Source organism: Aythya fuligula, chromosome 2 (assembly GCF_009819795.1).
Source record: "Aythya fuligula isolate bAytFul2 chromosome 2, bAytFul2.pri, whole genome shotgun sequence".
NCBI lineage: Eukaryota > Metazoa > Chordata > Aves > Anseriformes > Anatidae > Aythya > Aythya fuligula.
In genome coordinates this window covers 71,106,729-71,350,521 of record NC_045560.1, presented here as the reverse complement: position 1 = coordinate 71,350,521, position 243,793 = coordinate 71,106,729, and the positions used below count along the sequence as shown (strand labels likewise).

General features: G+C 41.8%; 1 protein-coding gene across 1 annotated transcript; it reads right to left on the bottom strand.

Moving 5' to 3' along the window:
* Positions 1-231: 231 nt before the first annotated feature.
* FBXL7 (F-box and leucine rich repeat protein 7) lies at positions 232-182,448 on the bottom strand. Its single transcript, XM_032182118.1, has 4 exons — positions 182,130-182,448; positions 137,874-137,963; positions 9,990-10,601; positions 232-3,295 (listed from the first exon to the last, which is right to left on the bottom strand). The coding sequence occupies exons 1-4, from the start codon at positions 182,164-182,166 to the stop codon at positions 2,559-2,561; spliced, it is 1,476 nt and encodes a 491-aa protein (XP_032038009.1). The 5' UTR covers positions 182,167-182,448; the 3' UTR covers positions 232-2,558.
* Positions 182,449-243,793: the final 61,345 nt, after the last annotated feature.

Below are 243,793 nucleotides of genomic sequence, written 5' to 3'. Positions count from 1 at the left end.
TCAGGGTCAAGAAGAATCACATGAGGAAAATCAAATTTTAAAGAGACAGATAGGCAAGGTCATAATCTATAAAAGTTCTTTTTTTTTTTTTAATAGTCATCCACTTACTTGATGTGATGATGTGCTCGTTCACCTGCCTGGTTTCAATAAAACAAAGTTTTACACGTAGTTAATCTTTTCATTTTCACAAGAAGTTAATCAAATAGTGCAAATGACGATGCATGCTCATAGTTACCAATATATTGCTTTATTTCTTGGTAGCAAATTAAGGCTTTTTAGTGAGATTTGTACAGTACAGGCCAATTTAAACATCAGAAACCTTTAAAACCATGTAGCACTATTCATTCAATTTATCGTAGCCAGAAAAGTAGCTTTTTTACTTTTTTAATTATTATTAAAAAGTTAAATGTTACTAATGAGGCCTTATATTTCATGAGTGCAAATGGCTCAAAATCCCACCATCTTCAGGAATGGGCTCAACATTTACTATTTTTGGGGCCATTTTCAGATAAAGGATAAACAGAGAGTATAGCTGGCTCGGATAAATATACTGTAATACTTGCTGGAGAAGAATCTCTAATTTTAAAAATACAGAAAGGAAAACTAAAGTGATGTTAACTCCTCAAAGGATGATATCACCCCCTGCTAGCCACTAGCCAGTAATAGTAGCAATGACAAATTCATTTTCCTTGGCCCTCCTTGCTTTAGGATAACATTATTTATAATTCACAGGTGATGACATCCCATAAGTTAAGAAACTCAAAATTGGAGGAACACAGATACATTACAGGACTCTTTGCACAAGAAGGACAAGTTCCCTCTGCAGGGACATGTCCAAAGCACTGCTTTTTTGTAATCTGAGAGAGCATTGCTACAAGTATTTCCTCAGCAATTATGTATTTTTCGCGAGCATATGGATTTTCACTTCATATCAATGATTTTATTAGTGTTGTCTGGAGATGATGGAACTACTGCTTATGAAAACCAGACACGGTGCTTCCCTTCTTATGTTCTCTACCAAGACATTTATAGCATTTGAGCTGAACGTATGAATTCACCTGTCAGTCACGCACAGGGGGCCTCCCTGAAAATATCATCACCCCTAACATGTCTGGCTTTCAGATCTGAGCATTACATGTGAAAATGCAGAGAAACGGCTGCCAGAAAACTGTGAAGAAAGTAACCATGAAATGACCGTATGCTCTGGGGAAGGAGGCAGTAGATGGGGGAAGCTCCCAGCCACGCGTGTTCTTGCACGAGCAAGAGCGACCATGAGAGTACAACGGGCTTCCAGTGTCACAGGGCAAAGCTGGCACCATGATGCCATGTTGAACAGCAGCCATTTCTCCAGCTTATGGGAACACGCACAGAGAAAGAGTCACAAAATTTAAACCTATAATGTGAATAACATTCCAAGCCCTTCTCTCCCCCAGGTTGTTATCTAACGCCTTTGAAGTCTCAAGATCAGCTATCTGTAAGGCCACAGAAAAGGGTCAGGTTTCCACATGTACTAAAGCACGTATTGAACACAGATCAATGCACGTGCCTGGTTTGCTCAGGGGACATCAGCTGCAGTGGTGCCATGGCTGCTGAAGAGGTACCGTGAAGGAATAAAGGCAGACTTTCTGGCGGTGGCAGCACAGTGCAGTGACTGGAACTGCCTTGTGCAAAGCTCTCCACAGCACCTCAGGGTCCCTGGTGTACTACAGCACTAGCTTAGCCTGATGCAGAATTACAGTGGCTTTCTGGGTGGATTTGCTGGCTTTTCCCCTTGCCAGGCCATCAATCTCTCTATTTTCCTTCACTAAGGTGAAAACATCACTGCTATCAGACCCTGCAGCCCCTGTCTGCTACCAGAGGGTGGTACTGCACATGCTGGAGAGGCAGATCTAGAGTTGAAGGCAAGTAGTGATGATGCACAAGTGACCTGGAAGTGAGCTTTCCAGGAGAAACCATGCCTGGGCACAATCTCCAGGTTCACTCCGCAGAGTGCTTGGCAGTGACCAGCAGGTCTTATTCTGCCTCTGTGAAGTGTATTTAAGAACATCACCCAGTATTTCCTGAGGGGTTACAATGATTGGCTACCAAGGAGAAACTACTTGGAGATAAGGGGATGCTTTATCAGCCCTGTTGGAAGAAGTTGGGGAACACAGACACATATTGCATAGTCAGCTTCAAGAGCACAGCTGGAATTCAGATGCATTTGACACAGCTTGGTAGCCTTTCCAAAGGAGGATTACGTGCTATTTCCTTTGGAGGTAGCTACTTTAGCCTGGGACAAGATCGTGGCTGTTAAGGAAATGGCACCCCGACAGGGATGCCGAGCACTCACTGCTTTTGCATTAAGGCAGCCTCTCAACGGAGACCCACCGCACCTTAAAAAGTGATCATACAAAAAGCAAACAAAATAGTCCTCTAGAAACCCCCCCACCAACAACATACAAGAAAAGCTGACTCCCGTGAGCTATAGAAAAAACAGCATTACCGAATATGGGAGCATGTGTTTATACATCAGTGTTTTTAATACTGCATTGCAACAACGGGTGTGTGGTATCCTTTCAGAAGAAGGCAGGGTTGGTGTGCTCTATAATACAGCGCTTGCAATGTCGTTTTACAAATCGCAGAGCATCCACAGACACATCGCAGTCCTGCACATTCAACATCTGCAGGTCAAAACAGTTGGCGGCCACAATCTGCAGGCCTTGCCCAGTGATGCTCTCACATGATTTCAGACTCAGGCGCTTCAGGTTGAAGCAGTTGAGGGCTAGAAACTCCAGGCCGGTGTCTGAGACCAGCGGGCACTTGCCAATATCTAGCGATTTGAGTTTTGTGCAATTTTTGGCGAGGTACTCCACGCCGTGGTCCGTGATGCCCTCGCAGCCCCGCGCGTTGAGGTAGCGCAGCTTGCTGCAGTACTTGGCGATGTAGCGGATGCCCACGTCGGTGATCCGTCCGCAGTGAGCGATGCTCAGGTATCGCAGGCGCGACTCCAGCTTGGCGATCTCCCGCATGCCGAAGTCACTGACGAAGCGGCAGTCGCTCACGCTCAGTTCCTTAATGGACGTGCAGTAAATCATCAGGTAGCGGAGACCCTCGTCGGTGATGCGGACGCAGCGGCGCAGGTACAGGTGGGTCAGCTGGGTGCAGTGCGCGGCGATGGTGTGCAGGCCTTCGTCCTCCAGGACAAAGCAGTCCGTCATGTCCAGGTAGCGGATGGAGATCTGCTTCCCGTGCAAGGGAGACAGCTTGATGGAGGCTTCGCGAGTCAGGCTGATGCATGTTACCTTGGAGCAGCCTAGGGGGAAAAACAAGGTCAATTCAAGCAAGCAGCGAAAAGGACTCAGGCAGCAAGGCCAGAAAGGTGGCCGTGACATTATGCACTGAAGACAGCTTCATGCTGCACGAACAGATACGTCCTGACTGACCAGCCTGGGTTTGCAGTGATGTGCACCAGGGGAAATAATAAACTCCATTGGAGTGAGTTTGCTTGGGGATTTTGAGTACCAGCAAAGCCACAGACCAATTTCGTCCGCATCCCAAATATAAAATAATGGCCCTAGGTTTACCTAGGGACACTCTACGGTCTATTACTGCAATAGACACTCAGTGACAATTTGAGAAAATGGTATTACATGACAACCATGCAGCTTTTTGATCCGAGGCAGTCTCATTGCTGATGGGCTGAGTTTGTAAACCAACATCAGAGGCTCTTTCACCATCAAACCCCATTATAAAAGAGAAGGAAAACCCCACCCACCCTCCAAAAAGCATCTGGGGAGCAGATGTGAATCCAGCCCCAAGCCTGCAATGTGGGAATGATGCAAAACCATGGCAAGAAGATGTGTTTGCAGAAGGGTGGAGATTTGGGTAACCTAAGGAAAATGGGGAGAGTCAGCAGGAACCTACAGACTTGTAAGGGCACGGGAGGACAAGGACAGACACAGAAAAGGACTATTTCAAGTGAGAAAGTCTGGCCATGAATGGCTGTAACTAGACTAGAGGAGAAACATCAGACCTTGCAAGGGAAGAGAAAAAGCTAGATGAAAGGGAAAACCACAGTCACAGACTTCCTCCATTTTTGATCTCCATTCTGTGCATGGTGGTGAATGAAAGCTTTTTTGGCAAGTGCTGTTTCTGCTCCATTGCAAACTGTAGTCTCAGAGCTCCTGAAGGGAAATTCTTATCTGTGTCCAGTTCGTCTGGGTACATTACATTAGCATGGCTAGAAATAGCTGCGAGGATGACCTCCTAGTGATCAAGGCCCAACAGTTTCAGCCACAAATATCTACCCAGGCAAATTCTGCAGCTTACACCTAAAGAGGTGCCCTCAGGTACGCACAGAAGGAACTTTTCTGTATTGCTAAAACACTGGCCAACAGCAATGAACTCAGCCATGAAAAGCCAGAAAAGCTAGAACGACAACCTTAGATCTCCACGGATCATAAATGCTGCACAAATCCTGTAGTCTGGAAAAAAAAGAGCATACCAATCTTTGTATAAAGTCCACCTCAAAAACTTGGATGACCCAAACCCATACCACTTCTTACAGTAGGCTCTTATTCAGAAGCTTACTGGAAGGTTTGAATATGCTTCAGAGAAAAAAAAAAAGAAAAAAAGAAAAACCTTCTGATAATCCAGAAGGCTCACACAAATGCCTTAAGAAGCATGAGATATGGACAGCTTACAACCTACAATTAGATTCCTACATTCATCGCTTGAGTTTGCAGCTGGATTTTTAATTTAGACTTCAAATCTATGTGAACAGATGCACAGTTTACCTTAGGCCTCACCAAATGAAACTGGCAAATTGTCCACAGGTCATGCAGAAGCTCTGGGACCTTAAGGCAAAGCACCTTGTTCATAGAACAACATCTTCTTAAAACTGAATGCAGCTAATTCCTCTCCTGGCTGGGTTGTAGATCCATCTGTGCTATGGTGCAATTTTTGGAAATATGTTTGCCTTCAAATAAATACTATTTACACACTCCAAAATACAAAGTGTTTTCACTAAAGGGAAGCAGAACAGTCCAATATTAATGGTTTAAAATTTCTCCCCTAATACACTCTTTGGAGTAGGCGATGCAAAATACACAACCCGAGTCCCCATCCTTGAGCTGGGTTTTCATAGAAAAAACTGGCACCTAGGCATAAATCTGTTGGATCTGATATAGCTGTCTCTATTGTGCTAGCACAAAGAGGCTGCTGGATTAAGGGATCAGTCCAGATATTTCACATGCTGACCAGAATTCAGTTTTACAATGTGGTTAAGTGAGAATGAAGGGTTGATGAGGCAGACGAGAACGTTCTGCCTGCTGTGGGTCCAAGAAAGGGGAGTGATGTAATGACGACAATTAAAAAGTGAATAGGTCAGAAGTCTCTCAGCAGGGTTGGAGTCACTGTACAGAAGAGTGTGATCACTGTTTTGACAAGCTCAGCATCGTCCTGTCTAGTTACTTTGGCCACAGTGTAAAATATTTCAGGGGAAGGGTATTCAAAATGGTTCCACCAGAAAAAGAATCCATGTCGATATACAACTGGCTGATTTTTAGCCAAAATGACAAGTTTCTGGGTCTGTAACTATTTTTCTGTCCTTAATAATAAAAAATGTAAAAACAAAGCTCTTGTAGCAGGATTTTCCATAAAGGAAGTATAACTGATTTTTAAATGGGAGATGAAACTTCCAAACAGATTAAAAAATTGTTGGCAGGCATGTTAGATAATAACTTGCAGTCAAGCTCAACCAGCTTCTAGAGATATCTCTGACTTGCCCACAAAGTGGATGCTGAGAGTGACAGAACTTGTATTGTGGAGAGCTCTGAAAGTTAATACGAACGTCTGGTTCTGACATTAAAGATTTTGGTACTTTATTGCTGCCAAGTAACCATCCAGGAGGAGAGGGACTCAACTCGATGTACGAATGTGAACTGGGTTTTAACCAGCTAGCTGCAAGGATGGTGTTATACCCCAGCACAAGTACCTAATTTTTCTTGCTCAGTGTGAAACCCGATCAGCAAACCACTTCAGTGCTGAGATTTACTTGAACATCAAGATGAAAGCCTAGTCCTAATTATTCCCTGGACCTGATTACAGAAGCAATCTTTTCACGAGATCTCATTTCAGCTTCAAGTTTATGCAAGGTCCTAGAGTGCAACCCCATTTCAATCAAGTCCAGGGAGAGTCTGTCTGTACAGCAGTCAAAATTGCTGTCTGAAACCTTGTTGGAATTCTTTTCATAAGACACTCAGGTATGAAAACAAGCATCATTTTTCTTTCTTTTTCAAGTGTTGTTTTCCTTCCCCACCCCCCTCTTTTTTTTTTTCTTCTTTTTTTTTTTTTCCTCTTTCTTTTCCCCTCCCTGGTCTCTTTTCTGGCCTTCCCTGTCCTACCTTCTATTTAAACTCGGTACCCCAGGGGCAGTAGGAGAGCAGTATGGCACAGCCTGAGGCAGGGCCCAGCAGGGAGGGCAATTGCCTTCACACCACAATGCAGACTGGTGAGTCTTGGGCCCTGACCTTTGAAGACGACTACTTACAACCACAGATGCATGGATTGCTTTTCCCAATTTGTAAGCTCAGGGATCACCTCTTCTCTTTGAGAAAATGGAGAGAACAGAAAGAATGAGAGCAAGCAAAATCACTTTATAGGAAACATCCCCAGAGATGGACAAGGTGAGGCTTTAAGAAGCACTTTAAATCTGCCCAACAGCATCACTGTATGCTCAAGCAAGGCTTTCTCTTGCTTTGGTCCTTGATGTTCACTAAACCAATTACACTTTTTTTCTTTTTCTCCCTCAAATCTGTTTCCCCTCTTCACAGAATATCTGCTGGACTTGGCTTTTCCAGGTGCTGTAAGATGCCTTTTCCCTGTCAATTCTGCAATTTGTTACTGAGCAGAGGTGCCTTTTTGGTGAGACTCCAACAGGAGTTCCTCACTAAAGATCCATGTGCTGACAGAGGGGGTGTCCTGCTCTTCCAGCAAGGAAGAAAAAAATGGGGCATAATTGAAAGGATTAAACTAGCTCCTGTGGATAACACAGTTGTGGTTTTTTTTTGTTTGTTTGTTTTTTAAATGGAGAGGTTGGCATTATATGCAGAGCAATCTCCATAGGAGCCAAGAAGCCAAGGAGCCATTACCTTGTGAAGGTAATGCAATCAGTGGCACATGTAATATGAAGACAGATCAGACTCACCCTTCATCTGAGCACACTGCTGTGGCGTATTCACCACTGTAGGCTTTGCTATAACTGAGGTCACTCCTAACCCTATCAGATAGTGTTTGGTTTGATGAGAAGGGTTCATTTCCCCTTCCTCTGCCACCAAGTACAGCATTGTGTGTGAAGCACATGAAGAATAAAGTTACTCATGGATCATCACTACATATCCTGACAAAGTGCACAACAACCCTTAAAAAAAACAGTGCCCCACAGAAAATAATCACAGAATGGTGTGGGTTAGAAAAGGCCTTAGAAATCACCCAGTTCCAACCTCCTGCCATAGGCAGGGACACCTCCCACCACACCAAGTTGCCCAAAGTCCCATCCAGCCTGGCCTTGAACACTTCCAGGGATGGGATACTTATAATTTTCCTGGGCAACATGTTCCAGAAGAAGTAAAAAAAAAATAAAAAATCTTTATATATTTGATTTCAGCCAGACAGGAGTGGAAAATGGAATCCCGCTTCCAAAACATTCTCAAAAATTACCCGCACCCGGAATGAAAAATGCAGGCTCAAAACAAGACCCTACAGATTCACTCCCCTCAATTCATGTGCAGGCACACGCTGCAAAAGCTGTGTCTGACCCCAAGCACCCTCACTTCTGAGACTGTTCAAAACCAGGATTTCTCTCCCGTTTGTTCCAAAAAGGAAGGAGCTTGTTCAAGAAAAATCTGAGATTAAAATTACTTTCCTGTCCCACTCTGAGACAAAATTTGAGGAAGACAGGTATTTTACACCACTCTCATCTTCCCATCCCTACCCCCTCCCCACATTTTGGGCCAAACCAACGATCCCTTAGGGACAGTCACCATCTTCAAGGTCTGAAAGTAACAGGCTTGGGGGAACCACCCAGACAAACCTCCAAACAGAGCATATTTTGAGACTTGGTCTCATCTTTTCTTTTCCCCTGTTTTTGCAAAAATAACTTTGCATATCTATCAGTAGAAGCTGTGGACCTGAACAGTCTCAGCCACTCCCGTGGAAAGGCTCTGAGCCTTTCCTATGTGTCAGCTAACACACTGGTTTGCTGAAGCAGTTCACCCTCAGTTCAGCAATTCTGCTTCCTGCATGTCCAGGCCCAGAATATTTTGAGCTCGTCAACTCTCCATACCACCCTGGAAGATGAAAGTAAGAAAAGCATAAATGAGCACAGGATACAGCCAACCTTCCAAGTGATATGTAGCTCCAGGTCTAAATCATACAGGCATTTACTCCTGATATTGGACACACTTCAACCTGAGTATGTTGTAGCAACCCGCAGCTGATGTCTGTATGTACTGACAATAAGTAATTCAAATGCAAAGTTGCTGTGAATAGATTCCCTGGGATGGAATTCCTAATCACCTGTCAACTGTGGACACTGGTCACAAAAAAGTGAGTAATTCTGATTTGTTGCTGTTTGCTTTATTGCTATCCATGACATTGTGCCATCCTAGCAAACACTAGGTGAAAGAGTTGGACTAATCAGTTAAGAAGGAAGGAAGGAAAGAAGGAAGGAAGGAAGGAAGGAAGGAAGGAAGGAAGGAAGAGAGAGAGAGAGAGAGAAAGAGAGAAAGAAAGAGAGAAAGAGAGAAAGAGAGAAAGAAAAAAAAAGAAAGAAAGAAAGAAAGAAAGAAAGAAAGAAAGAAAGAAAGAAAGAAAGAAAGAAAGAAAGAAAGAAAGAAAGAAAGAAAGAAAGAAAGAAAGAAAGAAAGAAAGAAAACTACAACCCATAAGTAAATCAGTGTGCACCAGCTGGGCAGTCTTGGAAAAATCAGCTTATCTGGGCACAAATGACTCAACATCATTGCTTCCTATCCCTGCTTTGCCCCGCTTTGTTGTGTAGCCATCAATATCTCTGCAATGGCAAATCTGGTCTAGCTGATCATGATAAACAGACTGTTATTAGACTGATAACAAGGTGGTATCACAAAATAAGTACTGAACATTAAATTTATTCTGGTGCTCTGCTTGGGTGCATCCTTTAAATTAAATGTCTGTGTATTCACAGAGAGGAAAATGCATGTGGCTGACCTTGGGAAAAAAAATCTTCTATCCACAGACACATCTGGGAAAAATTGTCTAAAACATTTCAGCTGATCTAAACAGCTGCAGTGTGATATATTGAAACTGTGGTTAAAGAAAAAGGAGAAAGTCACTAAGCAAGTGTATACACTATAAAAAAAAAGTCACAGCTAGCTACATCTGGTTAAAATAGGAATGGAAGCAAGAGGACCTTGAAGTTTAGCTAGGGATGACATTTGATATTTTTACCCAGACAAAAACCTAGGACTGATTCTGAGCTCCTTCTCAATTCACTCACCAGATTACAGATATACACATCATATATACAGATGATATACATGTACATACGTAGAGATGATATCATCTACGTACAAATAATATATATATATATATATACACACACACACACACAGAAGATTTTAAAACTTTTGCTCTTGCTTCAATAGCTAGCTTTTGCCATGCTACATACTACCAACTGCAACATGGACCCCTGTAAGGCTGCTTTATGCAAACACCTACAAGGAGTACTCTTGCTGTTGAAGGGGTCCTCTCTGTCAGCTGGTCTCCATCAGAGGGGGCCAGTCCGCTCAACTGGTGCTGCTGGCATCTGGGGCATGGGGACTGACGCGGTGCCTGGCACACCATGGTGGTAGGAGATGAGCACTCCTACCTCGAAAAACAGCGCAGAAAGGGAAAGAGTGCAGTGTCAGGGAGCAAGGGTAGACTAGCAGGAGGCGTTTTGATGTCTGTGTTTAAGTATTTCCTGTTACCTGACACATCCAGGTGTTCCAGGTTCGGACACAGTGACACGACATCGAAGACCGCCTCGTTGGAGATGTTGTAACAGCCGGACACCTCCAGCCTCCTCAGTTCTGGGCAGCACTGGGCAATGGTGTAGAGTCCTCTGTCTGTGAGCCGCCTGCAGCCACTAACAATTACCGTCTCCAACATGAGACATACGTTGGGTGTATCCTGACAAAGCCTCCGGGTCAGCACTTTAAGAGCCCTGTCTACGTTGATCGTCTCGCCGGTCAGGCGTATAGTCCTCCAGAGCCGTGGGTCCCAGGCGAGATTGTACCAGCGGCGGCACACGCGGGCACAGCGGCACAGCTGGTTGGTGGGCAGGAAGGAGAAGATCTGGATCATGGAGTGATCGGGCAGCCGGTCTACGTTGGCCTGCTCCTTCTGGTGCTTGGACGCCAGCCGGATGAGGGGATGAGTGAGGCGGGTGGGAGGCGGCGAGTGGACCATGGCAACAGTCTCCCCAGTGACTGAGGATGACGAAGTAGACGAGCCTCGGCCATTCTGGAAACCCTGGGTATTCGGTGGGAATATCAATGCTGGACTGGGCGTGCTGAGCGTCCGCATGCTCAGGTCGGAGTCTGGAAGACAAAACGCAGGGATCAGTAAGCGGCCAGAGGCTGCAGGGCCTGTCCCGCTAACCTGTCTGCTCATGGAGAGAGATGGGCTGCGGGGTTTGGGCAGGGTGTGAAGCAGGCATTTTTAGCAGGTCGAGTGGGAACACACGCTCCCAGAGCTATCTCCAAGCACCATCCCATCCACCCTGGTGCTGCCACACAGCAGTGACAAGCTGCCCTAGCAAAGGGCAGGCTGCAGGCCTGAGCCCTGCAGCGTAGAGGAGACAGCAGCACAACACTAGGGATTTTACATCTTTACACCCTCAGCTAAATACCACAGGAAACGAGGGCAGCTGAATCAGAGGCTTGTTCGGTGGGGAGGAACTGCAATAACCTCAGCAGCACCTGGGAGCTGCTCAGGGAAGAACACCGCGGTCCTTCGCCTCTCTGCTCTTCCAGGGAGAAGCCGGAGAAAAGGGCAGAAGGCAAATGCTGCTTTGCTCAGCAAGCCTGGGCAGATGGGAAAAACACAACCACACGCAAGCATCCTCCTTGTGTCGTTAAAGAAGTTCATTTCTCCTGCATGCCAACGGGGACTCAGCAGGTTAACCGAGAGCCTGGCAACTGGCTCTTGAGGGGTTTGGCTGTGCTGCTTCTTGCATGGGCAGAAAGGCACAAGGGGAAAAAGGAACTGCGATCGGATTTCAAAAAGCAAGCCCAGAGAAGTCAGTGGCGAGGAAACAGCACGCCTGGAAGTTTGTTACAGAACCGCTGCGCAATGTTTACACCATCTTTTTCCTAGTGCTGCTGCCAGGTTGAAAGCCATCAACCCCAAAAAACACACAAAACTATTTGCTATTTCTTTAACATCTTGCAGGCATAAAAATAAAGGGGATCTGCTGCTAAGTAAGCTTGTCTTTGATGAAAGTTTATTTCAACAGTTTTTTCTTTCTGCTGACATTGCTGCCCAAGAGTCATTTCCACTCCTGCTCCCAGCTCTTCAGCTATGCAGTGCGACAGCAAGTCCTAGACTGGAGAGAACCAGGAGGCATTTCTGACTGTCAAACAAGTGCCATGGGTGATACGCTTAGAGACCCTAGGACATCTCAGCAGTATGCTACACAAAATGCAACCATCATGTGAGATGAGAGATGGATGCTGGCACGGCTTGCTCATTCCCTCTCTGACCTCTCCATACCGATCACAACAGAAATGCTTTAAGAAGAAAAGCACTGTCCAGATGAACACAGGAACCAAACTGCAACACCCAGCAGAATAACAAGTACCAAGAATGGAGTTAGAACAGAGGTTTCACAGCATCAAGATTTCCTCCATGCTGCATCTTTTGCCATCTCTTCAGTGTTCAGACATTTCAGGGAAGCATGCAAAGCCATCTCCTTCAGTAACACCAGCTCTACAGCTTTGCAACTGTGGCTGAATAGAAATGGGTTAAGCAGGGCACACCCAAGAATGCATTCAACAAACCCACACAAATCTGGGTTTAGGCAGAGTTTTCAAATAAACTAATTTTTAGATGAACTGGATCAATGTTTTACACAAGAATTTCCCCATTTGGCTTTTACTTAGTCCAGCACAGGCATGGTTTCACCTCACTAGCTGCAATAGCAGCAAACAAAGGGTTGCATTCTCACAGTGGGTCTGCAAAGGAGAGAAGCACAACTCCTTAGGTGACGAAACCAAGACACAAAGTCCATCAGTTTGCCCAAGACCACCTAGTTCAGGTGAAGACAGATCAAAATCATCATCTCACCCTGTGAAGAAAAAACCCACACTACACAGCTCCTTCCCTCTTCCTTTTTTGTGTCTTGTTTCACTTAGACAGAAACTCAGTATTTCAGCTAGTGACAGGAAAAACATTTTTTCTTCAAGGCCTTTGAGTCTATTCTATGGCTGTGTGGATCTAAACCAGGGATTTGTAAATTTCTGAGCGAGAACCGTATCTTAACACAGAGTAGGTTTTGCAGACACTCTGCTCCCCTTTGAGACCTCCTAATACCCCCCTGGCAGCTACAGCAAATAATTGCACGGAGGAGTGTTATTTGGAAAGCGTGTAGTATACTTTGGTATTTTAAAAATGAGATTTACAGCTGTAAAGGAAAAAAAAACCACCAGCAGCAGCCAGGCTCCTGCAGACAAGTACTGACTCCACAGACCACTTAGGCAACAGCCCCCTAGATTAATTGTTGCAAGGACTTACCATGTGTTTGACCTCCCTCACATCACCACCAATGACAATGCCTGAAGTTAAACATGTGCATAAGATGTGGCAGATCTGGAGCCTTTACCTTTTGTTCTTTTCTTCAGATTTTAAGACAAAGAAGCTTCTAATATAAAAGAACATGCTTTTTTTTTTTTTTCAAGTGCTGGATGTACTTTCTACCACTACATATATTTGGTATTGTGAATTCCTCCCCTTTCCTTTTACTTTTTCATTTGCTTTGGGGTTTATTTTATTGTTGTTTTGTTGTTGTTATTGTTTTTTTTCCTTAAACCAGTACAAAAAGGAGAAACAAAACAATAAAAATAAAACCCACATGAGAAACACTTGTTTCTACACAGCAAAATAGGTGGATGAAAAATCAAAATCAAAAAGTTTCATATTTTAAATGTTTGCTATCAACATTTTCTACTACTGTGAGAATGTGGTTACCTCCTGTAAGACAGTCTCCCAGCACAACTTGAAAGCATACATTTTTAGTCTGTGATTGTTGAAAACACCGAAAGATCTCTACAGGGTTACATTCTTCCCTATGCTTATACTTCAGTATAAAAAAGCTTTTAATGCTCCATGATGCTCCCTCCTGTGATCAAAGCATCAAGCTAATACGGCTAATCTCCATTCCTTTTGGACCAAAAAATGGCATTCCTTCCTCACTCCTTTGCTAACTGTGCATAATCAATACCTTAGACATTCCGGATGCATAATATATTACTAAAATGTGGTTTTTAACTTAGACCTAGAGCTAAAAAAATGTGACCTTCTGTTTTATGGTAACACTCCGTGCTTGCTTCATGCTCTCCTAATTCTCTCATTAGTATAGCTGTTCCAGATGTGCATCCTGTATTTCCTTTACCTCTAATCCTGAAGGTGCTCCATGTGAAATTTGCTCCCCCCACCTTCAGGACGTGGACTTCCAAATGGATACACACACATGCATACGCACGCACCTCTTCCCAACCCTTTTCTTTTTTCCCCCTGAAACAGCGTTGTCATTATGTTCAAACAAGAGAGGTGAGGGAGCATTAGTGGTCTGCTGAGTCTGTAACGCAGTATGCTCCTAGGCAGGAATTTTGCCAGTAGCTTAGCTGAACTCCTTACAGAGGTATTCCCACTTACTGCTTGTTGTGCACCCCTGAGAGGAAAAGAAAAAATAGCAGGTGAGTTCAGGAGGTTTTTGCCAGTAAAAACTTGGAAAGCTTTTTGCTAGCATTTAAAATTTCAGCAAAACCCTTGGTCTATTGTACGTTTTCCAGGCTTTTCAAGTATTGTTGGGAGGGACTTCCTGCATATCCGAGCTTCTAAGACTTTCATTCAAATTTTGTTCTTCACCATTTGCTGAGTGCCAGCTAACAGACAGAGCTGGGCCGAGACAGGGCAACCCACTGACAGCATGCCATCAATAAACGCCATCCTGCAACTGCAAACGAAGCTACTGATTGCAGTTCTCAGTACAATCATTCCAGACACATACTGTAACAAGCACATCTTTTCCTGAAAACCACTGTTTAAAAGCCCAAAATGCAGCTTTGCATTTTTGTGATCTTCAAAAGTAAAAAAATGTACAAAGCAGCCCCATGTTTCCCTCCCTACAACCTCTTCTACCCCTCTTCCTCCCTAATTACCAATGCATTTCTGCAAGATGCTTTTTATTATGGCTTTGTTCAGGCTCTGAAAACTGTTTGTTGATATAAGAGAAAATTTCTTAACAATCTTTAAAGAAATCTCAAAAGACGCGTGCCAAAAACACAACTATAAAAGCTGACACAGAGGGAGAAAATGCACTGGAGGGAGTTTTCTTATTCCATCAGGAATCTGGTTTATTTCAAAGTTGGAGTTTTTTTAGTTCTTTTTTTTTTTTTTTTCTTTTTTTTTTTTTTCCAGTTTGGTTTCCCAATGTGTACATACATCTGGGGAAAAGGAGCCTTACCTATGTATGACTCAAACCAAGACTAGGTCTTTGTGCATTCTGGCCTTGACAGCAACACACAGTCTCTGGTTTCGGGACCAGAGGAAGAAAACAATGTCATGCTTTTGTTCGACCAGCAGTGGGCACTAACACAGGACACCTGATGTCCGGATCCCAACGTGGACTTTTTGAGATTGAACCACTGCCCGTGTTTAAAGTGTGACTCCGTGTAACCACAATTTTCACTAGGGAGCTGTGTGCACCTGTCATGAAGTGAGTACTATACTGCGCTCCCCAGCTTTACAGAACTAAAATGAAACTTTCGATAAATATCAACAAAATTTCAGGTCCTTGTCTGACAACTGAAATGCACCCTTCATGTTGATCTGCTGTCACTGCTGAGGTTTTTAGCAACACAAAGGAGAGAGTTCAGCCAAAATATGTGTAGCCTCTGAAGAGTCAGTATAGCTGAGAAAACTTAAAAGAAAACGGCATTTTTATCACAACATTAGATGCAAAATAATGTGTGCAAAAAAAACACTTAAGCATAGTATAGACACAACACATAGTCTCCTCACCAGAAAAATGGTGCATAAATATTAGCTATTTTACTAAGTCCAATATTGATCTAGACTTCACGTTTTTACTATGATACCATCCCCCTTGCCCATGCCAAAAGTACTTGTTTTACTGAGTGTGTGGAGAGGGGGAGCCTATAGCGGCTGTCAAAGCTGTAGAAATAGGGACAGAAGCGACCTGCAGCAGGAACACTATGAGCTGGTTCAACAGGAGACTCCTGAATGTGACAGACTGTCTTTGAGGAAGACACCACAGCATGCAGCTAACACAGCAGGATGTGACAGGGGTGTTTGTGCCGTGGGCACAGGGAAGTCCCAGAAAAACAGGCACCTGCAAAAAAGAGTAGCTTCCACATCCGAAAAGTCCTTACACGTTGCCCTCAGGCTGAGGCACCACCACCGACCTCACATTGTCCCAGCAGGGCTTGGGGAGTCCGTGACAGCGAAGAGGCAGCCGGGACAAAACTCACCGCATGACCTCGCACGGGGCTGCAGCAGTCAAGCCCGCTAGCAAGGGTTGCTCAGCAGAGATACCGACGTGATTTTGCAACTTTTTATGAGTGAGAATGTACAGAGCGTGAAGCAGGGCTGGATTAGCTCTCTTGAGGTCTCTCTCCAAGAACACTTAAACCATCTCTGATGTACATGTCTGCCCTGTTCTTAATTTCCAGGGAAAGCTATAACTCAACTCATTGAGGTGCCTGTTCCAGTGTTGTCACCTTATCGAGTTTCTAAGTTTTTCCTATTACCCAACTCATGCAAGAAGCTGTTTCTTCCCTTCTCCTAGTGCTTGTGAACAAGGAGAGATCTTCACTCGTTCAGCAAGGATTTCTGGCAGGTACTTACTCAGACTTCAGTCCTTTCCTCCCAGTCACATCACCAACATTGGCAGTGTCTCCTTGTTTCTCCTTTAGACTTTTCCAACCTGTGTGTACATCTCCTAAAGCCCAGTGCTCCAAACTGACCACAGCACTCCAAGTCAACCCCAGCAGTGGCTACAGCAGAGTCCTTCCCTCCTGTATTTCATGGAAATCACATTGTCAACCTTCCAGATTTTAACAGTCTCAGAAGGATGATGCATTCAGTTTGTGATTCAATGCATCGCCCAGATTACCACGTGTCATACAGCTGCCTGGCCAGTTATTTTCTTCTATATACTCTATTCATCTTCCTCACACCTGTCCCTTTTGAGAGTGGTACTTTTTCTCTCCCCTTAATCTTTAGTATTTTCAAGAGCATTTTAAGTCCAGAGCAACCTTCTCAAATTGTGCTCATTTTCAGTTTTCTAAATATACCACATGTTCAGTGTCACAAAATTTAACCCATTCCTCCAGTTTTGTGTGTCAATTTGATTCAAACAGACGGCTTCTGGAGAGGGATGGAAAATCGAGGAAATTATTAAAGAAAACTGTAAGGTATGGCAGGGCAGGTCCCTACAGGGCTCTCTTTGAAACACCATCACAGTCGACAAATACGCAGTGATAACTATGCAACATGCAATTCCCCTTTGGTGGCCATGTTATGATGATTTCACTTAGTCGGCATTGTTTCCTGGCTCGCTTCCAGCACAGACATGCAAAAATCTAAATAACCCTGAGATGGGTTATATCTCCCGTTTCCCTCTCATCAGACTATTTATCTTTGCTAGCACAGAAAATCAGCCTGAAAATGTAAGTAAGATGAAGGGAACAACAAAACTTCAGCAAAGTTGAAAACTTATTTCTTATCCTGTGAGAACTTGTAGGTTACGCAACTCTCTTTTCGAGAGCAAAGACCTGTGACAAAGCTCGATTTTTCAGTGTAAAAACAAGCAGCATCAGAGCTCATGAAGTAATTGCATCCACATGCTCCTGGAAGGAATGGTTCCATGGAACTTAAAAACAACCCTTTATAGTTTTTAAAAACCTCCCACAGAACGTAGTAAGAATGTGTACCTATTGTACAAGGCTGGAGACAGCGTTACAAGGCCACCTGGAAGAGGGATATGTTAACTTAGATGTGAAGCCACCTCATAGTAGTTTCTGTGTGACATTTTACACCTTGGATTATACTGGTGTAACTTCCCGTTGATGTTGAGCTCCAGTTTTCTTTAGTCTATAAACTCCTCTAAATACCTTTAGAGACCTGATCTCGCATTCCTGGCATATTCACACTAGATACTTAAAGTCAAACAGCACTGCAAGTGAAATAATCGTTACAGTTTTATTAAGCAAATAATTCTTCCTTACAATGCATTTGTCGAAAGCTGGAACTAATTTGCCACCTATTGACTTTGTCCCTTGCCACTTGGCAACAATTAAATTTATCCCCATGGTTTTGAACAGAGCCAAAAAATATGAAGATTGTGGGGGAAAAAAAAAAAAAGGAAAAAGTAATCTTTCATCATATTAATTTTCATTGTGTTAATTCATCATTTTAATTTCTGAAGTCAGAGCATCTTAATTTTGCCTTTAGTACCACCAGTGATACTAGCACATCAGTTCTGACAAAAGGGTTTGTCAGTGTGTCATTTCTGGTAAATAACATAGTGATAGATGGGATGGTGTGTTTTTTCCATGTTCCGTAAATATCTAACCCCAAAATGAATTCCATACATGCTTAAGAACAAGCTCTTCTTAAACCCCTTAAGGTCAGATACTTTCCCAACTCCTTGCTGTATGCCAGGGAACTCCTCCAGCAGAGTCAGTTTGTATCTACATAGGCAAGGAGTGCAGCCCAAGAAGAGGAGATTTATGGATCAAAACTGTTACTGCTGAGAACCTGACAGCCACGGGTCTGAGAAGTGGATGCTAGTTTTCATGCATCTAATTTCATCCCTAAGACAGACTGCTCAGTAGGTGTTGTCTCTGGTACTTCAGGTGTTCTGTGGAGCATAGTTTTTGCCTTAGTTTCATCTGAAAGTAACTGTGCTCATACACCTGTGGTGATAACTAAAGATGGTAAGCAAGGACTAAGGGGAGAGTTGTTTCAAAATTGAGTGCCTGACCTGCAAAATTTAGGTGTGCCCACTGGCCAGCAAAGCAGCACCCACCATCCATCTCCTCACAGCCCAGAGTTACCACTTCCCAACGTAACCCACACCACTTGGGGGAGACGCATCCTGTTCCTGCTAGGTTCTCAGAACTGGATTATCCATGGACTGGACATGTCGTGTTTTATTGTTCCCCATTTTCAGGATTACCACATCAACAGGGATCCAGTTCTTTGCTGTTAAATGCATTGCTTTGAAATATGCAAAATACAACTGTAGTTAAAATGGAAATAGGCATTTACAAAATCCCATGCCATAAAGGTTTAGGATAAAATTAGGCAGCAAGAAGACATCAAGTTTGCTTAACTTCACAGTCACACTGAAAAGCTTACCATCCTTTCTCTCTCCACCTGACAAGTTGTTAGGGAGGCATACTTAACCTCCAACTCCAGCCTGGAGAATACAAAACACCTTCCCAAATCATCCAGAGAACACCCTGGTTCAGTGAAACGGATGTACAGCTATGTTCTGTCTTTCCTTTGAGTTAGTCTGAGATGTTTGAACAATTCCAAGGTCAAGATTTTGTAAGGTAAAACATTTATATGCCTGCCTGACCAGGCAACATTTATATTTCCGTGTTCCACTTCTTTATGTGTTGATCTTCACTTTCAAACCTGCTTTACATGAATATAGATGAGTGCACATTATTCACTACTGGCTCTCATGCTACAAAGATGTGGCCAGAACCAATCACCTGGAGTGACACTGAGCCGGAGCAAACAGATTTTACTCTGCCGTTGAATGATATGCAGACACGAAGTTCCTGTTGATACAAACAGACCTTTGCAATTTACATGGAAAACTTGAACAAATGCCTTGTGACTCCCCACTTCAAAATGCAGAAATCCAGTCAGCTGTTCCGGTCAGTTGTAGCTGTTCTAATACTTCACTTCTCAAAAATGGGAACATTTAGAAAAAAGGATTTATCAGTTTCCATTATTACAGAGCAACTTCAAGCCAAGTTGCTGTACACTAATTTATGGGAGAGAAAGATCTTCAAAAAACTTCAAGTTGCTCACATGGATTAAAACCAAGCAGACCTGCAGAATCTGAAATTTACTTCTGTAAGATGTGCATTGCTCTAAGAGAAAAATAATATACAAACCAGAGGAATGCTTTCCTTGGGGAAAGCTGACAATAGAAAGATATCCTCACTTTGTGGACATATCAAGATGGCTTGTGTCCACAGTTGGTAACCAAACCTACAGCAGACAAATAATTCCCCAAGAATGACTGTTTCCAGCATATCCACCAAAAGTTAATTCTTTGCGGAACAGAACATTGCTTTTCATAATCAAATACTTGCATTTTAAAAATGAATGATTCTCAGAAATGATGGATTAAAATTAATAGGGGATCCATGATGTGACCTCCAAAGCTGCTGAAGTACACGATAAACAATAGGGTAAACACAAGATGGAACAGTAGCAATATATTTAAAACCACAAATTTGTGCTCCTCTCTTAACATTCAAGTTTCAATGCTAAAGATTCATTAAATCAATGTAATTTATAATAGTCCAAATATCCTCCCTAAAATAAATTCAAGCTTTGTAAACATAGGCTTAACTGATAATCTGTGAAGAGACAACCCTCCAAATTATGGGACAGAATTGTACACAGCAGGAGAAGAGGTCTCTAGATTTAAAGGGGAAAAAAAGACAGAGGAAAAGCAAAGCAAATTCCGATTCAGCTTGGTTCAGCCCAGCTCCCACTGGATTCTCCTGTGAGACAACTACAAAGCACCCAGATGAGGATTCATACGCTAAAGCAGATGAACAGGGATGCCTCCTCTCTTCCACTCCACCTCCACATGCCTCTCCCAGCTGGGTTATTGCTAAGGGAGTGGTAATAAAACACAAATGAAAAATGCTGCTGATGGAAAAGAGAGCACAGCCCTCTCCTGTAAAAACTGCTGGATTAGTTGCTGGATATGTTGTTGCTCACTCCAAGGTGACCTTATTCAGGTGAAGTCTTCTGAATCCTGTAGGAGATTATACTGAGGTGGTGAGCATTTTCCAAGCTTTTAGGAATCAGAAACAGTGTTTACTCTCAGGACAATGCTTTTGCAGGCTCGAAGAGGTGCCACTGAGAGCCCAGCCTAGGTCTGGAGTATGGCCACGGATTGCTGAAAATCAGCTGAGTTTTGCAGAGTGTAACTGAAGGCTGACCTGAAACACCTGCTCCTGATCAGCTCAGATCTGTTTATACTTCAGTTTCCAAAGTTTATTTTCTTTCCTACAAATGAGATTCCTTCAAAAACACCTGCTAGCATCCTGGCAAGCATTCTCCCATTTTGCGGGCAAATACCTCATTTCTGCGGCTGCATCCCTCTCCCTTTTGACACATGGCCAAACTGAGAAAGCAAAGCTGGTCTCCAGGGCTTTTTAGGGGGAATGGTAGAAAGCTCCATTTAATCCAGTTTTATGTTTCTTACAAATCCACAATGCTACTACTATGCTTACAGACAAAGGAATAAATTCAGCAAAGATCTGGCCAAAGCCAGTTCCCCAAAACATCGGCTCTGGGACCTTAGTGACAAAAATGCTCTGGAGGGGAGGAAAGAAAAGAAATGTAGGTCTCCAAAGCAGAAACCCAGGATACCAGCACTAACTTATCCAACACCTCTCTGCCAAAGACAAACAAACTTAGGATTTTTTATAAGAGACATCTCACATCATAAAAGGACTAAAATGATTGTCGGCAGTCCCCTCTTCTGTGGCACACACATGCGATATTCATACAGTGATGCACCGAGCATGCACATAACGCTTATTCAGAACCACAGGGATTAACATTTTGTTTATGGGAAATTCGGGAGTTAAGCTGGGAAAGAGACACGGCCACTGGCAGCTTTCTCCTACCAGAAAATGTAGCTGGCTGCAGCCCAACTGTGCTAAGTTGCGTGGATTCCTGACCACCAGTGCGATGCAGTCCCAGACTATGTCAAAACAGATGGTACTTACAACTGAGAGAGCAGTGCATTAGCCATCCCCGAAACCCAGCCCTGCCGTCTGAGTTCCCACTTGCTGTGTCTGTGACTTGTGATGTATAAATTGTAGATTGCTATTTATATGCAACAGCATATGGTACTCTGACATTTGAGGAGTATCAGATGTACGTACATGTAAATAAATCAAGAATTCTGCACTCCGTATTTATGGCAACTTCAATAACTTCCCGGTCTACTAGAAGCCATAATAAATAATTGCCTCATTTTGCATAAAGTATTAACTGACTGCAATTATTCCTTTTCAATTTAATTTCAATTTACTGAACTGAGACAAACAAAACTGTTCACTGATTGTTTTTATGCTGTTTTGACATCATTAAATCAAAATCAATATGGGGAAAAAACCCTGATGTTTACATCTGTACAATCACTGAAACAGTTATTATTCAAAGCAAGAACTCTAGAAAAAAAAAAAAAAAGAAAAAAAAAAAGCATGATTTAAATCCTGCAGCCTCTATGTTTCGTATTAACCTAACTGTATCAACCACCACTGCTGACTTCTGGCTTTACATGCAGTTTCACATTTATCATCAGATTTAATATGACCAGTTTATAGAGACACCTTAGATACCTACTTTCTTTTACAAAGCCCCCAGGAAAGAACCATGCTGAGGAATCTCATCAACTCGTAATACATACTTGGAGGGAGGGTGCAAAGAGGACAGAGCCAGGCTCTGTTCATTGGTGCCCAGTGCCAGGACAAGAGGCAGTGGGCACAAACTGGAACCCAGGAGGTTCGCTCTGAACACCACGAAGCACTTCTGTGTCATGCAGGTGATGGAGCCCTGGCACAGGTTGCCCAGTAAGCTTGTGAAGCCTCCATCCTTGGAACTCTTCAAAAATCATCTAGACAAGGTCCTGGGCAAGCAGCTTTGGGTGGCCCAGCGTGAGCAGGGGGCTTGGACCAGTTAACCTCCAGAGGTCCCTTGCAACCTCAGCTGCTTGGGGATTCTGTGAAATAACTCTAATACACCTCTCCTACAAAGAGCAAATGAAGTTTAAGTTCCACTTTCAAGCAGGCACTGTGTGAACTTTTGCACCGTGGTTCCAAGCTTCTTCAAATCTGATCTCCCCATCACAGGAATCTTGCAGAGTTTGGGTTTTTCATTACAGTAACTTTCAAGCTCCAAACGTAACTGGTGCTTAATCTTCCTGTTCAAAAATACCTTTTGTTACTGAGAAAATAAACGATCACCTCCATCGCTATATGCTATAGCTCAAGCAGGCACATATTGTCAGCTGATAATACAGCCATTAGTGAGAACTAGCTCAAGGATACTTGTTCTGCGGTATTTTCCTCCAAACTAGAGGATTCCCTAGAGCTCAACTGTGGATCTTGATACCTGTAGAAAGTATGGGTATCTTTTCGTGAAAATTCACTGAAAAACTAGTCAACCTCAAAACTTCCAGTAGTAGCCCCACATCTGACAAAAAATATCCAGTTGACTTGAACATAAGGTTAGTGTCCTATCGGTAAAAAATCCTCTTCGTTAAAAAATAAACAAACAAACAAACTCAACATTACATAGATATCGTCTCCCCTAATTTCCTTATCAAAACACCGTTGAATTACAGACTAGAAGTGAACAGTAAGGAGGACTGAAAACTGGCTGAACTGCTGGGTTCAAAGGGTTGTCATCAATGAGACCAAGTCCAGCCAGAGGCCAGTCACTACTGGTATGCTGGGGCCAATACCATACAACCTCTTCATTAATGGCTTGGATAATGATGACACAAAACTGGGAGCAGTGGCTGATACACCTGATAGGTGTGCTGCCATCCAGATGGACCTTGACGAGCTGAGAAATGGGCTGACATGACAAGAACCTCATGAAGTTCAACAAAGCAACACGAAAAGTCCTGCACCTGGGGAGGAATAACCCCAAATACCAGGACTGCCTGGGGGCTGACGGGCTGGAAAGCAGCTTTATGAAAAAGGATTTGGGGGTTGTGGTGGGAAACAAATTGAACATGAACCAGCAATGGCTTTTTCTTGCAAGAAAGAAGACTAGAAGCTTCCTGGGCTGCATTAGGTGGAGCACTGCCAGCAGGTGGAGGGGAGGTGATCCTGGCCCTCTGCTTGGCATGGGTGAGGCCACACATGAAGTGCTGGGTCCAGGTCTGGGCTCCCCAGTACAAGAGAGACATGGAGCTACTCGTGAGAGTCCACTGAAGGGTCACAAAGAAAATTAATGGACTTGAGCATCTGACAAGAAGAGGCTGAGAGAGCTGAGACTTTTAGCCTGGAGAAGAGAAGGCTCAGGGGCATCTCATCACCACGTATAAATACCTGAAGGGAGGGTGTAAAGAGGATGGAGCCAGACTCTTCTTGGTGATACCCACTGAGTGGACAAGAGATATGGGACATAGAAATACAAAAAAATCCTATTTAAAGGAAGACTTTTTATTTTTTTAATGGCAGTAGTGGTCAAGCACTGCATCAGAGTGCCCAGAGAGGCATGGAGTCTCCATCCTTGCAGATACTCAAAACCTGACTACAGAGTGTCCTGGGCAACATGCTCTATTTGACCCTGCTTTGAGCAGGGGGTTGGACTCCAGAGATCCCCTCCAACCTCAACTATTCTGTAACTGACAATTCAATTGAACTCACACAGCCTCTTCTCTCTGAGGCCTCACACAGAGGAACATATACCTCATTAAAGCAAATCCAAACCTTATGGAAATATAACAATAAATGTGTTAATTCACAAACACTGCATGAAGAGGTTAGGTAATCTTGACCTGCGTGGCAGAAGATTGAAAAGGACATGCTAATACATCCCATTACCTACAATGTATTCAGATAAGAGGCAGAGGTGATGGAAAGGTTACCGTACTTCAGATGGCACGTAAAAAGGAGCAGTAGCAAAGTTTGAGACTAAGCGAAAACACTATAGTTGAGAGCTAAAAATTATCATAAAACACACAGTTAGGTCAAGGTATAGGCTGCCTGGAGTGGCATTTGGGATTGACATCTTGAGCTTCCTAGGAAACAGTATGATTAAGAAGACAAAAGAAGAACTCATCTACGAAGAAAATTCTGCTTTAAGTTGCTGTTTAGACAAGGTGACCCAAGAACCTTCACCATCTTTAAGCCATGATTTATCAGTCATCCTTGCCTTTCTAAAACAAATTAGTAGAACTCCACTGAAAGAATTTAGTGCATGCTGGCAAGGTGCATGAAAAATAAGGCAAAATAACAGACTGTAATCAATGCTTATTTTCAGAAGTGAACCTCTGCTACTCTTCCATCAGGTCAGTACAGGGATGCACAACTTTCTCAAGGTCACTTCAGCACATACTTTTGCAGATTTTGCACTTATGATTCATTCTATACTGATCAAATTCCATTTTAAGAGAAAAAGAGGATGAAGTTGACTGCAATGTACATGATCCACAGAAGCACATTAAGCCCTGCTTATGGGGGCTGACAAGACTGCCGAACTTCGGCGAAAGTTCCTCAAGAACTCTTTTTCCTATAATACGATGAATATACTGAAAATCTTTGCAAGTTATAATTTTAGTTTGAAAAGCAGCATTTTCTGGCGTCAGTTCTGGGACTCCTGGGTAGCACATACCATTGCTAATCTTCCTCCTCAGTGCAGAAAAAGTAGTATATTTATTCTCCATCTCCATCCCTTTGTGGTAAAGGTAGAGCTGAGGCTAAAGACTTCTTAGTTGGATGGATTATTTTAAGCTTGCAGATGAGGACTACTTAAACTGCTAAATTTTTAGTGAAGTCCTAGGAGGACTTAAGAGAGCCCCTTAAGAGAGGCTCCCTTCAGTTCAAACAGCACTCTTCCTGTGAGAAAGACTTCAGAAGTCATGCTGATTGACACGAACCACCGGTGAAAGTAACACTCTGTTCAGCTGCACAGGGAGCAAAACAGTGCCCTACTGACACAGCACTATTACATTTAAGCAGCAAAGTGATGACAGGGTTGTGTTTACAGGACGTGTGATGTAAATTAAGGTGTATGTAATGAGCCACAAGTTCTATGTAAGGCATTTGATACTGTGCTACAGTTGCACTAGGTACTGAAGTTTCGGGACAACTACAGTAATGACTTCATCTCTTTCTCAGTTGCAAAAGACTTCAAGAAAAAGACTTGCACAACGAAGAAATCATATAAAAATGTATTTCTAGCATTTTTTCAGTATAATTTGGAAACATGGAGCACAGCCAACAATGAGAGATCAGTCAGGCACATTTTAAAACTTCTAATGAGGAGATTGAAAGAGTTTATAATAGGAAATGTTTTAGAGACCCACAGTGACTTCACATTTTCCAGCTCACTGGATTTACAAGCAAAGAGGCTGATACTGCAGTATCTGGATGCTGAGTACTTCCTAAGATGTGCAGAGTCCCTTGCACTACCAGAGACTACCATAAGGTTACAGCAGCCAGCATCTCAGAGGACCACGACTCCCCCACCCACACTCACTCTGAAGCACTCCCGCCTTGGTTCACTCTCTCTGGTCTATTTGTGGCAGAGAGTCTTTTTCTGCTAACATCAGTAATTGCCTGGAAAGTATTCCCCTCATTTCATTATGCTGAGCTACACTCCACTCATGCTGGATTAGTGACTATTTATAGTGTGCACCATGTATAGTAACATGTCACTGTGAAAGCGTCAGTATGAGAAACGCTGATTTAAGAAATGAGACTGCTAACACTGGCCCACCAAGCTACTACGATGAAGATAAAAAGTTACAGTGATTATCTACTTGTTCCTTCATTTTAATTCCATTTACAGAAAATGTGAGCCATAGACAAGGCAGTGATAATACTGGTATTACACACAGTTCAGGAAAATACTTGTGTAGCCCCGAGGCTGATTCCAGAACTACTACAAAAACATAGTCTTTTGCTATTTAGTCTTATCTAGTTTGGAAGAAAGCAGTATCTGTTGTCAGCTCCTCATTACTCCTCATTACATTTGTGGGTATGGGTGTCTGCACCAGAAGCCACCTCTCTTGTTCACTTTGGCTTCACTGCTTTGACACAAGATATGGAAGGAGATGGCAGTGGCAGGGGCGCTACTCCTCCTGAAGGAGGACTTTTTCACTGACAGAAGTGCTGATGGCAGCTTGTGTCTCACTCTGCAGCACAGAATTCCTTCCATCTGAATTTTGTGCTCTTTTGAGCAATCTCAGTTAGTTAAACTCTCCACAGAAGCAACTCTGTATCACAAGAAATGGGCCTTCTGTTCACTACCTGCTGAAATCAGATGACAGTACCTCAACCAGGAGCTGGAAAACAAGCTATCAGTGGTCACAGAGCTTCCCTGCACATAGGCTTTGCAGTATTTGAATTCTGCCAGCACAACGTCAGGTTGTGGTTTAACTGTGTAAACCCGTGGCATGAAAGCAGTTCATACCTCACAGCAGGGTGCCTGCCGCAGGGCCTGCACCAGCAGCAAGCAAGGCTGATGGTCAGACAGCCTGCTCAGCTCACTGGGAGCTTTTCCTGTATCAAACGAAACCCCATCTCAACCATCCTGCCTTTTCAAGGAAAACACCTCAGGAGGCTTTAAGTTTATTGAAACGAGGTGACAAATGCATGTTTCTGAAGTGATATTTGACTCACAAGGCCTTTACAGTGAATGGCCTCCATTGATTTAGAAACCCCTATTTCATAAACACTGAAGGAGAGAAGCCTGCGTTCCCAAGCGATCTGCTTCGTTATAAAATAGCCAGAAGCCATTTGAAAACCACACAATGAGAAAAGGCATCAGAGAGGTGCACAGTGCCCCTGCTCTGACAGCTGATTACTGGGCATGGACCTGAGCTTTTCCTTCCCCCGAAACAAAGATGTTATGCCTCCCTTGGGACTGAGCCCTGGTCCCAGCACACCCCAGCCAGTCAGTCGTTTGTCTTCATTACTCTTTGTATCTGCAGCACTCACTGGTGGCGTGATGGAGCCTTCTGTACCCAGTATAACAAGCTTCATGCAAGTGCAGCAGCATCTGGGGAACAACTGAGGCAGAGTAAGTTATTTTAGCTGACATAGTGGTGCTGATCCCTGATGCAGAGTTCACTGACTGCTGATTAGCTTCATGTCTTCACTCAGTTCATGTATTTTAAACTGAAATTAGGATGAAAGCAGTTTATTAATGCAAGCACCGCAGCGGCAGCACAGTCCGGCTCTCCAGCAGGGAATCACAACCTTGGTATAACCCAACTATCTCTCCAGACATCTATGCATATTATTTCCATATAAAGCTATATTTGGCTGTATTTATAGGCAGATCACTACAATTACAGATGGCCAGTAATAAAACAGTGGTTCTGAATTTTCTTACTAAGTATAGAAAGTACTGGAAGCCACAGAGGTGCCACGACTGGATGAAAAGCTTACTTTTCATTTATAGAAGTGTGCAGCAGGGAAAACTTAATATTATATAACTACTATGACTAGGAAACCAAATTAAAGACAATTAGATATATTTAAATATCTTGCTAGGGAGAGGTGTCAAAATCCTTATGAGGATATTCCAATCTCAATTTCAACAGAATGGTTTTGCCCTATTAGCTTTATCTCCTCTCTCTCTCTCTCTCTCTTTTTTTTTTTTTTTCTCAAAATACTTATGATCAAGAATTGGCATGCTACCATAGAAAAGTTTCTTTGCAGAATTATAAAAGAAAATGAACCAGAGGCACACTGGGAATGACTATTTGAAGCTTTAGGTTTAATTTATCTTATTATGGTAAAATGAATCAAAAATCAATTAAATAAGCCACAGAATATTTTTTCTGACAAGAATTTGATAAATCTTTACAACAAAGGTATTTACATAGGTTTCATCTATGTAAAATGAAAAGGAGACACTTTTCCACAGCACTGCCCAAAGAACAGATATTTCCTGTAAAACTTTTAGGAGACTCCAAGTACAGAAATACTGTAACTGTAAATTTACACCATGAGCAAGACAGCTTCCAGGGTGTGTCCAGGGCAGCTCCTTCCAATTCAGCCAGGCAACTAACCACGCTGCCATCTTTTCCAGGTTCCTACCCATGTTTTAACTGACTTCTCCCATATTAATCTCCCCTTTCATCAGAGCAACACCAGCAAAGGGCCAAGAAACTAAAAATGATCTCAGGTAGCATCTGGTCCTCACCTGAGCTCCAGTGCCACCAGCAGGGGATACACAAACGCAGGACCAGAACTTCCCATCACAGGAAATACAGAGCCAGGGATGGCTGCAGACAGCTCAGCTACTGTTGTGGGAGACAGGCTGCAGAAATGGGACACGTTCCCAAATTATGGAAAGCATAGTGGTTTCTGAGGATAACACACAATGAGCTGGCTTCAGTACGAGGGTAAAAAAGTGCTGCCATTTCACTCATTTCCCTTTCGTAATCCCTCTGTCCGAACTTACAACTCCACTGCACAATACAATGTCAAAAATGTCTTACAGATAATGACGAGTGGAGCCAGAGGACTAAGCCAGACGTTTATTCTTATGTTTTATCCAATGCAAAATGGATTAGGAAATTCAGTTTATACTTAATTGTATATTTTAAAGTAAGCTGCTGTAACTATTACACTAACCTACAAGGCATTCAGATACTGTTGGCTGTCTCAGCAACCTTGATGTAAATTCATATTCTGCTTTTTTCAAAAGGCTGAATCCAAAAGAAACACTGCATCAACATTCCTCATGTATGTTGCAAAGACTTATCCCAGCACGTGTTTTGACATTCAGGCATAGTTTTATGATTCAGGATGGTTGAGAACTTAGGTAAGAGACCTGATGCTTCCGCATCTGACAGATTCAGCACTTGGAGAAAATAAGTTGCCTGTCTTCTTTTGACAGCTGACCAGGACACCTCCACAGCTTGGCTTCATGCTCCCAGCCAACACACTCACATCAGCATTCTCCAACTGCAGCAGCCAGCCAGGGCTGAGGGTCTCCCAAAGCACCCACCAGGGCTGAGTGGCCTCTTCTGCAGCTGGCACTTAAGTGCTCCTTGTAATGTGGGAGGAACAACGTAGCCCCACTGCACTTTGAGAAATCTATGCCCTCGAAGCCAGCTGATGGGCACCTAAATGGTATCAATCATCTCCAAGTCCTCCACAGTATTTATTGCCTCATGCATTCACCACCACAGCTTTGGCAGCTTACTTCAATCACATCGAATTAGTGAAACCAACAGTCACTGGGCAGCCTGAAGAGCAGCCTTCAGGTGGAAAGCACAGGCTGGGCTCAGAAGAGATCTGTTTCCTTGCAATTCTGCATTCTGCTGCCACGGTGCCAAGGCAAGTGAGGCTCACAGAGCTGAAGAAAGATTTTTTCTCACCAGAGTGCCATAGGTATGACTACATGGGTCCCACCAACCTGACTGCGTCAGCTATCTCCTGAAGGCAAGGCAGAATATGATGTATTGGAAACCACAGCTAACAATGCATTTAACACTTGTGCTCAGCCTGCTATGCTTCTTCCTCTGTGCATCTCTATGCATCTATTCTTAGCGTTCAGCTGCTGCTGCTGAGATGCAATCTGTTGTTTCCCAACACCAGCAGTAAAACCAATGCAGCTGGAGCTGGGCATAACTTGCCTACCATCAGGAGCAGTAGCTGCGGCAGCTAAAATCTGAATATACAAAGTGCTTTAGTTTGAAGGGAAAAAGCAGATTGTAGATGCTTGGGAAAGAAGCCGATGCATAATACAGCACAAACTTCTCAAAAGCATAACGTTACAGATGCCAGCACATTTAAAATACAGCCCTCTGGACACACCATAGTACATGGAAAACTATGCAGCTTGCAAGCAACTCAGAAAAAAATGGGAACCCTAAGGCTCATTATTTGATGTACAGGAGGTTTTCAGCTCCAGCTTTGTTCACCTGCGTGGCCAAATACATCCAAGATCTGACATGATATGAAGATACTGCAACTAATTCAATACTCATGAACAGTCTTCCTCTTGTACAGACTGTGTTAACACTCACTCGTGACCTCTTTCAAACCCTTATCAAGAAAGACTAAATGCTGTTTTTTAAAGATGAGAAATCGAAATGGGCAAACTGACCTAAACCACGGAGTTATCTGGTGTCAGGGGCCTGTGGTGAGAAGGCCAACTCATAGCTCTTACTACTGTTTTCCACCATCTGGCCAAACATGACACATTTAAGTTTCTTATATATTGTACTATAAACACATACTAAGTTTAACTTCTGTATATGAGCCTTACACCTGCAAAATCCACAGCACGGAGCTGCGCGTAGTAACGGAGATTTACCATCCGCGGGAGGGTTTGTTTGTGCCTCTGCCTCCTCTCTCAGCGCCACCACCCATTACCATGGCTTTCTGCAGAGCATCTCCCAGAGCTTGCTGCTTCATGCTGCTATAAACACATACGGCAAAGCGCTGCTAGCAAGTAAACTTGGCGGAGGCTCGCCAAACACACAACTTAACAATCAAGGGCCTTGTTGAGTTGGGGCTTTTATTGAACACAACCACGGCCCTTGTCTCCCCTCTCTGTTTATAAGGCTTACCAAGTATATAAACTATTGCTCTTAAATTATGAGGACCCACATTTATGAGAGCAATTATCCTTTGTTTGTTTAGAAAGGCTATTTGTCTGTCTCCTGTATTTTAAATGCCTCCCTGCCTCTTTTGCCCAAAGGGAAGCAAAATGTTTGGATTTTTATTTGAGGGTGGGCTCCATCTGAAGTTCCCTTAATGAGAGGAAATCTCAGCCATAACTACGGGACGGGGGAGGAGCAGAAGGGAGAGATAAAGCCCTGTTCCAGCTCAAATGAAAGCTGGGCAAGGGAGTTGTTTGGAGGAACAGATAAAGTTTTTGCTTTTATACCTCTATAAAGTTCATTATAAAGTCGGGCCGGTTTTGTTTAAAAAATTCATTCTGCAAATCAATGAAGAAGTACCTTGCTGTCCCTCTGCACTAGGGCAGGGCGAGGACTGAATGTTTGCCCGGCCCTTCTACTGTCTGCGCAGACGAGATGAAGAGTGAAAATTCACTGCCGGGGGATTAAAAAGAGCACGCTATCCCTAGAGGGTGCATGAAACTAACTTCCAAAAGAATAAAATATATCTTTGTAACACTGCTCTCTACTCAGAATTAACACTGCCAACATAAAACACATTTGAGGTCTGCAAGTAGTGCACTTGGCTGACTGACTATGCTTCCCAGTGAGTTGTCAAGTACCTACCGTGGATGGATTTCCTTTAACAGGTTCAGAAGGATGATCCTACATATCCGCTGTGTTGTTCCTGTAATTCCAAGGAGCCTTTAGACCTGAACAGCCCTGTGGCCTGCAGCCAACCCCGAGGAATGCTGCTCTTCCTTCACTCCCCAGAGCTTGCATCACGCGCCCTCTGCTACACAAGGCAACGCTCAAACCGAGCCTTTGAAACCCTCTCTGTAAAGAAAAGGCAAGCTTAGCTGCCTGTCCAACAGCAGCAGCAGCAGCTGGAAAGTTGTCCTGTGCAATGGGGCCCCACTTCCTCAGCCGCACACCTTGCAGCCAGCAATCACCAAAGTGACAAAATGACCATGCACAGAGCCACTGCACTTCTACCAGCCACTGGAGCATGGAAAAAGTCTTACAGATGAGATGATACGTGATGAGAAGATACCTTGGAAGTGAAATATATTCATACCTATTTATATATATCAATACATACTATCGCTGCATTAATGTGTTATATTTATATATATTATAAGGGGGACTCTTAATTAAATTATAAGGAAAACTCATGCCTTTAACTACAGCTCAGTGGTGGTTTTATTTTCCCCATGGCAGCTGCCCATTGCCTAGGAGACTCTTATTCCCTGAAATTCAATGTTTTAAGGCAGAGAGAGGAAAACACCAGTTGCTTACAGGCTGCAAGTAAGCTTACAGACTGCCCTTTGTAAGCCAAAAGTTAGTGACGTTCTTTAAATCAGTTTGCACGTCTAAATGCAAGACGATTAGCAGAGATCTTCTAATGGGACTTTATGATACCCTTGTCATAGCATAATAAACAAACTTATCTTCTATGACACTGGATAACTTACATTCTCACAAGACACCTCTGAAATAAAATCCGAGTTATCCTTTTTACAGAACCTGTTTTCCAAGGCTAAATGATTGCAGTCATTTTTCAGTAGAAATATGAAACATTAATCCTGAAAAGCATAAAGATGAGATCACGCACGAACTAAATACCATTCTACTTTCCAGAAGCGGTCTTTTTACTCCCCTAGTCCTCAATTTATGTTTTTGTGTTTTGTGTGTTTGTTTTTGTTTGTTTTGTTTTTAATTTTGGTAAAACATCAACAACTGCTTTTATGGAGCAACTTTACGCCATGTCCTAAACATGAATTTTATAGAAAGCTTTTGCTGTAAAAGAGTTGTCTGGCTTGATTAATAGTCATCTTGAACAGGAAATACTTGCATAATGTGAATACATCTTGGACGCAGATCTGGCTCACAGTAGGTCTTTTGTGCTGCAGAGACTAACCTGGAACCATTCCCACTGATACTGCCTTAAACAATACTGCTGGACTGCGAAGTGCAGGAGACCAGCATCTCCTTCTACAGATTTGAAGCTAACCAGCTTCAGAGGGGGCTTTATGCAAGTTCCACCAACCACGGACAAAGAAAACCTGCCCCGTTACTGAGCTGTAAGAAGTGGTCTTTCAGCCAGAGCTCTGGACACAGAGGGGCAAAATATGGAAAACCTTGGGTTACCTGCAATGTGGCAAACAAAACCTCTGCAGCTAGCAGCCTCAACAAGAAAAAGTATGAAAAAGACAAAGAAGGATCTGGTGGATATAGCCCACTTGAATGTCCAGAAGATGTTCACTCTTCCTGAAAAGGTCTTGAAAGAAACTGAGCAGCCACAAGGAGAAGTAGGAAGATCTCTGAGGCAGAGTTTTTATTTATGAGGAGAAGAAACAGAGTAGGACTTGCCATTAAAGGAAGGATCCAGACTGTTCAATATGCTCATAAGTAATCTAGACGATGCATTTAATGGGAAAATAATGAAAATGATGGTTGATGCTAAGCTGTTCAAGGAGACAAAGGTAAGGGCTTAGTCTGAGAGACTGCAGAAAAATCTTAATCATACTCTGTTACTGGACATTACATTGACAAGCAATTTAATGTAGATACAAATGAAATTCAGTTCGAATAAACTTAAAAGCATGCACACAGAAATACACAATTTCCATATAGAGTGACACAGCCTGAGCTGACAATTGCTGCTCAGGAAAAAGATCTTGGCATTACCATAGACAGCTACATACTGTAGTTCCAAGCAAATGCTCTCTCAAACAAAAAGCAAAACCAAAATGCTAGCAAAGGAATAAAAAAGCAGAAAAAGAAACATCAATTTCCAGAGAGACAGTACACGTCAGTACCGTGTGCAGTTCTTGCTCTTTCCCCTCACAATTTAGTATAAGCTGAAAGGGTCCAGAGAAGCACACTGAGGGCAATCAAAGGCAAGGAACAGCTTCTGCGTTTAAAAGAATTACACGTTCTTCAGTCCGATAAAGAGACAATTGACAAAGAGTATGATGGAGCGCTGTGCAGTCACAAGCAGCACCGAAGCGTTTATTCTCTTGCACTAGAGAACAGAGGAATCAAATCAAACCAACCATCGACAGGCTCAGAACAGATGGCAGCGAGATGAGACTTCACACAAGTTGTAGTTGGATAATGGCAGCATTTGCAGAACAAGACTCATCACCTGTCCTCCTATCCCATTCATAACGCTCGGACTTCTTGCTCAGCTCCACCACTGTTTTACGTCTTGCTCCTTCCCCTCCCACGTGGTTTTTAAATCATGCAAGAATGCCACATAAGCACTTCCAATAAGTGCATGGCTGAGAACACTTTATACTGCAAAGTGTAAAGATTTGTTCTCTCTTCTATAGAGTACTGCAAGCATGATTAAAACTGATGACTGCTCTCAAACCCTAAGGCTGACCAGAAGGGGCAATTAAATGTCCCTTTTTGTAAGGACAGCTGGAGCCAAATGGTGGAGAAAAACTGGTGAGGGCCATAAGTCAAGTAAGTAAGCTGTGAACCAGGTCAAGGAAAGGTTAAGCTGTAAACAGGCAATATGGCATTTAGAACTAAAAAAAATAATGTGCAGTCAATTGCTTAAGCTGGTAAATATTAGGCTCCCTAATAAACGTCTGAAGATAAGAAAGCACAGCAAGAGATGGGCATTTTCTGGCAGCGACACAAAGAGAAGGCTGAGCGAGGTAGCACAGAAGCTACTGACATGACTCAGAAGAATGGCGCCTATAGACAAGAGGCAGGGACACCTTTGGCTTGCTAGCACCGGTGTGTTAAGGCCTTTCCGAAGACGAGAGAAGTGGAAGAGTGATTCTTAGACCAATCCTTCAGCTCTTCAAAGAAGTTCTTCAAAGCTGACGGAGCTTTCTGGTTACAGTTTTTAAGTTTCAGCCAAAGACCACCTGTAAAAATCACACAGGAGAGCTGTGATTCATTCCTGACCACCTGCAGTGCTCTACCAGAGCTCTGGTGGAAACAATAGAAATTCTACTTCCTCAAGGCCCTGCAAGAAAAAAAACATCCAGAAAATGGTTGGTTTGACACTGCTTTTATTACAGTCCAGTCAAAGAGGAAAGGAGAATATTTTCCCAGCTACCGAAATCTCAAAATGAGTAAACAGAACTGTAGCAGGTATGTGCCAAGAAAAGACAATGCTGATTGTTTAATACTAAAGAGAATACTAAATGTTTAAATACTAATGTGATCTAGAAGTTATTGCTTATTAATTTCAAAGAAAAAAACACCACAATGCACAAGAAACACAGCTCGTTTCTGCAGGGCACGAGAGCCAAAAGAAAATGAGGAACAAGCTTACACAAGAAGCTCGCATTTAGAAGCCACAGCCTGGGAAAACCTGATGTGGAAAGAGCAACTCATTTCCAGAGAATGAAGCAGCAAAGGCTGCTGTTGACACCTGAGGAAAGAAAAGGGCGTGGTGTGGGAAGGAAGAGTGACCTAGTGAAGTCCTTGCATCTGCTCCAGGACTGCAAACAGAGTTATCAGGCAGCCTAAGCCACGCTTGTGCCATTTCTGCACAGGCCATTTACAGAGTAAGTGTGCAGTGACATTTCTGCAGAATATATTTCATCCCCTTCAGCATCTCCTCACCCAGGCACACACACGTGATCAGAAATGCCCCCAGGGCTCCGGATGAGCTCTTAGGGAGCGATGTGCTTTGCAGTGAGCTGTACTGCACACACAGATACTGCCTGGCCGAAGCATCAGTCATCTTCCTTTAGTGTGCTGATGTTACAGTGCCCTCTCAGTCCCGTGCAAAGACAACAAAGCAGCCCTGAGCAGTGCCAGGTGCAGCATAAAGCAGCTTTTGCTTTCCCACAGCTGCAAGCACTGCTCTCGCGTGGAACTGGACCACTGCTGAGCAGCGTAAGCGGCTGAGGGTGAGCCGAGGGCACAGGGAGCGCACGCCTGTGGAGGGCTTTAATGCCAGGAAGGGAGAAGTCAGTGTTAAGCGAAGCTGATTCAGTGAATTGTTCACGCTGACCTTCAAGGCTGCCTTAATTTTACCACTGCAGAAAGGTCACTGGTGCAATTATGTTCTCAGCGCTCCTGTTAAAATAATGTTTTTGATAGAGTTGCACATAGCAGCTTTGTAATTGATAAAACAAGGAAACTCCACCAAGGTGTTTTCAAAGGGTTTCATTAGAGGAAGAAGGTAGAGAGGGCAACTTAATGAAAAAGCAGCAAAACAAAACACGTAATGCACAGAGTTCACTGGAGTTCAGTTTCCATATTTTAAGACATTTTTTTCAATACTATTACTGTTTCTGAAATGATTACTGTTTCCTTTCTGCTGTACACAAGGAACATCGAAGAGTCCCAGAAATAAATTAGCTTAGAACCAGGTTTCCTCTGGGCTATTTGAAAAGGAAGAGGTATCATCTAACAACTTTATTATAGTTGGGCTTTGTTGTTGTTGCTTAAGTACACTGAACACCTGTAAGGAATCATAGGTGGCTTTTACACTGGCTGCAACAAAACACTAGTAACTTGGACTTTAAACCAGGGCTCCAACAGCCTGTACACCAGAATCAACCACGTGTTAAACCTTCCTGTGCACGGTGTATGGGTGGGTTTAGCACCAGAGCTCATAAGGGTCTCATCTCATGAGAGTGAGGCTACCTGATCTTCTGACCCAAACCTTTCTATGATTCTGTGATACCACAGAGGAGAACTGCACAGGTTTACCTGATGTTATTTAGTTACAGGGATAAAAGAAAAAAAGAGAAAAAGAAAAAAGAAAAAAGAAAAGAAAAAAAAAAAAGAAAAAAAAAGATCGATATAGGTAAGCTTACACTCACCTCTAAGTCATCACTTGCTTTAAGCCTCATCCCCTCATCCCTGCAATGGCTATCTTTATCCTGCATGGTTATTTAAAAATAGTAAACTATTTAGTGTGTGTAGCTCGCTCCGCTTCATTTGATTATCGTCATCTTCTGAGCTTCATGCTATATCTGTTACTTCTTCCTGGCAGACTGCTGTTGCACTGTTTAGTGTCCACCTGATCATTGAGTGTAAACATTTATGCAAGAGAGTAACCCTAAAGCTGTGCTTACCAGCAAAACCCTGCTCAGCCCTACCTTTTGATTTCCATCCCCTCCTCTACCTGAGCAGTATGCATTTTGAAAGATCTTACTTGAAGAAGGTTTTCCGCACTCCCTGAAGCCCCCTAACCCTTTTGCTGTTGCCCTTTACTCACAGAATCACAGAATCACAGAATTTCTAGGTTGGAAGAGACCTCAAGATCATCGAGTCCAACCTCTGACCTAACGCTAACAGTCCCCACTAAACCATTTCCCTAAGCTCTACATCTAAATGTCTTTTGAAGACTTCCAGGGATGGTGACTCCACCACTTCCCTGGGCAGCCTGTTCCAATGCCTCACAACCCTTTCAGTGAAGAAGTTCTTCCTAACATCTAACCTAAAACTCCCCTGGCTCAACTTAAGCCCATTCCCCCTCGTCCTGTCACCAGGCACGTGGGAGAACAGGCCAACCCCCACCTCGCTACAGCCTCCCTTGAGGTACCCATAGAGAGCAATAAGGTTGCCCCTGAGCCTCCTCTTCTCCAGGCTGAACAAGCCCAGCTCCCTCAGCCGCTCCTCGTAGGACTTGTTCTCCAGGCCCCTCGCCAGCTTCGTCGCCCTTCTCTGGACCCGCTCAAGCACCTCCATGTCCTTCTTGTAGTGAGGGGCCCAAAACTGAACACAGTACTCGAGGTGCGGCCTCACCAGAGCTGAGTACAGGGGGATGATCACCTCCCTAGCCCTGCTGGTCACACTGTTCCTGATACAAGCCAGGATGCCGTTGGCCTTCTTGGCCACCTGAGCACACTGCTGGCTCATATTCAGCCGACTATCCACCATCACTCCCAGGTCCTTCTCTGCCTGGCAGCTCTCCAACCATTCCTCTCCCAGCCTGTAGCTCTGCTTGGGGTTATTGTGCCCCAGGTGCAGGACCCGGCACTTGGCCTTGTTGAACTTACTCAGCTGACTGCTACCCAAAAAAGCAGCCCCATCTCACCCAGAGACTCCGTCATTTCACTTGAGCCGCAGGGAGGTCACTGAGCTTCTCTCAGACTCTCCTCCAGTGGTTTCTCCCAGCTCAGGCAAAACCTTTTCTTCTTTTTTAGCATTTATACATTTTCTTTCTTCTCTGACCCCAGGTCTGGAGAGAGTAAGTGATTCACAGCTGGAGGGAAATGTGCTCCTGCTCACCTTCGAAACCTCCCAGATACAAAGCTCACTGTCTTATATTCCCAGTTGTTTACACTAATAAGCTTTTTATAGCCTCCATCACCTTTGCACATTCAGGAAGGAAACAGTACCAAATTGATCAGAAAAACAAAAATGTTAAAGAAAAAAACAGACACTTGCTGGCTCATGTGGTAAAACACTGTTAACACTTCTACAAACCATGTTAATTGAACCAAATTATGAACCAATTATGAAAAAAAAAGTGTCTCATCCTGTCCTCCCTCCCTCTCCCCCCAACACACCCTCATGCTAGAAAACCTTTTCCTTGTCAGAAACAAAGAGAAGGAAAACAAAAGCAAAAAGTGTGTGGCCTAAAACACTGGATTCAAAGTCAGACAGTTGCATCAGACTGAAACACTCATGCATGCAAAACCAGGTTTGACTCTCCTACGTGCCTCTTTGCAGGAAGAGGTGGTGTTGAACAGAACATTGGTTTTTAAATGTCTTTCAAGAGGCATACTTAAAATTTCAGATTTTACCTTAAAAAGGTTTACTTTGGCTACTGAAGAAGTTAGCATTCACTGCATGCAAGCCTCTACTAAGTAGCTGGATGGGAAGCACATTGCAACGTCAAATAAAGTGCACCTGATCCTGCATGTAGGACAAAAAAGATGTTTCATTGACCAAGCCATGGTATATTAAAACCTGCAAATATAAAAGAATCAGGAGTTTAAGGCTGAGGAGAGCAAAGAATTTAAAACTTTTTTTTTTTTTCCTCTTTTTTTTCTAAAATACAAAAACCAGGGACTTGAAAGGAGGTTACAAATCTATAAACAGCTCGGAATTTAGACCTTGTGCTGGTTGACCTGAATTGTTTTCAAAGAATTCAGACTCAATCTTTATGCGATAGGCTAGAATTCCTTAGAAATACTTAATTTTATTATTATTATTATATTTGCACAAGACCCACTCACTGCTAATGCAAAACATTATTTAATCTGGAACTCAATATTTATACTTACAACTTCTTCCAAAATTGCTCAAGTTTACGTTCACACCGCATAGCGTTATGAAGCACTGCTTGTACTAAAGAGTGACAAAACTATTCCATTTTCACTCTGATTTGATGTGACTATAAAGTTTTCCCGAACGTAGGCCTTCACTCCAATACAGAAACTTTTGATCTTCATAAAAATGTAATGACGAAAGGAAAGGACCTGAACATATAACGGTCTTAACCCAGCCAGACCAGTATTTAAATTTTAATGCGTTTTACTTTAACAACGTGTAAGTGACTCTAGGGAGAGCAGCGTTAATAAACATGATCATATAAAGTTTATAGTGAAAATTCAATTTTACCTTTAATAGCATCTGTCAAACAGTAAACTTTATTATAAGACCAATAATTCTTAATCAGATTCTACCACCAAAATCAGGTGTTTCATTTGCAATTTTTAATCAGTTTGTCCAATTGCTCCTTGGAATATTTCATGCCCCGAATAAGATAAAAAATGTCAATGAAAGCGTCAGATTCTGATGGAAACTGGAACAATGCCTCCACTCTTCTCTGTCCAGGAAAATTTTTCTTGACCAAGAAAAGCATTCCTCTTTGCTTACTCTAAGATTCCATATCTGAGAAGCAAAGATACTAACACAGGAGGTGAAAGACTAGAATTTGTTCAGAAAGCCATTTTAAAACTTGGGTTAATAGCAATTTCTGATTCACACTACTCTGAGATGAGAATTTGGCCCATATTCTATCAAATGACAGTGAGAAAATAATTGTGATAGAAGTTGATTGTAGATTTCATGTTTGCTTGTTCTATTTAAGTCTCAATAACGCCCTACACCGTATTCTTCTGCACTATCCTCCTCTGCACTTACTCCTCATCTTTCCACTTGAAGTTTCCAGAAATGCTCCAGGGCATTTTCACTCTGCCCTCATCACAGCATTTGCAGCACACAGATGTGCACAGCCTGGATTTTCCCATAAGTCTACTTCATGTTTTAAGACACTATTGTTCTTTACATGCAAACCTATAATTTGCCAGACACTAATTTCTTTCTCAAGCCATAATGGCTTTAGCATATTTAAAGGCAACTCCACAAACTTTATATGCTAGGTTTGTGCATCATTAACTTTTTCAGGGATGCTATTTACATCTCTTTCCCAAGAACACATGGAAGAGCTCTTGCCCATTTGGAAATTCTGCATGGAGCCAAGCTTTCCATACTTAATGCAAGCACTCAGAGTTTTGGGAGTCACCAGTTCTAAATGTTCTGTTCAATACACTACGCCCAGACTTGCCATAAACAGTTGCTTGAGTTTCTGCAATGTGGCATAGGAAAGAGAATGAGGATGCCAGCATAATCTGCTCTCCCGTTGTCACATTTCAACCATACCACGGGAAAAAAAAATATCTGCTTGACTTTCAACTGCACGTAGCTGAAGTGTCGCAAGAAAAACAGCAGTCTTTGATCCACACGTGCAATTTGAAGTCAATGTTGCTGTAAAAACAGAAAAAAAAAAAACAACTGTCCCTGCTAAGTCAATGCTGAACATAAGCACCCTATATACAGCTTAGGAACAAGATACGTGGATTTTGCATGCTTAAGATTTTTCCAAAACACAGAAATACCTGACAGGAAATAAAAGCTGTCTTATACAAAGTAAGTCTTTGCAGTCCTATAGACTGTCAGGAAATCATGAAGTACAAGAAGCTTCCCAGAAATATAACTTCGTTATGACTGAATCTTACACTTTTGTCTGACCATCGTTTCTGATAACATTGAAAAACAATGGTACAGACTGACTTTGGTATAGTTACACCCAAGAACCTGACATAAAATCAGCACTTATGCCATGGAAATTAAAAGACGTGGTGGCTATAAAATGTGTACATTTTTGTAATGTCATAAAAATATCCTTTTATGTACATTTCAGCCAGTTATAGCAACTATTTAATTTTGTAATGACTTGCTAAAGGTAGGAAAGAATGCAAATCAATTGTATCCTCCTCCTTTACATGTTACTGTAGTTGTAAAAGACAAACCTTGCATATGCAGTACTATATGGATGGGCTCATCTCTGCAGTATACTACATCACCCACAGGCACAAACCAACCCTTCCATGCACTCTGGAAAGAAAAACACAACCAGTTCTTGAGAAATTCCTCCAATCCGTTACCCTGAGATTCTGGACAACAGGGATGTCCATTTCCAATGCTCACTCCTCTTCTAACAACCTAACAGGATCACATTCTCTTGAGATAATTCAGACTTGAGAAACTATGTGCCACGGTGAAGGAACTGCAACGGCATTACTTGTGCATGCATGTAGACAAAAGTGCTCCCCAAAGTCAGAAGCATTAAGGAGCAAAGCAATTATTCTCACAGAACACAGCTCTGCAGAATTTAACAGAAACTCCGAGGAACAGATTATTTCGCAAGGTAAAATGTGCGTTTCTCACTGCTTGTAGAACATTTTTAAAGTTCACAGACCAAAACAGCAGCTGCCCTTGATTAACAGCTTGTTTCTGCTCTTCTGGAGACTGCAGACCCATCACACCACCAGAGGACGGAGTTACATGATAGACTTTTTTCAATGCCAAGCCAGAGGCGGGAGGTTCCAGCCTGTCAGCTGGGTTGATGTGACTCCAAGTGGAGCCGCATCGCTCGCTAGACTGCCGAAATGCACGAGCTGCAAGAGCATCTCACTGTGGTGTCACTGCACTGCACGACTCTCACAGTCGAGTCCCTCCTCTCAGGAGTTTGGCTCTAGCTCACGTTTCAGGAAGGCAGCACCGCAGTCTCTTCTCTCTCATGCCAGCAGAAATGGATAAATGAACCCCTGGTGGGATGTGCTGTGCTGCAGCCAAAACGAGGACAGTTTTAAGAGGCCAAGAGCAGCCCTCAGAAGTGTGGAGAGGTGTCATGCTCCCCACCACCTCACATCCTGGGGAGTTTTCTGGTAGGGGTCACAAGCTAACCCAAAGCTTGCTATAGGGAGACATGGTAAGCAATTGTTTGCTTGTCATGAACTTGGACAAAGCATGGACAGCCACTGCACCTTCAACACCAGTGAGGCATGTTGAAATAGGGATATATGCAGCAAGAAAGAAAACAGATACAAGACCAGATGCACAAATCAGCTACAAAGACCTTATGGCCAGTTAGTTTCATGACAGTGAAAGTGCAACGTGAAGGTGCTTATGGAGGTCTGGCAAAGGATTTCCAGTGCTTAACCTTTGCTTTCAAAAACAGAATATCCAGACATTGGAAAAGAGATGAAGGTACAGGTTCTGCACCACTCTCAGCCTCTGCAGACTTGTAAGATGTATGAAATAATACACTTTTGTTCCCAAACAAATGTCTTTTAAATGAATAGTATGGAATCACTGCAAACTCTCCATGGGGAGAAACGTTTTACGTACTCGCTGCTCTTGCCATACAACTACCCCAGACACTATACTTGATGCTCACAGATGAATTCAACTGTTTAGTGAGTTTAGATGAGTGTTAGAAGCAATTTTTTCCGCTGCCTTTACTTTTCGATCTTTATAAACTTCTCTTCCTACACACCTCCTTGCTATTTTGTTACAAAACACGCTCCCTTTGTGAATTTGACTGCAAGGAAAACGACATTGTTTACAACAGGGTTAATTCAAATTATTTTAACAATTTATAAATTGTGTTTCTCAAAACACAGTATATAAAATCCCAGTTGCCTCAGTAGGATTAAAAGAGAACATGGAAAACGTGCACAAAAAACTTAAGTACAATATGCTTAAATCCAATCTTATTTAGTAAGCACATGTTCCACACAGCTGGATGGGTTCCAGAATGACGCTTCACACTACTTCCAAATAATCTTTACTGCTCTATAAATGGGTCCATTGTATGAACTTTTTGGATTGGACACATAACCAGATAACACAGACGCATTCATTTAATACTGTAACTAAAACCAGGCATATATTCAGTACCAAACTTGTCCCAAGGTCAAGAATCGCCCAAATGCTTTGGCCAAACTAATGAGAAGGCAATGAGAGTCCTGAGAAACTAGATCTGAAGGCTCCCAGTCCCCTTCCCCAGACAGAAACTACACCCCTGAGGGAGGCCTTCCTCAGATCACTTCTATCCTGCTACTGTCAGGGCATCTCACCAGCTTTTCTGCTACAGAATAAAGCAGTTGCCCTTTCTGCCTGATGCTGTGAAGAGGGCTCCATCGCATCCATTCTCCTAGCAAAATTTCTCTTGGTCAATGCAAGCGAATGGCACGGTGAAATATCTGAAGTTTATTTCTCTAGAGTAGCACTGCCACAACAAGAAATGCTCAAGTAGCTGTCAGTACTTTTCCTGCGGGATGTCAGGGTGCAGCCACTTGTGCAGCTTTGCACGGAGGCCACACGACCCTCACCCCCCTGAGTTCTGCTCCTGGTGTGTTTTGCATTCATGCTGCTGCAGGTGCTGGCTGAAACGGCAGTCATCTGCTGGACAGGCAGAAGCTACCACAGCTGGGGGCTGCTCGGCCGGCAGGGGCTTGATGAAGCCCCTCCATAACTCAACTACAGAGAACTGAACAGAATACAGCCAGGAGAAAACTTCTTTTTTTGCAATAAGTTAATACAGTTTAATGCTGTAATTTATAATGTAATGATTTTATCTGTAGCACAGAGGTGGGATTGATGAATTTGTTTTTCAGCCCCACAGTGTAATACTGCTGTAGCAGTCAAGTTAGTTCACCAGGCATCCATTTATATCTTCATAAAATGAAGACTTCACGAACATGGTGAGCTGGAAGACTGTTTGCAAGACTAAAGTTTGGAGCTCAACTTACAAAAAGAAGTGCAATGCAGGGACAAGGTCCTGGTCTTATTCAGACGAACGTACCGTGAGAGAATGAGGACAGAGTCTAAACATTTTGCTCGTATCTCTCCATGCCAAGGCACAGGTACGGTTCCTGCATGGCTGCTGGACAAGTCAAAAGAAGTGATGGCAGACAAGAACCGGACTCCGTGTTTCACCCCGGAGTGGCAAAGTGGCGATGTGCAGCCAGATCACCTCAGCTAAGCAGAATTGCAACTACAACCCATACTGGCCTCAGAGAAAGGTTTCCCCAGAAACCTTCCCCCATCTCTAATTACACTTTTAAACAAGCCTGCAACTAGCTGAATTCGTACAATATCAGAAATGTATTAATGCTTTTAAGTTATATGAGCCAAAAGGAACTAAACCATGCTTGGTCTAACACATTTTTCCGACACATTTCCACAATCGTGGTGGTAAATCCCCCTTGCAACACAATCAGCAGCACAACAAGAGCCAAGGCTTGTGCATCCCAATAAGCATACGTGTCATCTGGTGGACAAAACACTCTCAGGGAAGCTCTGTGGGTAAGAAAGAGCTGCCAGTAGATGTCTGAGTGAATTCATAGTCGATAAAGGGCAGAAATATCCAGTTACCAGAGAGAAAAAACACACACACACATTCACTCGGTCTGGATCCTTTAAAGAAATGTGTAAAATCCCTTCAGAAGAGAATCTGGAAACTAAAATTCATAAAGGTTCTACTGGATTCCAAAACATAAAATAAACAAAATTATGGACTCGACAGGAATATTGGTTTTAGGGTATTTACAAGTCCCTCTCTCCTCTCAGCTAGCCTCTCCACTATCCAGAGGCCAGGTAAGTTTCGGGTCATGCCATTTTCCATAGAAGCAGAGTGTCTGTCCACCTGGCCTGCTGCTCTACGCTCACTGATGGCTGCTGTGTCAGGTGGTTGGACCAAGCAGCCCAGCTAGGCTCCAAACACTTGTTAAACTGTTAACGAGCTGTGAAGACGGCTGCAGCTATTTTGGATCCACAGAAGGGCTTCTGCATCCAAAAGCTTATCTTCCCCCCACCCATTATATTATATTATTTGGGCCAAAAAATAAATTACCTCTCCTCACAAATCCCGCCTGTGAAACCTGAAGCGCGCTGCCCACTGCAAAGCGGGGTGCCTGCCAAAGCTGCATCAGGAAGATGCAGCTCAGTGCTGCCCTCCAAGCCTGCAGCACCCATACCTTTATCTAAAGTCACCTTTAGTTGTTTCCTGTCTCTAAGTCAAAGCACTTCATGCTGCCGGGCAGGCCCTCCTCACCAACATGTGATTTACTTAAGCAATACTAATGATTCATCCTGGACAAGGTCTTTAAGGAATGTGGGTTATTTTCTGTGCTTGTATCTGCACTAGAAACTTCTCTCTTGTTTGTATTTCCTTTCACAGCCCCCAGACTGTTTATTAAGGCATCAAATATCAGTGCTGTCCTCCAGACTGGTGATGCTCTTGGCTAACCACACTGATTAGACCAAGGCCAAAGTGTGACTGAATTGACAAGTAAGTCTGTGCTAAGAAAGATATTAAACCCCTTAGGGAGAGGCGCTTTATCCCAAATATGCAATAAATAAAGATACATATATATTTAATGAATGATGTGATTGCTTGGTTTCATTTAACCTCTTAAAAAACAATGGTTTAAAAAACAGTGGTTTACAGAAAAAGCAAAAAAAAAAAAAGATTCTTCCAATTCTTTCTCCCTCATTCATTTAATTTCCTTGTTCTATTGTGCTCCAAGTGTTTGCTTCACTTGTTAGCAATTAAACTCGTGATTTACACATTTCTGGATGTTAAGCCTATGCAGTGAGGTAGGATCCAAGTACGTCAGAAGACAGTGGGTTGCACTGTGGCAGCAGAAGAGGCGGATCCTAGCTGGCAAAGCTGATGTAACCCATTTTGGAGGTGCTGCAGGTCCTGCTGGACCCAAGTGAGATATTGTCAGGGCGTTGCCCTTGTGGTCCAGCTCAGGCACCTCTGGTCTGCACTGCCAGGTTTACCTTCATTCTGGAGTCCCCGCAATACAGATTCAAGTGAGTGTTGAGACACCGTCTCTGCCAGGTGATCAAAATCAACAAGATTTCTAAAAGGCATAGAAGAAGTCAAGTGTTGCTCAAAGAAGTCCGGTTGGGAAATGGGAACATCATACATACCAGCATACTCTCTCACATGCAGGATGGGATGCACTCAGGTTTTGTTTGTATGTTTATTTAACTCTCTACATCCCATCTCCCTGCCCCCCAAATCCGCAGAGAGTCACCACAGCTCACCCTAGGGCTTGCCTCTTCAGCACAGGAAAAATACCAATTTTAACTCTGGAAGTTCCTACTCCCTTTCATCAGCATAGGTGGTACCTGTTACAAGTGGTCCTCATCAGGATTTAAACTTCACTACCTTTCATGTATCCTAATACCCTTTCTAGTGATGTCCATGGAAAACAACCCTGTAAGGGTGCACTGCAGATAGCCCTTTTAACACAACACAGACAAGAAAAGCATCTGTTACAGATTCCAGTTCAGGGTTCCTCTGTTCAGCCAGAAGGCAATTGCAAAGGTACTAGATTTTTATTCCCCAGTTCCGTGGAAAAAGTACATAATCCAATATTACCATCTTCCATGAGTAACCACAGCAGAGTTGTGGTTTGGTACGCGGATAAGGAAATGCCAAGCAGGAAGATGATACTGCCCCTACTTGGCAGTAAGGCAACCTCTGCTAGCATATCACGCTGTTCTGCTGTCCACAACACAAATAATATGGAAAAACTGGAGAGAGATCAAAAAGAGCCACAAGCATGACTAAAACATTTTTTATCAGACCAGGAAATTTAAGCAGCTCAAGATATTTATCTTACAAAAAAGGTTCGGGGTTGCTGTTTCTAAATGCTACTAGGAAAAAACAGATTTGACAGAGGCCTGCTCAGCTTTAGATATAAAGCGTATGATTAGGTATAACATCTGGAAACTGCAGTAGACATTCTTATTAGAAATAAAGTGTTGCATCTTTTTTTGTTTGCTTGTTTTTAATTTTTAGTTTAAACAACAAGTCCAATGAAGCTCTGGAACAACTTACCAAATGTTGAGATTGATTTCCTCCATCAACTTTTTAGCTGATATGTACGGTTCTAAAAAACATCCACAGACATATATGGAAAAAATGCACTCATGACAGTCCCTTCTGGTGAAATAAATGACTAACTTCACAGAAGCTTGAAAGATATTTTGCAACATCTTTAAAGAGATTATTATTCTTTTGGAATCAACACTGGTTAGGTCTGGAAATAATTACTGTTATGCAGAAATTTGGTTTCAACTTTTTAAGAAAAATTATTCTGCCACCATCTTTGCAACCACTTAAGCAATATCCCTGAGTAAGTACAAAGAATGAAAGAGAAATGCTGGAGAGGAGGAAAGAAACCAACCAACCAACCGAAAAAAAAACACAATATATGATCATTGGCCTGCCTAACGCAAGAGCATCTCCTATAGAATTTAATCACTTTACTTCCTAAATGTTCCAAAAAAATGAAAGAGCACCATTTAATTGTCATAATTCACATTACAGTTCAGTAGTATCTGAAGCCCTTGGCTCCAGGAGCCCAAACCTCCCCTGCACAGGCACTCAGCTGCCAGCGTGCGCCTTCTCATCTGCTCCTGCCAAGCGCTGCCTTCCCCGCTGTGGTCACCAAGCTGCAGCTCCGGAGTATCTGGAGAGCTTCGCCTGCTGCTTATGTACCTTGTGCTCACCCACTGCCATCCAAAATCACCATCTGGAGGCTAACCCGCAGAAAAGGAATCTGCTTCTCTGCTTTGATCTCTTCCTTCAGCCAAGCTGCCGGCCGGCGACGGGCCCGGGCGCAGACTTCCCAGCCCTCCTCCTCCATGGCGCGAGACGCCGCCACATGTGTGCAGCACATGAGCCGCCTCGCCCTGGCCTCCGGCGGGGAGGGCAACCTTGTGGCTGATAGAAAGCATGCCTCAGGGCCGGTGGCTCTGAAAATTGCCCAGCTCCAGGCTCCTGTGTAGTGGAGAGAAGTGTAGAGGAGATGGTGACTGCTTTGCTAAACCATGCGGAGGTGCTCGGGGTGGCCCTGAGGCCAGACGCCTGAGGGAAGTAGCCACCTCTTTGCTCCAGCACGTGGAAGGACACCGGTGCTTGGTGAGGCCGATCTGTGCTTGAAGCCATCTGTGGCTATGGGGGCCTTGAGAGGAGTCACACGAAGCCAGGATGAGCCCTGCGAGGTCCATTCCCCGCCAGCACAGCGCCAAGCGGGAGAGGTCTGGACAGGCCAGAGAGGCTGCGAGCGCCGCTGGCTTACAGCTTCGTTTGCTTTAGGAATCCAGAGGGGAAAAGCAGACCCATTTATGAAGGCATGAACCATCTGCATGTGGAAATTACTTCACTGATTCAGAATCCGATGGACAGTTTGAAGAATACAAACTTAAAAAAAAAAAATAAAAAGGCAATGATATAATCTGGCAACTTTCTGCTCAGGAAAGAGCTGGGGGGAACATATCCCTGCTGATTATATGTGTAATAGCTCCAAAAGCTGTGTTCTGTATCAAAGAAAGCTGTACAGCACAACCCTGTCTGCAAAAGGGAGAGCAATTCTTTAACAACTGTCCACCTTGAAATGATGTAAGACTTCTACAGGTGAGCGAGGGAAAAGAAAAAACAACACAGCCTTATTTGTTTAATTAAGACATATGCATTGCAGTAATATATATTAAAAAAACATGCTGTTAAAACCTACACTATTCCTTTACCACACCACTTGTACGTACCACAGAGTGAGACAGTATGTGATACTGTTGAGCCATGTGAGAAAAAAAACATTGTGCCATGAAAACCAAAATTAGGGAAAAACACAATGGATGTTTCCCTGCTATTGCCCAACAGACTGCTACATTAAGCACTTACTGACATAAGAAAATTATTAACCAAGGTCAAAGGATTTACTTTGATGGTTTTAATCACTGTGAGCAAAAAGCCAGAAACATTCATTCTAATCCCAGCTCTGACAAAGCCCACTTTGTAATGCTAGACAAGCCATTTAACTACCTAGCCAAGCTACACTATCAAAAGCCTGGGTGACGAGTCAGAAGTTACGAATAGAATAAATGCATATTTAATTTTCCTTCGGAGGCAGGCATAAGCACCTGTCCTTGGAATATATAATGGTGCTAATTATTTAATCATGGTGACATTTAAAATACCAAATTCCACGTACCTGAAATATTTGTGGTAAAACAAAGGCAACGTTTTAAGAATTCAGACTTAAGCTTTGTCCCATATTTGAACAAAATATAAGTCTATTCTCTGCAGAAAGGCACCTGAAGAGTTTTTTTCAGAGGCTTTTGATTATTATTTTTTTTTCTGATTTTGACAACGGATTAGAGCACAGATCAACAAAAAAAAAAAAAAAAAAAAGACTTTTCAAAACAAACTTTTCTGTGGGAGGCAAATATGGCTCAACATGCATTTTCTAGTGTTGTGTGATGTGTATTCTCATTTGCTTCCCAAACTGAACTGTGAGGTAGGGGAGCACCAGCACCTCCTTCTATAGCTCAGTTTCAAAAGGAACACCTTCACTCAACAGCAAATGGGCGGATCACTATGAGCAGTGCTTCAGAGGAATGTGTGGTTTGCTTCCTGCCAGGATCAGGAGGCCTTCTGGCTCATCCAGCTCAGCAGCAGTAAGCACTACTGCTCATCTCAGGGAGCCTACTCACACTTCCACTGCACGCCTGTGCATTATCACAAGCTGAAATGTGTCTGACTGCATGGGTTCTAGAGGTTAAACAAGTGGTTCTCTTGCAAATGAATACACATCCAAAATCCTTTAAAATCATTAAGCGGTTGTCTCCTGAAGTCCCTAGAGGATCAAGAGTTTCCGAAATCAGACAATTGGCGGACCTGTGGTTCTGCTCCAAGCGGATGCTGGCCAGCTGGAATGAGATGGAAGAATTGCAGTTGGATCCTTAACTCGGCTGACAGGGTGGCAAAACCTGAAGTATTAAAGAAACTGAGGTGATATTCTTTCTTTTCTTGATGCTACTACTACATTGAGGGGGAAAAGAAAAAAAAAATGATGAAAAGCTTCTAGTGTATTTGGGTGCCCTGCTGCCTAACCCATGCAGATTTTGCATGGGTAACACATTATATCCATGCATGCGGGAGGAGTACATATCTGCCCTAAACCTTCCTCTTCTCTGTAGCTCCCACCAGCTTTGGATTTGTTTCAGGAGACCAGGCATTTCAAACAAGTTTAGGAACTGTGAGCAGCAGTCACTGATTGGCCCCAATGCAGGAGGAGTCTGCATGGAGTTCTTCAGCAAGCAGGCTGATGGAACAAAACACAGGAACGGCAGGGGATGGACTCCAGATTTAAAATAAATAAAGGGTGGCCCTCAGAAAGATCAGTATGTCTGTAGGTCACTAAATCTTAGACAACTGAGGATAAAGGTCTCCATGTTTTAGACTCATTATTTTCACGATCAAGCCTGCAGTTAACCTGTGATAATTGCAATAACTCCAGTTAATATTCTATTAAATATTTCACATCTTTTGTATTTTAAACAAGTTCTGAAAACTGCAGAGGAAAAAAAAAACAAAACTGTTCATATTTATCAACTACATCTTAACTGGCATACAGAAAAAAGTTAAAAGCCCTGTAGCAACTAATGCAACTTTTCATTTAACTCTCTTTAAGCATTCAAGTTCTTCAGTCACGAGGACAACTGTTTCTAAAACCAGATGAACAAAGTGGTTTTAATCCTTCATTTTAAGAACAAAGACAGTGTAATCTACTCATTAAATATTTGATGATCCAGTTTAGTCACATGTGAAAAAAGTGCCTTGGAACAGCCTGGAGAACATGTGCTAGCAAGAGCAAAGATTCCCATCTTGCTGTAATAGAAGAAAACCCATGCCAGGCCACTAAGAGGCACTTGCAAAAATTGAGCCTTTAACAACAGAGATCAGATGGCTGAATATCCTAAAGTACAGGATCTACATTAGCAACAAAACTATTTGTGATAACTTGCTAGAGAGGGGAAACAAACAAAGAAACAAAAACAAGGCAGAGACATCCTAAGTACACAGTAATCCCAGAGACCTTTCCCTTTGATTTAGCATTAACTGAAGTGAATGGAAATGGGGGGATGGGGAACATAAAAAAAGGAAGGCTAATATACAGGGCTGTTGTGTCTACAGACTCTAAAAAAGGAAGGCTAATATATAGGGTTGTTGTGTCTACAGACTATTCTGTAACACTGCAAATGGTATTTTTTTAATTTTTTTTTTTAAAGAAGCAAGCAACAAAACTAAGAAAGCAAATACTGGCCACTGAACAACAGCTGAAGGTGCTGCTTCATTAGAAAAATCTGAAGGAGATCTTCTAACTGCTGACCGTGCAACTATACATTCTGTTGCAATTGCAGCCTCATCAGCTGTGTAATTCTGGAAATGAAAGCTTCGGGGATGTACTAAGAACACCATGAGAAATGTAAGCAGCAACCTAATCTAACACAGATCCACATGGAAAATGTGAAAACACTGAGAAGCAGAAATATTCGGATGACAAAGCAGGGGGAAGGCCGATTTGCTTTCAGAGAGCCAGCATTGCCCAGAACACTCCCCAGACGACTGCTGCCCTGCACTGAAACCTGCCTGAACTCAAACGACTGCCCGTACCCGAAATACAGTGTTTGCATTTAATTACTACTTTCTACTTCTTCTACTTTAGATGCAGAAAAGTTGCTCGCTGCCTCTGAGAGGCACTGAAACCCGCGCAGAAAAACTCCCCAGCGCCAGCCCCAACAAAGGCTCGAGTTCCTCACTCCCTCCCAGGTCAGACACGAGAGGGAGCCAGCAGTATGGGATCGGCAGCACACCCCGCCCCGGCAAAGGCGTGCAGAGATCAACCAAAGCACGTCCCCAAGCTCCCGCCGAGATTTTCTGATATGCTCTCAACGAAAAATTAGGATCGCTAAGCGAAGGGAAGGCCGCATGTGCTCGGCTGGGGCTCAGCGGGCACACCAAGACATTGTGCTTTTTCGGTTGCACAGGGAGGGGAGGCTGTGTAAGAGGCAGGCTGGCACGTCCCAAGTGACTTTAGGGTCCACTTCTCATCTGCACCTTCCCAGCCTTCCCCTCTATGAAGCAGCAACCTCTTAGCAGCGAATAAAAGAAATGAATTGAAGGGTCTGAATGAAAATCCACTCTTTTCCTTTTTTTTTTGATGGTAAAATCAAAACACAGGAGTGCTTGGCTATTTAGTGTCTTTAACATTCTTACAACTACAACTACACACAACCTCCTAAAAAACAGTCACAGATCACAAATATCAATCACTGCCTCAGTAACTTTTCATCTCTTACGCTTTGCCTTTCTAATACTGTCGTGTCCCATTCTGCTCCCTTCTGTATTTATAAGAAAGGTAAAACCACCATTCTCATTATGTAAAATATTTATATGCATGTGATAAAACAGCCTTCCCAGGTTGTCTTACAATCACACCTAATTTTTACTTTCTACATTTTCTATCCAGATATTTGTTTTATCCTAGGCGCCTACAAACCACTGCTACTGGAAGAAGCACTGAAGACGAGTTTGCTTCGAACATACCAAAGGAAACAAGCAAACAAGAAGAAACACATCCCCCTCACACATACAATACCAAACAACCAGAAAAAAATCTGTTATGAGTTTCTGCTGGCTGAGTTGACAGAGCAATTTTAGCACTAATATCAGACAGCACCCAAAGCAATTGTGTATGTAATTGGCACTTTGAATTGCCTACTAGTCTGGCAATTTATGATACAAGATTATGGTTTTATGTCTAGATCCCAATGGAAGGCTGCTTTCATAATAATAATTTTTGGTGTTGTGAAACTTCTAAGTTCTCCTTGATACTCAGTACAGCTACAATAGAAGCTATTAAGAAGTAAAGATTTATCACTTGTTACTAAGAAGTTGCCATGAAGTATTTTCTCTGTGTGGAAGGCTCCTGCAACACAGCCCTCAACATGTCCTCAACAACAGGGAAGAGAAGGGTTTGGTTCCCACGCAGATGCCTCCACTGCACGTAGAAATCCTACGACACCATATTCATGCAGGACAGGACAAAAGAGGTATAGAGCAAGATGTGGGCAGCACCCTTTTCACCTGGGCCTTCCTCTCTTAAGCCTGTCTTGGCTTTGAGTAAGCTTTGAGCTGGCTGTCAGCACTGAACGAGCCCTTTATCACCAGACTAGTCTTTCTAGAAACTTATTTACCTACTCATTACTGTACTTCTAACACATGCAGATGAAGACTACAAGAAACACTACCAGGTCTCACGTTTTCTGACATCAAATGTTCCGCTAGGTCAGCTAGGAACAGGCCTCTTCCCCAGACCACAGCTCAGCGTATGTATTGGGCACATTCTCTCTCCATCAGGATACATGAAAACACTGTGCTGAAGACAGAAAATCCTCCTCATGTGCCTAACTAGTGCATTTTTCTTGTACCATCAGGGCCACGGCTCCAGGAGGAATTCCCCTCCCAGGTCCTGTGACACTGGAGGACACATACCGTGACAGACCATGGTGTTAGCGGGAGAGTCGACTCACCCTCTCCTGGAAAATATGTCCTTAGTTCTCTGCCCTGTTTGCCACGGGCTCTGAAATAATGCCCCAGAAGGCCAAATAAAGACTATAATTACAGATTTATTTTGTGCCACATCCAAGATTAGTGATGAGCATTGCCCTCTCCTCCACGGATCTGGTGCAAGACACCAGAACCTGAGTCACCTCGGACGAGGGGTTGGACCACGCAAGTGAAGTGTAGGAAGCAGGCCACACTTATTTTAGCTATATTACTCACTTGGAGCTTAATTCAACTTTGAATTTTTGCCTGGCTAAAAAGCTGAAACCACGTAAAACCATCAAGTTTTACATGTTTCCATCCACAAAGAATAAACTGACCTAGATTCTCTCATTCTTAGATTCCCTCACGGTTCTGGCCAGATTTTCAGAGGCTTGCTAACCTTGGCTGAGTTAAGGGTTTATAATGAAACACTAAAAACCAAGTATGTTTGAGCTGGTTTGGATTTTATTATGAATGTTTTGGATGGCTGTAATGTTAGAGTCAATTCAGACATTCTGGGTACTTTTCATCCAAAAAAATTCCTGCTTGGAAAAAAATCCCATGTTTACAATAAATTACAATCAATCATTATTTTGGGCCTGATTCTCCACTGCTCTATTCCAGCACAGCATCTGTTTTCAGATTAGGCTCTTGCAGTTGCAGTGAATGTACCTTGTTTTTATATCCTCTTACTCACTACAATAACAAAAATAAAACATTCATGGAAAAAGTTACTTGCAACTTCAAAAGTATAAGGTGGCAGACATAAGGGTGATGAATACAGAAATAAAATGCTGTGAGAAAATTCAGGCAGAAAAAATAATGCTGGCAATTCAAAATATATAAGTAGTAGACAAAAAAAAAAGTGTCTGCAGTTAAAAGGACAGTATCTTCAAGCTCATAAGAAGACTTAGCACCTTGAGACACCTACGAAGACACCCCATTAAACTAAGTTTCAAGGAAATGGCTTCTGATTTAAGTAAGAGCTTTATCCTAAAAAAAATGAACCCAAGACATACCTTAATTGCCAATGTACAGCTCTGAAAGAAGTTGAAAGAATGTTATCTGACGTACTGGTATTGCAAAGAAGAATTTTTAACATGCTGTTAAAGCAGACAGGGCCCAGCTGAGAGGGCTTAGGCTAACTAGACACAGCATATGAAGGAACTTAAAAGTTATCATGAATACACCATGCTGCAAGCTAAATAATGAAGTGAGTGATTTTCCATACCTGAAGATCTCCCATTCTTTAATTCATAGGCTGTGCAGTTCTGTTGGTGTGTAGTGTAGACTAATTTTTCCCCTTCTGTCAGAATGGTGTCAGAATGGTGATTTCAAGCAAAGACAGTAGGATGTAGAAGAAAAAAGAGGTGTATGATGCTGATACCATACCCTAACTTTGGAGACATCAGGCCATGCATATGCTACCTTCATGGACTTTTAGCACTTACTTTAGTTGTTCTTTCTAAAGCAAAATTCTTTCCCCTAAAACAAACAAATCAAACCAAACCAAAAAAAACATTCTTCCATGCTCAACTCCTCAAAAATAAGGTCACAAAAAAAAAGAGAAGAGTTTCAAAGCAGGAACAAAATATTCTGTAGTATGCTAACACTGTGCTTACCTTAGCAATAGACAACAGAGATGCCTGTTTTCACTTACAAACAAGGACAGAGTAATTCTTAGTTAATTTTGTCTGCGCTTTATTGAAATAGTTATGAAAGGAAGAAGAAAAAGCATGCTTCAAACTTTGCCAATATCTAAACAAAACAAACAGCAGCAGGGTTTTGTTTTCACTTTAGTTTCATTATACTTCATATATAGGGAATTAGTGCAACTTAAAACTGTTTTGTATTTAAACACATGTGTACAACAAGAGTCGCCAACACGCTTATTTGCAAGTGGAAAAGTCTTACTCTTGCCATTATTTCCTAGCATAATGTGTTTTCGTATGTTCTGAGAATCTTTTTCCTAAAATACAAATAAACCTTAACAAATTAGCAGACATGAACCAAAAGCCCAGTCAAGAAATCTGAACTTCACGGAGTTTGCAATTGCTTTTACAATTTTATGGCTGATTTTCTTCTTCTCTGATAACTGAACTTGGGTAACAGTGGCAAGAGAACGCCGGTCACACAATGTTGTCTGGAACAGAGCAAGCAAAAAGGAACCTCGGCAGGGCTTTTGCAACAGTCTGAAAACCAAACAGCCAGCCAGGAGCAAGCTACATTTTCCGTAAGTCAGTAGAGGTTTGTCAACTGAAAGCTCTTTCTCTTCCTTGATGCTGTTCATGCAGTTTGGCAGCTGAATCACGTCCTCTTGATTTGCGTTACAGCCCACTGCAGGCCACTGATGTACACAACTTTAATTATTTCTCTTGCTGACAGTCACTACGTTCAGCAAAATGAACCAGTTGTAGGTATCTCTGATGAAAACAACTCTCAGCCAAAATGCAACTCATGAGTTGGATAATGTACCTGTGAAGGCTTGGAAGTTACCTGGAAAACATTACGTGCTGGGAGACAGATTAACCTTGCAAATGTTAGTTTCTAAATGGGAATTCAAGATGTCCAGTCATATATGGGTGACAGGCACTTCAAATAAGCAAGCTTGGAAAGAATTAACTTTACACAGAGCAGCAAATTCACACACATTAAACTTCAGACAATTCATTAGACAAATGCATGTTCAAACAGTACATTTTGCTTCTTTGTTACCTGCTTGAGTGGCATACTCATTCTTCTTACATCATCAAGAGGAAGATGTGATGAAGTAAGGTAAATGAAAGGGCAATTAGGTTTCCAATTAGTAGAGGGAGCGACAGGATTTTCACTCTTACTGAAGTGGAAAAGACAAGACCTCTCCTGAGCCAGCTTCTCTGTTGTGTGTGTTAGTGCTTACTCAAGAACTTTGAAGAAGAAATCCATCAAGAAGCCCCTATAAAGCAACCATGACCTCATGTAATCTGACTTAACGAGGAATCAGAGGACAGTTTACAACAGTTTCCAAATGGAAATTGCTCAGTGGCATTTCTGCCACCAGTTCATTGCTGAGTCATCCAACAAATATTAGGTCTCTATTACCATATTTTTGTGCCAATTTCTCAAGCAAGCAAAATATTTCTCAAGCTTCCTCCACATTCTGACCATCTTTCTACCAGCAGTCGGTCAATATACAGCATGGCCAACAGATACAATGTACAACTTGTGATACAAGTTGGCACAACTTTTGTTATAATCATAGGGTGAACAAGAGCCTATAGGCTAAAGACAAATGGCTCCATGTTTTCATCAGCACTCTTATAGCACCTGCTTCCCAGCTCACTGATTAGCTTAAAAAATAACAACAACAGCAATCTCAGAAGTACCTTACAGAGGCAGAGTGGCCATGAAATTTCCACCACACATGCTTCATAATGATAGCTCCCTTCCGCACCCATAAGCTAAATGAAAAATCTTAGAAGCAAAACTTATAAAGTAACCACATTTTCCCAACTTGCATGGTGGGAACTCCAAAGAGTTTGGAAGGAGTGATAACACTAGTGGTTTTACAGTTGGGAAGTAATGGCTATGTTGCAAAGTGGATGGATATTAAAAATAAACGATGCAGAGTGTTAAGACAGGAGAATTGAGCAAAGTAATGAATTAAAGATTGCCAGAACTTTCACAGGCTTTTCAGAGATGGGAATAAATTGTTAGGATGAAGAAAAAAGATTAAAATGAGAAAAGGTCTTGTAAGACTATTGGAAGCACAATACAGTTGAAAAATATCACTTAGATCCGTAGCATTTAACATAAAAGATTCAAAACAAGAACAAAATCATCACTTTGAAGATGCTAAGAAACCCTTAAGAGAAAGGAATCTCCAACTGACACAAAGTGCAGGTGATGCTCTGAGATGACAACACACACTATGACAGTCCATAAACATTTAGGAAAAGCTATTTGGTCTCATTTGTCCCAGTTCATTTAATATCTAAACAGAGAAGCTCATCTTCTCAAGTTAAGGCTAATGAAGAATGAATTTATTCAGCCTAGTATGTCAAAAGTAAACATGTTTATAATTAAACTATTTCCAAAACACTAAAAATAACCCTACCCACGCAGACGTTCACAGTCATCCTCCTTGTCTGAAAGAGTCAGTCCAGACCTGACTCAAAGTTTCTTGCTTTGAGTTTTGTTCCCATCCAATGCCATTACCATTTAATGCAATCAACTGCAAAACGTATATGCCATCAATTTACTGGGCAGATTTAAAAATACTGAGTGGTCTCACTGTGACTGAAGAAGAAGTTAATGATTTTATATTGCTCAGAGAGCCTTAGATAGCAAGAATCTCCTTCCTGGGAACTGATTGATGAGTCCGCTATTAATAGTGTTTCCAGCCATGCTCCTGCTTCCCCTTTACCATTATGTCCTTCTGTACAATTCCACAGTTCTACCAAGGGTTGGGCAAAGTATGTATGAAAATTCTGGAATAAATCTAAAAAACCTACCGCCTCCACCAACAATAATAACAGAGCAACAAAACCACCACCATTTAAAACAAAAAAGCAAGAACAAAAGAAAATAACACAAAAGAAAAACAAAACAAAATAAAACAAAAAGCCCCACAAACAAACCAACCCAAACACAAGCAAAAAAAAAAACAACCCAAAATCTACCCAGATATTTATTCTTTAGAATTTTATACATCGCATTTTTAAAAACAAATTTTGAAAAATCCGTAGTGACTGCAATGAGTACTGAATCAAAATCAAATGGCATTGAGATTCAAATTCAAAATCAAATGGCCAGAGATTCAAAGCCTGAAAATGTCATTGAACAGCACAAGCAATAATTCCTACTGAGAAATAATGAATGATAGCAGTTCTTTCCTCAAGTCTCTGTACACTCCCTGCATTTCTGGATAAGGCCTGTTATTAATAAAATGGTATCACCTCGCATTACAGTAAGTCTATTGGTTTCAGCAGACTTAGCTACAGGAATGCAAGCTATATGCAAATAGCCTAATTACTCTCCTCTATCCATTAAGTCTAACCTGAAACAATGTATGTTTTTGGAGGACTTCTCCTTCTAACCAGCATGATGCAAATAGAAGAGTGTAGTAGCTCTTTTTCAGTCAAGTTTAGCATTACCATTAGCAGTAGTGCTTCTTCATGTAAACTGTGAATTTCAAATTAATTTAAAAGTCACAGTGAGAAATGCATTTAAATGTCTCATTGTGTATCAGGTCAGCTTCAAAAAGCTTCCAGAGACCATCTAGGCCATCCCCTGAATATGCAGAATCTACTTGAATAACGTGACAATACCAGGAGATGTTATATGGCTGCTATTTTTATGAACATGCCACTGAATGTGCGTTTTGCTGCATTTCACAGTACTTCTGTGGTAACCAGTACCACACAGGTACTGGGAATAGCAATGGAAAGTTGGGCAGTAGGGTATAACCTCTGCTTCTGAGGAAACACAGAATCGCCAGGCACCTGACAGGCCGCGTGAGAGCACAAACTGAGGTTAATCCACATTAATCACAAAGTAGTCATAGAAACCTGTGGTCTCCTTCATACAACAAAATGTATTTCAGATGTTTAAGTTTTTCTTTATGACCCGCTTTGCAATATCTATGTTGATAAGCCCTCCACTCACTACTGCTTTGCTGTCATTCAATTTAAACAACAGTGGCCTTCCAATTTCTGAGCATAGCTTCTGGGACAAAAGCATTCATTAGTATGGTAAATGCCAATAAATCAGTTTTGTACATTGGATATTCATATTCCCTGAAGCAAAAGTAAATTCTAAAGGAATCAGAACTACATCTGAATTAAAGCTAATGAATTACCATCCCACATGATAAATTCAGACGCCTTTAAGTGGAGGCAATTCAGTGGGTATTTGATCAACCCCACAGCTGATACAGTGGAGCACATAGATCAGGACCCTAACTATCCAAATCCGTGGCTGAGGCTTGCCCCTTCCCCACAAGCAGGATGTTGTACACACACAACTTCTCGCAATGCCAAGAAGTCCTACCCCTCCTGTTTCATTTGCTGCTATCACTGCTTGGGAAACACCTATTTGATGGTAAGTATGAGAAGTTCTTGCTGAGAAGAAACTCATTTAACAATGCCGAGGTTTTTAATCTTCATGAAAATTGATAGACCATGCCTGCAGGGGATGACGGGAGCTTATGAATTATCTGTGAAGAAACTAAAGCCTTTCCGCTTAAGCATTAAATTACATTTTCTAATCCAGCCCTTCATGCGCTTACCCTGCTTGTGAGCTTCTCAATGGGATGAAAAGTTATTAATGTAGATTATTACCTGTAATGGACGTTTCTATAGAAATAGACTTCTACAACAGGCAAACAGCTTAGCTTTGAGAACATGTGCTATTAGCAAACACTGCTTCCAGCAGCAAAGAAATACTTCAGAGGCCCGTGTCTCCAGCAGTGGGAGCAAACAAAAGGTATTTTTGTCCTTGTGGTTCAGTGGGCCATGAAACAGCAAAAACAACTGCAAGGAAGACGGCATCCCCTGGGGAATCCCAGTCACCTCTGAGCAGTCAGTGACCTTAGCTTTTCCTGAACCCCTGCTTACCAGGTTGGTCAGGAGAAGAGACAAGTGCAGTCTCAGCTTTTAGCTAGCAAGAAGGGAACTCCAAGGGATCTTTTTCAGTCACGCAGACGAAAAGCTGTAACTCCCTTAGAAGGGAAAAGGGAGCGAGAGACGTAAGCTCCTGAACAGCGTTAAATTGTGAACACTGACCTGGCCCTCCAATGGACTGGAGGAAAAAAAGGAAACAAAGCACAACTTGCTTTTTTTTTTTTTTGCTCCTTTCCCCGTGACATGTGCTTGGCACTTCATGTAGACGAGTCTTATTTTTCAACATGGGCCCCTGTGCAATGCCGCGGCTGAAGGAGTCACGGAACAACACCGTATGCTCAAAACACGCTCTGCGTGTTATAGCTGTCACCCCAGTTCTGAGCAGCTGATCAGGGCATGACAAATAGAGAGCACAGGAATGGATCAGGTAGTTGTGGTAAAATAGTGAGGCTGTTTACATAACACCAAGGCAAACGCATTAGGCAGGTTGAAGGTGAAGCCTCCTCCAAACCTGCTTTTTTTCTTCCTGCTGTCATTAGCTTCAACTAACACTTAATCAACCGTGTTTACAGCTCATTTATAGTGAGACAGTTCACAGATATGGAAAGGGTTTTCAGTATTGTAAACAAACTCATTTCCTCCTCCAAGTCATGTAATTGCTTTATGAAAAGAGCATGTTGGCCACGAGCTGGTAGAACCTCTCTGTTCAGCATGTCTTGATTTTTACATCCACTATAGAAATTGGGGGAAAAAGGTTACATATTTAGTACAGCAAAACATCTCTACTTCCAAATTCAGCAACAGAGCACAGCCTCAAAGGAGATGACACAGCTGGAATTAGAGCAGATCTCCAAATCAGACAGTATCAGCCTTTCCCTTAGAGATAGCAGGATACATCAAAAACCAAGTTACAACTACAGTTCTTTACAAACAGAGTCTTAAAGGACCTGCAAGAGAAATCTTACCAAAGTGAAAATCACTTGGAAAAACATATTTTCCTATTCTTTTTTTTTTTTTTTTCTTCTTTAGATGCTAGAACTGGCTGTACAACCTTTTCCCCTTAGCAAGCTATTTAGGCAACTGAATATTAATCTGCTTAACATTAGGATAAAGACATGTCTCTTCAAAGATGTTTTCCTGAAGACTAGGATTTGCCTTACTCAAAGAGAGGTCAGATTTGGGTGCAAATGTCCCATGTCTCAGACAAATACCCTTAGTAATTGAGCTTCTGGCTACTTCAAAATCAGATAGTACCTCCACTTCTGCAGATGCACACGTTCTTATTAAAAAGTTTTGATTCCAACGAGTCAGCATTTTCCAAAGAAACATTCTCACTGTCAATTGGCAAAATAGTGCCTTTGACATCCATCTTTGAAAATATTAGGCAACTTAAGTGCTTTGTACTCCCTTATTAAATTTCAAATGACTAAAGGGAATGGAAAAAGGAGAGCTCAGTCCAGCAACGCAGACACTCTCTTAGAATAAAGATGCTTGGGTTTACCTATGGCCATGCCTTTGTGCTAACCTCTAGGATCAAGCACTGTAGCTCTGCATCTAAATCTTGTATTTGTTAAGCTCATCCAGAAGGCAAGAGGCATTTCAGTGCAAACCATCTGCTCTCTTCCCTCTCCGGTTCCACAGTGTATCATCGACAAGTACTACTGAATTTTGAAAGCACGAGCAATTAAACATATACAATGTGCATGTAGGTAGTGTTTATTTTAAACATACATACATGCACACACAGTTTAAAAAAATCCCTAGAAAAACAGGAACAGGGGAACATGGATTCTAGCGGTATGAAACTGGATTACACAGATGCCTTTGAATTCATCAGCTGTCAATCTCTGCCACCACAGACAGGAGAGGGCAATGGGAACGCTATTTACAAGCAGCTTAACTCACTGCCTGCTATAAACAGAAGATCTGTGTCAATCACCTGACTTCTCTGTCAATCAGTATGTTCATGGAAGCTTTCTTACTCAGAGCTTAAGAAAAAAAGCACACAAAAATTAAAAATAAACAAACAAAACACAAATCCCTACTGCTTTATAACTCTGCAGGAATACCTGGGCCAAGCTTAAACACAACCCAAACTTCACAGAGAACTGAAGTTTTGAGCACATTGGAGAACTTCTTATTTAGGAGCAGATGTATTATGCACTTTGTGAAGCTTAAGAGAAGGCTGAGAACTCCCCACAAATTTTGCAACCAATGCCCAAAACTCCCCTAATCACTCCCATGCTCACCTAATACTACGTACGTCCATATTCTTCACCACAAACCCATTTTACTTCTCCATTTACTTCCATCCTACCTGCTAGAAGCTGCCACTTAAAATATATGGATAAACTCGTTTACTGAGTTTAAGCAGCGCTAAGTTGATAAACTCAACAGTGTAAACTCAGCAAACAATGTACATTCAGCTAACATGATTTAGCTAACTCTATGTACAGATAGGAAAGAGATACAACCATATTTCTACTCTCACAGAAAAAAACACAGGATCTGACTTCTGTGGCCTTAACTTCTGTGATCTGCAAGATTTAACTACCACTTGTTTTATAACAAGCTATGTTAACAGCATATCTTGCTGCTTCTCAATCAACAGAAGAGCCTTTTTCCTTCCTCCCTCCCATAACAGACTTGTGATTAGAGAACAATTAATCCATCTCCCACTTCGCTTAAAGCTTGCATTTAACATGCTATAGTTACATAACACTGTTAACTAACTTAATAAATACGCCAACATCTCCTGCCCTTGTTGACTAGGATCCCTAACACCTCCTGCAAGCAAGGAGGTGTTACCTGCTGTAACTCGCCATGACTTCAATACCAATCCACAGCATCGAGCACCTCACAGGCCTGGGCCTTTCGAGGAGCTCAACAAGTCTGCAGATATAATGGAGTTAGTGAGGAATGCTGTTTCCATGGAGCAAAGAAAGTTTTTCCTTGGATGAAAACCGCTCAGAGCTGTTCATTAAAGTTTTTTGCCTTCTAAGGGTTATCTTGCATCTACTTCTCTTCATGCACACAATGGGGTAAGTAGCACCACTGGCAGCGTATGCCAAGGAGGACAGGGTATTTTCTCCCCCCATGAGAGGTGGGCAGAAGACCCTGTGAGGGTTTAGGAATGGAAAGGGCACATCCAGCAGCAGTGAAAAACTACACACAGCTTTTCTACATAAGAGCACACACTGCTGCAAATTGTAGTCCCATAAAATACACACTTTACTGTTATCTAAGGTCAAATAGTCATGAAAAAAGTGGATGATTAAACCACGTGCATTTTCCAAAGTGATTCCGTCTCAGGGAATGCGGCAGCGTAACCGAATATCATGCCCACAAAATAATCAGATGTGGTGGGCTAGTGGTCAAGGTTTTTTTGTTTGTTTGGTTTGGTTTTTGAGAAAGGAGTGACAGAAGAAGCGAAAGAGAAGTGGGATCCTGCAACAGACTTTGGGGAAGATTAGAGGGAAAGGACAATAGTCTGGGGAGAACAGAAGGACCGCTTTGTCTGATGCTTTGCCAAGCCTGCATTAAATAACAAAACAAAGTGCTAAATGAATTTGTTAAAATGGCAACAAGTCTCTCCTGGTGTGATGAAAGATAAGGCTACGTGAAGCACCACTACTCTATTTGAACACCAGTTTCTGCTACCTGAGCTAAAACCACAAAGCCTGGCTGCTGGAAGCCTGCTCGGTCAGGATCTGCCTCTCCACCACCAGCTACCCCACAGCAGCCTGGAAGCGCTGGGAGTTCAGCCCAGCAATTTTCAAGTCTTTTTGGAGGACCACTGCTTTCTAAAGCCACCAACGATTATCTGCAGCAGTTTCAGTCTGCAAACCAAAAATGCCCAGCTGGCTAGAGAAATCAAGCTACACCTTACTAATTTGAAGATCACATTTTTCGGGAGAGCTCTTAATATCTTCTGATCCCACTCAAAAACACCAAGCAAATAGAAAAAACTCCTTCACTGGAAGTCTCCTCTGCCCTCTTAAGCTATCCCCAGCCGTACCCAGCCCCGAGTTGGGTATTTACGTTGTTATATGGCACCTCTTCTCAGTGCAGTAGGTAAACACAGAGGCTCTGCCCCCAGAGAATTTCTCCTATTTAAGCCAAGATGCGATGAAGCAAGATGGGGACGACTAACTGGAAACACTGCATTGGAGCTATGTGGTTAAGGGATGGTGTAAAGTGACACCACAGATGCATGGGGAGGTGGCCAACTGGTATCTAGCAAGATGCCACTTTACACAACACCCCATGAGACACTAGATTCAAATGATGACTGTCAACTTGAGAACAGCACCTAAGGAAGGATTTCTACATGCAACTGCTTCCCATGATCTTCAGCATATGGTTATTGACAAAGAGACTCTTTTTTTCCCTTCCTATAGTACACACTTCTGATTATGTTTGTCTTCTCTCCTAAAGCAGAATTTTCCATGGAAAAAAGAATCTTGCAATGAGAAAGTGTTACATGCTCAAAGCAGCACCTCCCTCCTCTCCTATGAGCATTACAGGACAGCTTGTACTTATCTCAGTCACCAGCATACACATGCAGCTCAAATCAAGGCTGCGAGGAACTTGGCAGCGTTTGTCTTCGCAGGCTGGCCACTCCCAGGATTTTCTTGCGTCCTGACCACAATTACAACACAGAAGCAGAAGCCAGAAATACCTAGTTTTGTTTGACTCGAGTCACAGCAATATGAAAAAACACAAATTTGTACAGATAAGGTGGAAACTGAACTAGCCACTTAATTTCCCAGAGCTTGACTGAAGTACAGATCCCATATAAACAGTTTGGAGAAACTGGGATTTTCTTTTCCTAGGACAAACTTCAGGTTAGGACTGGAGACGACACTGATGTTTGTATTCAGTTCCTGATACACAGTTCCTTTCAAGTACAAGGAGAGACAAAAACATCCACTACTACTGCATTTAAGTAAGTACACCAGAATTGGGGTCTTTGCTCTTTATAGCCTATGAAATAAAACTATATATATAAAAATATATATATATGTATATAACAGGATTTTATTTTCTACCATCTAAGGAAGATAATTACAGGATTTCAGTTTTAACACTTTCAAACTTCCAGTGCTGTTTGTGTGACCTTCAAGACTCCAGCTACCTTAGAAATGCAAAAAGAAAAAAAAAAAGTGAAATTGCATTCAGCATTTTACAGAACTGCTGCTATCACAGGTCACTAATGGCTCTTAAAAACCTTCCAAAAGCGCAGAGATGCTGGGAAAACGCTTAAAAAAAAAACTGGCCCCAAAATAAAAACAACAATACTTGATTAAGACTAAAACAGTGCAGTGGTTTCAATGTCTGTTACTTGCACACAAAAGTCCAGGGAATTATAAACTGAGCTAGGAAGGGAATATGACAGGACAAGAAGAGGCATAAACCCAACAGCTCCTACCCTAAACTGTCCATATATATATAAAAAGAGAGAAAGTGCTTTAAGGCAGAAGTGTGTTTGTGAATTTTGGCTGCAACTTTTGCTGCAGCACACAGACAGTTGGGGATCTGCCATCACAAATAAAGCACACAGTTTGCCAACAGCATACCAAACATTAGTGGTCTCTAACATAACTACAGGTTTTGCTCACGATAGCACTGCCAAATGACAGCAGGGTTTTTGTTCGACTGCTTGCTGCACTTTCTCACTGCGGAACAACTGCTTGTCTAGCGATTTGAAACTATCCATCAATAAGCATGTTTTGTTACATGCATACATACAGTGAAGCCATGAGGTTTTTCAGTCATTAGTGCTCAGCTCCGGAGCCTTTAAACACAAATGTTTATCAAAACACTTACTGCGTGAACAGTGGAAAGAAAATGCTGCTTTCTCACAACAGAGACTAAGCAACCCAAAACTGGAGAAGATTTCCACGGCAATACTCAAAGTACACAGCAGCTCTTCAAGTTTGTTGGCTTCCTTTGATTGTCATTTTACAAGCAATAACTCTCAGTTTAAGCATGGTCTTTTTGTTTCAGCGTGGTCAACCCTCACAGGATCGCTTACAAACTCTCAAAGGTAAAAACTGTTTGGGAGTTCCCATTGGTGTAAGAAGAACAAAATACTACACTGTTCTGGCTCAGGACTATATCAAAGTTCAAGTGAAAGCACTTCAAGTTCTCCAGTAAAGCACACAGAGCAAAAAGTCAGGTGCCTTCTTTAGTCAGCTAAACCACGTTGAATTCCCACTGGCACAAGAGCATGTTATGGCCAACGTGTCTTGTTGTGGAGGCAGCATCAGTCACAAATTCTAAGCAGTCTCCTGGTAAATGCTATTAAAGGAAACTAAAGGCCAGCTCAGCACTACTTCTGGCAAGGTTCATTAGTCCACACACACAAAAAATAAATAAATTATGCAAACAGAGATATTAATGTCTTGTCTTTGTCAGTCTAACAGAGTAGAAAGTTCCCACATCTGTCTTCTCCTCCTCCAAGTGGAGCCACATCCCGCAGTATGGAGGTGGCCCTAGAAGCTGTCGTGCCACAGATGCCACCTCTCCACTACTCAAGCCTGTCATAGGGCCCCTCTGAAACAGACTGGGGGGAGGAAGGAGAGTGTAAGTCTAACAGCAAATGACAAAATAGGGTCCAGCCACTCTTTTCAGAGCTTTGCAGACCCATCAAAAGTTATATGACATTTGAGGTATTTTGTTAGATCATTACTTTTCAGGAGTGGATTTTCCTAGAAGTGGCTTCATACACTAGCAGACTAGAATGTGTCTCCCAGAAAGGACTATTATGTACTACTTGTTATACCTCAGCAAGTCCCTAAGTATTTTCTTACTGCGGTATGCTGCTCCTACCAAGTGTCTGAAGCCTCCTCAGTCAGACAGGGGAGCACACGCCCAAGGTCTGGTTGCTCCTGCACTAGGATTTAAAGATTCTAAAAATCTAAGCCTGAAAAAATAATAATAATAACAACAATGAAAGTTGCCAGTGCTACACTAGTCATAACATCAGCTCACAGTCAGAAATCTACCCTACCTGACTTTGCAGTTGTATCGTGGAGTACATTCTCTAGGCATCGGTAAAAGACAGCGAAATGAAAACGCAAACTGGAGAAGCCATTTCCAGAACAAACTCTTCATAGCTCTCTCCCGCTTGCAGCTAAGCCAACCTTCTATCTAGAGGAAAGACCTTTGTGATTTTTTCCTGCTTTATTATTAGGCTGGAAACAATAGCCTTTTTGTTCTACGGCAAGAATACAGGAGCCGAAGCCCAGCGCACAATTGTGTGATCATCGCGCAGCCCCGTGTCCCAACCTTTCTGAAACCCTGCAGGCACAAAGCTAACCAGCTGACTAGTGAGAAGATAAAGGAGGGTCCAAGGGAAACAATGAACAAAATTGTCACTTTGAACAATGCAGAAGGCCACTTCAGTATTCCCACAACCTCTTGCCAATTTTTCTTTCCTTGTGTGATTTCCTCCATCAAACAACAGCTGTCAGTTTTGACTGCTTACATGATTAATTATTCTTACTGCAAATATTCGCAGGAGAAATGAGAACACTGACCTAAAGCCGGAATGTTTGACACTTACATTTTTAATATTTATCCTCACTTTATGTGGTTGAATATGAAGGAGGCTCTGAGACATGGAGCAGTTTACTCCCCAGGTTGCAAAACGCAGCCCCTGCCCTGCTTGGCACCTCCGAGGTAGGTTCAGCTTACAATGGCCAGCGTCCAGCTCACCTAGTCACTGCAAAGCATACCCACATAACAAAATTACTTCACAAGCCAAGGCAGAAGTATCATTCCAGAGACAGAGAGACTTTTCTAGAAGTGTTTCTGGCTGGTTAGGATCTAATTAGAGCCTGCTGGGCGTGCAGCAGCAGTCACTGTGCAGATTTTCAGCTGGTTGACGGCTGTGTCTGCTCTCTGCAGCACTCCAGGGACTGATGGCATCAAAGGCTTTCAGTTAGCTGCTTCACACAGCCATACTGCCAGGTATCACGGTAATAGGCTGTGCCTGAATTGTGTGTTTCCAGTAGGTCTGAGTCTCTCAAACAGCTATGAATTTTTTATGTTGTTTGTTCGTAAGAGCAAATTGTCCCACCTTGGAGAAAGAAAAAAAAAACTATCAAGGGAGAACTAGATTGCCTTCACCTCAGAGAACTTTTCAGTTCTGCATCTAATAGACCAAATGTAGTGGCAGGGCTGCAAAGTGCTTCTGGAAGTCCTTCACATCCACTTTGTAGAAGTACACACAGAGCTTAGTGGTGAAGTTATGCACAATTATAACCTTCTGCTGAAAAATGCATGTGCTACGTACTGCTAGGTGAAGAGATGGTCCTTTCAGGCATGATCTGTTTTGCACATGGTGGCCAATCAGTTTAAGCACATTATGTTCAGGAAAGCCACACAGATTACATAGCCAGCAACAACCCCAAATAAAAAGAGAACCACAGAATGGCTGGGGTGGGAAGAGACCCCCGGAGATCATCTCGTCCAACCCCGCTGCTCAAGCAGGGTCCCCTAGAGCACGTTATCCAGGATCGTGTCCAGATGGCTTTTGACTATCTCCAGGGAAGGAGACTCCACGAACTCTGTGCAACTCCTTCCAGTGCTCAGCCACCCTCACAGTCAAGAAGCTTCTCCTCATGTTCAGACAGAGCTTCCTGTGCTGCAGTTCGTGCCCGTTGCTTCTTGTGCTATTACTGGGCACCAGTGAGAAGAGTCTGGCCCCATCCTCTAGACAACCTCCCTTCAGGAACTTACAGACGGATCAGATCCCTCCTGAGCCTCCTCTTCTCTAGACAGAACAGGTACAGCTCACCCAGTCTTTCCTCATCTGACCGATGTCCTTAATCATTTGAGCAGCCCTCTGCTGGACTCGCTCCAGGAGCTCCGTGTCCCCCTTGTACTGGGGGGCCCAGCACTGGACCCAGCACTCCAGGTGAGGCCTCCTCAGCACTGGGCAGAGGGGCAGGATCACCTCCCTGCACCTGCTGGCACCACTTGGCCTCACACAGCCAGGATACCCTTGGCCTTCTTGGCCATGAGGACACAGTGCTGGCTCGTGGTTAACCTGCTGTCCACCAGGACAACAGGACCCCCTTTCCTTCTCCACAGAGCTGCACTCCAGCAGGTCAGCCCCCAGCCCGTACCGGTGCATGGGGCTATTTCTTCCCAGGTGCAGCACCCTGCACTTGCCTCTGTTGAATTGCAAGATGTTCTCCTCTGCCCATTTCCCCAGCCTGTCAAGACTTGTACTGCTATAACTTGACAGCTCAGGTACTTGTGATCCAAGTTTGTCTGTTTATTCATGTGCTGAGGAGGAGAAAACTCATCCTAAATTCACAGAATCACAGAATCATAGAATATCCCGAGTTGGAAGGGGCCCACACAAATCACTGAGTCCAACTCCTGGCTCCACACAGGACCACCCAAAAATCAGACCATGTGTCTGAGAGCGTTGTCCAAACACTTCTTGAACTCTAGCAGGCTCGGTGCCGTGACCACTGCCCTGGGGAGCCTGTCCCATTGCCTAAGCACCCCCTTGGTAAAGAAATTTTCCTAATACCCAGCCTGAAAGTCAGTACAGTTCTATAATAGACACCATTCAGTCTCAGACTGATTATTTTTCTTTGAACTCTATGCTTTGGTCACTCTCTCTCTCAAAAACAAAAACAAAAAAAAAAAGGAACAAAAACTTGAACTAGTTTTTTCTTCACACCTGACTTCTTTCCATTGTCCAATGTAGTAACCCTGCTATACAAGAACCTCGTGGAACATTTACCTCTTGTATTGCTGATGTTCAGCTACTAAATAATATCTCATTTAAAATGCACTACTGGTGGTACACAAACCACGTACCAGTAGCATGCAAGCATCTTTTAAGCAGCATTAAAGCATCCCTGTTCTTAAGGTGAAAAATCTCCTTCCAGGCACTGAGGTAAAAATAAACACTCTGTATTTGGGAAAAGCCCCTCCACTTGCTTCACACCATAAGTACATGATAAATGTTCTGCGATTCATTTACTTGACTAAAAGTAGACTTGATCTGCATAGCAAAACCAAAGTAAAATAACAGAACATAAGCTTGATAAAGAAAAATATTTAACGTATTTCATTTTTTTAACATAATACGATATAGCAATGTATTTTAATGTTAAAATAATAGATACTATAATTTTATATCAACATGGTAATTATGGAAATTGCAAAATGCTTTTGATTTCAAACGTAACATCCATTTATTTTCTAAGCAACACACATTTAAGGAATTAACAGCATTACATTAGACATTACACACCACACCTTAGACATCGGGATGCACGTGAAAAAACAAGAGCGCGTGTTAAAACTACACGCAAAATGGTCAGTCCAGAAAGAATTTCAGGTGACCAGTTTCCAAAAATGACACAACTCTTAAAAATCGTGTAAAGTCACATTACAGTAAAATTATTACTTTAAAAATATTTTAGAAATTTATTTATAAAGGCAGGAAGTAGCAGGAGTCACTACAAGGAAATCTACAACCAAAAGGCAGGATCTTTGGAGAGGCTGTGCTAATCACTAAGAAAACTATATGTAACTGTGGGTATTTTTGTTTCCCCTCCTCACCTTCACCATCCAAAATAAAAATCATTTGGGGAAACACCCTACCACTTATATTACACAACACCCGCCACAACAGGGCTCCCAGTACATTTGCTGCTTTCAGGTCCTGTGAAAGTAAGTGCTTCAGTAAGAAACGGATGAAAGAAAGCATTTCTTCAGATAGCTGAAAGTTAACTTGGCAAAATGGTTACTTATTCCTTATGCAGTGTTCCCTCTAATGACACAGGGCAGAATTTATGACCCTGAGGAACAGTTATAGGGATCTCACTAGAAAATGAACTCAAAACACTGGAACATCCTTTTTCTCAAATATTAGAGTACCTTTTCCTTAGAGTGATGACTTTTGTAATACAGTCCTTGGCAAGAAAAGTAACTGGAGAGCAAACAGCATTTTTTATAAGTACTTGATGCAGTAAGATGTCCTAAGAAACATCTGCACAGCTTCCCCTATCAGCCCACTCTGAAAGAATTAATATTGCAATTAAACTTTACACAGACTAATGTTAAGAACTTCAGTTATAGTTATGCACACCTGAATGCTATATGCAAAATAAAAGCAATTCTCAAACTCAAAGAACACAACTGGATGCCTGCTGGTTCTCAGCCTCTCAACTATTTGTTGTCATGAAACTCATAACCGAATGAAAGGCTTTTCATTATCAGATCATCCTTTCTGAAATCCAGAGTGCAAAAAATATGCTGGAAACACTCCCTCTAGTTTAATTTTAAATGACTCCGGTATTTGAGTTTCTACGTTTTACACGGGCAATTGTTTTACCAATAGGCTCCAGGACTCAGCAGTTGCCTTTTGCCCTCAGGTAACATTTTCTTGGTACTGTTTTGCATGGGCATCGTCTCACTCTAGTACTGTTCATATCACTCGTGCATTAGTGGCCCTGCAAAGTCTTTGCTTATCGTGACAGAACATCATGCCAAATTTTGTCTAATTTGGTCAGGTAATCATTACCTCCATAAAGCATAGCAAATGGCAGCTTTGTGAAGACAGAGCACAAGGAATAGATTGCAAGGACAGAAGCTACAGATAGGAAAAGAAAAAAAAAAAAAAAAAAAAAAAAAAAAGTATCTGCCTGCTGATGCATTTTTCCCATTTACACTGAGAAGGCAGAGAACTGATTATTTTGGGATAAAGTCCTAAAGACACTGGCACAAGGAAGTCTACTGAGAAATAAGAATACTAGCCATAACAACTTATATATCACAACAGCTGAAGGCGAGAGGATGACTTCATTGCCTAAGAAAAATAAGCTCATTGTCATTTACTCCTTGGCAGTGAAACTAGAGCTAGCAGTACCTTGCTTGCATGGACACTGGTGACAGTCGGGGAAGTTTAATAAAGACACTTTTTCCTCACTCATTCACTCTCTACTAAATTTTAACCCTTCTATAAAAGCATAGCCTGATCCTCACCATCACAACTATCTATACAGATGGGCACAAGCTACTGGAAATGGCTGCAGGACAGCTACGGCACCAAGGCACGATGCATCACTGGAAGCTCTGCAGCTGAAGCATTCAAAAGGGAAACAGGGAACAAAATAAAAGAACTCAGTACACATGTCAGGAAGGCATGGCAAAACAGCCCAAAGCTAATTGAAGTGTTTATGCTGCGCTTCTAGAGATGTAAGTGACAGGAAGCAGCAGCAGGTCACACAAATCGAACACTGAGCCTAAGGATGCCAGTTTGCAGCCCTTCGCTACAGAGGTTTCAGGCACTTATTTTAAGTAAGTATTTTAGCAAAGTCCAAAGGCACTATGTAATTGTATACGATGACAATGAAAGCCACAGTCTTTGTACAAAGATTAAGTCAGTTTAACTGCTGCTTGCTACAGAAGAAACTTGAATTCCTAGAAGTTTGATGACTTCCTAAATCCTACTGTACAGTCAAATGTCAACCACTTAAGAAAGCTGGATTGGCTTCCTCATTTCAGTGTAACTTCATGTTTCATGCTCATGTGCATGGATGACAAAAAGTTTTACTAATAACCAAAAGTTGAATGGTAAGGAAGACGACAGATGAAACAACTGGAGTATGTTAAATGTGATCTTTCACTTCGGGATCATCTTCTTCCCATCTGACTACCTCTGGGTTACAAACAGTAGTCCTTTTATTAGGTTACACTGCTAGATATGTGCTGTAAAGTATTTGTAGTACTTGTGATATTAGCTTGTGCTGATACCAGAGGATACACAGTCATCCTCAAAATAGCGTAAAGTAATTCTGACAATTCATGACATACATTTAATTGTACTATCAGATTGCAAGGGGTTTCTCCCAGGCTCATCAGCCTGAGATTTAGTGGTCTGACTGTTCTGCACTGGATCCCTCGGCACACCAGCTGTAGCACTTACCACTGCAGCCTAATAGACAAAGCAATAGGAGAGAGTTGGCAGGCAAAAACAAGAATGTGATTTTATGGGCTAGCATATACCCACAAAACCAGTGGTGGAACACAAGCCCAATCAATATAGGGCCGTGGGGACCCCTGTTTATGTAACGTGAAGCCAGAACACATTAAACTCTCAAGTTCTTTCCAGTGTTAGAGGTTTGCAGCATGCGTTGTACAGACCTTGGAACGATAGCTGGTTTACTTTGCCAGCAAAAACATTACAGATGGAACTGTCAAGTCTCCTTGTTTAGTGGCGCCTGCTTTTCTAACACGTGACTCTTTTAAATAACAACCGTCACTCATCGAACAAGCTCAATGTCTTTTCCAGCACCTGCAAAAAATGTTTTGAGGACAAAGAAAGGACTTCAAAAACTGACAATCTACAAACTTCCCTTCAAAAAGCCATTCTAGACTGTTTTAAACTTCATGCTTTTCACTAGCATGTTTCTGGTTTTATTGCTGGTGTATAGAACTGTATCTGCAATTACTTAGCACACATTGTGCCATTTCTTTGTTTTTCCACAGTAAGCAAATAATGGGCATGTGCTAGATGATGTGATCATTCTAGAGATGTCAGGTATGTGTATGGTGCAAAAATGGCTACAACAAGCTCGTCTCCTGTCCTAGAAATCCTGTCCATAATTTATTTACTCATACAACTCAAGATTCAGAGAAGGCTTAAGGGTATTCGCACTTCTGTCAATGGGAGTAGAGGAAAACCATCACAAACAGTATTTGAAAGCCAGCCTTGGAAGCAGAACATCATGAAATTTCACTGGGATCAAATCCTAAAACCAGATGCTGAAAATGAGTTCAAAGTTGGAACTCAGAGTCTGGCTCCTGCTGCTTTCCTCACTTGTCCTTAGTGCTACACCTCGTGCTACACCTTACCTGAGACTTCACAGAGAACTGACGACTAAAAAATAATTAGTATAAGTTATAAAGCAGTCTTTTTGTTTAAATATATTACTGAAATTTTACCTATTTTATAACAAAAGAACACTTATTTCATAACACACCCACACAGAAAGAATGCTTCAGCCATACAAACAGAGAAAGAGTTAATAAGTAAAACACAAAGTTTTTTGGGGCTTCCCAAAATTATGTGGTAAGTTTGGAAAAAATCACTGCTACCAAATAAAATCATCTAACAATTAATTTTAGAGTATAAACCTTCTATTATGAAAACAGCAGCAACAAATGCTGTTAAAAAAAAAAAAAAACAAACACACAAAAAAACACCACCAAAAAAAAACCAACACCAGCAGAGCTGTAATTAATCAGAATACCAGGAAAGAAAAAAGCAAACTTGGAAGACTGACATCGACAAAACCCTTACTGATAAAAAAGGAAGAAGCAGGCAGTTTGTGCTATCTGGCTTAAGCAGTACACATGCAAAGACTTAAAGATCTACATATGGGAAAATGTGTACATGGTATGAAAAATACACATCACACAAACAGAACAGTAGCATTTATAGAAAGGCCTATTCATAACAGGGACTTTGCTTTTTTATGATTTAATTGGTTGTTCTTGTGTCAGACTTGTGTTTTTGCAAGTTGTTTCTTGTAGTTCAACCAGCTAAAATTTTACACTTCCACCACAGGTGCAGCATCAAGACCTGAAATTACATTTTTCTTGTAAATTTACTTTACAAGTACTTAAAGAGTACCACAAAAAAGCTGAGTACAAGGAAATTCCTTTAAAAAGCTTTTCTAATGCTAAATCACACTGATTGTCCATGCTAAATGTGCGGATATTAAAAAAAAAAAAAAAAAAAAAAAAGTCTCTGTTAAAGATGAAGTTATTTTGCTCAGGCTGGTAGGACTTCAGTCTCTCTCTGTCCAGCCTGAACTTTGATGCATTAAGAAAATGCATCTTTTGCCAAAACTGCATTTGGTATTAGCAGTAATTCTTGGTGGGAACAGCTGAAACAAACTTTATACCATCAACTTCCCTCCAGCGAGGTAGCATTTAGCAAAGCTCACCTAAAATATAAGTGACAAATAGAGCTTTAATACATATATTCTAATTCTGGCAGTGAAAGAGAACTGCAGCAACATGTCTCTGTAATAGAGATAACCATTTAATAGGAAGCAACTGTTGACAGTGGTCCATTAGATGCTTACATCTAATTAACTACACACACTAGTCAACACTTCACTCAAGTGCTCAATATTAATCAGAGCTGCTGGCTAATAAGAGGCCTATATGCTTGCACATCCACATTTATATAAACATGTGGTGCTAAACATGATACTGTCAGTCTCCTTTAAGAAAAGATTTTAAGTTTGTCAATTCATTCCATGTTTCTTGCAGATGTTTTTAAATGAGGGTTTTTTTCTTTTTTTTTCTCTTTTTTTTTCTTTTTTTTCTATTTCTTTTCTTTTTTAGGGGATTTTGGGTTTGTTTCTTAGGGAGTGGTTGCTTACTTACTATTTTTTTAGACTGTTCATTCTACCAAAATAATGTTGAGAAACTCTGTTCTGTGGAAAATCTGTATGAAGACCTAAACAGAAAAAAAAAAAAAAAAAAAAAAAAAAATACCTAACTTCATCTTTTCTACAGCAAAAAGGCAGTAACACCTTAATAACAAACTGCCTATTATTCAACCCAAATGAAGATCAGAGATGGCAAAACAAAGTACTTCCTTTCTTGCAATCCTACAATGAGGAAGCTCACAGATCATTCTTGCTTCCCATGAGACTAAATTTAACATGTACTTCATTGGCAGAAGGTAGTCATCACAAGAGTTTACTGTAAGATTTCCATTTTAATTAACTGAATCTCAAACATTAAGCTATACTCCTTTTACTTTGTGTAATGAAAGTGGCTGGGAAGTTTCAGCAATCCATAAAGTATTTCCTGAAGGTGCAAGACACTGCAGCTTTATCAGTTATGACGGATCTGTCGGATCTAAAATATTAATGAACACAGCACCCTTTCAGAGTGGCCAAATGAGCAATAATACACCTAAGGCAGCAGTGAGGCAGTTGCTCTGCCTAGAGCTTCCTGAGTATGCCTCAGGATGCTATGGAAAGGTGCTGCTCCTGGGCAACCTAGCATCCATTTTGCTGTAAGGAAACAAACACAGAACAAAGTCACTTTTCCGCTGAGAATTCTGCATTCTTCTCCCCACTTTATCTTATGCCAGGAACCACCCTTACACTCCACCAGCTGAGCAAAACAAATTACACATAAATTACATTTAACCTGTGCTAAGTCAACAACAGTATTGAGAGCCATAAAATGACTGCCTCCATCTCTCCCCAAGGCCTTTCGCCCTCACGAGCCTCAGAACTCCCTGAGCAGCGAGAGAATATTTTAAAAAAGTTTTAAAGGTTTTGAAAACATTGCCCAAGTCATCTCATTCTTGTGAAGGCTTAGCTGTAGGAAGGGAGAAGCATCCAAGACAACTCAGCTTGGTTCACACACTCCAACATACAGCTCGCAAAGCTCCCTCCTCTTTGTGCATCTAAGGGGGCTGCCATCAATCAGCCACCAACCTGCACCTCTGTCACTGAGCAGGCACCTGGACAGCACAGGGCAAAGCAAATCACACCCTTCCAACCCAACCACACAACGCTTCATTAAAGGTAGACAATGAACCTTGTGGCATCAGTCAGCAGCACTGGCTCTGGCCGCTTGGACTAGGATCCTCACATCAGCTACTCCCAACTCCACTCCCACAGGAATGACGACGTATCGCTGTGCCAACTTTTGACAATAAAGCTGTACACAGCTTCCCAGAAGCAGAAGGAAAGCCACTAGACCATACTGGTCTCAGCTGAGCAAAGGGCAGCACTTGTAGATGAAATGGGAATATGCCTGAAGCAGCCTGCTGTGGCCTACAGAGGCTGGAAGAGTGCCTCTGCTCAAGAGGCCTGGATCGTCCACAGCGATAATCTCACTGAGGGCCTGAGCAGGAATCAACCACAAATACTAGCTGGCATCTGCAACTTCTTCCCTAAATGAGGCCAAATTTCTAACACATTCCTGTGCCAAAGCATCCTCTGGAAAAAAGTGGGGTTTTGAGAAGGGGCTTTAGAGTTTGGGTTGTTTTTTACTGTTGTTTGTTTTGGTAGCTTTAAGTTTCAGAAGGCAGAACTACAGTCAGGAAGTAAAGCAAGGAGTCTTCTGGATAGTCTAGATGTTCCTTCAGTAAAGAAAGTACTTCTGTAAAGAAAGTGCCATCACTCTGAGGAATCACTGGAATGGTGTATGTGAGATACAATCACAGTGAAGTTGAGATCTCTACGTGAATGAGCGGAGCCTAACATCCCATGATAGGTTTAAATTTTCATAGTCCTACAATGTGAAAGGCAGGAACAAAGTTGCACATCTGAACAGAGAAATGAGCCTCGTGGTAGGGGTAATTTCTTCAATACACAAACATTAGATTTCATGCCTACAGGAAAAATACACCTAATACTCTATCTGTGCTTCATTTCCATTCTCCTTTTCTAATAAGATTCAATTCTTGACTGCCTCTAGCTAGCTGAAAGAAGACAGGCTGATCACCAAAGTGTTCAACTACCAAAACCAGACTCAGTGGAACACATGATTTTTATTATTTCCCTTTGAGATTCATAAGATCACAGGTACCTAGGCTACCCTGTTCTGTGTCAAAGCAAGGACAGAAAAATATCCTTTCCAACTTGTGTACATACATGATGTGTTGGCTAAAGGAAGATGCCTCAATTCTTCTACCCTCCCCTTTTGGTCTCAATGCCTTAGCCACTGCCTGATAAAAAACATATGAAAGAAGCAATGCAACAACAAAAAATTCTCACATTCCAAGCATTAGCATCACATATGCTTGTGCACCAGACTCAATTATACTTTTAAAATGCATTACAGATGTAGCTCAAATCAAATGGGTGCAAGATGTACAGTGAGATATGAATGTACAGATGAGTGTTAGCTGGCAAAAGGCAAGCAATGTTGCTTACATGTTGCCAACCCAAATCTTCTCCCTTTTTCCTTCCCCCTCCTCCTTCCTCTTGAGGTGTGTTGGCAGCTGTGTCTCTATCTCTTTAAATTACTCTAATTGGATGTTTCTATGGAAACAGACTAGGAGACATAGTACCTCTCCATTAAAGAGCTATAAAAACAAGAGGTGCACCATGAGAAAACAACAACAACAACCTTCTTACTAACAATGAGAAACTGTACAGCCTTTACCAGTTTAATGGCACAGGGCAAACCAGGACCATACTGATGCTGCCAAGTTACTGTGTAACCAGCTGGGATTCTGCAAGGATCACTTTTGACTGAAGCAGAGCTTTTGTGTTGTTTTCTTCATGAAATCTCTGCAGGCCCCAAGTACCTAAACTTGTGGCCTGATATTACTCCCTGTCAGATCACGTTCTGTAATACCAGCTATGATCCTCTTGTGACTCCTCTGCAACCATTTATGTTGACAGCCAGTGCATTTAGCATCATCTCAGAATGGAGGTTTCTTGCATGGTGTAGCAAAGTGTTTGCAAACTGTCAAGAAAGCTTACTAACTACATCCAACCCCTAATTATCTAAGGCACCTAGGTCCACTCAGTGGGAGTTGCATTACAGAAGATGAACACAAGACTACTGTCTCACGGCTTTGTAGGTGGCAGGCCTTTCCTGACTGCAGCAGTAGCACAGCCCCTCTTGTTCCTAACACCCACACAGCAGAGCTGGCTGTCCATGCTCCGATGATGGCTGTGAGAAGCTGTAGCATGTTGCTGAAAACACACCAGGTACCACTAGCCCAGCAAGGGAGTGCTAGATGGGATCCAAAACAGGTGTGCTTCAGCAACAGGATTTCCATCGCTTCAGAGCCTGTGCCTATTGTGAAACAACTGAGATGCACTGTCTGCTGGTGAGGGAATGTCACAGCTGCCACAGCTGCAAAGCAAGTGAATTCACAACTTCATTAAATTACAGCATTCCATAACCACACAGCCCATAGCAGGAAGGGATCGGATGAGGAAAAATAAACAAATAAATCAGTTCAGAAGAATAGTGCAAAATTAAGAATGAAGGGGGAAGGGTGGGAAGTAGACTAACGCTTCATTACTGAAGAGGTCTATTTTGCTGAATTTTTTAGCAGGAGTCTAGGAGCATTCAAGAGCTTTGCCAACCAAACTTACTGTAAGACTGGAGCTGTAATAGCAACACCAGACCTTCAGCACTTTCCAGCCCTGGTCACAAAACATGGTAATGACACCTCATTTTATTTATTTTAAAATGATTCTTCAAACATTCCTCTCTGCTTTTAGAAGATACTGAGGACTATGACCTTTGGTGAAAATTTCTCCCATCCCCCTAAATGTGATACATGCCTTTAACACCTTTAACATCTGTGTTTACTAACTCCACCCCCCCCTCCAATTGTTGACCAAAATGTGTCAAAAAAGAAGTCCTGCTAAAAATCCAAGGAATTTCTGCCTTTAAACAGTGCCAGCAGCTGCTGCTATCCCAGCTCTGCTCTCAGCTATGTTGAAACAATTTAATGCTGCAACTTCACCAAAGTAACAAAGCTGAATACATCACTATTTTTTCAGGGTAAATAAAGAGGAATTACACTTATATTACATGCAAGATTGTAATTTATGGTAAAATAAATAATCCCTACACCATAGCTTTTTTAAAAGGAACATATTTATTTCCAGCAATCAATGAGATAAAGGCAGAATTTATTAAACAACCTTTGACATGAAGAAGCAGCACTTAGGACAAGTCAGGGATTTTTAACCCTGAAATATACATCTGAAATCCACTGGAAGTTTTATGCTCCTGTAGCATCAAGGGGTGAAACAATGAAGTATTTTTGTTCAGGTTTGTTATGTTGGCTTTTGGTTGAAAAACTTGCTAGAAAGCTACACTGAAGACTGCTGTACTTACCAATGTAGAGACTTTTAAGCAATATAATAGTTTTCTAATCTGATCTGGCTGCTGCCAGAGTCTGGGAGCTAAAACTGAGGTCCAAGGCAGACAACAGTAGGTCATGAAGGAAATAAAATATTAAATAAAGTGGCCAGCTGCCAAGTGTTGCCTTGACATCAGGAGTTTATGCTTCACCCTCATCCTACCCCACCTTTTCCAAATAATTCTCTTGAACAGGACAGTGTAACTTCACACACGATTAGTTGATAAACCACCCCAAAACTATCATACTCTTGGGAAAAGCTTTCTTCTGAACTATAACAGATCGCTGCCCTCTTCCATCCTCTCCCCAGAAATTTCTCTACTATATTTGGAAATATAGTGACACAGGTATTTGGTAATTCTTCTGTCATCCTCCTACTTAGACGATCACAAGCTTGTCTCCCAGAAGCATCAGTTTCTCCTGTATTCCTAACAAATGTAAAAGATGGTAACAATTGCCCTGCCAGCACAAAGGATGTTCACATCAGGGAAGGGGTGCACCAGATTTCAAAACAGAAAAGACTTTCAAAATTAAGAAAAGCTTCTTTTATTCATCAAGTAAATGCATTATGTATGACAAGTATTCATCTTTTCGTACAGTGCTACAAAGAGTCTGTATTTTCATCAGTTCCTTGATTAGTCATCTGAATCTCCCCAGTGTACTGGGAACTCAAGTCCTTAACATCTGGAGTTCTTGTCTTTATACTGCAAGCCGTCTGTTAAGAAAAAGGCTGAAAACAAAACCCCAAATAAGACAGCTAATGATTCATTTTTAAAAACCCATTGTAATATTCCTTTAGTCAGAGAATATTCTCACGCCATGCTCAGGAAAATCAGTAGCAAAAAAGTACATCTCAAGGACAAGTTCCCCGGTTCTCACTACCAGGAGTGAAACCACCTGGTATTTCAATAGAATTGAGAAAAAATATCCATTTCCTTTAAGTGGACAGATAAAAAAAAAAACACGTGATATTTGCGGAAAAGTTGACAGCTTCCTTACTTGAAATCAACACCCTATAAGCTTGCCTTTGAACAAGCAACATAATTTCATGAAGCCTTGTGCAGCTTCACACAGATGAGAGAAGTAGTAGGAACTTGTACTGCTGAGCGCATGCACACAAACTGAAGAGTTACAGGGCTCTCACACAGGCAGTAAGCCAGTTGTACCTAGATACAACCTGAGCCAGGCTACTAATTTACTACAAAGTCAGCTGGGTTCACTGTCTAGAAAAGTGAGCGTTTGCATGCACATCCGAGACAATTTCAGCTATTTCCGATGTAGAAACCAGTTCCCATATAACACAACTCCCACTTATACACAAGTAATTCTTGCTGCCACTGTGCTGGACAGCTGTGGTATGTCATTGCCATTTTCCATCTCAACCCCAGACAGAAAGCAGTAGTAATTTTGCTGCGCACACTGCTACAATTATTTTAAAAAGGAGAGAAAAGGAAATTACCTACTTAAAAAATTAATGCTGCATATTACTCAGCAGTGCACTGAAACAAGGGAGAGGAAATTGAAGAATCATGTTCTTTCCAACGTCAATGCAATACATTACTTCTCATAACATCCTGGTCCTCTCTGCGTGCACCTTCTGCTGTACCTGCCCAGAACACTGACCAGAAGGGGACAGCTTCCAGTTCCAGCACTTTGAAGGATATGTGTAACTGCGTACACATATCAAATACACATATCAAACCAATCCCGTTTCCCTGCTTTCATGATCAGCAGTTGTGCACTTTACATTGTCTTGTGACATCTCTGCTAATCTCCCAGCTTCTTCTGAAAAATGCACAGGGAGCAAGCCATGGACAGGGGAAAATTCAGTTTTGGTATGAGCCAAAAATAAGCAGCTTTTTGGATGATGCTAGCTCTCAAACTGGACTTGAGACTAGCTGGCACATCTTTGCAAAGTTCCCATAAAAGCCATTAATTCTGGTCTATTATTTATTATTACATGTTTAATATTATTTATATACATTTAATATTATTAAACTTCTTGCAACAGGTAACTGAGATGCTTTTAGCAAATATTAGCAAATAAATCAATACATGCAGAATCAAAACACTAAAGACCAGTTTAATGGAGGTTGTTTCCGACTCATCAGGCCTAACAAATTATGGGTACTGCTTTTAAACCGCCATAAAGTTTGACACACCTTTCCTTTCTAGAGCGCTCCAAGTCTTTTGCTTCGAACTCGAATGCACTGAGCTGTATTAAATTTTTACAACAGAACTACCAAGTCTACTGCAAGTGCTACCTATTATGTTTGTTTCTAAAATGCATCACTGACACTTTCTGCCCATTCCAAGCCCTATACAATTGTCACTCAAAGTGGTGACATTATCTAGCTTTATAGAAGTCTGACAACAATTTGGACGACAAAAATATTCAGCCTTTCTAAAATTAAAAATAAAATACAACCACCGCTGAGGCATTGCATACGAAGACAACTGAGTATTGTGTATTACCAATTTTAATTTTTATTCAAGTACTTACCATCACATTTCTCTTACACTAACTGATGTACTTATTCAGCCATCTAAACTTTAAGTAAGCTAATTTTATCATATGAAACTGTGGTTGAGGTGGTGTGAAAAAAAATCTTGCTTTGATTGTCCTATTGGCTTATATGCCCTGGAAGTACTTGGGCATATCAAACCAAACTCAGCACAGCTTGCCCAGAACTACTTTTTGGTGTGAGACCAGGCATATCCTTGTTCAGATCTGATATTAGCTTGCTTTTAAAATATATATATATATATATATATGTAGCAGAGACAGCACACCATAGCCTTAAATAGGCCACCAATGGTCACTAAATTGATCTAGTTTACTTCAAGTTGCAACAGGATTGCAACTTCTGGGGTTCACTAGGGTTGTTACAGGAGCATTGCTCAAATAGGCACAGTTAGCACTGAGGTTTAAGCCTGGATAGGGCTAAGCCAGCAGCACCTCTAGACTGAATGCTGTGAGAATTTGCATTTTTGTGCAAATCCAGGTACTAAGCTTGAAGATAGTATACGGAATTCATGAAGATGGGCAGAGGGATTTTCTGTTACAGGACTTAACAGAGATCAAGCGTAGCTTACTCACCTAACTGCATTTTAAAATCATGCACTGCTTTTTGTGCAGAGCACTGCCATCTCAGACCTCTAAGCACCTTTGAATAACTTGGCTTGGTATCTTTTGCAAAAAGTTATTGTCGAACATTTAGAAGGACTGTGTGTGCACGTGTGTTGTTTCCAAGGGAAGGAAAAACGGCTGGGCAGGGTGGGAGAGAAGAGTTTCCTTCATTTCCCCAGAAGGCAGCAAAGAGCGAGGAACACCCTCAGGCACACGGTGCCCTGTCATACGCTGCCTAAGCAATTTCATACTTGCTTAGAAAGTTAGAAGGAAACGTCACAATTCATCTGGTGGAACAGCAAACATAAACCAGCACCTGCCACAGCTTAAGTGATTCCTCTAAGCCCTGGATGGGCAGGAAATGCCTTTTGTTCACTCCTTATAAACACGCATTGCTGCGATGTCACTAAAAATGCGATAATATTTTGGCAACCAGCTGGCTCTGACTGATGGTGTAATGCAGTTTAGTCACTCAATTTATATTCATCTTATGCTTCATCGGTACTTACATGGAGCATATCAACTCCTCAGCTTAAGCCAGTTAAATAATTTAAGATTAAAACTCTCAAGGGTCAATATTGAGGTCAGCACTGTTTAACATCTTCACTAAGGACTTGGATGATGGGACTGAACGCACTTTCAACAAGTCTGTGGTCAGGACAAGGCAGTCAGCACACTGGGGGTTGGGCTGGTATTCAGAAGGATCTTGACAGGCTGATAAGAATAAAGGCAAACACAAATCCTACCAGCTTCAGGGGCAAACAGCAGGTCCTGCAGCAGGGGTATCATGCACAACCAGTTCAACACCAGTCAGAGGTGCACCCTTGCAGCAAAAGTGGTTGCCCACGGACACTGGAGCTGCCACAGGAAAAGCACTCCTCCCCTATGGCCAGCTCTCACCAGAGCCCACCAGGAGGACTGGGCCCACCTGGGGGCAATGAGGATATGACCAAGCTGCAATGAACAGGCAGGAGGACCTTCAGGTGAAGAGGCAGGTGGAGCACAGGCCCTACAAGGGCAGGCTGACACGGGTAGCTTGGGCCTCTCTGAATGGGGACGGCCAAGGGAACAGCATCCTACTCCCTTCAGCTATCCCCAGGGAGACTCAAGAAGAGATGCAGACAGACTATCTTCAAAGGTGCATAGTGACAGGATGAGATGCAAAGGGTACAGGTAGCAATCAACAACATTTCAAATAGAGAAGGAATTATGCTTTTTCCCTGCCACCTTGAGGGTGGTCAGATATGGGACTGGGCGTGAAATCTTCATCTTTGAAGCAAGCTGATGTAGTTGAAATAATCTGTGAAGAAATGCAAGCAAGGGTTACCACTTGGACATCTGAAGAATCAATCAGAAGTAAGGCATCCGAATATTCCTTCTAACAGTCAACAGATAACACACGAGAGGAAAAAAAAAAAAAGATATTTATTTCTAATGAAAATGGTATTATTTAGCCATGCATTCAGATCACAGGATGGTTGAGTTTGGAAAGGATCTCTGGAGATCTTCTAGTGCAAGTCCTTGCTCAAAACAGGGCCAAACAGAACAGTCTAATGTGTTTTCTGATATTTTAACAAAAATATACCTTTAAAAGGATTAGCCTAACCGTTTTGGTAGTACCTTAATGATGCTTAAGGTTTACAGTGGTAAAGTTGTAAGCTTGACATCATATTATCCAAGATTATGACATCATATTATCCAAGATGGTTATGCAAGACAAGGAAGTGACCCGTGACAGCCAGCATGGCTTTACCAAGGGTAAATCATGCCTCACTGATCTGGTGACTTTCTGCAACAGAGCGACTGTGTCAGTTGAGGCAAAGGAAGATCAACCAATGTCATCCACCCAGACTTCTACAAGGCCTTAGGCAGTCCCACAACATTTTGGTCTCCAAATTGGAGAGAGATGAATTTGATGGGAGGACCATTCAGTGGGTAAGGAATTGGCTTGAAGGTCGTACCCAGAGAGTGGTAGTCAATGGATTTATGTCCGAGTGGAGGACAGTGATGAGTGGTATACCTGAAGGGACCAGTACTATTTAATATCTTGATCTGTGACACAGACAGTGGGATCAAGTGCGCCCTCAGCACATTTGCAGATGACACCAAGCTGAGTGGTGCAATTGATAAAACAGAGGGAAGAGATGCCATCCAAAGGGATCTGGACAGGCTGGAGAAGTGGGCCCACGTGAACCTAATGAGGTTCAACATGTCTAAATGCAGGGTGCTGCACCTGGGCTGGGAAAAAACCTGGACATGAGTACAGACTGGGAGAAGAATTCAGTGAGAGCAGCCCTGCAGAGAAGGTCTTGGGGCTTCTGATGGATTAAAAGCTTGACGTGAACCAGAAGTATGTGCTTGCAGCCCAGAAGGCCAACTGCGTCCTGGGCTGCATCACCAGAGGAGAGGCCAGCAGGTACAGGGAGGTGATTGTGCCCCTCTACTCTGCCCTGGTGAGGCCCCACTTGGAGTACTGTGTCCAAGCCTGGAGCCCCCAGCACAAGAAGGATGTGGAGCTGTTAGAGCAGGTCTAGAGGGGGGCCACAAAGACAATCAAGGGGCTGGAGCACCTCTCCTGCAAAGGTAGGATGGTAGAGCCAGGGCCATTCAGCCTACGAAAGAGAAGGCTCCAGGGTGACCTCATTGCAGCCTTTCCATACTTAAAGGGCTCTTATAAAAAGGATGGAGACGGACTCTTTACTCAGGTAGATAATGATAGGACAAGGGGAAATGGTTTTAAATTAAAAGGGGAAAATTTATATTTGAGGTTAGAAGTAAATTTTTCATTCAGAGGGTGGTGAGACACTGGAACAGGTTGTGAATGCACATCCCTGGAGGCGTTCAAGACCAGGTTAGATGAAGCCCTGAGCAATGTGATACAGTGCGTAGCATCCCTGCCTATGGCAGGGGGGTTGGAACTAGATGATCCTTGAGATCCCTTCCAATCCAAGCCATTCTATGATCCAACAATACTAACGGGAAAAAGCATTTTCAGGCTGGCAGGTAAAGAAATGAAAAGGAGGGCCTTTTGAGATGGACTCTAATGGAAGTTAAATGCTGCTCTTTATTTTCCATTAGAGACAAAAGACATAGGTGAATCCATAGTTAAAAGCTGCAATAACATTTCACTTATGATACACATCATGCTGTCTGTCACAAGTTTCTCAAGATGCTTGAAAAGGGTGAGAGTGGTCTTAAACTCCAGCACTGAAGACTCCCAGTTTGTAGTTGGGAATGCAAAGAATCCAGAATGAGCTTCACAACTCCAGCGAGTCATAATTTTTCTGATTAATCCAGTATTATTGAAAGTGAGTATTCGTTGAATATGTTGTTTGAAATATCTGATGTCACATTTATGTCTAGCATATGGAAGGACTACTGAAAAACCCAGTGAATCTGCAGTGGCTCCCAAAACTCTGGCCATATAGGTTCCTTGGAAGGTGATGTTCCATCCACACTAGAGCCAACAAGCTCCTACAGCCACCCAAGGAAAAGTGACATGTCATAAACTGACCTGGAAGGAAAGCACTCAGTTTGAAGAGTAGCAAACAAGTAGCAAACATATTAAGAACTACTTAAAGACAGTTAATAGAGTAGGAGGAGGGCTGGTTCAACATTTCAAGTGCTTGAACTCAAGAAGTTATCCTACATGAGAAGTACTCTAGAGGGAAGGAAGTCTGTAAGAAGGGACCACTCATTTCCTTGAAAAAGTGACACCCAGGTACCTTAGAATACAAGGCAGTGCTGTTAGAGAATATGAAAACACCAAAGGAAGTACTGATGACAGGTCAAGAAGCTAAGGGATAAGCAGAAACTGCTGAAAGTCAATTTATTTAGACCTTGATTAAAAAGATTAAAACATCTAGTAAAATGTTCAACTATATATATATATATATAAACAACAACAAAAAAACCTCCCCCCCATGGAAAAGGTAAGAGATGCTATCCAGAAAGAACTACAGATGAAAATCATTTAGGAGTAGCCCAAAAACTAAGATACAACAGAAAGAGAAGAACTGTTTTTACTAAAGAGTATTGCTTAAGAACAAATGGGCATTTTGGCCCTCAACAATTTTAGGCTTTGAATGAAAGAAATATTCTGGATCCTTAGAGAAATAAAGCTTTGAAATAATTTCCCACAGAAATAGAGGGGAGGAGAAGTACTTTCAAGAAGGACTCAATAAGTTAATGAAAGGGATTGCATAAAGCAGAGCTGTTGGCCCAAGTGTCCCAAGCCATCCCTTTGAATTCTTTGTTCTCCTCCAGAAAAAGCCAGTAAAACCCTTGCCCACCTTTATTACAATAGTCAGTACGCCATTAACACAATGATTTGCAAACCTTTTTTACCTGCATAAGTATTACTTCTTCACTACGTGCAGAAAAAAAATCCATCTAAAGAACAAAGTATCACTGCTAAAGAGCAAAAGCTTTGAAGAATTGTTCTGCATAACCTTTTCCCCTTTACATAGAGTTAATACATCTCCAGAAAATGGATCTGTACAGAAGCCAATCAAAAGGTTGCTAAAATCCCAGATCACTCTACAAGCAAAGAGGCACTAAAAAGTATTTTTTCCATCCCTAACTACGTTGGTCCCAATTCTGAGATATGCTCAGGACAGTTTGTTAACATGTGCAACTGCTAACTCAGTTACACAGAAAAATGTTTGGAAAACCTTCAGGGGAACCACTTTGGTGAGATGTAGTTCTCTTGAAACAAGTGTCTTTTGGAATAATGGTCAGCCATTTGCCCAATTTTAGAAAGAAGGCAGCAGAATGGCAGAAGACTTTCAGAGGTAAATATTTTTTTGTTGTGAAATTAATACTTTCTTTTGTATCAGGTATTAGCAAAAGCAGTGTTAAAAGTCAAAATAGAGAAAGTTTAAATTGATGGTAATCGATTCAAAGTTCTGATAATCAAATGAAGGAGTATTCCTTTTTTGAGTAGTCCTATAATGTGGGCTATCTATACAGCAAATTTTGATCCCGAGCTTGCTCTAGCAACTCTAGTCCCTTACTGTATAAAACCAACACAATTTCTAAATCTGTACTGTCTCTCATCCTGATGACAAAAGACAAAAGTTTGCTTTTATAAAAGTTTACTAGATATACTAGGAAGAGATAAGCAACTGAACGCAGAGAAGACCTCTCCACTCGCAATAAAGAAAAACTTGACTCTCTCAGTCAATTAAATACAGACTTAAATTGCTCAGCTGAATGCAGAAATCAGAAGAAAAGCAGAAGTGGAGCAAGCCTTTGGGAATGTACCATGTCTATTGCAGCAAAATGCTACAGGCACATGAAATTGCAATGCAAGCTTGGGGCAGGAAGAGTTGTGTCCCTAGGTTTGCAGCATGCTTGCAGAGGACTTCTTTTCAGCTGCTGGAGTGTCAAGTGAAAAGCGGAACAATGTAACTTAAGCCTCCATAAATTAAATACTATTCTAAACTGCAGCGAAGTTGTTCACTGCTACCAGTTTAATAGTCCCTGCTTGGTTTCATCTTCAGCTTTCTGTGGCTTACATTCCTTGCCTGGATACGTCAGTCTGTATAAACCACAGCAGAAATTGTTAAAACTGTGGTGTCTAGGCAGCTGTGCATACCCAGCCAAGAGCAATCAAAAGCATATATATAAATACAGATACAAGGAAGAGAACACTATATATATATATATATGCTTAAAAAACAACAACAGACTCAGCACGGCCTGTAGAGGAGTCAGATTAAAGTCAGTCACTCATCTCTGCTGGAAACATCAAGAACCATTTCAGGGCACACGAGCACCATGGTGGAAACTGGCCTAGGCCCTGGGGACCCCAGAGAGCAGAAGGACAAAGGCAGGAGGGCTGGCGGGGCGCTAGGGACATCAGCTTCGCTGGAGAGCTGCACCTGGAGGCCTGCTGGGCCACAGCCAAGTGGGGACAACACAGCTGAGGGACTCAGCTGGGGACGGAGGGTTACAGGGAGCTGAAATCTGTCGTTTCCAGGAGCTTGTGCTGCGTTTGAAACACAAGGGTGCCAATGGAAGAGCCCCTTTTCCTGCTGCTGGAACAAAGCCATGAGGGAGCGCAGAGGGAGCTTGGCAGGAGCAGTGTCAAGCCTGGAGGCCTGCGCAAAAAAACAGAAGCCCCCACGCAAGCAAGCAGACAGCAAGGGTGAACAAAGCTGGGGATGCCAAGCACTGAGTAACAGCACTGGAGTGACTGCTGGGGAAATTCCTGATGCCTCCTCAAAGGCAGCGGGAACATCTCTGCCAGATATTTAGCACCTATTGGGCAGTTAGGAAACCATCGGCCAATTCAGTAGTTGTTTTGAAAGTTCATCACAAGACTATTTCTTGCACCACACAAAGCATCTTTAATGTGACACTGCTGAATGCTTCAGTCAGCCTGGGGTCTGGTACCAGGGCAATGCTTTGTGTCAAAACAATTTGCCTGTTTACTATTCAGTCCTGCAGCGTTGTTAATCTGTATTAGCACCATTAGGCAGGAGAATGCACAGAGTTTTCAGCTTTGTCAATGAAATTCTTTACATGGCAAAGCCCTTGGTATGAGAAACTGCAGCAGAATAATCATCCTGCAAGTAACTAACTTCCTGAGCTGAGCCTATCCAGCTCCCACTCACATCACCTCTCCCATCGCAGAAGTGGGACCAATTTCAGAGTTCACATGGGTCCCTCTGGAACCCCTGTCTAGGCACAAGTAATATAGGAGCACAGTTTTACCAAAGGTAAATCATGTCTGTCCCACCTGGCTGCCATCGGTGACTGAACAACTGCGTTTGTGAGCAATGGGAGAAAACAGATGACATCTACCTTGACTTCATTGAGCCTTTCCATGATATCCCCTTGTATAGGGAAACACCACTACAGAGTTATTTGTGCACCCAAACACGTAGCGGATCTGCTAGCAGAGGCCTACATTAGCTCTGTGTACACAAAATTTTCCCAGCATGAACAACTCATACTCAACACCATGAAAGAAATACCACCCAAATTTTACAGAAGGGTCTATGACTAAGAAGCTCAAGAGAGCCTCATAGCATAAAATCGTTCATACTATTGCCCAATACTAAAATTGTTAGAAATATTTTGTACAAAGGTAGAACCCTGGTAGAACAAAAAAGAGGTCTGAGGCCTGTCCCACCCAACTGGATTCCAACCTCTCTGCAGTATTACAGCCAGCTCTATCCAACGGGTTACTATCAGCAGAAATATTAAGAGATCTTTCTACAATTTGTTTTCATCAATGACAAGGTCAAGGCCTGGCACGCGCCTCACCCATGCACTGGACTTTACTCAGTACGTCTTCATTCTGCCAACTACTGAATGTTGAGGTCTCAGTCCCTCAAGATACTCTTTATAACAAACTTCATACCACAAGTATTACAACATCTAGTAACCAAAGATACCTACAGCACATGTAAGTACGAAGTCACTAAGGCCAAGTCTACGCTGAAAGCTACCTACAAGCACGTAAAAAGTCAGACAAACTAGTCTGGAAGAGACTAAAACAGAGTGAAGGCATTTATTTCCAGGTATTGTCCCACTGTACTACTATATGCTTCTTTGATTCTTATGACATATATACAATAACAGACCTTTACGATAGCATTTATTGATATATTATGCTATTCTAAAGCAGAAAATAAGTGTGAAAAATCTTACTCTCACAGTGAAAGCGTTGCTTTTGGGGACAGAATGTTTTATTTTTACTGGATGGAGAGGGAGGGAAGAAGATGCAGATCAAAGACTTCCAAGTGATTCCTAAATCCACAGATTTTCCACCTCCATCATGTGGAATCTTTGGCCAACCACTACAGTTTGGAAGCTATCTAAATAATTACTCACTTTTGGAATATTCCAGCTGTCCCTGATCTTCTAGAAAGATGTCTCAAAAAATTAAAATGCTTTAGCATGAGTCTGGTATCTCCAGCCAGAAAAACCTCTCATTAGTAAGTCAGTTTTATTGCAAGTCTCGAGATAGTGCTAATATAAATGCATTTTGTCCCCTGGGTATCAGTACGTCTCAAATTTTGGGAAGGTTTCTACTTACCGTACCAGATAATATGAATTCATAGAAATTCAAACAGCTAGCACTGCTCCAAGACAACAGTGAGCACATACCCACTGGCAGTTCATGGAACCCCAAAATTATTTTTAGAAATCTGGACTCTGAGAGCCAGTTTCCAGATATTTCTTCTGGAATAGGACCAGAATTGCACTTTAAAGTGTAGGTGAGAATGGCAAAAACTTTTTTTTTTTTTTTTTGCCACTACTGCATTCAAACTTAATACTGTAAAGCTGCACTTCTGAAATAACATTTAGCTCTTCTGAAAGGTGACAAGGTGCCTTTATTTCAGAGCTGCTTACTCTTCACATAAAAACATTCTAAAAGCATTACTTCCATCACATGGGAGGGATAGGGAAGCTTTCAATCATTTGCAGATTCAAGTTACTGCATATACTTAAACACCTGATTTATGGGTACAGACACTATTTGCCTCTGCACATTATGGTCGGAGGACTTCACATTTTATTTTTTGTGGCTCCAATTTTGCTTCAACAAGTCAGTTGTGGGTGGAAGTAACCAAATAGCATATAAGATGCCAAGTAGAGGCCTCTGCAAACTTGGCCCACAGCATACATACTTGCTACAGTCTTCGGTTTGCTGTTCTCATTTTAATCCCCTGTGCTTCTAGCATCTGCAAATTGTTTAGCAAATTTAAATCCTTCATTTATCTACTTACAACCCAGCCTGCTTTCCTATAATATTTTATCATCAGATTTGTGGAGCTGCTATCTTTCCACTTGGATGTGAAATGAAGTTGCATAGTGAATGATTCTAATTTTCAAACTATTGCCACCAGGAAGTTGCAGGTATCAGCAAGAGCACTCACTTGAAATATTGCTGCCACAAGAGAAAGGGCAGTGTGAAACACTAGCAGCATGTTTGAAAGGGCCTTAAATACAGCTCCACCATATCTCTAACCATTTTATTTTATTATTTTATCCTGTCAAATTACTTCCTTGTGATGCATAAATATGAGCCACTAGGGAGATGTTAACTACACTACAGATTAAAGATTTCTGAAGTTTATCTTTTTTTCCCCTCCCCAAACACAAAACAGAGGAAAAGATGTGCTTATCTTGTTACATTTGTGACCAAATTTTGTACAACATAAAAACATATGCTGGAATGATATCTTATGCTCATATGATCATTTGGCCTACACTTCCATATTATATCACTGTAAGGAATTATTGCCTTTTTTTTAATGTATTAATATTTTTCCCTTGTAGAAAGGAACAACAAATAACATGATATAATTACAGCAGAGACAGTGGCATTTTTCTGGAAAACCTGATGCAGAACTGTTCTTAGAAAACCCCACACAAACACTGAACAAACAAGAGTAAAGCTTAGAAGCAGCTCCCCATTGCACCTACAAAATAAAATAAAATACAATAAAATACAAAAGGTGTACAGCAGAGCAAAAGAAAAAAAATACCTTTCCCTCACTTCAGATGGCAATGAGTTGCACATTTCCAGACAGCTGTTCTGCTTCAAACAATTAGGCTAAGTCTGCCCCTGCATATGAATGATTTTCTATTAACATGTTTTCAGCTAGATAGGGGTAACCTGCCACTAGGCACCTATATCTGGATATCCTAATGAACCAGGATTGCACCCCATTACTCAAAAAAAAAATCTGTCAGGAAACACATTTGTACTGTAAGTAAGAAATGCTATGGGTAGCTTTCTTGCCATGGCATAGCATTGTTCCTCAAGAGCCCTGTCTTGCACCGAAAGCTTCTCTTGCCTTGCAGATCTGCTTTCCAGTTCCTAGATGGATTGCAAAAACGAGTCCCATGGAGTTCTGGGTAATTCACTTGGCTCTCACTGCTCTTCCAGCCCTTCCAAGACCGCAACTGTTCCAAGGCAAGCACAGAAACCCTAGCGTACTTGCCATTTGATGTACTATGTAAGCAAATAACATGTCTCTCTTCTGGAAAGAGATGCGAGTCTGACAACTGCGTAGGGGAGGTTGGCCTTGCTTCATGCTGCTTAATTTATTTCAGACCTGAACAGCTAAATGACTTAATTGGTCTCAGCAGCTGACCGCTATGATTTGATGACCACATATGGCCAAATATTGAGGGAAAAAGAAGGCTCGAGTTAGCAGTTCAGCGAGAGCTTTTAAATGCACAACAGGTGAGAATACAAAAATCATCTGGTTACCCAAGACAGTCAGCTGCAGGCACAGAAAAACAGGACAGCTGCTTCCAGTTGGTAGCGTTGACTGCTATAAGACTAATTTTCCTTACAGACCTGTAATAGATATCCCCAGGAAGATGACTAGAAAGGTACATAAGGATTTTAATTCCCTTAAAAAAAATTCATAGTAACTCAGAATATCTATAACTGATGTTCATTTAAAAAACAAACAGGAAAAAAAAATGCACACGCGGAGCCCCCAATCAATTTTTTTCACCTGCAAGATATGAATGAAAAAACAATAATTACATTTAATGCATAGCATCATACATGGACACTTGAATAGCACAGAAGATGCTGGTTGACAAAGATGCTAGCTGAATCCTGCCACCAGACAAGAAACCTGGAAATGCAGACACAAATCTGTACTTTAAGACTTGAAATCTGCAATTGTTTTGGGTGGCAAAGCGCCCCTCTCTTCTTTCCATAAAAGCGCGTGCTACAAGTCAGAAAAAAGCTGTTCATATGACAAAAGGAACAGTAGCTGACTAGTGGGAGAATTAGAGAGTTGCAGTGTGCATAGCTGATGTCTGAGAAGGAGAAAGCATTGTGGATATAAAAAACAAACAGCTGCAAAGTTACTTCTTTTTTTTTTTTTTTTTTTAAACATTTGCCAGAAACAACTTTCCAATATTGAATTATACTTTTTTTTTTTCTAAAAGAGTGAAAGAAAACACGGAACAAGAAAAAGACTTGAGAAGATTCACCAATGGGGTTTAAGACAACACATAATAGCAGAGTGAAGAAATGGCTTAAATATGGTAACATGCTGGAGAGAATTTTTCTCAACCATGAAGTATAATTTGACATGACTATTATTTCTGGCAATAGGCATCCATAAATAGCATCATCAAGAGCGTGCTATTGTGCCAGAAAAAGTCATTGCCAATTAAACAAATTCAGTCTCCCCTTCTTCCCCCTTTCTCTCACTATATTCAACAGCTCTGCAACACGAAACACACAGCTGAATTTTAGCTAGTAGCAACATACTTAGAGCGAGCCTTCCTGAAGTACGGGTTGAGTAAAAACCCAGAGGTTCATCAGGGACAAAACTGATCTTCCATGCTACTTGGGTGAGAAACACAGACACTTGCAATTTATTTTGATTTCACCCACCCCATCCCACAGCTCCACACCCCGTCTTGTACAGCAACATTAGTACGGACCTTGAGAAGATTTCATTGCAACTGTGCTGCCATAAAAGAGCAGAATTCACCAGCCACAGAAGTTGACCAGCCTCACCTGAACCAGACTTAAAACTGGATGCACTAGTACAGAACCAGATGACCTCGCACAGCAATCTGAGCCCTCTCTTGGTTAACAGCTATCAACTCACTGAAGTGCCATGGGGGTTGAAAAAAAAAAAAAAAAGAAAAGGAAAAAAAAAAAGTGGAAATCATCCTTCCTTCCAGTTTGCCTTCTGTGTTTCTAGGCTGGTCTGCCTAGTTGTACCAGATGGAGTTAGCATTTAATGGGTTAAAAGTTAGAGAAAAGTTTTTCTGGGATAAAGAAAAATGGGTGCACTGGGGGTTGGAATGAACAATATTTCTGTACTTGAGAACAATGGGCGTTTTTTGTTTTTTTAAACACATAAGTTAACTCCACACAGGAGCAGCACATTTAGGTGAGGATTTCTGAAGCAATCTAGGGTCACTAAATGATCAGGTAAATTATTATCATCAAGACTTTGTAAACAGACTAATTGCAAGCTTACCACTTATAAAGATGTTTTTGTAACAGTTAACTAACATGAGCAAAAAATTTTAAGTGATGCTCATGCTCAGAGTTTACAAACATATGTAAGGGACTTGACTTTTGGCATAGATGAATGAATCAAGTACTTTGAAATGTAATGTCGAGGCTAATGGATGCTGAATCTAAACGCATTCAAATGGAAATGTACTAACACTGTAAGAGTCCATTTACTACTTGCTTTTTTTTTTTTTTAACCAGGGTAAAGAAAGGGCCTGGGCTTTGGTTTTCATTCAGTTGCACTTCTTGTTGAATAGCCTGAGTAGGCAATACTGCAAAGTAATATTTCAGTGTAAGGAAACCATTGATCATACAAATATTTGTTAGGTCATAAAAATCCGATTATACTGCAACAAGCCTGTTCTAAATCAATGCTAAGTGCTGGATTTTAATACTGTGTGTGTGGCAAACATTCACTGAGAATTACGATCAACTTTGTTTATGCCCATTTTGAATGCTTTTCTCCTCGGATGATTTATAGTTTTATTTTTTCTTTCAGGGCTCAGTTCCTAGAATTCTTAAACAGTTCCATCTCAACCACTTCCAGATTGTTCATTAGCTGTTCCATCAATTTTGTGATCTTATGGTGCCCCTTCAGCATTCCTGTCACTGTCTCTTTTTCAAACGAGAAGTGAGTTTTGAGGTTTAGATGATCTGCATAAGGTAGCATTCCAGTGAGCATGCTGCCACCACACGGGTATTTCTTTCACAGTATCCTCCCAGGGGCCACTTTTGGACTTGTTTGGAGATTCCAGACTCCAGTCACGTTTAGCCCACAAGCATCCCATCTCCGTCAAATCCCACATCTATTGAACAATGTCAGAAATGTAGTCTTCCTTCATATTCCCTCCTGGCTTATGCAAAATATCCCTGCCTTCAGGCAGCCTTGCCAAATCTCCTCCTCCTCAAGTTGGGAAGAACTTGGAAACAAATCTCTCTCTCACCCTGTGAGGGACTGAATTAGAACAGCCCACTCATGTCCAAATCAACACTGAAAAACACCTCTTCTTTCCAATACACCGGCAGGGCTTTTATAGAAGGCACTTGAGAAGCCCAAGTATCACCAAGCCTGTGCGAGGCCAGTCTCCACGAACCAGGAAGACTGCTTTCAGTCATAATTCTCTGTAAACACAAGCAGAAACATTTACGCCTTCCCAAGAACACCAAAAGGGGATTGCATAGTACTGCCCTGTGTTCCCTGGCTATAACAACGGGCTAGTCACTAAGAGGATCGATTAAATGATCAAATGTACATCACGAGCTCTATAGGAAGACTATGAAAAAAGCTTGCTAGAATCAGAAGACTTTTTTTCCTCAAAACTTTAATACGGTTTCCTATAGATAGTTATTCTGAAATACATCCAGAATATCTTAACTTCTAATGTAAATTCAGGTCTATATTCAGAGTGGGTCACTACATTTTGTTGAAAACAGGCTGCAGTTGCAACAGTTGCTTTTAAATTCACTTTTAAAAATTGCTAACATTTTTATTAGCTGCTTTTTATTACTTATAAAGTTCAATTATACATAGCTTAAGAGATTATTAAAATGCATGTTATTAATGAGTACAATTCAGGCTTGCACATATGCTGCATCACTTGAAGGTGTGATAACTTGTTTCGAGTAAGCATTATAAAAATCCACTGATCCACCAATATTCCAAAAGGATCCTTCTTGAATTTTACATAATTGGCATGACCATACAATGTAGAGTAATACCTGGAAATACAAATGCAAAGAAAAAGGATATTAGTGCTATTTAAGCAATCCTAGATAAGTAGAAAGCTACTTTGTTAACATCACATTCACTTTGTTTGACTGTCTGAATCCCTCTGGATTTATTTTTTTTTAAATCAAGTTGTGTGGATAGCCTTTAGATGGAGCAGCTTTTCCTTCTCACATTATCTGTTGCTCATCCGGTGATTCACAGTTAAGTGCTGTGCTGAATTGCTGAATTACACTTTTTTTCTCCCCATTTTTCCAGCAGTTCCTGTAATGTTCATGCTGTTCAGATTACAGAAAGGATGTGCTTAATTTACTCCTCATTTTCTTGATAGCGTGGTTCTCTTTGAAGCCTCCTAGTAGCCACTAGAAAGTTAGCCATAGCAACGAGCCTCTCAAAGGTAACTTCAAAATACTTCCAGTTCAATCAGTATTCAACTCTCAGAAAAAATAAAATTATTATGTGCCACTTTTTTTTCATTTTTTTGGTACCTTCATAAAGTGGGGGAAAGACTGGAAAAGAATACCTGATGCCATTACATTACTTGCACTTCCTTCAATTAAATAAAAGGCAGAAAAAAAAATCAGGCCCATCAGTCACTCCATAGCCTACATATAGAAATATATGCTGACAATGCATGGTCAGCCACATGCAAAACCAATTGCATCAGCTGATGAATACAAATATCGTTGTTCACAGAAACCCATGCTTACCTGGAACATCAGATATGGTATACTGGAAAAGGCTAACACTGATCAGTGCTTTTTCGAGTCCGAAATGAAACATATTGTACATTCTTTTAGGTATCAGATGCCTCCAGGAGACCAATAAACCAGCATTTCAATGGGAAATTCCTGGATTAACAAAGTTATGCACATGGAATACTCTTCCTGTGATCACATGTTGACTGTAATGCCTCTGAGAATGTTATATTTCATTGCCAAATAAATCACTGCTCATTACCGAGACACGTCATTCACCTTCACGAGAACCAAAAATGTCATGTACTAGAAAGAATAAATCTCTTTAATAAGTCTGCCTAACAGTACTTTTCCTCAGCACTACTGCGCTTATTACTCATGATTCCCATGTAATACTTATCTCGTACAGTAGCCAATGTTTAGGTACACCTTAATTCCTGCAGAGTGAGTGCCATCACTCAAGGGGTGAACTCCACTCTCACATCAAAGCAATGCTTGTTGGAAGCCCAGGGTTAAACTGACATAGTTTGAACAAAACAGAACCAAATAACTTCACAGACTGGTGATCAGCCAATAGTCTGCTATTGGAAAAAAAGTTATTTACCAGCTTTTGAGCAAGTAGGCACTCTCAACCAGGAGAAATAAGACTCTTGAAGCTAGAGGATTACATTTAGATAGCTTTCACTAATGTACATTTTCTCAGACAGATTATAAAGGGCCAGAGAGCATCATGCTGCTGGTGCACATTTTGTAACCTAGGTCTCCACATCAACTCAGAAAGGTTTGGTTTGGTTTTGTTAGAATGTACACTGACTGTACCCACTCAGTTTGCTGGCATGTTTCAGTCCAAGTAGGGCTGAAGCCCACATACCAGGACTCTGTAGGCTTAGTGTCTTCTGTAAAACACTGAACATCTTTTGCAAGTTGGAGGTGTGAAACTAGAGCCCTGTCAGGAGTTCACAACTCCCCATAATCTCAGAAAAACAAAAGGGACAGTCTCTAACTTCTCTTCACATTTCCACAACAGCTAACTCTGCCAAAATAATCTCAATCATTTCAGAACACTTCCTGTTTCTGAAACTCTACATTTACAGAGAAGGATAACCTAAGATACTGCATTAAGGGACCTCCTCCCAAGCCCATGGACTTGAACGCTTCCAGCACTGCCACCAAGAACAAGACTTGTGTCACTCACACCAGTAGCTGGAATGCAGACAAGCAATGTTTTTGACATTACAATGTCATGTTCAGCTGGGGACTTGTTTAAAGAGAATATTGCATTTAAATTATTTTAATCTTCATCCAAAATACGAATTTAGCTTATTAGCATACCAAATTTTCTATTATTTCTTCTGTTTTGCAAAGCTGCAAGATTCCTTTCTCATCAAGCTAATACTGCACCAGTGTCTGCTGTCCTATGCAGAAAAATCACCCCCACTATGCTATGCTTAAAAGAAGTATGTTGGTGATAATAATCCAAACTTAAAAGTTGCTGCTGTACTTTTAGAAAACAAATAATGCTTGCTTAGCACCATACTTAAAGGATAAAAGTAGGTTCCAAACCAAGCAACACTGCATCAAACATTTCCCGTACAATATTTTATCCATTAAGATGTGTTTATTTAAAGCAAAATGTTTTTCTAGTTGCAAAACTAAGCCATGACTTTAAAAGCCATAGGTAAAGCCCTGAGTTTGAGTTGGGAGTCTTCAGAGGCTTGTTTTGAAACCTGGCATGCAGATGGGCGCTCAAGACTAAAAGATGCCATGCAGACATTTTTGCAAAGTGGTTCTGTATCACTGGAAGTCTTTGTTTTTCACCCTACACTCACTGAACGTAACAGTCAATTTGATGCATATGAGCACTCCATTACACTCTGTCACTTCAGCAGTTTCAAGTTAATCATGCTGCTTTCCAGTGGTTCAAGCACTCTAGCCATCGTTAGCTGTCAACTGCAATTACCACTTCGATCTACACCCAAATAATGACACATTTTTACTCCAATATTTCAAAGGTCCCCCAAAGCAAGGCTCCACCATGAAAAACATCCTCAATTCATATCTGTAATGTTCATTAGGATGTCCACTATTGAATAAATGAGATTTTTCAAAGAATAAAAAATTTCCTCAAAACTTGGATTCCAAGTTGAACTCAAACCCCTGAGTTGAACTAAAACCCCAGAGACAAACTGCAGGTTTTAGTTTGTAATGCACCACGAGAATGTCTCATCCTTTTCTTTACGAGTATTATCTGAAAAGAGATTTCAGAGAGGACTAATGGCTTCCAGAACACAAAGCGCTTGACTCCAAGAACCTACTGTTCTGTCAAATCTCTTGGTCTCCTCTAGGAAAGACGTAAGAGCAGAATAGCTTATTATTCCATGTCAGAGCTGCTCAAAATTTTACATTTTCCTGGCATGCACGTTTCCTCCTTCCTTAATAACACCCATGGATCTGAATCTAATCTCAATGGGAAACACAACTGAAGCTGACAATGTAACAGCTTAATTATTGCTGCCTGCTTACCTTCCAAAACAAACGAGTCCAAAAGAAATCAAGAGGAAAACTGAAAGCAACTGATTGTGTCTCATGAGCCAGAGCACAGAAAACACCGGAATAATGCAAATAGGATAATGATTGAAGGATATTTTTGTAGTAACATTAATTGGTATAAATTTTATTCTGGTAAAGCTGTAGCAACCATCGATGTTATCACTCACCCTTTTAAACTGATGATGTAAACAGGCACTTCATTCCTAGGCAATGTCAGTAGTTTAATTAGTAGCTGCTACCGCCTTACTGCAAGTCTTCGAGCACAGCAGAACACGACAGGAGCAGTATCTCAAGTTTACTTTCCCTCCATCCTGAGAGAGGAACCACGTTCAATCACTGCGCCGGCTGAGGCTGAAGCTGAGCCAAAGGCGAGCACGCTTCTTTTGGGCTGGGTGCTTCGGGGGGAGCAGCCACTCGCAGCTTTTGGCCAGCACCAGTCTGGGCTAAACTTGAGCTGCTGCTTTAAAGAAATAATTAATGCAAACAACAACAAAAAAGCCATAGTTTTCACCATTTCTTCAATTCAGTTATACAAGGAATGTAAGCCCCAAAATTAAAAACTGGACTCCTTATACTTTAACATGTAGGACTGCACTGAACACGTCTTTTTCCCCTCTCCTTCCAGCATGTGGAAGGCATTACCTGCAGTAACATTTTTTGAAGTGCTGCTGTTTACGGAACCATTCTCATATAACATTTTATTCGAGTTTCTAAAAAGAGAAACCTCGCTGAGAATTCTTCCTTCTGTTATCACACGCACAGGTTTAAGGTTTTCAAACAGTCAGCTCACAAAACTAAGCCTGCCTGAACATCAAACTGCATTCAGGTTTTATTGTACGTCACCTCCAGGAAAGGCCATGTAAGCTAATGCTGTGCTCCAAAGCAGTCCTTCTGCAACTCCATTGAAAGAAGTACTCATTGCCTAAATGCTAGTAAACAGAAATCGCTCCTTTGACTAGTACAATAAAAAACGGGTAGCGGATGCCTGATTAAAGCACCTTGCATGCAGTACTTTCACTAAGCCATACTTTGGCATGGGACTTCAGTTATCTTTGGAAAGTGAATGATGGTCTTCCTTTAAGCAAAGCTGCTGCTGCCACCTCCCAGGAACTGGCAGACAGCCTAATGGCAATGTGTTTTGGTTCAAAACAGCCCCCGCACCAACAGGTGTCCATCCTTGCTGCCTGAAACAGTATCAAAACCACCCTAACATGGGACATTCTCACTAGCAGCTGGTCCTCCCAGACAGGATGGGGGATCAGAGAATCATTTAGGTTGGAAAAGACCTTAAGACCAACAAGTCCAACCATCACCTAACACTACCAGGCCACCATTAAACCATGTCCCTCAGTGCCACGTCCACATGTCTCAAACACCTCCAGGGATGGCGACTCCACCACTTCCCCAGGCGGCCTGTTCCAATGCCTCACCACCCTTCCCAAGAAGAAATTCTCCCCGATATCCAATTTAAACCTCCCCTGGCACAACTTGAGGCCATTTCCTCATGTCCTATCAGTTGTCACCTGAGAAAACCTACCAGGCACCTTCCTTGCTGCAGTCTCCTCTGAGGTAGTTGTAGAGCAACGAGGTCTCCCCTCAGCCTCCTCTTCTCCAGACTAAGGACCTCGTGATGGAGGACCAGCAGGTAACGCTGCTGCTCAGAGCAGCATGCCCACAGAGATCTCAGGCTGAATTTGACCCATTCCTGGGGGTGAGGGGAAAGCTGAAGAAACCACACAAATGGTACTCTGACCTTTGCTCTTAAAAACAGAAAGAAAAAAACAACATACAAAGGCCTGAAATACTCCCTGGGTGGCACATGTGGCCTCTCATCTTTACACAAAAGTTTGTTTTTCTCCTTTGATCACACTCGACTGGTCGGAGAGCAGCACTGCCAGCAAGAACCTTTACTGTCCAGCTACCCCGTGCTGCATGCTTGCTGAGGACTCCAGCTCAGATCGCCAAATCCCGCTATGCTGAGACAAAGGTCAGTAAAATATTGGGCTATACTTGGAGAAAAGCCTAAAGACCAGTTGCTCTTGCCACAGAGAGAAGGCACCGTGAATTAAAACCGAATGGCAGTGCTTTGAAACATCCCATCTTACAACAGGTTGGTGGTTCCCGCTCCAACACAGCAAATATTACACAGCACTCCGCAGCTCGCCAGCACTGAGATAATTATCGCTGCTAGATTATGTCAGCACAACCAATAAAATAATTTTATTTGAGGCTTCTGTTTACATACAGCCCCTAAGGTATTTTTTTTGTGTATAGGTTGCTTTAAAAGGGCTTCAGCACAGCTTCAGCATTAGCAGTATGAGCTCCATTTTCAAACAGGGTTTCTCTGACCTGATCTAATGAAATAATTCATCCACAGATGCAGGCAGTATTTACGGAATCCCTGTGTGATCTTAAAACAAGAGTCATTATCCTTCCACGTTTGCAAAACAGCGCTGATATTTATTTTAAACACTCAAATGCATCTTCCCTCCCTCTTCTTTCTCTCTGCAAGAAGAAACCTATTATTTTCACAGCTGAAAGCAATAATTTCTAAGTGGGAAAACATTAACAAATTAGAAACTTCTGATTATCACCAAGGCTCTCAAGGTTATTTTGTTTGTGTTTTGTTTTGTTTTTGGTGGTGGTGGTGCTTGTTGGTGTTCTTCCCCCTGTTCTTGCCAACCACCATCTGCAAAGAGGAAAATGTGTAGGAAGACACATTTACAGGGAAGCAGCTCTTCAAAGCATTTATGCTTTTTCTAAAAGCACCACTAACACAGTTCACATTTGGCACTGCAGTTGTGCTCTGCTAATCTTAGGATAGGAAAAGCACTTCACTCCCAGCACTTGGGATAGGAGCATGAGCAATCTTTCAAAATCTTACCTATTGAGTAGTAGCAATTTTCAGATTGTTTTTTAATAATTGTCACAAATCAGAGGCTAGTTTCTGCATGAACCATTTTTGCCCTAAATGTTCTTAAAGGTTGAATTCTGTGAAGTGAAAAGAGTAGTTCTGGTTTTATACAGGCTCTCCTCCACTGCTGGTCCTAAAGCTGCCACCAAGCAGCAATCATACAAAGATTACCTAAAACAAGCCAAATCTTTGTTCACAAGTCCTGTGACCACACAGATGTAAATGTGCTGAACCCCACTCAATTTGAAAGGATTCCAGCACTAGCCTAATACGGAAATTCTTGAATAACATGGACAACACATACTCAAAGAAAGACTCAAACGATGGAAGCATGTTTGGTTGAGCACAGATGATCATAAAACACAAATCAGTTAATATCAAGGGAAAAGCAGAGTACACGCAGCTTTCCCAGAAATTTTCAGGAGATTACATTAAATAGAGTTTCTCCTTGGCATTTCACCACAATGCAGAGACTGCTTTTATAACTATTGGTGGGACTTAAATTTGATTTTCTTAAATTGATTGAACTGAATGGCAGCAAACTGAATTTAGGTATATTATATATATCAGGTATATATATTGAGACCTACATAACCAAAAAGGGCTCCTTTTCAAGAATATGTATTATTTCAGGTTAACAATAGGAAAAGTAATATCTCTAAACTAATAATGACAGTGCACTCTTTATCAGGTTATATCAGATTTTTTTCCCTACAGGATTTCAGGCTAAAACAGTAAGCACTTCCTTCATGAAGGAAGCTGTAAGAAGAGCATCGCGTGTAACCAGAGCTGACCAAGAACTCAAGAGTTACTATTCCCAAGAAAACTGCATTTTCATACTTGGCTTTACCCAAAATAATTCTTCAAAGAATGAAGTTTTATAAAGCAGATTCTTCAGACACTGACACACCCTTCTTCACTGAGCTGTACTGTCTGTTTCTAGAGTCCTTATTCAGCCACCACACTACACTCTAGCTGCAATCTGTCACTCACACACCTATCTGAAATCCACAGCACACCACAGTCCACATCATGGGACACTGCCAGCACAGATCACCAGATAGAGCAAAAGCACAGAACACTGAACTGTAACTCATTGGTTGTTAATTATCAAAATGCTTAGCTCAAATTATGGGTAAGCCTAGTTTGGAAGTACCATCTTGTGCTTCTAGCCACATCCACTCCCTCCAAAATGTAACGAACATGAACAGTAAAGGCTTCAATGTACTAACCCAGTTACCCACAGCAGAACCAGACTTCAAATATTGGGCTGTGTTTTTGGAAACTGCTCTACAGGTACAATACAAACAGTGAACAACTTGATGGCAGGAGCCGCTCTGTATGTGTGATAAAGACAGGCTTCTCTAGCACACAAGTGTATTTTCCGATGGTATAACTGAAGCACTTCAGGTTTGGTTGAAGTTACTTCAGTCAAATCATTTTTGAAATCAAATCAAATCAAATCAAATCTTCTTGAAAGATCAAACAAGATGTTTCCATGGTCATTTTGCAGCTATGCTGTTGACATACTTTTCAGACCTTCTACCTGCTAAGGCACGTCCCTCCATTCAGGAATGCCACAAGCACCAAAGAAAAACATCCCCTGCATGGGTTACAGTGAAGGGTTCTTGAAGTACTGATTAGGAAACGGGTAGTTAAATGCATGCAGTCCCTAGTACAAGTACAGCTCTTTTGGTATTAAACAGTGTGCACTGTATATCCTGGTATAAGCTACATACTAAAGTTCATCCTTTCCAAGTCCATCCTTTCAAGGCAGGTATCAAGCAGCGCCTCAAAACTTTTGGTAGTGAGTTAGTTACAAGGAACAACATTCACTGAAATTGCTCCAGAAGCATCTTGTGTTTCTACAACCACCAGGCTGAAGATTCCACCTATCAAATACATAATGATTTCATAATTTCAACCTGAAAAAAATAAACTAGCTCAGAGGGTGACTCAGACGTTTGAAAGATCACAAATAAAATGTAGGCAGTTTTGAGGTTCGGAGCCTTAAGCCTGTCTTCCACCTATCTATTCATAAACACATTTTAATCTTCTGAAGGACTTAATACTAGTAAAACCCATTTGTCTATCAGGAAATATAGAAAGACTTAAGTGGAGACAGTAGTGCTGCTTCCAGAGAATGAATTCCAACCCCTATCTTTTTAAAATAAAACACTAATACTCCCTCTGCTTTCTCGGCCTTTGGCGTATTCCCAATATTGATTACGATTAACCTGGGTTACTCATGAGGCCATTAACTAGATTCATGGATTCAGTCTACAAACAAAACGGCTTTTCAAAAGCCTAACCACAATCACTTCCTTTTATATTCTTAATTAAGAAAGCCTGACGACCTTCCATTCTAGAAGCATGCCCATTTCAAAATCGTACCTTTGACAAGTGGTGCGAGTTCACATGGAAGATGCTTAACTAACAGAAATTAAGAGAATGAACCAAAAATTAAATTATGCTATAGAACCTGGTAAAAAAACATTGTTTTCCCTGAGATACCGCATACAATCCCACAAAACTGCCACCTGCAAAAGCAAGCAGTGATGGTGAGGTAACACTACGTTTGTCCTTTCATTGCGACACTGTCCCTACCTAGCTTCACAGATTCCCGCGCAAAGGGAGTCGTGCTGAAGAAAGAGAGGCAAAGAGCAAAAACACCACGGGGAAAAGACCCCCTCTGCTCAAGCACCAGCAGTAACTAAGTTTTGACTTTAAAAGTTAAAAATAAATAAATATATAAAACGTTTGTCCTTGAATGCTAGATCACAGTTAACTGCTAAATGTCTGTTAAAGAAGGGTTGTGCTTTTTGGGAGGGGGGAATAGACGGAAAAATACTTAAGGGGATTAAACCCCCTCAACTTTGTAAATTCTCACAAAACCTCACAGCAAAGGATAATGAAAACCAGCAGAAAGTTGTAGATTGGGGAAAAAAAAAGGGGGAGTAGGTATGCACAGGAAATTGAATTAATTTCTATGGGTATAAAATGGAATGCAGACAAGAATAAATAAAGTTTGGAATTTTAAGGATCCAGAAGGACACAACCAAGTACTGTAAGCAGCTGAGATTTAAGGGAGAGAAAAATACAGGCAAAGACATGACAGAGGAAAAAATGTTACATTTTCCTTCTTTGAGCCAAGCCTAAATACCTGAAAGCAAGGGTGTGATTGCCATAGAGGACATTTGGTGGTGATGTGAATGAAAAGGGGAAGGAAATCCAACATGTGGAACCACTCAGTAGTTTTTACACAGTAACAGTCTTCTCCACCCTAAGTACTCTACCCAGGGCCCAGTGGAATTAATTCTGATGTATTTACAAGCAGGTTACTAGACAGAGGATGCATCCTAACTGGGTTAGGATAAAAGCTGGACTTGGGGAGAATTTCATTCAAGCCTCCCCTACTCTGTACTGTAACAAATCCCCTGTAGGGCTTTGGAGCTCAGCAGAAGCATCTCCATCCTCTTCGGCTTCATATTGCTGAGTCCTGAAGATGATCATCACTCCTTTGCTTTTCCTGCATACTAAACAGCACAGCATGTTTGCCAGTGGGCATCTAGCCATACGTTTTGTGGCACCACTACAGTGGTGCACTTATGCACACATCAGCAAAGAAACATCTTCAAGTAGAGAGGAATGCTGATGGACTATAACCTACCTCGTGACATGTCCTGTGCTCCGACAGGACAGCTGATCCTCATATTATCAACCAGGTTTCATTAAGCCTGCTACAGCAATTCCATACTTTATAGTGAGCCAAGAGCCCTGTGCCTGCAAATAAGGTGCTATGAGTGCCTTTAGCACTTCCTCATAAACCCATGCAGGAAAGTAAAGATCATACTCTAAAGAAGTGCAAGTTCCTTAGCTGTAAGTGAGGATCTTCGGATCCTGATGGCACAGAAAAAGGAATATCCATGCCTTTATTGCACTTGAGGAATCTACTTAACATATTAAGCATGTGTGGTGAAAATTCTACTTTTCATTTTGCCTTTAAATGAGGAAGTGCCTTGAAAAGAATAGTCATTGTCCCCGTTGCACAAAGTGACTCCTTGCTGTCTTGTAGGTGTGATTTATGCGACCATGAATGTGATCATCTGTGTTCTTGGTCTGGTTTCGCATTTCCCAGTTGCAGTGTGTAAACCATTTCCCCAAAGTTAAAAAGCACATCTACTTACTTTTACGTTTCTTACAGACAAGACATGAAAAACTGCTAAGAAATTCAAAGCCTGACACCTGTACTTCAGATTTATTATTGCTCTGAGTCAGCTTTGTTCATTTCAGTCTCCAGGACTGACTGCGAAACACACATGTACAGTTGTACTATATTCTGTGGTATCCTTGGTATAAGGTCTAAAGATGACTTATCTGTGTAGAGTAAAAACATTTTGCATCTTCTCAGTTGTACCTTTGCCTCTTTAATGTAATGTAATGGTCTTCACTTGCATGAAACGGAAATGCAGTCATCAATGTCAGGGCTGAATCTTGCACTGTGAATAGTTAGTTGAGATTGTAAGCCATGCCAGCACTTCCTCAATGCTAGACCAGAAATTTCCATAAATGTATGTTTCAATCTCAATCCTACTCAATAAAGAAGTGATGTTGCGATAATAAGTACCTGATCAACTCTAAGATGGATGCTGACGTGCAGAAAAGGAGGTTATATTCTGATTACCTGACTGTTTTCTTATCAAGTATAAAGCAGGACTTATTTCATTCACTGGTGTTAGTGATAAACTGAGCTTATCTTATGCTTTGCACCTTTGTGTTTTGACAAATGCTTTGGGGCTGCTCTTCCAGTTGTACATTGATGTCTAAAATATAATGTCATGGCTAAACCACGTACGCAGAATTGCTGGTTCAGATGGTTTAGGATTATTCTGCTGCTGTAATAGTATAAGTAATGCTGAATTCCCCTTAGACTATGCTCATTAGTGAGACAAAAAGAATGAAGTAGATGTTCTTTGCATAGATAAAAATACGTTTGTCTTAGCAGCCCCACTTAGAATTTAATTCATGATACTATTATACTGATGTAAGTACTAATCCTTTTATTTTTATGCTTCTGTTAAGTAACCTGCTACGTAGTGGTGTGAAATAATTTAAGGGACAAAACCAGTATTTGTAAGCTTTCCTTATGAACACTCAAATTTAACAGTTTTAACTAGAAAGTGGAGAATGCTGTAGCTGCACCAAGACAACACAGCACATATATTCCATGTTAGGGTTTAATCATGTGCTTGTTTTTTTTTTCCACAAATTTGCCTCGTTTATTTCTCATCCACCTATTTAGCACTATAGATTGAGTTTCTGCTCAAAACATGACTTGTTGTACTTTGAAGAAGTATGCTAAAATACTCAAAACAATTTGAGAGTGATACCACATGCTTAAAGTGTAATATAGATTCCGGAAGTGCATTAAGGGCACGGATAGTTCTAATTCATCACTTCTCATTTTTCTTGAGGGTTAAATTAAAACCGCTCCTGCTAAAAAGGGAAGAGCTTTTTTTTTTCCCTTGCTTCCTTCTTATCTGACAAAGAAAGGACTCCTCAGTTGACTGGTGGCTAGCAAACGTGATGCCCATCTACAAGAAGGGCCAGAGGGTAGACCTGGGAAACTATAGGCCTGTCAGTTTGACTTCAGTACCAAGGAAGCTCATGGAGCAGATTATCTTGAGTGTCATCACGCAGCACTTGGCGATCAGGCCCAGTCAGCATGGGTTTATGAAAGGCAGGTCCTGCTTGATGAACCTGATCTCCTTCTATGACAAACGACACGCTGGGTGGATGAGGGAAAGGCTGTGGATGTGGTCTACCTTGACTTCAGCAAGGCTTTTGACACCGTTTCCCACTACACTCTCCTCAATAAACTGGCTGCTCTTGGCTTGGACTGGCGCACGCTTCGTTGGGTTAGAAACTGGCTGGATAGCCGGGCCCAAAGAGTCGTGGTGAATGGAGCCAAGTCCAGTTGGAGGCCGGTCACTAGTGGCGTCCCCTGGGGCTCAGTGCTGGGGCCAGTTCTCATTAATACCTTTATCGATGATCTGGACGAGGGCATCGAGTGCACCCTCAGTAAGTTCGCAGATGACACCAAGTTAGGTGCGTGTGTCGATCTGCTTGAGGGTAGGAAAGCTCTGCAGGAGGATCTGTATAGGCTGCACCGATGGGCTGAGGTCAACTGCATGAAGTTCAACAAGGCCAAGTGCCGGGTCCTGCACCTGGGGCGCAATAACCCCAAGCAGAGCTACAGGCTGGGAGATGAGTGGTAGGAAAGCTGCCAGGCAGAGAAGGACCTGGGAGTGATGGTGGATAGTCGGCTGAATATGAGCCAGCAGTGTGCTCAGGTGGCCAAGAAGGCCAACGGCATCCTGGCTTGTATCAGGAACAGTGTGACCAGCAGGGCTAGGGAGGTGATCGTCCCCCTGTACTCAGCTCTGGTGAGGCCGCACCTCGAGTACTGTGTTCAGTTTTGGGCCCCTCACTACAGGAAGGACATCGAGGTGCTTGAGCGGGTCCAGAGAAGGGCGACAAAGCTGGTGAGGGGCCTGGAGAACAAGTCCTACGAGGAGCGGCTGAGGGAGCTGGGCTTGTTCAGCCTGGAGAAGAGGAGGCTCAGGGGTGACCTTATCGCTCTCTACAGATACCTTAAAGGAGGCTGTAGAGAGGGGGGGTTGGCCCCATACAGAGTATAGAGCATACACTGAGATTTCAGTTAACGTACAGCAATAGTACATCCCAAAAATTGCTGACAGGATGAATCCCTCAGCATATACAGCCATGGGATCTTGGATCTACTTGCCTTCAATTTTGGATGCACTGATGCAGATTAGCGTGTTTGTTGTTTTATTTACTTATTTATTTCCAATTATTATTTAATTATATTTAATTATTTATATTATTATCCTTATTTATTTTATTTACTTATTTATCACCTTTCTTGATGGATAACTAGTTGATCATTTGGAAGAGACAATCATTCACTTCAGCCATCAATAAGTTAAGCCTTCAAACTTAAGTACCCAAATGTTTTAACCTTTTCACGCTTCTAAACTACCAAGAAACATCACTGACCTTGACATTTGAACCGATGAAATACTGTCCTCCTCTGTGCGCAAATACACTTCACTCAATCATAACAGTTTTGTGCAGAGTTTGAATACTCTGAAACGATGAGTTTAGTAACGAAATACTGGTAGAACCATACCCACAATTGCACAAACTATGCGTTAAAATTTAAAATATTAGTGCATTTATTAGCTTTCAGTTACATTAAAGCCCATAGTGCAGCTGTGCAATTTTGACACTTCTGAACACAGAACGCAAAACTTTAAACTTTGTTTTAGTTTCTTACCAGGATACAACTAACAGTGGTCTTCAGACAATCCATACAAACACCCAAGATTTAAAAAAAAAAACTTTTTTTTTTTTTTTATGTTTTTCATTAGCAAAGAAAGCTTTCATTTGATTTAAAAAGTGGTATCTTAAGAAACCCAGAAGTTTATAGGCACGCATGCATTCTATTACATTGGTGTCCCCCCATCTTTGAGGTGATTCCTAGTTTAATATGAAGTAATGGCATTAATAATTTAACCCTGCTTCTTGCATGTTCTCAGGTATGTGTTTAGTCTTAAACCAACTGCTTCTGAGTCATGTGAAACAGCAGCAATGTTACGGAGATGCAAAGAAAACGAATGATGAATGAGGATTAACTTGGTTTAAGAGTGATAGATGATCTCAGCGTTTGTTTAAAGTCGTGCAGCGGTACATAACTGCAACCCCCTTCTCCTGTTTTTGAGTAAGAGCAGCGAGTCCTTTAAAGGAAACATTTGGCCTCAGCCTTTAACAAGGACAGCTAACTCATCACAATCAACTTGATACTTCACTTTTCAGCTAAATATGAATTCCCATTTCCACTCTTCCCTTTTGTCCAGTGAAGTCCCCACAACGGGCATCCAAAAATGTTGCCCCTCCTCCTTCCCTTCCCCCTTCCCCAAAACATCAGGCATGTTTGGAAATAACAGAAGGCTGGTGAGCAAATGACTTCAGAAGAAGTAAGCTTTGAGCCTCCTTCACTCTGGGGCTGGAGAACAGCAAACTGGGGAGGGGATTTTGCTGTCCACAGCTGTGAAGTTTCAGTGGTCAATTGACCACATGAACTTCAAGCTGTCAAATTTACCTTCTTGAACAAACCCGCAATATACAGGTTACAAAACAGAACACTGGCATTAAGGTGAAGCATCTCCCACCTACCTGTATGTCCTTATGCAGCTTACGGTAAAGCCTAGCTCCTGGGAGACAATCACCTGAAGAAATAATTATAAGGATAAATGGTGCTTAATTTTAAGGAACTCATGATGAAAGGGCAAGGAACCACATTTAACGTGTTCAGGCAATAAATCAAAAATAATCCACATTCTCTGTTTGGAAAACACGAGGTTTTCTAACTAGCCTGTGTTCCCAGAACTCTAAAAGCAGGCATCCGCAATCGGAGTCAAACAGCACTGTTGCCGATGCTTAAATTCTCTTGTTAAATCTCCCCCATTTTATAGCTAATCACATTTTTATAGCAGGCATGAAGCACTCTACAAGGCCCTCGCTGAGCTGTTCCTGTAAATCAAAACCTTATTCCATCGTTCTGCTCGCTGGCAGCGGAGCAAGGTTACTTTTACCATTTATGGTTGTAAAACCCATCCAGCTTTCCCCCCCTTCAGTTGCTGCCTTTTTTCTGCTATTCTCTCCTTCCCCGTCTTGCTCCAAGAAAGATATTCCAAGCTCAGCTAAACAACTTCAGAGCTCATCTTTAAGCTTCTTCTTGTCTTCCAGTACACTTACAGCCTCGTGAAAACATCTAACAAGATGACAAGTGAAATATTAATGCAGTATCAGGAGCCTCCTTTCCCAGCTAAAGTCGCATGAAACAAACCAAAGCCACACAAGAACAGCAGCAACTCAAAAGCTCTTTATGCTGAGTTATCACTATGTGCCCCATACATACACCGGCTCATAAAATAAGCCCCAGGTCGGACTGGAGGTGCCCAGAACCATAGTTGAGCAAAAGATATAAACACTCAGTCCAAGGTATGACTGAAAATAAAGAAGCAACACGGTTACATCTTACTGTCAGACCACCTCTAAGCAGCTGCCACACTCTGGAATAAAACAAGCTTGAAAACAAGGGAAAAAAAAAAAACACCTTTAAGTATACTGTGCATGCACAATCCTGGAGCACCGGGTATTAAACTCAAACAGCCTCTCCTCTACTTACTATGGCTACGGACCGAAACACCAGATTTGGGTTTTGCCAGGTCCAGTTCTGCTCTTCCCCTCTCCTGCTCACAGCCATCATCCTGCCACAAAATCAGAAGACTGAAGGGGCTGTCTCTGCCCTTCCCCAAGCCTGAGCAGGGCGCTTCTCAGCACCACTAAGTAAGGAGCTTCCACTTCAGACAGAAGTACAATGATGGAAACTCCTGAATTCCCAGCTAGAAAGGACTCTAGCCCCCAGCATGTATGTGAGCAGTCTGTGCCTACACAGCACGACAGGGATGTTACTGCAGGAGGACGCATGGCCGGTTAGAAAAGCAGAGCAACCCTTGCTGTTCAGCACTAGAGCACTTGAATTCATTGCTTTTTCCAGCTGACCTGAAATCTGCACCACCTCAGAGAGATCGGGGCTGGTTATATCAGACTGAAATCTGATTTCAGTCTGATTTGACCGTAAGGAACAGTCTTTTTCCTCCAAAACAGCACTTCACACATAGCACCCTGTTGTTTAAGTTGTGTTGTTCGAAAGGAAGTTATGCAGATCTCATTCCCATTCCTGTTTTCATCTCAGCACGGGAGGTGCTGAATCTCTGAGACACCAGCACCGAAAAGTTCCTGACCTTTCAGTTTACCACTTCCTGGACCTTATCAATGAAATGAGCGAGCTAGGGAGACTGTAGTATACACATGTACAGAAAAGGGTTTTCCAAGGAGACCGATCCTCACATTAACTGGATGGCTCAAGACAGCAAGCTGGTTTACAAACCCATGCTGCTCTAAATCTGCCTGCCTCAGCAAAAATCTGCAAGCAATGAGTAGAACTGATGCAACTACCTGCTTATCAAGTGGGTTCATTTTTTCTGACTTCTGGAAGCGTGCCCTAAATAACGTTGCTCATTGAGATAGTTGTTTCTGTGTGTAATTTATTGTCTATATTCTACGCAGATGCAAGAGTAACTAAGTGTTGTTACCATTTTCCACCTGGAAAAGCACAGTGACCGTACTGATTAATGGTTCCATGATGATTACATCATTCCTGACTTTGCCCCTTACAGTTAAATACATTTTCTGAACAATGGAACAGTGCTTGATCAAAGGAAACCAATTTGCAAGGTCATAACTTCTTGATGCATACAGACCACCAACACGTGGTGCTCAAAATATCTTTGCATCCTTAACTCTTAAGGGCAGGATGAGGGAGCTGAAGTGTCTTGAATAAGAGCTGGGTGCCTGGCACTGCGGGAATGGAGACACACGATGAGCAAAAGGCATCCACGCAACACCCTGCTCTGTCTGCAGAAGCCACTACTCAGCTCCCTGGGCCCAGAAGACAAGGTACCATGGAGAAAACTTCCTTTACCCCAGAGATGGAGTCCTGGGAGAAGAGCTGCAAAGAATGTAGACTTTTCAGATATTTCCATGCTTGCATTTTCTCTTTGATATAATAATTTCTTTTCTCACATAATTTACTGAAGATGACTAATGCAAACACAACCGCCTCCTCTGGTTGTGGTCCTCACAGCTGCTAGCTTTACCTTCCTGCCAGGCAGAAAGGCGATAGTTTTTTGTTCACTAATGTATAAACAACTTCAGAAACAAAACTGCCTACCAAAGCTGCACTTTCTGGTAAGAAACTTCACGACAGCAGTCCTCTCTCATGCTTAAACTAATTAGCTACAGATGAATGCCCTTGAGAGCTCATCAACAGAATGGAGACAAGGAACTTGCCGCAACGTTCCAGCTCCACACCCCTCCTATCCCAATCGCAGAACAAATCAAACAGGGTTGTTTGTTTGGTACGAGGTCAGGTTACACTCCCCCAGAGAGATGAATGAATACCTGAAGTTACTCTATTAAGTCAATGGAGTTACCCTGGATTTGCACACAAGTGCAAGTGAAAAAAGATTTGACTCATTATATCCCAAACTGCTTAAAAATGTGGCTGACATCACGATGTAGCACGGTAGCTGGAAGTTTTAAAGAAAACTCTGCTTGGATGTGCTTGAGCAAAAAGTGCAGAAGGTTAGATGCAAATCCTACCGTCAACATAGCAAGGGTCAACAGTAATATTTTCTTCTCTTATGTAATGAATTGTCAGACCTTAGCTACACTGCTGTCCCATTATCTCCTGGGAGGAAGGATAAATTGGCTAATAAAGTTCTTTCCAAAAAAGCCTTCAAAAGTAGAAACATCTGCTACGTTCATTAGTCACTATTTGGCCCCAATTCAGCAGCAAGGCAAACTACAAACTCATTCCCTTCTGTTACCCAAAGAGGTCACAGTAAACGGGATCCTAGTTTATGGGAACGAGAGCTGACTAGAAGGAAGGCGGCCGTGAAGCTTGCAGATATGCTTTGCTTCCAGTTTGGGCACAACAGCATACGAATGCATTCGCACACACCAGCATCTAATGGTCAGTCAGGAACTTGTATGATTTATGGTAGACAGAGAGGTTCAGTCACCCCCTCAAAAATATTTAGACGTAGCATTTAACAAACACAGAATATATATTTAAGTGTACATTAAGAGCCGGTTCAAAATCTAAGCCTGTCACACTGAAAACTGGGAGAAGTTGCAGAAATCAGGCAACATGAATCAGTCTGATGCAAAGCTGGGAGTTGAATTCAGATGCCAGAAGCTTGGGTTTAACTCTGCTGTTCACTTGAGACAGCTGAAGAGTGCTGCCATAACACCAGCCTCGCAAATTGCATGTTTCCCATTTGCTGGGTGCCCAGTGCACAGTCTGATTTCCAGACATGATGCTAAACTTTGGCGGATGGATCCATGCTTCAAACGATGTGGTTTTCTTTGAAAAAGCAAGCCCTGCATGTCTGGACATGAGCACACAAAGCTCTCTTGATACAGTGGAAAGAAAGGCAAATACTATCCCATCCAAAATGTGCCAGGAGGACTACACATGAAGTACTGGTACCACAGTTAGAATGACTGAAGAAAAGGTTTAAAAAACAAAACAAAACTCAAAAAACATCAAAACAGCAGCTTCTTGATTGGCCATTGATCTTAATACCAACCAAGGCAGAAAAGCTCTGAAATATAAAATTTTAGAATATGTAAATATGACAAGAATAAATTGAAGTTTTACATAATTTGCTAATTTTTGAGTGCTTGAGTTCATAACCGTGACTGTCATTTGAACTTGTGGTATAAAACTTCTATTTTTTTTTTTTTAAGACTAACATAAAAGTTTAAGTTGCAGTCTTGCATTAAAATTTGCTTGTTTCAACAAGTGTTGACCACCTTCCGATCCACTACACAAACCTCTGCTATTCAAGCAAGCAGAGATTCAAAAAGAGCAGTCGTCACTTACTATGGTGAAGGGCACCAAACTGGAATGAGAACTGGCCAGTGTTTGCTACAGTCATTTACAAACATGAGACACCAAGAAACCCCACCACATAATTTGGAGGTTTTCTACCCTGTCATACCCTTCATGGCCAGGCAAGAAATCTTACTATTTAACCTTTTGTTCTCATTTTTCTTCCCCTTTCAGATAACTGTTCAGCCTCCTTATCAGAGATGGCCATAAAACACACGCTTCCTAGCACACTGAATCTTCTATGGTTTATAACACAATTTGGTCCAGGCACCCCAAGGATACATGCTTCTGACAAACACTACCCTAATTCCAAACCAGGGACTCCACATGTCCACACTTAGAAAAATAAGCAATTCACTTCCAGTTAAAGTTTTATAAAATTATAAAACATTCTTCCCACTTAACCTCGTCAGATATAGTTAATCTGTGGCAATAAAAAAAGCTAAAAAAAAAAAAAAAAAAAAAGAGATAAAAATCAACAATACATACCGCAATCACACACTGTCAGTTCTACACAGCACCATTATGAACATGTATGCGTGCCACGTCAGCTGTAGAAGGTAGCGGGAGAGATATTCTACATCTGGCCAATACTCTAAGCCTACAGTCTTACCAGTTCACTAAGGAACCTGAGATTTTTTGAAAAAAGCTAATACAAAGTAGTAATAATTGTCAAAACAAAACCCAAAAACAAACAAGAACTGAAGACGAGAGGCAACGCAACCTACTGTTGTCCCTTCCTAGACCACCTATCCTCTATCAACTAACCAACATCCTAGGGCTTAAGGAAAAGCTTTGATCTATTATAGAAAGAAATGCCGTTTGATGTCTAGTATTTAGAAATAAGTTTTAAGGCAGCTAAACTTTACAGTGAGGTTAACGCCCCAAATCATACCCTAAACCAGGGCCTGGATATGTCAGAACCTACAAGCTTTGACAAAACAACTAAGCAGATTTTATTAGGTTTTATTAGGGTACCACCTGACCTTTTTGTCTATAGAAAATAGTGAGCCCTATTATCTATGCATATTTACTCTCACAAAATAACATATTCATTTACCATGCATCATATTTTCAATGAATCAACACATTTTCATACATGTTACTCCTTCTCACGAAGGACAGAATATCTAGGTTCTGTTTTATCTTATGTGTTTTTAGGAAGAGAGGCCAAATAATTTTTCCATTTGCCCTTCTGCTAGATTTGACTATTGTTTTAATGCCTCTGAAGTCGAGCCAACAGCAGAACAGGTAGATCAAAGACACCGAAAGCTTCCTGGAGTCCCTTTACAATACATCTCAGCCACCTCAGAACTACCTTGGAAATTACATTGTCAGTGATGCTTTCCAGCCCGTGAGGCAACTCAAATCTATTTTTTTTTTTTTTTTTTTATTTAGGCTGGTATTCTCCAAAGGCAAAATCCAAAATTCTGTAGTAAAGCTGGAAGGATGTCATCTTCCACACAGCCCAAAAGAATTAGTAACCACAGTTTACAAATTAAGAGTGTAATGTTCAATTTACAGGTTACAATTAGCGCTACCATAAGGAAAATGTTCATTTGTGAAAAAGCCTGAAAGGACAGCAGGTAAGAGGAGGAGAAGCAAAGGTCTTCAGTAGTCCCTTTTCATCATCAGCTACTTCACAGCAGTATTTGCTATGACAGCATAAGTGCCACAGATATCTAGGCCAATCTTTCCTTCACATCTCCAGCAGACACACCAGAACCTGCCGCCATCTAATCTAACACATACAGGAAAGTCTGATCTAGCATTACATCAAATTTTTCCTTTCAGATCTAATTATCTTATCCATAGCAAGCTTGAATAGATCTTAATCCTTTCTTCTTTGCAATAACCATTTCTGTACTCAAACACACCCTTGTTTCCTCTTCTTTTGCTACTTATCATGGACTAAATAAATAGAGGTCTTTCAATTATCGCAATTTTGGGGGGGGGGTCTGTTCATTCTTGTTATTTTCCCTTAGATTTACTTTAGTCATTACAATTCTAATGAAATATGCTCATAAATCCTCAAATCAACCACAAAGATGCTTCTTAAAAGCAAGCACACCCCTTAAAATGAGAAGTACTCAAATTCAGTTGTAAGAGAAGGTTGCGTATTTTATCTTAGCGCTGTGCAAGCTGAAGGAAGGCATTTGAAGTGCCAATGTGAAAGAGTGTCATTTACATTTGCTTTTCTTAAAACCCTGTAGTGCTTGTTGCCACCTAAATTGCAGTTTTTACTTTAAATACAGGCAAGCTTCTACGGTGTCAAAGTGTACAGCTGTGCCTAGCTCTGTCCTTTCTTCCTTACCAAGATGAGTGAGATCCCACCTACGTGCTGCAGGACATGGAATTCATTCATTACAAAGGTGCTCGCCTCTTGTGACACCCGATGGACCACATATATCTGCGAATGGAAATGCCTCTAAAAAGCCCCATGGTGTTAGAAAGTGCAACACTGGACGAACTAAGCTATTCCACTCAAGTTTGTTTTGGCAGATTTTCAACCCTCTCGTCTATCCCTGCCTTGTTTTCACACACAAGACTTGGAACAACTCCATTTATCAAGTCTACCTAGATGGAGAATTAAGTTGGCCTCTAAAACGAAACAGGGAGGAAAAGAGAAAACAGTAATGCAATTCAATACTGCTGACAATTTTCTCACTATGGTTCTATGTATGCAATACAAAGGTGGAAGGTGGACATGAAAAAAAAAATTGAAACCTGAAGACTCAAAAGACTACTTTTCAACTCATGCCATGTGACATAGGACAATGTTGGCTAGGTATGACCTTTTTCCACAAAAATAGGTTTTCACAACACACAAATACTGCCTCTGAATTGTTTTCTGCTAAGGACACAAAAGAAAAATATGCTCAGCTTCCACAGTTAAAGGTTTTACTACAATTGCCCAAAATAGGTATTTGCTAGAAGTTCATACAGGACTAAAGAGTTTCCAGTCATGCACACATTTTATGATATCTATAATATACAGATATATGAATTCTAAATTATTTATAGCATATAATGTCAAAAAAAATCAGCTTCCATTTTATTCTCAAACGTTTCAGTAAATCAAAATCAAGTTGTCACAAATAAAGATTTTAATCATGACCAACTAGCTTTGATTTAAATTAAATACTTATGAAAAGTAAGCTATCTAAAGACACTTTTTTTTTTTTTTTTTTTTTTTTACTGTGGCCTGAATTTGACTCCTACAAACCAGACTACTTTGGTAGACATTCATATTGACAAAATGAGAAGCACAAGAATACAGAAAAAAATGAGGCAGTGTTGCTCGCAGGCAAGACATTTTTCTTCTTAAAAATTCTCTAGTGATCTTGTCTTGTAATGATTTTGCTGATTAGTTTACAGACCTTTAAAGAAGCTGTTATTCTTACGCTCACACAGTTCCTAAAACAACTTCACCAAACCTATTGAGCATGTTTAAGTACTGCTCCAGGACACACTACATCCTTGCTAGCGTATTTTCTCCTCTGTGACACAGCTAAATTATCAAGTAGACCACATGCTCAAAGTCATTCTTGTGCTCCAAGCTTTTGTTAAATATTACAGTTTTAGTTGGATCCTTAAACTTGTGTCAGAGCCTGTGAGTGTCAAACCAAGGTATCTTTAATACATGTTTACTCAAATTAGAAATAAGTTTATTATATATAGGACAAAACAGACTATAATTAGATAAGTCATTAATATTATAGGTTAACATCAATATTTAATGAAGTTTACAAAAAACAAAAAACAACAAGCAAAAACAAACAAACAAAAAAACCACCTGCTGCTATGGCAGATAACTGTCCTGCTTCTTTTCTGGACCACAAAGGGACTGAAATGATAAATGACGACTTAAAGGGATGGGTTGTAAGATATGCAGGTTACCTGATTTTAACCAAAGTAACTCCATTTTCAGCAAGGATCTCATTGCATCAGAACTTTATCCTTGACTTGGAAATGACAGGGTTTCAGGACTTTGAGTATCAAGGATGTCAAAGAACATGTATAAAAAAAGCTGACCTATTGTCAGCATGCTTAAATTCACAGTTGGACTCTGTACTCCATGGAAAAATGTTGAGGTCTGCAGATCAACAAGTTGACGTTCACAGTACATTACTTCAACTCTGTTAACTGTTTTGGCAAGCAGTGACTCCTTGTACAGTCATCAAGAAGTATGGGCAATAACTCTCACATTCTTGCTTCTAGGTCTGCACAAGATGCTTAATTAATAGTGTCTGAGTTGCACTAGTAACCTAAATTGAAATATGAAGTAGGAAAGCCATATAAAATTGTTTGTCCATTAGTAGGAGTTAATCACACAGGTCTTGCATGAAGATAGAGCTTACAAAAGATGGGGCAATTTGCAGAAGGACAACAGACTGGTAACTCCCCACAAACGAGAGCTCTTTGGGAAAAGCTTAACCACTCTGCAAGCCTCGTTTTAAGCAACAAGGAATAAGCAGCAAAGTCTCAGTAAGGTAATACTGCAAGACTGCGCTTTCCTCTATATTAGCAGAATAAACAAGGAACACTGGCAACTCCTGAACTCATTTACTTCGGGTATGTTCATTTTCAGTGTTTCCTGCAGAACAACTGAGATCAAGCTATTCGGTTACAGCTTTGCTTCTCAAAGCAATTTAACCAGACATTTAAATGATCCAAGACAACAGTTTAACCACTTCTAATAATTTAATGAACTTCGGAGCAGGCTGCAGGTAAATCATGACGATCGCTGAGGACATTCACAATCCTGAAGCCCTACAAAGCTTTTAGGTAAAAAAAAAAAAAAAAAAAAAAAATCGGGCAAGGTTTTCACACCTTCCTTGTATGACATTTTGTGGAAGAATACTTACAGTTGTCTCTTCAGCAAACAAGCCTATCTTTCTGCTTTTTGAAATAGATCAAAAAGCCATTATGTTTTTGTTTGTTTTGTTTTTTTGAAATGCATCTGTATGGAATGTCAATTAGTTTCAGGTGAGATTATCAAAAATTGAAAGCCTGTAACTCCAGAAAAACTAGATAAGCATTTATTTTCTGGATGAAGAGGCATTCGAGTCTACTTTGCAATTGCACAAAACTCCGTCACGCAGTTCCATTTGGTTTTTGTCTCCTGCAGGGAGCCACTTCTCACTCCTTCCTCCTGTGTTTTCCACATACCAATAGGCCAGGTACAGCCTATGAGTGTTTCAAGAAAAGCGATGGGCCACTACTCCACGCCTCTGTCCCTCATGCCAGCTCGCCTCAAAGTCTTTAAGAGACCCTGAATCCTCCTGCTGGACAGCCCAAACCCAGCATGAAGAAGGAAAGTGGCTGTACAACAGAACCAGTCACTGTCCCTAAACCAGCCCTCTCAAAACAAGACCAGCAAGAAGTAGGTCTCCAGCCTTACTGTGGTACCATGTCCAGAAGTGAAGCCTCCAGAGCTTTGCTCAGTCTCAGCCAAGATGCTTTGACTACATGAACACGCTGCTTTGAGGACTCCAGAGAAAATGGTGACTCATTTTGTCTTTAATCCTGTAATTGAATACAAACTGCCAAAAATGCCCCATGGTTCTACAGTTAACTAAACTTTTGCAAAGTCATTTGTCTAGCTATCATTAAAAGAAAAATCTTAAGGTCTTCATGCTCAGCAATTCCAGCCCAGAGAACCAAGGCAGTAGAAAGGGGCCATGCATACCAGTGGCTTCTGACACACATGCAACCAATGGTCCCTCTCACCCTCAACTTGTAAACCTCAGTGCAACCATGCTTTATACATCCTTGGAGAGGATTAATTTAATTTTGATTTCCTCTCTGTGTTTGCTTTGGAGGTTTGCAGCTTGAGCAATATATATATATGACTAAAATTTGGCAGCGAGCTTGTAATATGATGTATATCATTTCAGCCTGGCCAGCATATTCAAGAAAACAACAAGCTGGCAGGGAGCAGAGCCTCATCCCACATTCAGAAAGTGAAAGACTGATGCAGGAACAAGCAATGGCAAGACACATCCAGGAGCTAAACTTAAGAGGGATGGGGTGCAATATTGTCCATGTGGCTAAGAAACCACAGGGCCCAGCAAAACAAGCTTGGAGCACTTTGGAACAGAGGAAGAGGAGGAAGGCATACAGGTCTATAAACCTGCGGCCTTTCCATCATCCAATGGAGTTGTTAGCATTTTGGTTACTAGTGTGGTCCAAAGCTTGCCAGAATGATGGTAAAAACTAGGGCCATGAAAAGAGGTATTGTGGCCACCCAAAAGCAGACAGAAATAAAAGGATTTCGCTGGGCTGACTTGTATATTTGAGCACCATGCTAGATTAAAGAACATATAAACCATTTTCTTCAATGAGAGAAATAGGAATTAAACTATGAACTGTGCTGTTTCCAATGTAAACTTCTGTGAAACATGACAAGTTTCTGTCTCAACTTTTACTCCATCAGTTTCTTCATGAAGAAGCCATAGCATGCATAACACTGAACCAGTAATGCTCTGCGCACAACAGGAATGCAATAGAAGCTGCTTTCAAGTACACAACAGGGCTTTCTTTCTCACTCAAGCATGTCATTTTTCACGAAATGTGTTTGCTGAACTGATTCAAATACTCAAGATGTGGTTCTTGGCAAATATTGTCATAACCTTAGCATTTAAAACACTTGGTAGAGTGAGAATGTTTCCCAGCATCTATAACAGACCATCTTTAAGGACAGGCAAGCTTCTGACACAAAGTGCAGTGGTACATACTTACAGTTGTAAGCTCCAACCAATGCATACAGAAAGCAATGATAGCCTAGTGCAAAACAATCCAACCATCCTGACACAAACAGGCCTTGCTCCAAGGATAGCACAGTGCATGAGGACTCCTTCAATGAGTATAAACTCAGATTTATTCATCAGCACAAGCTATCGTTGTTTCAATAAGCTACTAGTCTTCTAGCATGTCCAGATTTCTACTCACCTAGAATAGATAAGGTTTACTCACCTAGAATAGATAAGGTTCCTTTTATTAGACCACTGATATTAGTTTCATATAATGGTTGTAGGTTGGAAGGGCCCTCTGGAGGTCATCTGGTCCAACCCACCTGCTCAGTCACGGCCACCTAGAGCAGGTTGTCCAGGACCATGCCCAGGCAGCTTCTGAAGATCTCCATGGAGGATGCCACCACCTCTCTGGGCAGCCTGTGCCACTTCTTGGTCACCCTCCCAGTCCTTCTGGTCTTCAGACAGCACCTTCCATGTACCCGCGTGTGCCCATTGCCTCTTTTTTGGCACTGGGCACCACTTAGATGAGCCTGGCTCTGTCCTCTTTCTACCCTCCCTTCAGTGATTCATGGACACTGATGAGATCCCCCCCCAAGCCTCCTCTTCTCCAGCCTGAACTGTCCCAGCTCTCAGCCTTTCCTCATGGGAGGTGCTCTATCCACTTACTCATCTTTATAGCCCTTTGCTGGGCTCTTTCCAGTACATCTTTGTCTCTCATGAGGTGCACTCTACCCCCATCATCCAGGTCATTAACAACGATGCTCAACAGGACCGGACCCAGTACTGACCACTGGGGCACTTCCCTTGTTACTGGCCTCCAACAAGACTTTATCGCGATTATGTTGTTGCTTCCACCTGAACCTTCCTGTAAAGGGACACACGGGTGTATAAAGGGACACATGGGTGGAACACAATGGCCTTTGTCTGCCTTAACGTCCCTTATCACTTCCTTAGCAGTTTCTTACTCCTACATGTGAGACCTGAAACTACATCTACCTTTCCAGTACTATACAGCACTGAAGCTTTGTTTTCAGCTTATAGCTTACTACCTCTTCTATTATCTTTTGGCATCACTGTTTCATTTTCCCAGTCTGAATCCAATGCCTTTAGTTCGAGTAGTCCCTTCTCTCCTCCCCAAAATAAAATTCAGTTTGGTACTTCTGATATGGTACCAAACTAACTAAGGGCAGAAATGGCAAAAACAAAAAAAAATCGTAGCCCATTCAGACTTATTAGCTTTAGTATTGAGCTTGAGACTACGTATGACCGTTCAATTCAAGATCAAAAGTTAGACATGAAAGAACAGGAGTTATCAGATTCAAAAAAAAAGTAACAAATTAGTGTTTAAGTTTCCTACACAGTATTTTATACAGGCCCAATATAAAAAAAATGTAGTCTTCAAACACCAAGAATCAGACCACGTATTTTATTGCCTGTGTATAATCCCCTCCCCCCCTTAAAGCTTTCTCACAGAGTGCTTCATTACCCTTGTTTTAGTTCAAATACCTGTATGTGAAGACTACCATCGTATGGTTATTTAAGACCAGATGATTTACAAGATGGTGTGACAGAGTTAACAAGCAGCTGGTTTTCCCTGGCCTTGTTCCGTTAGCCTACAATTCTTTCCTCGAGAAAAATCAAAAAATGCTGATTTTTCTACTACTTCCAGATGTAGAACAGGAATGCCTTTGACCAGGATACCTGAAGCTCCAAAAGCTTCAGCTAATCCGCACATCTGCGCTCAGATGAATCATCCTAAATACATCTGACTGGGTGAGCAAAGGCATCCTGGTACACTTTCAGAGTACTGCATAGGATGTCCAGGCAAATCTGGGGGTGCTCTTCATTTGGATGAAGTCACCACAGACACGATGTACCAAAGAGGAAGCCACTAAAACAACAAAACAGTCCACAGGCCCAGGATTTCTAAGCCTGGTAGAAGATTTAATCCTGAGCTGAGCAAGGCTGTTCACAGAACAGAAGGGTGCCCACAACACCAAGTCAGAATTGAAACAGCAATTACTGTCCAAGGAGCAACAAGTTATCCCAGTTGATATCTAAGATACACTAGTCATTAAAACATACTCAGAATTGCTGTTTTATTTTCAAGAAGCAATGCAGGCAAAGTCTTTTAAACTGTCTTAGGAGCAAGCACATACCACAGAATGGTTTGGGTTGGAGGGGACCCCTAGGGATGACCTGATTGCAACCCTCCTCCCCCTCCACCATGGGCAGGAAACACCTCCCACCAGACCAGGTTGCTCAAACCATCCTCAGCTTCTCTGAGCAACCCATTCCACTGCCTCCCCACCCTGAGTAAAGAATTTCTTCATAATACCTAATCTAAGTCTTCCCTCTTTTAGTTTAAAGCCATTCCCCCTTGTTCTACCAATGCACTCCCTGACAGAGTCCCTGCCCAGCTTTCCTGTAGGCCCCCTTTGGGTAGTGGAAGGCCACTGTAAGGTCTCCCTGCAGCTTTCTCTTTTCCAGGCTGAACTCCCTCAGCTTGACTTCCTTGCGGCCTACAGCTTCCTCAACAAGCGGGAGCAGAGGGGTGGGCGCTGATCTGTTCTCGTTAGTGATGGGACCTGAGGGAATGGTGTCAAGCTGTGACAGGGGAGGGTCAGGCTGGATATCAGGAAGAAGTCCTTCACTGAGAGGGTGGTCATGCACTGGAACGGGCTCCCCAGGGACGCAGTCACTGCACCAAGCCTGTCGGAGTTTAAGAAGCGCTTGGACTGTGCACTTAGTCACATGGCCTGAATTTTTGGGTAGACCTGTGCGGTGCCAGGAGTTGGACTCGATGATCCGTGTGGTTCCCTTCCAACTTGGGATATCCTATGATTATCTTCATAGGTGAGGTTCTTCAGCGCCTTGATCATCCTCATGGCCCTCCTCTGGACTCCTTCTAATACATCCATGTTCTTGTCCTTGTGCTGAGGGCCCCAGAGCTGAGCGCAGGGCTCCAGGTGGGGTCTCACAAGAGCAGAGCAGAGGGGGAGAATCACCTCCCTTATTCTGCTGGCCACACTGCTTCTGATACAGCCCAGGAGATGGTTGGCTTTCTGGGCTGCAAGTGCACATTTCTGGCTCACGCTGAGCTTCTCACCCATCACATACTGCACACTGCTGCAATACAGTGTGCAGAGGTGAGGATCGTCCAAGTGTTTTCAGCTGAGCATCCTCCCATACCAAGCTTTTAGAACATTCCAGAACACTCACAGAGGGGAGGAACTGAAGCTCATCCAGATCTTGAATTTAGTTTAACACAGGATAATGAACATGAACCTAAATAAACAAAACCATACACGAAAAGCACCTAAAATATACACATTTTCCTTGCTATAGAGAAATCCATCAGCACCCAAATGGAAATTGGTATCACTGACAGCGCTCCTTTTCATACCAAAGGTGACCTTGGTCCTGAGGCTAAAAGAAACTGAGAAACAGGCCTTATATTTGCAGTGATGTTCCAGCTGTTTTATTTCTGTAGAGTTAGTAATAAAACATTACACAAAGCCTCTAGGGATATTATTTTTATACATCCTTTTAACGAAGGAGTAACTTTTTGACCAGTCCAGTAACAACTTCATAAAAAGATGGGTGTGCTTTTCATCCATGAGACCTCTACCCTCGTGGAAATGAGTTCTTACAAGGAAGGCTCAAGCAGTCAAACTGTCCCATTTTTATGGAAACTTACCGATGGAACGTATCCATGGGATTACACAACACCCTTCTTAAACATTGACTGAACTCTTTCAAAATACTGAAGAATCATGGCCTCTATTAGGACTTGAAATTAGTAACTTAGACACTTACTCTTCAATTTGTTGAGATTAAAAGCAATTCAATCCAGATTGATAAGCAATACTGAGACAGATATGTAAACTATTTTTTAAAACCACACTCAATCTCAGGGTAAAAATCAGGAAGTTTCACATAGTTTATAACTTGTATTTTGGATTCACAAAGACTATCTGGTTACTGAAGCAACGCAATACATCAGTTTTTCCAGGAGTCACTAAATGCCAGAGGTTCACCAGGATTGCATGTGTTGTTAACTAAACCATCCGCTACAAAATGCTTGTTTCTCTGACCTAAATTGGCTAAGCATTCAGACAAGGGGACGCAATTTCTACAAATGGGCCCAAAGGAAACAATTTATCCTTTCAGCAATATCAGCCTGCTTAGTTTATAAGCATAATACATCATATTGAGCAATAGACAGTAGGATACAAATGTTTGGTTAGTCATACTTTTAACCATTATTTTTTTTTTTTAATAACTTCACAGCTAATATATTCTGCTTTTCAGTTTCTTTCACCTAGCTAGCTTTACTGCTTGCAGTTCCCTACTATGTTCCCCTTTCCCCTCAACCCTCATCAGACCAATATTTTAAGCTACGTTTCGTTATTGTTCTTTCCTAAATAGAATAGTATACAACATACTTAAATAGGGTTGCTCTAATTTAGAGCTCATAAATATTAAAGGTAAGAGTTCACGGCATATTGTCCTTCTCTGCTCATCTTATTTTGACAAAGACATTTCTGGCTTAGAGAGGAGTAAGTAAGGAGTTGCTCTAGAATTATTTTTTCCAATTTCAATGAAACTAGCAGGTGCAGAACCAAAGCAGCACAGAGCCACATAGGATTCTGAGTTGAAGCATGCATAAAGAGCAGCGGAGTTACAAGAATAATCTGTGCACTAATTTATCAGCAAATTTGAGAGGACATCCCTGTGCTTCTCATTTGCCACATGTCCAAATCAGACCTAAAATAACCAATAACAAATCTAGATGTGAGGTAAATGTCATGAGTTCTGAGTTGGTTTGTTTGACTTTGAGTTCACACATAATTTCGAAATACCAGACAAACACTGGGCATCTGTAGATAACCATGATAAATACTTCATTAGCTTCTCACAGCAGAATTGTGTGATGTTTCCTTTTGCAGCCTCCTAGTCTCTTCCTTAGGAACAATATTCTTCAAAAGTCTGGTATCATCACAGTAACACAGGAAGATTAGTTAAAACGTCAGGTTTTGAGTGTTTCAAGTCTCCCTCCCCTCCAAAACACACATGCACATTCCTTAAAAAGAAGCGTACAAAATTAGTAAGTCAGTATAAAAAAGCATTAACACATCAGGCTGAAGAAAGGATCGATTATCATCCCTCATTCCAAATAGCCATTAAATCTGATCGGCAGAGCCTGAACTCACCAACTGAATGGCAGTACTGTTACTTTGGTTCAGATACAATTTCATCGGGGATGACATATTCCTAACATAGCCCAGCAAAATATTTAGATTTCATGGAATGCTGTGGGAATCTGTCTTCCTCGATTAGATGCTGATAGAAATGATCTTGATTAAATACTGAAGGACACCAGTGTATTTATCACCCATCCAACGCCACGTCAGCAAAAACAAATATTCCTCTAGACTTTTTTGCCCCAACATAGATTAGTCAAGTAGTCTGACAAAGCAACAGCACCAATTGACACCTACTGACACCAGTTCTTTTATTACAAGCTGTTCAAGCAGATTCAGTGCAGCAAATTTCAGTTAGATCCAAACTTATCTCCCGTTAAAACCAGATACATCGTCTAATTGATCAGTCAGATTCACATGCCTAATATTGCAAAAGCCTTCCAAACACAAATGTGAGGCAGGAGTAAACATGCAGTACAACCCTATCTGAGACACAAGAGCATAAAAAAAAGCACTGTGAAAGTTGACTCTACTAAAACAGCAAAGAGAAGGCCCATTCACAGTTAAAATCAGATTGGACTGTAATTTTGGCTGAGATTACAATGACTTAAGTCTTGTTTAATAGCAAAAGGGTCAACAGCAAAGAGCACAATCATTTCAGAAAGCAGAGTTCAAGCTAATGGTTTATCTCAGACCACAGTAAAGTAGGACCAAGTAACCATCAGTCTCCCAAACTACAGCCAACTGATTACAGTCCAAATATGCTTTTATCGTTTCGATCACATTTGTTCCTGGTCTGAGGAAAAAAAAAAAAAAAAAAAAAGAAAAACACACACCACACACCCACAAATGTACTGCTGAAAGAGTCCTTCCCTGTGCCAATTAAACAATTACTCCGCACTGTGCAGAGCTTCTGAAGGTTCAGGTGGCACACAAAGTTTTGATTGCTCAAGCTGGATCTAAAAACCTAGATCTAAAAACTGTCAAGGCTTACAAATGTTTATCTTGTCAGTTAGGGGAAATAATTTATATATATAGACTATACATAACTATTTACATGTCTGCATGAACGCAAGTATCTTCAGATTAAGCACATCACAGTGAGGAAGAAGGCTCTGAAAAGACTTCCCAAAGAATGCCCATTAGTACTGGAACATTTCAAACTTTTATATACAGTATGAAAACTGATTTCAAGTTAGGGAAAAACAAAAGAAGGTATAGGTTAAATTAGGCACTGCTAAAAACTGAAACTTCGCTATCATGACTCTGGTGATAACTTACAGTGGAGATCTATGATTTATCCAAGTCATCACAAGCAGCATGACAGTCATCCAATAAAGCCATCAAGCTTCTTCCTAATCAGGCATTCACATCTGTAAAGCAGCCTAAACACATCAAGGTACGCTTGGCTTTGCTGGAGGGTAGTTCAAAACTAGCTTCTCTAAATACATGTAGATTGCCAGATCTTACAGAGGATCATTTACACGTATCTCTAAAGAAACCTTTCCTGCCTTCCGGCAAGGCCTTATGTACTGACTAGATGCTGGAGTAGATGAGCAGAAATCTCCCAGCTCAGCATAGTTATCAGCTGCCACAGGTACTTGTTTTGCTGTATCAGAAAAAAAATATTTTATTTAAACCATTAAAATGGCAATTATACTTTGATCTTCAAGGGGTACAAACTGCCAATCCATCATCACAGTTAAATACAAAAACAAACCTTAAATGTGAGAGAAATACCAAGATGGGCAACTGCTGACCTTGCAACAGGCATACCACCACAACAATACAGATGTTAAATGTTGAACTGCGGCTGATTAAGGCTTGAGGAATTATGTAAACTGCTAATCACCAGATTATACTCAGGCTCATAACTTCTGCTTATACCTAATCTGCTGTAACTGCCTAAAGCTATAAGGATCCACCAGTCAGAATTAACAAGAACATGCAAATTATTGTTATCTGTTCTTAAACTGCTATTTCCATCAGCCAATTTCAGAACATGCTTCAAGGGAAATGTGAAGAAAGCAGCAGAAACAAGGCGATGCCAAAACAATAATGTGAGAAAGCCACTATGGTACCACACAGCGAGAGGAGAACAGAACGAGTCAGCAACACTATGCAGGCATTTATCTAGTTTTAGCAAATCTATTTTGTATAAATTATACAGCCGTTTGATAAACTGGCAAAAAGATAAGACGACACAGGAAAATGGAGGCAGGATATTTTATGTAGCAAATGTAAGCTGCAGTTTGGCATCTTAACAGGGATTGTTAAGTTAATGGCAAAAAATGTGCTCTTCCAATTTTATTTCATTCTTATTGTCAAGTTTTAGAATTAACCTGAAACAACTTGCTAATATCAGCTCATAAATTCTGGAAAACTGATAGCCCCAACGTATTTAAGTACACATTATTAGGTTATATATATACACACTACAACCAGTTCAGAGACAGTCTAGCGTTTAAGTAAGATGGCTTATTAGACTAGCAAAGGTCGCAGAATCATCAGGTACTTCAAGATGACTTCACTTTGCAGAGAAGGAAACTACTTAGAATGGCCAGCATACGCAGTAACATACAAAGAAGAGTTTAGGGTCAAAAACTCCCCACAACAGCAGTATACAAGTAGGTTGGTACAGCATTTTACAGAAAGAATTACATTTGGGATCTTGGATTCCTTAAAATCAGATTTACAGGTAATTGAGTAGCCTGTAATCACTCCTACCAAGCATCATTCCTTACTTTGGAAAAGCTAACGCCAGGTTTTTAAATTGGGGTCATTTCTCTCTGACTATACTGTAAGTGCATTTGCTCTGGTAGGTCTCACATTTCAGGCAGCAGATCAAGTAAGACTGCAGTTTTATGTACCTTTCCAATTTGTTCCTAGCATTGTTTGGGCAAGTTTTAAACATTTGGCTATAGCATTTCAGTACAAATTAGCCAGAAAAACGTAAGGTTTCAATTTGCAGCTTTAACCTTGCCAACGCCCCAACCACTTCTGCCTTGTATCTGAACTCTGATTTAAATGCCGACTGCAATGGTATTGTTACAATTAGCAGAACAGCTTCACAGGAACACTGCCTGTTAGATAGCAAAAGTACAACAAGATGTGGCTAAACATGAAAAATAAGGGCTAAGAACAAGCCTCTGTACTAGTTTTTACCTCTACATGCTGCTTGAGGTGATTATATTTGCATATGCATTGAGATATGTTGGTTACAGGAATTTAAATAGAGAGCTCTGTTTATTCTGCCAAAGTGTTTATAGTTTTGGATTTATTAACTGTCATGCCTCCCACCCCCCTCTTATTACTCCCCAGTTTTTTTGGCTTCAAATGATTCTGTTTTGGCACATTCAGCGATGCAACATTTCACTTTTCTAGAAAACTCCACCGTTAGAAAAGTAACACAAAACTCTAGGAAGCTTACCTGGTCTCCAGTTTCACTACCAACTCAAAACAGCCACAGTTCACTCAAAGCCAACTGAATCTCAGCCCAGTTCCAAGCAAGCAGGGGCAAATTCAGGAATTCGTATCAAATTCAGACATGGTTTGTTGCTCAGAAACTCTACTTAGACAGTACTTCAACGGGAGGAGCAAGAGCATGAACTCCCAGTCAAAGACACGAGGACAGAAAGAAACAGGGAGAGAACCGCCTCCAAAAGAACTAGGAATTGCACACATGTTTACATGCATCTGGAAAGAATATAGATAGGTTCCCAGTTCTGATACTAAATTAGTAAGCTTCTAACATTAAATGGAAGATGAAAGGAAAAATAATAAAGAACCAAAGTGGGAAAAGATTTCTTAACAGGTATTAGACACGGGAATGGATCTAAAGAGCTCTTCCTGCCAAAAAGACAGTCAAGAAGAACTGGGTGAAAAACAGCACCTCTTTTAAACAACAATCTTTTGTCACAACACATAATTAGTTAAACATCCAAAGAGGACACGAGCCATTCAAATGCTTCAGTGTATTGAACATAGCTACCTATCTTACCCCATGAACACAGAGGAGTTGTCTATTCACAGACTAATACTCCGGGATTTTACCTCCCTTTGAAATAACACCAGTTTCATACTCACCTGAATTTTCAAGCTCAGATGCCTCTCCATCAGGAAGCCACTTGAAATATCAAAAGGATTCAAAATCAAAAGGACTTGGTTCCATCTTTCCAGTTTTTTTCAGTGTCCATCATTGCGTAAAACAAAGATCCCCTTAAACTCACTGAATAAGTTACGAGTTATTTGGAGATCTTAAGACACACAGCCTTTTGAAAGAATGCGATTATGAAGCCAAGAGAAATTAACAGCATGACATCCTCCCTGAAAAGATCCTATAATGTGGATTTTGTCTAATTTTCTTCCCTCACTGGTAAATGTGAAACTTTGTGTTCAAGAAATGATACTTAATATATTCGCACACAGAGCGGTGACAAAGGTTTTCTGATCCAGAAGTCAAATTTGTCTCAGCAAGGAGATTCTATAAAGTTATCTTGGAAAAGAAAGATACCACTAATTTTCTGCACTTCAGACTATGAAATCCAGGGACAAAAATGTCTACCACTCATGACTACCATTCTTAGATAAATTAAGTGAGGGTGTGAAACCACTGTTTTGAAAGTTTTCACACATGGATAAAGCTCAGGCTCTTTCCACAGTTCATGAAAATTATTTGAAAACAAGTTGTTTGTTCCATTATTTTCTGCAGTTCTCCAGAATAATATTTTAGGTGTCAAAGTAGGAATGGTATGACTGAACATTCTCTACTCCTACTTTCCTCAACTAGGTAATTAATCACACATTAATTCACTTGCAGTTCATAGAATAAATTTGCTTTTTTATTTGCTATTATTACGTGAACAGAGGCTCACTTCTCTTGGAAAAGCTTATCCAACTGTGCTTTGTTCTTGTTAAACTGAATATAAATCCAGTTTCAGCTACTTAAGTAGCTGATATTTCTATAATTAGGAAACTTTAATGCATACCTGTAGTTCTATATCCAGAATAGAAATTTCACTGAAAACTCTGAAATCCAGCAAATTTGCACCTAGCTGGAACTCTTTGCACTGTTTTTTTTTTTTTTTTTTAGTTATTTTTTGAAGGACTTCAGCAATTACAGACACAGCAGAATGAAAACCACAGCTAAGAGAAGGGTACGTCCTCATTCACAGCCATCCTTTCCTTTGGAACTGACTGTGTATGCCAAGGGGAAGACGACAAAGGAGAAATTTCATAGCATAGACGACTTGCTAACATACCAGCCACTTAAGTTTCAGTGTCAGGAACCCACAAGAGGAGGACGCTGAGGGCCACAGCAACGTAACCTGATTGACTTCAGCTATGTCATCCCACGCAGTGTTCAGTAACACTCTTACGTGAGTAACTAAGGCATTAAACATTTGCAAAATGCTACATTTTCCCATCGCTGACCCCCAAGCGTGATTTAACGAAAGGGAATGGTTCCTAATGCATGTAGTTATTCCAGTCATGCCATTGAGCCTGCTTCTCAAATAAAACAGAAAGGAGGGTACAACTATCAGAACTGTGACAGACTCTGTAGTTCTCAGGGTACCGCAGAATGGAAAAAAAGTTAAAGAAATTTTCAAAGTCCCTAAAAGTTGGCATCGATAAAAGCAGATACAAATTTAATTTCTGCAGAATACTGCAGCTGACTTAACTGTATTTCCACAGAATTCTACATAACAGTTAACAGACTATATTCAGAGGTATTTCAGCACTTAACCTTTCTGCTAAAACAGTGTTTTGTTTCAGGCCTAACCCTCCAATTTGATTTTACAGAAACTAACAAGTGAACTATAACTCGTCCACGGAGCTCAGACATGAGCTCTCAATTTAAAACAGCCTCTGGATTACCATTTAAAAGCCATCTAGACATGAAGTGCAAATAGTATCGATTATTTTTTTTTTTTTTTTAATCTGAAAAACAGTCAAGTTAATATGAAGCATCCAGCCTGGACATAACATTCCACACTCTGCAAGTAAGTGTTAGAAGAAAGCTCCCTGACCAAGGTAAACCAATAGAAAAACATTCAGTCTAATCTTCTAGATCAGGCTTTAAACAATAATATTCCAGCTGAGACTGTGTCTAGCAAATTGCATTTAAACGGCCCACAAAAATCCATTTAGTCTTTCACTTGCCAGAACAGCAACAGGGGGTAGCAAAAACTCATGTGTTCTCAAGTTTCTAACTCTAATTGATTGATGGGGTAAAGAATTGCAGACAATGTCTGAAACTGGAAAAGAAGTAAAATGTAGTGTATATTCAAAGCTAAAGAAAATTGCATCCTCGGAAGAGGAGAAAGGGCAGAAGCATCATCGTACATGCACATCCACAGTCTGCTATGCTTTCTTCCGAGCCAAGCTGCACCCAAACTTCCTCTATAGCTTATTCAGTTATTTACAGAGAGAAGACCAGACATCTGCTTTTTGCCTTCCACCCTCCACTGAAATACAGAAAGTAAAAGCCACGATGAAAGCAATTTATCTGCAGACTGCTCACCAGCTCTGCCTCGTCGCTGCATCCTTCTCAGATGCATCACTGGTACCTCAAGTTCGGATTTAGGAAGTTGAGTGGTCTGCCAGCTACCGGCCACATTCTGCCAGGTAACAGAAGTAGAGGACTTGTTGCCATCTCTGATGCATTGCTGAGCGAAACTAGTTTGGCTAATAGTGCTGCTAAGTACTGGCCGCTCTTCCCTGGGAGAGGCTGTGCAGCTCACCCAGACACATTTGATAGCATGACATGCCTCCTACCTCTGTGAAACAAAAGATCACCCCCCACAGCTACAGAGATGTTCAGAATATACAGGGTGAAGGAGGGCACTGTATTCTGGCCATAACTGCACCTCTCATTCCCGCCTAAAGACTGAAGTGCTGTCACTTCAACAGCACACCTAGGACTGGAACACCACATAAGCCATTTCAAGCCACCAGTTATTCATTTCTTGAGCTCATCCTGCATGGAAACATCACAGCACTGAAAATTCACAAACAGAATGGGTACAGCAGACAAGAGTAAAAGTGTAGTTCGTCTGATGGCTCAGACAGTGAGATAACACCTGCTAGGAACCAGATAGTTCCTGAGGTGTTTTGCTCTTTCAAGGAAGAACCCTGCCTTTTTGCACTCCTTGGGAACCTATACCTGCCTGAGAGGTGTTTTACATGACTGCTTCTCCAATGTTGAGTGCCACAGACCTGATGTGGAGCAGCCTCACAGACTTCCTTCCTAGCTGTTTTAAGGCTCTTCATTGATTCAGCTTCAACAAGTGTTGTGTCAACTGTCTTAAGGAAACAGCAGAGAAGACATGCTGTGCAGAAATGAGGAGAATTAGGTCTGTTTGCCAAGCTGGAAAGGAGGAGACAAAGGCCTTCAGCCTCGCACACAAATTCTGTGCTCTCCACAGAGCTGGGCACCCAGGAGTTCAGCCGCCACTAGAAACTGAAGGCTTGCAAGGAAGCTGTCTGCAACTTGTGAAGAGTATTTCATGCAACAGTGAAGGTGAAGAAAAGTTCACCATTCAGAGTCCTTCCTAGTCCAGACCTAGGACACACACATTTCACCACACAGGCCTGACTCATTCATTGGACAGCATACAGCACTATGAATTCACACTACAGAGTTAAAGCAAGGGGCAGAATTAAGATTTATTTTTTTTTGTCCCTGCAATGAAGCTGCATGAACTTCAGTCTCACGTTGAAGAGCAAGACGTGCATATCAATCTCTGGGGTGGGCAGGTACTACTGTATCACGACAAGCAAATATTAGAGCATGAAGCACTATGAAGCTCAATTTAACTAATGGTTATAAGAAGTTATGTGAACACCCCAATGAGAAGACATAACTGCTACTGCTTGTACAGTGTCCAACACAATACAGCTGATTGTGTATTGAGCTGGTCCCTAGACACTGCTCTGTAACTGAATTGTATGAAAGCATTCAGTCCTGCAAGCTCAGAACTCTACTCATCTTGCAGAAGGAATGAGTCTCTCTTTTTACTTGAATCCTCCTACGGGGTAAGTCTACTGCACATGGGGAAAAGATGCAGCATTAGTTAAAAACAACACCAAAACAAGCAAATACCCACAGACACACTGGTTGATAAGCATGCCTTTCAGTAACAGCACTGGTTTATACAAGCCCTTCCCCCCCCCACCACCACCACCTCCAATTCTCTGCTCTCACACTCGCTGGTTAAGTCATTTCAACTATCTGACAGATTAAGCAGCAATCCACATTAAGGCAACTTACATTAAACTGACCCACATCAACTCCTCAGCAGAAACTCTTAGTAGCATAGCAGTAGTAGCACAGGCAATGGACTACCACTGCTGCTATCAAAATAAACACCATATGCTCATCCTCCTATTTACACCCTTCTAGGGCACAGAAAAATTAGGCAAAAAAAAAAAAAAAAATTCATATCTGAAATTGCCTCCAAGCATGAAAACACCCAACCTTCATTGCTCTGAACTCTTTTTGAATTTGCATGAGAACTCAGAACACATCTTTACTACAGCATCTGCTGGCCTGCATTTAAATTTAAGCCTCCTTCACTAATTAATTAATCAGCTGCAAACCAGTGGTAAAAATTTCACAGCAAACACTGGTATCCACTGGCTCTACACTGGGCTTGATAAAGAACATAAATCTCAGAGATTAATAAAAGATTATTTTGCATTATCTGATTTGAAAATACGGGGGGAAAGCACGTTTTACTGATTGAAGTAAAACAGAAATTTAAAACAATTGTTAAGGACTGACGTCAAAGTTTCCACTACTCCTTTACGATTTTTTTTTTCCTCTGGCTGTCATACAGAAAAGCTAAAATGCTTTTATACATTTCCTGCATTTACTTGGCGTCTCAGCAATTCACCTCCTTCATGTACCTCAAAACCTGTGGATCTAAGGCTTAGAGAAACATGAACTCTACTATTCAACTCATCTTTATTAACCATATTCATTTATTGCTAAATTTATTGTTCAGACTGAAAAGCAGAGACTCTAGAACATGATTTCTCATGATTCACAGGTGCCAGATCTTCCTTCCTGATATGGGATTGTGCATGCCTAACAATAAATTCTTCTAATTTACACAGTCATTTATTACTTACACAAACTGCTTTTACTGTACAGGTTCTAGAGTCAGAGCCAAACCTGCCAAAACTATTCGAAGGCTAAGGTTTCCTCTAACCATAAGAAATAAAGCCAGACTGAGAGCAATCAGAGTTTGTAACTTAATTTGTAATTGCAAAACCGTAAGAAATCGGAATTAATATTTGAAAATTACCAAGTACAACTGATATATTATGACTGAGTTGAGTAGAGATAGTAGCTATGGTGTATAAATGCATCACTTACAAAAAAAAACCAAAAACTTTCAGCTTACATCATTGAACTTCATATAGATTTACTGGTTTCCTCTTAGCCTTCAAAGACACTCTTGTAAAAACTAGAGCCAATATGCTTCCATTTAACAGAGCACACCTACTCATACGTAATAAGGCAGAAGGAAAGGATCGGCATTTCTCTTTTCATAGGTCAGTTAGTGCAATGTCACATTAATACTGACACACAAAACATCTCCTTCCCCTAGACATTAAAAATCTAAACCCAGGTAATCACATATTCTAGTAACTGCAGGTGAGATGCATCGATCTGATTAAATCCTTGCCAGCTCTTCATGTCCATAAACACACTTTGAAAATTCAGTACAAACAACTTTCATACCATGAACATCATGAAAATGCAAGTAAGAGGCTAAGTTTTTACCTAGAACAGATGCCAAAAATGCCTTCCATCAAGTATACTTTTCACAAATAAATTCAAAATCAGATCACATCAAATCTTAAGAGTAAAAGCCTTCGCTGAAAATGTAACATGAGACATTAGTCAAAACCCTCTATGCTTTTGTTCTGCAGAAGTATCTTAAATCCTTTCTCACAAGCTTAAACCAGGAAAAACAGCATGTAGGAGCAGAAACAAATTTCTTTTCATTTCTAGTATGCTGATAGCATTGTACAAAGAAAGAACGAGGAGGAGGAGGAGGGATTCCTTTTCTGAAAATAGCCTGGATTATGCTGGGGGGCCTGACCTGGGTAACAAGTACCAGATGCCTACCTTCACTGGTAGCTGCATTTTTCTGGGCTTTGGTGGGCGTGTGATCTGTACTTGAACTCACGTCGGATGAGATGCTTGAGCTGCCTTTGCCTGCAAAGAAAGAAAGGGGTGGAGAGTGTGAGAGGGAGGAAGAACAAACATGAGTATCAATAGTGAAGATGACAGACCTTCCATATCAGAACCTGGAACAGTTCCAGGAAGCTTTAAAATCAGTTTACTGCAGCTGATGTTCATTTTGTACACGAGGGTGGAAGCTAACTGTGCATCTTTATCTGTACTAAGGCTGTAAACAGCCTCCTGGGTCAGAGGGGCTCATTGCATATTTGGGAAACTTCATTTTAAGTGAAAAGTTTCTGATTAAGAGAACTTTCATAACCAGTTTTCTCGTTCAAATACTTCTAAAATAGATCGGGAGGAACAGACACTGACCCGCACCAGCGCTAATGATGAAATTCAGGATGCATTAATGGAGTTTACATCACGTCAACACATAAAACAGAAATCTGTTCAAGTCTTTTGCTCATGTGAAAACGAAAGCAAGGTAACTGCTGTTTCCTCCTACAACACATACACTGCTTGAAATAATAAATGTTTTTGAAACCAACACTTTTATGGTTGCTATTCTTCACCACAACTTTTATGCCCCTCTTAACTGGAAATCAGAACAATGGAAATGTCTTTTCTTATTTTCTTTTCTAAGATTTTTTTGCTGCATTTTCTACATCAGGTTCCCCAGTCCTCTGTGTAAGGTATCAGACCAAGCAGAAATTAACAGGAAAAAAAAACAATATCTTAGGTGCTGCAAAAGAACAGAGGGAGCTAAAACAAAGTTTTTGTTGACCTCTGAGGATCAGAGAATGATTTGTTTCTCTTTCCCTTCACTCGCACTACTCAATAACTACTAGCAGGGATACACACACTCTGCTACTCCAGCAGGAACCGGAGCAGCCACTCCAAGCATTACATGAAATAAATCTAGAGAGAGGCAAGGTAATGAATGCTGTTACATTTTCAGGTGTTACCTCTCCCCACACACACTGCATCGGTGAAGCCTTTAAGAGCTATGTTAGTTTTTGAACCACAATTACACTGCAGGCAGAAAGCTAGCTGACACCGTGTTTTTGTCACTTGAGTAAACCTATAATCACAGGAATGTTAGCAAGAGACTTTCCTGATCTGTTATTTCAATCAAGCATTCCTCAGGGTTCTGGGTTATAGTCTGCCTGGTTTTCATAACATTTAGATGTAAGGAGGAGGTCTGCTTTTTAAAGGTGCCACAACAGAACGAGGATTTAAGTTTTAATGGGAAACGACTGGAGAATGTGCAAACGTAGGTTGCTTCACAACCAAGGTACTGCCACCACTTAATCCGTCAGCCAACCCTAGAGGATCTTTCCCCACATGAAGTTGCTTAAGTTAACATGCTTCGATTTGAGAGAGGACTATAGAGCGAAAGGATATTAAAAAGGCCAGAAGAGAGTGAAAAAGAGAAAGAATGGCTAAAGCTAGTAGCCGGGCGGGGTGAAGGAAAAAAGAAGTGCACGTTCAGTGATCCACTAGCTGCTTTTTGCATTCCTTTAAAAAGTCAAGCAAACCCAGGAAGCAGTGCCTCCAGAATATCGCTCGACTGCTTGCAAGCTGTGGCACGAGTTGGGAGTAAGGCACTGTGGTCCTTCGAGAAACAACTGCCTCAAAATAGCTCTCTGGCTAAAGGCAACCAGGGTTGTGGTGGGAGAAAAGCAGATGAGAAAAGAGAAGAATAACTGTAAAATGCTAATTCCCAGGAAGAGGCCGGAGAATTTGGTACACCTGCAGTAGCCGATAAGCAAATAATTAATTATGGCATATGTATTTAGATGGTTTTGCTACTACCAGAAACTGCTCATTTGCCAAACATTAGAGCTGCAAAAGCAGGAAAACTTCCAAGGAGTATCAACTCTCCTGACAGAAAGAAAAGAAAGAACAAAGAAATCAACTCAAAATATGATTACCTCCAAGAAAATAAAGAGGACTTCCTCTGAAGGAAAAAAAAAATCTTCTGGGGGAAAAGGAAGTCAGTGATACCAAACAGCAGCAGAGTTGCTAGCTGGGCATCTGTGGCATGGGTTATTTTCACCAAGTCATTGTTTCCTGCCCCTACATATCTCCCCCACTAACATCAATAATATTTACATTTAGACTGCATTCAAGTAAGCCTCCAAGAGCACGACAAAAATGTTTTACCCACTGTAGGGTGCTGATCGCCAGTACATCCCACAGCAACAGACTTACAAGGGCACACTTCTGTAGTAACTGCAAAATACCAGATATATGTCAAGGCAATTACCATTTCCGTCTGCTTTAACATTAAAATATTTCAACTCCTTGTAAGAAGTTAAAACTGGAAATTAAGAACAATCTATTCCTGTTACTGCTGGCACTGTATAAGAGTTCCTCCTGCAACTATACTTTGAATATTTTGTGACAGTTTTAGAGTCTTCCCCTACTACACAAACCCCAAACAAGCCTTTCCCCATCTACACTGAAACACTCCCTTTGGGTAGGCAGGGGAGGCAGGAGATGCTTTCTAGTAAATTTTCAACAAGTGTTTTAAATAGATCAGCAGGCCCTATTCTTGTAGAGCAAAATAAAGCCATTCACTTCTAATAGCCTAGATGTACCTGCTGCAGCCTCACGTACACATGCAGGAGCTAACACGACAGCGTGCAAGCGTTCCCCAAATGAGTTTGGTGGTTGGAAAAAAATGCACACTCAGCAAGTTCACAAATGCCACAAAATAAGCCGTTGTGGTTCACGCACCAAGATGTCATTGCCAATCAAGGGACCTTAACAGGTTGAAAAACGTGCTGACAAGAGCCTCAGGAAGTTAATTCAACAAAAGGAAATGCCGAGTACTGCATCTGGGGATGAACAACCCCATGCACCACTACATGTTGAGAAAGCAGCCAGACAGAGAGAGACATGGGGGTGCAAGGAGGCAAGGCAAAAAGGAAAGAGGCAAATTATGATACAGCATACGGGACTGGTGCTGCCAGGCAGCCAGCAAGTGGCGTGACACCCAGGGCCCACCCGCTAATTCATCTGAGGCAGGGCTCTTCCGCAGCACTCCTCAGGGCACCACCTGCCAACTGCACCATGTCAGCTCTCAGACGGCTCCTTTCCCCACTGCCACAGGACAACCTGACACGTCACGTAGCGCCGAGCAGTTCATCTCTGCTAAGCTGCCCTGAGAAAGCCTCAGCAAGCAAATACGACCTGACAGGGCTTCTAACGTGGTGACAACTAGTAGGGCCGAACAGGGAGTAATATTGCAAAGATTACAGAAATAAAGAGTATTTGATTCTTTGCTTTCTTTATGTAACTCTTCATAGGATAACGGCTTGCAAAATGTTTCCCTAGCATGACTTGAGATTGTCTGAAGTTTCCCTTATGCGTTCCACTGTTTTTTATTTCAAAGCCAGAATCACAACCCAAAACATAGCACACTCCACTATGGTAGGAGGTAGGTAGGGTAGAAGACAGCGATTTTCACATGATAACCTAATGCACAGCAGGAGCAAAGGTAGCATGGACTTCACCACACCTAGAAGAAATCATACAGCTACACAGTCGCAATTCAAATCATGTCTAACCTGCTTCTGAAGAAGCAAGAGTTTGTCTTTTGTGTTTTTTTTTTTTTTGTTTTGTTTTGTTTTCCCATCTACTAGTGCCAAAGCCTTACAATAGTTGTAAGAACAACACTCCAGCCCTATAACCTAGTATCCTATTTCCTATACATTTTGTTTTGATCCCACTGGAAGGAAAATTAAAACAAGGCAAGCACGTCACAGATGCTTCCCCTGAACACTGCCACCAGCACTTTGTCACCAAGGATTTTTTTCAGTCATAGATGATCTTTGTGCTTAATAGCCCTATAACCCTACCTGGTAAATCTACCTGGTCTCTTTTTGAGTCATGATATTAAAATAATGTGTTCCAGTTTCTTTTTTATCACAGGTGGCTACATCAGCTAGAACATCAGTTTATTTTTAGTAAGTGTTTACATCTTCTGTTTCACTACAGCAAATTTCTTATTAATCAAAATAATGCTACAGATTATCCAATGAAACATGACTAGAAGATTATGCACAGAATTGGCTGGTCTTATTCCATATTTCTGTATTACTGCAAAATAAAAAGTTTTCTTTCCCCAGCTGCTTGCATAACTATTTTTTTTTCCCATGAGCACACTGACCGGGGAATTACTTCTCCAAACACCTCAGTCCTTCAGGCCAAAGACTTGCAGGATGTAAGACTCATATGCACAAGGTATCTTAGCCAAATGGAAGCATTTAATAAACACTGGAAAGGAAAAAAACACAAACTCATGAAAAGCAAACTTTGTATTCTGCCAGTCATGCTCACTGCTGAGAAGTGTTGAGGCCATCACAAGTCCGTCAGGACAGAAGCAATGCAATTTAAACTCATCCAGGGAAGTACAGTCTGTAACTGTCCAAGACTGAGTGAAACACTATTTTTCCCCCTAAAGCATATATGCAAAGCCTGTCCTAATATGGACAGTGTTTCTGACTGTATTACTGTCACCTTTTCTTTTGACTTTTAAATTTTGTTCGCTGTTACAGCACATGCAACTAGCATAAACAGAGGCTGAGTGAATTAGGTGATGAAATTCGTAAGATACATGAAAATCATTGACCTATGTGATAGAAAAAGGCATGGACTGGCAGTAAGTCACTTTCATTCTCCTTTAGAATAGATTTACCGTGGTGTTTTTCCTTTTTTTTTTTTTCCAGCACAACTAGCTGTTCTTGATGCACGTTTCCATCTCCTAGGGGTTTCTTTATTGGTTTTGTGCTCTATCTTACATGACTTTCTAACACCACAGAAACAGGCTGTCTTCTTAGAAGCTACCCTGGGAAGACAATAACAACACTGCCCTTGGCAAGAAGTTTTAATCCAACAACACACCTGCCTTCACCAGATAGTGAAAGAGTTAGCTCTGGACTTAAATGGAAATTTGAGCCATATCCATAGTTTGTCAAGTTGACATGAAATGTTAAACAAAATGCTAAAACCAAAAGTATCAGAAAAAAATGAGCAAAAAGCAACAAAGCCTAAAATAATAATAGCCATTAACTTTTTGAGTTTCCAAAAAGCATTGTATTGCAATGACTTGATGTGAAAAGCCTGAAAGGTTTACTTGAGAAGTCATCAATTCTTGATGAATGATATTATTCAAATTCAGCTCCACAAGGAAGTGAGTATGTATATGCCTTTTCTACTAGATGGTCGTTACTTTCTCTTTTACATCTCCAGACAAAACTTCTTTTTTTATCAAATGTATGTTAACTACATCAAGAAGAGATCCAAGGAAGGAAAAAAAAAAAAAAAGACAAAAAACACACACCAAACCTCAAACCGTCAGAGACCATGCAAGGAGAAAAAAAAAAAAAAAATCTTTCCCACCGACTACTTCCACAAAACACGTTATCCTGATCCGAGTCTCCAAAACTTCAAATGCACTCTTTACAATCTGTACGCCCAGAGATAGGGATACTTAAAAACACACCAGGAATTTCCTATGGAAAATCAAGAACCTATTACAACACTTAGACTTTGAGGATATACGGCATCATTTAAAGATGCAATACTTCAATTAATTTATCTAAAGTAAATGCAGAATTGGACTACACGCTTCAGACAATCATTCTGCTTGGACTTTGCATTTCTATCAGTGGAAATTATACAACATAAAACTGGCTGGTTTCCATTTTAACTTTTAATCACCAAGCAGACTACCACCAGTCTAACAGTAAGGTTAGCCATCTACAAGCACTGTCATTCATTGAAACGCTTTCAAAATGGGTTAAATATTATTTTACAAATCCACCCAGAATCTTAGAAGCAAGTGAGTTTTTGAATCAAAACATGGGCCAGCATGACACACACACAGGTTACAAATTTCATTCCAGGCAACATTTGTCAGGATGTGATAAAACAAACAGTAATCTGAACAAACTCCAACCCTCCATAAAGGAAATAAACCAAATGTTTTACAGGATACATTGTGACAACTGAAGGGCTTGCAGATATTTGATAGCACTGGCACTTCAGGGTAGTATTTGTCTCTTAAAATTTTCACAAGTACCATCTTACCATCTTTATGCACTTTTTTTTTTTTTTTTTTTTAACACACATTTTCTTTCAGTCAAAACTCCAGCTTCCAGGACTGATTAATTTGGCTGTCAAATTTGCAGTAACTTGGCTATGAAATAAAATACATAGTTTTAACATTTCCAAAATACTGCAGAACTAAATTCCACCTTAAGCCATGTAGGCCAACTTGTGCCTTGCTGTTGTTGCTTGTCTTCCTGGCCATGTTAAGTGCCACATTATGTTACAAAACCCCATCCAAATGCATGCAGAACACAACTGCATTTACTACAAATGAATACAAAACACACTCCAAGTGAAAAGGCAAATAATATACCAAAAAGCAAGTAACAGAGGCAGAAAAAAAAAGTGCTTAGAGTTCAGAGAATTCATATACCCAGCTGGCAAGGCAAGAGCCAACTGGTTACTTGCTGCTCAGCCAATGGAGAAAAGAAACAGTAATTAATTTAATTGCCATAGCTGAGGCAGTTATATGAAAGCAGAGATGGTCTTGTCAGAGGAGTCACACAGCTGAAGTTCCTAATAATCTGTTTGACGTTTCTTTTCAGTGGAAGAGTCTGTTCCTTTACCTTAAGGCACAGAAGTACTTCTACCAAATTCAAACTACTTGGCAGCTGAAGATACCCACATACCAAAATCTCTTGTATGTCTTCTGTCACCTTACTCATTTTTAGTACCCTCAAGGCATTCACCCCAGGTGCAGGAGGGATGGCATACTGGGGGTGTAGCCAGGGCTAGCCCGTGCCGGCCCCAGTGCAGGTCACAGCTGGGCCCAGCAGCCAAGATGGTGGCGCCTCCCCTCAGGGACAGCCTGGGGAAGGGAGGGCACCATGTTGCCAGGCAGCTGGGGGGAAATGTGTTGTTTTTATTTCATCAAATGGATGAAGTTGGAAGGAACCCCTGGAGGTCACCTGGTCCAAGCCCTCCTACCACCTAGAGCAGGCTGCCCAAGAACATAGCTAGATGACTTCTGCAGATCTCCATGGAGGAGGACTCCACAACCTCTCCGGGCAGCCTGTGCCACTGCTTGGTCACCCTCCCAGTATAGAAGTGCTTCCTAGTGTTCAGATGGCACCTCCCATGTTCCAGCATGTGCCCACTGCCTCTTGTCCTGGAACTGAGCACCGCTGAGAAGAGCCTGGCTCTGTCCTCTTTCCACCTTCCCTGCAGGGGTTTATACACGTACACACTGATGAGATTCACTCCCCACCCCACACCCTGAGCCTTCTCTTCTCCAGGCTGAACTTTCCCAGCTCTCAGCCTCCCCTCACAGCAGAGATGCTCCAGACCCTTCATCATTTCATGGCCCTTCACTGGACTGCCCCCAGTCTGTCCATGTCTCTGTACTGGGGGGCCCAGCACTGGACACAGCACTCCAGGCGTGGCCTCACCAGTGCTGGGCAGAGGGGCAGGATCACCTCCCTGCACCTGTTGGCACCCTTTGCCTAACACAGCTAGGATACCTCTGCCCCCCTTTGCTACATGGGCATATCACTGTCTTGTGTCCAGCCTGCTGTCCTCCTGGACCCCCAGGTTTCCTTCTGTCAATACACTTCCCAGCCCCCATTGTACATTAGGGCAATCTGTCTGTGTTTCTCACTATCCAATTCTATTTTAACTGACAATACATCAGTCTTCCCCAGGTCAAGTCTAGTTTGCCCACGATAGTGATTTTTTTCTTCTAGTCTATCTCCATCCATGAGTTATTTCATCACATATTCTCCCCATCTCCTGTTCTCTAGGGGGAGTGAAAGAGGAGCTGGGTGGGCATCTGACAGCTGAACAAGGTCAAATAACCACAGAATTAAACAACTGTTTCAGATGAGAAATTACATATAGCCAACAGAGAGCACACTTGAGAACCAGAAAGCACAACATTTCTATCACTGCGCTGTTTTTTCACATCAGAAGACATGAAAAAGCTGTTTTTCAAATTCAACAGTCTTGTATTAATAGAAGTCAAAAAGCAGTATCCTCTGCTCACGATTCCTATTGTTCATCTCCATGTGCTCTGCAAGCTTTCTTTGAACAACCTCTTATACAACCAGTCTTCGGTTCACTCTTGTGAACAGCATCTACTGGCAGTACTTGGTTCACCTGGCCAAATACCCTTCTGGAGTTTCTTAATATCCTGGTATCAAGATACCCTGAAAGAGACAACAGGGCAATTGGTGCACAGTACTTATGAACTGCAAATTGCTTCTTACAGCAAGCCCAACAACCAGCAGTTAGAGGTTCTCCAACACAAATCAGATTCTTAAAAGAGCATTAAAAATTATGTAAGAATAGGACAACACTTACCACTAGTTGAGAATAACTAAGTCTTGAGATACAGCTTTTTAATACTGCCTTTTTTAACCAACATTACAACAAGATTCAACAAACCACTGGCAAGGTGAAGTTGTAATAACAAGGGCAATAATGATTGGTTTAACTCTAATATAAATGGGGTGACCTTATTGCTCTCTATAGGTACCTCAAGGGAGGCTGTAGCGAGGTGGGGGTTGGCCTGTTCTCCCATGTGCCTGGTGACAGGACGAGGGGGAATGGGTTTAAGTTGAGCCAGGGGAGTTTTAGGTTAGATGTTAGGAAGAACTTCTTCACTGAAAGGGTTGTGAGGCACTGGAACAGGCTGCCCAGGGAAGTGGTGGAGTCACCATCCCTGGAAGTCTTCAAAAGACGTTTAGATGTAGAGCTTAGGGATACGGTTTAGTGGAGGGCTGTTAGCGTTAGGTTGGAGGTTGGACTCGATGACCTTGAGGTCTCTTCCAACCTAGGAAATTCTGTGATTCTGTGAAATGCAACTGTGGAAGTTCTACATCCAGCAAGGCAATGATTTACCCACTATACTGTAAAATGCTTTGAAAACTTACATAAAAATGGATGTGTTGGACTGAATTTTTCAGAAGTGTTTAGCAGTGATGCCCATTGCCAGGGAGGCAAACCTGTTCAGAAAGGCTGGATTAAAGATGTGAAGCGTAAGTAGGATTCCTGGTATACTGACAGTTAACTAGCTCTAGGAGATTCTGCTTGCTGTGCCTTGATGGAAGCCTACTTGGACTGTAGTTTTAAATTCCTTAATGCACATCTTACTGCCAAGTTACTTACTATGATTTCAGAATGGCTAGAGACTTTATATAATGAAGTCTTCAAGCAGACTCATGTAATCTAATCTAAAGAGGCAGAGCACTTTATTTAGTTTTCTTAAATAACCTGTCTCACTCCCGTGCCTTTGCTTCTCCAATGTAATTGATGATACTGAACCTTTTTCCTAGAAGGATTTCAATGCTTATTGTGGGAATTCTTAGCTAAAGCCTGTTCAATGGGACAGTATACTAAAATCACCATAAGCTTTCTGAAGATAGCATGTACTATCTTTACTCAAGTATTTCAAAATACAGACGGATGAACAGCACACACCATTGCTAAGTTTATAAATAAGTAATAATATAGAAAACTTATGGAAGTTCTTGAAGAGCTGCTGCTTGTGGGCAGCCTCCACAGGCTCAGTTTGGGAAGGACAGCATCCATGGGGAGCAGGGGCAGAGAGGGACCGTGAAGGAATGCTGGGGACGAAGCATCAGGGACCGACCGCAGCCCCCATTCCCTCGTTCCTCTGTGCTGCTCAGGGGGAAGATGTAGAAGGTGGATGGGGGGAAGGTGTTTGTTTTTTTTCCCTTGCATTTCATTCCTCACTGTCTGCTAGTCTGCTAGTGATAGGTAAAATAAATGACATTAATCTCCTTATGCTGAGCCTATTTTGCCTGTGACAGTAACTGTTGAGTGAACTCCCTGTCCTTATCTCAACCCTTGAGTCCCTTTCATCATACTTTCTCCACCCTTTTCCTTTGATGAACAGGAGCGAGAGAGTGGTTGTGATGAAGTTCAGCAGCCCAGCTGGGTAAAACCCACAGCAGCAAACATTTTAACTCAGGTTACCCATGATTGCTGTGGCCAAGACAGCCACAATCATAGCTCCCTTTTCTCAAAGGACATGTCCAGGAGGGCTCCTTTCCTGGTTTGGCACTTGTGACAGGACATTATCTTCAACATGCTTTAGGAATTTCCCAGCCTTGTCATGGCAGTATGATATTCCCTGTTTGTGTCTGGGAAGCTGAAGCCTCCCATTAGGATGAGGGCAACCACTCACAACAACTCCCCAGAGCCTATAGAATAGCTCATCTGTGCCACCATCCTGGGTGGGTGTTCAATAGCACACACCCAAGACAGCATTTGCTTTGCTGTCCACCCCATTTATCCCCACCCAGAGGCTCTCTGCCACAATATCCCCAGTGGTCGGTCTAATCAGTCTAATACCCCCAGTCTAATCTCTCCACCCCCCCCAGACCGATCCTCTCCATCAGTCTTGCCATATTATAGGCCAAGAAACATTTCTCCCATTGAGGCAGGTGGGTCCCATCAGGCCCCAGCAGACCTCTCATCTCAAAGACTCCTCCATGATTTTAAAACCCCAAATTCTGATGGAGAAGTCAGTCTCAGAGCCAGTCACTGAGGACCTGGGCTTGATCATTTTTCTGTCTCTCCCCATTACTGGGAGGACTGAGTAAAACACTACCTGTGCTCCTGAATCCTCTAGCTGCCTTCCCAGGGCCCCGAAATCTCATTTTATAGACTTCAGTCTTCCTGTACTTACACTGTTGATAGACTCTTGAAAGAGGAGGAAGGGGTAATAGTCCAGAGGCTGTATTGTGCTCAAAAGCTTGCTGGTTACACCATGATCAGAGCCCCAGGGGGACAGCAAACTCTCTGTGAGGAGGGTCTGGCCTGCAGGTGGGAGCCTCCCTTCACTTGAGGAGGGAGTCACTCTGTCTGCAGCCCACTGCCATTTCTTCATGGCACTGCTCTTGATGCCGCACTTGCTTCAAGGCTTTGGTTGATCCGACCTTGGAGGGCAAACTTGCATGGATGCCTCTTCTTCCCTCTTCTCACATCCCTCATCTACCATACCCAGAGCCTTGTACCCATCCAGCAGTGGAAGCTGAGCGGGCAGACTGGCTCCTCTTTTGGCTCCGTGCAGTAACTTGCTTCCCCTCCTCAGTGTCCCTCAAGCTGCTGCCTTTATCCTGGTGCAGATCAGATGCCAGGCATCCTGCCCCAGCAGTGGCTGCACCAGGTTAGCTGCCTGTACTCTAGAAGCCAGTCCTGCTCTGTAGCCTTCTACTCCACCATAGACATGGGGAAATACAACTTCGTCCTTCTAAGAAAATCCAGTGATTTGTAGGAAGCTCTTTCATTTATTCAGTTTTGGTCTTCTCAGTACAATTTGTCTTCCAAACACCAGAATATTTTGAGAGGGGTATTTACTCATGATACATTGTTCTAAAGTTTGCTTAAAAACACTTCCTTAGTACACATCTCCCAAGCACCAAATAACCTTACCTTTGCTCTTAATCCAACAGGCCTAATTAGCTATTAAACCAACACATGTGGATTAATCAACATGATTGAGTCATAAATATATATATATATATATTTTTTTAAACTTAGTACGATCTCTGAGACTGTCACTTCATTGCCAAGATCTCCACTGAATTTGTTTGTTTGTTGCCTTCCCACCCCCAATTTTCAACAGAATTCTGGTCTTTTGTATTCAGAGAAGGCAAGAGCTGTTTAGTTCAACGCTAAGCATGAATCAGCAGACTTCATTTGTACATTACCATAGGAGGCTGTAGCAAGGTGGGAATTAGGCCCTTCTCCCAAGCTCCAAGTGATAAGATGAGGGGAAATGGCCTCAAATTGTGCCAGGGGAGGTTTAGGTTGGATATTAAGAGAAATCTCTACCAAAAAGGTTGTGTGGCTTTGGAATAGGCTGCTCAAGGAAGTGGTTGAGTCCCTGGAGGTCTTCACAAAATGTGTAGATAGAGAACTCAGTAGCATGGTTTAGTGGTGGACTTGCCAGTACTAGGTTAACAGTTGGACTAGATGGTCTCAGAGGTCTTTTCCAACCCGAATGATTCTATGACATGCATTCAAATGCAGGGTACCTATAGGTGTTGCACAGAGATGCTGTGTTCACAGCCAGAAGCAGTTGTGAATGTTCTGGCATCGAGGCCCAGCTGTTCTGCTCAGAGCTTACACAAGACATCAGTCTCTGATGGAGCTTTAATTGGCACTTGAAGATGCAACTTCACAGACCCTTTCCCTAAATACAGCATTTGGTTCCCAGTCATACCTCATCTCTCCCTGCACCCCTCTCAAAAAAAAAAAAAAAAAAAAGGACATCTAAAAGGAGAGTTAGCTGGTCAGTCTGGCTGCACAGCTCCACATGCTCCTCTGTGAGGAAGATTCAAAGTAAGTCATGGTCCCAACCCACTTTTTTTCCCCCTTTTTGATAGCTGACAACTCCTGCATTGAAATCTTACAAAACATTACAGTTCGTTAATTTCACCAGATCTTTTCCTGACTAGCTAAGCTTTCCTTGGTCCCTGCTGTCAGGCTCTCTCATGGACCTTCCTTCTTCACATGACTAGTTTGCAGACCACTGCTTGGGAAAGGTCAACAAGCAAAGGCAAGTTCTCCAATTTACCAAAACAAGCCCCTGATGCTGGAAGTACTGAAACATATGTCTGGCTGCACTGCTGTGAGTTGTACCATTACCAAGACAGCACAGAAAGATTATTCTGGCAATGTACACAGCGAAAAGCAGTGCAAAACGCTTTCACATCACAGCACAATGTGAAAGCCCCAAACCATTTTTTTTTTATATACAGTAAAGAAGAACAAAGGAATCTGACAGCTGAAGAGAAACAGACAAGAATCACTTTACTCCTTTAGATAAGCACAGTCACTTCCAGCTTTTCTTCACTGATGGATATAGGGAGGGGAAGTGAGGGAAAGGGAAGTAGCTGACTTAAGAATGAAAGTAAAGGGAGACCTTAAGAATTACGGGATTTTGAAAACTAAGTAAGAGTTTTGTGGAAAAGGTCTACTGATACAAAGTGGTATCTTAAAGGCAATTAGAAGGAGGTGAATAGCACACTTGATAAGCCTAAAAATTTTCTATAGTATCAAGTCTACCAAAGTTAAAAGCCACATTTAGGTTCAGAAACCAAATCACCAGCATAACTACATTAAAAATGGAAAGAGTATGAGAGACAATGCTTACAGTTGCAAGATGAATCATGAATCAGACTTAAAGCTTCACACTACACGTATGACTACCAACTTTGAATTTTCAGAATGCAGAGAAAAAGGAGAAAGAAACCTAAAGAAGCTCTAACTCTGCTGTAACCACAGAACGTCTGGCAAAGTTAGCAAACAAAACTTAAAAAAAATCTTTTAAAAAGAACATGCCTGAATATTTTATTTTTACACTCATTTTCAACTAATAAAGTATTCAGCATCAGTATAAAGTCTATCAAATATGGTTTGAAAGCTGCCAGCAATGCAAAACTTCATCATAACAGATTATTTTATTACAATAGAAGTAATTACATTATTCCTGTTGAAAACTTTAGTTTCAATTGCATAACAATCATCTTTTGGTCTTAACTCTGTACAGAGCCTGCATGCAACACAGCTACATAATTTGCTGCTGTGGTCACTGCCTGAATACTAGGACTGATGTGGGAATAGATGCTTATCCAAAACAAAACAGAGGCTCATCTATCCCCATAATACGAACAGGATAGCAATTCTCCATTGAAATAACATAGCTTCCAGGGCTAATTCAGCATTTTTGTTTCCTCTGAAGTATTATCAATTTTTCAGCTGTTTTCCATATAAACCTGCCTTTCAGAAGAACACAGTACGGCAAGGAAACTCTCAGAAGAGTGAACTGCAAACGTATCAGTCGCAATACAACTTCCTCATCTATTTTAAGCACAGTTTACTCCAAACTATCCCAACAGTCTAGCAACAAAAAGACAAAGGACAGTTTTTAGTCTGCCCTATTATCTTCACCAAGGCACAGTTATTTATAACCCAGATAGACATTCAACATGGGAAGGACACATTAAGACAAAACAAAGGTAGCTAGCATCTAGCCTGCTGATCAATCAGTATTTCAGTTTTATTCATTGATAATTTTTCCATTCTTACTAGGTAGCAGCATATGTGCTGCTGACATAAAGATTGTTTGGTTATAGCCTGAAGGATAAGAAAATCCCTTCTGAAATATATCCGTGAAGCTCAGACTAAGCGAAGTAATTCGGTAAGAATTTCAGAATGGCATCCCTTTCACAAGTGTTTATCTAGCATCTCCATGAAAAGACAGTCTTCACTCCTTTCTTTCTGGCAGTATGGACAAGAAATAATTCTGTCCTTAGGAATGAAGAAAGCAAGCTTTAAAAAAATAAAATGTATTCCTTCAGTAGTATTCAGTATTAGCACCTCATTAGAAAGAAAAAAAATGGAACTAGTGTAACTTCTGCAGCAGAAGTTGAATGAACAGAAACAACTGGACAGGCACTTAGAGCCAGAGCCAAGATAAGCAGCTGGAAGAAGGACAGCAACTACTTAACCTTGGTTTAGTGCAGCCAGAGCAGCTCACACTGTTCCACTTTAACCAGCCTACACTTCTTACGTTTAAGGCAAAAAACAAAAAGATGATGAGAAGTAGATTGAATCTGTAAAGTCACACAAGCCTTTTGGAAAGGTGTAGAACGAGTTGGCTTGGGACCCTGGAAGCCAGAGGCATTAGCTGAATTTGTATTTCCAGGTATGCTGGTGACTATTACACAGTACAGTCCAAACAATCTCCAGCTCGGGATGTTCCTGACTGGATGGTTTCTGGAACCAAAAAGCATACCAACATCACTCCCCTCCCAGCCCCGAGGGCACTCTGTTCCCTGTCTGCCCACCCCAGGGCCTCCCTTCTCCCACCTGCCCAGGCCCTGCACCAGGCCCTGCCCCAGCGAGGCCACAACAAGGCCCCGTGCTCCAGCCCTGCCCCACACCGATTCCTACAATATCCATTTAACTAAGCCAAGTTACTTCTCTCACCCAACTCATCTGTACAGAAGGAGGGGCTGCCACTTGACACCAGATCTTCACATCGCCTTACAATGGCATGCGTGCACCCTGCAATGCTCAGTGTAACCTCAGTGAAATCACCTCTGTTTCTTGATCCTGTTTTGATGTTTTAATCAAGCAGCACAGGTAAAAAAAAAAAAAAAGAACAAAAGCCACGCCAACGATAAATATCAAAAGTATTCTCTACAGAGAAACAAAAAAAGAAAAACACATTGTTAAGCTTTACAACAACAGAAAATTGTTGAGAAGTGCATAGATGGCATATAAAGCAGTGCAACTGCCTATGGCAACATAACAGCAACAAGTACAGAGGAAACAGTTCATTATCTTGACAAAATGCTATGAAAACAAAACAAAAAAATCAAAAGGTCTCGTAGCATAGCAATGAAACTAGAAATTGAAACGGGACTGTCAACTGGTCTGATGCTAACGGAAAGCACAGACCAGGCTCTGTGGTCTATAGGCTAAGGTCCAAGCATGCTATCTGCAAGCTCCTTCTGGTTCTTTCCTTACAAAATCTGCCACTCAGTTATTCAGGGTTGTGGTTTTCACATCATCCAGAAACCAACTGTGCTCGCTAAGTAGCACAACGAAGGGAGATGGCCCAGTTGGCTCTATGTAAGGGTTAGCACCTTGTTCCTTGTGACTCTGAAAGATGTGACCTGACGAAACAAATGAAGCAGAGTCCACAACAGCTTTTATGACAGGAATGTTAGGCCAGGGTATCTGAGTACTATCATAACTGAACAAAATACAACTCATCTTCTTCCAGTTTTTTCAGTCTCTCTGGTTAGCTTAATTCTGCTGAAAGCAGTCATCAATGGTAAATCATTTCTGTGAGAAGTGCTCTACTCCTCAACCACAATCTTACTGACAAGAGACATTCTCAAAGCAACCTTCAAGTGTGGAATAGAAATGCTGGGCAATTTAGCCATTCAGGATTTATTCTGCATCTTCCAGCCTTTGCTCTAACTTGTCTGATGATTTCTAGCAATGGAGCTCGTTAACATAATTTCTAATTTTAAGTTTTTGGTAGGAGACAGAGCAGGTCAGGACTTTTGTATGCAAAAGCAGAGCACAGAGCAGTAAAGTTATGTCCTGGGAATTAACTACAGTTGCGCATTTCCTCCCTGTCCCTCCTTTTTGAAAAAATCTTGTCTAGTGCCATTTGGCACCTTATATACCTAAGCACTTCCTTAATTAGTAAGCATCTACTCTTGTAGTTGTAGGTAATAGCAAGCTGCATTTAATTTCCAGGGAAGCACAGAGTTTACACGAGCCAGAGGGAAACACCTGCATCTCTCAGACTTTGTATGCCCATGCCTGCGCATCAGATCAAAACATAGCTGATGTCAAAGAGACACAGGTGCAGGAAGCTTATTCCAGTGTTCATTTCCACAATATCCTTTTAAAAGAACAGCTTATCCTTTGCTAACTACACTTAAGAGAGCTGCTAACTGCTCATATGATTTTTTTCTAACATATGTTTTAACTAAATGCCACTATAAAATTACAGTTTGAGAAATGCTGCATACTATGCCAAGAACCTGACTTACTCCTTATGAAGTTTAGTCTTCAAAAACCACCTGCACTGTGACAATAAGGAGCCATACATCTTGTCCAACTTAATTAGAAGTTTTGCTGATTTACCTGGTTCTCCACCACGTTATTCAACCTGCATTTGGTGAAAAATCTAAGAGCTACTCCACCCATCTAACAGAGAAAGAAAGGGCCTTTGGGAAGTTTTAAGATACTCCTCAACCAGTTGACTGGTATGTAAAACAAAACATAATTGACTGAAATGCAGAAGTGATTCTATGTATCACAGAGTAATTGCCAATGGGATATGCATTAATACCGAAACACAAGCACACATTTACTAAAGCTGGCTTCTACAACTTCTTGCAGAGTAGGTGTCTCAATGAAAAAAAAAAAAAAGAACCTGTACATTAGCTCAAGCTAACTTGCCAACTTCAGTAGCATTAAAAAGACAATTTTTTTTTTGAACCAATAACTGCATGTTCATCTTAAATACACTACCAGAGGACCTGTGAGAAGGCAAGAGTACTTAAATCATCACAGCTGTTTTACCACCGTCTGTCATAGCCTTTGTCAAAGGGAGCAAGCTTTATTAGATGTTACTTGCTCAAAACATATACACTGATTGTAAGTGAAGGAAGAAGTAGCAAAGAATACAAGAAAAACTTATCCTATGCCTGTTGTCAGAAAACAAGTAGAAATACATGTAAAATGTGAGGTAGCAAAGATGAGATTGTATAAGCAGTGTTTTCTAAAAAAAATACGCTTTCAACGATGTAGAACAGATGTTTGTACTAATGGAATGATCATACTGTACCTCTGAAATAAACCAAAATACACCAAGGGAAGTTGCTGTAGGAAAATAACTGAAAATCATTATGTTTTTAGACTGCAAAAACACCACTGTTCCTTTTCTAGAAAGATTCTCTCTGCAACCATTTTACTAAACACAGCACATAATAGATAAAGATGGCACATCCAATAATCCATAGATAACCCCAGGAATAAATGCTGTTTGATCCATGCTGACCTGAAAGCTCTGTGAGGGGCTTTATTTCTGCATATAAATATGCACACGCAGATGCATACAATCAAAGAGAAACATAGTAGTATTTTCATTTTTAAAACTCTTCAAAAACTAAAGTCTTACAATGCAACAACTGCACCAGTTATCTCTATTAATGGTGCAAACATCTTTGGTAAGTCAGTTCATTCACAAATGACTGCATACATTCAGAATCCAATACCTACAACATTTAAAAATGCACACTACTATTGAAGATCCTTTGCCAAAATACCTCTGGCATGTAAAGGAAGAGATGGATACTGTGCATGCGTCCACCAGACTGGGTCAGACAGAAAGGTCAAGCCGTCTCACAGTTCTGGCTGACAATGCCAGACAGCAGACGCCCTTTTGGCACAGTTACCGTGTTTGACCCTGCAGAAAAGCACACCTCCTCCAGAAAGGACTACCATCACACACCTTTGTCATTTTTCTTCCCTGAAAACCAACTAACATCTATTAACTAACAACTGTTAGTACCTGGTTTTAAATGAATGTTTTTGAGGAATTCATTATGCAAAACTTGATCTGTCACCATGGTGACCTTTCTCTATGCAAAACATGCAAAGGGATAAGCCTCAGCCTGAGCATTCATTACCCCCCTCCACTGGTTTACAGCAGTGCTGAATAACCTTCCTTAAGCATTTTGGCAGTCTCCATTTCCAAAATAAGTATTCTTGTTTCACGCCACCAAAATTAACTTAAGGTAAGAACTAACACTGCATGCACTATTCACATTAAAAATAAACACAGTAGAACTTATCCCCAGACACAGTGCCTGAAGGAGAGGTACCACTATTTGATTTAGACTCATTCCGTTTGCTATAACATGCCAAACAAACATCTTTTTCTCCACAGTCTTCAAGTCCACCTACTCCCCAGTGACATTCCCAGGCCACAGCCAATCTCATGATGCCCTTCAAGCCCATGAAATCTCCTCAAAGCTACCTCCCCCTTAAGCCTCTCAGCTGAAGTCCTTGACTTAAACAGTCTGCCAGCAGACAAGCAAATGTCTACCAAGCCATGTAGTACTAAATATTGTTTGTTTCCTTAACTCTGTCTTTCTATAGCCATCTGACACACAGCAACAAGATCTGGAGGAGTGGAATTTTATTCTTTCCTTGCAATCTAATAGCAGGAATAACCAACCCAATGCTTCAGTTCTGGAAGAGACCACGAAAAGCTTTTTCTCCTCTTTGCTGGTAAGGGCAAACAGTTAATTTTCTAATTCTTTGCTGAAAAGAACAGCAGAGAATTAAAACCTCTCTGCAAGTTGATCAAGTACCCACCACAGTGGGTAAAACAAACAGCCAAGTGACATGTAACAGGATCCCTGCAGAGGAATGCAGGGTCATGAAAAATGTTATCTTCCACAATGAGTTATTCCTTCAAAAAAAGCTGTAAAAATCAAGGGATGAAGTAGGTGGTCATGTCACTCTCTTCATGTAACAAGTCTGCACTGATATAGCGCACTGAACTCTGCTGGCTTTTGTGGCAGCATTGTAAAAACATGCAGGAGTATCTGTAACTGACAGACAACTGAGCTGTGTGCTTGCAAATAGCTACTTACTGCTTGGAGGAAGAGATTCAGCTCACTGAAAGCTTTTCAGTACTGCAGAAAAGCTCATTTGCTCCCCCCATCTGTTCATCCCTTTCCAGTCTCCGTCTGAACTGACGGACATCCTCTGGAGAGCAGGATCCCCAGGACACATCAGGTTTCTAATCAACGCTGACTGCCTGGTCAGAGTCTGCCTGCAGAGAATGTTTTAGTTACATCATGCTGGAATTTGGCAATAGTCCTGACGTTTAATTAAGCAGCTGTTTTTTGAAGCAAAGCCCACAGTAGGGCAGACCAAGAGATGCAGAGGCCTAATCACATACCTCTTAACAGCTCTGTCGCTGCGGCACAGTACAGACTTTGTGAGCAGCCCTGCTCTACCAGGCATGTAACTTTTCAGATAACTGGGTGCCTAAATCAGGCTACAGGGGGTTATCTATTGCCAGGAGTACCACAGACACTCACATTTTCAAAGACCAATTAAAACAGTATTGAATCTGACTTCTGGCAAGCGTGACCTGTACAGCCAGCGCTGGGAGAGGTGGTCTACATCCTTCCAGATTTCCCTCTCATAGGAGAAAAGGTCCATAGAGTAGCCATGCCACCACATTTCCCTACACACAAACATAAGACCCAACAGGAAGACAATGAAATAGCAAGCATGATAGTTAGGATTTTCTAGGCATTTTTAATTAAGAAAATTACTTTCTCCCCAGATTATAAAGAAAGGTCAGCACCATGACAATGGTTTAAAGACCTCTTGCTTTAACTTAGCATCCCTGCTTCTGCTGCCCAAAGGTAAAATTTAAAACTTCATTTTCATCATCGGGTATCACGACTTCTAGTTTCAACCTGTTTTTCCACGACTGATTTCCATCCCCCTGAATTTTCAGAGGGGGACCAAGGATGACTTCCCAGCAGCACACACAGAATAAGCACACCCGCTCTCAGCTTTGTTCTGCCTCTGGGAAGCAAGGTCCATTTCTCGTTTCACAGTCCCAAACACACCACAGTTTTAAAGAAAGCGTACATGGAAGGTGGAGTTGCAACTTTCTCCAAGCAATGTAATAGCACTTTGTGGCAGTTGTTCTGGTTTATATTAAACTGCCATCTGAGCTCTTAAACAGGCTCTTTTAGAGAGCCTCTACTATTCTTTTATCAAAAATACTTCCCCGATACACAGTATTTTTTCCCCGCCTCCAGCTATACCATGCTGACAATCCACGGTCAGTTTACACTCGAGCAACACACCCTGGATCCCTGTCAGCTGCCTGCAATCAATGAGCTGCCCAGTAAAAGTTTTATTGGGGTGGTCTCCATGCATCACTCAGCATTTTGCAGCACTGAATTCACGTCATTTCTACTTTCCTACTCCGCAGTGCAGTGTTACTGTAGTACTGTATAGTCCTTTTGCAGTAGGAACATTGCACCATTGTTATTCACAACTTGCGAGAACTTGTTGGTTCCCAGACAATATTGAAAATATTAGTCAAGATAGGTCTCCGAGGAAACATCATTAGTAATGTCTCCATTGTGGAAACTCCCTCTTGAAAATAACTTATTATACTCTTCACATCATCCATGTTCTTGTTCACTCAAAGATGAATCTCATTTCAATGCCTTTTTCTTCCCCCCAACAGGAAGCTGTACCAGAGGATTTAATTAAATCTACATCAGTAAGTCTAACGCAGTGGATACAATCAGTTGTCTTATTTTTCAAGAAAAAACATCCCAACTATGCCAAGATAGTGTCTCATCTGAGTTTACATTTAACTCCTGTGATTGATCCACTTGCTGACAAAAAAAAAAAGCACAAAACTGGAAGGGATGTGAATCAGTTATTTCCCACCAGCACTTAATTTCTCCCTTCTCCACTCAGGTCACTTACATTGGCTCCTCAACCTGCGAGGTTACTGGCACAATGCCACTATAAGCTCTGTACATAAGACACCCTTCAGCCTCTACAACAGGATTACCACCCTAGGCAGGAAGAGGATTCTCAAAGAGGGATGAAGGGTTAGACAGATAAATAAATAAAGATTTACTCTCTGTTCAAATCCTGGAAAGACCTGCAATGAGCAAGATCTCCAAAGGCAGGAATCACTACTTGAGAGGATTCAGACTGTCAGGGCAGCAGCACTTGCATGCTCAGAGGCTAATGCCACTTCCCAGGAACCAGGTTTGCAAGGGCTACTGGTGAAAGAGGAGGAACAGGTTAGGCAGCAAAATGCTGCAGAGACCCTGCACATTCTGGCTAGCACAAGAATACACTTCTTTGGAAGAAGTGCCTTTTCTGAAGCAGGAATTAAACATGGTGCGGTGGTTTTACCAACTTGGGCAGCTAAACTCCACCCGCAACTGCTCTCACTCCCCCTCCCCAAAGGAGGGAAGGGAGAAAATATGAAGAAAAGTACTTTAGGGTTGAAATAAGGACAGGGAGTTCACTCAACAGTTACTGTCACAGGCAAAACAGGGTCAGCATAAGGAGATTAATGCAATTTATTGCCTATTACTAGCAGTTTAGCACAGTGGAAAAAAAAAAAAAAAAGGAATCTAAAAACACCTTCCCCCTATCCACCCTTCTCTATGCCTTCCCCACAAGTGGTGTGGGGGAACAGCGAATAGGGGCTGCAGTCAGTCCCTGACACTTCGTCAGTGCCGTTCCTTCATGGTCCCTCCCTGCCCCTGCTCCCCATGGGGTCCCTCCCATGGGATGCCGTCCTTCCCAAACTGAGCCTGTGGGGGCTGCCCACAGGCAGCAGCTCCTCAAGCACTGCTCCCACACGGCTCCGTCCCACGGGGTCCATCCTCCAGCACGGGACCCCACAGGTGGGCGGCAGCTCCCCCCAGCCCCCTGCTCCTGCGGGGGCTCCTCTCTACGGGCTGCAGCTCCGGCCCGGGGCCTGCTCCTGCGGGGGCTCTCCATGGGCCGCAGCCTCCTCCAGGCCACATCCACCTGCTCCACCGGGGGCTCCTCCACCCATGGGGGGGCTGCAGCGTGGAGATCTGCTCCGTGTGGGACCCATGGGCTGCAGGGGGACAGCCTGCTCCACCAGGGGCCTCTCCACAGACTGCAGGGGAACTGCTGCTGCCTGCCTGGAGCACCTCCAGCTGCACTTGCCTTGGGGTCTGCAGGGCAGCTTTGCTTGCCTTTTCTCACTCCTCTCTCCCAGCTGCTGTTGCCCAGCAGTTTTTTTTTTCCCCTTCCTTCAATCTGCTCTCCCAGAGGCCCACCCAGCATCACTCCCTGGCTCGGCTCTCATCATGGGCAGGTCCATTTTGGAGGCAGCTGGAATTGGCTCTTATCTAACACAGGCCAGGCTCTGCTCACAGAGGCCATCTCTGCAGCTTCCCACTGCCAAAACCTTGCCGCATAAGCCCAACACACATAGACCAACTAAGGCTGAGTTTCCTTTCATTAAAGCACTGACGTTGGTTTGGTTTTGATAATTACATATTTTTTCCCTAATATTCAATTTGACCCCCAAAAGTTTGAAAATGTAGCTCAGTAGCAACATGTTCAACATGACAATCATTACTACAAATGTTACAGATAAGAATCTGTAAGGCTTTTGTGAACTGTCTATCATTAAACTGATTGCTTGTGGAGAGAAAAGATAGAATTAAGGTGCTGAGTGTGGCAGATCTACTTGAAGGCCTCCTCTCCCTTTATCAAACTCCTTTTAATCCCATCTTAAAAAAAGTATAACAGTTGCCACCAAGCACACAAGGTCAAAAGAGGACTCATGCTGCTGATTTACAGCCGAGCCCCATAAAAGTGGAACTAAATTTCAAATTTAATCCTATACGACATATCAGATTTTAGTTTCCTACATGCATTGTCTTTTTTACTCTGAAACAACAGACATCTACGAAAAGTGGAGGCTAAAATTCACCACAAAAATCCACCTACCTGTAGTCTGTCAAGATTCATTTATTTTTAACATAAAGAGATTATATGCTCATTTTTGAAGTCAAAATTTCATTAAAGGAAAGCAATTTTTAACCAGACCTTCCTAACCCATAACTGGGCTACTATATGCCTATTATTTTAAGTACTGTCACAAACTCATAATCTGGATATCCTTTGGGAGCTCTGCAACACCACTTGCATTAAAAGCTACCATAGGACACTCACATAGAAGTGAAAACTGTTGTAATGAATACTAGAAGCTCCCTGGAAGTGTTCTGACTGCCTCGCAGACATGCTTCAGAAAAACGTACTAGTAGGCTAGAGCTTCATCTTGTATGTAAATGCTTGGGTCCTGTGTGGTTACCTCTATCACCTCCTAATCTTCAGGCAAAACCATATTAAAGAAGAGGGACACACATAGTTACTAGCCAACAACTTATTTTCAGGACTTAATATAGACTTGCTGCTAGTTCGAACAGCAGAGGCATTAGAACAGCCTAGACATGCTGCTTTAACTTCTGAGTCCTAGCCTGCTGCAGATCCCTGAAGATCTGGAACAAAATATGAACAGAAAGAGAAAACTCATGACAATAGCAAGCCTTAGCTCACGGACCCTATAACAGAAGGCATAATTAAGCGGAAAACAACAGATGGGTTTTATATTTTGCTTATATTTCCAGAGTTACAAGTTCAACATTATACCTAAAATTCAACACATGTATGTCAAAAAGATTTCTCAGGACTAAGTTTCCGCTCTGCTTATGCTGCTCTGAAACACATTTCCCTGAAGCATGTTTCTCCCAGCTTGAATTGGCTATTACAGCCATTTGCTAATCTGACATGGGGAGGGCCAGGGCATGCAGAAGAGTTGGAGTTTCCGGGCGCCAGCTACTCTCTTCAATTCAGAGTATTAACACAGACTGCCCTGTGTGGAGGCAGAGCCATGCTGACATGCCTGCAGGTATCTGACGTCCAACTATCAGAAGCTGTTCCTGACAGGTGACACAAACCATGGACAAACGGGCCAGTAACAAGACTACTCTTTGAAGCAGAGCAGCAGATGCTAGAAGTGTTCAGCTCTTAGTAAAGTACCTGAAGTATTCAGAGCACTTGGCATTCTTCTTTAAAGAGCACAGTCCAGGAGAGAGTAACAGACCCTATTGGGTCTAAAGAGAAACATGACCTGCAGAAAAAGTTCAACCCTTACCATGTTTATTGAGATATGGAGCATCCTACCTTGTAATGGGAAAGAAACTCTCAAAACCCCTTTTTAGTCCTGTATTGCAGTTAGTCCTGTATTGCACTTGCTATGCAGAAACTAGCATTGAGGAAAAGAAAGCCTCAGCCTAAGCAGGCTTAGATAATGACAGACAGACACATGCAAGTTATGCAGCTTTGCATCAGAGCTGTTATCAAGCTACAAAGCCCACTTTTTGCAGGATTCAGCCAATAATCACATACAGTAAATGTGTCCATTCTCCTGTCTTCTGTCCTTACCAAAGAGAAAAGATAAACCCAGCAATCCTAATCCTCTTAAACCTCTGGAATGGTTTCAGGTCCATAAAGGATTTCTGCACAAGTTATTTGAAATTCACAGGCTTGATCAACCACAGAGACCTTAGCTGAAGTAGTGATGTCCATTAGCAACATTGCTTCCCGTGCAAAGCCTCTGTATGGACAAAGGATCTCAGTTTAAACAACTGTACCAGCAATATAAGAACTCTCCAAGGGTACTTCACCAGATCTGAGGAAACCTTTACACGCTATATTCAGAGATGTCCTTTTCCCAGTATAAGCCAAACTTTAACTATGAGGACTTGCAGTTATGCCTTGCTGACTCAGTCACATGGCAGATTCTCTCGCTAATGTTTTAAAGGCTGTCTTGCTTTTTCCAAGCAGAGCAGGGACTTCCAGAAGAACAAAGTGCACCTTCTGCATGCACCTAGAGGCTACACTCCCAGACAGTCACTCTCAGTGAAAGTCGTCCCAGTTGGACCCAACAAGTCCAAGCCATGGCTTGGAGACACAGCAGTCCCATGTGATACAAGCAAAGTATTTGAGGAAAACAGCTATTTCAGGGTAAGATGAACTCAAGCAACGATACGCTTCAAAGCTTTTATTGTAAAAATGCTTTATAAAACCCATCCCTTATTGAGAGCTATTGAAAACAGATGAACAATAAAAAATGCTTATGCAGGAAAAATAAAAAGCTTGGAAAAAGGCAGCTTTATTTCTTATAGTCCATAAATCCCATAGTTAGGGATGTACTATACACGTGATAAAATTGGATTTCCAGAACCCTAGAAGGGTCCTTCATAGTTCAACACAAATTCACGGAGCTTCAATTAATTTTCTCATCCTGAAAGGAGAAAGGATGAGTACAGACAACTAGGTTAACATACTGTCACACAACAAGGCTGCGCTTTTAGAGTAGAGCCAGAAAAGCAGCATTATGCAGCAAGGAAAAACAAACTCTCCCCCCTCTAATGAAGCTTTTCCTATTGCTGCTGCTGTGAGGCTCAACCACAAGGTGTCAGAAACAATCATTTTTAATAACTGTAGGAGATGCATGATCTCAATGTGCAGGATTTAAATACAAAATATGACTGAAGCTTTTCACACATCTAACTACTTTAGCTGTAGTCATACAAATAAGGACCAATTAAGAACAAACAAAAAAAGCACACCTGCATATAGCTCAAATTCCTGCTTCAGATACCAGTCATACCTCTAACAAGTATTCCAGCTTAGATTCTGACGTGCACTGTATTCGCAGCCTCTCTGTGAAGGTACTTCCAGAAGTGTCTTTGCAGAGAGCAATCTCACCCATACAGCTCTTTTTGCCAAGTTCTTATCACTGCCATTGGTGACCATTGCAGCAAGACTTCAATTTAAATCACTATTCAATGGACACAGAGTTTCTATGCAAACCCTGCACTCTCAGCCTTGAGATGTGAATATCACCTGCATGATCAATGCACGTTTCTTGACATAATAGCAAAAAATTCGTGTTAAACTCCAAAAGAGAAACGAAGCAGCACAACACACCGAGTCTCTCCCTGATGGAAACTGACAGAACAGCACCACTCTGAAGGACTAATACTCAAAAGCCCACGTATTACAGAGAACACAAACAGTCCCTGCAGCAGCAGCAGCACGCTTTCACAGGTCAAGTACATGCTTTGGGTTAGCAGAAAGCACGCTAATGAATCCCAAGGAACCAACCACCATTTGAGGTTAGTGTCAACCAAAAATAGAGAGGCATTCAAATCTAAACAGCATTTACACACCACACATGTGCAAACAACACTTTGAGATAAAAGTGGTACTTTGCTACAAATGAGGCATAAAGTACTTCGTAACAATTTATTTTATTGTCATTAAACATTCAGAGAAGCAGCAACTCCTAATCTGTTTACTATGGCCAAATGCCCAGATTTAAATTTTTAAATTTTTTGCATGCTTCTGTTTAACCTAAAGACTGAGCAGTTTCAGCTGCAAGAAAACAGAAGTCAGAAAATATGAACGAGTTTGCCTTGAGGCAAGGGAACTTAGCAAACCTGGCAGGTCATTTATCTTTAGAGAAAAGTAACTGAAATTTTGCCATGACTGGAGATTCCCAATTAGTTGAGGCAATATAGGATCATCCAGTATTCTACATCAGCTTCCTCACATTCAGACAGCATATCAGTCCTGAGCATCTTCCACTATCATCTTCAACCCTTAACCACAAGAAGAAATCGAGATCATTTCACTCTAAGTGAAAGTGGAAAAAAATCCTGCCTGCAGATCTGGTACGTGCTTGAGAACTCACCTGCAGAGTTGGGAGATTTTGGAGGAGAGAATGGGAGGTTTCTCCCTTTTCTACTTGATAATCTGGCTCTGAACTTCAGGCCTCATTTTCCCCCTCTGGTTTTCTGGAGTGGAGGAGCCCTGACCTACTTGTGTCACTAGATTTATGGGCAACGTGCAACAGAGACCCAGTGGGCAGCAAGGCTCAGTTCTGTCACTCTGAAATTTTCCTCTGGTTCAGAGGAGTTTGCTGGCTGCTCTCTCTTATTTCCTTGTTCCTCTCACAGACAATAAACAGAAATACTCCAGACGTTACTTTTTGTCTGAATCCCAAGAAGCATTTTCAAGCCACCACCAGTTCTTGCAGTGCCCACTCTTCCACACCCCTCCTCAAACAATGCAGCAGAAGATAAATGCTTATATTCCTCTGAAGAGAAAACTAGGCCATTAAGCAAGGGGAGAACAGCATCTTGACCACTTTGCAACTTACTCAGAGCAGTCAGAAAGTATAACCACGGGGTATTACTTCCGGATGTTAAGCATTAACTCTGTATTTCAGACTGCCAAACAGAAAAACACTACCTGAGCCGCAGTCAAGCAGCAGCTGCAGTCAGCCAACCATCATCACACAGGGACATAGCCAAGGCTTTATCTGCTTTGCAGGCTGTCATTGAACTATGGAGGAACTGTTGTCAGACTTAACAAAAGGCAACTGAATTAACAGTGAAACCAGGGATCTGAGAATCAGAGACAGCCAGTGATGTCTGGCTCTCAAAATATAGTCAGATGAGTCCAGATTCATCTTAGATTGACATCTGCTTTCAGCTGCAAACAGACAATTTGAGAGCCAGGTCTTGAAACAGCAGTATCAGATTTGACCCAAGAACAAACTCAAATTCCTTTGAGAACTTCTGCGTGGATTCTTTGCTTTTTTTTTTTCCCCCCCAGCATCATTCAAACATTCAAAGCCCTACCTGGAAAAGTGACGTCTTTCCTACCTCATCTTAACTCCAGAGCTTTAGCAGTTCACATATCAAGGCAGCAGAGGAAGTAAATCAAAGTGGCAAGCTTTCATATGTATGTATTTATACACACACACATTATATATATAGCAAAACAACAAGCTTTTTGCAAGCTTTTGTCACTTATCTAAATGGTGTTCTCCACTCGTATAACGTTATCAAAGCATAAAACCATTATACTTCAGAATAAATCTTCATGCAAGTGGCAAAGTAACTAAAAAGCATAAGATAAGAAAAGTTCATTTACCTCTCACAACTGATATGATCTGCTCAGATGAGAGAAATTAAACTGATGCAACTCTTTCCAACTTAGATAAAAACACTTCAGGACTGTCTGATGTGCCAGATCCTTGAGGTCTCTTGGACCACAACCAAACAGGAAAGATAATACTAAGCTACTCTAACTCATTCCACATATTGGGAAAAGAAAGATGAAAGTCAGTTCTTCAGCCAGTGGAGGAGAACTACGGATTTGTTTAAGCTCACAAAAGCTACAATTGTACATACAGCTCCACAACGTAGGAGTCACTCTGCCACTGCCCAGATGCAGCATCCCTGTCTCCATCATTGCAAAACACCCCACCAAGAAGTCCCAGGGGAATACTCAGCTTATTACATCTGGTGTCTCATCTCATCTCCATCACAAGAGCAGCAAACAAGGAACACATTACATCAGTGAAATATTTTTAACCCACAACTTTCCAAAGAGGATAGGCCTACATAAAGAGACTATGGCTCTCATGGTTCACTGGGTCAATTAAATCCACTGCATTAACATACTTTAGTACAAAACAATTAGTGTTAGCATTGTTTGCATGCATTGGAATGGCAGTCACATTCTGCTTTTAATAAAGATATTCTAAGAGCTTTTAATGCTGCCTTTTTTTTTTTTTTTTCCATGCTGCTTTGGTGCAGGATGAAATCAACTTGTTTAAAAACCAAGAAACGCTGGTGAAGAGACAAACACCCTACATAAAGCCCTTCAGAGTCTAATTAAAATTCATCTGTTGGAAAGCACAGATTTTGCCATGCCTTCTCTGTTACTCGATTTCACATAAGAAAAGTCAGAGGGCATATCTTTTCCTTTCCTTCTCTGCTGAATACCAAATACATTATGGTAAACTGTTTACAGAAAATGCAATTAGTTGGTTTCTGGTCTGCTGGCAACTAGAATTATCAGGACTCAGCTGATGCATTTCAGAAGACAGCCAGAACTTAATGGCTTTCCTGTGTAACTGATGTGGGATAGACAGTCTCAAGGAAAGTACTGAGTCTGGTTTCCAGCCTCCTCAACACATTTTGTTCTTCTATCACTTGTGCTGAGTCTCTCCCCCCACATACCCATAATGCACAACTCAGTATGTCTGAGTGTCCCTATCGGGATATTATTGCATTTTATTTAAAAAAAAAAAAAAAAAGACACCATTCTATTACTCAAATTAAGTATTTCAAACACAAGCCATCCATTTCATATTGCAAAAGTCAAAACTGATCACAGAACACTCAAAACCATATTGTCAACCTTAACTCCTCAAAGCCAAAGCACCGAGTATTCTGATTGGAATGTCCGTGGCTTCAAATTTTGTAAGTTATGTTAATTTAGCAGGTATGCTGAGAAGAACTAGGGGCTTGAAGAAAGTGGTGAATGCAATTTCTTATAAATACTGTACTATTAAACTAAAAGGACAGAACATCAACACAGGATGCTGTGAATGCACAATATCATTATAGACATTGACCTTTTAGAACTTCAAATTTTAAGGTTAGTTTCCTAAAGAGCTTTTTTTTTTTTGTTCAGGTATCTCTAGTCTCTGTCACACACCTTTGTAGAAGTCCAAAATGTATTACCCACATTACTCCCAGTATCATTAAGATAGGACTTTAGCTGCTGGCAGGTAAACTTAAAACCTAAATTCAAGAATTAAAAATTAAGGTACCTTAACATGCTATTTTTTGAATCTTTTCATAGCTCCATCTTGAAGGTTGAATCAGAAGAAAAAGTTCAATCCTTTTTTAAAAAAGTATTAATCTGAAAAAAGCAGTCTCTCGTTTGGCGACAAAATAGACTCAGCCATACCAAGAGATAAAGTCCATTCTTCAAACTGAAGCAAGTTCTACTTCAAAATTGCTGTGGCAAAGAACATTTGATGTCATTTGCTAATCCTCCAACATTTTCTATCATCCAGGCATACACATAGTTAAAGATAGGAACATCCTGGTTCCCTTGATAATTCAATCTTGTGAAACAGGATGACCTGCCTATCTGTAAGATACTCACTCAGGCAGTATTTCCTGTTAATTTCACTTCGTCAGGAACCTAGCAGGGACATCCCTGCATAGTCCAGAAAAAAAAAATCTTAACCTTCGACACATACATACCCTTCCGTTTGCAACCACACCTCTGTGTTTTTAGCTGTAAGATTCACACGACTCTGAAATCTGTATTTGAGATTATATTGAACTTTTTCTTGAAAGTTCCTTTTCTCAAGTCTACAGAAAAAAAAGCCTTACAAAAAATCCTCAGATTGGACCAGTGTATGTTGTTACAACACAATAAATGATGGGGAAGAGTGATCTTTATCTTCACATGCACTTAGAGTACCTACCGTTTGTCTAGTGGGGGACAGGAGGTGGAACAGTTCTGTTAGCCTTAGTTCTGGCATCCAGCTGTTGTCAGCAAAACGTCAGTCCCCAGTTCTCCTACAACCCTACTTGACTTAAGGTATCAATCGTCTTTATTGGCAACATGCATCCAAATTGATGATGGACCGTAAATACCTAACAGCTCTTATTGCTTTTAACCAAAAAGATTTTTTCATTAGACACTACAGAAACCCAAACAGATCAAATCCCAACTGGGTGAAGTATAGCGCCCACAAAAACAATTTAGATGAAACTACGCATATTTTTTGCTTCTGTAGAAAAGTAAAGCTCAAGAGAGATTAAAACGAATTGCGGAGGGCTCCAGGAGCAGTTTGGAAGTGTTGAATGCAAAGGTGTGACAGAGCATCATTGCATACTGTGTTACAGTTTCCGGAGAGTGCACTAAATCAAAGCAGATTAGCAATCAGTAACTATGAGAATTCTTTGAACTTGCCTTTGAGCTCTCACATCGATCATCCTGTGCCTCTAACATTGGTACACGTTACAAACACAGAGACCAAAAGCAGATTTGTCAGGTATGACTCAAAAAATACAACACAGCAAAATTGCTTAAATTTGGTTGTGCTGCCTATGAGTTAAGGATGTGTCAAAGACTGAGGAGCTCCAAAGATACCACCCTTGCCCTCACCCTGCCCTTCCTTACCTGGCCACATTAGACAGGCTGCCTGACCAGCCACCCGGGACTACAGGGCTAGATTATTTCGTATCAATGAGTGAGCTTGGTCTGTCCTGTTTGGTACAGAAATTTTTGTGCTAGACTGTTGTCGTCGTTTCTGGAGAGCACCACCCACTGAAATACTTCAGCATGGAAAACAACGAACTTTACTCAACACGTCCAAAACGGTTGCTTCTGAGAGTGAGCCAGCAGCCACTGGAGTGTCTCTCCAGTCTAAGAACCACCACTTCCTTGGTAAATAGGGGATTTGTTTAACTATCAAAAGAGATGCTTAGAAGAATGAGTTCTACTGGTTATGTGGGGATTTTTGTCAATACTCCACTTGCTATCCACCAGCCAGCCAGCATTTGCAGGGTTAAAGCAAGAATGCATAAGGATTCTTCTCCTCTTCAAGTGCACAGTTAAAAACCCAGCCTTGGCTCCAAAATACCTCCTAAATTTTCAGAATCCTTCACAATTTGTCTTACATTTCCTCCCACAGTTACTCAAAACCATGGATGGCTATCCTTAGAAACAAGCCAGTTAATTGTATGGCTCAGCTCACAGAAAGACCAGCCTCTGCATCCTACCTACCACCTTCCTTTCAGCCAAGTGCTGATACCTGAATTAGGAAGAAAAATCGAGGAAAACATGGATAGGATTAATCAGTGCTTAAAAGGGACAAACAGGCAAACCACAGAGCCACTAACTGCCAGCACTCCTGCTTGAAAGGCTCCTGTGTCTGACCCGGCTTGTTCTGGTTTAGACGCTAATCCTATGGAAGCTGAACTTCACTTTCTAGGAATGCTGCTGCTCATGTAGGGACTTAATTAAGAAACCCTACACTTCAGTGAAGGACGTGGTGGTTGGCAGGGGGAAGCAGGAGATCTTATCCACAGAAAGGCATGAATTTTTTAATAGCAAATGAGGCCTGGCAAATGAAGCAGGAAACCCAGGAAGGAGAAAGTCTGTGGCACTCACTTTTGCCCACCTTCTGCTGCCAACATTGCTTCCTGTGCTCAATGCCGGTAAGCAACAGGGTTGTTTCACTCCACCTTGCTTGCTGGCCCACAGCTAGCAAGACATGTTCAGTTTTAAGGTGGTGGGCAGTGATTCCACCTCAGCTGCTGGAGACAGAAATACAGCTCAGCGTTCTGCGGGCTTCCACGGTGAGAAGCAAACGACATCGCTGCCAAGGAACTAAATTAAAACACAATACCTAAATCAATAAATTCATAGACAACCAAGCAGAAACTAACCCTTCCGCTAACTCCTGGTTCATGTCTTACTCCTCGATAAGCTGTAAGCCCATTCACAGTTGGGAACTTTCTCAGAGGTGAGAAAAACCACTCAGAACCACAGTCAAAGCCGGAAAGATCAGTAACTGTTTGAGGGAGAGGAAGTGTCACATTCACCTTTGTTCCAGCAGTTCCTGGCAAGAGAAGAAAAACACCCACAACAAGCATTCATGTTTCCCCATAAATACTACCAAATAGCGCAACAAGGAGTACACCCACATGAGAATAAATAGCAATAATTTCCCAAGAGAAATGAAGACATAAGCAAAATACTCTGCCCCAGCCTACAGAGTGCCAATGAAGAGTTCGCATCAGACTATGCTGTAGACTCTATACACACACTAATGCAAATAAAATCTGTTTTGAAAGAATTTAAGGGTGACATTTTTTGTGTCTGAACCTCAAGTCAGGCACTGGGTATTGTCCTGATCCCAATGACTTTCAGAGACTTTGTTATGGCACAGGACATCCCCCATTCCATCTCACTGGAAGGTTACCTCCCCTACCACAAATAACAAGTGTTCAAGGAATTGAGAACACCAAGTGAACTAAACCTAAAGGTAGCTTTTTGGTACTAAAATCAAAATGTAAATTCCATTGCCAAGTAGTATAACATACCAATACCCCAAACATGCTCTTTTGTGTTGTGCACAACTTCAAGTTTAAATGGAAAAACACAAAGCTGAAAAGGATCTCCTAGGACTTTATAGCGCTAAATTAACCGCATCCTCTCATAATGACTCTTTCTGCTCATTTGGTTTTAGCGGAAAACTTAAGACAAATATTTCATAATTTCGGTTATGGAAAAATACGCTGCTGCTTCTAAATTTGAAAGTTACCTACACATCATCATAATTTAAAGTCTTTTTTTTTGATCCAATACCAGAATATGTGGAGAGAAGCAAATCTTGACTCCAGCAGAATTACTGTCCAGTATTTCTACCAGGATTCAATGAAGTCATGGCTATGAAGAACTTGAGAACTGCAGAAATTTTTTCCTACCATGACTAATGCAGAAGTAACTTCTTCATTAAAGCAATGATCTCCACTTTCTAGAACAGTAAAACACATGAATCTGGGCTAGTTATTAGTTCTAAAACAGGCAAAACTTAGAAGCAGCTTTTCCTGAAGGCCATTCATACTGCCAGAAACAACAACAAAAACAGAGCCAGATTCTACCACCACAAGTCTTAAAAGAAACTTTCACTTTACCTGTTCTCTGCACAGAGAAAACAAAGTCAGTCTGAAGTGCGAGTTCCTTTTAACAGTGGAAAGGATGGCTTTCTTTTTACCTTAATAATGTAAAAATAAATTACAGCCAAAAACCTCCAAACCAGCTGCAGACACAAGTTTACAGAGCAATTTTAGAGATAATCAGCTACTTTGAGTCAGCCTTAGCACTTGCCAGGACTTGCTATAGTTGAACACTCCTTCTGAAAGCCTGGCAGCACCCTCTGTAAATGCAAGCAGCCAGTACAAGTAGAGGAGGATGGAGTTGGAGAACATTTAAACAACCTGAACAGACACAAATCCATGAGACCTGACTGGATGCACCTCTCAGCAGTGATTGAACTGGCAAATGCTGTGGCAAAATCCTATTAATTATCTTAGAAATATCATCGCAAGTGGGAAAGGTTCTTGATGACTGGGTGAAAGCAAAAGGCAGCCCCATCTTCAACAAGGCAAAGGAGCACAGCCTGGGGGACCATAGGCTGTCCAACCTCACCTTAGTCCTAGGAAAGTAACAGAGCTTTCTGGAACTGTTTCCAAAGATATTAAGTCAAGAAGGCGACCAGAAGTCATGAGCATGTATTTACAAGGGAAATTCATGCCTGACTAAGCCGATGGACTTTCACAGTGAAATAACTGGCTCCATAGACAAGAGGAGTACAGCAGATGTATTTTCCTCTGACTTTAGTAAGATTCGCCAACTGGTTTCCCCAACATCTTCATAGATAAACTCATCAAGTGTAGACAGCCTAAATGGACAGTGAGACAGACTGAAAAATGACGGATGCTGCCAAGCTCAAACAGTTGTGAGGAGCAGCATGAACACACCCGGAGCCCAGTCACTCGTGGTGATCTGGATGATGGGACAGAAGGCTCCCTCAGAAAGTTTGCAATGATACTAAACCAGGAGGGGCAATCGAGACACCGAAGGGTTGCTGCCATTCAGATAGACCTCAACAGGATGAAAAACGGGCCCAAGAGAGCCTCAAAGTTAGTTCAACAAAAGGAAATGCAGAGTCCTGCATGCTGGGAGGTATAACCAGCTGGAAGGCAGCTTGGCAGAGAAGGACCTGGTAGACACCAAGTTGAACATAAGTCAGCAATGTGTCCTCATAGCAAAAACACCAGCAGTATCCCAGGCTGAACTAGTGGGACCGTTACCAGCAGGTGCAGGGAGGTGATCCTTCCCCTCTGCTCAGCGCTGCTGAGGCCATACCTGGAGTGCTGGGCCTGGTGCGGGGCCCCCAGTACAGGAGAGACTTGCTCCAGCACAGGGGAGGGTTTGGAGCATCTGACAAGGAAGGAGAACCTGAGACATGGGACAGCTGAGCCTGGAGAAGAGAAGGCTCAGGTAGGGGTCTCGTCAATGTGTAAAATACTTGGGTCAGACATCTCCGGAGATGTTATTTCCAATCTGAGAGTCCGTACGCTTCAGGCTTTAAAGTGTACATCAAAACGGCCAGGAGTTGATTGGAAATGTCTTAATGTAATTTTACTGCCTGTACTGATCCTCGCTGGTACTCTAACGATCCAGAGAAGAAAACAATTCCTCGGCAAGAGGCTCTGCAGCAGGAGCACCTAAGTACTCAAACCCTGCTAAGAAACAGATGAGGGCCCTCAAGCTTGTTGGCTACAAAAGAGCACAATCAAACATGAACTCAAGAAGGAAGGTCAACTACTAGATCTTCTTGACGTACAAGAGCATATTGTTAGTTTCAACTTAATGCTAGCACTGCTAACTGGAACCGAGATCCCTCTGCTCTGAGGCTTTTATTTATACCTCTTTTAGTAAATCCTGAGGTTCCAAAAATTCTAAAAGCATGAGTCGTAGTAGTATAATATCAACAATTTTCACCACATATTTCAGCAATAGCTTATTGTTTCCATCATCTTAGTCTAAGAAAAAAAAAAAGTTATGTTGATGCCACAAGCAATTTCCTTATAAACTGTCAGAGAAAAGGCAAATGGAAAACGGAGAACAGAAATATGCTTTTACTAGGTACTACAGAAAAGATCATCTGTTCAGTCCTTCTGTTGGCGACCAGCTGTTGTCTTTAGCCTTGCACTCCAGCAGTGAGTTAGATCAAGTACTACCATCACTGCACAGTGAGAAAGCAATGACATATTTCATGATAAGCACTCATGAGCACTGTAAGTAACCCTCAAATGCATGCACTTTCTGTTCATCAGCTCTCACAATAGCTTTACAGCCTCACAAGGATAGAAGTTAATTGAAATACTAGTTCAAGTAATTCTTTACACAATTTAAGAAAAAAAAAAAAAAAAAAAAAAAACTCTTAAGCCCCTCCATCCCATCCAGTCACACACAGAGTATGCAATCTGGTAACAAACACGAGAGCCTTAAACAGTTTGCTTCAGAGTACAGGCAGCCACACAAGTGTGAGCTTCCCATACAGGCAAGACTACATGTCTAATGTGACAACTAGACCTGATCCAACATCTTCTTTCACTGCCATACATGACTGTTTGACTCTTGATTAAAAGAGGTTCTTCTTAGCTAGCTGTTATTAATGCTATACCAACTTTTCCTGATATTTTTTGTTTCTTAAGACAAGACACCTGAGCTGCTCCTTTCATAGTCTATCACCTCCAAACTTCATTAGCATGTTTGGAGGAACAAAGAAGAAAATTGAGGAAGAAGAGTTTTAGAATACATTCACTGGAAAAGATTATTAGAGCCCTGTCCAAGTAAGCATGCCCTTTCAGAAAACTTCACCATAGTATTCCTTCAGCTCGTGTACACATTTGTACACAAATCCCTGAGAAAGAAAAGCATCATGTGATTTAAGATGTTGATATGACAAATCTGTGCATTGTAGACAGGAATTTCCTGATTCAGAACACAAGCATGAACGAGAGCTTCCTGTTTCTCTCTTTACTCCAGGAAGGTTCTTCGGAAGGATTTACTGCCACAGCATGCCACTAATGCTTTGCAGCACTGAGCTCCAGGTTAAGCACTATGCTAACACGAACACTACTGGAACAAGGATATGATGGCAACATAAGTCTAACCGCATGACTCCTGGGCTCTAAGGAGTCACTACCTCACCCCTTTCTGAAGGCAAGTTGCTATAACCATTACATTTTTTTTCACAGCATCGAATCTCAGAACAGATGTGTTAGAACAAGCTCACAGCACTGAACAAAGATTCTCTAAGATCAACTCCACACCTGATATTCCTCTGCTTAAAAGGAGGAGAGAAAAAAAATCTGGGGTTGCATTTTCAGCCAGCAGTCCAGCTGAGCACAGGAAGGAAAAACATTCCCAATGCCATGCTGACTCCTGCAATTTTATGCAGTTAACATATGGACCTACGTGTTAAACATCAATTTGCATGGCAATACAGCCTTAGAACATAGATTTCAACTTGGTGGCTTAGGGGAAATGCACATGAAAAAATAACCAGCAAGCTTCTCTCCACATTTACTTGTTTAAGGCAGAAGTCACAAAACTATGTAGGGTGTGGAGACCTATACCACAAAGAAATGACTGTTGTTGAGCTTGGCTACCGGTACCAAGCTGAAGCTTTCAATATCAAGTCAAACACAGCTAACTCAAGTCTTCCCTTAGGGCACTACTTTAAACTGTGCACTTTCCAAGCTCTCCTACAATTCAGCCTATGTGGCACAGCCACAACAGCAGCACTTCTTCACACCTCCTGATAGAAGATACCTGAGAGCATTTCTCCAGTCAACAAAGACAAGTTCTGCTTGCTTCTGCTTTAGAGTTTCTTGGAAGTGAAACCCTTCCTTTGGTCAACACACAGACTTTGCTAACTTCTTCAGAAGAATGGCCATGGTCTCTGCTAAGTTCTCCTTTGTATGAGCAGACACCTACAAACACCACAATGGCAAGCAAGCACATAAGGGCTGCAATCCAGGAAAACGGGAACTTCTTTAATGATCTACAGCACGTAACTTCAAGATCACAGCACCTCCTCCATGCTTCAGCTCCTCCAAGGAGATCTTGTAAAATTGTCTTTAACGTGCTATCTTTGCTGAAAGACACATGGGCAGACCTGCAGCTGAAGTGCAGGACATTCAGACAGGACTAAACACTTCTCCCTGAGGTTACCTAGAGCAGTACTACCAGCACTCACCCTAAAATGCACATCTATCCAGTCACACATTGAACATCTGTATTCCTAGGAAGTGCTGCACGTTTCACTTTCGTATGAAGGAGGAGCAGATTCTGCTGAAAACCCACCACCCACTTTTAAAACTCTGAAGGGTTTTTACTCCTTAAGGTTGCCCCAATGTGACAAAACACATCCTGTATTAAAGAATACCAGCATAGCTTGCTACAATACAAAGAGCAGAAATAAACCACTCCTTCATTTCAGCCTTCAAGTGTGATCCCCTGCCTTCTGCCAATCACTTCCCTAACACAAACAAGGCCCACAAAGAACCAAACCAACTCCTAGTTAGGAATTGTTAGCAGAAGCAAGGAATCCACAAGTAGCTGAAGTACTGAAAATGCCAAAAACCTAAGTTCTCTGAGGAGATTTTTTGAGTAGAAACTTAAGACTTAAAAGCACATAGCCAATTCTGAATGCATGTCAATGTTTTTCCACAAGTAACATGACAGCATCAGCTTCAGCTAGGATTTTATGAAGTTCAGTCTGGGAGAAGGACAAGCTTGACAAGACTACAAAAGAGGTGCCACAGCACCCTCCTTTCTCTCCTCACCTGTGGGGAGCAGATAAAGAATGACTAGGACGTGCAAATCTTGGGCTCCTGCTACCTTTGCAGATCAGCTCCAAAGTGCATTCAAGCCTTCCACTAGCACCCAAACAATATTTTTTATTTTTGCAAACATACAAAAAGAAATAGCATCCAGTTACTTTAGCCAACTGTACTCTAGGGCAGTTGTTTCAGCCCAGTGCTATCTTTTATTTGTTATTTTTAACAGATATAAGACCCAGCCTTCCTCCTAGAAGGATTTTAAGAAATGAGCAGCAGTTTATGAAACAACACACACAAGCCACTGTTACTTTCTAGAAAGCTGCAGGTAACATTAGCAACTTTAAAGCCTGGATCCACCACAAATATTTTACCTTTTGTGCAGGTGTGTATAAACACACATGCGCACACAGACACAGAATTCCAGATTGAGAAAACACTGTATTATAAGAAACTGGAAATAGGGCAGCAGCTCATTTGACTGCAGCACGCACCCCACCACTGTGAAATCTGGAGAAGCAGCAGTAACATGAGCACACAGCTTAGAGCAGATTTTCTTTCTGGAGACATACTGAGTAAACACCCAAACACAATCCTTTTGTGTCGTTCAGTTGAAAGCTGCATTAAAAAAATCATACCATAAGCCGCTTTCACAAACGTTACTTTAGGTTGGCAGCAGTTGGCCACTGTCAGAGCAGAAGCTCTGGGAATTCGCTATTTAAAAAGAAAAATCAGTGCTGCTTGCAGGACTGACATTTTGAATTTGGCTATCTTTCTTGTCAAAATCTTGCTGTTAAGAGACAAAACCTTTCACTCCCTGAATCCCAGAAGAGCAAAACGGCCACAGGTAAAATGCAGGAACCAGCCCTGACCGAGCGCAGTAAGACAAGCAAGCACCACGCAAGAAGCACCACTGAGCGGCACCGTGATATTCACAGCAGTCCTACGGAGGGTGTTAGGGTTCAACAGCAGCGATCACACACTGGGGAGGTGTAACAGACGAGAAGCCAAGCCGGGACAAAAACACTTATCCACAAATGGCAAGAGCAGCATCTAAACAGGTCTCCTGAGGAAGGATGGATCAGCAAGCAGGACAGTGCTGAGAGCTACATGCTAGGCTTCACATCAGGTGCTTGTGCGCAACTGCAACTCAGACATGGAAACAAAGCAGGGATAAACTGCACGGCCATGAAAACACTTAGCACCTAACTGAACTCTTCACATCAGCCTATGAACTCATGGGGTGGAAAAAAGTTAAATACCAGGCTCAAGAACTGCCCTGGTTGCACAGAGAAGACACCTCAGAGGGGAGGTCACAATTTCATAGTTAATTAATCCAATACAAACTGACTTACTGTTTTTTCCATTCCCTTACCCTCATTAAAATATCCTGTGATGCCCCTCAGGTTCTAACAACCAACATAAGCCATCAATATAATCTGATACACTATTACAAATTCACTCTTCCAATAAAACACCCTACCCATCACTAACAGAGCTTCTCCAGCACAAACCCACCATGTTATACTGCCGTTCAGACCTGATGTGCATTGCTTGTCAGGTTTATCTACAAACACTCCATGAGGAAACAAATCCTAACGGACCTGTTGGTCCTGAATAATAGGATTTTTGGAGTAAAGTATTTCTATATGCAACACCTCAAGTATCAGACCCCTCACCAGCCCCAAATTAACAGAAATCTGGTTTGTAATCAAATGGCAGTGTTCACAAGGAGACAGTGTCCAACAGCAGCTTCACCAAAGAGGACACAGGCATGGAATATGAGGACTGTACTTTAACAATTTTCCTCCTCCTGAGGGGAAGGATTTAAGAGAGCAACCTACTCCAAAGCAGACACAGACTGACCTCTTGCCACAGTGCTACAGGCTGGTTAGCGCTGCAATTCCTGTAAAGCTCCAGCTGCCACAAGGCAGCTCACATGGCATCAACAGTGAAAGCCATCCCCACAAAGCACCCTGCACATGTTTTGGTGCAGCTACATCCTGTGACAGAGCCAGGCTTCTGCACTGGCACCTCACATCTCCAGGACGCTTGGATGCAGGTGGGTATTCACCTCCAAGTGGCTTGAGAACGGAGAATGCCCTCCCCAAAGAAGCTTGGAGAAGGAACATTGCCAAAACCAGAACTGGGTTAAAGTTACTCCCAAAGAGCTCCCATTTAAGTCTTCCCAAATTATTTCTTTCTTTTTGGATAAGAGCATGTAACCAGTTAGTCAGCAAGACTTCTGACTGAGATGGACATTGATCTCCTTGCCTATGCTGCCATTTCTTCTTTCTCCCCTTGCCACCCTCTGCCCTTCACAGCACCTGGCTTCCCTCTCGCATCAAGTCTTCCACAACACATTTCGGCAGGTCAACCAGACCTGCTGCAGGCTGTCACCAGCCCTCTCTAGGCCAGCCTCTGGAAGGAGATGGGGCAGGAGGCCAACTGCAGCAGTCTGGAAGATTGACTCGTTAATAAGACATCCCTGCATGTGGTCTGAACAGTTATTGACCACGTGTTGCAACACCATTCAACTGCATAAAATTTGGCTGGTCCCAAAGTCTCACAGTCTAATGCAGAAGTCACTTGGGAAGAGGACAAGCACTGAAGAGTTATTAATAAGAGTCATTATTCTGAAGCCTGACACTCCACCCATACACCACAGCTTCCTTTGGAGGTGCGGGCACACAGAGCCTGCTCTTTGGGCTCATCTCACAAACCCAACTGCCCCACAAAACAGAAACCTGCAGTTTTTAATTCCTCCCCTCCCCCTTTTCAGCTGCAAAAATGTCTCAGGTTGTAAGGTCAGCGCTCGGTGCCCTCTTCCCAAAGAAAGCAGGACAATTTCAGCCGCTCCCCACTCTGCACTGGGCCCTGCAGCCAGTCTCCAGCCCAGACCCCCGCTGAGCACACGTGAAGCTATTTAGGTGCCCAGAAGGGTTACAGAGAGCAAGCAGCATGGTACAGACAGCAGCTGCCAAGGTGTCTAATCAACTCGGCAGCAGTTAAAGGGTAGTGCAGTTCAGCCTCCTCATCTGTGGCGATGAATCACGCCTCACTTATTCAGCTGCGACTCTCCTCACAAATATATTTTAAACAGAAATCCTTGAATATAAAAGCTGGATTTCGATAGCTGCTACAACAACAGGCCGCTCCTTCCACTATCAGGCATAAGCTCGGCAGATCTCTGCTTACCTAAAAATCAGGCAGAGAATTACACCAGTGACAGAAAGGTGAAGGATTTATCCCTACGGCAAGAAAGCAAAGGACAAGTACCTTCAACAAGTACCCTCACGAAGGTGCACGCCATGCTCAACTGCAACTGCTCTGTGCTCAAAGGGATTTCTTGCTCTGGTAACCTGTTGGCTGCAGTCACGCTGCTGAAACCTGACTGCTGGACACACTCACAAGGACTGGCTTCAAGCATTAACACTTCAGTCAGGATCTACCACACACTATGATAAGCCTAAACTCTCAAGCTCTGTATTTTTCTAGGGAAACAAGCTCTCATAAGCCATCTCCCTTAAGGAAACATTTGAAAAGGCCGACTGATGACTAGCAAAATAAACTTTATTTAATAGTTTACTCTAAAAGCCAGGTAAAATCCTGTAGACAAGATGTGGTATTCTACAATTTGTTTTTTCCCTTTCAAAATAAGAGTTGTGCTCATACCCCACTTGTACTTTGTGAATTTCCAGAGAAGCGATTTTATTGACTTTCAAGATTGGCCGTGATCCAGTTTTCTCCTGTCTCAGAATTAAGTTATATCTGTGGAAAACAGATATACTTATCGGAGGTGCCAGGAACTATTCACTCAGACTCTGACAACAAATTATTTTAGACTACTCAAACATCCAGCTCTCTTGTCTACTTTGCATGCCAATTTGTAGCTTCTAATAAGATTCTGTTCAATAAAGCTTTGGACAAGCAAAACAAAAATGAAATAAAAGGAAATATAGCGTAGCTTATGTGATTAGTCACAAACACTTAGGATACCCGCCTGAGATTTTACATGTATACAACATATATGTGATTTTGAAAAACTGTCTAGTTCCGATAAGCATAACAAAATGTAGTAATCCATGCAAAATATAATTTCCTATTAATAAATGTTATCTAGTGCTTTCTTGTGTGGGAGTTGCCATAATTCATCTCCTCATCTTTGATTTTAGAAGGAATTTGAGCAGACGGATTCCAAATTTTCCACAGTCTTCCAAGTGGGAAGACTAGAAGGTAACATCCATTTAAAAAAAATAACTTTCAGTTGTCCTCTTGACATCTCAGTTCAGGTATCAGCAAGCAGTAAGCAAGATGAGAGCATCCAACTTTAGCTAAGCAAAGGTACTTCCTTCCATCCCTAAACACCTGGTTTCAGTCCCTAAAACAGCACACTGCAATATAATAGCCTACAAAGCACACAAAGCTGAAAGTAACATACTTAACTACAAGTGCCACTTCATCAACTTCAACACAGATATTCATGTTGCTTTTAGGGCACAGAAGAACTGGATGTAGGGACATTGCTACCCTTCCACTGGGGGTTGCAATCGCATCTTGTTAAAAGCAATTTTTATGGCAATTGGGTAGTTCAGTCGCTAAAGGTACCAAAAGCCCCAGCTGGGAATACAGAGTACCTTACATAAAAAAAAAAAAAAAAGGCTTCCTTTTAAGAGATTTAGATTTGCTCTCCTCCCCATCACCCAGAAAGACAGCAGCGATCAAGAGTGTCTCACTGTGATTGATGCTGTACAGAAGCTGCCAGGCAACCTGGATCTAGAACACACTAATGATGGGTGGAACAAGAAATCTGAACTGAAAAACCGAAGCATGGGCCACAGTTTTGATTGTGGTGGTTTGTGTTTTTGTTTTTTCAACTGGTTGGTTTTAAACCAACATACTGCCTACTATTCTTCAACTCAGGTAATGCTCTGCGCTGCACAAACAGCTTTGCCACACGTGCCAGGAGCCGTCAGCCTTCCCAGGAGCTGATCTCTGCTCCACTCTGGACGGAGGGAAGGGGGGAATTACTGAGGAACATCCCAGTCCTCCCCACAGCTACTGCCGGGCTGTCTGAGAACAGCAAAGCTCTCCTCCACTCGCTCTGGGCTGCGGAGGATAACCCTAACCCATCGCTTCCATCCCCAAGGCTTTGAAACGAGCATTCCCGTGGATCCACGAGAAGGCTCGGGGACACAAATGGCCGACCCCATGTACTCAGAGGCTACTCCAGCGACGGCACCGAGTGCGCCCAGCCCTGCTACAGGGACACGCCGCGAGCGTGCAGCTCCCGACTCCTCCGGCTCTCCCGACAGCAGAGCTCGCTTGGCACCAAAGGAGAGGCACCGCGGAGCCTGCTGGAGCAGCGGTGCTTCTCCTTCCCTCGCCCCACCCCGACACAAACTGGGGGGCCCCGCGGTGCCCCCACACAGCCGCCGGGGCACGGCGCGGCAGCGGGGCCGGGCTGCGCTAAGCAGCTGCAGCGCGTTACCTCCGCCTCCCCTCCCCAGCCGCCCGGGGCTCCTCTCCCCCTTCCCTCTCCCCTCTGCCCAGACAGGAAGCAGCCGCGCAGCTCCGCCAGCCCTCACAAAAGGCTTTTCGGCAGCAAACACCCCCTCCCCAGCCCCCAGCCCCCTTCCCCCGGGCTCACCCTCGCTGCCGTACTGCTTGCCGTTGCCTGCGCCCATCCCGCCGGCTTCATGCCCGCCGCCGCCGCCGCCGCTGCCCGCCGCGCACCATGGCCACCGCGGGCAGGGGCAGGGGCACGGGCAGGGGAGCGGCGCCCCTCGGCTCCCCCCAGCTCCTGGCCAGCTCCAGTTGTAATCCACGGGGCCCCGCCGCCGTCCGCGGGGGCTCCTCCGTCTCCTCCTGCTCCTCCTTCTCCTCGCAGCCCGGCTGCCTCCCCCCCGGGAAGCCGCCGCCAGCCACTTGTTGCTGCCGGGCAGGGACGCAGGGAGGGAGGCCGCCGGGCAGCCCCGCCGCCGGCTTTTGTTAGCGGCAGGCGCCTCCCAGCGCCGCCGGGACGGAGGGAGGAGGGAGGCAGGGAGGAGGGAAGGAAGCGAGGCCCGGCCCCGGCCTGGAGCGACGGGGAGGTTGGGCTGGGGGGAAGCTCGCCCCGCGGCCCCCTGCCCCTGTTGCTGCAGCCCCAGACTCGTTAATCACCGAGGGGAGGCTCCTCGGCAGCTCCCCGTGAGCTCCCGTGCTCTTTCGCCTGCAGGGACGGGCTGCTGGGGGGTCCCAGCTGCCTCTGACAACTGTGCTTAACGGGGTGGGTCCCGTCATAAAGGGTGCCCAGCATCACCCTGACGCCACAAGGGAGCCCACCTGGCAGGCACACACGGGAGGGGGAGGTGTGGGGAGACCACCCCAGCAGAGGGTGCCTGTAATCTGCGCGGCCTGGGGAGCAGCCTGTCCCCAGCCTCATATGTGTGAGAGCCCGTCTTCGTAAATGTCACAGACTCACTGAGGTTGGAAAAGGCCTCTAGGATCATCACATCCAACCTTTAACCTCACACTGCCAAGTCTACCATTAAAGCCTGTCCCTAAGCACCACATCTACGTGTCTTTTGAGTACCTCCAGGGGTGGTGACTCCACCACTTCCCCGGGTAGCCTGTTCCGATGCCTCGCAATCCTTTCAGTGAAGAAATGTTTCCTAATATCCAACCTAAACCTCCCCTAGCACAACCTGCGGCCGTTTCCTCTTGTCCTATCACTTGTTGCTTGGGAGCAGAGACTGACCCCCCACCCCAATACAGCCTTCTTTGGGGTTGTTGTTGAGGGCAAAAGGTCTCCCCTAAGCCTCCATTTCACCAGGCTAAACAACCCCAGCTCCCTCAGCCACTCCTCATCAGACGTCATCTCTAGGCCCTTCACCAGCTTTGTTGCTCTTCTTTGGACACACTCCAGGACCTCCATGTCCTTCTTGTAGTGAAGGGCCCAAAAATATATCCCAACACACGCTGGACAGTAGATAATATATAGATAATTTTGAGCAAATCCTTTCTTGGTCAGCATTTGCAAATGGAATATGAAACTGCAGAGCCTGAAACATAAACACTGGCAGCATTACGAATAAAGTTTCTAAAACCTGAAGTTTTGTGGGTATTTAACTTGAAAATAAATATATATGTGTATATACATATATGCATTTTCATTAAGAGGTGAGCTAATTACCTGAAGCTGAAATGAGTGCCGTTAGCACTAATGACCGAGAAGTCATCAGGCAACTTTAATTATACTCTAATCCCATCAAATACAGGTCGTTAAGGCTTCTCCTTGCAAAGAAGTTTTGGTCCTGATTCAAGATGCCTACACACATCCCTCAGTTCTCACAAATCAGTGAATGACTAGGAAAATCATTCCTTCTGGGGCCAGACTCATTAGATTACCATCTGAGCTTCCTTTGAAAGACAATGTGAATTAGCCTAAAAATACAGTTTTCTTGACTCAAACGTTAATTTCTAACCACTAATATAAAAACCAACTTTGTCCTGTGCCAAGGCAGGCAGGCTTTGACACAAGTGTCTGCTTTGAATGTGCATTTTGAGCATTACCTCTTCAGGCCATGGGGAAGAAGCAACCCGCCTTCAGATCTGTAAAACAGGAAAAGATAACGGTGCACGGTTACAAATTGCTCTACATATCGCCAGCAAAGTATTCCTTCTCCTGCAATATGGCTTGTAGGGTTCGAAAAAACCCTTCCAAACACTTGATAAAAACTCACCCAGGCAGAGTTTGAAAAGAAAAAAAAAAAAGCCGTGGCTTTCTGCAGGGCAGCAGCCTACCTCATCACTCAAGCCCTCGCCTCCAAGTCAGCAATGGGAGCCCGCCGTGTCGTCCTCCCCTGAGCAGACACGGCAGGGCAATGCTTGTCCCCAGCTGTGCTGAAACCAGCATGTGTCCCAGCTCCATGTGCAGCCCAGCTGTGCTTAATCTTATCCTGAAATGCAGTGGCAGGAGTAGCCACTGCAAACTGCTCCCTAGGCAACCTCTCATCTCTTCACGGAACGTCATGTGCTGTGCATCCCGTGGTAGTCAACCACCTGAAAGCTTTCCTGTGGGGTTCGTAGGGCCAGGAAGGCCAACAGTCTTTCTTCTGACTCCCAGAAAGTTGTACAGTGGTTGCAGCAGCCTTTCTTGTATATGAGAGAAATTTCTTAGACTGATAGGGTACATAAACTCACATAGACCCAAGTTCATAGCTATACTTAAATATTTGTTATGTTATTCAGAAAGAACAGAGCTGCTGTGAGGAGAAACACGGCTTTTTCCCTCCAAACTCAAAATATGATGCAACATAGTTGAAATGAATCCCTTTGTCAAGAAGCATTTTTAAGAACAGCATGGAATGATGCTTTGTGAGACATGTTCAGCTGTCAAGGGAGCCCTGTAAAGAATAAAGACATTAGACAAACAAATTACCACTCCATCAAGTTTATGGCACAAAGCCCAGGAATATTCTGACATGACCAGAACTAAAAGGAAAGAAGAAGGAGGAAAAAAAAAAAAAAAAGGAAAAGAAAGAAAAGAGTGAGAGAGAGAGAGAGAGAGAGAGAGAGAGAAAGGAAAGAACATCTTGGTATAGGAGATCTTGGTTTAGGAGCAGCTTTCAGATAAAGGACTGAATATTTCTGCTGTACATCCCATTACACTATTTCCAGAGGAGAATGAAATGAAGGGCATGTGGAGAAGCAGTAAAGTACAGAACTCATTTTGCTACAAAGACATAAAACTCTCAGCAGAAATGTGTTTGTCACAGATGATACTGCTGAAAATGCGTAACCCTTTTGTGCTAGGCATTTAGGACAGTCAGTCTTGGAGCTTCATAAGCGCAAAAGCTCACAGAGAAGTTGGGAAATGCTAGTTCAAAGAGGACCTACACGTTTTAGCTAGGGCTGAGTCATCTTACAGCCATCCAGTATTTACCAAACACTTGGTTCATTCTGGGATACACTGTGGGAGGCTGGGAGGCCTATTATCCATAGGCATATGGTTTGGGGCTCAGGGCCATTATGGTGCCTGTGGATGAGACCTAAGAAGATTCTTTATTTCTTAACAGTTTCATAGGTGTTTCACCCCTTCTTGACAAAGTTACAGAGTAGCCTTTTTCTTGTGTGGTTGTTTTTCTTTTTGTTGTTGTTCATTTGTTTTATTTTGTTTTTTTTAATCCTTGTCTTCTAGTTGGTCAATACCTTGTTTGTGAACAGCTTACTTATTTGGCTCAAACTACAAATACAGTATATTTGTACATCAATACAGCAGACTGGTGGGAGTCTCTAGGCTGTGACTGAGCTCATATCCCTGAGCCACGATATAATTCCTTTGCAAAACTCTTTATAATGACCCCTTAAGATACCCTAGCCTTCAAAATGGTACAAAAGATCTGAAAGCACATCAGTTCTGCCACATTTTCAACAGTCAAAAGGAGAGGAAGTACTTTCCGTAAGGACAAGAACAACTTGGTGGTTTGTTGTCTCTTAATACAAGCAGTATGCACCCACCAAAAAGGGGAGGAGATGGAGTACTATCAATTGGTATTCTTACAAGAGTGGGAAAGATTTATCATTATATGAGATTTGTCTTCCTATAGTGCCATTTTCCTTCTTCTTGAGGAGACATCAATGCCTTTTTCTTAGACTTGTATCCCATCCCAGTACAAGGAATTTAAAAATTAATAGGGCTGAGAAAGAAAAAGAAAGCTATGGGCCAAAATGTTTCTATTTGGATGTGTTGCTACAATCCTTCCTGGGAGTGTTTGCATTACATCTCTATTCATTATGGGCCTCCCTCTGTGGTGCATTACATGTCTCATGATGCACCATGTTTCTATTCCATGAATAAAACCACAGCAATTTTGGAAGAAGTAGCCAAAGAAAGGGTTCTGAATAAAGGAAAAATAAATAAATTTGAAAGCAACTGAACTATTTCCATAAGGCATCATCACAGCAATTCCAAGATTAAATATTTTGGCTCTGGAATTTTTGCCACAGTTGTGGTGGTTTGTTTGTTGTTTTTTTTCTTCTCCTTCAGTTTCAGCCTAAGTTTTCCTTTTTGAATCCCACCCCTCCCTCCCAGGAAGGAAGGAAGGAAGGAAGGAAGGAAGGAAGGAAGGAAGGAAGGAATAAAAAAAAAAAATACCTTCCATCTACTTCCAACTAGCTTTATGTTGAACTTCAGTTGGAAAGGCATTTGTATCCCAGGACTTCAAATTTCAGCAACAAAACGAAGACTAGTCTTCTCTAAGACTAGCTTCCTATTTGTGTAGGAAGCTTTGATTTTTCACACTTGAGACATTTTAAGCATTTGTTTTCACACTTTGTATTTAAATAAAATGATGAAAAAAATAGTATTTTTTTAAAGACAGCACAAGCCAAGTAGTATTTTTCTAATTAATTCTACTTTTACATCAGCGTGTTCATATGGCTGCATATATTTTGTGAACACTCCATGATAATATCTGTGTTGACTGCTTTTGGGCACTCTGAAGTGAAAAAGAATCCAAAAGAAATTTGACTAACAAGTTACTGGCAACTTAAAGCAATTATCAAAAGCATATTGTTTTATGGACTACAAAATGATCCATGAGTATTACCTACCTCCTGAAGGAAAGAAATGTCTAGCTTATCTTCATCGTTACACATGAAAGTTAAGGCCCCACTGCCATATGACCTGAGATTATGTGTCATGTTATTTGTCAGTAGCCTTACTACAGAGCTGGGTGAACATGAGGTCTACATGGCTAAGAAGCTGCAGGTTCTCAGGATCGCTGGGTTGTGTTTTAGGAGGCAGGGCTTTTGGTGAAGTCTGCTCTGCAGGAGGATAACTCTCGCAGTGTATCCTCACATGAGGTCAGGCTGCTCCAGCCATGCCAGGGCTCTACTCCCAGAGTGACTTTGACAGGTTTCATTAAAAGGCATTAAATCAAGGTGGTGCTCCAGTTCTGGGACACTTTGGACTTGAGCAAGTTTGTCGTATGATCAGTGCTGATGGAACCACACAACAGACAAAGTACAGGCAGTTCTACCAAATAATGATCCAGTTTTATTTGAAGCTCCTTTCAGATGTTCAACTAATTTAACTCTTAATAAGTTTTCAACCCAGCTGAGATTTTAAGATATTTTTGCTGATTTTTCATTTTTACAGGAGGAAATCCCCACTTGGACCTGATTTTTCCCTTCTTCCAACAACAAAAGCAATAAATAAACCTCAGACTGTGCTGAATGAAACATGTTTTACATTACATGTAAAATCTGTTGAAAAGAATAGCAAGCTTGCAAAGTCAAGCTCTTAAGTCTGAAGTGTTAGAAAACACAAGAATGAAGACTGTGTGCGACTCCAGAACCACCATCCTGAATTCCCCTGCCGTGTCCGCAGTACACCTTCCACAACAAACAAGGCTGGGGCCCACGGCCAACACTGCAAAACCACTTCATTTCCCAGAAGCCGTTTGTGATTATGTAAATTACGGCATTATAATGCATAAGCACAATGGAGACATAGTAGGGCTGTACAGGCAAAATTAATCCTGGCATTTCGTAGCTTATGTCTGACCTTGCAATTTTAATGTAGGGTTTTTTTGTTTGGTTTGAAACAAGGGGTTGGCTGATGCAAGCTCCAAGAACTAAGCAAGGAATGCACTCGTGGAGATACATTGCCTCATCTCATTGACATCTACAGCAATCATTTGCAGGGCTGGAAACCTACACTCAGCAGAACAGACTGCTGTTAGCTGGACTAAGAGAAGAAGCGATGGCAACAGAAGATTTTCCGAGTGCCATGGCTATGTCTACACCGTCCTCGTTGGGAGCCCTGGCTGGTGTGGCCAGGTTTCCTCTCTGCAAACACAGGGCAGGGTGAGGGGGGGTTGTGCCTGAGCTGACACTCATGCTGTGGACACTCCCCAGAGAGGGACTTGAACAGATTGAAAACCCCTGTCTAGAAGCAGCCTACAGGGATCAACACTGGGGAGGGAGAAATCTTAATTTTAGAGATCTGTGCCTTCTCCAAAGAAGCAGCAGGCACTGCTGGAGCATGGGGTGCTGGACAAAGGAAGCAGCATTAGGGCCAACGTTTTCTGACTGTCTCTATAAGCACAGTTCCTTCTGCTTTGACCTTGGTCCAGCTCCAGTACAAACAGTGCCACGGTCACACACGCTGGTGCCTCATTTCACAGGTTGTTCTTCACAGCTGGCTAGCTGTAGTCTCAGCTTCTCAGGCCCTGTTTATCCGAAGATGCCTCCCTCAACAAAACTCCCTTCCTCTCTGCTGGTCCTCCGTTCTGCTTCCTACCTCTACTATCTTCCCTCCCAAGATGGTAGCCAGTAACCTCTTGGATTTCCACAGGATTTTTCTCCTCAGCACCAATCTCCACTAACTTCTCTGTGCATCCAGGCTTTATCAGTGCTCCCTGAAGCAACTGCTTTCTTCTCATGGCCTCTCTCCTCCACCACCACCAGTTCCATTCTTCTGCCTCAGACAGATGTTAATGCAAAACATCCTAACAAAACTCAGAGGCAGTGGCTCTTGAATAGTTCAGCCCTGACGGGCTCCCTCCCAATTCCTCTTCCTTTCATAAAGAGAGGCAGCACAATTTAGCAACACAAAGAGGAGTTTCACCAAGTTTCTTTCAGGAAGTTTTATCTTATTTCAGAGCTTTCTGAACTATTGCACCTGAGTTGTCCAGCCTGCAGCCAAAATGCCTCATTTTCCCTCAGCAGTGTCTCTCCCTGCACACAGACTAGAGTTCATTTGTACCCCAGATTCACTTCCCCCGGTTTTCAATAAAGAAGTCACTGATAGCTCTGCCCAAGGCTCACAGGGAGGAAAAAAAAACACACACACACATCTCTTTGATGCCCTTAGATCTCTGCACAGGCCTGGCAGATATCTTGACCATTCGCTGGTTGCCCAGTCACAGGTGGAGCTGAGCTGGGTTTCCTCTGCCGAGGCAGGTTGCAGCCACTGAAAGCAAGCTAAGCACCTTCTCCCAGAGGTAAAGGCAACAAATAGCATCTCTGGTGGCAGTAACACCACTGCCACTCTGCCACCACATCCTGCATTCTTTTAAACAACAACCAGGACTTTGTTATCAACAGTATGATGCTGGTAGAAAAACGAAGCAGCATTAACAAGAAGCTCTTTCAGTACCATAACCTGGACTACTGGGCTACAACGCAGGAAAAGTGCATGCCTATGCAACCATCAGCATGTACCTTTTGAAACAAAGCTAAGGCACGAACACCAGAGGATGCTGAGGACACTGAAGGCAGCTGTCCCAGTGCAGTGGGACAAAGAGCATGCCTGCTTCCCCTTGCACAACAGGACAGTCGTGTTTGTGTGCTCTGCTAGGAGGCTCCTCAAGTCATCGCGGAGCACGTTTCCTCTGCCTGTGGCAAATGTTCCAGCAGAGCGGCTCTAGCACGCAGAGCATCTAGGTTCAGCGGAAAGGCCCCCTGCCTCCTCCAGTGCTCATCCCCCAGCAAACAGCCTGCCTTGTCCCATGTGTCCATGACTAATTTGGAAATTTACCATAAGGACAATGTCCACATGTAAAGCCAGCACAATTAGCATGAAGTTGATATTTCCAGACGTTTTATGAGCCATCATCTAGCAGGCTAATTTCTGGCTTAATTAAAATCAGCCAATTGCTTCTGGGAAATAAAGTGTCATTGCTTCGTTTCTATCATTCAGATCTATTATTCTAAATATTTTTGCTCATACATATTAAATCACTTGCACATGTCCTTCACAGTTAAGAAAACTATTACAAGGATCTTATAATGAAGTGAGCCAGCAGCTGAAGCATTGCTATTTCAATTTTATTTTCATTGATACTTCTGCTTTGTGAGACTCTGCCCTTCAGAGCACAACATGCCTCTCACTGACTGCCCCAGGAGCAGTCTGCCTGTTTCATTGCCACAAAACAGGGCTGAAAGAAACACCTGATGACAGTGCAAAGAGTGTGACAGAGAAGGGTAGGTCCTTTCTTCAGGGTATGATGGAATGAAGTGAGGAGCAGGCCTTCATCTCAACTGGCAGATCACAGGAGTTGGGATCAAGTACCTACCTCGTCCCTTTCCCACAGATAGATCAAATAGATCAAGCAGATAGCAATAGCAATCAGTACAAGAGTCTCTGATGTAAAACTGTAGCTCCTTCGTTGAATTGTTGTCTATCACTTAGGCCCCAAATATTTTCTCTTTAGATGTTTTCTTCCACCCAACTGTCTTCTCTTTATATGTCAATATCTGGTATTATACTTCTTAAAGGAATATCAAAATTAATAGCATAAACTTAAACAGTCCTTTTTCAAAGCTGACACATTGCACCTGCTGGTCACACACTAAAAACTGCCATGAATTGTTTAGAAGCCTTTAGTGGATTTCGTTTGGTAGATTTTCTCTGTAAGTACTGGATTTACAACACCCCAAGTTGTGTCCCCTCCTGTCTGAGAAGTCACTGCTCTGTTGCCAGCAGGGCTTAAAATCTGAGCACTACTCCTCAGCTATATCTGGTCAAGGTACCAGGTATTAATTTAAACCATTAATAAGTGCAGGCTTGTCTTAGCACACCGGAATGACAGGCCAAAACTGTGGTCAACATGGTCAAACTCCCCTTCTGCTTCACCCCCAGCCTCAGGGGCAGGGGATGGACATGGCAAATACTTGCAGGACAGTGGGATCTTAAACTGCCACAGCCCTTTGCTGGGGAAACATGAGTCAGAATCCTAACCTAAGGCAGCTTCTAAGGCAGGAGGAACAGGTAGTGCTGGCAAGGTTGAGGAGGAGCAGGAGGAACAGTGAACTTCAGCTTTCTCCCTCAGGCCACAATACTGCAAGATACTTAAGATACACATCACAAGAGCTAGTCTGAAAACACAAGCTTATGATGCCTTTAAAGCACATGTTCTCAGCAGAAGTGGTGGACCATCAAGGCATTAGCAGCTAAGGGCTACTCCAACAGGGAGCACTTGGGGCTGAGCTCAGAGAAATTTCAGACCCTGGCAACCTTGCCAGCACTACCTGTTACTCCACAAAGCCACAGGGAGCTGCTATAAGGTCTGATGCAGGGCTACACATTTGAAAGCACACCCATGTGGAGGTTGTGGATTTTCCTTATATCCCTTCCAGTCTCAGGCTGTGTAAACAAAAGTTGGGGGATGCTTACAAAAAAGCCACTCTTACTACCTACTGTTTGCCAGCCATGTTCATGAACACCTGAACAGCTGGAGCCGTAGCCCATGGTGTTTGTGTGGGACACCTCCCAGGAGGGGCAGCTCATGAAGACAGGCTCCCAGTGCTGATTGTGAAGTATCTGTCCCTCTGGCCCTGCCCAAGCATGATGTGATTCATTTCTCCATGTTCTTCACAATTCCTACTTCTTCCTTCCTGACCTCTTTCTCACCAAGTCTTAACACCCGGACTAAGCACAATGGGTTAATGTAGTCATTATTATAACTCCTTGATTTTGTAACCTGCTAATTCTAGAGTTTATCAGATGGGGCACTTGGCTGCAGTCACCAGCAGATCTTCTATGAAGAACACACAAATCAATAGTTCTTTTAAGTCACTTTTTCTAGTATCACTACTAAAAGAAAGAGAAGAAGCTTGGATATCCCAGTCTTAGAAAAATTATTTGATATGACCAGCCTTAAATCCTGTGCCACATAAAATGAGATACACAGTTTATGTACTCCATTAATGAGGTAATGGGATGCTCAGAGCTGAGAACAATGCATATACCGCCTCTCTAAAGGACTCAAAAACCCACTTCAGAGCCAATATACTTTACAGTTGGTGACACCATTCACCAGTGAAGAGGTCACTCCAGACTCACCTGGACAGGAGGGTGATCAGCAAGGACACAGCCTGTACCGCTGTTTGCAAGAATAGCTTAGTGGGTTCAAGTTCCTGCCTAGTAAACAGGAGAAGTCAGGTTCAAATCCCAGCAGCACCTTTCAGCCAGCCTCTAGCCTCAGCGCATCACAGCCACAGAATATATATGTTTTTACAGCAAGGGAGACGATCACGTTCAGGGAGGCATGCTAACAGGGTGATGGAGCTCACCTGAGATTCTCCTCGATTTGGGGAACTGGACTGCATAGTTCGTGGCAGTAGGGAAGATGTATTCACGCTCATCTCCAAGTAAGAAAATAAAACCAATAATCCACTGTATGACAGTTTGACAGATCTAAGTGGTGCTTTTTTCTTTTTAACTTATCTGAACTAAAATGTAGACAGATGTATATGTTACCAACTGCTTGTCACAACTGCTTACCATAGCTATATTCATATCCTTAGTGTCACTATTGAACAGGATCATATGCCCATTCCATGAGGTATTTCACTTTAAAATCAGCAAAGGGAGCTTAAAAACCCACAAAAGTACCCTAAGGTCAACCCAGGCTTTGCCTGAGGCCAACTACAGAGCACCCACAGGAACCCTTCCCTGCCTGGAGCTGCTCATGCAGCTTTCTAGCACAGCTCAGTACACTGGAGATCAAAGTAATTCAATCATGCCCACTCTCCCCCATACTGGAAATCCAATTTAGAAAAGGAAAATCTCCCCCAAAGTTTCCAGTTGCTCTTGCACCCACGCTTATCTAGCCATAATGGGAGGGAAGGTGATAACTGGAGCCCTCCAAGAGCTTGAGCTGAGAAGTCATGCTGTGTGACACAGGAGAAAGCTGAGGGAAAGGCAGCCTCCTGTTCTCTTGTTTACATGGCAGGCTTCTCCTCTTCTTCCTGTATGACAGTTTTTCCAGCTAGGGTCTCCTTGCAGTAAAAGCTCCAAGAAGCACCACCTACATCTGTGTATACCCCAGGTGGATCAGTGGTTGACAGTATATTCATCCACATTTTTCTTCCTATCCTATGGTTTCTGTCCAAAATTGCCAACAGTTTTCAACACAAAGACAGCCCTATGTCTGTACTCAAGTCACTTTCTGTATGGTATGCATTTCATTCAGAACAGTGATTTTTCAACATTTCTTTGTATGGATCACCTTTTAATGAGGGTTGACCGTCATGTCTTACTCCATTGCAGCAACTCAAGCAACAACTTAATCAAAGGTAAACAGCTCACACTGGTATCTCCCTCCATCCCTCAACAACCCCGGCCTGTCCTCCTGTGCCCACAGGTTGCCATTATTTTTTAGGAACAGGGAGCTGCAAGATGTATTAGCTACAATCTTCCTTTTGCCTAGACACTTCCCCTCTTACTATGATAAAACCTGGTAGCAGACACATACTGCATGTGGCACAAGCCTTGACACTAGCCCACGGCCTCGCCTGCATCTTTGAAGGTCTCAGCAGTCTGTGCAATTCCCCCAGTGATGGCTTTGCACCTCAGTATTTGCCCAGCAGGGCACATCTGGGCTGAAGGCCAAAATTAACTTGGTAGGGCAAGTCTGTAGCGCACACTGGCCTTACTTGAATGCCAGTGAATGTACTGGATCATCAAACACCATCATTTTTAAGACTTTTTTTTTTTTTTTACTTCTGAATGTTTGCTGCCACCAGCAAGGCTTAACAGTATCCAAAGTTGCATTTTCTAAAATGGAGGCTTCTGTGACCGTCATCCTTTAACTACCCCTTTCATTGACAGGGATCAAGTTAAAGGCTGAGGAACTTAAGGCGTTTCTAAATCCATTTCTTGGCATTTATGAACTCTGGCGGCTGGGCTAAGAATGGTTCATTATAACGAATAAATTAATGAATAATTCATAGCCACTCGTGGAAGTCATGCTCGGCAATTTTCCTCACATCTCATGTAGCAAGCAGTGAAGACAGCTACAGCGGCTGGCTTTATCGGGACATTAAAGCTGCTACAAGGGTTTAAAAGATAAGAATAGCACCACGTGTAATTTCAACTAGAAGTTACAATGTACATGGTGATATCAAGCCAATGTTTTCATGAAAGCATTCATTTAGTGAGCTTAATGAGGGCAATTTGTCAACAATTTCACACACCATTTGCCCAGAATTCTCCAATGTGGAATTTCACTGCACCCTCCTCCCCGCCCCCCCCACCCCCCTCCCCCCGAGTAAATTGCATGTTGTGTACAGTTTTGCCTATCATTAATCATCTTTTCAGCACTGCAAGTTCAATGCTGCTTTCCCAGTAGGGGACCAAGGGAGCAACCTAGCCAAAAGAGGGAAAAGTCATGGGAAAAGAAGAATATAAACGTTCACTTTGACAACAACACACAAAGATGAGCAAAACCCCCAAGCCCTAGTAGGACCAGCTCCTTCTGCCCACAGTAACTGCTTCCAACAGCAGTTTCTGGAGCTCCACTTCTTCTCGAGTCAAGAACAAAAATACAGCATCCAAATGAGGCTTCTTTCAGCTAAAAAGAAAATCGAACCCTGGAATTATTACATTTTTATTTTTCAACTAGGTACAATTCAAAGATGATTCTTTCTTTAAAAAGGCGGGGGGGGGGGGAGGGGGAGGTATTTATTGAAACTGTATCTGCAAAAGGCTTGACAATAAATAACTAACTTAAGAAGCCATTACTGTTGATTGTCAGCATTTTTCTGCTAACCAAGATGCCTGAGGGAAAAGCAGATGGAAAGTAATTAATAAGACCAAGAGTGAGGTTTGCTGGATGTAACTGATACTGTTGGTAAATCTGGGACTCATAAATGATTCTCCTCAATGAAGGGAGACAGATGTTTCTGCTATTTCAGCAAGGAACTAGGAGAGAGCAAGTAAAAATAAAAATAAAAATAAAAATAAAAATAAAAATAAAAATAAAAATAAACAATGAGCCCATAAATAAGCAGTGCAACAGATATCGCACACTTCCTTCTTTTCTCCGACACTCCTCATAAGTTTGAAGAATTTAAGAAGCAGAAAAAGCAGATTCTCTCGAATAAGTTATTAAAATTATTCAATATGGCAACAATTCAGACTTGATGCATCTTACGTGGACTTGTCTGGTAGGAACATGAGCAAAAGAAAGCATTAAGTTTGGTTCTGAATACCTTAACTTTTAAGGCAGGGTTGGATGAATTGCCGTATGTGCAGTACAATGCATCTTATGCTTAAACAGTCCTGAAGAGCAGAAATGGAGTAAAACAAAAAGGTGGAAAGGAAATAGGTGGAGCTGTGCATTTATCCTCAGCACGGGATCCCTCCCCGTTGCATTTAGGGACAGGCACTTAGGAAGGCTGGGAGAAGGATGTGGCGGACAGGGGAAGCGGTACGGAGCGTGTCTGAAGGCATGACTCACGCTGCAAGCCATTTCCACCGAGACGAGACGAAGCAAGGCTGTGATCTGCAAGGGCAGCCCTTCCAGCCCAGCGGTCGCTTTCGGAGGTGCAACAAATCAGGATTTTAGCCGTTCAGCCTTAGGCAGTTATCAACAAGTATGTTAAACAAAATGTGGTTTTGTTTACATGCATAAGAATAGCTGTACACGTACGGCAGACAAACACATACTCTTTAGAATTTCTATATATCAGTTTAAAGGTGTGTGTGTGCCTCTGAATACATAAAAACTTAAAGAAATACTTTAAAAAATTCCCCAAATATATGTTACTGCACCTGAAGGAATCAAGGTGTTTCATCTCAGCTTCTGTAACCCTCCAGGCCCCTGAGAGGTTTTTGTCTACAGAGAAAAAGTATAAATCCATAACGAAAGTTCAAGGATAATTTTTAAATAATAATAAAAATCAAGAGACCAACCTTCTAACCATTCTAATATATGTATTTTTGTCTTTCTTGATCACTGTTTCTTGGAAACTATAAACACAGCTGACAATGATTGGCAAAAAGAAAAAAAAAAAAAGAAGAGCCTGCCTCTCCCAAACCCAGGTACAAACATCTTCAGATCAATCAAATCAAATCCATTGCAGAGAAAACAAAACAAACCAACAAACAAAACAACAACAAACAACAACAAACCAACTACAACAAAACACCCAAATGCAAGTTTTTTTCTGTTTCCTTCTAGACCAAACCCCTTTTCTGGCTGCAGCAGTACCTGGTGAGCTACCACCACCACTCTCAAATTCAATAAAGGAATTGTTTAGAAGCTCCAGGTGTGAGCTTTGAAAATGCAGCTCTGGCCGTAGTTTACAGTGTAGTTAGAGTCAGAAGGGTATTGCAAAAATGACATGAAGAAGGCGTAGTACTGCCAGCCATAGAAAATACAGTTTGCTCAGTTAACAAGGTGAAAGGCTTTTTCCTTTTCTTTCACTCCCACAGTACAAAATTCAGCATGCCTAAATGGCTGCAGGGTGCATTTCTGAGTCAACACGTACCAAGGGGAAGAAAGACCAACTTCACATTTTGATGGATGAAGTCAGCCTGTCACCATCTAAGGGCTACCTGGAAATCACTGGAAGCCTTGGGCTGTACTCACCTTTTACCAGCAGAAACCTCCATGTGCTTAAATCCTTCTGCAAGGAGGACCTGAGAGAGCCACAGAAAGCCTCATTGATTGCTCCACCAGCAGCCTCTCCTGCCACAGAGATAGGACTGCACCAGGAGCCAGCAGAAAAGCTACAAATATGTGCAAATTAAGGGGCAGAGGGAAAACTGCACCCCTGGTCCATGTGTCCAAGCTATTATTTTGGTGTGACCAAAGTGCAGGAACCAAAACTTTCTAGAAAGAAAATCAGAAAGGCAGGCTCCGGGGTCCCTCTCACGAAAAGTCTTACTATACCTCTTGCATATTTTGTGGAAATTGCTGCCCCAGGAGATTGTGGAGATACACAGCATCATTGGGTTCAGAAAGGATCACACAAATTTGTGGGTGGTGGGTCCATAAACAGAAAAAGAACAGGATGAATGGACCCTTTAACATCCTGAATGCAACAGGGGTGGGTCGGGGGCAATGAAAGGGGGGAATGAACCAGAGGAATTGACTAAGTTTGCATAGTCTCACTACATAATAGCTACAGTCATTTGTGCTGCTGAAGAGAAAGCACACTGGATGAGATGGCCCACTGGTCTGGTTTTGTAGAGCATTTAGAGAATTTATGTCCCCCTGCCCAGGCAGTTAAAATCTGTCCTGCTTGCAACGGTACCACCAGGAATCTACATGACATTTTGCAGACACACCTCGAAACTCCTGAAACCATGTGCCATCACAGTTTCTGTACTGAACAGAGCAGGGTTAACACTGATATATTATGGGCAGCTCCACAGTTATTTCATTATTTCAGAAGCCTGAAGAAAAACAGCATCATGGTTTTGTGCCCTTTTATCCACACTCCTGTCTGCAAAGATGGTGGTATCAGGCACCAGTCTCCTGCTTAAATCTAGCGTCTCAGCCCTGTCCACCCCCACAGTGCTGTTCCTTAATGCATGCTTGTGACAAACTTGGAAAAACATCTGACCTTCGAGTCCTCTATCCACTTCCCTACTGCCTGCCAACAAATTCTGGCTAGCACTTAAAGAAGATATCTCACCACTGACCTGGCACCCTGAGTTATCAGCCTACAGTGAGGCCCCTGCAGTTTAGTACAGCAGTGCTCTCCAAATACCCCAGGGCTCCTAACCCGGCACGCTTGCACCCCATGTTTATCAGAGAGGTACAAGTCATCTTTATTATTGCATCCTTGTAAATTTGAAGTATGTGTGCTCTTTTGCCTTGAAAAATAAAAGCACAAGTCTGAATTGAAACGGTTAGAAAAGCACGAGGGACTATAAATATTCAGATTTGCGTGTCAAGAGCTCTCTGTAAGTGCTTCATTATTTCAGATAGGTTGGTGGAGGAAAAGTGACTGACCTCACAAGCTGTCTCAGGACTGTCATGTCCTGAATAGCTACACCTACACCTAGAGACACATTTCTTCTTACTAGGATTGTCTGTCTCTGCTCCAAGCCTTTCTGGAGATGTTGCTAAAAATTTGTGATTGTGTATCTTTAGATAAGAAACGTATAAAATTCTTCTGAAATTTAGAATGTCATATAAAAACAACATTGCCCAGTTAACAAATTACAGCAGGACTAGGTGCTTAAAGAGATACCACAGTTTTTAGGCCATCGCGTTGCATTATAGAATCACAGAATCTTCTAGGTTGGAAAAGACCTTCAAAATCATCAAGTCCAACCATCAACCTGACCCACTATGTGGAATACACCTTAATATTTCACTGCAAGTTTTTTTTGGGAAAAAAAAAAAAAAAAAAAGACAACCCAACTTTCTATGTTTTTCAGATACAGGAAAGGATGAACATAGATTATCTCCTGACAGAAATCTCAAGGCTGTTAACAGTCTCAGAAGATCACCTAAGAAAGGCAGGGAATACCTAGACTGTTCCTGACCCATGGTTATTTAGTGCAACCGCAAGGACTTGAGGTGATGAAATCTGCTTACCCAGTATGTCCATATGCTTGTCATGAGAAATTTTTTTCCTGAAGCTTCCTTGCTGCACCTCACCGTATTTTGCTCTACCTGCTGCGGACATGAAGTGGTCACGTATGTGAGCTCAGTTATTGTACCTCCTCCTCAGCCTTCCCACCTTTGAGATGAAAAACCCCATTTCATACAGCCCTTCCTTGTGAGAAACATCAGGATCCCTCATCATCCTCACGAGTGGTCTTGGATTTTCCCTCCTTAGTCCGTAAGCATCTCAAAGAGCAGCACCCAGCACTGGGTGCAGCACCCCAGTGAAAACCCTGCTGCAGCAGGAGCCTCCTGCGTCGCACGGGTGGGTGCCTCACACATGGGCACCGCTCCCATTTGTCCCCCAGCACGTGGGATTTGCCTCTTGAGCTGCAGCCTGATGCTGCTGATCTCCATATAGCTTTTAACCTGCCTAATAGGCTCTGCTACAGGGACAAGCAGATGCATTCCCTTGCCTGTTGAAATTGCTGCAGCCTTGGTGGAAGTGATAAATTGGCTGCTGTAGATTTATAGCCAGTTAGCAGATGACTCGAAATTGCACGCAGTTTGCCGTTACTTTTTCTTTACTTTATCAACAGACTGAAACTTTACAGAGTTTGCAAACGCCACGAACATTTCTTTCCCTCTCACACTTATGCAGGTCAGAGGATGGGGATACGTCCTACAGGACAACACACATCCTGCATGCCCTCATGTCTGAAAAAACAAATTTGCCTGTCCTCAGGAGTATAGTCCTCATGCGTAACTACCTCTTTCTTATTCGGAAATAGTCAGCAGACTTTGACTGATTTCATGAAGCGTTTAGCTACTCAAGACTAAATTGTGATCCCAGTTGTGTAAGCAAATCGTCCGGCTTAAACAAGAGGCAGTACGGACACTTGAGGGTGTTGTGGAAAGAGAAGATGGCCGACCTCACACTAAGGGACTGCAGATCAGTACACATCAAACCAAAATTCCCAAACCCTGCAATTAACACAGCGGTGGAACTGGGACAGCAAAGTTCCTAGGAAACTACTGATGATTGTTTGGAAAACAGGAAAAAATCATGGAACAAGTGGTTTTAAGAAGCTCAGAAATCATTATCAGAGTCAAAAACTACAAGAGAAGGGAAGAGGGAAAGAAAATACAGAAAAGAATCTGGAAAAGGAAGGTGATATGATAAACATGAGGTCTCTTTTTAAAATTATTCTTTGAATGAGAGAATATTTCTCGTAATACAGAGGCAGAAAAATCTGATCTGTTCACAGTATTCTACAGTATTTGAAAACAGGAAAAATACAATATAAAAATAATCTTCAGCTGATAGAGAAAAGTTGCCACAATATCAAAACACAAAATAGCTACTTCAAAGTTACTGTGGTTGTTCATTGCCGATTTTAAAGTTACAGTAGAAAAGGATTATTACATATTTTGAGATTAACTTTTTCCACTATAGTAAATCTGTAAAAAAAGTGAGATATTAATAGGATTCCTGATATGTAAAAACTTTAATACATTAATAGTTAGAGGGCGTTTTCTCTCCGAGTACGTAAACCAGATACTTGCTTAGAGTCAGTTTTAAGATGTAAAAATCCTTCAGAGGCTCAATTCTACCTGCTTCCAATTTAATTTCATATTCCTGAATATTACGGTCAAACCCACAAGCTATAAAACATGCCTCTGAAAAGCCAAACACAACTGGCATTTACTCTCACCAAAGCCAGTCACACATTCAGTGGCCTCCCTTAGCCCGAAGCCCCTGGGGGGGCTTTGGCTGGAGGGTGAGAACAGCCTGGCCCAGCAGGAGAAGCTGTGGGTTGCTCGAGACGTGGTCCTCATGTCACTGCAATCCCAGTGACCTGCTCTGCAAAAAGGTAAACCATCCACCCAGCCCGGCATGCAAGGAGCAGAACAGCACCAGCGCTCAGCTGAAAGCAGCCCTGTTTACCACCAGACCTCTAAGCAAAGCCTGCAGGGAGCCCCTGGTGCCTGGGTGGAAGCAGGCGAGAGGGTGAAAAGATGAGAGGAGGAGTAGCAGTGAGGTCAGCACTATGGGGCAGACCCATGGGCCCTCAGCACAGCACAGAAAGCAGACCCTGGTGAGAGTGAGTCGCAGCAGCCCAGCAAAGCTGAGTACAACCAGGTGTGTGCCACACAGCTGCAGGGCTGGGAACAGGCAGACGGCAAAAGGAACTGGGTCTGGGGGAGGAGGCACAATTGCCAGTATCGCAGGAAGAACAGGCAGCTTATTTTATTTCACAAATTTCCCCCTGCAGTGATGTCCTTATGAATTATTTTATTTCCAGCTCCTGGTTCTCCATCTTCAGCCTTCTCTTACCGTGCAGTTTTTCAGATGAGTAAATGGTGAAGCCCATACGAACAGAAGAGAAGGAAAAAAGCAGAACTGAGGATGCACTGGTGACTAACCAGGTGAGCAGTGCATGTTTGTTGTCTTTTTTTTTTTTAATAAACTTGTAAAAAATACATACCTCCCAAATACCTACACCAATATAAATGATTTACAGAATGCCTATAACTACTGGACCAAGAGCTCACAGAAATAAATAGTCATTACCAAAAAATGCTGCAGTGATTATTATTCTTACATCAGGGAAGGAAGACATTCGTTCTTACTATCAGTAAAATTTGTTCTTAATGCCTTTTTTCTTTCCCTGAGGAGGCTGCTTTGCTGGAGATGTTGACTTTTTACCTGGACTGGAAATTACCCAGAGCATTGCTTCTCTTAAGAGGTTAAGATTTAAACCACTCTGGACAACTGGTCTCAGGGTAGCCTGTGCTAGCCCTCAGCATCCAGTTCAACATACAGAGAGAGCTTTAACGATGAAAGGCACATTTAATGGGCAAAGTCAAGCTGTGTGAGTAAGGGTTCTCCAGGTGTTAGGTGAAGAGGATCTCAGAGTAGAACTATTGCAGCCAAATTTTATTGTTCATCCATCTTGTTGCTACAGAATTAAATACAACCACATCTATCATCAGAAACCTTTTCCTCTATTAAAAACTATACATCAGACATTGATTGATGGGGCTATACTGACTCAGTGATGGAAGTGTCAGCAATATGTCTCAGAAAGGGAGCCAAAAGCATGAGGAATAGTTCAACTTATGGGGTGCTGCTGCTAGAAATCTAAGAGTTTATGTAAATCAACCCCAGACTTCACTGCGCAAGGAGAAAGGAGAACTTGAACATCGCCATGCAGAATGATGTGGTCCCACCGCATATTCGAGCGTGTTCAGTTTACTGTAATACCCAATCTGCCAATATTAATTTCTTAATGAAAAACTTGCATGTGGGAAACTACATCACCATCAAAGTGACAAAACCCACATCCTGCTTAAATTTCATTCCCTTGAATGACATTTCCATGGAAAATCACTGGAAAGAGAACCAGAACTACAACAGAAGCAGACAAGGAAAAAGCACTGTGTTTGCTAAAACTGAAAGCATGTCTTTCTTCAAAGAAGCCAGACCAGCACTGTCACTAGGATCTACTCACTAAAAAAAAATACTAAAAACAAACAACAAAACCAGAGTCACTAAGGTTTTCTCTTGAAAATAGAGACCACGTTTCTAATGAATACCTCTGATAAAGAAACAGGTCTTTCTGTAGTAGGAGGGAAACAGTTAAATTCTGAATATCCTAAATACTCCCACCTTCCCTGCAGCTGAAGCTGTCTGCACATAATTTGAGAAAGTCGAATTAAAGGAAAAGAATACTGTATACATAACACGTTAAACTACGAGTATGAAAAGAATGTATGTGAAAATCCTGCATATTTTTTGTTTGCCTTTAATTAGAGATGGATTCCTGATCTTGATTATCCTAAGCAGAAAATCAAGACCAGTCCCTGAAACCAAACAGTCTTCCCTTTGTGGGCCTCCTCTTGATTTATGTAGGGCTTTAAACAACACACACACAGACACACACACACACACAAAAAAAAAACAAAACAAAACAAAACAAAAAAACAAACAAACAGAGCTGGGGTTACTGTTTTTTTCACATTAGTTACTTTTTTGAAGATGCAGATGGGCCTGTGTTTTAGGGTATTTATTTCTCATTATGCCTTACAGTGGAAGAAAACAGAGAGCTGGGAGAAAGCACTACTGAAAATGATATGCTTTCAAAACCATATTTTGCTAATAATTTTAACTCTCTTTTGAGCAGTGGTCCACCCAAATCAAGCTATCCCTCACAGCAACCCTTCTTGTTGGTTTGGATACTGTGGTGCCACTTTTAAGAAAATCAAAAATCCCCATTGCAGCATATTTTGTGATAAATTCCCTTGGCTCATTCAAAACTGAAAAAAAAAAAAAAAAAAAAAAAAAAAAAAAAAAAAAACAACCACCCTGAAAATAGCCCCCTGACACCTTGCTTGGATTGTTTGACTTCAGTTGTGGCTTCAGTCACTTTACAACAGTATTTGAGGCAATGAAACATTGGGAGATGACACGTTTTCAGCTCTGGCACACACTAAATGAAAAGACAAAGCCAAACTTCTGAAATAGTTTGCCTGTGTGGTTTATAAGTGGCAGAGGGAGGGACAGGAAGAAGGTTAAAAGAGAAAGGGAAGAGTACTATGCTCAGAATAAATGACATTAACAGGGTGAACTATATCACACACTTTAGTTGCATGTTCTCTTTTTACCTGCATGGGGAAATATTTGAGACCCAGAGCTCCCCCATGAAATCTTGAAGAATATAGAGTCCTCCTTCTGCTCTGTGGTTACACGGAGGAGGAATACAGGGAGGCTGAAGCTGCCCTCCATTCCTATCACCCTCATAAGTAAAGCAGCCCATTCTTCCTGCCCTTAGGAGGGGCAAGAGACTGGCTGATCTCTGAGGAGCTGCAGTACAGAGAGGCTGTAATCCAGAGCCTGGGAGGGAATGCTGCAGAGAACACCTTGAACCAAGGGCAGAGGAATGAGGTGTGGCTGATGCAGGAAACTCACCTGCTTCAGTGCAGAGCAGTGACTACATTGCCATCAGGGATGCAATGACCCGGTGAGCTGCTACACTAGGTGTATGTGCTATATTACAGAAGTCAATACACAAAATATCCACATCTCAGTTTTTTTCCAAAATGAGAGAAAATAGCAGGTCAGTATAACGTGAAATGCCAAGACACTGGGCAAATTCTCCTTAACTGGAGAGAGAAAAATAGAAAACCTGTTTTGCATTTATGCTTTCTTCTACAGCCATAGACTAACACATTGCTTTGTGACACCGACGATTTCTGAAGTTATCATGAGATCAGCCATTATATCTCATCTTTGTTTTACAACTTTTTCATCTGTTTCACATTTCTTGGCTCTTTTACACGGTGCTTTTAACAGAAATCTGACCACCATAACTACAGCATTCAGACCATGCAACTAGCTCGGAGGATATTTACGTCTCATCAGTGAGTACATATGAGGAACACAAGCCTTAGCAGACTGATAAAATCTTTGTCATGGCATATTTCACTTTGCACAGCAAGAGCATGTGCACAGACATGCAGTACGAGAGGTCTGCACCCCTTGCCAGCAGAGCAGAGCATGCAACGCGCCTTGGCTTGGCTAGCCGCAGGTCCCACGCCTGCCGTTCAGAGGAACCAGTACCTCCCATACTGGTTCCTCTGGAGCTCCCGACCCTCCAGTGCAGTTACCACAGTCCTAAGAGTTTTGTGAAGTCGCTCCCTTAGTTCCATTTCAAGGACCTGCAGTGGTGGATTACGTAGCCAGTAAGGGAACTCAACCAAATCATTCTGCATTCGGGTAACCTTTCAGCAACATTTTTACTTCTGTAATCTGAAATTTACTTGCAGTTCCAATTGCTTTTATGAAAACTGTATTTTCTGAAGATCTTTAACGCTGAAGCACCATATTTTCCTTCAATTACCTTTAATGAGGTAACTAGTATCATTAATCACATGCGGCTTATTCAATAACCTTGTATAGGCAAAGAGCTGAATGCTTACACTCGATCCTATTCTGACGTGTATGCTACTGAGTCACTTTACAAAATAGCAGTGTGAACTATTTTGTATATTTTTATCATTGGTGCATGGGTCCTCGGGGATGTAAGAACAGCATTTTACATAATAATTGAAAAGAAAGGGACAAGTTTTATTTGGAAAGCAGTATTGGCCAGGGTGGAAATACCAAAATTGCATTGGAAAAGGAAAGGCACCAGTCATCGTGATCTTCTTCCAAAGAAAAGTTACTATAATCATTATGCAATTTAAATGTAAAAGCTGTACTCTAGGCCTGACTCCTCTCATGGGCCTGCAAATGCACACTGCATAGCAGAAGGCATAGGAGAAAAAAGAGACACTGCAGCTGGATCACAACTTGTATCACAGGCCTAAAGGAAACATCTCAGTAAAATATATCCGATTCTTCTAACTGTACGGCAAGTGATTCTCTTCCATGAAAAACAAAAAAGTCCCTAAGAAATGTCAGTGCTGTAGATGAGTATGTGGCAAATTTTAAATTACCAAGTAGTATTCTGCACTCTTGAAGTACTGCTGAGCTGAATGGTCTCAAAACAGAAATTATCCTTTTTGAGTGATTCCTGTAATGCACATTTCTGTTTATCTGCTTTTGAATTCACATTTAAATGAACTGCTTACACTGTGCTATAATCAAATACCTGAAAAAGCTAGGCCCTCTAAAACTTGTGCAGCCTTCACTCTTAGGCACATGATGCTGTTCAATATCCTGCATTTCCTTACCCAACATTAAACTCCCACGCTCATGTCACTACTAACAATCTCCACAGTAAAATAACCATGTGCAATACTACTGACATAGTAAAACAAACTATCTCAAGGGCCAAGACACAGCTCTGTACTTTGATGCACACAGGAGCTGGACAGAAAGATGCCCCTCAGGAAAGGGACGACGGGGACAGAACAGCTTTATACCAGACTCAGAACAGATCCAAGCTGTTCAACCTCACTTCCCCATCACCCAGCGCAGGCAGATTTTATATTCTTTTTGTTGCCAGCTTAGATGGGCAGGATGGGAGAGAAGGATGAAAGGAGATAGGGAGAGACATCACTGCTGTGATGCTTCATTTTTCAAAACCTATTTTCACCTTGATTCAATGTTGCAGAGGCCGCTAGAAACCCTATCTCAGTACAGTTAGTAACAAAGTCCTTTCCAACGATGAGACAAAAAGTTTTAAATTTTTCTCTAAGCGAAACACTTTCTTATGAAACAACTAATAGGATTTTATGTTTACCTAGGTGCTTTACTTCAGAACAGGAGCTGCAGAGCACTAGAGATCAAAAGCAACAGTAAGAGGAATTCTCTCATATTTCCTTCACCTCTAATTACTGAAGAGAAAAAGAGGCCTCACTGTTTGAAATAACAGCATGTTGTTAAGAACCATAACACTGCAGCAGAGTACACTGAAGTCAATACCCCAGCTTTGCTCAGTCAAGGCCGATGTGCATTTACAGTGCTGTGGATCTAGAAGCTATAAAAGCTTGCTTACTGTAATAACAGTGGAGTTACCACACTGACATACACCTTCATATTTCACCATTGAGACTCCACAGATATTCACTGATCTTGTGCAAAATTACTTTGCATTAAGTTTTTCTCTTTTTCATTACCATGTTGACAGGATCAACTTTCCCTGTGAACAGGAAAAAGAACAGCTAGGGCACCTACTATCGGTTCGTGAGGCTCTTGTGGCCTCCACGTTCAGTGGAAACACCAATGTCTGAGCAAAAGGAGACAGCACTTGTTAAAAAGTTCAGGTTAAACAAGATATAACTGGGGATTGGTTTACATACAAGATTTTAGTTCATTCAAAACAGCACAAACAAGCAAAGACATTGGTTGCATTTGTTTTGTCTGTCAGCAGTCTGAGGGGTTTTATTGGGAATACATGACTAATTTTGTTAATATTAACAGTAACCTCTGGGAGCAGATCTTTTTGCTCTAAGTTATCTGACTTCCATGGAGCTAGTGCACATTCATAATAGGATCCTGCTTTTTGCTTCCAGTGCCTCAAATCTTTCAAAGAATACTGGTGGTGGGAAAAGCAGGTTGTGAGGTTTATGTCCTGGAACCAGCACGTTTGCTTCCAGCACAGGGTCATACTTCCATAGGATAGCCCAGAATCCTAGACTACCCCCAAACCATTACAAGGTATACAAACCTTTACAAGCAAGAGGCACAAAGGGTGAAACCCAAAATAATGTAACCGTCACAGAGTTGTCCTTAATTTGTGGGTGCCTCACTGCCAGGGAGGGATACAAAATCTAACTCAGAAGTTAGGGCTCTTTTTACATCACGCTGCAAGAGTTACAGATTTGACAAAGGAATCCAAACTAGTCAGCCTCTAAGTCAGAAGCTGCTTAAAATCAGACATTGAGTTGAGGTCACTTAAAACTACCTGATAAAAGGTAGTGAAGAGTACATGAAAGTACTCAGGGAGAGGGGGAGCAGGAGGAGGAGGTCAAATTGGCTGCTCTCTACTGATCGGATGGCTTGCTATTAGAAGGGACAGCTGCCTCTGCTTGAGAACCCGACCACAGGTCTCTTCTGAAGGAAATGCCTAAGCAGGAGCAGGACAGCAGAAAAAGCACACTAGGAAAGATACTAAGTGGTTCCAGGAGCAGGAAATTAAACACACGATTCCACTCACCCACGCAAATCTTGTTCACAGGCAGCCGTGCCTACCTCTTGCATGGTAGCTGAGATTACTTTGTGTTCTTTGTGGCAGACATGACCAAAGATGCCAGAAATTTCACTCTGCAGCACACCTGACCGCTAAAGCAATTGGCAGAATACTTGGGAAATGCAGGTGTCATACTCCCTCAGGCCAATAAAAGAGTTGGATCTGAGTTTTCTGAGTTACTTCTCAAGAGAAGAAATGCTGTAGTTATTATCTTGCTCCCCTTTTCTGCTCAGTAGGGAGAGAACAGCAACCAACATGGAATTTGTAGACTCTCATGAGGTAGGTCTGCTCTAAGAACATCTGTAAAGTTAAGTTTCTTATGGGAGGCAGGCAAAGAAGGTATAATTTCTTGCCCTACACCCTAACATAGGAGTTAGCCTGACAGACCCGTACAGACTGAGCTGCTTACAGTCACTGCCAAAACTGAAACAGGGTGGTGAAATACAGCTCTTAAGCATAGAAGTTAGGGAAAGGCTGAGCTGGACCTCCGTGGATTGATTACTATTTTCCATCTTGAGCAGTCTGTAGGGGCAGATATTGCTGGGGAGGAATAATACTGTAGCAAATTTTAACCTAAGTTATACCTATAAATGCAATTGGAACATCAGACTAGAAAATTACAAAAGTCTACAAAATTCACTGGGAACATCGTGCAATTTGAGTAACTGCTTCAGATGACCCCCAACCATCCCACCAAAGAAAACAGCTAACCTCAAATCTTAAAGAGATTTCCAAGTGCATTTCAATTTTCGTTAAGCAAGGGAAAAATATTTCATATTGTTCAGCAGTTATTTACAATTAAGCAACTGAATATATGTAAAATAAGTTGATAATTACAAAGGAAGACCAATGAGCACTTCTGTGAAGGTATTCCAGCCATAAGAAAAACAATGTTAGATATTTATGCAATGATAAATATATAAGTAACTCTATATATTTTAACAGTCTCCTAAAGGAGCCAATCTGGCAGAATTGGAGAGAGAAATTAAAGGTCAGAAACCTGACTCAAGCAAACACTGATGACCTGCTGGCAATATACAGAACATGCTGTTTTAATGAATTCCACTGCTGGAACAAAAACTTGGTACAACCAAACAACCATGTTTGTTTAGCACCGTTGTGAGCTTTTTCGTAATCTATTCAATGGTGCAAGAAAGAAAGAGGTCAAAGCATACTGTGTACAGAAATGTCATTTTAATTGGACAAATCCATTTAAAGAATTTTTCCCTGATTAATCTAGTCTTGAATGTGTGAAGGCATTACCTAAGTTTATTTTCTATGGGTTTCTTTACATTTTGATTGGCCTTAGAACTCAGTCTTCTGCAGGATAAATTTTTAAATATGCTGTCATAGCTTCCTGTGCATAAAAATCCTTAAACCTCAGGATACCTTTTCAAGAGCCCATGAGCAATGCAAGAATTATACAGATACTTAGCACATCAGTGTTTGAAAACTGACAGTGTCTCATGCCTGAGGCTGAGGACATACCATAAACCTATCTCAGTGATTCTCAGCAATTACTGTCTTTTGGGTCATGCAGATCTAAATTTGTGATGTACACAATGGGTAGAGCATGTCTCATGGTGCAATGATAAAACCCAGACACACAAGGCATCTGGTATGCTTATGTTCAGTGGCATAATTAGCGAAGATTTCCCACTGTTGCTACCACTATTAGAATTTAAACATGAAAACCATGGAAATAGCTCCACACTTACAGTCATGACTGAACTACTCAGACTGCAGAGCCAAAGACATAAATGAACTGGAATTGTCATACTGATTGGTAGTAAAACAGCCAGAATAAAGTTGACGGATAAAGAAAGACATATTCTGCCAGTTGCATGGCTGACATATTTCATGCATATTTGTATTTCATGACTGAAAAATTTTAAAACACTGATGTGTCACGTGAAAAGTGATGTACATGGGCTGATTTCATATTCACTTTGTGATATCATGAACGTATTTCCAAAATGGGGTGTCTCTCATCTTCAATGTTCAAAACAGTCAAATGAAGTTAAGGCTATGATGTTTATAATCATGCAATGATTTTGGATAGACCCAAATGTTCACTGTATTAAAAAAAAAGACCCTGTTTCAGGCATCCTCAGTTCTTGAAATATAGGTGTAGCTGTAATGATCTGGAGGCATGAAAGCTTGCTTTCGTAAGAAGTACGTTACAAGGCAATTTTGGTTCATTCAGCAATTAGCAATTAGTCTTTGGTAAGAGAGAAATCTAAAAGAGCATGACACAGGTGGTACATATTCCACAAAGTACCAGAGTAGCTCAGTGGTCTAGAAAGCACCAGGAACTTTCTGCTTTGCTTCCCATATTAATCATTATTAACTAATGATGGTAAAAGGTCAGTTTGTCTAGTGAAACTGGTAGAAGCAAATGCAGTGCTAATTTGCTAGAAATAATGAGTACTTCCAGTGTAACCTGCAATAACAGCATTGGCACACATGGACGGCTGTCAGCAGAAATTCAAGGTAGCAAGTGTATTCGCTGGCTGGGGTAGGGTAGGGCTGGCTTTATGACCCTGCACCCGGCAGCCTTGGCTGGTTTCCCTGCTTCAGAGTTTTGTCACCTCCTATGCTTTCCAGTCATCTTATTTCCTATTAGCATAACATGTGCAGCCTGCCACTGTTGTTCAGCTGCTTCTTAAATGGTTATCTTATGCTATTTATTAAAGTATCTCATGCTAGCGAAGAGTTCAGGCCTATTGAGAGGCAAGAAGTGATAAGTCTGTACAGTCACGTGGGAGTTTTGATCTTGGGTGCTGAACAAGGGCCAAGCTAGATGAAAGAGGTAAATAAGGAGTGCAAAAAGAAGGCAGGAAGGCAGACAAAGTAGGAAGCAAATGGGAGGAAAGAAAAATTGGGAACTGGATGAAAAAGCAGGGAAGAAAGACAACTAGAAGAGCTTATTTTGCAACTCCCTGAGGAGGGAAGAACAGATGGAGGAGCCAATCTCTGCTCCCTGGTCACAGATGACAGGACGGGAACAGCACAAAGCTGCAACAGGGTCAGGTCAGGCTGGACATGAGGAAAATGTCTTTTCCATGAGGGTGGTCAAACACAGGAACAGTCTCCCTAGCAAGGTGGTTGGTGCTCTGTTCCTGTTGGTGTTCAAGAGGCATTTGGACAATGCCCTTAATAACGTGCTTTAACTTTTGGTCGGCTCTGCAGAGGTCAGGCAGTTGGGCTAGATGACACTTGTGGGTCCCTTGCAACTGACCTACTCTGTTCTGGTCTGGCCTCTTCTATTCTATACTATTCTATTCATCATGAAAGCTGAAGATTTCAGTGAGCAAGAGGAGATGCTCCCTCTGCCGCAGCTGGTTACACTTAGCAAGTTGGAAGCATAAACAATTATTGCCAACATGCCATGCTCCGTGATACTCCTCGTGTGCAAGAAAACAACAGCTGGATGGACACGCTAAGGAAAAGCAAGATGAGAAGGAAGGCTAACTAACGGGCAGGCAATGCCAGTGCCTGTGGTGAGGAGGAGGACCAGCATGCTAGTGTCCCAAAGGACTTGCTGCCAGCTACACAGGCAGGAGGGAACTGGGATCCACTGGGACAAGCTGGTTTCTCCAGAGCAGCCTTTCCCTTAGGACAGACAGCAGAGATGCCTGTTAATAGAAAGGCAAATCCCATGGCAAAACACAAATATCAAGATAATTATTGCACTTTTTAGATTCTGAATTAACACAAGTAAGTTAACAAAAGGCTGGTTTTTAAATAGGGAAAAGAATAAATATATTTTTCTACCCTTTTATAACTGTGAGGACAACCAGAAAATGCTTCCAAAATTGATACCATACGTGCAGATTAAAAACAGGCTGCAAGCCAAATCCTCCTCTTCGGTTTCACTGGCGGAGCCCAGCAGACTGCCACAGAGCTACACTCGAGCAGCAGGGGAAAGAATTTGACCCTTTGACTGCTGCATCAAAAGCAGCTAACTTCCCGCTGTACTTGGCGGCCTCAGTATTAAAAGTTACAAATGGCTTTGTGCTCAAAGCTGTATTGTTTTTCTGCTAGGGTATTTAGGTGCTGGTGCCCTCCTGCCCTGCTCCCTCCAAAATCAAATTCTCTTTTCCTGCAGAAGCATACCTGGCATCTTCGCTGTCTACCGTAGACATATTAGACTGTCGTTAATAAAGGAAAGTTTCTCCACCTTGTCAGTATGGCATACAGCACAGCTATGTAAAAGGTGGGAAAACCAGGAACAGTAGGATAATTTACATATTTTGTAATTATGTCCTTGATATCTTCCTTTCCCTTCATCCACTGATCATTTTCCTAACACAGAAAATCCATCAAAATAACAGACACATTTTCAGTGTGCCTATCATTTAACTTACTCATTATTCCAAATGGTCCAATGTCATACCTATGTACTTTAGTTCAACACTTGCTATCAGCCATTTCCAAAATCAGGCTATTCAAATCCTAGGTTTTATCTCCTGATCACAACTGGTTAAGATTTATTTTTTAAGTAACGGAGGCTATATATGGTATATATAAATGAGAATGTAAATTCACACACACACAAAAAAAAAAGAAAAAAAAAAAAAGAATATACAGTACTTTGTGGTAAAGCTAAACCTTGAAATGCAAACCTTAAATTAGCGATGCTTATTTACACCAAGAAATTCTGGAATTTCTCTGTCTCAATAAGGACTAAAGACTGGATAATCTTACTCAGATGATAGATTAAAAAGTATTCCAAGTAAAAATAAAATAAAATAAACACGTACAGCATGAAAATAGCCCCCCCCCCTTTTTTTTTTTCTACCAGAAACAGTATACATTGCGCTCAGACACCTTACAAACACTAAACCTGCTAAAGCCAAGCAATTAAAACTTTTGCTTTTGCTTATAAAGAAGTCGATGCTGAGTCTTCAGATGTAACCTCAATTTGTCCCTTGATGCAATAGGTGCTTGATACAGACTGAGTTAAGGATATCTGCCCAAGCATCTTAGAACAATTCAGGAATGCCACCTACCCAGACTTTGCACAGGCTGATCCTGAATTCAGTTTTCAGGTGACAAAGTCAAGAAAACGGGAGAGAAAGAGTCTTGGCACTCAATCTTCTAACCTTACGTCCCTGCTGCAGCCGATGAAATTATCTTCAGCTCCTTTTGCTTCTGCCACCTTCTTTCCAGTCTCCATCTCTCCTCCCAGCAGCACTCGAGGCTGAGCTGTATGGATGCTCACCGGGAGCACAGCAGAAGGTTGAAGCAGAAGTGCAGAACAGCTTTAGCTTCCACTGACAGCAAGCAAACTATTCTCTCCGAGGCTCAAACCTGGTACAGGCCTTTCCAGAGATGGCAGATGCCACCTGAGGAAAAACAAAGCAAAACAAAACAAACACACACACATGATTTTAATGTATTATGATGTTTTTTCTCCATAACTTCTGTTCTCAGCTATGATTAAAGTGTTTTGGCCATTTGTGAAACAGTGCAGTGCAGAGAACATATCAATTTTCCCTTCCTTTCCCATCCCTTCCCTTCCCTCCCCTTACAACTAGACATAACATCTCTAAGATGAAATTCAAGCAAACACCAATGTCCATAATGACTGACCTGCTTGATATAGTGCAGAGGATACTGGTAAAAGAAAGTAATCAAAAAATTTTGGAGTGAATGCTGATACTTATAATGTTGAAGGAAATAGTATGCATGGGGCATCTTAAGCAGCCCAGCAGGACTATGGCAGTGCAGCTCAGGAGCATCTCTGCACAGGGATCTGTTCCCCCACAGTACCAGGGCCCTTCTCTCACATGGGAGGCCACTACAAGACAACACAAGCCACCTCCAGACTGTTTCTGTAGGAGACAAGGTAACACAGTCTTGTTAGAGCTTAATGTAACCAAAAGTGTTTTATGAATTGATGTCTTTCCAAAATTAGAATGATTAGGTGATTATAAAACATGACCTGTAAGGAAAGATCAAAGGCACGAGGCTGTTTAGATGGAAGAATGAGAGACATGACCACCTTCAAGATGTAAAGGATAAATCTGACTAAGACAAGCAGCATATTTTACATATGCTTACATATAATTAAAATTCATAGACGAGAGTGAAACAGCAAGGAGGTGGCTTGTCCAAAGCAGCTCAGCAAAGCCAAGAACAACATTCAAGACTTGCCATAATCAGTCCAGAGCTCCAGCCTGTAGCCATTATTTCTGCTACACTCTGTGTCAGATGCTTTCTGAATGGAAGATAGTTAATGACTGTCATTGTATACACAGAGCAAAGTTTCTCCTGTGGAAGTCTTACCTGAGACTGATTTATCTTTACAGTTATCACTTGTTTTCTTTTCAGCTATCCTCATTCTAATTTAAATTACATGCATCCAATCATATATACTTCTCAATAAAACAAAAATATGGAAAGCTGCAAGAAAGCATACTTATGAAAGGAGAGATAGGCAAGGGATAAATAGGACAATATAGCAATCAAGTTGCTGTAGTCTGGTGACAATCACCCTTCCCTTCCATATTTCTTTTCCTAGGTCAATGTGAACACTTTTTGTAAATCACAGGGGTGTATCTACTGCAAGTGGTAGTTCTCTCAACATATTTTTGCTATCAGGTCTAGGTTGCAAACACTGAGGTTTGAAACTACAAAATAAGTTTATGGGATTCACCACAATATCAGTGGCTGCTCAGAATTTTTAAAGGTAGCTCCTTGTAGCCTGGAGGAAGAAAGTCTGCACCTTGGCTACGAATTTGTACCTGAAAGTTTGAGGCTGGGCAGTGAGGCTGCCTGCAAGCCTGTTCAGTTTGCTACTGGCTTGGAATTTGCCACAGCTTAACAAAACTCCAATAACAATAAGTTTGAAGAGACATCTCAAATCCTAGAGCCATGGGATGACAGATGCCCTGTCAAAGCATAATCCTGCTCTCAGGCACATCACAGATACAGCACTTCATATCTTCTCTCACTTCTATAGGAGTGCTCACTGCACTATTTTGGCCCTTTGAACAGTTCAGCCAGGAGAGTGATAGGATGAGCAAAGCACTGCTATTCAGCTACATTTGGCTTCTACAATGGGTAGTGATTTCTTAAATGAAATCAACATGCTGAGGACGTGCCAGCTGGACACAGTAAAACAGGGATAGCATTCCATTAAGCAAAGAAAGAATAAAGAAGATAGATGTTCAATGAAGTACATTTGGCCCTTTGTTTGAAAGCCTAAGTATGAAAGTAACTGTTTACGGGAATGTCTGAGAAGGAGAATCTCTGAAGACCTGAAAGTCAAAGTTTTCTAGTTACCTATGCAGCCAAATACCAACCTCAGCATGTGGCAGATAGTTTGTTAGTAAATAATGCATTCTAAATTAAGTTGGCTATCCAGCAAGCAAGTTGCTTTTACTTAGGTGTCAAACAATACCAGATCCAAGGAAATTAGGAATTACGGAATTAGGATGCTCAACCATTTTGAGGCTATACCCAAGAAAGGAGAACTGTGCTATAAACTAGGCAGAACTTACCATTATCCATTTTTTTCTTCTAGAAACCAAACTCTTACATGCCATATGAAGCAAAAAACTCTGATTTACAAACACTGTTATTCAGAATATAATTTCTTCAAGCGAACCCTTGTTAGGCACTATGAGCAATAGACCGAAATGTAAATCATTGCAGTAAGTCATGGATCATCATAACCACAGTTTCCGTTGGCTTGCTGGAACCTTTCTTAGATTGCACATGATTAGCGTAAGTTAATAATATATGCAGTCACTTCTTAGTATATCACTTCTTAGTATATGCAAACCCCATTGTAGAGTGTACATACTTTAACAGATGGAACTGCCAATAAGCAGGTTTTTTTTTTATTATTATTATTATTATTTATTTATTTATTTATTTATTTATTTTGGTAGAGAATAACCTCCACTTTGGGACTGGGAACAGTATGCAAGTGAAAACCATCATTTATGTCTGAAAGTTTTGCACTTGTCTCTGACAAGAACTATATTCCCTTGCTGAGAAATATTACCAGTTTGACATTTGATGTCCTTGGGAACACTAGGAGCTTAAGCAAACATATGCAATTATAGGGAAAGGTTAGATTTAGAATTAGAATTAGAATTAGAATTAGAATTAGAATTAGAATTAGAATTAGAATTAGAATTAGGATTAGGATTAGGATTAGGATTAGAATTATATTTGTCTCTGGGTTTGTACATAGCTGTATTCTTCATTTTTTGTAATGCTTCCTGGTATTCATAAAATAGGGAGATCATCCTTAATCCCATAGAAAGATTTTTGTCGAATAGCTAGAATTCTCAAACGCTGGGCACTGGCGTGAGGGATAACCCCTTATGTGGAATGCTTCCAGGATTAAACTCTTACAGGTGTGAGAGACTATTTCAGGTACAGAGACTTTAAAAAAGGGATCCTTAAGGTCAAACCTAGTAATCAAGGAAGACTTGCATACAGCAGCAGGTGACTGTGAGATATGCACGAGACACAGGGGAAGAGGGGAAACAAAAGTGGATCAGAGACGAATATTTGAGAGTTTTCTCAAAGATATTGCACCCTCTGGCAAATCTACCACACATCTGATCACAGCGTGTGCATAAAACACCACATCCTATTTAGATTGTTATTGTGCTAAAGGTATAACAAAATAACAAATTGAAAGAACAGACCAGAATAATTTGCACTATTTTCTCCTAAAAAGTCACATACCAGACAATGTAAATACCTCAAAGTTTGAGTTCTGTAGAAACAAAACAAAACTTTTCCCCTGCCCCACAACTTCACATTTTGTTGCTTTCCAAAAATCCTGATATAAACACTTCTTTATGCAAGCAAGCAACAAGCCAAACAAACACTGGAAGAGTTTTGAACCATGACAGGGTACTGATGTCAGCCAGAATACAGAATTCATCATGAATTAATAAAAAAGGGGGGGAGGAGTTATTGTCAGTAGGTTTTAATCATCTGCAATGAAATAATGGAAGGAAAAAAAAAAAAAAAGCAAGAGAATAGCAGCTCTAGACTTTTTCTTTTGATACTGCCAGTAATGTAGACATACTGGTGTACTCTATGGGCCTGATATTTAGTATCCAAAACTCAAATGTACCAGGCATTCTTTGGTTAACTTTGCACTTGTAAAATCAGGGTGTTTCTTGCTTTTCACTTTCCAAATACACTGCCCTCCTAAAACATCCTAAGAAATGAATAGCTGAGATTGACATATCCCATGGTCTAACTCATATATATGTTTATATATATATATATATATATATATACACACTTTTGTTTTGTGGAAGCCTCTGCTGAGTGATAGAAAGTTAAATTTGGGTCCAGGTTAAATTTAATAAATCTTACTGTTAATTTCAAATTTAACACTATAACCTTCCAGGATAAAAAATAGTTTTATCTGCAATAGTGGTTCCCAATTAAAATAACCTCTCTTGCATGAATGCCAACATTAGAGATGAGAGACCAAACTAATATGCTTTGCTTGGCTGGTTATCTAAGTCTTTCCACTGGCACTTTCTCAAATGACAGCAGTGGAGGAAGGCAGAGGCAGCAACAATATTCTGGGGTTTGCTATCAAGATGGGAGAGAGAAGAAAACAGCGAGCAGTGCTACAGGAAGTGTTGAATATGGCTGGGAATCGCTGGTGTGTGACTGGTTCTGACTGAAACATTTCATAAGCATACTTAACAAATGTTTTGCAATTTCCTCAATATGCCCCCCTCCGCCCACACACACACATCTCTCTCGTTATGGACTTAACGTGCAGTGCAAGCCTCCCCCTTTCACCAGTGCAGCGAGAGAGTTTGGACACGTGAAATTCTTGGACACTACTGCAAATTTACATGTGTGTGTGCCCCTCTTGCCAGAATGCAACCAACAGCAACGAGGATGAGGCTTACTTTCAAAGGAGATTTTTAAAGAACACTGGCTTGGCCTTCCACTGGGGAAGGGGAGAAACCCTTCTGGGCAAGTAGCAAGGGCCAGTGTCACCTCAGTAGCCATGACATCTTCCTGTAGCTGGTCCTGCTATCTGCCATAATCTTTTCCTCCCTCTGCCGGTCATGCATCAATGCACCCCTCTTTCCAACAATGGTGATAGCTTCCATGCTGCTCTGCATGGAGGTTTGTTATTTCAGCTCTTTAAAAAGCGTAGATAACATGGAGAGCTAAATACAGTCTGTCAGGAATCTCCCTAAAGGTGATTCTTCACCAGCTTTCATTTCTCTGCTCCCAGGAAATTCGTAAGAAACTTTTTCTCTGCCAGAGCTTGCTGAGCACTTAAAAAAAATCTCATGTCCCTTTCTTTTCCCTTTCCACTTCAACCTTTGCACCTCAACACTGGAAGCAACTCCCACATGCCGGGGGCTGTGCTTACCTCAGGCACAGACAGGGCTATCTGTCCTGGAGTGCTGCATACTGCTACAGCTTTTCCCTGATGCCTTCTGAACAGAAACTCCTCTCAAGCATAACAAGGCATGCAAACCCAATATGTTTTAGGCTTGCCCATTGGTCACACTTGTGTTCCCCTCGCTGCCTGGAATGGAGACACAGCACTTCTTTTTTTCAGGTTTCTCTGCCCACTGGCATTTGGGCAAAGTAGGGAAGTGCAATGCAAGGGGTTAATTTTCAATTTAGTCCTCAGCCAACAAGCTTTTATATATAAAAAATAAAACTTGAAGGTTTACCCAGTCAGAATAAGCTGACGTAAATGTCATCTTCTGCAGCCACTCAGGTGATCTTCTACAGTGTTCTTGACTGCTCTCAAGAGCCTGAGAAAAGATGGAAAAGGGCCCCAAAGCAGAAAAGAAAGAGAGATATGAACAGATCTGCATCTTTGCCCACAACTACAAGAGAAAACAGGAGAGAAGGCATGGTACATGATGTGCATGACCTTGGGCAGGCAGCTGCCTGCTGGGAAGTAGAAACAGTGAGAAGGGAACATGGAAGTTGTCTGGTGCTAGGAAAAGCAGAGACCAGTCCAGGTGAGAAAACCCCTTCACAACATAGGAGCAAGGAGGATATAAGAAATTTGGATACTGCAGTGGAAGGAGTCCAAGCTACCCTGAGGACTGAGAAGAGCTGAGCACTCAGCTGTTTCTCGTCTCGGAAGAGAGATGCATCCACACTGCAAGTGATTCTTGCACTGCTGCCCTCAGCATGGGTGTCAAAGAGCTTGGTACCTGCTTTGGGGAACTAGCCCAAAACAGCTCTGTGTCAGGAACTGGAAAGTCCCAGTCCCAGCCCCAGCCCAAACCAACACATAGGACCCAAGATCCTGCCATCCCTGCTCTGCCCCTGCCATAAATGAAATCTCAATGTCTTTTATAAAGGCTAATAAAGGAGGTGACACTGAATGGGCCTGTGGCTTCTCACATGGACAGAAAGGCATTGCAAACACAAAACTGTCAGGGAAGCAGTTAGGGGGTAGGGAGAGATGTCAGGTCTGTTGTCTCGGCTCCATTTGCTTGAGTCCCTGGTTTCCTGAAAAGATAGTGATTGTCAGCTGAACTGAAGCAATGGGATGCAGCTACAGGGCTGCACAGACACACACAGACTCTCACTCTGTGCATTAAAAAATGGAATAAGAGAGAATCTACTAAACTCCTTGTTTTCTCTGGCACTTTACAAACCCCAGGTCTGGCAAAGACAAGTGTTAGGTGCTTTTGGCTTATGAGCGGGAAAAAAAAGAACACCATCCCAATGAGTAATGTACCTAGATTAATTACTGCTGAGAGGGAAGGAGAGAGGGAGGGAGAGGGAGGAAGGGAAAAAGAAGGAGATAAGGAGGGAGAGCATGTAACTGCAAGTTCTTTCTTCCTGGGTAAGTTTATGGAAAATCAGAATACTTTCTGCACCTCCACATCTTCTGAGATTGTCAACCAGAAGAGCTGTTTTCTTCTCATGATGCCTATCCACAAAATCCTAGAGGTTATGCTTTAGAGAATTATTGCTGAAGATGGCACCTAATTATTTGTTCTAGCTTTTTCTTTTTACCACATAGGAGAGTCATGCTCTCTGTCCACAGACAGCAATCTGAAACTTCCTAAGTGTATCTATGAGTTGAAAGTCAATTGCCTTACTAAGCTGTACCTCACCTTAAGCCAACCTGCAGAGGGAATCAACAGGTCCATGTTACAGAAATATTCAGGAATCAGGCACATTTCTGCTCCCCTGACATCTTCTGCAGTGCTTAATTCAAAAAATTTCAATACTACTGGAAGAATAGTGTTAGGAGAAGCTATCCCTAGCTTGGTAATTGTATATACCAAAATAATTCTCTGCTACCATCGCTTGTATTTCCCTACACCACATTCATCCCTTAAAAAAAAGATTTCAGATCCTGCCTAATTTCTGAGAAGGTATTATTTAACCTCCCCCTGTAGCTAGAAACTGCTGCCTTGAAACCAAGGTTAAAGACCTGGCACAAGCATCATATACTGTCAGATAAGTAAACTGAATCAGTCAACTCAGAAAAACTATACAGTTCATGGCATGTCTAATTCACTACAGTATCTGAATCCAAACAAGAAACCAGAATCCAGATCACTCACAAGCTGTGAATGAGAAAAAAACATTTAGAGCTTGATACATATCTGGATTTTTTCTTCCAGGTCCGATTAAAGAAATGTAAAACAAACCAAGTCTGCTTTTGGGTCCAGCTGACACCCAAGTGAAGTTGTTGGCAGTAGAGCCTGTCATGAGATCCTGGTAACCCCAGTTCCAACTCCCAGTGCTCCCTTGGCTAGTTTTCTGGGACTCATTTTGTTTCTAAAAAAGTTATCTTGTTCTTGCATCTAAACTCCCAGTTTAAAGGCCAGTGTGATTCCTCCCCGCAAGCCTTTTCTGGGGCTGGAAGGAGAGGAGTGGAAGCAATGAGCTACCACAACTGTGCCTGTGTAGGAGGTTAACGTGGTCACAACCTGAACCCCACAGAAATAGGACAGGTAAGTGCTGCTGACTGCCTCAGCCTCTCAGGAGCCAGAGGAAGGAAGATGAGGGCAGCTCTGAGGAGGAAGGCTCCAATGCCTCTGGAGCCCTAAAAGTGCGAGGCAAACAGGAGGGGGGACAGAAGGGGCTTGGGAATGGTATCTGCTTGCTCAGCACATGGCAGCGGCAGCAGGGGCTATGCGGCTGACTGCTCTTCCCCTGTGCCACTGCAAAATAAAATTACCGTTTGCTTCCTCTTCTGCCTGACTGATTTATACACACATAACCTTAGAGCTGTCAGACTCCATTGCAAATAATGACATCCTGACAGATGAGAAGGTCTCCCCATGTCCCTTTCTGAGAGTGCAGCTGCCAGTCAGTGCAGCTCCAAACCTCTCAGCCTCCTCATTAGTAATACTGGAGGTGCTACCAAAATCTTAGGCAATATGTTTTGGATAAATTTCAATCATCTCTGCTGCTGACTCAGTGCTTATTTCTCCACTTCAGCCATGTTCCCTCACCCACCCGCTTCTACACCCACAGCCCTGACATATGGCCTGAATTATACCTTCACTTCAATGCGGGATTTAAATCATCTCCCTGCCCAGCAGCCTGTCATGGATCAGCCACCAAAACGGATCACCTGCTGGGGTCTGAGGAGATCACACCTGAGAATGCCAGGCTACGCCATAGGGATAGCATGGCCAGGCAGACTCAACAGCTGCCTCCCTGTGGTAAACACAGAAGAAACATCAGAAGTTAAATGATGGCTTTATGCACTGCCCCAACAGATTCAACTTGCTCAAGAGAGAAACCTAGCTTTGTAACCCCCACCTCCCCTGTTGTTGTTGGTGGTTTTAAGTCAAAAAACTCCTCTCTTTGGCTACCACAAGTTGGTAATGGCCAGGCTGCTCCTTTTATAAACACAGCAGACCTGCCTTGAAAAATGAACAAGACAAAAAGGGAGTGTCCTGACGTGAACATGTGTTTAGTTTTGTAAGCATCAGTGATTTTTGAAGGTACTGTAGGAATACATGTCTCAGTTTTTTAAAACAGATGATTCCCTCACCTCTTGGGTACACTTGTTCCTTTTCCTCTCTTCTCCCTCCCTTTACTCATCTCTTCTCTGGGAAAGAGACAGAAAGGAGCAGTTGCACAGTACCAAACTGTTCATTTCAGTTAAATGGTTTGGAATTAAAGTTAAAATACCTCAATGCTGCTGCTTTCCTCACATGAGAATTCCTTAGGCTTTTAAATAACCATATGTGCTTAAATCCTGATAGGTAAGTCAAAAGCACAGTCCTGGAACAGGTCTAGTTGCTGGTTCCAGCCCACAGTGATCCCAGGGGACATCCATGAGAGCACTGGCGTTCACCATCTTCTCAGCACAGCCATCACAGCAGCAACAGTGCAACACATGCTGAACATAACTGCCCAATAAATGCAACATCCTAAGGAAATGTTTCCTAGGTTAATCAATTGATTCAGCAGAAATTCATAAGGTATTCCAGCCTTGTTTCTTCTTTATGCAGAAAACAAGAACTGTCATAGGATGGCTGGGGCTCCTGTCTGAGTAAAAGTGCCACTAGGCCTCGTTAGAAGACAAAAGCATCCTGTGGGAAGTACCAGAGAAGGGCTCAGACCATTGCTGCTGATATCGCAAACAATATAATTGACAGCAATAACCTAATCTTTCCTATAGTGCAACTGTCAGCTCCTCATGGCAGCGTAATCTCTTGTAGGTTCCTCCTGGTTGTCCCTTTGAGGTCACAGCCTCCAGGCAGAGTAACTGCTGTGGGTGAGACTGCATGCATCTGGCATTTGATGGGGTTGGTCCCTAATAGAGTGCACAAGCAGGGGACATACCAGTGTCTGTCAGAAAGCCCAGGACTCTGCAGAAATACCCTAGCATTCCAGAGATGTAAATGGAGGAAGAAGTCTGTGCTACACTTGGTGAACAGAAATGAGAATCAGTCTGAGAGATTTCACCTGTCCTTATTATTCCCTGTGTCTGTGGTTGAGGGGGACAATCACGAATATAGGTATGAGCTAGAACGGCATGCACGGACCCAAGGAGCAAAGCATCCCTCTAGAAAGCCACCACTGGGCACAGGGAATCACTGCTTATAGATGGAAGAGTGGCTCCTTGTCTGAGGTGATCAGTTTTAGATATTTGATAGATGCATAGTCTTACTGAAAACAATCTATTAATCAGAAAAAATGAGCATTGCCAGCTTTGCCAATGGCTCCAAGGATCTGCAAACTTGGTTTGCCTGCGAACTGTGCTTTACATCACTGGGTTTCCTATAGGACTTGTGGATGTAATACAGCCCAGAGTCTACTGTGAGGCTTTGAGATTTGCTATACTCAGACTCAGATTTGATCATCTATTTATAGATTCTGCAGTGTTTGTGGCTAGTCTCATTTCAGCAGCCACTTAGCTGAATATGTTTTATAGAGCTTAGAGGCTGGAATTCAGGCTCCTAAGACCACTTTTGAGAAGACTGGAATGGTCTTGTGCATGTACAGATAATGAGATGGCAGTTCATGAAAGTGAACTAAGTACTATGTAAACAGCTGATTGTTTGGACTCCTTTTCAAGAGCCTGTCCCTTATCATCAACAATATTCAAATCAAGTCAAACCACTTAAAATGCTCTTGCATTTCTCTCAGACTAAACTGCAGTCACTGCTCTGCTGGGAATGAAGCTAAATGTTAAACAAGTTAATCTTCATCATAACAGGTTGTAAAGCAGTTTTTCTGTGTAAAAATGTAAGCTACTTAAGAAATAAAGTGTTCAGGTTAATACCATGACTGTATGCCCACATACTTCTCCTGCCACAGTCTCTAAATTTGTCTGTGGTTTTATAGGAATAAATGAGATGCTAGATATACAATAAGAGCAAAACATCACCTCGTGTCATCACTTCTCCACTGCAAATTCTTATTTGTCACAACAGGAAATTCTGCTTACATTTTGAGGCTACCAGCTAGGTCCAAGGTTTTCAGTGAAGTCTTCTCAGTGAAACACAGCCACCTCCTCTGGCCTTAAATAAATAAATAAATAAATAAATAAATAAATAAAAAGTTTAAGAAATTGTAAGAAATTGATTATGTTTACTAACACATAGCAAAAAGAGGATTTTGTGGCAGGGAGTGGCAGCCAGGAAGATGTGATATAAAATTAACTATTTATTCTCTTGACAGGCAAACCAAGTATATATGGCGACCTGGCTCAGCTAGGCTTTATCCACTCCTCAGGATGGAAAGCCTGTGTCCAGGAGGGTTTCAACAAAATGGATGCTTTTGTCTCTGAGCCTGAGATCTGTCAACCTGTCTCTCCACCCATCCTGCACTGAGTCACCACAGCAACTCAACTTTTGCTTCAGGGACTGCCTACAAAAACAAGGCCTGAAGATTGTACTGCCATCTGGGAGCACGTTGTGGGGCAGCAGTCTGCTACTTTAATTACATCTGTGTGTTTAAAAAAGATGATGGTATGCATTAAACAGACCAAATCCCTTCAGTTTATCCATCTCGTAGGCTACTTACATGATTAAGACTGGCCTGGACCTGGGCTGTGAGTTAATGCTGCCCTAATTGACCAGCGTCTTAGGGCCGCCTTGCCTCCCACTATTCTGGAAGTGCCTGTATTTCTGACTGTCCTCAGTCTCTCACAGTGCAGCTCCCAACTGTAAACAGGCTGTAAGAGCCCAGCTGGCTCAGCAGAAGTGGGATCCAGGAATTGCTATCTACTGTGCATAAGCCAAAAATAGCTTTGGGGAACATAACAGAAGTGACCAGAACAAATCTCAGGCTACACCACTAGTTTGTTGCACTACTGAAACCCCAGGATCCAAGGGAGGAAATACTTCCATGAGAAGCTAATAAAACAAAATAAAATCTCATGTTTACAGATACACATGCTTTCAGGCCTTTTTTTCAGGTCTGAAGAAAATCTGCTCTTCTGACTCCTGCGTGTCAGGTACTGAACTGACTGTGGAATGACCCAGCCCAGCACAATGCCCTTTTCATGTACTTACTAACAGGACCCTTCTGTGCAATTTCCTTTTTCATTTAACCTGTTCTAGAGTTGTCATTCAAACAGACTGAGGAGAAGTGCAATATACAATAAGGCACTGTCACAGCCTTGTACAGGTAATCAAAGGTCATAAACACTAATTATTCAGTAAACAATTTAAAGTCTTATTTCCTGACTCAGTAGTACAGTTGATTTATCCTGCACATAATCCTTAAGGATTTCATCCTTAACCACACAACCTGCTCCACAGCTTTTTTTTTTTTTTTTTTCTTTTGTACAGGCTTTACAGCTACATAAAACTTTGACAAACCATTTCTGCCCATTCTTAACTGAACAAAACTTCTCTAAGACTGTAATCAACCCAGAGGCAGAACCTTTGCTGTGAGGGCATTGTTTGTATCGCATCCTAGAAAGTAGTTTAAGACTCAACAGCACCATCTACTGAGACTGACTTTTGTAAATCCTAGTACACCTTTCAATGTTGGTACATTTGGCTGGTATAAACACTGTGTTATTCTGGAATATTTGTGACAATGTGCTGAGTAGGAAAAGGAAAAAATATTTCATCTTGTCATGAAAACCGTTAAAGTTTACCTATAATTGTTGCTTTTCTCGAGGTTGAGGAAGAAGTGCTCCCATCTCAGTGCTCAAGGTTAAGAACAAAAAATCATTTATGCATCCTATAAATGAAATACGTTGTGGCTCAGCTGATTAAAGTGTATCAGTGCATACATATGTCAAAGAAAAAGGGGGAATTAATGTAGTTGCTCCATCCTAGTAATATAAAGCTATCTGCTACTGAGATGTACAAACATGTAAGCAAATTTTCAACGCAAGTAAATAAGTAAGAAACTACTTTTTTTTTTTTTTTTTTTTTTTTCTTCCCCTGGGAAGGAGGTAGTTTGCATCAGCTTCTTTGTAGACTAGATTCAGGTGATGCATGATTGTGAATTGCCTGAGAACTACTGATCAGATGGCATTTAGTCCTGGATGCTGGATTAGCTTAGTATTTCAAAACATTTTTCATTGCCTTTTCATGATTTACAATTCAATCTCTCTTCTTCCTGTTTCATATAGTCAGCCACAACTGTCGCAAGATGATCTTTCAGTATTCTTTTTTTTTTTAATCTCATATATATTATTCCTAGGCACTCAGCTTAATATGTCTTGACACTGTCTTTGAGTCAGTGCCTAAAAATGCACATTCTGCCTGGCTAGCTGCCTGGATGATTTGCTTAAATCTGCCTATAAGAAAGACTGAAGACACTGAGATTCTGACTCACTTGAACAAATAAATACAGTCTGCTTTGTAGAAAGTAGATACTGTGTGTTTCCGCTTTCTCTATTTGTTCCTGTTTAATATGATCTGGAGACTGATGAAAGAAAAAAAAGTCCCAGAAAATGTTTTGAAAGAGATGAAGCTATACTCGTGTCTATGACAGATTCTGCAGAACTTCACTAGCTCTGCGCACAGCTCTTCTGTGGCTTGATGCACCTTAGGCTACTGTAAAAGACAAGCAAGGAACACTGATATACTGTGCCCAAGAAAGCTTTTTCTTTAATCAAAAGTCTGACAACACACAGGCAAAAAGGAACCCTGGGCAAAGAATATAATTCCATCTTCTTTTGCTTTCCAAGTGCATTGTCTGCATTTGCCTGGACCTTGGGTACTGTCAGCTGCCAATCTTGATCTGCATTTCAACATTCAATCTCACCTCACGATCTCTTTTCTGCATCCTACCTAGATTGTTTTTTTATGCCTTTGGGTCTGGATTTTAAAGATTGGTCCATGTGAATTAGGTAACACTTAAGTTATAGCTAAAATGGCACTGTAAAACCTCTGTAGTTTCAACATAGAGCATTTTAACCACATACGGTCACGATGGCATGATTAGCAAACGTTACAGGATTTATATAGCAATTGCATGCAAATTGCACAAGGAGACTTTTCAAATTGGACTTCACTGCACTAAGGCAAGGGCAACTGCCAAGTGCAGCCTCTGGGCAGTGAGCAAGGACAGAGGCTGGTGCCCGCCTGGCTGGGAGCAGCTCTGCAGGAAGGGACCTGAGGGCCTTGGCAGACATGAGCTGAGTGCAGGGACAGCAGCAGTGCCCTGGGCTGTACTCATGGGGTCACCACCAGGACATCAAGGGCAGGAGTTATTCCCCTCTGCTCAGCAATTATGAGATTTCATCTAGAAAGCTGTTTCTGATTTTGGGCATGTGGATGCACATCAGTAACTGTCAGAGAGTTCAGTGGCTGGAGGCTATAGTGAGGGCTGAGGAACCAGAATTCGTCAGCCTAGAAAACAGAAGGTGTTGGAGAGATCTAGCAGCAGTTTTCCAATACCTACAAGGAGGACACTGAGAAGACAGTCATGCTTCACTGCCGTGCAGCAGGAGGATAAGAGGCAAAGGACATTAAAACCTTAAACAAGAGAACTTTAAACAATACATGACAACAGTGAAGGAGTGGAACAGGTTGCCCACAGAGGTTGTGAAGCCACCAACAATAGCTTACTTTTCCTGAATGTACCTTTCCTCATCACTTAAGTACTCCAAAGACTTAAGCATTAGTGCCTCTTCACTCGTCATCCTCATTGTATAGTAGCACTGAGACCTTTTAGCTATCCATATGTTCACCTGCGATAATGCTTCAAGTCTGATGAAGATACCAAGTTTAAGCTACAACAATCTGATCACAGAAGGAAAAAAACAAAAACAAAAACAGCTTGATGTTCATTTAACACTGTAACTCACACACTGACAGATAAAAACATATAAACCACAAACAGGCTGTTTTTGTTTTTGTTTTTGTTTTTATTGCTGACAATCAGAGGAAATTAGAGTAACACTCCTCCACTCCTCTTTCTACCCATCTACTATCACCCCCCCCCCAACTTACTCACAGTTCTGTTTGTGATATTTTTGTGCAAGTATCACTGTTCATGCTGTTACCTTAAAAAGCCAGTCTGCCAAATATTCCTTCCATTCCATGCATTAACATTTTCACTATGGAATTTAAAACCAGCTCAGCCCATGACCTCATAAATCCCATGCTGCAAAGGACTGGGAACAAGAGCATTAGAAAAGCTTGAAATGTGAAAATGTGGAAGAAATGTTCAACAAGGAGGCTAAGGTGAACACAGTGAGGATTCTGTCATAACCCACAACTTCAAATAACCCTGTGTGAAAACTGGGGTTAGAGACCATGCTATATTATTACTTTTCTATACAGGAAATGAGAATCATCCTAATCCTCAAATGCTTAGGAGAAATAATTAATTCATATTCCGTTAAATCTTCACACAAATAAAGACATTTTGTCCTTCACGTGAATTGTCAGAACTACCAGTGAAGACAGAAGTCCCCATATTAAATGGAGAAGCTTTTTATTAAAAAAAAAAGCTTAAGCTTTTAATAAAAAAGTTTAAGCTTTTTTTAATAAAAAAATAATTAAAAAAAAATAATTAAAAGCTCCTTAAGCTTTTAATTGTCCATCCTCAAGAGACAAAGATGCTTAATGGTGCCTCTTAGAAAGCTTTCTTTTTTCTTAATCAAAAGATGCAAAACTTAAGCTCAATTTGTACCCTTTGGTTTGTGTTCAGAGATGGTAGTACTCTTGGAGTACTTGCACACAAATACATCTTATACATGCAAGCTAAGTTAGTCTGTCCACCTTACCCAAAAATCAGCCCTGTCATATGTCCTAACCAGAATTGCATTTCTTCCTCCCGTTAGCTTGTTTCTCATTGGTCTCTCTTCGCAGTGATCACTGAATCAGCTCATGGGAGCAGGGAATATCTTCTTGTCCTCCACTTGTGCTGAGCCTAATGCAACAGCTCATCGTCCGTGACATGGGCTCTCAAGCACTGCAGCAACATTAATCCAAACAAGTAGGCATAGTAGACTTGTGTGCATCATGAATAATGGAATGTGTTCCTTGGCAATAAAAGCTGTGCCAGATAACCATCAGGCCATGTATGTATATAATTATGCACATACAACTGGGTCCAAGTTGAATAGCTGCTTTAAAAATAGCTTTCAAGGCCACATTTTTGAAGTTCTTCAGTTTCACATAAGCTAGGGCATGAAAGAAAGAATAATCTTATATGTACAGCTGTTTTGCTCCATCTTGCAGCATCTTGTCTGCATTGTTGACTCATTAAAAACACAAAGACAAACATTGGGAAGGTGAACATAAATGCAACCATGAACATGAAGGACCTTTAAAGGTTTGTCTCACAGATTACTAACATCAAAAATTTTGAGAAATCACTTCATGTATGATGGTTAATGTTAAGGTATGCTTTCCATTCCTGAAGGATCCTGCCAAATCTAAGGGAAGGGAGAAGTGGTGTGTGTGGGGGGAAGATATAAAGTACTCATTGTTACTGCTAAGTTTCCTTCCTGGGTTCTTTCGTTTTCTAATTTACAAAGAGTATTGTTTTACTTCAAAAAGAATTATACAACAGTGAAGAGAACTTGGACCCTAAATTCAAGGAGTGGACTTTATCCAAACTTTGTATGGACAGTTCGTGTAACTTCAGTGTAACTTATTACAGGTTTAAGCTGAGGCATAAGACGTGTTGTTAATTCAGATCTGTGTGTGCATAACTCTCTTTGAAGTTTTTTTTTGATCACTTCTGCAAAGAAGTTGTCCCACTCAGTCAAACATTCTGGAAGGGAGGTGCCAGCATTACCAAGAAATTTATTATTATTATTATTACTTATTTTCCTTCTCCTTCCTTCCTTTGTGTTTGGCATCCTGCACAGGAAAAGCGGCGGAAGAAAAAAGTAAAAGGAACAGTATCTTTGTGGTGGGTGAGCAATGGAAATAATGGAAACAACAACAGAAAGTAGTAGTCTGGTCTGAGAATGGTATTTTTTTCTGCTTTTTTTTTGGTTACATTAATAAAAAAAAAGAAACATGACTTTATTTTTTGTAAAAAGAATGAGACAATCTATTTTACATATGTGAGGCTCGTGGTCAAGAGCTGAAAGGAAACTGGAAGTTCTGGAGTTAGGGCTATGGAGAAGGAAAATACATGAGTATGAACAACGGGATCAAAACGAATTAGCAGGAAGGAGACAAGAAGGTGGGAGGCATGGGCAAGAGCATCAATTCTATAATGAGTGAAAGGAAGGGCAAAACAAGAAGCTCTGTCTTCCTGATACAAAGGATTCAACAGGCCAACAAAGTCAGGTTATATAGTTATCAAATACCATCAGAACAGCAGGATCAGTGCTCTTACCGCACAACACTGGGAGTGAGGCATGTATGAATAAAAAGCAGAATTGCTTATACATGTAGGTCACTAGGTATCACAAGATTAAGAGCAGATATTGGAAAGACATTGCTTTATTTGCAAGCATTCACTATTACATTTGAAAAAACTGTCAGTAAACATTAGTGACAATGAAACAAGCATAAAATTGCAGCTATCATGCAATCAACACCACAAAACAGAAGATGAGGAAAAAAAAATCTACAAGGAGATTTCCTAGGGGGAAATATAGAACATATCCTTCACTAGGAGAGGAAAAAAAAAAAAAAAAAAAAAAAAAAAAAAAAAAAAAAAAAGCAATTACAATAACATCTTGTTTCATTGTTTTAGACTTTCACTATGAAAAGTTCACATTTATGTAAATTTCACATTTACCCTTAGTGTATCCAGATATCAATATTGTCTGCCTGTAGCATCTGGCAACTAGAAGACTGCAAAGCTTCTTAGCCTTAAACAACAAACGATGCAGGATGTGCATTTTAGCTCACAAGTGAGATGCAAGTTTTCTCAGACTTCCAGTCAGCGGCATGCATGCATGTGGAGTGCTCTCAGCCTCTACCATGAAATTACACCTGGCTATTAAGTTGTGTGATATTTCACAAATAAAAATACCAACCCTGTGCCAAGGGTTTCACATGTCCACTTCATCTACTTTATAATTTTATTTCTTCAATACAGTGTTCTACAGAGACTTATATTTTTGAAACTAAGCATTTTTTTTTCTATCAGCTGTACATGTAAGGTCATTAATTCAATGTCAGTGGGGCACAGGTGCTAGTTACTGAAGTTCATAATATAAACTTGAAGTCCAGTGATCACCAGACCACTAGAAACCCTACAATCTGAAGAAAAAGCCACATGGTACACCTTGTGCTGTATGCAAATACCCCATACCAGAAGATGATACTACAAACTTACAAAAACACACACAAAAAAAAAAATATGTTTGAAAGTTCACAAAAAGTTCACAACTTAAATCATAGAAATGCAGCCCAGAAATGGGCAATTTTCCACACAGAACTTTAGTAGTAATCACCTGTATCTTCCTTCCTAAACCTCTAATAGTCCAAAGTGGCACCGGACTGCCATAGATATAGCACATGTTAAAAATAAACTCATGTTTATGTTTCTTTTCCCCTTGGAGAACACAATTTATATCGATGATTTTTTTTACAATAGCATCTGCTCCACAGTTGGCCCAAAATATTTTCTAAAATTAACACTGTTATTCCCCAAAATAAAATATTTGAAGTATTTCTATGTTTATTAGGCTTCTTCCAGGTATTGTTCAACAGTTAAGAAGGACTGGATTAAATTGTTTAGATACTCCTAGGAAAGAAAAACAAAATAGCATTTGAGTTACTATTTGAGTATTTGAGCATTGAGCACTTTGCCAAAAACATATCCAAGGCTCAAAATTAGCATTTATGTTCTGTTTGCAAACAGAAAGCCATTTATCCTCCATAGGTTACCTGTTACCATTGTCTTCAACTTTTAGTTTATTTCTCAGAAGAGGCAAAAAAAAAAAAAAAAAAAAAAAAAAAAAAAAAAAAAAAAAGCATGGTATAAATGTAAACATCCATTATTTAAGCAGCCTGAGAGAGAAAGTGGTGTTAGCCTGATCAGTTATTATACACCATAAAAATCACTGAAGTTGGTACCTTGGTACCTCTGCACTCCTGAATAGCAATGCAGGTCACAGAGAGAGATGGTGGATTACTCTCCATAGCTACTCAAGCAGCATAGCTTACTCAAAAGCCTACATCATTACTTGCTATTTTGGCCAAATATTTAGCTTTCTAGACAGGATATTCACTGAAGAGACAAAGTAAGGATCTGTGAGGTTCATGTCTAAGAAAAAACCCAGGTCTTATACAGTTCTGAAAAAACATTAGTCATTAAATGATATTCTAAGAAATGCAGAGATCAAATTCTAAAGGGGAGTAAAAATCACTGATTGAAGTTTTCCAAAGGAGACCACCAACTTACTGGGCATATAGAGTTCTTCTGCTTGACATTGTATCCAAGCAACTTAAAAGAATGCTTTTGTCTGGAGAAATTTAACAAGGGAAAAAAAAAAAGTTCATAAATACAACTTGATGAAACACCAAAGCATATTACTGCTGATTATTGCATTGTTAAGCGAACAAGTACAGAATACATTTTTTTCCCTGCTATCCATTATTCCACAAAAATACTATTACTTTTTTAATTCCACAAAAATACCATTATTTTATTCTGCAAAAAATGCCATTACTATTATTTTCTAGTTGAAAACACAGGGCACAGAGATGCCTCTCCTTGCTGTCCCTGAGGTGAGGCGCCGTCATCTTGGGTGCTGGGCCTTGCTGGGCCCTGTGGCAGGGCCGGTGGAGCTGGCACAGGGCAGCTCCGGCATCGCCACCCAACAGCTGGCTGCAAACCCTGTGCATTTGGGCCATGAAATGATGAAGGGCCTGGAGCATCTCTGCTGTGAAGGGATGCTGAGAGCTGGGACAGTTCAGCCTGGAGAAGAGAAGGCTCAGGGGGTTCTCATCAATGTGTATAGTAAGCATGTGAAGAGGTGTGAGGGAGTATGGATGACAGAGCCAAATTCTTCTTATTGCCGCTTAGCAATGGGCACACACTGAAAAACAGGAAATTCTGTTTAAATATATATATATATATATATCTGTGGTCTAACACTGGAACAGACTGCCCGGAGAGGTTGTGGAGTCTCTGTCCTTGGAGATCTTCAAAACACGACTAGACATGGTCCTGAGTGACCCTGTGGGTGCTGCTCTGAGCAGGGGGGTGGACTAGTTGATCTCATTGGTACCTCCCAACCTCAGCTATTCCATGATACTGGTTTTATTTAAGATTAGTACTCCCTCCATTTAGCTGGTGTAACTCGATAACTATTGTTAAAATGTGCAATAAAATTGTGCAACAAGGCAAAACGTATCTTCTGAATTTGGATTGAAATGCTAAACTGGAAGCTTTGTTTTTATCAGCTGAGTGCCAATCTTGCAGTATCTTAAATCTAAGAGTTATTTGCTTAATCTTGACATCTGCATATATACAGATGTCCTTCTTCTCTGAACAATAGCCTAGGACACATTGGACAGCAGGGGGAACTGAAGGTGGGGAAGGAGAAAGGAGAGTAAAAGGGTATTATGAGAAAAGACTGGTTTTAAATGACCAACTATCCAGATATTTACTAAAAAATAATATATTAACCTTGCAACTTATTTATGCATACAAGTCAAATGTAATTAAGTAAAAAATGCCTCAATTGAAAAACCAAGCAACAGAAAAGATTATCATATTTGTCTTTTAGAGGTAACATTAATTTAACTTGACTCCCAGGTTCAAAACACACCATCATTTTGGGTTGGTAGCTCATATTTCACTGACAGACATTCCCCAGAAGGATACCAGTAGGGGTTTAAACTTCTCAGCACAATTTTAAAAGATGCCAAAAGCTTGGCATCAGCAGTACAGCCCACATTCAGCATGTAGGATAATCTGGAAAAGGCAATCCTTTCCCACTCCTTGTCTTCAGAGATACCGTTCTGACCACCTTTGCCTCATTAGCTTGTCTTTTTCCTTTCTCTGAGTTATCTTGTAGAATTAATTGTACAAGCAAACATTCTATATGTGAAGCAATTCACCTGTCAGAAGAAGGAAAAAATAAGCATGATCTAGAAATCTGATATCTTAGTTTTATATATATATATATATATATATATATATATCTTTTAGTTTTAAAATATATGTTTGGTCAGTATAGATGCTCCAAGTTATTCAGAAATTGAGATTTTCTCTTATTGACACTGCTAAGTGCAGGAATTTGGTAAGTCATGATCATAACACACAGACAATCTAACATATTTTATAATCGCAGCAGCCACAGTCAATCAGTGTGGATAGGAATTACGCAGGGAGATGGAAAATGTTCAGTACCCTTCTTTTCTCAGAGCTCTTGTCTACAATCACCACCACACCAGAAAGCTCACTCTCCAAGCAAAGAGCAGAGTGCAGACTTCAAATCAGGCCAGCACTTGGGGATGCACAAGAGGAGTGGACTGTCTCTGAGGACGTCTGTCACAGAATCACAGAATTTCTAGGTTGGAAGAGACCTCAAGATCATCAAGTCCAACCTCTGACCTAACACTAACAGTCCCCACTAAACCATTTCCCTAAGCTCTACATCTAAACGTCTTTTGAAGACTTCCAGGGATGGTGACTCCACCACTTCCCTGGGCAGCCTGTTCCAATGCCTAACAACCCTTTCAGTAAAGAAGTTCTTCCTAACATCTCCCCTGGCTCAACTTAAGCCCATTCCCCCTCGTCCTGTCACCAGGCACGTGGGAGAACAGGCCAACCCCCACCTCGCTACAGCCTCCCTTGAGGTACCTATAGAGAGCGATAAGGTCGCCCCTGAGCCTCCTCTTCTCCAGGCTGAACAAGCCCAGCTCCCTCAGCCGCTCCTCGTAGGACTTGTTCTCCAGGCCCCTCACCAGCTTCATCGCCCTTCTCTGCACCCGCTCAAGCACCTCCATGTCCTTCTTGTAGCGAGGGGCCCAAAACTGAACACAGTACTCGAGGTGCGGCCTCACCAGAGCTGAGTACAGGGGGACGATCACCTCCCTAGCCCTGCTGGTCACACTGTTCCTGATACAAGCCAGGATGCCGTTGGCCTTCTTGGCCACCTGAGCACACTGCTGGCTCATATTCAGCCGACTATCCACCATCACTCCCAGGTCCTTCTCTGCCTGGCAGCTCTCCAACCACTCATCTCCCAGCCTGTAGCTCTGCTTGGGGTTATTGCGCCCCAGGTGCAGGACCCGGCACTTGGCCTTGTTGAACTTCATGCAGTTGACCTCAGCCCATCGGTGCAGCCTATCCAGATCGTCCTGCAGAGCTTTGTCCACCTGCCCTGGCTTTAATTCTCTCCTTTCTGTTACTTGTCTCCAGTTTGTTACTTGCTCCAGTTTGCCTGGAGCACCAGAGAGCTCAATCCAAGGCCAAGAAGGCAGAAAAGAGATAAGGGAGTGAACAACAGCTCCCAAGGTGCTTTAGCTTTCTGTATGCAGTTTAACTTTCACCTTAAGACCTGAACATTTCTGAGAACAGTCTCAGGAATTTATCTAAACTGATTTTGAATTCAAGTAGGATGAACAGAAATGGTTAAATAGTTTTAGAGAGAAATAGCCTCTTAGGATCTCCATTTAGACAGTCTAAATTACAGCAGATTATGCATAAACTTGGAAAGCTTCAAAGATAAGGCACCAAGTTTTTCACATTGAACAGCATTGTATGATTCTTAAATGTGAAACAAAATCCCTTTCACTGGGGAAAACATCAGAAAATAATAACTTCTAAAAAGACACAGAAAAAGGAAATCTGAAGGTTAGCTTTCCCTGAGTCCAAAATTCAACAGTGAATGAGACTGGGGAGCACTGTGTCTTTTTTAAGCCTAAGGAATCTCTGTCTCTAGGATCTCTTAATAGTCACTGCTGACAAAAAGCCTCTCTGCATCTACGAACTCATTTCTCCCTTAACTTTCAGCCTACACTTTTCAGTTACTGTCCTAAACATTTCATATTGTAACTTTATAGCTTTATATATTCTACCACATCAAAGCCTCTGTCAGTCTGAGAAAATATTTCTGTGTCCAAATGTGAACACACATGCCGCTGGAAAATGGATCTAAAAAGTGGTTTTGGTCCATTTACTTTTAAAATGTTGATTTAGAAAAGTAGCTATACCATTGATGTAATCATGAGAATTGCATATAATTTTAAAATACGCATCACCTGGAAAAATGGCTTACAGATTACAGGACAACGGAGAAAATATCTGATGCCATATGAAGACAAGGGATTATATTTACAGTAATGGCAATGCATGAAAGAATCACAGTGAATTATTTCTCCTTTCATAGATAATATAATAATGAAGCTGAATTTAATTTACTGACTGACAAGTTTTAACCTTTATGAGATGCTGTTATTTCTACTTTTAAATTAAATTACAAGTTCAGATTGAAAGGAAATGTCATTTTTAAACTAAAATGTGAAAGGCAAGTCATTCCCATACCTCAGTGGTAAGATGCAAGATGAATTTCTGAGATGATAGGATAGAATTTATAAAGCAAAATAAATTGTGCTTTGTTGATATGACTAAGTGTGCTTGAGTTTTACAAATTAATTAACTAAGGTAAGTGATGAACATGAATCTCGCTGATGGAGTGAGTTACCTAGGGAGTTTTTTTTTTTACTCAAACACTGGCAGTTGTTTTCCAAAAACTGGAATATGTGTTTGTTTGTTTGTTTGTTTGTTTGTTTGTTTTAAAAAAAAGTATGTGCTTAAATTAATTTTATGAGTTTACTTACGCTAAAAAAGTTTGAACATGTGCAATAAAACTTCTTAATGAAGAAGTATCCTTTAGGGCAGTCCTTATATACTGTAATTTTGTTCCGTATCCAATTCCCAGAGATTTTGGAGACTGGAGGAAAAAGGTAAAAGGGTACATTGCAGTCAGAGATAAAACATTTCCCAGGAATATGGTTATTCACAAAGAAAATTCCTTGGTCTTGACAAGCTGTTCATTTATATTGCAGTAACACTGAACAGCTTCTGAGAATAAATCCCTTTCCTAAACAATGTCAAGAGATCTACTGTCATCTAGACTAGAAATTTCCTGGGCTGAATGTGCAAAGCTGGAGTCCACTGGCAGGACCAACATCAGAGTGGAACATAAAAGATGAAGAGGCTGAAGTAATCACAAGTGGTGGGATTAAACAAAGGCCTTGGAGACAATTTGGAAAGATACTTGAAGAGGAGAATACTGAGAATAGTAAAGTTTTCAAGTGCAGTCCCTCCTCCTTTACCTACATGCAATGCACATAAAGCAGCAGACACAGAGGGCATACACCACCAATTTACAGCAATATAGATGCTGCATGGGACATAGTGAGGAAATATTTCAGAATTGGAAGACCTTTCCTAAAATACATTCAAATTTTTCAGGTGATTAGAAGTGAAATTAGAATTATTTTCCAGTCTGATAGGTCTCAACAGCTCTCTCAGAAAATATAGTTGGCATCAGATGTAACTGGAAATGTCATGAAAGATTTGCAAGAGATGGCACTGGATTTCCAATGTGAGGCGTGGGCTTTAGGTAGTAACCAGCCACCTGCTGATGCAGGTTGATGAGTCACAGGATGCCAGCAGGTGTGTGAAGAAACAGATTTGAACTGATTCAGGATATATGAGGCGCACTTCCAGAATAGTGAAGACGTTAGTGTAACATCGTAGTATCAGCTACAAGAATAAGTGAGGACAGGATGAAATCTTGCTCTCTCTTACATGATTTCTCATCATGGTCTGTAATACCCAAGCAAACTAGGATGGGAATTCCTGGGCGTGAATCAAGAATCTGTAGTTATCTTTGGGAATAAAAGCAGCAGCTGCTCAACAGTGCGAAATGCTCCTTTCTTTCATATAGTACAAAAGCCCCTCCTCTCTCTTGCAAATATTAGCAAACAAAGCAAGGACTTGGCATATACACAAGCTATCTTTTCCTCATGTTCTCCTTTAAAGGCAGTGTCTAAATATTGACCTTTTATATTAAAAATGCAGCAATAACACAGCATACAACAGGATATCAGTACTAGCTTGTTGCAGTAGTTTTATCAAATTTGGTTTGTGGCTTCTGTTAAACCCAAATGCTTACACTAAAAATGCTAAAAGAATCCAGAGGAAGGAAACAAAGGCATGTATCAGCCTTTTCATCCTTTCTGCTGTATTGCCATACATGTCTTGCACTGACTGTTTAAATTATCCCATATTAAATATTCTGGTCATACAATTCAATTAGCAAGTCACAACTAAAGATAGCTATCTACTTCATAACAATTTAAATATTTAAAACAGCCAACCCCCATGCATATAAACATCAAAAGCTATGTAAATATCCGGGAAATATAAAGCATGTGAAAAGTTGCAGACAAAGCAATAGGCTCATTTTTCAAAGCCAAGAAACTCTCAAGTATCTCCAAGCTCTAACCCAAAGTATCTTGGAGACAGTTCTCATAATTCCACCCATCCCTCCCCCAGAACAGCAGGGAAGAAATGACATCATTGATTTTGCTTTCTGAAGAGCCCCATAAGCAGCTAAAACATTACATGGTAGTTTTGCTTAACTATTGATAAATCCACAACAACAATACAACAGAATAGTCCCAAGCACTTTTCCAAGCAGAAGATTTTTCTTGCTTCTGGGCTCATTTAAAAAGGATTGTACCTAGTGCAATGGGAAGACAAAATTGAGCTAACATAAGAGCCCATACAGCAAGCTTTCATTTATCAGTATGAAGGCATGAGAGAAAATGGACATTTAACACTAATACCAAATAATAAGGCTGTTACATAAAATTCAGCAAGCTCAGCAGGGAGCTTTTCATGCCTGACTCTTTCAAACCACTAATTAGCAGAACTGTACAGCATGTGCATGCCCCCTACATTCTTCCTTTTATTGGAGAGAAGTAGCAGAGTTGATTTCTCTTTTAATATACTGAGATCAGCATTGTTTAAGACAAGTACCAAAATCCCATTTGTTGACATCCTTCTGAGCCCTTGTGCTGGTTTTTGTGCTGGTCTGATGTTTGTGGGGAACTGCAGAATGCAGAGTAAAGAGAATTGGTATCTCCTTGCCAGGAGTGGCAGAATAGGTACCACCTTGCCAGTATTTGAGTGCCTCTGAGTAATTCTCCACTTTTTACAGATTCTTGGACACTCAAGTAGCAAAAGTGTATTTAAATCCCTTTCCATGAGGCAGCTGATCCAGAGAGAAGAGCAGCCTGGAACACAGCTGAAATCAGTGAGCTGTGCCAGGAACCAGCAGCTGCCCTTTCATGCAGCAGCAGTATTAGGGCAATGTTACACTTTTTATAGCAGTGTCATGAAATGCAAGATGCAGTAGTGCTGTGTAAATGTAATAAAATCCCATCTAGGATATGTTAAGCTTTTGCTTCCTCAGTAGTTACTGCTGAAATGCTGCTAATCCCTCCATAAACATCTGCACCTTGACAAGCTCTTCAGAGGTAACCATCAGCTTCCTCTTGGCTTCAGCCAAGCTGATAAATCTGTCTGACTACCAGGTTTACTGCTTCTCAGAACAGCACGAATGGATATTAGGAAAAAATATTTCTCTTTATTTTTAAATGTGAAAGTTCAGCCATCATATGGCATCAAACCAGAAAGAATACAGTAAAATATTTCACTGTTTCACTCTTTCCAAATAACAACAACTGAATTTTATATGTGCTTTCACTAGGGTGCGGTGTCTTCACACCCAGCAGTTTCCTTTCACATATAAAAACGTGTTGTTACTGTGGGAAAACTGAAAGAAGAGCACTTAGAAACCAATAGTACTAAACATTTGATCTCTTGGAAGCTCTTGAATTCATTTAGAACTTCTCTTTCCCAAATTTTCATTATAAAAGTATAAAGATCTACAATTCAAGAAATTATTTTTTATTTTGATAACATCTTTTCAGTTGAGTTTATCAGCCAAAAACAATTATCACGGTCTATCAGAATGCAGCAAACGCTGCTCTAGAAAGTGAATGCTAAGCAGCAAAGATAGGTAATGAGAGAGGGTCTGTGTTCAAGAAAGGCAAAAAGCAAACATACATTAAACAACACAAGTCTCATTAAGTTGGAGGGTATCTTCCCTAAAGAAATGTGCACTAGGTTCTTAACCCTTCCCTGCTGTTTTCAGAAACATGACCTTTCCTCCGTCCCTTAAGGCACTGTGGGACACAAAGCCTACACTGACTTCGTGTTTTGATAAAACATGAAGTGTTACAAAGAATTAACACTTGATCTAAATATAGTAGGTTTAACTCAAGTATAACAGATCTCATGAAAAAAAAAAAAAAAAAAAAATCAACCAAAGCATGAAACTTGTGCCACTGAAGTCAAGAATATACTATGTCCTCTGCCCATAGATAATTTTTTGTTCTTTAGCACATGTAACAATCAATCTATTTTTTCACTTTTTTTTTTTTTTTTTTTTTTTTTTTACATCAAATTACCTATTGCAGACCAGTAGCTGAAGAGTAGTCAAGACACAATAACCTCCTACTGAAAGTCTTTCTCAATCTGCCCTTTTTCATTCAGACACCAACAACATTCCCAGAAGTCACCAAGCAATATTCATCTTTCATCACGCTTTTAAAGGTTTGTAGAAAGTTTTGGAAGAGATCCGCCAAAGCATATTAAAACTACAACGTTTCCCTCAAAAGCCCAAACTAAATAACAGGAAGCTAAGCATTAACAACCTACTGAACTTTAAACTCTTAACATATAATTTTTTCCTGGTCTCTTAGACTCAAAAAATCAGAATCAAAAGATGAGGATGGGAAGCAGGCGATCAGGCCCAGTCAGCATGGCTTTATGAAAGGCAGGTCATGCCTGACGAACCTGATCTCCTTCTATGACAAAGTGACACGCTGGGTGGATGAGGGAAAGGCTGTGGATGTGGTCTACCTTGACTTCAGCAAGGCTTTTGACACCGTCTCCCACAGCATTCTCCTCAAGAAACTGGCTGCTCTTGGCTTGGACTGGCGCACGCTTCGTTGGGTTAGAAACTGGCTGGATAGCCGGGCCCAAAGAGTCGTGGTGAATGGAGCCAAGTCCAGTTGGAGGCCAGTCACTAGTGGCGTCCCCCAGGGCTCGGTGCTGGGGCCGGTCCTCTTTAATATCTTCATCGATGATCTGGACGAGGGCATCGAGTGCACCCTCAGTAAGTTCGCAGATGACACCAAGTTAGGTGCGTGTGTCGATCTGCTTGAGGGTAGGAAAGCTCTGCAGGAGGATCTGGATAGGCTGCACCGATGGGCTGAGGTCAACTGCATGAAGTTCAACAAGGCCAAGTGCCGGGTCCTGCACCTGGGGCGCAATAACCCCAAGCAGAGCTACAGGCTGGGAGAGGAATGGTTGGAGAGCTGCCAGGCAGAGAAGGACCTGGGAGTGATGGTGGATAGTCGGCTGAATATGAGCCAGCAGTGTGCTCAGGTGGCCAAGAAGGCCAACGGCATCCTGGCTTGTATCAGGAACAGTGTGACCAGCAGGGCTAGGGAGGTGATCGTCCCCCTGTACTCAGCTCTGGTGAGGCCGCACCTCGAGTACTGTGTTCAGTTTTGGGCCCCTCGCTACAAGAAGGACATGGAGGTGCTTGAGCGGGTGCAGAGAAGGGCGACGAAGCTGGTGAGGGGCCTGGAGAACAAGTCCTACGAGGAGCGGCTGAGGGAGCTGGGCTTGTTCAGCCTGGAGAAGAGGAGGCTCAGGGGCGACCTTATCGCTCTTTTTAGGTACCTCAAGGGAGGCTGTAGCGAGGTGGGGGTTGGCCTGTTCTCCCACGTGCCTGGTGACAGGACGAGGAGGAATGGGCTTAAGTTGAGCCAGGGGAGTTTTAGGTTAGATGTTAGGAAGAACTTCTTCACTGAAAGGGTTGTGAGGCATTGGAACAGGCTGCCCAGGGAAGTGGTAGAGTCACCATCCCTGGAGGTCTTTAAAAGACGTTTAGATGTAGAGCTTAGGGAAATGGTTTAGTGGGGACTGTTATCGTTAGGTCAGAGGTTGGACTCGATGACCTTGAGGTCTCTTCCAACCTAGAAAATTCTGTGATTCTGTGAAAATTCTGTGATTCTGTGATTCTGTGATTCTGTGATTTGGATGGAACTGTACATCTGTAAGGCAGACTCGCATCTGTGATGCACGGTTTTATAACTTGACCTGATCTTTGGTGAGCTTTCAGTGCAGTGAAGATGTACTGACCTCCTGAGCCAGAGACTACTCCTCTGCAGAATTTCATGATGGAGTTATAGCACAGCATAGGAATCTCAGGCCCCATGAGATGAAAATGAAAGGAAAACAAGTTCCTGCTAGCTAAGAAATAGAGAGAGGCCAATTCCAGTAAGCTACTGTGGAGAACAAAACATCTCTTTTGTGATTACAGGATGCATAGCTATGTAGTTACAACTTATTAGCTGTCAGGGATCTACAACGAAGAGACATTAGTGGAAGAAGAGGAAAAGTAGAAAATAGCATAGATGAGGAGCATCCTAACAAACAGCGGGGAGATAAAGATATCAGTCTAATCAGAGGAAAAAATAAAGGCATAATATCATAGACGTTGCAATGAGGGCACTGGCCTCCACTGGAGGATCTCCTCCACACTGGAGGTCAAACACTAGCTGTGTTCAAAGACCTGATCTGTCCTTCTGAAATGAGGTTCTAAGTATGGTTTTTGAGGGAGCATTCAGTGAAGCTAAAACAAGAATTATTTGTTGTTGTTGTTGTTAAATAATTATTTATTTATTTTTATGTCTCTACCTTTTGTACCTAGTTTTGAAAAAAAAAAATAAATTATCCTGAGCACATCCTACTGCAAGGTATCAGTGCCCACAGAAAAACAGTTGCTTTTTCCAAGCTCGGTAAATCAGCTAGCAAACACAGCATTCAGTATTCACTCGGTGCCAACATACCAAACAAAACTCCTCGTCAATGACTATTTGAGTTTAAGCTGATTGTCACTGTGTAAACTAAGAGTCTACACACTCCCAGTAACCAAGTCCATGTGGCTCTTGCCAGAAGCTTGGAGATAAGTTTTCCCAAATCTCCCTTTTCCAGCCAACACCAGCAAGTACCAACAAGCATTAACCTAATGTAAAATTTCCTTTTCTTCTCACCCAGGTAGCTGTCAGTTTTTCCACTACAGCAAAGGCTGACAGAGTGGAACACACTTCTCCCTGTCCTAGAATTAGACCTCCAATGTTATGTTCCATGCTTTATCATGACTCTTGGGTTTCCTGTTCTTAATACTGATTTTCAAGTCTGCAAAAATAAATATAAATAAATAAATTTTTTTTTTTCTATAGTTAGCATGCATACTTAGGTAGGTAGGTAAGTAGATGAGAAAATCAGTATAATAAAGCTTTTATTAGTTCTGTTCCAGCTGTGTCTGATGTTACCTTATTACTGAACTGTGGAATATTGGGAAATGGTACAAGATACCCCAAAACACTGAGAAAATAAATATTCATTAAAAGAACTTGCATTATTGCATCTAAGATAACAACAGTTTATGGTTGCTTTGACTTGCTAATAATAAAAATAATCACCCCGAAAAGATCAAAGCAACATTCATCAATGTTTACCAGTTTAACCCAGAACTGCAAGATAAAGATAAAATTTCTAGGTGAGTTGCTAGCAGTGCAAATCAAAGTATTTCTTGATTTGAAAATGTTTCTTTCTCAAAAATTGAAAAGACTCGGGTGTTCCCAAACCAAACCTACCAATTCATGAACTTTATATTCCAGCCACAGAAGAAAAACAAAGATCAGTAGTACATAAACCAGAGCATCAGAAGCTTGCTTCCAGCACAAACATTGTCAAAACTCCAGTTCTAAAATCAAACACATTCTTGGTTAATGTTATCAGCTTGGTTATTACACTAAAATTAATTTTCACAAAGGAAAAGAACTGTTAAATTTAGGCTTCAAATAAATCTTGAGCAGCAGAGAAATTCCAGGAATAGCAGCTCAGATCTCTTATACCCAAAGCAGAACCCTGCTTATAATAAAGATCGCTACTAAATGTTAATGATCAGCATGCATGCATGGCAATGTAAAGCAGTGGGAATATTTTGAACACTGCCTGTCTACCGAGGGCACAAGAGTGCATTATAATTAATGAAGCAGTCATTTTGCCATCATTAGAAACATCTGTACTAGAATCATTTGGCAATTGATTGAAATTCAGACCCTAGCAGCAATTATTCCAGTTGTGTGGTGTTGATTTTTTTTTTTGCAAGAAATTAAAGTTGCAGTTGAATCTTGTTCCAAGTTTAACATAGCTAGTAATTTCAGACACAAATTTATACAGCATTAACTTTTTTTTTTTTTTTAATTCCTCTTTCTGGCTTGAATTTTCCACTTTGATACAAT

What these genes read in the sequence shown, in the direction of transcription:
- FBXL7 (XM_032182118.1), bottom strand. Translation starts at nt 182,166, where the DNA reads ATGGGCGCAGGCAACGGCAAGCAGTACGGCAGCGAGG. An exon ending in CAAGCAGTACGGCAGCGAGG is followed by an intron (nt 137,964 to 182,129) that starts GTGAGCCCGGGG and finishes CTTTCTTTGCAG; the next exon opens with GCAAAGGCAGCTCAAGCATC. An exon ending in AAATGCAGCTACCAGTGAAG is followed by an intron (nt 10,602 to 137,873) that starts GTAGGCATCTGG and finishes TTTGTCTTCCAG; the next exon opens with ACTCCGACCTGAGCATGCGG.